Source organism: Perognathus longimembris, chromosome 13 (assembly GCF_023159225.1).
Source record: "Perognathus longimembris pacificus isolate PPM17 chromosome 13, ASM2315922v1, whole genome shotgun sequence".
In the NCBI taxonomy this organism is placed as follows: domain Eukaryota; kingdom Metazoa; phylum Chordata; class Mammalia; order Rodentia; family Heteromyidae; genus Perognathus; species Perognathus longimembris.
The window spans coordinates 28,917,533-29,205,890 of NC_063173.1; the positions used below are offsets into that span (position 1 = coordinate 28,917,533).

The following is a 288,358-nucleotide window of genomic DNA, read 5'->3' on the forward strand; positions in this document are numbered from 1 at the left end:
AAAGTACCCAAGAATATTACTAGTTCAAATTCCTCATGTCAATTTGTGTAAAACAATCAAGTCTATCTCATAGGCTATATCAATTTCAGGACCAGTTGAATTATACAAGGGTAGTACAAGTGGTTCTTACTACATTTGAAATGAACAGTGAAAATGACAGACTACTATCATAGAGAACTTACTCTGTACCAGATACTACTCTATTTACTTTAGAATTCCTTGTGCATTTATGCCTTAAAAATCCTATGAAGTTGCATTTCTTCTACTTTATACATGAGAAAAGTAAGGTTTAAGGAAAAGAAAGAATAGATTTAATATCACTTAACATGCAAGAATCAGAAACTGATGTCCAGTGATAGAGCTCTAGTACCCTCATCACCAGAAAATCTTATGGTGCACCAAGAGACAAGAGAGGAGAAATAAGGGAATGTGGAAAAGTTTTCAAATGTTCTCTCTCCTCTTCCACCTTCTCATACTATGGCTAAAAAGCAGAACATGGATGAATGTAATTTCCTCCATGTCCAACAGTCTCAGTCCCCACAGGCCCTTACTATCAGTTTTATCTTATGAATAATGAGACAGGAAGAGATAAAGGAAGTTCTAAAAGCTTCTCTTATTCTCTGGCATCCCCTCAGGAAGATGCTAACAAAACCCCAGTTTTTACAGCCACTTTGTTTGCCAGTTGGCTCATTTTTCATCTGATTTCTGCATTCTGAGTATGTCACTGTTTTTGAGTTGGTGATCTATCTGAAGATAAGAAAGTAAAAAAAAAGAAAAGGAAGGAAAGAAAGAAGAAAAGATGGAAGGAAGTGAAAAAGATTCAGTAATAATCCACTTTTCTGTATATGTGGCCCATAAGCCAAACAGTTGCAACATTATTTCATGCATCTAACCTTAATGTCAAAAATACTTAATTGTCAAGGAAATACTCTAAACCTCTTTGTTTAGTTCTGGGCATATGAGTGGGAAATTTCAGTTTCTTATGGTCTATATCTGATGTATAATAAAAAGCAACATTCAGCTGCCACACACCTTGGTTTAACCAAAAATGTCTTTGATTTGGAAGATCTAGTCTTTTCCTGTCTCATTCAAAACAATCTGTATCTCTTAATGCCTCCTCTCTCCCACTTTCCAGTAACAATCACTCAATTTCGGACCCGGTATTAGAGAGGTTAGATGAGAACGGTATTCAATGACTAACAGCTATCAAACCTAAGCCTTTGTCCTGTGATAGCTGCTCTTACAAGGTAAATATTTCCAGTTCTGTTTATATGATGAAAGAAAACAAGAGTGAATGGGCTTAGTTTAGTGTCAATAGATACTTTTTTCAAAAATAGTGTCAAGTCATACTTAATGCCTCAATATTAATATTTATATCAATTATCTATAACCAATGCCTTCATTACAAAGGTGAGTCACCTTTCTTGTTTGGATGTCCTTCTAAATGCTGGAGCTCTGAGACTCTGGAAATTCTTATTCTCATGCCCTTAAAAACTTTGGTTATCTATCCAAAAGACCACAAACAAAATCACAGTAATGCCACCAGCACAACAATGTTCATCGCAGCACAATTTGTCATAGCGAGAATCTGGAACCAACCCAGATGCCCCTCAGTAGACGAATGGATCAGGAAAATGTGGTATATATACACAATGGAATTTTATGCCTCTATCAGGAAGAATGACATTGTCCCATTTGTAAGGAAATGGAAGGACTTGGAAAAAATTATACTAAGTGAAGTGAGCCAGACCCAAAGAAACATGGACTCTATGGTCTCCCTTATTGGGAATAATTAGTACAGGTTTAGGCAAGTCATAGCAGAGCATCACAAGGCCCAATAGCTATACCCTTGTGAACACCTAAGATGATGCTAAGTGAAATGAACTCCATGTTATGGAGACAATTGTTATATCACAGTTGTAACTACTTTCAACGTCCCATGTGTATCTGTAGCTTCTATTATTGATGATGTTCTTGGGGCTGGGAATATGGCCTAGTGGCAAGAGTGCTTGCCTCGTATACATGAGGCCCTGGGTTTGATTCCTCAGCACCACATATACAGAAAATGGCCAGAAGTGGTGCTGTGGCTCAAGTGGCAGAGTGCTAGCCTTGAGCACAAAAGAAGCCAGGGACAGTGCTCAGGCCCTGAGTTCACGGCCTAGGACTGGCCAAAAAAAAAAAATTTAGTGCTTGATGATGTTCTTGTATCACCTTCCTGTGGTTGTACCTACACTATCTCTGTAATCTTATCTGAGTATATTGAAAATGGTGTATACTGGTATTGTAACTAGGAAATTGAAAGGGAATACCAAAATTGAGAGACACAGGGTAAAAAAAGACAAACTACTACAAAAGCAATACTTTCAAAACTGTTTGGTGTAAGTGAACTGAACACCTCAGGGGGAGAAAGGGTAAGAGGGCGAGGGGAAGGAGGTATGAGGGACAAGGTAACAAACAGTACAAGAAATGTATCCAATGCCTAACGTATGAAACTGTAACCTCTCTGTACATCAGTTTGATAATAAAAATTTGGAAAAAAAAAAAAAGTCTCACAGAGTTTCCTGCGCAGGCTGGCTTGGAACCACGATCCTCAGATCTCAGCCTCCTGAGTACTAGGATTACAAGCTTGAGCCATGGGCACCCAGCCCACGTTTGTCAACCTTTAATCACTGTAACAAAATACCTGAAGATAGCATGTTAAGGGAGAAAAAAAATTATTTGGCTCACAGATTTAATCCATCACGAGCTAATCTCATTGCTATAAGCCTTGCTGAGGCAGTGCATCATGGTGGCAGGAGCACTCGGCCAAGGAGGCTGCTCACTTCATGGGAGTCAGGAAGCACCGAGAAACAGAGGGAGAGGCTGGGGACAGGACATACACTTCCACTATCCCCCAGTTGTCCCACTTCCTCCAATCGGCTTCCCCCCTCTACAGTTTCTACCACCTCCCAGAAGTTCATTTATTAGTGAATTCAATCCGTGCTTTCATGACCCAATCACTTCTGAAAAATCCCACCTCTGTGTTGGGGACTAGACTTTCAACACAGAAACCTTCTGAGGGTACACTTTATATCCAAACCATAGCCCCCTCTAAATCAGTATATCACTTAGGATTGGAAGATGACTAAGCACTAATACAAATATTCGGAATATAACACTGAAGGACATAGCAGGGATGAGGAATGTCCTCAATATTAGGTTTTGGAAATCCATTCTTAGAAGATGCGGATTTCCTTCTATTGAGGCCTCTATAGATCAGAGATTCATCTTACCCTGTCTAAACAACACAAGGGAGAGGGTAACAATATTCAACAAGAATTGTACTAATTTCCTTACTTATGTAACTCTAACCCTTCTTTATGTCATCTTTACAGTAAAAATAAATAAATTAATGTTTAAAAAGTGATTAGAAAAATCCACTTATCAGAGATTGTATATCAGAATAGTGCCAATGTGTTGAAAATCTTTCTACATTCAATTTCTGTACAGATGATCCTTGATATCTGGATGTTTGGTTCAAAGGAGATCACAGTTGAGATAAAACTGAGAATGCCCAAGATGTATAGAAAAATTGGGGTAAAATATCCAAATTTCTTTAAGTATTTGTGCTTGCACATAGAATATGGTACAATGCAGAAAATAAACATATTTTTAAAAACAATGCATCAGGAATACCAAAATCGAGAGACACAGGATAAAAAGACAAACGACTACAAAAGCAATACGCAAAACTGTTTGGTGTAAACCAACTGAACAACTCATGGGGAGAGAGGGAAAAGGGAGGGGGGAGGGGGGAATGAGGGAGGAGGTAACAAACAGTACAAGAAATGTATCCAATGCCTAATGTATGAAACTGTAACCTCTCTGTACATCACTTTGACAATAAAAAATTTAAAAATAACAATGCAAAAAAACTGCAATAAATATAGTTGTGCTGATGGTTTTACTGTAACCTTGTTTATGTTCGATTGGAAAAATTGAATTGATAAGGAAGTAGAAACATTTTGAAAAAAACATATTAAGTGAAATAATCCAGATACAGAGAAACAAAGGTTTCAGTTTCCCTCATTTGTGGAAGCTACAATGTGCCTATAAATCTGTAAGTAAACACATTTAGATGGAGTCAAAGTGGTTGTAAATTAATTAACTGAAATATAATAGACTTCATGGAGAGCCAAAGCAGTACAATTTTTACAGATTATGTCAAAGCCCAAGGAAAGAAGCACAAGGAAAGAGGCATGACAGAAGGTGATGGGGTCAAAGGGAGAAGAGTAGACAAAGAAAGAGGTGAAGTGTGGAGAGATTAGAGCCAAAAGTTCATTGCATATGCCTCAAAGTTAAGAAAAGTAAGGGATAGTGGTAAGTAGACAGGGATTGAGAATATTGAAGAGAATGACACTGACCAAGATGCAGTGTATTCATAAACTGCTTCATTACATGATACCTCCTTTGCACAGCTACTTAAACATAACAAAAGTTTAAAAATATTTTCTCTACATACATGTATATATATTTATTTATATATACTGTATATGTATATATATATTTATGTATTATTTTATCTGTCCTAATGAAGGAACTCCTTTAAATGTTTCACTATATCTGAATTAGGGAATTATGGAAAAACCTTCATTTAATCAAAAAGCTCTTAAACTTCTTTCTTCTATTTCCATCTCTGAAGAAGGAACTGAGAATGTTTGATAAATAGGAATTTGCTCTACTCGGGTAAATCACCATAAGAAGAGCCTGTAAAGCACACAATTAAATGTTGCACAATGACAAGTGCTAATTGAAATGTCAACATTATGCCTACATCGTTGGTAACCCTTTTTTGCTCATGATTGCTTTTGAGAATATGATGGTCTCTATTAGTTATTGGTTGCAATATGACAAATATGAACTGGAATGCATAGCATCTTCAAATGACAAGCAATTACTATCATGTGTATTTAATGAAAGTTAAGAATCTAAAAGTTCTTGGCTGGGTATTTCTATCTTGAGGTTTCATGGTAGCTCTCCGTTGAACTAAAAACTTAAAACGTAAAATTAAGGCAAATAAGGAAAGGGGTGGATTCAGAGGTGTGGGCGAGAATGTTGAAAGGTATGTCATTGATCAAGATACACCGTATTCATAAACTGCTTTGGTGAATGCCAGGTTCTTTATACACCTGCTTAAAGATAGTACAAATATTCTGAAAACCCCACATAACTTTGAGAAATATAAATCCATGATCATTCACTTTATGTGACTGTTGAAAAGGAACTTCATGTAGCTCCCTCTAGGCCTTGGCAGAAAATCTCAGTTCTCAGCTATATGACCATCTTCCTAGGAATGACTATAGATAGCATCGTACCCTGCTTCCCTCAGGTTGAGTGTCCCCATGGAAGAGGCAGAGGAGAAAGACATTATGGTTTTTATGACTGTCAGAAGTGATACACCCTCACTCATATAGCACTCTATTGGTAATTCAAACCAACCCTGATATAATGTATAATAAGAATACAGAGAGTATAGGATCCTGATAGTTAGAAGTCATTGAAGGCCAACTTTCCAATTGATTGTCATATTTTCCATTCATCTTCCCAGATAAGTGCCTAAATTCTGTGCTAAGAAATGTGTAATGATAGTGAACCAAGGTGCATGTAGATAGTGAGCCTGGTACAGGTAGAAAGTTTAGCAAAGAAGATTCATTTAATTATAGATTTGCACATAGGATGTTCATTTAAATGGTAGATGGAGTAGACAGTTGAATATTACAGAAATATAATTTTTTAAAACACACACAGTCTACACAGTCTCTGTGTTCAGGAAACTACAATCATCTCAGTATGATTAAAGCATACAGATGCTAAAAGACATAGGCAAGGGTGAGATCACAGAATATTGTAAAAAACAGGCTGAGGAGGATGACTTTCATTATTCATTCTAGAGAACCTGTGAAGTTATTCAATGAACAGTTTGTATTTTATAAAGATTGTTCTAGCCTAAACGTGCAGATGAAAAATGGAGAAATCAGTTGGGAAGCTAGTGTGTCTTTACAGAACTCGGCATAAATTGTGAGGGTGCAGAAGAGAGCTCACTTTCCAGGGCTTGCTCACATAAAATGTAAAAAATACAGTAATTTTTGAGGAATGAAAAGAAAACTGAGATATCCATGGAGATATGCATAGAGATACTGAGTTTTTGCTTTGGAAAACTGGAGAGGTGAGAACTTGAGAAGGCTCAACTCAGTGAGATTAAAAAAAAAGATATTGAGATGCAGGTAATTTTGATACATTTAAAAAAGAACATATTCAGTCATAAACTAGTCCAATAAAGAGTACATTACATTCAAAATCATGTTTCCCAACGATATTTGAACAGAACCCTTCTTTATGCTTAACTTTTGTTAACACATGGAAAATGTCGAACTTAGAGTCATTTACAGTTTGCAAAAATTGACAATTTTTGTCTTTTATCCACTAATTTCCATCACATTGACCATGATGAGTTCTCTGGAACTAATTTTTGTTTGAGTTTTTGCAAAAAAATCAAACTTATTTTTAATACTTTATTCCATTAGCTACTCTCAGTGCCATATATCAGTGCTAATATACAATAAAGTATTTTAAAATGTGCAATAACTTTCTGAACTTTAGCTACAAAAGTATCCTTGCTAAAAAGATTTTCCAAATGCTAGGTCTAACTCAATAGTAAGACTTTTGCCAGATGTGGGGGTGTATGTCTATAATCTTAGCTCATAGAAGGCAAAGGCAAGGGGATTTTGAGTTTGAGGCCAGGCTAAGCTACATCAAAGCCCTTACCTGACCACAATAAAACGTGACCTAAAGTTAAAATTTAACAAATAAAAGGACTTCTCCATGTTGAGATTTTTTTTAAGCAGTGAAGACACTATGGCCCTGATGATAAATGATGTTTCCACCTATGTTTTTCAAATAAATGGCAAGAGCATGATAGTAGGCTTGAATCCGGGGTCTTCTCTGTGCTCTAAGTCCCCAGCTGTAGGCCAAGGAGAGAATTTAACAAGGTTGGAAATGTACCATAGTTCCTGAAACTAAAAGGAAGGTAATTCTTCACTTGTAAATAAATAAACACTGAAAATTTCCCAGGAGAAGGTAATTTGCTTCCAGCCTATTGTAGATTTTGAGCTTCAAATTTCAAATGACAACCCTGACGAACCAGGTATGTTGCATGGAGAAACAATGGAGTTGGAGAATTTAGCTCTGGAAGAAATTTCACTGCTCTGCAACTTAGCCCGTAACATCGATGTGTGATTGTTTGCTCATCTAGAATAAAAAAAAAAAAAGAGGTAATAATGCCTAGCGCATAGGATTTTGTGAGAAATACAAAGCTGGTTGGCTCCACAAAGCCTTCAATATAAGCTATTATTATAAGCAATAAGGCGGTTCTCGCACAGACAAAAAAAAATCTAGGTCACCTTAATACAAAAAAAAGTAATATGGATTTCATGCTTGAAATTAAATAATGACGATTGATTGGATTTAAATAGTGTTATAGAGCATGCAAGCACTTTCATCTCTCTAAGCTCATTAATAATAGAGCACATGTCTCCAGAGAGAACAACGGTGCTAGAGATGCAGTGTCCCACCGCTGGTGGAAACTGGTAAGCAGAGCCGGCCAGGCAAATTCAGGACCCACAGCCATTAGTGTGAAATAACAGATGGTGTCTCTCCCCCCCCCCCCCACTTTTTTTTTTTTTTTTTGTTATAGGCAAAGAGCCAAATGACATGACTAAATAGAAAGACAGCCCCAGAGGACTGCATTTGGTCTCCTACTGAGCATGGAGCCTGAAAGGCAGGGACATTTTTAATAACCTTTCTTTGACAAGCTTAAAGCCATCTAATGCCTAAACCTGTCATACATATCCAGCCAGGAGAACAGGCCTCCAGAGAACCCCATAGCCCACAATCTCACCTCCTCCTGAAAAAAAAATATAAATTGCACACACACATAAAATACATTATACATGTCACCCAAAGCAACTTTCCATTTAAATAAAGCTGCATTGCCCTTCTCACTGGTACAGACTCCTGGACCTGTCCTCATTTTGCACTTGAGAGCAGCTCTTGTTTATATAAAATAATGACAGTCTCAGCCCTGCTTCAGTCTAATTAGAAGGAAATACAAGGAAATATATTATAATTTATTATGTAAATTGTACCAACAAATGGGAAAGAAAGAAATGAATATAAACCTATCATTTATTTTGGATATTGGGTTTCACTGTTTTCCTCAAGCCAAGTGAGACACTAAGTAAATGATTTTTTTTTTCTTTTTTTGGTAAGTGGTTTTTGATGTGAAAGAAAAAAAATATGACAGCAATCATCATGGTTAAAGATCCTTATTGTTCTCCTTATTGTTATGATATTCAGCAGTTGTGGACAAGTGACTTGGCAAAAAAAATCACTATATTAAATTTGTCTAATAAATTCTACCTGTTTTCCAACGGATCAGCGAGTGGGAGCATTAGTGTGAACATGCATTTGATTTCCCCTGGAGCCCCTGGCTTCGTTCTGTCCCAGCTGTTCCATTTCCATCTCATCACCAGGTCATTTTGTTCTCATAACTGTTTGCTTTTCCACAATTTGCTGTGAGTTCAAGGACAGTGATACTGTCATTCTGAGCAGTGGTTTTAAACCCCACCTTGCATGCACACTGATCAGGGGGAAGAAGACAGATAGGAAAAATAGTCCAAAAAGTTTGGTTGTGCTGTTACTTAACTATCATGTGGGAAAAAAAAAAACCACAAACTGCAATGGGGAAAATTATATTGGTAAAAACAGTCATAATTTTAATTTCAGAGATGAATAGGATTGCATAAATTAAATAACTGTACTCTTTGTTTCTAAAATAACTCAGAATAGCCAGTGCCTAGTTTTCCTTAGAAATCTCATGTATATGTATCTATTTGTAAATTCAGTAAGATCGCAAATCTCATCAAGGAAGAACTTTTGCGCATCTACTTCTGTGTTTCCAGGGCCTCCTGCATGGTTAATGTGCTGCAACTATTCGGTGGCTGTGTAACATATTGAGCAATAGGAGCTGGACATGACTACGTGAACAATGAGAAACAATTGAAGGACATTTGAGCACACCTTATCTTGGCCATCCCAAGTAACTATGCCATTAAAAAATATGGTTCCAGGGGCTGGGACTGTGGCTTAGTGGAAGCCCTGGGTTCGATTCCTCAGCACTGCATAAACAGAAATGGCCAGAAGTGGCGCTGTGGCTCAAGAGGTAGAGTGCTAGCCTTGAGCAAAAAGAAACCAGAGACAGTGCCCAGGCCCTGAGTCCCAAGACCCAGGACTGGCAAAAAACAAACAAACAAAATATATGGTTCCACTGATAAAATAGCTACTCAAGCTCATTCCCCCATTAGTAAAATTCCACAAAGTTTAGGTTTTTACCTTCATTTCTTCCTAGTGTCTCCTTTTTAAAATGATATCTGAGGGGCTGGGAATATGGCCTAGTGACAAGAGTGCTTGCCTTGTACACGTGAAGCCCTGGGTTTGATTCCTCAGCACCACATATATAGAAAACTGCCAGAAGTGGTGCTGTGGCTCAGGTGGTAGAGTGCTAGCCTTGAGCAAAAAGATGCCAGAGACAGTGCTCAGGCCCTGATTCCAAGGCTTGGGATTGGCAAAAAATAAAATTAAAATGATATCTGAACAACACCCATGGATATTTTAATACCCCACCTTGCATATTCACTATTCTTACTCTGATAGATAAGTTGTCTCCTTTGTTGATGAAGCAAGCTCCTTTCTTCCTTAAGCACTACGAATGGCTGTGTTAACCTTGGGGCTCCTGGTCCAGACTAAATAGAAAATCTTCAGGAAACTGAGTGTTGAGCACATAAAGACTTCTGTAGCTAGAAATAATGTTATAGATTGTGGGATATCTTGGTGGTAGAGTACTATTTTGACTTGTGTGAGGCTCTGGGTTTGATTCTCAGCATTACACACACACACACTTTCATTTACACTCATGTACACACACACAAATGTTATTTTTAATTGATGTCAGTCAGTTATGCAAAAGGGGAGTTTCATTTTGACCAACTCATTAGGCTATCTGTTTTGATCGTTCACCCCTTGCATCAACTGTCCTTCCTCTCCTCTTCCCTTTTGTTAAACCAAATACAGCAAGTTTTATGGTTCCATTTTCATGCATGGACATAATATATTTTGGCCAATTTTTTACTCTTCCCTATCTCTGTTTTGTACCCTTACTACTCCTACTAGGAGCTACAGAGGTAGACAATAGAGAGGAACTAATTATTTTCTTTCATTTTCATCTTTTCTTTTCTCCTCACTTATTTCCAGTACCTAAGTTTAAAACAAGGTCTTCCACTCTTGCTTATCTAAGTTGCTTATTTTTGGAGCTCTACTAGTTGTGCCACACTTCCACTGTGGGTTTCTACTAGTTAACTGGAGATGGAATCTCAAGAACTTTTCTGCTTGGTTTGGCTTTGAAACTCAGTCCTCCAGCCTCCTGAGTAGCTAGGAATACAAGAATAAGTTATCAGTGTTTAGCTCTACTATTCCTTTTCTTAAAGTGCATGTTAATTGTTCAAAGGTGCTTTCGCATAGATTTTTCCCTCAGGCATATAATCATACATATACACATGTGTTAAATACATGTTTATCTTTTAGCTCTAGCACCCACAAATATAAATGCTACTTAAAAATCACTCATTCCCTTTATAAACCTTGATAAAATAGTTAAAAATCAACTGACCAGCAAAATGAGTTAGGAATACATAGCTATTTTTTACATATAGAAACAAATACTCCTGTATTAACTTAAAATATTACTTCAGTACAATGCACAAGCATATCACATCTTTGGGGGGGTGATGAAGACAAAGTGAATTAAGAATAACCCTCTCTATATCTTTTCTTTATAAACTACATAGTACTGAGGATTGCTTTATTAAAATAAAACAAACACAACTATAAATACAGTAATTTATATATATTCCTTTCTTTTCTATCTTTGTTCTCATAAAGTCCTGATGACCCACTTTTTTTTTTTTTACAAAAGTATGCTTTAGGCTTCATACTAGTTGTGTGTGTTTTTCATTATAGTCCAGTCCCACTTAGTATAATGCTTTCTTTTCCAAAGTTTAAAGAGTTCTGAAGATAGACAATACCTATGCATACTTGTCTGTATTCTCATTGCTTTAATACAGTACCCACACAGTCTAATAATGGTGGGGATATGGAGAGTCAAACAAGATTCAGAATGCACCCTGGGAGTTAAAGTCCATAATGTGAGTGGGTAACTAACTGCACCAAGTTCTGCTCAAACAACATCTGTCTTATGCATCACATTTTCACACTCATCATTTATATACTGATTATGATCACTGACATACTGCAGAAGATAGAATTAGCCTTACACATGAGAGATAGTGTTGATGTTTTGGTTCTTACCTATTGCTCCTTGGGGAGAAAGGCAAAGTCCCTGTAGCTGATATTAAAGCTGAAGTAAAGCTTGAATTTCACAATGGAGATGATTTATTATGAGAAAACCTCCTGTGTGAATTTGTGTTGTTTTAAAGTTGCAGAGCACTTAATGTAATTTTGCACAAGCCTTTCCTTATGAATTGCACAATATCATTCTCTCTGATGGAAGAATAGAATTCCACATTTTCTTGATCCATGCATCCACTGAGGGGCATCTGGGTTGAGTCCATGACTTGATATTAAGTAAAGTAAGCCAGATCCAAAGAAACATGGGTTATATATTTTCCTTCATTTGTGGCAACTAGAATATGATTATAAATCTTCAAGTAAACATACTGGATCGCTAAAAAAATACTTGTACATGGTAAGTTATACAGGTCTTTAGACATTCACGCAGTGAGATCAAAGAAGTATGTTCTTATGAGCAGATCACAAAGACTCAATAGCTATGTGCATATGATTATACAAAATAATATTTTATGAGGTGAACTCCAAGAATAGAAACAAGACATTTTTAGTTTTTGTTACTGTTTTTGTTCTCTCTTCCTTTTGTCTTGTTAGTTTATTTATCTTTAGGAGGGTAGGAGGGGCATGGAAAATCTGCAACAAAGGTTGAACAAATGTAACAGTGATCCTCACTAGAAGCTATGTAGAAAATGACCTACACAACTTGTGGGTGGGGATGAGAGGGAAAAACTGTGAGAAAGGGCAAGAGAGGGTGATATTGTCCAAAAAGAAATGCACTCATTACCTGACTTATGTAACTGTAACCCCTCTATATATCACATGTGTAATAACTATAAAACATCTGAAAAAGACAGGACCCTATCCCTATCCCTCCCACATGTAGCTGAGATTATGGGCATACATCAGCACACCCAATATTTACTTTCAATAGGGTCTCACTAGCTTCTTTTCTGCCCGGGTTTGTCTCTGATCCTCCTATCTTCATTACACTGTTTTATAATTTAAAAACCCTTAATATTTAATTGTTATAGCTACTATGGTTTAGGCTAATTAAGCTCAGTTGTAAATAGTTCTGGGTTAATTATGCATCTCAGGCTATTATAGAAAGTGAAGAATCTATATTTGTACTTATGACTAGATAAAATTACCTTTGGTGCCCAGAACACAGTAGTTCTTGGTGGCCTCCTACATGTCAAGCAATCCCCAAATTTGTACAATTTCCTTTAATTCATCATGACCATTTTGAGATTAGAATACTGTGGTTCTTTGGGTTTATCTAAGATCAAGAGACTTGTAGCAGTGAGGATAACTTCTAGAGCTCTATCTTTGAGCAGAACTTCACAGGTTTTTTACTGGTTCATTGGAGAGTCTTCTGAATTCGTCCTTCTACCTTTAAAGCCCAATCTATAGGTCTTGGCTTCCTGCATAGCTAGAATGGCACGCATGGGCTGCTAGTACCTGACTAGCCTGGCTTTTTACTGGTTATTTGTTGGAGATGAAGTCCTGTGGACATTATTACCCTGGCCAAGAACCAAATTGTGTTGGTTCTGGAGCCAAACTCCTGACTAGCCACGATTATACATGTGAGCCACTGTCATTCCATAAATACTTTCTTTGTTGAAGGATCTTTTATTTAGTCAGAGACATTCAGGTATTCTATTGCCTCCCTTCATTAGGTAGAAAACCTACTCATTTGCAGTTTTCTCCTATGTCTTGCTGATAGTACTGATAAATAATTTTCATTCTAAGTTCCACTCATCCTTATTTGTACTGTGTGTTTTGTTGATTTATGTGACTTATTTTCATTGTGTTGCTGTTGGTGGTATTTTAAAGCCAGGGTGTTATACTTCCTTATGTTCTTCCATAGTTGAGCTACACTCACTTCCTCTGCTCAGCCATTTTGTTTTCGAGTCTGATTATGAGATATTGTTTCTATCTTTTTTTTCTTGTGAACACAATACTTACTATATTAAATATATTAAATTTATAACATCATATTCTACCCACATCTTTTTCATTACTTAGCTTTTTGTATTTGTGTTATATTTGAGTGAGTATATGTTCTACCATCCAACATTTGCATCAGAGGGATGTTATAAGCCAATGGCAATGAGTGAAGTACAAGGACATGTTATACAAGGCCATCCAGGCATTGAATTTGTCCAGTCTTATAATTGTTCTTTCATTCTTTAGGGTCATGAGTTCTCAAGCACAGTTCAGTCAAACAACTCTGTGTTTATCTATTGGTTTAAGTTTTTCATGTTTTTTTTCCTCATATTACTCCTCCAAGAATGATTTACACAGCAATTTTTCACCTACTCTTCACAAATAGTCATGATATTCAAAGACTGAAGGTTCCTGAAAAGTTCAAATAAGATGCCTTAGGAACGGAAATGATAAGTATGATTCAGAAAAAATATCATAGAGATAAATTCTGAGACTTCTGTGCACGTTAGGAAATGTCATTTGGCTTTAATCCTTCATCTGTAAAATAACACTTTGTAAAGCACAATTTGTAATGAGGAGAAAGTTTAAAGCTAGTCCCAAATACTACAGGACAGCAGTCATTATTAAAATGCCTTTATCATAGCTCAAAGCACTGCATCATTTCCCTTTAATTGCTTGTGCACATGCATAGGATTAACTTTTATGCTTTTTAATCATAAGTTTTGGGGACAATATTAAAAATTATTATTTTCAGAATTGTGATTTCAGGTAAGGTTTCTTTCATGATCTTAATTTAATTCAGTGTAAATCATTGAAAGTTACTTACAGGTTATAAAAATGTTATTTAGGATTATCAGATACTTCTACAGGTTCCAAACACTATGTAATATATCTTTTGATGAATTCATCTGTTGTAATCAGTATAGCCTTTTTGTTCAAATCAGGGTTATGTAGTTTCACTTCCTAGACTGAAGCTCTACCTGGGCAACCTACAAGTTAATGATAAGTTGCTTAGCTACAGTGAGCGTCAGCCAAATTACAAGTCATGTGACATCAAGAAAGTAACACCTACTTCACAGGGGAGCCAGTTTTTAAGGCAATTAAATATGGTGAAGGTTGAATATACAATTTCTTGAGATAAAGAAAATATGGGAAAATATTAAACAAAAAACTCCCAAAGATATATGGCTGCTGGAAGTATGGGATCGTTGTGTCACTTTTACCATTTACCAGTTCATTATCTCTATTTTCCTTTGTGAACTTGATGAATGTCTTTCACCAAGTTTCCTCCATAGAATGGAATTTTGGAATGGATTTATGGTATGGCTTAGCAAAACAATAAGCCTATTTTAATTAATATTGGAGAATATCTGAAACTGAAAGGAACTGGTCTATTACTCTGTTAAACAATTCATAAGAAGTCTAAACTATATAGTTAATGAGATACAACTTTTGTTTGTTTTCTGTTTTAGCTGTTGTAAATTCATTCCGGTAAAACATCATAAAATGATATATTTCATCATCTTTGATAGCATTGTGCTCAGGAAGCTTATTCCACATGTTCTTTGGAGTTAATTAAGTATATTTTATAGTTTATCAAATACTGTGGTGGGTGTGTGGGTGTGTGTGGGGGTGGGTGTGAGACCATGCGCTCACGCTAGTCCTGGGGCTTGAATTTAGGGTGTGGGTATTGTACCTGAGTGAGCCACAGCTCTCCTTCCAGATTTTTTGATAGTTAACTAGAGATGAGTTTCATGGACTTTCCTACCCAAGCCAACTTCAAACTGTTATTCTCAGATCTGAGCATAATGAGTAGCATAAACCACCAGCACCCAAGAGCAAGTACTTTTTTAAGCAGTTCCACGTAAAACACCTGTGTTAAATGAACAGAAACTACGTTAAATCCCCATTTGTTTCTTCATTAATGAGTGGGATTACATCAGCAAAACCCTGGCATCATTGGTCAGCTCAGATCTTGCATGAGTTAAGTTGTGTTACATGTAGAGTGTTATCTGTACATTTGCCATTTCCTCTTGGTACAAAACTGTAATTAAACTGGTGTCCTTAAGTCCAGGTTTGATAAAAAAAAATTAGTTATGATTTTCATGAGTCAACATGCCATCATGTAATTAGCATGGATTACCACCAATTCCAAAAGCAGATCTTTGTTGAACCAATGAGGAAGTTATTACTACTTTTTGACTGCCAGGACTCAGACATTGATTCTTCTGGTCTCACAGTATTTGACTGCTACTATATTTTAAATATATCAATTTTTCTATCAAATGGATATTAATGACTTTTCCTTGGGAACAAATATCTTCATAAACCATTTTTATTTAGTGTTAGATAGTTTTCTGCCTTTGTTTTTAATATTTTTTTGTCTACTGGAAACTAGACAACGCAGAGATCTCATAGAACCTGGTATTTCCTTGCCTGCTCACTACTCTGCTTTCCCAGCTCTTATCGTTTCTGTCTCTTGGTATAGCTCCTTATTCTTCTCAAGAACATGGTACATTAACTTCTTCAGAAGGGATTCAGGAAGAAAACCAAATGTACCCCCGTTTGCTTGAAATGTCTTAATTTTACCATTGAACTTGATTAATGATATGGTTGAGAGTCTTGGTATCTTTCTCACAGAATTTACGAACAACTTGCTCCAGATATAAAGAATTAAAGGCTACTTTCAAAGGATGAATTGGTCTGCAGGCACCTGCCCATGATGGAGAGCTGATGTGTTTCCACTCTTCTCTTATTATTGCAAGCAATTAAGGGTGTCTATACCAGAAAAGATAACAAAAAATAATTGAATTACAATAGATATTAAAGATAATATTAAAGGTATTAAAATAGCTTGCTCTGTTGTGGATACCATGCCAATTTTCTTTCACCAAATATTTACAACTGTGCGTGTGTTTGTGTGTGTGTGTGTACTTTTTATTTTAATTTTTGTTGACAAGGTGATATATAGACGGGTTACAGTTACATATGTAAGGTATTGAGTACACTTCTTTTCAACCTTTTTACCTCCTCCCTCATTTTTGTTGTTATTGTTTTTGTTTTTATCCAGTATTGGGGCTTGGACTCAGGAATTGACCACTGTCCCTGGCTTCTTTTTGCTCAAGGCTAACACCCTACCACTTGAGCCACAGCACCACTTCTGGCTTTTTCTGTTTATGAAGTACTGAGGAATTGAACTCAGGGCTTCATGCATGCAAGGCAAGCACTCTACCCCTAGCCATATTCCTAGCCCTCCTCCCTTATTTTTTCTCCCACCCTTACTCCTCCTCAATCCTCCCACTCTGAGTTGTACAATTGGTTCACTATATATTGTCTTATAAGTATTCTGTTGCATTGGATCACCCTTTATCCTTTTTGCACTGTACAAATGGAAGAAATCAGTTAAATAGACTAGCCAAGCCATAGGTACTGGGATTTAAATCCAGATTGATCCAATTCAGCCACAATGATCTAAATCTAATCTTATATTATTTGTAAGGCTCTAGTATATTCACTATTTCACTGTGTATTCTGTTCCTGCACAACAGGCAATACATAAATTCTACATAGAGTACTCAGACATGGATTATTCTGGTCTCACAATATAAGGGAAATAATGATCAGTTTTATAAATTGATTGTATAAATATTTTAATACTATGGATGATTAATGAATAAACATGGAAAATAAATGTTCTTTCATTTTAACACAGATGCTTGAAATAATTTGATAGCATCAGTAAAACAATGATTTTAAAATACAAAGTAATAGTATTTTAACCACCCAGATATTTCCTCTTTTTTAAAATGTACAATTGCCTGTTCATATTTTCACTTGTTCCTTGGTAAGGAATGATTAAAATTTATTTGCATGGAAATCTAAAATATGTGTTTTTAAGCATCTAAGGTACTTAAATGGGGGCCAGGGTCTAAAATGATAAACTTCAGCATTGAAGGCCAAGCAAAAGAATTCAAATTATAGAACAGTGTTATCCCCTTAATTACTAAGAAACTCTTCAATCACAAAGAAAATCCATAAAGTAAGATGATTACCTGAAAAGAACAAATATTATAGTATATTTATTTATACTATACATGTAATAAAACAATGAGTTATACTTAGCAAGGGAATATCCAGGAAATAGAATAGAAAGTGAATCCACAGACACAGAACCCAAACTCAACAATGGAGAACCAACACTCAGTGGAGTGGAATGCTCAGTGCCTTGGCCAGAAATATTGGCAGGAAAAGTAATCAGAATTAGCAGAAAAATATAGCCCGGGGAAAGAATTTTCCAAAGGCTTATGCCAAGCTCTATAAATGATACTATTATTTTCTGTATAAATATATCTTCTAGAAAAGGTACCTTGGGTGATTAGATATAAAGACCTGATTCATTAATGATACCCAATAACTAACAGCTGTGACATTAACTTTACTGAACATCTCATCATGAGTTATATTTCACTTGTACCCATTGGCTCCAGCTAGGAAGTGTTAAGTTATTAGTTCTGAAATGTTATAGACTTGTTTTAGTAGATTCAATATGGCCAAGGGCTACAAGTTGGTATTGGAACAATCTTATGCAATATTCCACTGAAGCTCAATTGAGGATAATCCCAGAAATGTATTATAATTCATCTATGACTGTGTATTTATACACTGTGCATTTATACACAGTTATACACTGTGTATTTATGGTAGTATGGGGTAATGCACTGACTTTGAATTACTATTTACTAAGTAAATTATTAATTGAATGATTGTTGAAAATTATTAAAATGATGAATGAATCAGTTATTCATTTATTAAAACAATTCTTATTTAATAACTACTGCAATATCATATGTTGTTGTAGACTCTGGGAGACCAGTGGAAAAAAGAAGCAATTAAATATTTATCCCTGTGAAGATAATATTCTAATGGTTAGAGTTAAGTATCATGCAGCCAAAAGGAGTAGGCGGGCGAGGAGGCAGGAGGAGGAGGAGGGGGAGGAGGAGGAGGAGAAGGAGGGGGAGGAGGAGGGGGAGGAGGAGGAGGAGCAGGGGGAAAAAAAGGAGGAATAAACAAAATGATATGTTGGAAACCAATGTTCCAAGAAGTGTGGGTGGCAAACTGAAATGAAAGTGTCAGTTCAAGAAATGATTGTACCAATGATTGTACAGTGTCAAAAGGAAGAGTCAGATGTGTTGACTGTAGAAATTACATTGACTTCCTGTGGTTTTAACTCTAGTGTTATGCTTGCTTTTTACTTTATTTGAAAAGTTTTACTCAGCTCTGGCTTTCTAGATCTGAATTTTAAAACCTCACAATGCATAGATCTTGCCCTCCTATCTGGTTCACTCTTAGAAATGTTTTATTTGCATCACTATACCAATGTCTTTATCTAGAAAATAGTTCAAATAATTAAAGGCTTCTAGATGTGCATCACCTTAATTATATAAATAGATGTTTGTATTGTACATCCTTGCTTTAACACTAACCTTATAGTGATCAAGTTGTAAAACACACAATCTATTTTCTAAGTGTTTAAATAATGACAGATTTACTTGTGTACCTAGGAAAGCACTTTGATTTTCTCAAACAATGAGATATTAATGATGTTCTGCCAAAGGAGAACAAAAGAAAGTTGTAAATCCATTATTTTGCCTCATTACATATGGCTCCAAGAATTTAAAACCAAAAGCAAAAATCAAACCTTAAGGTCCAGGAAGGAGGACATGAATACTTTTAACTAACAGAATCAGCTTAGGCATTCTAAATTGTAGTTACACTGTATATTCCAAGTTTTGGTGGAATTATGCTTGTCTAATATGTGCCTTCTTACACCAGAAAACAGATTCATGGTTGAGATCTGCATTTTAAAATATATCCTTGGATTATTCAATCTTTCTAGTCATTACAAAGGCTGACATCCGGGGCTGGGGATATGGCCTAGTGGCAAGAGTGCCTGCTTCATATACATGAGGCCCTGGGTTCGATTCCCCAGCACCACATATACAGAAAATGGCCGGAAGTGGCGCTGTGGCTCAAGTGGCAGAGTGCTAGCCTTGAGCAAAAAGAAGCCGGGGACAGTGCTCAGGCCCTGAGTCCAAGCCCCAGGACTGGCCAAAAAAAAAAAAAAAAAAAAAAAAAAAAAAGAAGGCTGACATCCATGCTCAAGGAGCCATTAAGTCATGAAAATTAAAAGATGTTCTAAAATTCCCAGAACTCACTATGGAAATTCTAATGAATAGAAAATAATTTCATTAATCATCCATATAATTTCCTATGCTGGCTAAGAAAGCAGTCTACATAAAAACTAGAACATTCTATATTTCTGGATTCAAATAATTTTGTCTGTGACATTTTCTGCATCTCTCATTTTAGAATTCTCAGGTTCTCATCCATTCTATGTTGTCATTTAAGTATAGTTTAAATTTAACATAATGATGTGCTGTTTTCACTTCCTATATATTAAATCAAAAATAAAATGCCAAGGTGGAAATATGACTCTGCACTCATTTAACTACTCTTGCTTATGGAGTAGGGGTCTGTGACTAGACTGACTCCTATTTTACAGTCTTCTCATAATAGTGATTTCTAATAGGATTTGGAAAGGTATGAAAATTTGTCCCTAGAGTTTCTGATACAATATTAGCTTTGACAATCAGATGAACTCTGAGGAGAGTAAAAAGCTAAGGCACATATTTATTAGTGGTGATACAAAAGGGAGAGCACAGATCTAAAGCCTCTATGTGCTCTAGGCTAGCTCTCTACCATCTTAGCCATAGTGCCACTTCCGTTTTTCTGAATGGTTAATTGGAGATAAGAGTCTAACGGGGACTTTTCTGGGCAGGCTTTGAACCATTATCCTCTGATCTCAGCATCCTGAGTAACTAGGAATACAGACACAGGCACTCAGGTCAATGTTTCTTTTGAAATAGTCCAGATTTCCATGTCATTGTTAAACAAAGGTTTCCTGGAGTCAGTAAAGTGATGTCCATAGCAGCTCCATGATTGTGTTATAGGTGAAGAATACAGAATACCAGCAAGTGGTAGAATGATTCCCAAATTCCTCAGCCTCTTGACTGAAGATGTAGTAACAGCTCCTCAATCTGCTAATTTTGCAGTTTTCTTGAAGGCTTTCTTAGAGGACCATGTCTAGAGCTTGCACTTCCACCTTTTCTAATGACTTTATATGCACACAACAGTACATCACTGTCAAATGGCTGTCACCACGATAAAAAACAACAGATGATGGCAAAGATGGAGTAAATAAAAAAGTAATCCTTACATGCTTTTAATGGGAATGTAAATTACTCCAGCCATTGTGGAAATCAGTTTGTGACTTATCACAAAGCTAAATATAGAGCTACCATATTATCCTACTCTACTACCTCTGGGCATGTATTCGGACTAATGTTAGTCAGTATACAGTAGAGATATCTTCACATTCACGTTCATCACAGTGCTATTCACAGTAGACCAACCAGCCTAGATGTTTAATAACCCACGAATAAAGAAAATGTCACATACATATATTTTACATAGATATGTACACACATGTACATACATATACGTGTATTTTCAGTCATAAAAATGAAATCATTAGACTGGGCATGGGTGTCTCACACATATCGTCCTAGATACTCAGGAGGCTGAGGTCTAAAGATCTCAGTTTGAATTCAGCCTGGGAAGGAAAGCCTGTGGGACTCTTGTCTTCAATTAACCATCAAAAAGCCAGAAGTGTGGTACTAGTCTAAACATAAAAACTCAGGGAAAGCACTATAATCATCACATACACACATGTACATGCATGCACACATACATACACACACGTTATGTCATTTATAGAAAGTTGATGGAACTGAAAATCAGAATGGTAAGCTAAATTAGCCTGACATGGAAAGACAAATGTCATTTTGTATTTGTTATTTTCTAATATATTGAATCTAGAACTAAAATAAAAATGTAAAGTTAAAAGAGAGACTATTTGGGAGGGACTAGCATGAGAAGGGAAAGGGAAAGGTGAATATATTTGGAGTGAATATGACCAAAGTATATTATATACCTATGTGAAAATGGTGCAGTAAACTCAAATGTGCATTTTAAAAAATGAGGAGAAATGAAGGAAAAGAAAAAAATGAAGGAGAATGTATCATCAGAGTACATTATGTGCACATAAGAAAATATTATAATGAAACCCTTTTGGGGGATTAATATATGCTAATAAAAATAAAATGCATTACCTCCAGATAAACTAAATATTTATAAAGTTTTATGGATGAAATCAGGTATCAAATCTTAAAAATGGTAAAGGTTTATAATTTTGAAGGTAGAAATGTTTTATTTCATTAGTGCTTTCTTCTTTCTTGCTTTCTTTCCTTCTTCCTTCCTTTCTTTCTTCATTTTTAGAGATTACTTTATAAGACTTCTGGGTTAAAATTTTACTCATTATCTATATGTACATATGTATAAATAGAGAGTTTGAATCTGGCATATCAATATATCAAGATGGAAACAAGCTCCGCTCTTGCTTCCTGACTATGAGGAGGTTAAGTGCATATATGTAGGTAGATTGATATAGAGGTGTGTGTATATGTTTGTGTGTGTGTAATAGCACTTAATCTCCTCATAGTCAGTAAGTAGTAAATAAAATCTAACCAGGGTCTGCAAGTTTAACATTTAAATCTGTCTCTGTATACCCTTTGGGAAGCTTTCAGCGCTATTTTCCTGGAGTAGGAGGAGAGCTGAGAGCTGCTCCATGTGAGGACTGCAACAACCCTTTCTGAAGTAGAATTTTTGTCACATCAGTCAGAGCTGTTTTCATATCATGATCACCACCCAAACTGGGGACTGAATTGTGCAGACCATGCTTCTGCTTAGCCAATCTGATTCATGCTTGTTCATTGTAGACCCTACCATCTCATACTGCTTCCCACTTCTCACCCACAAGCTAAGAGTAACATTTTGATGTGAAAAGAAGATAAAACATAGAGACTATGTAAATATCAAATCTAAGTTGATTTTCCAAAAGAGGCTTATCAAATGTAAATTGGCACAGGTCTATTATCATAGCACTTAGGAACTTGTAGGAAGAATTCAAGTTCAAAGCTTGAGTTAACATAGCAAGACACTGTCAAACAAACACACACACACACACATACACATATATACACACTCCACAACCTCCAAATATAACACTAACAGATGATGTTACCAAGTGATAGCAAGCATATGATAAGCTAATAAAACTTAATACCTATTTTACTATAGTTTATGTATGCAGCTTTTTTAGGGACATATTGTGACATGGACAAGGTAATTTCCGTTATTGACTTTTTTGGTGACAATATCACACATACAAAATATTTACTCTGAGGCCTAAATAAAGTACAGAATCCAATCATTTTGCCAGTATGATTGTGGTTTCATGGACTCTAGGCACCTAAGATTTGTTGTGCAATAGAAAGAAACAGTGTTACTGAGTCTGATAAATATCCACTCTGAATAAGATGATATTTGCATGACTCCTTGACCTAGTTAAACAGAAATAGTTTTATAACTGTCAGACATTCTTGTTTAATCACAAGGGAGTTAGCAAGTATAGAAATAACTAGGACTCCATAACTCCTTGCAAAAAGTAGCCTCCTATTGAGGTTTTCATTCTTTTTGTGCTATTACACACACACACACACACACACACACACACTTCTACATCTATCTACCTACCTACCTATCTATATGTACATATAAATAAATATAGAGAGTGTGTGAATGTGGCATATCACGGTATTAAGATGAAAACATACTCTGCTCCTACTTAATGTACTATGTGGGTACTTGGTCAGACCAGTAATGTATGCCAAAATACTGATATCTTTTAAAAGGAGTAAAGTTAATCTAAGATAAAAGATCAGACATTACATTTATTGATGGTTTTGATGGTTTTAAAACACCATGTTTTATATACACACAAACATACACACACCACAGGTTTAACTTTTCTAGCTAGACATCTCCATCCACTCTGTAGCCAACACAATAACTTAGGGTGATTTTCACAATGATAGTGTGGCTGGGAGTGATCGTTTCTTTGACTCATTTAAATTCTGACTATAAATATCCTATGGAAGGTATCTATTTCATATTTCTCCTCAAGATAAAGCCAGTGAGCAATGAAATTTTGATGAAAGTTTAGGAAATAACTGTCAGTTGAATCCCCAGTTACACATGTCAATCAAGTTTTATCAAAGTGATTCTCAAACCAATGTAAGTATGAGGGCTCTGTTAACACGCAGATTCTGAGTAAAAACAAACAAACAAACAAAGAAACAAAAATAGTACACATTCTGCTATCCCTCAGACCACATTTTCAGAGATAAAGGGTTTTACCCTGTGAGACTATTTAGTGGAAAAGCTGAAGTTAAAACGTAGTGCCCTAGCCCTAAATTCAAACCCCAGTCTTATATGTATGAGTGTGTGAGTGTAAAGGACTATAGTTCCAGGCCTTCTAGGACAAAATTTTATCAGGACCTTACCTTGACCAACAAACCAGGAATGGTAATGCATATCTGGAATTTGTCTATAGGGGGGTGCATAGATGAGAAGATTGTGATCTGAGGAGACCCCCAAGCAAAAATGTGAGAGTGAATCTAAAAAAAATAACAGAAGTAAGGTATGTCTGGGGGCTGGCTCAAGTAAGAAAGCTTGGGACACTCTGTTCAACATTTAGTACTATGGAAAAATAGGAAAGAAAAAAAGGAAGGAAGGAGAAAGAAAGAAAGAAAATAGGAGATATTACAATGGATCACAATTTCACTTTTAAAAAGAATAAATTATAGCCATCTGATCATTTCAGCAAATTAAGGCAGGTATAGCTAGAAATGTCACAAGATTTCACTAGTACATGGAATATTTAAAAATGTTTGCTAGACAATATGTTGGAAATGAACTATATGACTTGAAGGGAAGAGGATGGGAGGAAAAAACTGGGAGAAAATGAAGGAAAGAATGACTGTTCAAGAAGAAATGTATTCAACACCTGACTCATGTAATTGTAACCCCTCTGTACACTGTTACAATAGAAACGTAAAAAAAGTGTTTGAAAGCATAGGAACAGTGAAAGGGTGATATAAAAGGTTGAAATTTGTATGACTTGATAGATTTTGGTCAAAATTGCCAAAGTTTCAGTTAGGTAGGATGACTGAGATCAAGGAATCTTCTTATTAATTACAGTTAATTAAAACACATTTAATGTTTGAAAGAGGCTAAGCAAATGTATTATGTTTCCATCAAAACAAAGTAATCATGTGAAGCAAAGTATATGCTTAAAACATGGATTTAGCCATTCCACAAGATATAAGTGTATCCAAATATATTATACATGCTGGAGAACTGTCTGTCTGTCTATAACTTTGACAATTAATTTTAAAGGTAAGTTATCTTGGAATTAGTGACCCATATCTATAATACTAATAGCTCTAAGCAATGATATTTATAACATCAGGAGAATATGGTTTGGTCAAAGAGTTGGTTAGACCACATCTCAACAAGTGAGGTGTGGTAGTCAGGATTGCAATTCCAGTTATGTAAATAGTATAGATTGGAGTTCAGTGGTCTGAGGCAAGCCTTTGACAAAAACTAGAGATTCCATGCAAAATAACCAAAGCATAAAAAAGGCTTAGAGGTATGACTTAAATACTGGTAGAGTGACTATCTAGCAAGTGTCAGGTCCTGACTTCAAACCTCAGTACTAACCTCCCCCAAATGAAAGCAAGGTAGTGAACAACAAAGAGCATGTGCATCCTTTCAAAGATTTCTTTTTCCTTTTGTTTTCTTTTCTTCTTTATTGTCACAGTGAAGTAGAGAGGGGTTACAGTTTTATATGTAAGGCAGTGAGTACATTTCTTATTCAAAGAGATTTCTTAAAACTGTAAAGCTATTTGAAATGATTCTCATCAGTTTATTTGTAGAGTGAGAACTTCTAAAGCATGGATAGAATAGGCATAGGTGACAGTGTAAAGACAAATTTCACTTCTTTTGCTTTATAAGTGAATTTGAGTTATTTCTGAAATTTGAAATGGAAATATTAAGAATGTCAGTTGGGGTGTGAAAAACAGCTATATACACGGTGCCTCAGCAAGATGGAGGCCACTGAAGGTCCTTCTGTGGTCACATTATGAGATCCAAGGTGGAGAACATGCGACCCAGCATGCACAAGAAGCAACACCAGATGACTGGCAGACAGTCCTGCACACTCATGGGCAGAAGCCACCTTTGTTGCTGTTTGTGGACTTCCCATTACAAGCCTGCTTATTAGCTAAAAGCAAAGCATTTCATTTTAAGCTAAAAAAAAATATCAAAGAAGGAAGCTTAGTCACCCTCTTTCCAATTTTTAAATGATAAAATGTGATGAGTTTAGTAGACTATATTAAATACACTTTATATAAGGGAAATGCACAACTAATATAAATAAAGCATTTTATAAGTTATTCAATTTGTAGTTGACTGCTTTATACAGCTCTACCAAATGAGCCTGTGCTAATCACTTAGAAACATGAAAAAATAATAAAATCAGCAGAAGGGGTTTATTTTCCTTAGTAAAAGAACCATATGCTAGGTAAAATGTAAAACAATCACGTCCACCAGTGTTGTTGTGAATCCCCTTCTCCCCTCAGTAGCAGAACTCAGAGATCAGAGCTGGGCACCTACGGCTCATGCTTGTAATCCGAGCTATTTAGGAGGCTGTGATCTGAGGATCATAGCTGGAAGCCAGATGGGGCAGGAAAGTCTGTGAGATTCTCATCTCCAATGATCCAGCAAAAAGAAGGAAGTGGGTGAAACAGTTGCTCCAATGGTAGAGTGCCAACCCTGAATGAAAAAGCTAAGAAATGAAGCCCAGGCTTTATTGTTCAAGCCTCATATGGACACACACACACACACACACACACACACACACACACACACACACACGGTAGCTCAATCACACCATAGTGGCACAGAGTCTGTACTTCACATGTGAATCAATAAGACAGCTAAGAAAAGAGACTTCCTGTTATTGGTTTGATTACCTGACAATCTATACAAAATGAGAGGCAGCTCATGGTACACATCTGGCAGGCAGTTCCTACTCTTTCATCCCAGCAGACTTGACAGAAATTAATCAGAAAACACTGAGCCCCAGCATTGACTCCAAACCCTTCTCAGCTCAGCCCTCCAGGCAAGCACTATCCATCAAACACAATGTCACCAATGTGGATGAAAATAAATGTTAAACATTCAGTTTGCCATTTTAATCTATTACAATATTTTTTGTAGATCAAGATGTGTAGCTCATTTGTTGATTCAGATACTTTCATAGCTTTGATAATGTTTGGTTTAATTTTGATAGTTTAGGAAATTAATAGGAGAATCCAATTCATTAGATAAGTATTTTCTTTATAATTCTTACAGTATTTCTTCCCAATGCACTAAAATTAAATATTAAGATGTAATGATTCATCAAGTGATTCTTCAGGGCTCTAGACTGAAAAAAATACATATATATATATATATGTTCTTTTAAAAATAGTAATTTATACTTTCAAGGTTAGAATGACCAGTCTTTTTCTCACTAGTTTGAAATTTTTTCATTACCAAATACTTACTGTGTTAGATCATATGCTTTCACAGGCTCCTGACAGAGGAGCCTCATCTGTGAATGTCAGAACCAAAAACAAAAGTTTCATATGAGGTTTTGGCCTGTTCTGGCTTTTGTGGTTTTGAACATGAGCATAAATCATTATTATAGCATTTGTGTTTGGATAATATTTAATACTAGAATGTGAGAATCAGTAACTTGATAAACATCTGTATGAAGAATGTTACTTACACATAGGCAAATAAGTTCTTAGGTAAAATTATATGAAAATTAATGAACCAAGTAAAAAGTTCACTTATCATAAAAATATGTAAATATATAACATGGGGTCCTGGCTATATTTCCATTGCCCAAATTAACAAAGATAACAAGTCAACTCATTAAGAGCCTTATGAGTAGATAAAACATTTTTCAATAGCTTTATGAAGCAACCAATTTGATATTTCATAATTTTATCTTGCCTTGTTAGAATATGTCATTTAAATGTCAATCCTCTCCATGAATAAATCTTAAAGTATAATAAAATTTTTAATGTTAATTACTTGCTAAATTCTTATCCTGATTGAAGTCTTATAGCATAGGATTTATTGTACTCTGTTGGTTGGTTGAATTAGTAATTAAATGCATGAATGACACAGGGATAAAGAAAAACAGCTTATTATCTAACAGATGTAAGTTTCTTTAGTTACTTAATTTAAAAGATAGGTATATAGATTATGCACTCATTTATAAACCTTGTGTGTTGTGCATATTTGTGTTGGGCTCATTCTTTGTTTCCTTCTAAATTACCAATGTAGCTATTCAGAACTTTATAGAATATTATTTGTAGAGACATTAACATTATTAATAATGTTAATTCTGAATGCATTCTAGAAAGTGCTAACTCTACTTGTGTTAAATTCACATATCAACCCCATTTAACATGGTGGTAAGGTTTTCAGTAAATGGCAACATGTAACTCAAGAAACAGAGTAATTGAGAGCATGTCTTTAACTTGTAAAATTTTAAATATTTCTCTTCAGTCACCTCTTTAATCTAACAATGTTGGAGCTGTAGTCAGAATTATGTGTAGACAACCCTCATACTCAACCTTGAATAATAGTGATGAATAGCTTTCATGACTTCACAAAAAGGCAGCATTTAAAATACAGGAGAGTTTGACATGTGGTATATAGCACTAGAAATTTGGGACCAAAAGAATTTTCTTAAGTTCCACACTAGGTGTTAGTCATACATATTCAGCAGAAATATATCTTCTCCACATCATCATTTTTCTTTCCTGGAATAACAGACATAATAATGAGAGAGTGACTAAAAAGCAAAGTAAGTATATAATAACAAATTATTTTATTAATTATATCTTTAAAACCTAGAATGTGGAGTCCAAATGATCTATCATGTTGAATATACTTAATATGCTCTCAAATTTCATTTAAAATATTATTTATATTGGAAAACCTGGTCATATTTTTGCTAAGCTGATAATTACGTTAAGGTCATAATTAAGCCAATGAATAGAAATTCACTGCCATTAATTTAAATAAAAATTTATAAAATTTAAAGAATATTCTATGTACAAAAGTGTGTCTCATGTGTAATGTGGGATATTTATCACATTGAAATAAACTGAAACATAGCAAATCACTGAAATTAATAAATGGATATGCTCCCTGGGGAGCTGGAGGGTCAGTCATTACTTTTTGTAAACAATTCCTGAAAAATAAGATTTTATATAATTTATTTACTGTTGAATTAATATATTCACCATCTGAAAATTAACAGATGTTAGAACATCTCAATTTGAAATAATCTTTTCTTTCATCTATTTTTCATATATGTGCTTCGCCCAAATTAATTTTAATATATTCTTCATTTGATTAGGTATTTCTTTGGGTGTGGGGAAGAAGCTGAAATAGGCTTTTGACATGTTTCCAAGACTGAACTTTAACTCAAGATACTGATAACTTTGTCTCCCAAGTGTCTTTTGTCTAAAAAGAAAAAAAGAACATGTGAAGGACTTGGAAAAAGTTATACTAAGTGAAGTGAGCCAGACCCAAAGAAACATGGACTCTATGGCCTCCCTTATTGGGAATAATTAGTACAGGTTTAGGCAAGCCATAGCAGAGCATCACAAGGCCCAATAGCTATACCCTTAGGAGCACATAAGATGATGCTAAGTGAAATGAACTCCATGTTATGGAAACAATTGATAAATCACAGTTGTAACTACTTTCAACGTCCTATGTGTATGTGTAGTTTCTATTATTGATGATGTTCTTGTATCACCTTCCTATGGTTGTACCCACACTATCTCTGTAATCTTATCTGAGTATATTGGAAACCGTGTTTACTGGTATTGGAAGTAGGAAATTCAAAGGGAATACCAAATTTGAGAGACACAGGGTAAAAAAAAGAGAAATAACTACAAAAGCAATACTTGTAAAACTGTTTGGTGTAAGTGAACTGAACACCTGGGGGGGGAGGGAAAGGGGGGAGGGTGGGGGGCATGAGGGACAAGGCAACAAAGAGTACAAGAAATGTATCCAATGCCCAACGTATGATACTGTAACCACTCTGTACATCAGTTTGATAATAAAAATTTGAGAAAAAAAAAGAAGGAAACTGTAACTAAAGGCAAACTGGAAATATATTATGACATTTGTATGTGTAACAAAAAATCTGTGTAGATTTTATCAACAAATTGAATATTCCAGCCTTTTTATCTTCTTGTATGTTGCATATATGATTTTTAGTATCACTAACCAAAGAAGATATACATAATTTCAGCTGTTCAGTGGAGTAGCCTCCAGCAGCCACAAGTAACTGTGTGAATTCAATGTAAAATTCATTTTTATATAGTAATTCAGTTGAATGGACAGATTTTAATAAGGTGACCCAGTTGCACAGACATATTTAGGTCTCTTCAGAAGCACATACAGCTGCCACACTGCATAAGATTGTGTTATCTTAGTCATAGAATATTTTGCCATTACAAAATCATATTTTCCAATGTTGGTATGGAATTGAGAGAAAGTCTATCAGGAGTGGAGAACATTCAGCCTAAGAGCTACATCAAAATTCAAGAAACAACAATGGCACATGATAGGACAGACAAGCCTACTTTTCATCAGTGGCTAATGGCTTTTCTGCCTCTCTACTGATTATCTGTATGCCTCATGAATGATGTTTTCAATATCCAATTGCCCTTGGCAGAAAAAAAGAAATCATTGCTCCATCTACAGGGTACTTTTTCTAAAGTCATAGGTTGTATATAAAGACTAAACCTTTGTCCATCGACCCTTCCATTTCATTGACAACTACGCTGTTAGGGAATAGGTCGTGGTCTCTGTGACCTATATGACATCGGTGCAATTATTTTTTCCATGTTTGGGGGGACTTGTCATGCTCTTAGTTTGCTGTGGTTCCTACTTTTAGATACAAACATTTCGTTCTCTCTCTCTCTCTCTACATATATATATATGTATGCATGATTTTTTTAACTTGTTTGTTAGAAAGCACAAACTTTCATCATTACTTGCTGCTAGAGAGCAAGAGGCTACCTGAAATTAGATTGTCTCATTCGGAGGAGGGAAAAAGCAGTTTGAATATTCAGTGCCCGTCTATCATTTACTCGGGGTTTTCCTATCATTTAGAATGAGGTCTTCGTGCCAAGATTTGAAACCTTTCACAGTTTTGTGAGTTCTCTCTTTCCAGATGGTCTCTCCCCATAGTAATTTCACACCTTTCAGGTCTCACTTGCTTCCCTTCTTTCTCACCTAGAGGGGTGACTGTAAAATTTTTCTTTACTGAGGTTAACACCATCTACCCATGCTTCCACCTTAATGCTATACTCTTGACAGTAACTCCTGTCTCCCTCCTGCGGCTGTTGTAACCTGAGCGAAAAGCCTGTTTCTGCTCCATGTCTTTTCCCATTTTTTTCCATTCCTAGTATCTTTAACCTCAGACTCCTTCCTAGGTTCATTTTCTACCACGTATAATCATATGGTTTCAAATAACAGATTTTCCCCCCTCTCAATTTACTTATTGAAAAATCATGAGTTCCTTGATAACAAGAATAACTGGATAAGACAGAACAGAGAACAGTATAAATTACTCAATTTGAAAAAAATGTAAAGGAAATAGACACAGGGGATGTGGAACAGAAACAGAAACTTGAGGACCTTTGCAGTAAAGGGAAAAAAAAACCCAAACCAAACATCACCTCAATGCAGTCTAGAAAGGAGATAAGAGATGGAGCTGTAAAAATACTCTGAGAAATAATACTTTCCAAATTTAGCAAAAGACAAGCTTACAGATTCAAAAAGCTGTGCAAAACTTAAATAAGACAATTCCATAGAAATCAACAAAGATACCTGTTAAATATCAGTATTCATATCAAACTTATTTTGTGATGCATGCCAGTATTGGGGATTGAACCTACAGCCTCACACTCTAACTCTCCCCCTCCCCCCTCGACCAAGGCTGGCTCTTTGCTGTTTAATTAGAGATAAGAGTATAATGGAGTTTGCTGCCCAGGCTGGCTTTGAACTACAATCTTCAATTCTCACGTTCCTGAGTAGCTATGATTTTAGGCACATGCCATCAATGCCTGGTTTATATCGAACTTCTAAATACTACAATCAAATAAAAATATTAAAGCAGTGAGAAATAAATGACAATTTTTCCCATAGGGGAAAATCAATTCAAATAATATGTTCATCATCAGAAACCATGAATAACAAGAAGGTAACGATACAACACTATCAAAGGCTGAAATAAATGTCAGTTTAAAATTCTATATATCTGGCTAAATTATCTCTGAAAAACAAATACACTGTCAGAAGGACAGTTCAGTTAATATAATTTTTCTTATTTTAAAGGAGGACTAAAGAAAGTTTTTCAAAGTCATGCTTTGTTTCAGTGAAAAATGTAGGGTTTTAAAAATCCAAATCATATCATTTGAAGCTTAGAGAAGTGAAATTATTCATGATGGCTCAGACATATTGTTATATGAACATTTAGTCATTAAGAAGCCCTTTTGGTCTCTTAATTAAGTTTCAGTACCATAAAATACTGGGTATTTTTAAATCTTCTTTTACCTTAAATAATGTCTTTGAATTGAAATATAACAGTAATATTGCACTCACAGAACTAGGCAATAAATATGTATATAATATGCTTAACAAATTCAGAGGCCATATCACTCAAATATCTTGCCTTGACTAATGTCTGTAATGCCAAACACTGAAATCATTTTGAACCTACTGGGGCCAATTGTATAGGGTCTGGTGCTTTCCAGCTATAACTAGGAAACGGTACTGTTCTTGATGAATTTTGGTTACTATAGCAATTCCATATGCAACCTACATCTGTTGACCAGTGAACTACATCATGTATCTTCTGTAAATTGCTTTTGTTAGTCACTTGTAATTTACTTTATGCTTTCAGCAATAATTTCAAACTGGTACTGTCAGAAACCCATGTTTTTGCAACTACTGGAAAAACAGACAAAAGAATACATACATACAACCCCATACTCATTCTTGCTATTAATATTTAGGTAAATGACTGAATATTTTTGTGCACTGTCTAACAATATGCACATTATTCTATATTTCCTATTTGTAAATTCCAAAATAGAAAACTTACTCCCTTGCAGCCAAAAATGTTTGTTACAAAACAATGAGATCTCCTTATCTCTAGAAGAGAATATAAAATAATTCATAAGCTTCATTGCTTTTTCTATTCTACAGTTTAATAGTTTATCTATTAATGAAAGATTACTTAAAACTCTTGAATTCAAATCTATTAATATTTTTGGGATACCAAAATGTGCCTGGAATTGGCATAGAACTTTCATCATTTTTTCCCTTATTTTGCCAACATTTGTTGAAAGCCAATTGCACCAAGTTCTTACTCCTTTCAGACATACTGTCAATATCCATAAATATATTCACAGCCCCGCACAGAATACCCTACAAAAGTATTGATATTATGTCAAATGCTTGGTGTAATACGGAATATTTAACAGCTGCCCCACTGAGCTTTAAACAATTATAGACCCAATATTGGACGGCATATATACCTGCCACATGCATATTGCTTTGTATATGCATTTTTAATATGATCATTTTGGTTCCCAAACCAGGCATGATAATTCACATCTGTAATGCCAGTAACTCAAGATCCTGAGTTCAAAAACAGCACACACACACATACAAACACCTTCAGCACATTAAGTCACACCAATATATATGATCAAATGTTTGTTGGATGAGTAAAACTTTGCAGCACAAATATAAAACTAAAATGTCATAGAAAGTAAGGGTTCGTAGACATAACCATATATATTGCCTTTAAAATAAAGGAAAATTTATTTTACATTCTTGAAAATCCAATATCATATAAAAATTTAAAATTAAACTCTAACAGAAATTAAGAGATTTTAATTCAAGTTTGATAAGATGTTTGTATCATTGTGAAATTACAAACTGGTTTCTCACATTATTTACCTGTGTTTAGATTTTTTTTTATTTTTTTTTTTTGGCCAGTCCTGGGGCTTGGACTCTGGGCCTGAGCACTGTCCCTGGCTTCTTTTTGCTCAAGGCCAGCACTCTGCCACTTGAGCCACAGCGCCACTTCTGGCCATTTTCTGTATATGTGGTGCTGGGGAATTGAACCCAGGGCCTCATATATATGAGGCAGGCACTCTTGCCACTAGGCCATATTCCCAGCCCCTGTGTTTAGATTTTTGAATCATCATATATAAACACTGCTAAGATTTAATTCTTGGTCACTCGTGAGATAAAAAGATAAAGCCACATGGAATTATAAAACACTATAAGCTCTTAAACCAAAACTTAAACGTCAATATTGAGTAATGAATCTCCAAAAAGTGGTTAAAGGCACATTCATTATTGTATTGATTCAAGCTACTTTACCTGAGGGCCACTATATTTCTAAGGTAAAAGGGCAATCTTAGCCCACCGTGACAATTAGCTTCTGATAAATGATGTAGTGTCATACTTCTAATACAATGATTGATCATTTCCAATTTATTCCTCAGAGAATTCAATGGCTCCTTTCTAAAGTGTTCATATTAATTTGTTAATCAATATTTATATCCGCAATTTTCTACAAAGATTGTCCATTCTAATACACTTCTAGTATACTGCTTCAGAGATCCAAAAATATACCAACGAGCTAAAAAATAGCTAAAACTGGAAACTTAAACTTAACAATGATAATTTTGGTAACACTGAAGATTAAAAAGGATTAGAATATTTTTCAGTTTGTTAGGTTGTTTGAAAATGGCACCATCTGCAGGGACTGCATGTCTTCCTTTAAATGTACACTCCTTGCAACTACTAAATGCTTAAACATATGGGACCAGTGATGCTCTGATCAAATGTTTATTCCACAATCACTCATTGAAGCATAGCTATTAGCCTCTAAGAATACTCTGGTTATAAGAGGGAAACAAGGGCAGTTTTGCTCTCATTTAGCAATAAGTCCAGTACAAATGACAGACACACATTTAAACCAAAACTATAATAGGAAATGAATTTTCTTGGGAAAACAAACAGTAAAATATATTTAGAGGGAAAAATTAAGCTGACAAATGAAGGACAAAACAATGTTATTAGCTAACAGAATAATGTAAGTAAAAGTACTGAGACAGAATTGCAAATTCCAAGTACTCATCAACTCGTGTTTGGAGAGTATGATGAAAAGTATCAAGAGATAAGCAAATGATGAATTAGGTGATGATAAAAGTTTATGTAGCAAAAATGATGAAACTGTGCAAGGTAATGAGTAGAGGGTAGGAAACAGGCAATTTTGATACTTAGACTGCAACATTCAACAGACTGGCCCTTCAGGAGGCAAGAGTTGAGCAGACATGAAGGTAAAGAAATTAGCCAATAATAGAGGGGATACTTTTACCCTCAGAGAGAATAACTGTCCAGCAAAGCCATTTCCTAAGAGAAGCTGAGGAGCAGTGTAACAATGTCAGAGGGAGTTTTGGCAATAATAAAAACAGGGAGAGTGATAATCATATAGATATTAGTCATTAGCGGTAGAGTGCTTGCCTATCATGCATGAAACCCTGGGTTTGATTCCTTGGACCCACATAAACAGAAAAAGCCAGAAGTGGTGCTGTGGCTTAAGAGGTAGCAAAAAAAAGAAACCAGGGACAGTGCTCAGGGCTGAGTCCAAGGCCCAGGACTGGCAAAAAAAAAGAACAAATACTCCACGTAAAATGAGATGTCAGTGCATAATTTTAAAGAGAGGAATTTGCTTTCAACTTTCCACTGTTCTACCTGTTGCAATAGCCATGTAGACAGAAGAGAGATCAAAAGGAAATCAAGACCAAATTAAAAGGCTGAGCATGGTAGTTCACACTTTTTCCAGCCACTTGGTAAGTATGTAGTAGGATCAGAGTTAGAGAGGCCAGTCCACTCAAAATTAGTCTTATGTTAAATAACAACAGAAGCCTATCAATCAAGGTGGCCTAACCCCAGAATAGTGACTTCAACAGTGCCGGAAAAGATTTGACAGAAACTGATACTTGTTGATGGAAGGAATGAAGATTGTTGCAGCCAGTCAGGGAGATACTTTACTAAGTTTTTTACAAAATTGAAACTACTCTTATTCTTATGTGTTTGTGAGTGTTGGCATTTTTAAAAAATCCCTTTTAGTTTATATCCTTATATCCATAAGAATCCAATATTGGAGCAAAGACCAAATAAGACTAAGACTATGTATGTAACAAATATATAACAGTTTAAAATCTTTATCTTGTTATCGTAAATCATAGTGAGATGTAGCTTTTACTTCCTTACAAAAATAAGTTCTTAATGAGTACAAAACTTTCTGAGTCACATCATTTTAATGAATATATTAAGCTGTTTAATTGTTTTGAACACTAGGTTAATAAGATCATCGTTCAGGGCTTAAACTCCGGTCTATCAGCTTTTCAAACTAACATTTTTGACACTACCACATGTTGATTAAATAAAACAATTCTGAGGGGGGATAGCGTAAATTAAGTTAATAATAGTGACAAAAGGAAGCCTTGTTTGCCCTTTTTCAGGTGCTTTTTCTTTGAAAATGTACATTTGCATCATTCTTAGAGACTTACCAAATTCAAACTTGTGCTAATCCCACAGTTTTAGGAACATTTCCAATACCTTGCTTCTGTATCTAGAAAATCCATGGCATTACAAGCCCAATCTACACTGAATTACTCACAACTGGCACCTAACTTAATAATGTTGTGGACATATGTTCAGTGACCAACACGGGCATTTTGCATTTTGTACACCACGTATTCACCTAATTGATAAATGAATGTGGCCCAGGGAGACCCGAGGCTTGGGCTGCAAACTCCCCTTTTTCTCTTCCCACAGGGAGTGTCACACATCAGGGCGCAGAGCTAACAACAGGTCTGTCCAGATACTAAGACCTGAGACTTGGAAATCTCCATCCTGGGCCTTACAGGACTCAAGAGAAGTTAGAACCTCGTTCTTCAGAGGTGGGGGGGCCTGAGAGAGGCTTTGAAATCTATCAAACAGATCCTCCCAGGGCATATCTTGGGCCTCAGTTTCAACCCAAAGGCCTTTCTGGAGGTCGTAGTGCAGACGTCGCCCACAGTCAATTAGCAGACCCAAATAGACACGGGAAAGCGCTGGATGGCGACTTGCCACCGAAGTCAAAAGCCCAGCTGGGAGGTTGCGGCAAAAGGCAGTCGTGACATCGGGCTTGCCTAGGAGCCAACGGATTAGTTCCTGACTCCCCTCCGTAAGTGTTCCGGGATCTTCCCGTTTTGGTGGGTACAGCAGCGCCACAGCCGTCACTTGCAGGAAATGGTTGTGCGGCCAGCGTTCCCACAGGCTGCTGAGAAACCCGCCGGGGCCCTCGGCCTCTCCCACCTGCTGCACGCGCTCCAGCAGCAGTTCGGCCTGCATTTGCATCACTGGGTCCGCCTGGATATCGGGGTTCTCTCGGGAGACCAGGACGCGCAGCAGGTGGACCGCACACCCGCGGCGGGCAAGACCCAGAAGTTCGTCTTGGAACGCGGCCTTCTCGGCATCCTGGACTCCCGGGCCGGGAAAGAGCCGCAGTAGCAGGTAGTGATAAACAGCATCCCCCAGATTCCGGTTCCGCAACAGGAGGAGAGACAGCAGGGTGTCTGCATGCGCGAGCGCCTGGAAGCTCAGCAACCCCGCGACTGGGCCCCGCCCCTGCCCCAGGCCGCCATGGTGCCTCCAGTGGCTCCGCAAGCGCTGATCCAGAGCCGTGCGGATGCGACCGTGGCCACTAAAGCGTACGTACACATGGCGAAGGTAGCGAGCCCACTGTAAAGCCCGGCGAACCGTAGCGGCGTCCCAGGTGCGGACATGGGTCGTGCTGGAGGCCGCCACGACCTCGGAAAAGCGGTCCAGGTGCTGCAGTAGCTGTTCCATCTGCGCGCCACAACTGCTGGCTTCCGCTTTCACCTTGGAGACCGTGACTCTCCGCGTGCTGATTGGACTATGTGGAAAAAGGACCCGCCTTTCCTTAAGGCTACTGGACTAGACCACGTCAATCTCAGAGCGACTTTATCCGGGTCTTTCGAATCTGGGCAATTTTAATTACAGGATGGAAAAATCCTTCTGATTTTTATTTTGATGTGTATTCAAGAAACTCTCAGTGGAGAATGGATGTAGAGGGGAGGCGGTGTCTTAACAAGAATCCTAGAAGCCACAAGAGATATCTTGCCAATCACGAACGAACTTTGTGCTTCCTTTTGCTGTGGAAATCTTAGGTAGAAGAAATTTTGAACTTTGACTAAAAGTTCTACCTTTTTGGAGCTTTATTATAATTGGGTAACACCGGAGATGTACTATTGCATATGAAGAAATGTTATTACATGAAATTTAAGATAAATTAATTTCAAAATAAAAACTGTATTGGCCTATTTAATGTAATATGAGTGCTTTATTCACAACTTAAAAATAACTTCAAAATGCTTTTTAAAAATTCCCCGTAGATCATTGGAAATTATAAATTGAAAAGTAGCTGTTCTCATTATTTAGGTGTGGAGAGTTATTTTACAATAATCCACAAAATCATAGCATATGCAAAATCATATTCTGCAGCTAAGAGAGCAATCAAAACAATTTTTTACTCTAAACAGGATACATTAGTCCTCTCATCCAGTTCCATTATCCATAACTTCAGCTACCAGAGATCAAACACAGTCTGAAAGTATTAACTAGAAAATTCTAGAAATAAATAATTCACAATTTTTAAACCAAATGCCATCTCACTTGGTTCTGCTTGAGAAATCAATCAATACCAGTGTCTTCACCAAGTTTATGATACTCCCATCTTTACCCTTAATTGGGTTATGAACTTCTTGGTTACCAGACTGAGTGTCCAGATATGTAATGGAGTGCTTGTGTTCAAGTAACCCTTAGTTCTCTTAATAATGTCCCCAGAGCTCAGAAGGAATGAGACAAAGGTGCCACCAGAAAATACAATATAGGAGGGCACTTTAACTTTGCTACTATGTGGCAATGTTGCAGCACAAATAAGCAAAACAAAGCATATCTAGGTATACATAGAACCCAGGATTTCAGGCTACTCCTGGGAATATTGGGACTCCTTTTCTTGTGGACTCATAGGCATTAGTTTCAGTGAGTAATATTTTTGCATTTTAACAATAAATCTGGGCCATCCTAGAAAAATATTTAACCAATTTATAACCATGCTGGGAACAAATAGGGCCAGTGATTACATCTGAATCTGGCTCCATTACTCCACTAAGGATAAAGGTAAGATTCTTAACATCTTAGGTACCAATAAGAAAGAGAAAGATGGCTTTTTGAATTTCTGGTAGAAACTTTGTGAAGATTATATTTGCCATTTTGAGAGGATAATGAAAACTGAAAAATAAGAATGAACATATTAGAAATGCTCACTTCAGTAAAATTTCCTTTTATTCATTTTGTTTCTTTTCTCTTACAAAAGCAATGTGTGTGTTGGGGGGAAATCCAATGAGTTATAATGGATGGTGAATATGAAACATATGGAGCATCAGACAACTAGGTTAAGCAATTTTGCACTGTTTAAAGTTACAACAGGCTGTCAATCAACATGTAGAGCTCTGTACCCTGTATAAAAAGATTAAATTCATCTGCCTAATAGATGAAAATGACTATCTTTCCTACCTTTAGGATTCTTTTCAGAAGACTTATCAGAAGCTAAGTAAAATATTTCTTTGTCTTTCAAGTATCTAAATTCAGTGAGAAGAATTTTACATTTATACCACATATTGACCTCCTTTGACTGGGGCAAAGGAGTGCAAGTTAACATCATTGCTGAGATGAAGAACAGTATAGTAATGTGTTCTGTGTTCCTTCTTTGAATCGACACCCAGCATCTAAAGTAAGCACACACTGTAACGCAGCATAAGAAGTTGATGGAATGTTGTGGATTTTTTTTTTTGGTGTTTAATGTTTTCAGTATATATTTTGTTGTTTTTTTTCAAATTTTTATTATCAAACTGATGTACAGAGAGGTTACAGTTTCATATGTTAGGCATTGGATACATTACTTGTACTGTTTGTTACCTCGTCCCTCATACCCCCCCCCTCCCCCTTTCCCTTTCCCTTCATGAGGTGTTCAGTTCACTTGGACCAAACAGTTTTGCAAGTATTGCTTTTGTAGTTGTTTTTCTTTTTTTTTTTTTAATAGCAAAAGAGCCTTATAAACTCAGAAGAAGATAATAGAGGATGAACCAAAGGAAAAGGTTACTTTGTGTGCACAGGTCTCCTCAAAAATTTGAGATGCTCATTTTGAGATGCTGAAGGAATGACAATAAAAATCTCTTAATCAGAAATTTGGACCCATCATTTAAAATTAAAAACAAAAGTTACTAATAAAATTGCACCTGTAAAGTCAAATAATTTTTATCTTCAAAATACACTTTGATCCTTTACTTTGTCTTTCTAAGAAATTACACCATTTGAGTTCTCCCTTCAATCTATCATATTTCAGTTATTATATTTGTATATACTTGCATACTACCCACATATTTACTTTTAAGTTTATAAGCAAAAAGGAGCTTCCACATATAAGTGAAAACATATGTCCTTTGTGTTTCTGGGCTTGACTTATTTCACTTAACATAATTTTTTCCAAGTCTTTCCATTTGTTTATAAAAGGTAGTATATTATTCTTTCTAATGGATGAGAAAGCAGGTACTTGAAAGGGGTGGGGTTGGCTCAATGAGAAAGGAATAAATGAATGAAGAGAAGAGGGGGAGAATGCAGTCAAGAATCAATGTATAGCTTAGAGGGAAGTGGAGGGATGGATGAGAATGTTGTAAGGGGGTGATAATTGATCAAGAAGCATTGTTTTCATAAACTGTTTTTATTGAATGGCATCTCCTTTTACAACAACTTAAAGATAATTAAAATACATTTTGAAATGTTGAAAATTTTCATATAAATTTAATTTATAAAATCATCTCTATTACTAGGCACTGGTGGTTCATGCCTATAATCCTAGTTACTCAGGAGGCTGAGATCTGAAGACTCCAGTTCAAAGCTAGCCCAGCAGAAAAGACCATGAGATGGAGATTCCTCTTTCCAATTAACCACCAGAAAACCAAAAGTGGAGTTGTGGCTCCAAGTGGTAGTGGGCTATCCTTGAGCACAAAAGCTCAGATACAGTGCTCAGATACAGGCCCTGAGTTCAAGCCTCATGACAAAAGGGAAAAAAATCTTCTGTATTAATCCTGTCATACAAAGAAATTGCAAGTCCCCCCCTCCCCCTGCCCTCCGAGGTTTTATATATTCCCCAAAAATCTTTGGCTGAATGTCTGTGTCTTGATGTGAAATAGGTTAGAAAACATTGCTCTAAGGGAAGTATTCTCTATCAAAACCAGTTAAAAAAAGGCTGCAAAACAAAAAGGAATGGGACCAGAATTAGTCTATCTTAAATTTCTATAAAAAGAACTGAGAGACATTCAGTTATTCTCATTGACTGTATCAGGCCATTTCCCTTGCCCTCTGGCTTTCTGTTGAATTGGGCAATAAAAAGCATTAAACAATCAAGAGGGCTAAAGATAACTATGTTGTGGTTCTCTTTCCTACCTGTCTGTGAGGTTTCAAGTTTTGAGCTCACTCCTTCTAAAGTTCTGTAAGGCCTCCTTGCGTTTCTCCTGGCAGCCATGGGGATATCCTATCTTTGCTACCTCCTGCATGTCCTAACGTAGTATGATGGGCATCCTTAACCTTGCCCATACTTCTACAAATACTGTTGTATTAAGTTTTCTTTGAAATCTCTGATGAATATCCTCTTTTTTTTTACAGACAGGTTCTTAACTGACTGCTGCCTGCTTTCTCAGTCACTCTAAGAAATTTACAACAAATGTAATGTTGTGAGTCATAACATTGTCAATCAGTATGTTTTCAGGGAATGATAAATACTCACATGGATGGAGTCTCAAATCCCTGTCATTGCCATATACTGTTGCCAATCCATGACAAAATCATCATTTGGAGTGACTAATGAGTACTATGAAAGACAAGGTGAAGTTTTTCCATCAGCATATTTAATTAAAGAGGAAAAAGTATTTCTTAGTAGTGGGGGATATTGTTGAAGTAGATGGCCCCAGATTGTGAAGATGTAACAAAGGAACAGAGCTGTGGTAAAATGCTTTTCAAATTCTATTGATGGATTTGGGGTGTTTGAATGATTAGGTCACATCTGTGTATAGAACAGTAGAAAGAATTGATTGCCATTTACCAAGACAATTAGGTGGAGACATAAGTCTAACTGAAAATTTTTACTGCTATAGTCCTGGAAGCAAAATGATTGTCTCATGGCAGATGAAGCAGAGAAAAACATTGAGACACCTATATCAGCTTTGAAAATTCCTTCTGAAGAATCAATAACAAATATTAAGAGAGGTATTCTGTGTTCTCCCATTGAAATAATTGGGTAAAATCTTTTTACCTTTAGAATGAATTAAATCTGACTTGGTAAATGATAGCAGTTGGAAATGAGAAAAAAACATTATAGCAGAACATGAATTTAATTGGACGTTCTTATATTATTATGTTATTTGGCCACTACTGGGGTTTGAACTTGGAATTTTTTTTATTGTCAAACTGATGTACAGAGAGGTTACATTTTCATATGTTAGGCATTGGATACATTCCGTGTACTGTTTGTTACCTCATTCCCCCCTCTTCCTTCCCCCTTTGAATTTGGGAATTTGCACTTGCTAATCAGGCTTCCCTGAGCCACAACCTGAGCCTAGCGCGCACACACACACACACACACACACACACACACACACTCTTTAATTTTTGTTTAGGGGCAACTATAAAGGGTGACAATCCTAACTATGCCTCCTCCTTCATGCCCAGCCCTCAACTTGTTTCTTTAGTCTTCAACTACTGTCATACCTCACACTCTTTAGAGTCCTCTGGGCTAAATATTAGGTAATAGAAAAGAAAATTAGTGACTACTATGTGTTTTCAAATGACCAGAAGAACCTTTCTTTTTCTTCATTCCTTTTTCTTTCTTTTTAAACCTATTTTTTTTCAGCAATCATGATTACTTCTTATTGATATCTTGAATTTATGTTAATGGTGAAATGTCTGAGAATTTTCATAGACTGTAATGAACAAGATAACCCCAACTTTTAAAACAATTATTTCCTAATGCTACCTTATCTGTATGCTTCGTGGGTAGGGAATAGTACCTGAGGTTTATTCCACTATGTGTTTTGTGGTCAGATTCAATGTCAAGGAAGAAAATGATAAGTCAATGAAACTAACTAATAAACATTTCATTCTTCTATCCTTTTTTTGTTGATAAGAGAGCTATTAATGGTTATCGTTTACAAAAGAGGTCAAGGTCCTATATATCATTTAATTTTTTTGCAGTTATGTTAAAACTCTGGTTCCATTTCAAAACATTTTCCCAGGTAACTATAATAATGAAAGTTGAATAAATATACAAAAGGAAGATCATATAAAGCTTTCATATTTGTTTGAGCTTATAATTTTTGAGGCTTCAAGGACAATTTGGTTCAAATAGTATGGGAAAACATCTTGATAAAATTAGATATTCATGTCTGGAATCAGGGACTAAATTAAGCAAGAAAGAATTCAAAGAATAATTTCTCCTCTTCTTAAGTAGCTCCCAGTTCAATTCCCAGATTTTGACCACTTAACTAGATACTTCTTGGATTGCTCATACTTTGAAACCACTAAAATTCTTCAATTAATCCTGCTGGAAGGAGTTTCTCTGAGTTTTATCATTTTGTATTGTTTGCCAAAGCATGGACATCTGCTTATTTAAATATGTGTATCAAAGAAACACCAATGAAATTCATATTGACATAAATTAGTATGAAAATATGTCAGTAGACAGATTACAAACACATTATCTGTAGATAATGAATATGTGTATATAGTAGTGTGATGCACTTTCTAAGAAAATAAAGTAAATAATGAAAAAAAATTCTTTACATTACACCTAGATGTACTGCAAAGAAAGAGATGTATATAATATAACTTTGATGGCTTGGTTTTCCCCCTAATGAGCAAACCAGAAAGAAAAAAAAAATCTATGAATTAGTTTATCTTTACCATTGAATTCAAAGTTGGATTTCAGGCAGAAGAACTCTGTAATAATAGTTGAGTACTTTTATTTCTATCCAAGAGTTATCAGTATATTTTTATATCAACGTCTGCCAGAAAATGACTTTTTTTCTGGTTCAATAACTTTTTAAATGTCTGTTGTTCCCATTTTCAAGTCTCCAAAACTTTTTATATGAATTCTTTCTACACGTTGTTTTCATTATTTCACGACCTTTATTTTTTTCTGGATGGCTGGTGTTTCCAGACATATAACCTGAAATGTCCTAAGAGAATTAATATATAAAAAAGTCAAGCAAATGGAAAGCAAAAGCAAAAAAAAAGAAGGATATAAAGCACATGCATATGGACATGTGGATATGTAAAGTCCTTTTATTTTCCTTTAAAAGATGATAGATGGATCTAATTTTTGCTTATTATTCTCTCAGTAAATAGCAAATATGGTAAAGAAATTAACAAGAAAGTTCCTTGTTTTTAATCACTCCCAGACCTAATCTGAATCTTAGATAGTTTGGTCTGTTAATAACATTAACGTCAAGGATTGTTTTCTCCAAAGATCTGAACATTTCAAAATGAACTGGCTGAAAGAAGCCAAATAACAGATTAAGATAAAATTCCCTATGTTAGAGTGGCATTTTATTGGAATATAATATTTTTTTTTCTGGTATTACATTTACCGATTAATTACCAAATTTTAAGTTTCAGGAACTCTTTCAGGGAATAAATATCCTGTCACATTTAATAGAGACAGGGAAATATGGCTGAATTCAACTTTGCTATGGTGCGTAAATGCCTTTTTGCTTTCTAATTTTAAATAATGAAATGTAATCTTTTAAACATATCTATTGAGTAAAAGTTCCCATTTTCTTTTAATCTTACAATGTAGCATGTGTTCAATTTTCTCCGTGATGTAGCTTTACTATTTTTTTGGCTTTATTGATGTTGTGCATAAAAGAGATGTTTATCACAAAACAATGTCTTTGATGCCAGGATGTTGATAATACCTGGATCCATTTGAAAACTTCTCATTCCTTGACCACTTCTCCATGTCACCAGATGTTTAAGTTCAGAACAGGATAGAATTACAAAGTGAATTATAGGATTTAAAACTAGGAAGACAGTGAAAATAATAAAGCCAAAACGTTAAGATAGATCAGAAGATTATATTGACCTTATAATATGAAATAATGGGAAAATTAAAGATTAACATCTTAAATAGTAATTATTATAATCAATGATATAATTTTATGTAAAAATGTTTTATAGTGAAAAGAAATCTTACCCCAAATTGCAATTAAAGAAGCATAATTTTACTCTTTCAAATTCACATTATCTGTATTTGGTCTTCTTGGTTGCAAAAAGCAATATTAATTTTATTCATTAACCAAGAAAATAATCATCTTGTGGTGTTCCTGCCTTCTGTCTAACAAGGAGAATACCAGGTAATACCTGTAATTATGTATAATAAAAACTATCAAAATGAACTCTAGTTTCCCTTGTAGCTCTCTGATATTATGATTTTAATTACTTTGTAGATTTTAATAAAAGGGAAGGGAGTTTAATTTAATGTTTAACAAAATGACTTGGAGGTCTCTACAGTGTGTTTTGAGATCGATTTACCTTTTTCTGCACACTGGGGCTGCTCTGTTTTCCCTTGTTTTGCCCTGTGTTTTGGACTTAGAGTGCACCAATCCAGCCTTCAGGTTCCAGCAGTCCAAGTCTTTTCAATTTTAAACAAATCTCTGTTGTCTAGTATTCTGTAATCTCATTACATATACAGCCAAGAAACATAAACCATGAATATTAATCTAATATTCAAATGATAGGAAACTAAAGGTACTTCTGGCACAGCCTTATATGGCTATGCAATTGGAAAGCGAGAGCCATAGGCAATTGGCTATGTTAAATTGCATTTGCAATGCATTTCTTTCTGAAGGGAATCTGGAAAACAAAACCCAGTTCACACACCAGCTGTGATAAATGGCTTAATTACCTAATATTTGCCCATTGCCACATTCTCTTTCTAATTCTCAAAAGTGTTCCTTTTTCCTCTCTTTCCTGCTTCCTTCCCTTTCTCTCCTTTACTTTTGATATACTGGTTTTCCCTGTCCTTCCCATTCTCACAGTCTTCCTTTCTCTCTCTCTATCGCTTTTTCATTCTTTCTACTTTTCTCATATCTATCTATCTATCTATCTATCTATCTATCTATCTATCTATCTATCTATCTATCTATCTATCTATCTATCTGTCTGTCTGTCTGTCTGTCTGTCTGTCTATCTATCTATCTATCTATCTATCTATCTATCTATCTACCTATCTATCTATCTATCTATCTGTTCTTATCATGAGGCCAGAAACAGACTCATCAATTTTGTCAGAAATCTATAACGTCAACATTTTGGCATTCTTTCTTCCCACCCAGCTTGTAGTTGGATCCCTGAGTAAATTATAATAGATGACACTGGGACTCTTGAGGCCAGATCCCGCAAAGCCAGGGAGCTTCCATGTAGCTAGTACTGCTGCCTTCATGGTGTCCCTCAGCAAACACTCTCATAGGAACTCAGCTGCCACCCCAAGGTCACATGAAGAATTCTTCAGTTATCTCAGACCCCAAAACAAAGATATGTATGAGAAAGCTTGTAGATCATTGAGGTCCTCAACGCTTCAGGTTTTCCCACTTAAGATTCCAGTTGCTATGTAACAACCACTCTTCAGTGCTTTCCTGTATCTCTGGCAGCATCTGTGGCCATCATAAGGTAGAAGTTATTTTACTAAATCTGAGATGACTTTTCACACAGCTAGAGAAACTGGAGACTTGAATGATGTTTGAGTGCAAATGATGAACACAAAATCAGGCTAAAGATTATGAGGTCATTGTCACCTATTGGTTCAAATAACATTTCTCAAATCATGTAGTTAGAATTATTTCCATTGTTTTGTTTCTAAGTAATACAATGAATTATGAGACCACATTGGTGCAAGCAATATTAAAAATAATTTTTAAAAGCACCTTATTCTTCTAAGAAAGGTGACATTTCTTCCTCTTAATTATGAATTGAAAAGTAGATAATAAATAATCATGGTTAATATAAAAATTATTTAATAGTCTTCATGATTACAAAATAAAATGCAATTATAGGAGGCTTACTGAATTAATAATGACATCTGTGAGGAAATTGAGTTGAAGCAGTATTATTATGAATTATTATGAATCCAACTTGAACTATGAACTATTATGAATCCAAACTTCTCAATGTGATGTTCAAGACCATCCAAAATCTGATCATCTTCTGTTATTACCTAACATGATTTGAAACATGTACATCTCGGGGCTACTTTCCCAACAAGCTGTGTGTTCAGGTCTCCATGCCTGAGGTCAATCCCTGCTCCACTTCTCCAATGAGGAGCTTCACACTGTCCCATCCACACTGTTTTCCAGAACCATGCTTATTTCACCTTTCTTCATTCTCCCACAGGGTATCATTTGTACCTATATTTAGCACTTATTTCATCCTGAAATAAATTGATTCTTCTCATATCTGCTCCTTTCACACATGAAAATTTCTTCAAGGGATTTAAGGTATCTAATTAATCTTTGGATTTCTGCAGTGCCTATCTTAGATATTCAATAATGACTCTGAAGTTTCATTACAAACTTAAATGTAAAAAATAATATACAAATAGTCTGAGGTGAGGAAGATGCATTCCAGAAGCATTGTCAGAGTCTGCCTGTACTTGAGCAGATTCACAAGTTGAATTGCAGTCCCATGAAAGAAAAAAAAAAACAAAAACAACAATTACAGTATGTTTTGAAATGAACAGTTTGAGATTTGTGGCAATCATATCTGTTTTAGAAAAAAAATAATGTCTGGATGTGCCAAGACAACAGTGCTATTCCCACACATAGTATGACCAAACATATAAACTTGACCTTGATGGAAAAATTAATGTATTGTTTGGCACAATTCATAAATGCCTTGTCTGCTTGCTCAGTAAGGAAAGTAAACAAAACTATAAGATGTAAAGCATATGCCTTCTAAGTGTGGAGCCTTGCTTCATCTCCTTACTTTTTGTGTATCTAGAAAGGCCTGAATATGAAATTTTATGAGTGATTACATAGTTTTGAAGCCAAGTAAACATTTTGTCTCTTTTATGCTTTATACTTCCTGTACCTCCTTGAGTAATACCTGTTGTCTGTTATTTTGTAGAAATAACTTCAATAAAAAATATTGTAGTGTGTGATGGCATATTGTTTGAATGAAGGTGTAGATGAATGCATTCATCAGCTAGGAGATAAAAGGTCTCAAACAAATTGGAAAATATTTATTTTGGTCACATCTATAATTTGTATGAACTGTAAAACAATAGCATATGCTAGAGGCGGATATCTCTCCTAATTCTTGGCTTGGTTTTCTTGGTCTTAAACTTGGCCACATTTTCTGAACCTTGACGCCTTTCATGGTCTTCTTATATGAGGTTCAGCCACATAAGTCATTAATGAAAAGAGATAGATCATTTCCTCATTTAAAAAAAAATCAGTTCAGCACAGGACAGGCACCAGCATCAATTAGGGAGCCTTGCCTAAGGCACTGACTGTTGAGAAGTTACCTATTGGTGTAATATAAAAACAATATTCAAACAAAAAAACAAAAAAACAGCAGGACAGTTCTTATGCACAAACATTAGCTACCACTACCAGAATAAGAAAAAAAAAATACCTTCTTTTATTACCAAAACATATGCTTTGATAAGTCTACAACAAAACAGTGTTAACAATTAGAAAACATGTCTGTACTTAATTCATTAATAATAGGACATATAAAAGAGAGAAAGTTGAGGGCAGTGTGTTACAGTACACAGTAGCAATACTGGTTACTGTGTCCCCACTGCTGCTATTTTCACAGCGTAGTTTAGTGTAGTGCTCATAAGTACTTACATGTTTTCGTATTTTATGATGGATATTTTCCATTTTTACTGACTAAACTTAATATTTTCTCACTGATCATTAATTTTAGTTTTATAATTAGTTTTGAGATAGCTTGCAGAAATTCATGATCATAGGGAAAATTAATCACAAGAGAGAGAGTGGGCAAACGAGAAAGGCAGTGACACTGAAAGAATCTGATAGTCCCATGAGAAGAGAAAAGTTATGAAAATGTGCACAAGGCTAAGAAAAGAAACTGTAACCTCTCTGTACATCAATTTGATAATAAAAATTTGAAAAAAAAACACCATTGTGCAAAACTAAAAAAAAAAAGAAAGTGGTCAAGATATATCAGCCTTTTTTTTAACCCATTCTTCCTCTTTTACAAAATTTACAATCCTTTGGATAAATAGGCACAACACTGTCACACTGGAAGGATGAAAAACAGGATTTTTTTTTCATTGCAGAGCCAAATGAGAGAAGGCTACATGACATATTCACATGCTGGAACAAGACAAGAAGAAGCTGTAACAATCTGACTTTCATTCCCCTGAAATAAGGCAAAGCAAAATAAAACAACTTTGCCCCAGAATTTCCCCCATGTTAATGTATGGACTCACAGCTTTTTCCATTACTTACAAAAAAAAAAAAAAAAAAAAAGTAATCAATGGCCCTTGCCTCTAATCCTAGTTACTCAGAGCTTTCTGATCAGGAGTGTTACAGTTAGAAGAGAACTTGAGCAGGAAAGTTGTCAAACCCTTCTCTCAACCAATAAAAAACTGGGTGTTATGTATTTATGTCATTCTACTAGAGATAAATAGGTGGACTGAAGTACAGGGTAACCATGAAACACTATTTGAAAATAAGTAAAACAAAAAGGACTGAAGGCAAGGTTTTCTTAGCAAGTATGTAAGTCCCCAAGTTCAATCTTCTGTATGTCACAAAAAAAAAAATCTAGAGATTCATTTTTTTCCCTTTCCTCTAAAAACATATTATTCTACCAGGAAGTTGTAATAGAATTAAAATACTAATCTAAAATAAATATCATAAGATATCATGGAGAATGTAGATTTGTAGACTAGTATTCATCACTTACATAACTTATCTGTCATATAAGATGAAATTTCTGCAAAAAAAAGAATAAAGAATGCGATGAAAGAAGAAATTTCATTTCAAAGATATGCCAATCTAGTTAGATACCTTAACTTTGTTACTATACCTCTTATCCAGGCCATAGCCACCTCCTCTCTGAATTATTAATAAAAGTCACGACACAGTCTTCTCTGCATTGGCTTTGCATCTTTATTATCTTTCCATAAAGGGTGAGAGTGAGAACTTTAAACTATAAATCGATGTTCAGTGAGAAAAGCAATCTTTAGAAAGTTCATTAGGGCCTTATGGAACGTGGAAAGATCCTTATTTCCTGGCTGGTTTTATCTTCAGTTCCCTCATGTCTGCTTGTCATAGAGCCACATTTATTTTACTGAACATTTGATTGTGGAGTCCCTTTGTTTTAGTGGATTAGCCATGACTATTACCTTTTCAAGAGTGGTCTTTAGGGCTCTGCATAACAAATATAAATCCTTTGTGTCTCTGCTCAGAATCACTTCATTAGTACACGCTGGTATGAGTATCTTACAAGGAATCCATAAACCAACTCCCTGTACTTTCTATGTAATCTCCATGTTGTTTTCCTGCATAAGGTACTAACCTTCTTTTGCCTTATGTATTAGTCTTATTTGTGTATTTGTTTAATTTGTGTCTCATTTCATTAAAATACATGCTCTTTGTAAGTTAGGATTCCATCTCCTTTATAAAAAACAAAGCATATCTCAGTTTAATAATTTATTGATAGCAGTATTGAAGAAAATAGTATGCCAGAAAAATACATCTTGGGAAAAGACTATTTCTGATTTTTTATTCAAATATGTGGAAGAAGATATAAGAGCAGAATTAGAAGCTGACCTTATTATGCAAGATTAATTGAACATTTGAATACATTGCGTATTCACAGGTTAAGCCATTTTGGGTGCAGGTATGCTACTTTGGGACTGAAGGAGCACATTACAAACTTAGGGCTTGATTTTAAATAGGGTTGCAACTGAACAACTCATGGGAGGAGAGGGAGAAGGGGAGGGGGAGGGGAAAATGAGGGAGGAGGTAACAAATAGTATAAGAAATGTACCCATGGCCTTACATATGAAACTGTAACCCCTCAGTACATCACTTTGACAATAAATAATTATTCTAAAAAATAAATAAAATTTTAAAAAAGTAAACTAGAAAAAATAAATAGGGTTGCAATATAATTTATTCCTACTTTTGATTTTTTTCTTTTTGTTTTCAACTGATGCATGCTTATTGTCTCTATTTTATCTTTACTTTTAACTTGTTTCTTAAAAATTAAGTTAAAGGGGTTTCAATTCAACATGTCTGTTTATGAATACAATGAATTTTAGGTCATTGATGTCCCCTTTGCCACACAGATAAGTCATACACCAAATTATCAATTTCAATGGTTCAAAGTGCTACCATTTCATCTGAACTGTACTGTGGTTCAAAAATTATAATATTCATTTAGCTATGACATATCTTGGTAGCATATCATGATTACAAACAACAAGAAAAATCCAAGTGTATATTTCCTTCCAGTCTTTTCTCTATAATTTTGGCAGGCATCACTAATAGATAAAAACACACTTTTAGCATTTTTTTACTCAGTACCAAAGTGATTACTTTTCAGGATTACAGAGACCTTTCCTATAGACTTACATTGGCAATTCAGATGGAGCTATTCACTGCCCTTCACTTTCATGTGTCTATCATATATGAAAACAAGAATATATAATTCTTAAACATGGACACTGGTTTCTTTCTGCCTTTAAACTCAAACTATCTCTAATATTTACTTTCAAATATAATCAAAGTTTTAACTGAGATTATAATATTTTAAATGTTAAATTTAAGTGTCTCTTTTCTCACTAATGTTTTAATATTAGTATTGATAATCAAATCCTACTCTGGCCTTTGATAAAGCCCCGAGAGCTTATAATGAAATTTTTGCTCAACTTATTACTTTAAAAAATATATAACCCCTTCATTCAAGACTCATTTAGTCTCTTGGCAATTCAGTGTGCTCAGACTTGAATCTAAATAAAGAAATATTTCTCTGACTTCCATCTGACCTTTTCTGATTAGAAGACTTCTCTCAAATGTCTTCCACACCATGTTTTGTATTTTCTTAGATGCCCAAATGTACTTAACTTAATTCCTAAATTCAGGTTTCTATGTGATGCTGAATCTTTTATATCAGTGTAGTTCAAACTGGCCTGAAGTTAGGATATCTGATAAAAGTAATATAGCTTCAAATATGATTTATTTCTTTTCCTTTAGAGAGTTTTATTATTACATTTAATCAATTGACTATTAATTTATTCTAGCACACTCTCAGAAAATTTTAATGTTAGTGTATATAAACTCTTACCATTCTCCTTAAAGTGAAGCCAAGGAGGAACAAAGGAAGGAAGGAAGGAAGGAAGGACGAAGGAAGGGAGAGCCTAAGGGAGAGAGGAACCTGGACAAGCTCCATTGCTGGAAATAAGTTGTTTCACATTTCTTCACATTTGTGTAGTGAAATGAACACACGTATTTCTAATGGGTCAGACTCAGAGTGAGTCTGAGTCCTGCCTATGCAATTTAATAGATGTAATCGACCATTAGATATAGTCTTTCAACAGCTATTACATTCTGAGCTCCATATGATAAGAGCTTGAATATAATTAGCTGGCTATCACAGAGGAGATTGGAGAATAAATCACCAAACCATTAAACCATAGCTTGTCTAAAGATGAGTTAAATAGGAGAGGATTAGAGAGAGTCAATCAGATTTGTTTTTCTTTTCTCATTTCCTTTTCTGCCTTTCTCCATTCCCTTCTACCACCTGTCCTTCCTTTGTTCCTTCGTTCGTTCGTTCGTTCCTTCCTTCCTTCCTTCTTTCCTTCCTTCCTCTCTCTCTTTCTCTTTCTCTCTCCCTCTCTCTTTCTCTTTGTCTCTCTTCTCTTTCTCTTTTTCTCTCTGTCTCTTTCTCTGTCTCTCTGTGTCATTCCTTCCTTCCTTCCTTCCTTCCTTCCTTCCTTCCTTCCTTCCTTCTTTCCTTCCTTCCTCTCTCTCTTTCTCTTTCTCTCTCCCTCTCTCTTTCTCTTTGTCTCTCTTCTCTTTCTCTTTTTCTCTCTGTCTCTCTCTGTCTCTCTGTGTCATTCCTTCCTTCCTTCCTTCCTTCCTTCCTTCCTTCCTTCCTCTCTCTCTTTCTCTTTGTCTCTCTTCTCTTTCTCTTTGTCTCTCTTCTCTTTCTCTTTTTCTCTCTGTCTCTCTTTCTCTGTCTCTCTGTGTCTCTCTGTCTCTCTGTCTCTGTCTCTGTCTCTGTCTCTCTCTCTCTCTCTCTCTCTCTCTCTCTCTCTCTCTCTCTCTTTCTTTTCTATGTTTTAGTTATTTTCCAGGTAAGATCTCATGTTTATGCCCTGGGCTGGTTTCAGACCCAAAGCTCCTACCTGCTGCCTCCTGCTTAGCTGGAATCAGGGTCTCATAACCATGTTGGCCTGGAATCACCATACTCCTTCCTCATCTCTGCTGCCTGATTCAGTACTGTGATAAACACTTATAATATAAACATGAGTAATCTACTTCCTGCTCTCTAAAACTTACCATTTAGCAGGTGAGATAGATTTACAAGGAAATAACTTTAACACTGTTTTAAATCAGACATCAAAGGAATTACTATGAGCTCAGAACACTGAACCTACCGTAGTATTTCTGTCAGGGAGATCAAAAGATCCCAAAGAAGGCAACAATGAAGCCTTTCTAAAGCAACAAATTTAATTCTTCAGAGGTAGGAATAAAAAGGTAAAAAACATTATTCTGATTTATATGAGCAAAGACCAGGAGATGTTAGAGTGTATAATGTTTGGGATGTGACACTATGTCAAGTCTATTGTTGATAATATATCCATATATACATGCTATATTTATGCAATTATCTTTCATTAATCCTCTTCCTAAGTATTGAAAAATGTCTTCTTAATTAAATTTCCTCATAGCCAAATTGGTTTCATACTGTGGGGTACAAAATAAATTTATCCTGTCTCTAGCAACATGTCATTTCAAATGAATGACACCAAAGAGGCTAGCATAATAGCAAACAGAAATATACCAGAGTGCAATAACTAGTAAGGTAGATATTTCTGTGCTTAAACTTATGTGTGTCTGAGTGTGTTTCTATGTGTCTGTTCCATAAGGTAAGTCTTATTGCAGGTCACAATTAAAAAAAATAAATGAAAGCCACTGTTTTAGTAATGTTTTCTATTACTTTTCATTTCAATCACATTATGTTGGCTATGATTAAACTTTGAGACCAAAATCAACCTTGGTCTTTAATGAAGTGACAGCTGACATCACCTGACCTCATTTATAAGCTTGGCATGCAGACAAGCATCTGTTTTAGTGAACTCTAGTTATATTTTACCAGGCAAAACACTCCTGGCTTTGAAATACAACCATCACTTATTGCATTGTGTTAACATTAGTTTTATATTCTGAGTTTCAAAATGCAGAATTAGAGATAGCTCATGAAAACATGACCAGTAGTAAGCTTCTTAAGAACTGGCACTTTCTTTAATATTCATTCAGGCAGTGATTGTTTTTTGAATAGTTACTATGTGGCTAGTGGTATCCCATATGTTGAAGCTTCAGCAGTGTAAATACTGTCAAGCTTATGGACATAGTCATATTTTATGTTAAACTTTTTAATTAAAGTTGATATTTTTTGTTATTAAAAATGATTTATAAGGAAGGAGAATGGTTGAAACACTCAGCTCTAGATAAGAGAAGTCATACCACAATATATATTTCATAGATTATTTAAAAACTAGATGAGTCACAGCGCATATTTTATAAATTTTAATATAGTCCTTGTGAAAAAATCAAGACATATGCTCAAACATATCATATATTAACAGATGCATTAGTCTTGCACAATAAAGAATGAATGTGTATGCTACTGATATATTGAATTACTAAAGTTGATAATTCTTCAAGGAGAGTAAAGCAGATTTTTTAAATTGTATTTTAAATATGGGACAAAACCTTTCTCATGAAATTTCTCTCATTTAATTTATTCTTTGATTTTTTTTCTTTTAAATAATGGTGGTGAAAAATAATACCATTTATTGGTAAATTTTTCAGAAACTTGTCCAGTTTTATGCCTAACACTATTTGTAAGTGTAATGTTAGGGATGGTAAAATTTTAAATTAAATCTCTTCATCACACTGACAATGAGTAAAACAACATGAGTGGATGGATGGATGGGTGTATGGAAAGACAGAGAAGAGAAGTGATAGAAAGACTGACAGGCATTGAGGGCCACCTGCACAATGGAGCAAGCTAATAAAAAAGGAAAGTTGAGCATATTTACTTCACCAATGAAATATTTCAATGAAGTATAAAAAGCTGTCCTAGTAAATGGCTTCATGCATTTTTTTCAGTCTGTTGCATGTCTTAATTTTAAGGTAAATCTGCCATCGAGATACAGAAAAGCCACATTTTGAGAGGTCAAATTAGGAGTCTTTATTGGAGAGCCGGCATCTACAGGTGGACTCCTTTCTTTGAGGCCACTATCCTCTCCAATACACTTGACACTATCAGAAAACTGAGCCATAAGAGAAAAAAAAGGGGGGGGGAAGAAAAAACAATTACCAACAAATCAGATCAACTCCAATGGAAAGCTGAAGTGGGACACCATGGTCTCCCGAGAAAAGTCAGGAGACAGAAGACAGGAACATGAAGGGCATGGTGTAATGGCGCCTGAGGTAGTCTGGGCCCCAAAACGGTCAGCATCAGGGGGCAGGGTCATGGAAAACTCAAGAGTCTACTGAGTTCAAAGCACAGGATTTTCAGGTCTAATAACCTATCATTCAAGTTCCTGCCCCTTCCTCTAGGAATCCAGGCATGCCTATCACCTGGGAGGTGGGACTTCACTTTCTACCACCATGAAGACAAGATGTGCCAGTTAAACTCAATCCTCTATCACATGGCCAAGATGGCTTCAATTAGACCCAGCATCCCCACTTTATCTTAACTTGCTGTTTGTGTCATCATTTTCACTTGCTTCAAAGCTCATCATTCACCATCTTTAGCTGTTCTTGTAAAGCTATTTAGAAATAAAAGAATTTCTTAATCACCTATTGCACTTTATTTTATGTTCTCAAAAATATTGTCTTTTTCCAAGTTTTTTTTTTTTTTTTTTTTTTTTTTTTTTTTTTTTTTTTTTTTTTTTTTTTTGGCCAGTCGTGGGCCTTGGACTCAGGGCCTGAGCACTGTCCCTGGCTTCTTCCCGCTCAAGGCTAGCACTCTGCCACTTGAGCCACAGCGCCGCTTCTGGCCGTTTTCCGTATACGTGGTGCTGGGGAATCGAACCTAGGGCCTCGTGTATCTGAGGCAGGCACTCTTGCCACTAGGCTATATCCCCAGCCCTTTTTCCAAGTTTTTAAACTTATTGGAAAGTGTTATTTAATCTCTATGATATCACTTTCTGAAGAAGTGTGTATATTTTACATACAGTGGAGAAAAGAAAGAGAAGGTAACATACAGACAAAGGCAAATGCGGTATTTTGCCACTTATTTCAAATGCATTTGAAAGAAAATATTAGCTCATATTTGGACAATATTGACAACTGAAAAATATTGGAAACAATAAAAAAAACCCATACACCTTCAGTGTTCGTTCACTGTGATATGTTAAAAAATGAGCTAAGTTTCAAGGATTTATTTACACATTTCATGTCATTACTTAGGACAGTTTCTTCTTTTTCCTTCAGTTGAATCTTCTAGACTATGATTTCTGAAGGTGAAGAGTTTGTGTTGGTACCAAATCAAATGAAGATTTGTGGACTAAAGCTGATCTTTGATAAATATATCAGTGAATAGAACAAATGACTTTGAAAAAGAAATTCAATGGGAACTGAGACACATCCAGAAAGACTTAGCTAGGAGCACATTTTGACACCACACCAGAAATCTTCCTTTACATCTCTTAGTCTTCAAGAATATACTCACTACAACTCTTGGATTGTGAAGAAAGGAAATGTGTTTTTTATTTTTCCTAGTAGTTTCCTCTTCATTCTTTCAACAAGGACAGATGAGCTGATATAATGCATAATTTAAAACTAACAATATTGGAAGGATGGATCATAAAGAGGAAATAAGTTTCTGACGTGCCCATAGGCCTCCTTATTTTACACCTAGGTTTAGCCTAGTCCTGTAATCAATAAAAACATTACTGTACACTTCTTTTTTTATAGCATGTGGAGTAAATGCTGTGACAAGAATATTTATATCTGGGGAGTTAATAAGGTTATAAAAATGTGAAATGCTAAGTAGCTATTTTTGTCTTATTATTACCCAGAAAACACCGTAATTAATATTTATTGGATATTGAATTGATGATCAAGAAAAATTACCAAGAATGTTGACATTTTCACCTAAATTGAATTGATTCAGAAACTTAGATCTGGTTAAACTTTGAAGGATTGGATTACTCATCGTTATTTACTCAAATTCACCAATAATGATCTGCATGTGTTGTGTGTACACATATATGTATGTATATATATATATATGAATGAACAGTTACATCATATGTCTTTTTAGAATGATGTTTATCTTTAATGTAAGTAATGGTTGTTTTCTCTTTTTCTGGGGGTACTAAAGAGAAATCTGGATCTAACAGTTGCAATCTCAAATTGAATTAAAGGTGCATGAAAATCAAAAGTGTGGAGATCTGTATTCCATATCTGCGAAGGTCTGTAATTTTTTTCTTCATTAATTGTACTACCATTACAAGAAAATAAGTAGTTTCTGAGTGAATTAGAGCAAACAACCACTTCCATAGGAAAACAATAATAAATACAAAGCACATTTTTAAAATGTGATCTTGACTTATCTTCATCAATTTCGATAGTGGATTCACAGGTATGTTCTATTGTTTTGGTGGGACTCAGAGAGTAAATTGCCAAACACAGAGGCATCAAAAGAGATTCAGAATACTAGTACTATGCCACCACAGTCCTTGGATTGAGAAACATGAAACTGAATATAAGAAGCATATACAAGAGTGATAGTTACCTCAATTCTAGAGTCAAGGATAATCAGGTCATCAGTAGGCCTCTGGTCACCAGAGGTGAACCAGACAGTCAAACATCTGTCTATTTCACAGAGAACTTTTCACCTCAGAAGACACCTCCTAATAAACAACACTTGGATTAAATTGTCTATGATGTTCAACATCATGCTGAACTAAGGCTAGGAGAAGGGAGGGTGGAATTGGATTTCCTTTTGTAAAGTGAAAACAGCCCTTGTGTTTAGACTTCTAAAAATCTGATATTTAAGGAGAAATTGTAAGACATCAAAATTCTTCGCGTTGGAATGAAGAATCGCCCAAGTTACTGGAAAGCTCATGTCTATGAGTCTGCAAAAAAAATTACAGGCCAGGAAAGGAAAAAAAAATGTTTCCAACACCCAATTTTAATATTGTGCTAAAGCCATTGACTCTGTTAAATCACTGGAGTTAAATATGATCCCCTCTCCACAACTCCCCCTTTCCGTCCTTTCTCTCTTAGGTTAGTGTGTGTGTTTGGGGGGGGGGGGTGGTGGACAAGAGGGGCTGGAGCTTGGCTCCCAATGTCGGACTTGCTGCCAAAAGCTTGTAATACAATCTCTCCCCATTTGAAGGGTAAATCAGTGTCAATTGCGTTTGCTGTCCACCAGGAAAAAAAAAGTAAGCATTTTCCTTCCGCTCGCTCTGTCTTTGTGGACTGATGAAATGTAGGAAATCTGTTTCTGGCAAGGGAAAAAGTCGTCCCCCCTACCCCCCCAAACAGCACCAAGAGGAGCCATCACAGAAGTATGAAGAGGGGCAGAGCAGCTGTAGCTGCTGCCGCTGCCGCCGTGCTGGTGGGGTGCGGGGAGCCGTGGTTGCAGCACCGGTGCCTGGAGGGGGTCGGCCCCGAGAAGCTGCAGGAGCTCACCCCGCAGCCCTGGCGCCTCTGAGCCTTCGGCAGCCCAGCTCTGGACTCCAGGGTGAGCAAGGGCGGGTTGGGCCAGCTCTGCGCCAACGTAGACCGACCACTGCTGGCATGCGTGCTGGGCTCTGCAGCTGCGGGGGTGTTGGAGCCCCTGCGGGTCTGTGGGTCTGTTGTGGGGTTGAAGGGGCGGGAAGGGCGCCACTCATTAACCATAATCCCCAGCATGAGGGATGCGGTGGGATGGGTGAGCCCTGGCGATGGCCTTGTGATTGTGGTGGTCTCGGGTGCGGGCGACCTTCTGATTTCTTGGCAACAGCCCTGTGTTCCTCACTCCTATTTTGGAACAATCCAAACCACTGCAGCCCGAAAAGCCCGCTGGGACCGCTCAGCCAACCAGGGGCAGAAGGGAGGATTTCTAATTAGCTCATGATGATGAATGCACACGCATGCATATGCGCATCGGGGTGCATACAATGCAAGCTCAGTGTGGTGTGTTTGGACCGGAAGGGTTGAGGGAGAGTGGTTCATCTTTTGATGCTTGCTGAATGTTTGAGCCTGGGAGGCCAAGATAGGAGGAATGATTTGGGCCACAGGATTTGGTGTTGGGGGCGGGGGAGGGGGGCTCGAGGGGCACTGTTTTGATTGGACTGCGATGAAGTTGAACTTCGTTATGTATGTGAACAAAGGCAAGTCTGTGTTTCCATACACTCTGAAATCTAGTATGGCATCTTATTTTGGTCGACATCAGAAAGAAGTAGACGAGAATCTGACATTTAGAAAGCAGAAGAGCCAGCTTAACTTTGGAAGAAGTAATTCCTCTAGCAAAATTTAAATTGTACCTACTTAGCATGGTAAGATCACAAGTAGCTTGGCTCAAACATCCAAAGTTTTTAGTGTTGGAAACAGAGGGAGCGCAATCATGAGTTAACAGATTCTATTTTCTACATTCCAACACAAATGGGATGAGTGCCTTCTTCCCAATCTCTCACTGTTTCTCTCTCCCTCTCCTCTCTGTGTATCTCTCTGTGTCTGTTTCTCCGTTTCCCTTTCTATCTTATTGAAATTCTCTATCTCTGTCTTTCTGACTCTTTTCTGTCTCTATGTCTTGCTATCTTGTAGCTCTCTCTGATTATCCCTGTCTCTGTCTCTCTCTCTCTCTCTTCTTTCTATCTTCACCCCTGGCTCCACAGCCTTTATCTTTTCCATCTCCTTCAACTTCATTTTTTACAGCAAGAATATACAAAAACACTATTACCGTCTTTCCACCCCTCTCCCCCCAAAACCTCTCCAACAAAGCTTGATGAATTGTGTATGGGAGGTTTTCTGCGGAGGAAATAAGATCTGCATGTGCACAGGAACACCCATTTGGCCTCCTGGTTGTTAAATAAAGGCTCAGACAGGTTGGGTGTACATGCCAGGTGGAGGAAGTCGCCCTTTCCTTCCCATCTGTCCCCTGAGATCCACACAAGCAAGGCCAAGAACAAACCCTTGTGCTCATTGCTTCTTTCCCCCAGCCTCTTAGTCTTGTGAACACTGGTTAACTACAGCTGGGATCTGATTTGCCCAGCCTGTCTTTGAAATTGGTCAATGAGCTTCTTTTCAAGGAATGCTTCCCTCTAACTGTGGAGAAGGTGATGGTAGCAATTCTTTCCAACATGGGTGTCCAGGTTCTGACTGCCTAAGAGAAGGTAAGGACCCCAGAGAGGAGGTCTGGGACTTTTTTGTTTGCTTGTTTGTTTGTTTGTTTTCAGTGCACAAGAGTCTTGCTTAACCCTCCCTGAGGGTTTTCCGACAAAGGTTAGTGGCTTGAATTTTGATCAATACTCTACTAAATTTGGATTCACTTCTTCACTTTGTTGCAGAACACCCTACTTCAATGTGGACTGTATTTTACTGGGAAATGAATTATGAGAAAATTTATTTTACCATTGCGTTTTCCAGTATTTTGTCACAAAACCTTAGTCAAATCTTAGTGAAATGCTTTCTTAAATTAATTTTGAGTCTGACATGTATGTTAAAATTCTGTTTCAAAGCTACAAGTTGGCAATGTACACTTTAGGAAGTTTTGAAGTCCTAAGTTACTTTGGTTCAAGCTCTACCCAGTCATTTACAGGGATACTTTTATGTAAAACTTTTAAACCACATCCACTATGTCTTTTCATTTCCCTTGAGTAATCCACTCCATTTGGTTTTTTTTTTTTGACTAGACGAAAGAACTGCAATGAAAGTGGAAATTATCTCTTGGGAAGGTCATATCTGTGTAAATGTTGTGCTAAATCTTTTCCAGGTAAATTTAGTGGATTTTTGCTCAATTTTCTATGTTCACAAAACTCTTAAGCTTGCACATGCACATATAAACATGAGTTTATGTGTGTATGTGTGTGTATATATCCAAGTTACTAACTTTTGCGTAGTTTTCTACCCAAATTACATTTCAATTTAATGTAGCAGAATTTTAAAGTTCAGTGCTTCATTATTTACAAGAATAATCTAGTAAGACTCAATGAAAATATGACTACTTGGTCTTTTTTTATCATGACTTGAGAAGGATTTATTTTGGTACCATTATTTCATTCAAGTGCAGTAATTTTGGAGCTATAGAATAATAAGACACAGTTGTACAGATGGATCAGCTAAAGGTCTTGGTAAACTATTTATTTGATGACTGTCTAACGTTTTGTGTAAATTATTTTCTTAGGCCTGTAATCTCTTATTAATTTTACTAGAACAATTGTGTAAGGTTTTCTTGACTTTAAAGGTTTTGCTGCATCATTAAAGAAACTAACATTGACTGTTCCTCTGTTTTCATGTTTGGTAAACGGTAAAACTTTAAGTTCAAGTTGCTCTCTTACAGAGCTAGAGTTGTCATTACAAGATGCAAAACCATCTTTCTTTCTAAATTGAAGACTGTTCTTTCAGATTGGACCCTTAGATTAACAGGTGTGTATTCAAATATGAGAATATACATAGTATATACATATACACAGTATATATATATACATATACATAGAATATACATAGTATATATACATAGTGATATTGTTAGTTATCCAAAATAAACCACATCAGAGAAAAATCTTCACAATGCTTCAAGGGCCAACCTCCATTGTTTATCCTTTGACTTCAGCTTGAAATGTGATATTTTGCCTTGCTACATTTGGGAAGGATGTGGGGGTTGAGTTAACCTCCTGGACATTTTGTTTTTGCATTGTGTGACAATTGAAACACATAAAGTTGAGGTGAAGTCAGTATTACAAAGGGTTCCTTTGAGGAAGGGACCCTTGACTGCATTCGTCACCACTTATTGCTTTTATTGTCTACTGATGAGTGGATGTGTAGCAGGGGCAGTGAGAGAGGGAGAAGTGGGAGGGGAAAGGGAGAGAGATAAAAGAGAGAGAAAACAGGAAAAAACTGAGAGGGGAAGGGAAAGCAGTGGAAAGGAGAGGGAGGTGAGCTAGCTATCTATCTACATAGCTACATAGCTAGATAGATATATGAGATATCTTCTATTTTAATAACTCATAGTCTTTAATATCAAATGCAGTATAATTTGTTACCAATGTTTTTAAAGGCATAAATTAGTTATTTTAGGTCTTAGCATTTCACAAATTATCTTTGGGGTAGCTTTCTCAATAGGAAGAAACTTTGGATTAAAAAATTATTATTGCTATATCATTAATTCTTTATCTGTTTTCAGTTCTCTTTGGTTTCCATTTCCGTTCTTCGGTGATTTTGAGATATCTATTTTGTCACAGAATTTGTTCCTCTAAGTCATTGGGATTTATAATTTGGCTCATTCTCTGGTTTTGGTGGTATTGATTTTATTAATATAAAATACTGAATTTGAAATCTATGTAAAGAATATATTTAATGCTCACAATATTTAATGCTCACAATTATCTTTGAAGCGTTAACCTTTACTGGACATAGTATAGTACTAAGGTACAAAAGTCCTATGATAAAAATAGAATCATTTCTCAATTATTTGACCCTTAGAGCTGACAAGGGCTTCTTCATGGAATTTCACAGAAGACAGTACTGATATAATATTTATCTTTTTTTGCCCTAGGTTTTTCTTTACTTATTGTTCTTTAACACACAAGCAGCTTAGAGATAAGCCAAAAGTAAGTCTAGGGAGAAGCTTTGGTCATAATAAAAGCACACCTCTAGGTGGCCTAAAAATATCTTTTTTCTGCAGAGTCAAAACTATGTTGTCTACAGCTGTGATTCTGGAGCAATAGACTAGACAGTCTTTAAACATATGATATTTTACTTACAGTCATTAACTTTTTTCTTCTTCCCTTGGGTTTGTTCAAGTCTCATCATACTCATAATTGTCATTCCAGAGTCTGTTCTACTATGGAAAGAAAGAAAGAAATATACACTGACAAACTTTCAAGAATTTTTGTATTAAGTTTCTGAATATTTTGAAGTATTTGAAAAATTTCAAATCATAAGGGTTGAATTATATAAATTTTGGTAGACTCAGGAATCTTGGAGGAGCTGTAATTAAGATGACTCATAGAAGTATTTGAGTTCTACTTGTTTCAATGTGATTGGCTTTAAGTTACCAAGTTATTGATCAACCCTTTTAAATACTTATATAGTATAAGGATGTTATTTAGAATATTTTTGAATATTTGAATATACAATATATTTTTTCTTTTTAACTTTTTAAACCTAGTACATGATTAGTCACTTTCCCTCCCATCTTTCAAAGATACCCCTTGTCATCTTTCATAGTAGTATGGGAAAGTTTGGAATACATTCATAAAAAACTGATCTATTTGGTTTAGTTTGTTCTTTATGAACAAACCTTATGAACAAACAACTTCCAACTTGTATAGATTCATACAACATTTGTTAAAATTTTCAATAATCAAATCCTGTAGTTATCATTTTATCTAGGTATTATAGAGGTATTTATCTTTTGTGCATAACAATTTTATTACTATAGGATAAGATCTTCTGAACTCTTCTGAACTCAATGTATTGATCCTGCTAGCTGGATCCTGTCCTTGTCTCAGGCCAATCTCTATCTAAGACTTACACCCTCTGATTTTCAGGTAACCCACTGAGTCACACCTAATGTACTAATGACCTAAAATAAGAAAGATAAAAAAGGAAATTGTGTTGACAATCATACTTCTTTTCAGAAGGGATAGATAAAGATAATCATTATCTGTGATGACTTTAGGTTTCTGTGAATGGTCAGATTCTTAATTGTTTAACTTCTAGTCAATTTAATTACCCAGTAAACCTTTTTTTTTCTTTCATACTGGCTTCCTTGGAAATTGTAGCTCAATTCTTGCTCCCCAGCCACACCACACACACACACACACACACACACACACACACACACACACACACACACACACACGCCACATCTACATTTTTGCTGACAAAGTATAGAAATAAAAATTGTTTAACTATTCTTACAATTTTTGTTTAATGATTACCTGTTCATATTGGATGATAGGTTGAATTACATTTCTGGCAAAACACAAGACAGATTACATGAGAAATAAATGTGCTATTGTACACGAAAATAAAAACATCACTGTTTAAAAAGAACTGAGGGGAAGGATTGTGTCCTACTGGCTCATTGAAATTGTTACATGCCATTAGGCCTTCTGTAAACTATCCCTTGATGAATTCTTTGCTGAACAATGAGCTTAAGAACCTGAGGTGTCTTCTTGCTTTTGTAGAGCAAAATAGGGCTCTGATGCTTCAATGGAAATTGCAGAACACATAATAGGGTGTAGGTAAAGTTACTGATGCACCACATCTCACTTTCAGGAAAGTAGTGGGAGAGATTGTGTCTTGAGAAGAAAGGCACTTCAGAGGTAACCCTTTTAAGTCAATTAATTATTTAAATGTATGAATCATGTGCTTAAATGTATGCTTAGTTAAATGTTTGTTTCCAAAGTCTGCCAAACTATGGGTTTCCTAACCAGCCTTTGGGAATCCTTTGGAAAGATGCATTGTTGTTATTGTGATTGACCATATTTCTTAAGGAATTAGAAGGATATTTCTGGTTTTTGGTGTTTAAGCTCAATGTTTTGAGTAAACCTTGAGACTTATATCAATACTATCTTTATTATCTGGGAGAGAAAGGACAATAATCAGGTTCTGATACTTATACTGACAATTTAATACAAATAACAAGGTATATCACATTTATACTGCTTCATTGTAGAGACAAAAGGAAATTTAAGGTAATATCTTCAAAAAGTTAATTAAAAGTGTAATTGAACTGAAAATTAAATGATGCCTTTAAGTTACACATTTATGATACAGTTTAGCTAGTTACTCCTTTTTTTCTCCAACAGTATTTTCTAATATTTGGACAATGGTCACATTTTACACTCTTCTAGACAAGATTATTTTATTTATTCAAAAGTAATTTTCAAAAGAAATTGATTTATGCTAAGTGAGGAAAGACTATTAGATTAACTAGAAAGGGATGCCAAATAATTTTTCAAAGAATTAAACCCAAATGAGAATCTAAAATCTTCATATTTACCATTTTGAAATAAGCTAAATAAGGACATATAGCTGAAATTTTATGTAAGTTTACTTATTGCCTGTTGAAATTGGTATTTACATTGTCATTCAATCATAAGGTATTTGGTATTTCATATTTTTATTTGTAGAAACTAAACTCCTACATGTTGTAAAGCATTTTTACTTGACACTGCAATTCCTACAATACTAATTGATATTTATTATATAGACTTAGGTCCATAAATATATGATATATTTAATGTGAAATATTTTTAAAGTCAACTAAGGTAGATTCATAATAGGCATGAGGCTATTAGGTTAATGAAATCTCTTATATTAGATATAATACCTTTAAATATTGCTACTCTGTTCATACTTGGAAACAAAATGGAGTATGTAAAAGAGCTGAGGTGGAAAGATTCAGAACAAGACTAAGGTGACAGAAAAAAACAAAAACAAAAACAAAAACAAGAACATATCTGACAGTATTTGTTAGAATCATGAAACAATTCTTGAGTTACAAATCTGGGTTCTTGATTAATTATTTTGTTTTTAAAAAGTATATTTAAGGAAAGAGTGTTGAGCTTGGAGTATGAAGACCAAGATTCAAGTGTAATTCTGTTACATACAATAGAGCTATATCTTGGTTAATTCACATAACCTCTCTGTTTTTTTTGTTTGTTTGTTTTGTTTTGTTTATTTCCTGAGTGGCAGAGTCTTCTTGAATACATCTCCTTGCTCTGTCTACCATTTTGAACTTTTACTTTACTTGGCCATTTCTAAAGAAACAAGTGCTATCTGTAATCTTTTGGACAGTAGTCAAGAATGATGACTACATGTTTACATAAATTGTGCTAACACCAACACTGCTAATATTCAGACTTAAATTCTGTGGAATTTCTCTGGTTTCAAAAATTAACCCAAACAATGGCATTGTTACCAAGTGAAACATTAAAATTTTAAATCAACTGCTTTTATTGTGCTTGAATAAATGAGATTTCTTCCTTGAGTAGCTGACCCTTAACAAGTCCATTGCTTGATGCAAGCAAAGAGTTTAATGTTTGTTTTTCTATTTGACCTTTGATTGCTGTTGTTACCAGGTGGGTTTGACTAAGACAGAGAAGGCCAGCACAAATCAAGCAAATAACATTGCATGGAGTTTAATAATTAATAACTTGTCCTGTCATTAAAAAAAGAACTATAGATCTGCTTCATTACTATGTTATGATGGCAAGATTTTTAAGCAAAGACATCTGAATTAAAAGCAATTACTTTCTTTTTTTCCAAAACAGGTCTTTTGAGTGGATAAATAATGTGCACTGCTCTGAGCCCAAAGGTACGCAGTGGGCCTGGTCTATCTGACATGCATCAGTATAGCCAGTGGCTGGCCAGCAGACATGAAGCTAATTTACTTCCGATGAAAGAAGATCTCGCACTGTGGTTAACAAATCTACTAGGTAAGGATATAAGATATCATTTTGTGAGCAAAGATAATTGTGTCTCTCACTCTCTCTCTTTGTATGTGTATGTGTGTGAGTATGTGTGTGTATGTGTATACATATGCAGGCACACATGTTTTGTTTTTTTAAATATACTCTTACAGTATATTTCAACTAAGCATGTGATAGAAAGACAGACTTCCATGATTTGGATATTTTTGCATTTCCCAATATATCTCATATAGTTATGAACAGTGCTTCATAATTCCAAAGCCAGCATTGAAGTGTGGAAATAAGTGCTCAAATAGCCTATTTCATATGTAAGCTTTTGACTTTTCTTTTGTGCAGCTGAACAACTTGTCACAGGCTATTCTCTGATATCTAGCTTCTTAAAGCTAGATTTCTGTGCCTTTTCTGGAAAAGCCTCTAAAATCGCTGAATGCTCAAACTCAGTAACAAACAAACAAACAAACAAAAAACTCTCCTTTGACCAAAAAAGCTGACCAGAGTCATTTAATTTTGAACTCAAAACTTTATTTTCAATTTCCCTTTCTTTTTATGTGCTTGCCAGGAGTATTGCTGAGAAAAATGCTGTCTCATGCTAGATCTGTCTCTTCTTTTCTGTCTGGCATATTCACAGAATATCGTTTACCAGGTGCAGAATAAATTTATACACTTAAAAGATCATAAGTGTATAGCAACACTATTCCCACTAACAGTTTTTCCCAGAGAATAAAATTGATTTATTACTTCAAAAAAAAAAAAAAAACCCTTTAAGGGGCTGGGAATATGGCTTACTGGTAGAGTGCTTGCCTCGCATCCATGAAGCCCTGGGTTTAATTCCTCAGCACCACATGTATAGAAAAAGCCAGAAGTGGAACTGTGGCTCAAATGGTAGAGTACTAGCCTTGAGCAAAACGAAGCCAGGGACAGTGCTCAGGCCGAGTTCAAGACCCAGGACTGGCAAAAAAAAATGTGTTTCAAAAATTTGCATGATATATAATTTGAATATTGAATAAACATATAATTTATCTTCTTTATTTCTTTGAGAAGTAATTTCAACAACACTTTTACTACTTCAACAATCCCTTAGAGTTAGTATTTTTAACTTCTAGCTGATGAAAATAAAGATCTGAGTGTAAAGCATGTTATGTGAGGTTTTAGCAATATCTAACACCTTTTTAGCATATTCTAAGCAAGTTCTTGACTTTGGAGTTTTATATAATTTGTATTTATTTGATCTTTTTGAGTCTTTATCCAGTGGTTACATTTGTTCTTCATTGTGTGTTCCCCTATATCAGCCATTTCTAATGTATAAGTTATAACCTCCAAAATAGTTTCTTATCCCAAGGTTAATGAAGCCATAAATTCAGAACATGCTCCCAGAAAGATCTCCTGGAAGGATGATCCAGAATGACTCTTTACCATGTAGCTGACAGGTTACCATTGAAGTTGTCTCTTCTTAAGGAGAGGGTATCATCACTTAATAATTCATACATACAAAGCGAGATCTTTTAATTTTATAGAGGGATTAATTTTAGCTCATATATATGTCATCTTTCTTTGTTTTTTTTCAAGGTTAATTAATGATGGCAATATTAGGAATTTATTGACTTTCTGTTTTATAATATGAGCTATCATATGTATGCCAGTGTAGATGTTAACAGACTAGGCTCTGAAAATAGACTGCATATGTTTGAACTCTAGCTCTGTCACTTGTTAGCAGTGTTATCTTCAGCAAGGTACTTAATTTGTCTGTGACTTGTTTTCCTCATGTGCACAGCTATAACCTTACAGCTTTCTGTGGGAGTGAATAATTAAAACACTCATAGTCTTTGAAACACTCTATATATCACATTTCCATTTGTATTAGTTCAGTGATGTTAGTTTAATATTATACATGAATTTGGTTTCCAACAAATGTTTGCATGCCCAACAGAATGTAGTAGTATTCTAAGAACAAAGTGAGCTCTGGAATAAAACTGGGCTTATTCAAATCTCAATTCTACCATTTTCCTATGCAGTAGTATCTGATTTTCCTCTGCCTCCAACTTATAATATTTAATATTAATGGATAATTCATGCTAAGCTTAGAGAGTTGTTGGTTGCTTGAAGTAGGTAATTAACTGTAGAACAAGTTAGAGATTTTACTAGTTAACCAGTAAATAACTGTTCTGTTTATTATGTTCTAGATATACTCTGCTAGATTGTAGAGAGGTACGAATGGTAAGAATGGACCTATCTGTTCTAAACAGTTTGGATTAGCATTAGTAAAGAAACACAAGTAAGTGGATTTGAAGTATCAGGGGACTTGAGAAAACCTTCTTTAAGGACCATATTAAAACTAAGTTCTGGAGAATGACTAGAAGTTACCCAGACAAAGCATGGGATAAGGATTTTGAGGAAATGAAAGGAACAAATACTAGGAAAAAGTTTGATTGTTTGGAAAACAAAAAGAAGGATAATTTTCATAACATGCTTCCTAACAGAGTTGCATGAGACTTGTCAGCAGTCTATCATAGACCATTATGAAGAGAATATAGAGAACCTTATTATTAATAATATGATCATTGAGTTAATAGCAAGATATTTGAAGCAGGGGAAAGTAAGATTAATCAGAGTATATCCTGTCATGGTCCAATGTCCCATGATGGTGCCACCAGTGCCATTTAATTTAATGAATGTGATCATTTACAAAGGAGCTTGGTCAACCTGAGCAGCCCATGACAGCCTCAAAGAATAGGGTCAGTGTGTGTAATGGAAAGATCCTTGGATTAAAAGTCAGGAGACCTGGCTCCTAACTGGGCATCAGGAGACCTGGCTTCTGGTTCTGGCTCTACTACTCAATAGGAAACTTGCCCAAAGTCACTCAGCTATCTTTTCTGGGCTCAGTATCCTGAACCATAAAATGAAAGAGTTTGAGTAGATGAGCTCCAATGTCCTCTCCCGCTCCAAAAATCTAAAGTTCCAAGAAATCTATCTTTTGAGATCCAATTTAGAGCAGTTGAGGTCATCAGGATACATAAATAAAGACAATTATGTTAAGGAATGACTTCAATCGAAGAATAAGATTTTTTTTTTAAATTTTAGGCATAATGACACAAATGCAATTGGTGGCTTGTGAGATTTTCTCAGAAAAAATAGCCCTAAAAGACTAGCAACATGGCTCAGGTCCATAATTGTAGCTGCTCAGGAAGCTCAGGTTTAGGGTAATGACTTGAAGCCAGCTTGGGCAGGAAAGTCTGTGAGACATTTATCTGTAACTACCAAAAGGACAGAAATGGAGATATGGTTCTAGTGGTATAGTGCTAACTTTGAGCACAAAAGCTCATGGAGAGTGCCCAGGCCCTAAGTTGAAATCCCAGGGTTGATGCAATAAAAAAATGAAGAAAAAGTCTTATAAGAATATTAACATGCTTTAAAGTATCATCTTTGAATTGACATGAGCTCATATGATAAACATAGATGACAGTCTTCAAGTGTATACTCTCATGGTAACTTAAAAAGTAGTAAAATATTTAAGACAATTTAGTGATAAGAAAATATTTTATGCAGTATAGCGATAATGTGTTAGAAAATATTTTTGTTATACATTATAGGTACAGACAGTGTTCATATAGTTTGAAAATAGAACAATTAATTAAAATTTCAAATGATTTATTGTTGATCATTTTATCACCTTAGAAACATTTCTACTTATTGCTGTGCAACTCTTTCAGGTTATTATTATCATTATTATTTTGGTCAGTCCTGGGGCTTGGAACTCAGGGCCTGAGCACTGTCCCTGGCTTCTTTATGCTCAAGGCTAGCACTCTAACTCTTGAGCCACAGCACCACTTCTGGCCTTTTCTGTTCCTGTGGTACTAAGGAATCGAACCCAGGCTTTCATGGATGCTAGGCAGGCACTCTACTGCTAAGCCACATTTCCAGCCCTCACATTGCTTTCTATGTATTTGAAATGAAGGGATGTCTTCAGGTAAAAATGTTGATAAGAAATATACTCACTGCCTTACATATGTAATTGTAACCCATCTGTACATTACTTTGGCAATAAGAGAAAAAGAAAGTGTTACAGAATTGGTTCTGTTCTCATATAAAGTGCCTGATTTATTTAGTGAAGGATTCTGTGAGAGAAATAAAGCTTTTATGAGATTTTGCTATATTGACATGAGATCTTATTTTATTTCCTCTTTCTTATATTTTTCCAAAGGAGTATTAAAGACTTTTGAATTCATTGCTTATCTGCTCAGAGATTTGGTTTAAGTGGTGTCCCATTCTAGTCTGGACACCCCATAAAGGAAATTCTTTCTATCCTCAGTGATGAGAACAGTAGCCAGCCATTAGTATATGTGTTTGTTGAATACGTAAATGAATGACTGTATAAAAAATACTATCATTAAAAGTGGTGCCAAATCCAGGCTGTAAAGAACTCCAAAGATAAGGAAGCAAAGGACTTCTTCGTAATTAGTCTTAGAAAATTTAAAGGACCCTATGCCCTTTACCTCACATAAGGTGTATACCTGTGCACATCTGAAAGAAGCTGGAAGAAGGGTACAGAATGAGTGTAAAATTGAGGGGGGGGGGAGGATACAGTAGAAAGGGCCCAGCAGCTGCAATGAACACTGATGAGAATAACCGAAGCAACTCAAGGGCAGCAGGTAGGAGGGAAGAAATTAGAGAAAAAGAAGGAACAGATTACACTGATCAAAAGAAAAGAAACGTACATATCACCTGATCTGGAAGGAATTGTTTTACAGTTAATAATCATAGAGGTCATAAGCATTGTAGACTAGATTGACAATGTACATCAAGGGGAGGATTTTTTCTTGAAAAAAAATGAAGAAATCAAGGGAAGTGGGTTTGGGGGTTGGGGGGAGGGAAGCAGGAAGAAAATGAGGAAGGGGGTAACAACTATGACAAGAAATGTATATGTATTCACTATTTTAAGTATGTAACTATAACCCCTTTGTAAATCACCTTGACAATAAAAAATGAAAAGAAAAAAAAGACTTTTGAATTCAGATGTCTCTGATCGTACATATAAAATGGTCATTGAAAATGTAGCATGAAGAAGATGCTAAATTTATATTCATATTTTTTTTTCATTTTGGGGGTTTTCAGCTCAAGGTTTTGCACCCATAGGAGGCTCCCTAATGCTGGCACCACATCTCCAGCCCTTTTTACTGTAGTTAGTTTTTAGTTTCCTTGTTTTGTTTCCTTATCCAGTTGGGGCCATAATCCTCTTATTTACTCTTCTTACATATATCTAGGATAAAAGGTACGTGCTATCCTAATCTACTTGTACGGTTGAGATGAGATTTTACAAATTATTTTGCCTGAGCTATACACAAACTGTAACTCTCTTTATCTTAGCCTCCTGAGTAATTAGGATTACAGGTGTAAGTCATTGGTACCTTGCTATGTTCAGAATAAAAATGATGTGATGTAGCTGAAAATGATTTTTTGTTTATCAACAGATAGTCATATTTATGTCCTCAAAGTAGGTACTACATTAAAAGTTTCAGATATTATATACATATAGATATATGTATATACATACATATATATATTCAGGAAATAATGATAAGTACCACTTTAGATTCCTAGGGACAGAGTTAAAGAAAAAATAATAAGCTGTTAGGCAAGCGAAAATCTATGCATTCTAGTGCAAAATACTGGCTATCTTGTACTATGTCAGCTTGCAAAAGTGTAAAAATAGCTATGGTAGCTGGGATTTGTTTAATCCTATCTCATGCCAATAAGACTCTTCAGAAGAGTTTTGTGCAATGCTATCTAAGAGTAGCTGAGTTTGTTCTATGAATAACATTCAGAAGAGACAACAAAGTAGTTATGAAAATCCTATCATCTTTCTAAATAAAACCTATCCTATATCATGCATCAAATATTATTTTATGTTGTAAATCATTGTCTATTACACATTAAATATATTCATTCCAACTTTATTTTATGTCCTCTCTTTTGTTATTTTTGATCTTGATGCAACTACTGCTTATTTGATATTTAACTCTTTTGGATATGTCAGAACGTCAAATGTTTTCTAAAAATAAATCTTGGGAAAAATGTAATCATTACAATGTGTTCTTAAATTACCAGTCTTAGATTACACCAAGTACCCATGATTTAAATATTTAAGGCCTGTTATTCAAATTTTATGGTTGCTAATGGGTTTTTGTTTTGCTTTGTTTGTGCTGGTCCTTTTTAGTGTGTATTTGTGGTTGTGGGTCATGAACTCAGGGCCTGGGCACTGTCCCTGAGCTCTTTTTGCTCAAGTCTAGTGCTCTACCACTTGAGCTATGGCTTTACTACCACCAGATGTTTGGTAGTTAACTAGATAGGAGTCTCATGGACTTTCCTGTCTGGGATGGTTTTGGACTTTGATGCTCAGATCTCAGCCTCCTGAGAAGCTTGGATTCCAGGCATGAGCCACTGGCATTCAGCTTATTAATGGAGTTAAGGTCATTGTCGGCTGGGTTTTGAAATGAATAGCCTATTATAAATGAGCCCCAATTGCTTATTTCACTTGCATTTTAAAATGATAGCTAGTCTCTGTGTTCTAGTAGTTATGTAAAAAAATACTGTGTGTTTTGGAGGAGATAGTTAAAGTGCATCAAAAATTAACATTCTTAGAGATATTTGATCTTTAGGATCAAGGCATATGTGCATAGATATAGTAAAGGTTTGATTAATTTAGAAGACAAATTAAAATTTTCGTTTTGGTAAATTGATTTTGCTTGTATTTAGAAAGTGCATTATAGCAATTGAAGTAACAGTGATTTTTCTTTATCTGTGCTTTCTACCTACATGGTAAAGAAATTACAATTATTCCAACTTAATATGGATAATATGGATAACTTAATATGGATAGCATATGCTTTGCTTTTCATTTGTTTCATAAGAAATAGTATTTTTCAGCATCATAATTTAACACATGTCTATTCAAGTTGCTATTGTCAAGCCAGCCCAACTCATATTTAATAGGTTCAGAACAACATTTTACTTCTTATTCCTTTTTCTTAGATACCCATTCTGTATCATTCCTCATGTTCTTTTTTTTTTTTTTTTTTGGCCAGTCCTGGGGTTTGGACTCAGGGCCTGAGCACTGTCCCTGGCTTCTTTTTGCTCAAGGCTAGCTAGCACTCTGCCACTTGAGCCACAGCGCCCCTTCTTGTCATTTTCTGTATATGTGGTGCTGGGGAATTGAACCCAGGGCCTCATGTATATGAGGCAAGCACTCTTGCCACTAGGCCATATCCCCAGTCCCTCCTCATGTTCTTAGTATGATCAGTAAAAATTACTCAGGAAAAGCAGCATCCTCTGCTACTTCAAAAGTCTAAAGAATCCAGTTCATGTTGGTAGTTGACACATTTAAAAAAAGTTATTGTCTGGCTTTATGAGCAGGGCCAGCTTTACCTTTGTGATCATAAGGGGGCTCTTGTGAATAGGTGCTGGCCTAGTGTTTCTGAATGTAATGAATTGTACCTTATCTCAAACCTTCAAAACTCAAATTCAGAAATACTGAATAACTTGAGGGAGCAAATGAGCTATAATTGAGCTATCTAGTATAGGAAAAAAGGTGAAGATCTAAGTTCAGAGAGGACAGGAGTAGAATTTGAGAGCATAGCATTGGAGTCATAGCCTTAGAGATTAAAGATAGGTCTGCTTTGCTCTACCATCAGAATATACCTGAGTGATATTTTTAGTTATTCTTTTCTCCAAGATAAACTGCTGTTTATTTCTCGGTCTTCTCCCCAAGCTATTTTTTTCCCTCAGCAGCTTTCTATGAATTTTATCCAGGGAAAATTACAAATGTGTTGGACAGAATTAAATATGGTTATCAAATCCCTAATTCATTAAGCATGATAAATCAGAGCAAAGGCTCTTTAGTTGGAATGCCTTAGTAAAGGAACCAGTTTCCTGGATAAACTAATTGTTTGACTTTAGGAAAGTTACTCAATTTATACATCCCAGGTTCACTATCTATAAAAGAACAAAATAGTACTTGCTTCACATTATCATGGGAGGATTAATATATAAATAAGTATTCCTGTAATGTACTTGAACCAGAACCTTCCTAAAGTATTCAAATGTTAAATATTCTTATTAAACATGGTCCTATCTTTGAGGATTCACCACTGCTAGCTTTCCTTCTCTGGATCAGAGAAGATATATACATATATATATATATATATATATATATATATATATGATAGTTGTTTTCCACATGTAATTCCTATGTAAAACATTTCATTGATTGATAACCTTGATGGAAAGTATGGCAGGTGTATTTCTGCAACAGATTTGCTGGTGCATGTTTATTTTAGTTGCCTACCCAAAGAGTAAAATAAAATAAAATCAGACAGATGCTTATGCCCTATCACTGAGACCTACTATCTAAAGCCTAAATGGCTAGCCACAGTATGTGATCAAACCTCTGACTTCTGACCTCAGTCAAAATGGTACTGATATTTTGATGGTCATGTTTTACAATTACAAATGTAGAATGTGAAGATATTACTTTGAGGCTAGGATATTTTAGATTATCCTTCAACCCAATAGTTTTTACAACCTAGTATTTTCAGTAGTCTAAAATAATTCATTTATATCCCTCTATTGCTCTTTATTTCCCTAGACTAGAAAATGGCATAGGAAGATGGAGCTTAGGAGAAAAATAAACAAATTTACTAGTTCTAGAGTCACATTGCTGCTGATATTTATAATATGACGTGAAACCAACTAATATGGTTTAGATTACCTTTTTATCTTATTCTATTTGCCAGGTATATTTAATTTTATATGACTTCCACTTGAGAAATTGTAATTTAGATCTTCACAGGCTGAGTATATATTTGTTATGGTTAAATCTAACTAGTTTTATAATTTACTATTTTTTGTAAATACCACTGGTTATATTAATATTATAAAAAGTGAAGTAATATATCATTCCACATAAAGATTATAATTGTGTTCTTACAATTATACAGCATAGTTAAATGTATATTTAATGATTCCTAATGGTTGGATGGAAAATACATTACATGTGAAGTTTATTTTTTTAAAGAGCTTCTTGGTCTTGCATTTTTCCTTCATTTGAGGTAGTACATTTCAACTATAAAGTATATAACAGTTTCTTTTAGCCAAAAACATCACACACCTTTCCAAGCTATAAAATATACAGAATTGAAAGTTGACACCTAATATATTTTTCATTAGATACAGATGTTCAATTTAAAATTCTTCAAGTATTCATGAAAAGCAGGGTAACAAAATCTTCAGGTATAAAACAAAAATGTTTAAAAAAGAAAAAACCATACCTTTTGGTAAATTGCTAATAGCTTTTTAATGAAAACCACTTTCTTTTCAGAATTCACAAGTCCTTTTCGGTTTGTTCTAATCATCTTCCCACTGAAATTTGCAATAGGAATCTATAAATTGTCATAGAACACAATGAAGTGAGAGCAAAAGTCCTTTCTCAAATGTAAACTTTCATCTTGAAATCTAAGCACATTTGAATTAAGTGATAATTTTAAGAAATTATTCTAATATTTATTTTTGTTGCCTGTGCACAAAGTAATTTTCTTCTTATTAGTAGCAAATGAAAGCCAGTATAGTGACTAATGCACAATACAATCTTTTGTGCTGGCTTTCTTGTGTCTTGAGACACATTTGTGAACTGAGTTGAGTTGCATGCAATTTTGAAATAAAGGTAGTTGTTCACAGACTAACCTCTGTGGTCAGTTCTCAGCCCTTCTGGTGCTCTCCCAACTGTAGAAATCATTACTTTAACTAGGGGTTAAAATGTGAATTATACAGTAGGGAAAAACAAGAATGTACAAAAAGGAAATTCTCATATTCTCTCTTTTCCCACTCTTCTCCCCAAAGTGGGAGTAAAAAGACAGGTTGAACTGATGTTTCTTGAAATCTAAACATTATTAGTTAAGCAAGTAGTTTATCTCTGGTTAAAGTGTGCATGAAACTGAGTTACCTGTGTCTAGCAGAAGGAAAATATTATGCCTTTGAAAATCTCCATATAAAACTTTGGAAAAGGGGCTAGGGAGGTGGCTTAGTGGTAGAGAAGCCTAGTATGAGAGAAACCCTAGGTTTCATTCCTTAGTACCACATCAACAGAAAATGCCAGAAGTGGCCCCGTGGCTCAAGTAAGTGGTAGAGTGGTATCCATGAGCAAAAGGATCTCAGGGACAGCCCAGGCCTTGAGTTCAAGCCTGAGGACTGGCAAAAAATAAAAATAAAAAAGCAAACAAAAATTAGGACACTTCTATGTGTTGTTCTTGACTTACATACTTTTTTTTTTACTAAGATATACTATTCAATGTGTTGTCAAAGTTTTTAGTACTTTATTTCTTCACTTGTTAGTTCACATACTCATAGAACCCCATGACTAGATACCCCCTACATGTGAGTGACATTATGCTTACCTCTGTGGGAGACTTTTTAAAGGTAGCTCTCTAGAGGTTTCTGTCACATCACAGGAGACAGAAGCTTTTACAAAACATGTTGTTTGCAATAGAAGCAAATATTGGACCTATGCCAAAACAACAGATGTGCCTGAGAATGACGATACCAAAAATAGATTTGTGTGCATTGGGAGGATCTCCTTCTGGAAACTGTGATTCAAGCATAGACCGAACCTGGCCAGGCAGATGAAAAAGGAGGACATGGAAGGCAAGGGCCATGGTAGAACAAAAGCATAGCAGGGCAAGGAGAAAGACCTGAGAAGACCTGTTAGGGCAGTGTGTGGACCAGGGGGAAGATATAGAGACTGAGAAAGAAAAGATTTGCAAGGTGGGTTTGAGGTAGCCAAGAAAGCTGATGGCTGTTGGGAAAAGTGCAACTGGGAATTAAGGTAGCAGAGGGACAGATCTTGACCCAATTAATTTAGCAGTGACTGTCATGTGCATTGGAAAGAAAAGGACACATAAATAGCCATTGCCTTATCTACTAGAGAATTAGATACTAAATCATGGAGATTTTGTGTTAGAATTGTGTAGTTGTTTTTTTGTTTTTAGGTTATGACAAGAATGGGAAACAAATGAAATTTGAATTCTACAGTTTAAGGGCTGTGATATGATGAGGAGTAATTAAAAAGAGATTCTTTTTTTTTTAACCATGAGCCTATTGTTTGTACTAATATTATCTGTATCTTATTCAAGAAAATCAAATAAATAAGATTTAGAGATACAGTTTTGTGCATTGGTCATCCTATTAAAGTTGTCAATGTTCCTATTCTACCTTAAGCCATGGTTTTATTTCAAATAAATGTGTCTATGGTATTCTTATAAGCAGACAGATGCCTAACACCAACACAAGATCTGAATGGCGGCCAAAGTAACTGAATGAGATTTTGAACACGAGAGCCCAAATTCACAATCCCTCATCAGGCTGGTTCTCTAAGTTCCATTGACTAGTTGATTATTTATTTCCTCTGATTACTAAGCAATGGGGTTCTTGTACTCAGAGTATCATTTATCAACTTTAATGTGAAGTAAAAAATATTCTACAGTTACATTATATTGTGCAAATGTGAAACGTTGAGCTTCTTATGATTTTATGGATTAACTTTTTCCAGGTGCCAGTGGCTCATACCTATAATCACTGGAGGCTGAGAATGTTGAGATCATGGTTTAAGGCTTGCCAGGGTAGGAAAATGACCAGTAGACCCTTTCTCAATAAAAATATAGACAAAGTGATTCAGACCTGCTCTCTTATCCCCTGGGAAGCTAATAGGTAGATTTTACTAAGATACATGCCTACACAGAAAACAAGCAAAAACTATCTAAATACACCAATCAAAAATCAGGGCTGGAGGCATGGTGTTGTTAAGAGTACTCAGTTAAGAAGCAGGAGAGCTCGAGTTAAACAAAGAAGAAATTCATTCCTATGTATGTCTCCATCTCAGTTATGTAATTCAGCAGAAATAGAAATTTTAATAATGATAATGATGTGAAATATGTTCTTTAGCATGAAACTGACATTTAGTATTAGGGAATGATTATGCTTTTTCAATGTTACTTTTTTCTGATTTCAGGGAAGGAGATTACAGTTGAAACTTTTATGGAAAAGTTGGATAATGGTGCTTTGCTCTGCCAACTTGCTGCAACCATGCAGGAGAAATTCAGAGAGAGCCTAGATGCCAACAAGCCCACAAAGGTAAAGACCACACTGCAGATAGCTCTAAGAAGAGGCAGGTAGCATCCCATGACTCACTGCTTAGGCATTGAGTATAGTTTAGAATGAATTGTGCATAGATGCATCAGAATTCATACTTATAACAAAATACAAAAAGTACTTCCTAATTAACTAGCACATTTGCCTTTACTTACACAAATTACATAATCCTTTCAGCAAGTCTAATTAAATAAAGCATCATGGAAAAGGATTTCATTAAAAGAGGACTCTGTATAAACTGGTTGAATCTGATGTATTGATTAAAAACTCAGCATAGAAGTAACATGTCATTAGGCAATGGATGAAATCTAGCTTAGGAAGTTGCTGAATAAGTCTTTGTTTTAAAAACCTTATGGTAAAATATTAGAATAGAGTACTTAGAGTGTAACTTTTTGGACCAATTGTTTTACTTTTGATTGTCCAGACTTTCATTTTGTATATTATTCTTAATGTTCTTGTTCAGTTACTATATCATTATAAACACATGATGAAAGTATGGTATTTGTTTTCTTTTTCTTTTGATCGTATCTGACTTTTGAAGTTTGGACCTAGTACTTTGTAGGAAAGTGTTCTACAACTTGAGCCTTGTCCTCAGCCAATTCCAGTTGTTTTGCATTAAGTTTTTGTTTTAAGACTATGTCTTACACTTGCTCCTCAGCTACTTTCAGACCTTGAAACTCCTATCTATATGCTTTCCACATTGCTGGCACACATGGACCACTATGCCAGTTTTGCTGGTTTGCTTTTTGAGATTGGGTCTCATAAACTTTTGGCCCAAATTGGCTTTGAACTGTAATTGTCCTATCTCATTCTTCCAAGAGTTCATATTACAGGTGTGAACCACCTTATCTGGACAAAGAGTTGATATATTTTCTACTTTAAGCTTCCCCCCCGCCTTAATACTTGAATTCTGGACTTGAATTCAGGGCTGTGTGTTTATTTGGCAAGCTTGTTTAACTGACACTCTGTAAACTGGGTCTTGGCCCTGCTTTTGCCAATTACTTTGGAGACAAAGTCACAGGCCTTTCTCCTGGGCTGGTTGCAAGCATCAACCTGTGAATCTTAGTCTCTTGAATAGCTAAGATTACGGGTGAGCACCACTGGCACTTGGGGAAATGTTTGATTTTTGAAGTAGACAGACATATAATGCTGTTTCTAGTTACTAAACTATAAGAAAAACAAATAAGGAAAATGCTGGTTAAAATAACATTTAAGGCATGTTAAAATAAAGTTAGAAACCTACAAATGTTAAATTGTTTCTGTGATTCTGAAAGAAAAGAGTAAGAGTGGTGGTGGTGGTGGTATTTGTGGTGGTCTCTGTGTATGATGTGTGCTGGTGCTAAACAAAGTTTTTAGAAATTTCATATCACTTTAATTTTTTAAAAATTTTATTATAAAGGTCATGTACTGAGGGGTTACAGTAACATAAGTCATGTAATGATTGCATTTCTTTTTGGATAATGTCATCCTCACAATGCTTTTAAACACTGAAAAACAAATATGCAAGCACTCCATTTTTTTCATCATATATTCAGCTCTGTAAAGTACCAATTAATTTAGTGACTTCCAAATTTTGCTTGTGCACATTACAGTTACACAATCATCCTCAAAATCTACTGAGTCCCAGGTTTCACAGCTAAACATTCTAGTAAATCTCCACAGAGATCACTTGGAAATTACAAAACAAAACAAAACAACCCCAGGACAATGTGACATTTAGAAAAGTTTGTTAAACACTGCATCCTCCTCCCTTCCCTACCCCCTCAAATACACACTACCACTTTTCCCTCCATTGGGTAGATGCAGATTTTAAATGGGCATGTGCAAGATTTCCTGGTTTTTGAGTGAATAAGCAAGAATTAGACACAGTTCTCTATTAGTTTGCTTTGGGTAGAGAGATATGAGAAAACTTTGATAGAGCTTCAGGTCAACCTTATTATTAAGGGTAGCTTATTTATTTTTTGCTGTGATTTCCCATGTAAGGCATCTGACCATGACTTCAGATTACTGATGAGTAAACATAGTACCTAAACAGGATGGCACGTTTGGGAAGTGTAGTATAAGGCATTATTAACAAAGGGAAGAAGGTAACGGGTACCTTTGGGAAGTGTATTATAAAGCATTATTAACAAAGGGAAGAAGGTAACGTGGCTCCACTTACTGAGAGTGCCTGCACATGGCCTCAGGTCTGGACCTGTGTTGATGAGGACAGAAAGGCCAGTGCTGCAAGGCTAGGGTTCTCTGACTCTGTCAAGGTAAATGAAAATAATCAATCGTATCCATACTGGTAAACAGTACTCTGCTTTGGTAAATTGGAATCAAATTTTATTTATTTTTATTTTCCATCTTTTAAAAACTATGAAAGAGAAGAAACCCAATGCATCAGCCCATATCCTTCTAAAGATGAAAAGTGAGGTAGTGTCATTATGATCATTATTGTTCATAATCATATTTTTCTCAGACTTATCTACTGTCCATCTTTATAAACAATAAAGTAATTATATATGGTATTACACCATTTTGTTATTACTAAAATCTACCACAAGCAGCATTAGCTTAGCTAAACTGATGTAGCTAGGATGACACTCATTATTTCTCATATGGAGGAAGAAATGAACTTTCAATTGTGTTTAGACAACAATTGAGTTACAGTATTAAATCTTTTCCTCTTCTTTCACTGCACATGCTCTCCTCTCCCCTCTTCCTCCACCTCTTCTTACTGCCTCTCCCCCACCCTCTTTCCTTCTCTCCTTCTTTCCCTTGGGTATGTTACAGTGATCTTGGTTTAAGAACAATTATGACAAAGGAACTTTAGTTGGTTATTCCTTTCTCTGATTTAATATATAGGAAAATGATGAAATAGAATGAATTTTGAAAAGAACAGCAAATTTATAGGAACCCCTTTGTAATTGTCATCTAGCAGTTAAATTTCACCTCCTTATTTTCATAGCAAGATTTTTGCTTTTCCTGACAGTTTATTTAGGAACTTTACAGCTGTGTAAACATATTTGAACCAGTAAGTTACACGTTATGCATGTGAAGGAGCTCTATGCTAAGAATGATTTAAATGTTCTTAATATGTGTTAGAGAATTTATATACTCAATACCTTAGCTATAAATCTATGGCTCTTGTAAATCCCTCCCTGGTTTGATAAAAAAAAATCCTCTAAATATAAAGGTTCTTTTATTTGAAACCAAAGTAGAACACTGAAAAAATAGCTTCTCTAGGTGAGTTAGCAATTTAGCCTTTGTATGGTGGGCCATTTTTTTCACTAGGCAGGGATACATTGCTGGACTTATAGAATTAGGCAGCAGTTGAAAGAAGACATGTTAGACCATGTAGCAACTTAATGTAAAATTGATTTAATTATTTTATATGCATCAAAATGTAAGAAATTCACTGCTAACGACCTTAATTTTCTGGAGTTGAAGTTGCACAATGCCAAAAAATGAACTCTAATCTTCCCAGTATTCTATTAAGTTAGGAAAAACAAAACAAAAGAATAGTCCAGTTAGATTTTAAATCTTTCTATTCTTTGTTAGTGGACCAAAAGTTGGTTTCTCTAATCAAGACTGGGAAAGTAAAACATTTATGCATGAACTTTTACTGCCTAGTTCAAACTGAGGTCAAATGTACAAATCGCTTCATATTATATATTTATTTCATTCTTTTTCTACCACCAACACCTTTGGTGGTTTGTGTATACAAATCTCAAACAATAGGATGTCAACACATTGCCAGACATTCACAGGGTTCAAACTCTTTTTTTTTTAAATTTCTCTCATTTATTTTGAGATTCTCTGCCTTAGGCATCAAAGTTCCTCTGAGTTCAGAGCTTCCTTTGACTTCAAAGGGCTGGGGGTAGTTAGATCAAGTTTGAAGCACATGAAGAAGGAGAAGTATAAAGAAGTTCTGTTACCTACTAGAATGCTACATTATACTCTAAGGAAAGAACTGGACATTCACCATAGAAATGTAAAATCCAATCCTTGTTCAGAGGAAAGAACATCCTAGTCAGATAGAAATACCTGCCGTACGTTTGCCCATCAAGAATACTTAGTTCCTTGAGCTGTGATGTAACAATGGTTCAGGATATTGGACCACCTGAGAATTTAATAAAATGTAAAGATTAGTACTTTTGTTTTCAAAAAAAACCTCAATAGCATTTTTTGCTTAGAGAATGTCTTTTCTGGTTGAATTCAGAGAAATCGAGAGACTTGTACTTACTGATAACTGTGACAACAAGAAAGTATGGTATCAGTGATAAGAGGAACTATTTTTTTTAATTTCTTTCATTTATTTTTTGTTTATGTGGTACCAAGGAACCAATCCTGGGCTTCAGGTATGCTAGCTAAGCACTCTATCACTAAACCACATTCCCAGCCCCTAAATGAAATTTTTAATAATAAAAAAGGAATTTTCAGCTGTGATTAGTTTGGAGTCATTTATATGTAATTATACATAATTGTATATATCTAACCAGTGTTAGCTGGTGGTAAAGCTCAGTGGTAGATTGCTTCCCTAATTTTGATACCCAGCAACAACAACAACAAAATATCAATAATAGTTTTCATTTTCTCCTTAGTACACTGTCCAAAGTACACATAGAAATATAGGATTAAGTCAATAGAAAGCTAATCACAATGAAATGAAAATAATAAAGACAAAATTATATGAAAATATATTTACATTCAATGAATTATTACTATTTAATAAATTATTTTATTATGCAATCAATATTATTATACATATTTAATTAAGTAGTACTATTTAATCTTTATATGTGTTGTTGCTTGGGACTAAAAGTAAAATATTTCTTGTCAATATTATCTTACAGAGATAATAGGAACTCATGTCATCTCAGTATATGTTGGTGCACCATGCAGAATGAAAGGATAACATACAAAGATTTCGATTGTGCTCAGTAGAGTCTCCATGGGGGGCTGGGAATATGGCCTAGTGGTAGAATACTTGCCTCCCATACGTGAAGCCCTGAGTTCACTTCCTCAGCACCACATATAGATATAGAAAAAGCCTGAAGTGGTGCTGTGGCTCAAGCGGTAAGATGCTTGTCATGAGCAAAAAGAAGCCAGAGACAGTGCTCAAGCCCTGAGTCCAAGACCCAGGACTGGCCAAAAAAAAGTCTCCATGGCTATAGCACACACACACACACACACACACACACACACACACACACACACACGGCCTGGGGATATGGCCTAGTGGCAAGAGTGCTTGCCTCCTATAGATGAAGCCCTGGGTTGGATTCCCCAGCACCATACATACAGATAAAGGACCAGAAGTGGCGCTGTGGCTCAAGTGGCAGAGTGCTAGCCCTGAGCAAAAAGAAGCCAGGGACAGTGTTCAAGCCTTGAGTCAAAGCTTCAGGACTGGCCAAAAACAAACAAGCACACACACATACCTGGAAAAATAGCAGTCCTTAAAAAAAAAAATGGGCTTGTTAGGGAATGAGTGAATGAGTGATATTCTTGTGAAATTTACCTAGATCTTTAGGCCTTAATTAAGCAATCTGTATATGGCACTTTTCAGTGACAAAGGAATGATAGTTTCAATTAATGTCATATGATCCACATATGGATCATAAATTCACAAAGCTCGTAAGTCATGCAGGCTAGGTGGGAATAGTATTTTGCTGTATAAAGTCAGTCTAAATTACACTGTAATTGTAGCTAGAAAGGGTGGCATGGAATCATTTGCTAAGAAATCAATGTTTCTACTTCGCTCCTACAACTGGACCCAGAAACAATTTATTTGTCATAGCTTCCTCCTGGATTTTCATTGATTTATCCTCCACCCTATAGAATACATGTATGTTATGAAAAAATCTGGTCAACCTATCATTAGTCCTGTCCAACATCAAACTAGTGGAATGTAGTATAGGAGAGATTGACACTTTGAGGAAATAGAGATATCTATCATTTCTTTTATGTTAGTCACCAAGTTTGGTGGACAGGATAGTAAAAGAGTTTTTTTTTTATTGTGTGAACATATGCAAACAAGCTTTGGTATTTCTAAAATTTTATTGCAATTAAGAAAATTACATTTTCCAGACCAACAGATGAATGCTAAATGCCAGAATATTGATTGTTATATCTCAGTGAAAAAGAGAACAGCTGCAAATAGTAATCCTGATTGAAATTCTTATTTCATTATGAACACCCTGCTGTCTTCTAATACCCATTGATCTTTTACATTTGCTTAGATTTAATAGAAACATAACAGAAATAATTTGCAAAGTTCTGTTCTTGAATAATAGTTTGATCTGATTTCCTTTCAAAGGTGTGAAATATTATTTGGTTATTTTACTACATAAAAACTTTTCCATGTATCACGGAACAAGAATTTCAAAAGTTCCTAATAATATCCACACTATTCATTCAGAAAAGACTACAAAATTAACATCAGATTTATTAATAGTATGCCTACTTATTATGTAGACTTACTTTTAAAAATATTATCACATAATCCTTATAGAGCAAGTCATTTTATAGAAATCAGAAAAAATTACATGAAGACTTGAAAAATTACTGTCATCCCTTCATCCAATGGATTCAGGGTTTACAAACTGACTCCAACTTGTATGTCAAGATTCTGTAATTTTATTGTTGGTGTTATTTTAAGAAACTACATTTTCTCTCTTTTCTTCCTCCCTCTCTCCCTCTCCTTTCCTCCCTCCTTTTCCCTCGCTCCCTCCCTCCCTCCCTCCCTCCCTCCCTCCCTCCCTCCCTCCCTCCCTCCCTCCCTCCCTCCCTCCCTCCCTCCCTTCCTTCCTTCCTTCCTTCCTTCCTTCCTTCCTTCCTTCCTTCCTTCCTTCCTTCCTTCCTTCCTTCCTTCCTTCCTTCCTTTCCTCCTCTTTTTCCTTTCTTTCTTCCCTCCCCAGTCCTCGGGCTTGAACTCAGGTCCTGCACACTGCCTCTGAGCTGCTTTTGCTCAAGGCTAGCATTCTGTCACTGTGCCAGAGCTCTACTTCTGGCTTTTTCTGTTGATGTGGTACTGAGGAATTGAACCCAGGAATTCATGCATGCTAGCCAAGTACTCTACCACTGAGGCACATTCCAGTTATATTCACAGACAATATGTTAGAAATTAACTGTACAACTCAGAGAGGGGGGCTGGGGGAGAGGGAAGTTGGGAGAAAAATGAGGGAGGGTGTAACAAATATGACAAGAAATGTACTCACTACCTTACACATGTAACTGTAACCTGTACATCACCTTGACAATAAAATTAAAATTTTAAAGAGAAACTATTTATGGAGTTGGCTGTCAATTAATATATAAAGGTCATATGATTAATAAACCAGTTTATCCTGTGCTAATTTTTTCTACCAGGTCTGATTGCCTTGTCTTTTTATTCTGGCAGCATTATCCACCTTGCAGGTGGATATTAAGTGGTACCAAATGTTCTGCCACCCTGAGAGTCCTTATTTACAATAAAAATGAATGGACTTATTTTTCCTCTTCCTTTCTGGAAAAAGAAGTGATTAAAAATTTTAGAGCTTTCTTACTAACCGATTCTTCATATTTTTTAATAGTCTTATCAATCCCATTGAGAGACGTGATTACGAGTATGCTTAGGTGAAATGTGCCTTATAGATCAAGTGCTGCATTTCTCTGTGTCACACTTAGCCTGTATGTCATTGAGTGTACATTTGTACACTTTCACAGGCTAATTTCTGACCACCCATGCTAGAATGGTGCATTCAAAGCTCTCCTGTTAGTATAATCAGAGTTAATTAATTCTGCCTAATTTAAAATTATAGCCTACTCTTTCCAGATATACACTTCCAGAATCTCTTACATGTGTAGAGAGAAACCTTACCATCATACATGAAGTGGTGTTCATATTTAAAACACATATTAAAGCTATGTATTTAGTTTGCCAGGAATTCCTGATGTGAGATGCAAGAAAATCCATTGTGAGTCTGGCTGAAGTGTTTTGACACCTGGTCTAAGTTTTCTGGCCTAAAAAATAGTTTCTTAATTCTGTGGCTAACTGAAATGTTTAAGAATAGAGCTAGGATTTCAGAGTGTCCAGAATATTTGGTATAGTTTTCTAGTCCTAGTCTAGAAAAAGTGGTGAGGGATTCAGGGACAGCAGTGACCCTTCCTCTTTATAACTTTGCCCTTCACCACAAAAGAGTATTCAAAACCTACTTCATAACAAAACTTGATCAAGGGTTAAACAAAGATCAGGAGCCAAAATACCAAAAGCAAATCATATCACTATCCTTATTCTTTGGGAAACTCTTCAACACCTAACAGTTCATCAATGAGTAAAACTTGACTGATTTCTCAGAATTTGACAATACGTTTGTGAATTTCAAAAATTATATTTGCCAGTAATGATTTGTGAAGATGAAAGAAATTTTTCTAAACTGTCAAATTATGCATTTCTATGAATCATGCTTCAGGAACAGTTCCATAACATTTCTGTTCGCACTATGTAAATATGTCTACATTTGTGTTTGAAGAGCAATTCTTAAGTATAAAGCCAAAAACTACAGGAAAAAATACAGTAGGGTTTTTAAGGCAGTTAACAAGTATATGCTATTTTTATATGACTTGCAATGATTCTATGGTTTATCATGTCTGATTGTGTGTGTGTGTATAATGTGTGTGTATATATATAATGTGTGTGTGTGTGTGTGTGTGTGTTTATGCTAGTCCTGGGGCTTGAACATAGAGTCTGGGAGCTGACCTTGACTTTTTTGCTAATGGCTAGTATTATAACATAAGAGTCACAGCTCCAGGTCTAGCTCTTTTAGTAGTAGTTAATTAGAGGTGGGAGTCTCCCAGACTTTCTTGCTGGGATGGCTCTAACTATAATTCTCAGACCTCCGCCTTGTAAGTAGCTAGGGTTACAACCATAAGCCACCAGTGCCTGGGTGTTCATCACCTTGTAAAATGTATTAGTTTATTGTGTTAATATGATTTTTACAAGAAAATAGAATATTTGACTTCATATCCAATGTTGTAAGTAGTGTAGTTTTTCAAAAGGTGGCCTACCAAGTAGTATAATCTTAATAGTTCATAATAATAGTTTTTAATCTATGTTTGATGTCATGGGATGCTAGTTTTCTGGCCTAGTCTATATGTTTATTATAATATCAGCTAAGACATTATTTTCAAAGACCCTACATTTTTCTGATACTTGATGCTTATATTCTGCTTTGTGGTTCTAAAGAAAGGAAAAAAAAAACTCTTTCTATGTAGGCCAAACTAATATGAGAGAAAAATGTAAATGTCTCTGCGGGATATGAACCCACTCTTAGAGGTACTATGATTTTTGACCGTATTCAAAATTTTACCAAGCATCAATTCAGGAATAATCATTTCAGTGTTTGGTGACAAGAATGAATCATTTTTAATGGGCTTTATAGAAGCCAGCTGTACAGAATGGTTAATAGTGTAAACTCTGCAGACTGCCTTACCTTAATTGTAAATTCATCTCTTATTATCTTGAGACAATTATGTAAAATATCTGTGCTTCAATTTTCTCATTTGAAAAATGTAGTTACTAATAGTGCCTACATTATCGGGCTTTTTTTTTAGCATGTATTAAATATACACAATTCACTTACTTTGACCCTATTCAACTTCCATTACCTGCATATAATTTCTACTTTAACAATGTTCTAATCTATATCCTACACATCAGAGAAAACATGTGGTGTCTGTCTTTCAGAAATTGTTTTATTTTGTAAACTTGATGATTACTGGTTCCATCCGTCTTTCTGAAAATGATAAAATTTCATTCTTATTTATGGCTGAGTGATACTCAATTTTTAGTTGTTATGAGTACTACATGAGTTAATATAAAGTAATATCTGAATAGACCACAGTACATTCAGGCCCTTTTTCACATTTAGCTATTGACTTGAGACTATCACACCTTTCAGGTTAATATTTAATTGAGAAAGTGTTTGAATAGTTTTAACTGCACAAAGCTGGCCAACTCATAGCCTCCTAGTTTGACCAAAAGTTCTTCCAGTGAAATACAATGTGAAATGGGTTGTTGCCTCCATCAGAGATTGATGTACTTCTACCTTCAATGGGAGAAATAGAACCTGACATCATAGGTTACCTATTTTGGTATCAATCCCACCTATTGCTATAGTGTTATACTTGTTTTCTTGTCTTAATCTCTTTGAGTTCTCATCTATGCATCTAACATAATGTGAGCTATTTTAAGTCAAATAAGTAAACAAATTTATGAACAAACAAGTGAAGTTCTGCCACAATATAGATGTTTAATTTTAGATCCAGAACACTTCTAGAAGTTTCTAATACCCTTTGGTTTATAATTCTGAAAATGTTTATTAACTCATCCATATCTTGGAATTTCTTCCCTCTGCTGGTTTTGCCCCAAAGCCTTTAATGTGCAAAATCTTAAGGAAAAATCTAACATGTCATATAACAAAGATGACAGATGATTAGACATTTTTGGATAGCATGAGGAAGGGGCAGGTTCTCTGGAAACTGCTGACAAAAAAATTGGTTGAAGTAATATAACATGGAAATCTAAACGATTTATAAAATTCATCCTAGAAAAGCTTGCTCATGTGCTCAATCATGGATGCTACTAAACACATATAATGTCCGGTTATTGAAACTTACAGCATTGCCAAAAGACAAAATTGGGAATAAAAGCACATTAACAGTTCATTCAGTGTGAAGATGTAAGTCTTGTTTATATAGTTTATCATAGTTCCAATGAAATAATGATTAGATGAGTGATAATCAGTAGTTTTTTCCAATTTGCTCATCACTTAGAATTAAGAAGAAGTTATTTGGTTTCTTTGTAATTAATTTTCAGAAGTGTTAACGTGAAATAAGATTTTTGTACAGTGATTAAGTGTTGTGTCTTTCAGTTCTGAAGGAGCCATAACAATGAAATCATCTCGTTTTACCTTTTGGATCTTTCCCCATCACTGCTCTCTTTGGCCCAATAAAATAGTTGATGAGTGAAATAGGAATATAAGGAACTTTGTTTCCTCTAAGAGCCCCTAATTAACCATCTACCAAACAATCATGGTAAAATTAACAATCATGGTAAAAAAAAAATTAGTAAACCCATTTTCTATGAAACTAAAGGAGTGAGTTGGAAAATTTCAGTGAATTAGTGTTATTTTATTAATCAAATGTTAGTACCAAAGGAGAAAAAAAATTTTTTTTTTCAGTCAGTCCTGGTGCTTGGACTCAAGGCCTGAGCACTGTCCCTGGCTTCTTTTTGCTCAAGGCTAGTACTTTGCCACTTGAACCACAGCGCCTCCTCTGGCCTTTTCTATATATGTGGTGCTGAGGAATTGAAGCCAGGGCTTCATGTATATGAGGCAAGTGCTCTACCATTAGGCCATATTCCCAGCCCAATAAAAATGTTTTGAACTGTGCAAGTTCATCTTTTTATTAAACTTCAATAATACAGAATATAGAATATTAAAAAATGAAACACCCTTTGAAATTAATACCTGCATATTATATATAATATTCAATTTGATAGATGTTTGATGACTCTGTTAGAAAGAAGATGTAAGATGCTTTGATTATGTAGTCTATGATTATATAGTTTGTGTTAAAAATAGGTATAAGCTTATACACAAAACATTTACTGTTTTAGAGAAAAGTATCTTGCATGTAATATAATGATAATGTTTGTAAGAACCAGCTTATAAATGAGTAAAAAAGACTGGGCACAACTGGAAGCCATTGGCTCTCATCTGTAATCCTAGCTACTTAGGAGGCTGAGATCTGAGGATAACGATTTGAAGCCAGCCCAGTCAGGATAGTCTGCGAGACTCTTATTTTCAACTAACCACCAAAAAGCCAGAAGTAAAGTTGTGGCTCAAGTGGTAAAGTACTAGCCTTGAGCAAAAAAAGCTCAAGGACATTACCCAGGCCCTGAGTTCAACCTCAGGACCATCACAAAATAAATAAATAAATATAAAAAGACTGAGCCTTGCTTGTAAGACAAAGCCCAGGAGTACTGCAGGATGAAGCCATCCCAGAGAAAAAAGGGACTCCATCTCATCAAATAAGCCAGACATGTAAGTCAATGTCTATGATCTCAGGTGTATACATCCAAAGGTAGAAAGATCAATGTTCACATGCAGACTCAAGAAAAACGTGAGACCATATAGGAAAAACATCTTAATGGGCTGGGGTTATTATGCAAGTGGTAGAGCACTTATCTCTAAGGAGAAGGCCCTGAGGTTAAAATTCCAGTATAAACAACCACAAAAAATTTTAACTGAATGCAATCACAGATATTTTTTTAAAAAAACAGGAAAACAATAAGTTAGCATGTGGCTAAATTGAGAAATCAACATGTAGTGGAATATGCTTTGCATATTTCACCCACTTTTGTAATGTTGTGTTTTGAGTTTTCTCTCAGCATCTAATCCAAAGAGATACTGATAATAAATAAGAAAGAACTATAACTGCTTTACAATCTATATAGTATATCTGTACAAAAATGAATCTTATTCTTACCTATTTGTTCTCAGAGAATCACAGAAGTAATGGCCACTCTCCTTATTGAATAACTTTTCTGGGGGTAACCTTTTCCTAAGGAGATGGTTTGAAATCCTTCAAGGGAAATATGTACAACAGTATAAGGCCTAATGTGTAGTCTGTACTTGGAATTAGACTATTCATCTAACTACCTGACTTTTCATTCTTAAACTGACTTAAACAAGAGCATATAGGTCCTGGACAAATTAAATGAAAACATATTTGCAAAGAAAGGACTTGATCTTTGGGAAAGTGTTCATAACTGAGGTTGATTTCCTTTCATATACTAAGCAGCAAATGAGAAATAGAAGATTCATTTCAATATGTCCCTCAAATTGTGAAAGTAAACATTATTTATTGTCGTGTTTATTTATTTTCCTTTTTCATATTAGTTATTGACTAGAACCTGCTAAACTTACCATTTGAGTAAGGGCAAGTCATTATTTCCGTAATCCTTATGTTGTCTCCATATTCGAGTGTGCTTCTGATAAAGACTTTGAGCTAGGATAGGTTAGTGGAAGTATTTATAGCTCCATAATTGTACTCTGTTTAGAATTTCAAACTCGTTAGGGAGAAAAGAAAAAGAAAAGATCTGGCATCATCTAGCCTAGAGCTTATCTAGCTTTCCCTGGCTCTAGGTTTATGTGAATCTGCGACAAAAGGGACTTCCCTTTCATATGAAACAAAAGCCAAAATTAAACACTTTAAATGAAAACTTGAGAACATCACAAGCCTAAAATAAGTTCTGATTTGTTAAAGGGGTGTGTACACGTGTGCATGCACACATATCCACACATATACTTTCCATCTGTATGTATGATTTCCCAGCACAAGCAGCAATTTACTCCTGGAGCATGAAAGTAGACTTGATGGGATTTTTCTGCCATGAGGTCACCTCTTCCACTCACAGGCTCACATCCTGCCTTAACCACATGCAGGCCCATAGGCAAGACAAGATTGTAAAAGGAGCGGAACTGGGGAACTGAGCGCATGATATTTGATAGCCTTAATTGTGCTCAGTGCTTTCAAAGAACCCCGAACGAATAGTATGTCAAGAAAAATAGCTCTTACCATATGGAAATGGGAAATTAATTTCTTAAAATGAGCTGTTACTAAATTCTTTGGAGAAATTCAAGTCATTTAAACCAATCAATAATAAATGTATATGTCATTTTTAAAAAAATGTTCATAGATTTTTTTAATGTAGTCTTTTTAAGGAATTGAAAACTCAGGGGAAAGGCTTGCCTTTTCATTTAAAAATGTCTGAGAATTGCTAATTTGAAATGTGAGTGCTCACTAGATTTGTGTGTGTGTGTGTGTGTGTGTGTGTGTGTGTGTCTGTGTGTGGTCCAAGGTATGTGATACTAGCACATCACAGAGCAATGATATGTTGTATTTTAGATGAGGTAATTGGATTTATAGTGTATAGAGCTTTTCAACTTCATCTTCAGTTGCAGGGGCTGACTGTATGAATGCCTTCTATTGTTTCACTTAGCCATTTGCAAATACATTGCATATCATGCGTGAAGCCATAAAGAACACATGTTGGGCTTCTGCAATTTTTCTAGTCATGTGTAATTTCACACCAGCATCGGCTGTATGTCTTTTGGAAGCCTAGATAGTGTTATTGCTCCATATGAAAAGCAATGCATTAATTTGTGAATTTTAAAGCCAAAACAATGAATAACAAAAGCAGCTCAATCCAAGATTGTTTAAAGCATGAGACCTTTAATAAAAACAAGGAAAGAACTTTAAAGAGGAGATGAACTAACATAATACATTCATGATGTCTTTTGAGAGTGTGTTTTGTACCAAGTCTTATGAAGAATGTGAAAGAAATAAATCTGATTCTCTTCCAGAGCAAAAGTACTTAACAATTTCTGTGCCACATTCCCTGTGCAGATGACAAAAGCCTACAGATACCTCCTCATATTGATATTTTTAAATATGTGAAATAAAGAGAATTACAACCACAACACAAATGGAATCAATTTTATTAAAACAGACCATAGGAGACTGTCTAAAGTGTTCTTACAACATTAAAAAAAATCTGAAAACTCATAGAAACAATATGCTTGCAGTTTTTCTTAAAAACATATCTTAACCTGGCATTGGTTGCACTAAACATTGTAAGAGTTTCAAAATATAGAAAACTACATTTTTGTGGCGAATAAACCCAGTATTTCCAGACACCAGCAACATTTGCTCTTGCTGAAAATGGCCTTGTGATATATTTAAACCTACCTTTTTTTTTTTTTTTTTGGTTGGTCTTTGGGGCTTGAACTCTGTCTCTGAGCCTCATTGTGCTCAAAGCTAGCACTCTACCACCTGAACCACAGCACCACCTTTGGCAATTTTGAGTAGCTTATTGGAAATAAGAGTTTCATGGGGACTTTTCTGCCCAGGCTGGCTTTGAACCTCAATCCTTAGTTATCAGCCTCCTGATAGACAGAATTACAGGCATGAGCTATCCACTCCCAGTTAATTCATTTGTAACCACTTGCATTCCACCCAATAGACTTCTAGATTTATAGGCAAATTCTAGCTATCATAAGCGAGAGAAACCATGCAGTCTTTGTTTCTCTGTGCTTCACTGACCTCACTGAATATAATACTTTTCAAGGTTTTTATTTCCTTAAGCATGATCAATAGGCACACGAAGAAATACTGAATGTCTCTGGCCATAAAGAAAATACAAATGAGAACAACATCGAGCTACTACTTCACCCAAGTTAGAATGGCCATTATCAAGAAAATTAACAATAACATATGCTATCAGAAATGTGTCCAAAAGGGAATGCTACTACATGGTTGGTGAGAATGTAAGCTCTGGAAGATAGTATGGAGGTTCCTCATAAGACTAAACATAGAGCTACCTGAAGACCCTGAAATTCTAGTGGTGAAGAGTTATTCAATAGATCACAAAAAAAGGTTACACTAAATCCATCAGCACAGCCATTTTCACTGCAGCACTATTCACCATAGCCAAGGGATGGAATCAGCCCAGATGCCTGTCAAAGAATGAATGGATCAAAAGTACACACACACACACACACACACACACACACACACACACACGCATCTTAGACTCTGGCTGTCACTGGATTTAGATTGATCATTTTATACTGACCTCTTCTGATAGGCACAGTAGATTTCTTGAAGATTCAGGGAACACTATGGTTTCTCCAAAATATATAGACTATTTTCCTGGAAGCAGTGGAATTTGAAACATCCAGACCTGGTACACAAGGATGGTCACATAGAAATTTTTGGAAAGTGCAACATAAAATGGAAGTGTCTGAAGTAATATCAAAATTGGAAAAAGAAGTATAATGGAGCAACAGTCCAGTTTGGTCGATGCATAGAGTACCTGAGGATACTTTTGGGCACATGACCAGGCAAGACTGACATGACTCCTTGATGTAACTCTGAAGCACTTAGCTGAATTTTCTAGGTGGTGAGCTAGAAAATGAGAGCATTGAATTTAGAAGAGAAATCTGAAGAGGATATAAGGGTTAGGTTGGGCTTTTTAGATTTGCTTAAACATGACCTGTTGAAGTGTTTAGCATAAGGTCATAGGTACTCTTTTCAAAAGGTACCAAAAATTGAGATATTTACTAGAAAATAATGATGAAATGGATGGTGGCACACTGGCCAGAAAAACAAAGCCAAGAATAATCAAAGTACTACTAAGGTTTTTTTATTTCAATTTTTATTATCAAACTGATATACAGAGAGGTTACAGTTTCATATGTTAGGCATTTGATACATTTCTTGTACTGTTTGTTACCTTGTCCCTCATACCCCCCCCCCCCCTTGAAGTTTGGGGAAAATGATGAAGTAGAGGAAACAAAACACAAGGAAATTTTGAGGGTTTTTTGGTAGTAGATATTCTTTTGGTCATTATATATATATGTATATATATACATATATATATATAATGGCTATTTTTCAGACTATGGTAACATAGTAATTGGTAAAATCCCTAGAGGCTCTATTGAACTTCCAATATAAAATTTATTTAATTAATTGAGCTTCCTTTGTTTCAGTTTCTGACAAATATCTAGTTCAAATCTACTACGTGCCTTTCATTATTTCACTAACTTCAGATACGAACTCATAGGTTTACACCAATTTTAATATGTAGACTGCTACTATGTTATTGAACAGGTGAAGTTAAATACCTGAAGTCACACAATTAGAAAGTAAAAATCTAGGGTCAAACCCTGACAATCAACCTCCAGATGTTATGTGTATAACACTCTTCTTTGCTGCCGCTTAGTGGGGGACATGCCTATTTCAGCTACAGGTATATTTGTGTGCATTACTATTTATAGTCCTTGTAATAATTTAGATGCTAGGAATAAAATGGTGAAGAAAATCAAGCATTAATCAAGCGTTCTTTTCATTTCTCATGAAACTTGGAGTCAGAAGGAATGTGGTAGTAGGAAATACAGGAGTTGGTAGTTTGGATCATCCTTCAACTGGGAACTGCAGTTAATTGAGCAAAGGTTTATGGAAAAGCCAGTTATGTGTAAGGAATACATGGTGGAAAATAGCATGGAGAGAATACAGGGTAAGAACAAAAGCCAGTGTAATTGTAAGAGGTGGAGAGAGAGGAGATAAGAAAGGAAAGTGAGAGGGAGAGGAGGAATAGAGGGAGGGAGGGAGGGAGGGAGGAAATGAGATAAATAGAGAGGGAGAGGAGAGCAAGAGAGAGAGAGAAAGAGAGAGAGAGAGAGGCCACTTACCCTGGGAAGACAAATTTTTTAAGCAGAGGAAACAAAAAGTTTGCCTTTGTAAAGTCTGGATTCTGACTGGAATGCAGGAATCAGATAAATACACAAGTCATCGTGAAAAACTACTTTGAGAAAAGCAATTTGTAATTAAATTACTATACAAATATAAAGATTTTCCCTTATAAACTCATACACACACACATGAGTTTATTATAACTACAGAGGTGATATAGGAGGAATTGAAAATGGATTCCAAAATTGATATGCATCAGAAAAGATAGCAACATCAGTAAAGCCATAATCTAAGATCTCTACTTTGTACTTTCCATAACATCTTACTTAATCTTTAATTTGTTGTATATGTTAGATCCGAAGTTGAAAAAAAGGCCAAATAGATTAAATAACTCATCTTGGCTACCATTAATCAGTTGGCAAGCATTTATATCATGCCCTAAAATAATTCTGCAATATGGTGGAAGTTAACAAAAACACCAACAATAATCAACAAATCCTTTGTTAAAAGTGTTTAAGAATTTGTTAGTCATGAAACTTCATTTGGTTTCCTGGAATTCATCAATAAAATAATTTAAATTTCTCAAAATTTTTCTAATATTTCACAGATAGGTACCAATCACTAAAACATTACAATTAGTGTCTCCGTGAATCCAAACTTTGTTGATAATAATTATAAATGATTACAACTTAAAAGATGCAAAATATATGTTAGAAAGGAAAAAACAAAGAGCATATATATATATGTATATGCACACACACACACACACACACACACACACACACATACACCCTCACACACGGATAATTTTATATGGTCAGTTTTCCTAACTTTAAAATCCTTTGTGTTCAACCTACAACTGAAGTCCTTGGTACTTCCAGCTTTTAGTAATTATGCAGAAAGCTTCCATGAACCTTTTTGTCATGTATTTCAGTAGGTGAACACTTTTAACTCATTTATGATGTAACATTTATATTTCATCTCATCTATTAATCCTGAGATTTGATACCTATATTTAACCTTCATTTTAAACATCATTTCATATTTACACAAGAAATTATTCCAAGTAATTCAGAGTGTTTAACGTCTTCACTAGCTTGATTATTTAAGTGATCATTCCCTAGCTTTCCGAGGCAGGAAAGTATATCAAATGTCTACTGGAAAAAACATCTTTTTTTCCTATTTCTTTTTATTATGTGAATATGGTTATATTATGGTATGAAAATTACAACAAAATTTTTATGCATGGTGAGATCTTTATCATACAGAGTTTATCTTGGAAAGGAAGTAAGATGGCTCCATTTGGAATTCCAGCTTGATTCTTCCAGTTATTACTGTACTAAATAATAACTGAGGCATGAGGTTCTATTTCTGATTCCCCAAGGTTATGATACAAGAAAGATTGTTTTTTTCTCTTTAAGAATTATCTACAACTTTGATTTTAGAGAATGTATTTTATCCTCTACAAATCCACTTGGTATTTATATTTAGACACAGTGATACTATGAATGCTCAATGAGATAATTTCAGTGAAAGAGATTATTTTTTCAATAAAATACACAGTGAAACTAAACGCAGCATGGGAATACAGTTGGAGGCTGTGAATTCCATCATGGAAAGAGTGAGTTTATTGCCTGCATATTTGAACAGTACATTCTATATACCCTTTGGAAAAGCAGAGATATTACTTCTTGGCAAGCACCATGTCTTCTTCTGTTTTATATCTGAAATGTCTACTGAATGTAATTGAGAGGAGTGTGTCTTAAACTTTTGTGTGGAATGCATTATTTAAACTCCTAGTATTAAACTTTAAATTCACTATCTTAAAAAAGATGCCATACTCTCAGTCTTTTTCCTATATGAAATATGAGACAGGCAATGCACAATACTTTATTTTAATTGTGCTTGGCCAAAAATTAGGGAAATAGTTCAAATGCTGAAAACTATTAAATTTAAGGCATTGTTTAGCTCTCATGCAGTAGTTCAAAGTCTACTGATATAAGACTGAAAGATTTCATTTGAACTGAGTATAAACTCAGGTTACTCATCTGAAAAATAGAGATTGAATTATTCACCTCATTACCAATGTTGTGCTTTGAGAACTGAAGAGGATAATCCACAACAAGTTAAGTGTAGCATGTCTGAGTGAATAGTAGGTATTCCCTCTATGGATTTCTTCCTCCAAACTATATTGTAAGTTTGACAAATCAGGGCAACACATCCGTTAAATAAACCATTCTATATGAATCATAGAGCACAACACTTAACAAGATCGTGGCTTTCTAGGTACTGATTGTTAAATATGAATTATAAATATATTGATCGTGTTGTTGTACTAGGAGATTTCTATGTTTAACAATTTATCACATAAAAATATTGTTAAGTAATGAGTATTGTTAATTAAAGTATAGTTGTCTACCTCAATTACCATACACATTAGAAAATACTGGAGTTAAAGGGAGTTAGAGACATAGAAATGATGGTAAGTTTTGGGAAGAGAATGTCAAGTGGTGAAATGTTCAATTTTATAAAGCTGATTGTCTTGCTTTTCTCATTACATGTGTTATTTCTAACATAATGGCATTATCTACATGTGGATATTAAAACTGAAGATGATTAAAATAAAATGAAAATAAAGTAAGATATTTATCTGGTCATACTCAGGACACTACAATGTTCATCAGTGTCTATTGCATTTGATACATTTCCATCTTAGTGAAAATTGTTCTGGAAGTAGAAATTTATATTATGTATGTTGTTGTACACTTATTACTACAATTAAATTATATGATTAATTTTACTTACATAGCATATGCAATGTATATGCTTTGTATGTGTGTTGTATATAAAAGACTGAGATGAGGGGTGGGAATATGGCCTAGTGGTAAGGTGCTGGCCTCGTATACATGAAGCCCTGGGGTCAATTCCTCAACACCACATAAAGAGAAAAAGCCAGAAGTGGCACTGTGGCTTAAGTGGCAGAGTGCTAGTCTTGAGCAAAAAATGAAGCCAGGGACAATGCTCAGGCCCTGAGTTCAAGCCCCAGGACTGGCAAAAACAAAACAAGACTGAGATGCAGGCTTTAATTAAGTTTCCAAAGTAAGTGCCCCACAGCATAGATTCTGTAGTTTGTATGCTCTACAAACCTCAAAGCAAATTACCGTTTAGTCTTTAAAAGGTAATTTAAATTCATTATTTTTATTACTGCCAACTTTAGTTATTGTCTAAAGGAAATGAGGACATATAAGCATTCTGTATAGGTTCCTCAGCCAACCAATGAGCATCAAGAGACTACAAGTGTGTATCTTGGGTTAATATAACTGGGAGGTACAAAGACAAAGCAGATTATGGAGTGGGGAGAGTGACTTACAGTAGCAAGACATTCTTCTGAGTGATGAAGTCTAAATGTCTATCGGATCTCAGTTCAGCTCCAGTAATTCCATTCATCATTCCTTGTTCAGTAAATAACAAAAATGTTTGAAAGGCGATACTTAAAATTTTCAGCTCTGGCTCCCTAATTTATGGTATGCATTTAAGCAGAGCTGTACCAAGAACTTATGAATTTTGAAGGTGCTTTTTTTTAGGTCAGTATTTTTATTTTGCTTTTGAGAAAGGTTCTCAAACAGGATGACATCAAAATTCTGATCCTTCTGCCTCCATCTCCTATATATCTGGAATTATTTTTTTAATAAAATGTATTTTTTTTCTATTTATTGTCAAAGTGATGTACAGAGAGGTTACATTTTCATAAGTTAGGCCTTGGGTACATTTCTTGTAGTTTGTTACCTCCTTCCTCATTTCCTCCTTCCCCATCCCCCTTTCTCTCTCCCTCCATGAGTTGTTCAGTTGGTTTACACCAAGTGGTTTTGCAAGTATTGCTTTTGGAGTCGTTCTTTTTATCCTGTGTCTTGCGATTTTGGTATTCCCTTTTACTTCCCTAGTTCTAATACCAGTATATACAGTTTCCAATGTACCCAGATAAGATACAGTGATAGTGTGGGTACAACCACAGGAAGGGGATACAAGTTGATCATCAACAATGGAAGCTATGGTTTCACATGGCATGTTGAAAGTATTTACAACAGTGATATAACAGTCGTTTCCATAACATGGAGTTCTTTTCACTTAGCATCATCTTATGCATTCATAAGGGCATAGATATTAGGCTCTTGTGATCCTCTGCTGTGACTAGCCTAAACCTGTGCTAATTATTCCTTATTAGTGAGACCATAGAGTCCATGTTTCTTTGAAGGTGCTTTGAGGATATAAAACTTCTTATACAGAGCATGTAGTCCCACCTCTAGTTTATGCTGTATTATTGCTGTGCTGTGTCATATAAGAGATCATTATAAGACACATTGCTATGTGGGTGATTTATCTGTAGGTTACAACTACAGTGCCTAACATACATATCTGTATCAATATTTGTACATTCATGCAATTTTTAAAATTATGATTACCATATATCAAAATTGTACTGCAGCAAAGAGATCTTGGAGATTAGACAAATAAAATCTGAGTGAGATGGTGATAGAATATTTTCTCATGTCATTAAGTCCCTGCCCAGGAAATCTAATAATAGTTGTTGTCAATAAGACCCCAATGCTCCACCTAGGACCCTACTTTACCTTAAATAACTATATTTGTAAATGAGCTCAACCATCTACAACATTGTGGTCATTGCACTTGCTGGTTTTCAGTGAACAAAAGAAACAACCTGTCTATGAATTTAATTGCAAAGTGTTTTCTTTTAATCTTTTTACTCTTTTAGATAAGAGTCTGAATAGTTCAAATTATCCAAATATTGGCTCCATTTTTACAAACTATAGAAGCAAGTTTTATGATTTCATTCTGTGTCTCGGAAAGTGGATATAACCTATTAGAGAAAGGACAGTAGCATTAGTATTGCCTGTGGAGATTGCCTGTGGTGAAAAAATGTATGGATGATTGGTAGTATTATCCTCTAAGTTCCTATCCTCGCTTACCTTAATCATGTTATCTTCACAATGAATGATGTAGAATGTAAGTAGTAACTTTCAAGACCACGAAGCAGAGTTTAGACAAGAATTATATTCATATTATATAGTACAGTTATACACTATGGTGAAAATATCAAGAATCTAGCAGAAAGACTGCAGAGTTATTTTCAAACTTATTTTAATATTTTCATGCATTGTTATCTATGTGAAAGCCACTCTGTTGTTCTCTTTTCACTTTATGATTTGTATAGTTATGAATTTTATTACATATAGGTACTTGATTGCATAATTTACTATTATTTCTGTATTTGTAGCTTGTTTTACAAATGAAAAAAACTTTGTGAATATACAGGTACAAAACTTACAGGAAAAAATAAGCCAAAAAATGATAAAAGAAACATAAAAAGTCAATTAAAGACTGTAAAGAGCTTTATATGTGTTCAGTAGTAAGTATACTGTAGGCAAGGATATGTGCTTGTGTGCACAGATTTTCATAGTGTTTTAATGCCAGCAAAGTTTCACTAATATTTGATTTATTTTCTATAATTTTTCATAAATCTGTATGTTGTCAAGTTCCTTCAAATCATTCTGTTGACACATCAATATGTTTTGGGCATGTTGCTCTCATAACTTTGTCAGATATTCCATCCGAGTGAAATTCCTTTACTTTTCAGACTCTGCCATTGAAGAAGATCCCATACAAAGCCAGTGCACCATCAGGCTCCTTTTTTGCTCGAGATAATACAGCAAATTTCTTATCCTGGTGCCGAGACTTAGGAGTGGATGAAACATGTCTATTTGAATCTGAAGGTTTGGGTATGTATTTCCTTCAGAAATATAGCTGATGAAGTATTGCAATTGGTGTTTGTCTTAGTGTAGTTATCAAGAGGTTTTTTTGGAGGGGGGTATAGCATCACAACAATGTAAAAAACAGTATAACTAGTACAGTCTTTTTCAAGCCAAAGATGAATGTTATTAAGGTAAACTTGGTGAATATTTGGAAAACATCAGATTAGATGTTATTGTCAGGCTTTTGTCTGAATTAGAAGGGGAACTCTGAAATGGAACCAAAAGAACCCTGTGTCTTTTCATATCTATGAAATATGAAAAAGTTTGTTTCTCTTCAATGTTGTCTGTTCAAACTGAGGCTTGCTAGTTTACAGAATCAGGTGTGTTTTTAGAGTTACAAAGTGATTAGGGAAGTAAGATATTGACACTGAAGATGATTAAATGAACAATATTATAAAGTAGCCATACATATTGGGCCACTCACTCTTTCAACACTACTCAATACCCCCGACATTAAAGATTAAATTTTGTCTGTAGGCTCCAGTAAAGTATAACACGGATGTAGAGAAATTCAATCCACTTTTAGTGAAACAGAGCAGTGAAACAGATGAACCAGAATATTGCCATGGCAGCTACCATATACAGATGTGAGCTGTTTCAGTGCTCCTTGAAAAAGTAAACACCGATTCTCTTTCTTACTTCTCATATCAAAATAAAAGAAGCTTGCTGAAGATGTGTGTATATGTAGATGATATCTCTTTTTTAGTCTAGTGTCATTTTTACAAATAGATGATAGTGGTTAGGTTTATAGGAAACCATGTGTGTGGAAGATTATAGAAAGGAAAGGCAACTATAAATACAAACACATATAGAAAACTATGGCAGACAATTGTGCATGTGTAAACATACACACATGAACACACACACACATATACACAGAGAACTACGTAATGAAGTCTTAATCACAAAGTATTCACTCTGTACATGATCCCTGGATGTACAGACAACATTATTGTCGAAAAACTTTGGAGTCAATCAAATTGCCAAAGAATTCATTCCTGATGTTAGTTTCTGAATGTGTTATAAATCTTTTCATTAAAGAAGAATTTTTTCATTCTCATAAGACAAGTGGACTACACGTATAAATACTATGTTTTCTCTGTTTTGTCACACTCTTAGTTGTTACTTGAACAAATAAAACATTCAGAAAGCATCAAAGAAGAAGAATATTAAATTTTCTGTATGGAAAATATCACAACAGTCAATGTCTTAGTGTGGTTTTTGCATTTTGGTACATTTCTGTCTTTTAAAAGCCCAATTCAAGCAATAATCAGTACATTTCATCCAGGAACTTAAATGTCTAAACCAGCCTATATGATGGCACAATAATAAGGGGATACAAACTTTAGAATATGCAATTATATCAAGAAAAATTTGTGATGACATACTTTCTCAATGTACTTGAAAAACAGACATGAAAAGAAAATCAATGGTAAATTATGTATATATAAAACTATCCAAGTATTTTGTTTGATAAGCTAGTGGCTCACACTTATAATTCTAGCTACTTAAAATAGTGAGATACATGGAATCATGATTTGAGATTTGACTGAACAGAAAAATTTGCTAGGCAAAATCAGATCTGGAAGTATCCTGTATGTGTAGAATGTCTCTCTCTTCCCCCCCCTTACACACACACACACACACACACACACACACACACACACACACTTAATCTTTTATAAATTAAAACACAGTTAAACATGAATTAAAACTAAGTTTTAAAGGCTTATTTAATTGAAAAAATCATCTTTAATCTTCATAGTACCAAAGCAAATCACAGGCTTTCTATTTTTATCTCTTCAAAAATAAATTTGAAATATTGGCAGCTCAGAGCAGGACACAAGGAAATGTATAAAAGTTCCTGGGGATACAGTGAAAGGGGACTGGTAATAATCATATTGATGTTAGAATTAGTGAAAGGAAGGGAAACAGCTGTGCCCATAGATGTGAATGATCATCATGAGGAGGAACAAGAGAAATTCTATTTCCCCAAGTGGAATCTTTTCTCCTTCCCTGCAGTGGCTGGCGAAGTGATTTGGTTGCTGCCACTGGTCATGGCCTCTTCAGTTACAGAATTGACTTTCTTGCCACAATAACATCACATACTCGGCTTGATGTCTTTTCACACTTCACTTTGGAAAGAAAATTTAAAATTTAGGGCAAGGTCTCTCTCTCTCTCTCTCTCTCTCTCTCTCTCTCTCTCATTCTCGCATTCTCTCTCTCTTTTTTTCTTCTCTTCAGATTTTATTTCAGCTGCATACAAGATGAACAGCATCCTTTGTCTGCTAGTGTTATTGAACAGCAAATAAAATGAAAAAAATGCCCTGATGAGGGGGGAAATGTGTTTGCATGATAATAATGTAGATCACTGGGCTGTGTGTGTAAGAAGAACATTCTGTTAGGGACTGTTAAAAGATCTTTGCCAGAGTAAAGCATCCTTATCTCTGTGGGAATGGAAGAACTACCATATCAAAGAAAGTAGGGCTTTCTTGGACAAGTATTTGTCAGAAGATCTTAACTGACAAACTCACACATTCTGCATTCATTTCTCAACAGCTAATGGTAAGCACCTCTGTGAGGAAGGGATGGTGTGTCTAGTCTGAATTGGGCCATATGGGCAATCACTGTCTTCATCAACCTCCCATACTTCTGCCTTTTGTATGATTGGGAGATTACTTCTTATGCTACCCACAATCACATGTATGGGGTCTAATCTGAAATTTACCTTCTATGACATTTTATGAAAAATAATTTTTCCTCTGCAAAATGTCACTTGTTAACTCTAATCTGAAGAGCAGTTCAAAAGCTATCCAATAGATGTGGACAAATGTCATGAAGAACATAGTCATAAAAGACTTATAACAGCATTGACAGTGTAAAATAATCCTGGATTAGCCAGGCAACCATAACTTACTTCTGTAATCGTAGCTACTCAAGAGGCTGAGATCTAAAGATTGTGATTCAAAGCAACTCCAGGCAGAAAAATCTGAGATTGGTATCCCCAATTAAGCAGCAAAAAGCTTTGAGTAAAAAATACAAGTGAGAATGAGAGGCCCTGATTTAAAGACAGTACACTCACACTCACACACACACACACACACACAAATGCTGGATGTCTTATAATGAGGAAAATGCATAAAATATGAGGCAAAATTTAAACATGTATATTTAGATTTTTCAAGTTTATAAGGAAATAGGATCATAGTATCTTCTATATACTTCTATTATCTATCTGTCTATATTTTTTAGTAGAATAGCATATACATTTCTACATATTTTATTTAGGAATTAGTCTTTCTTGCAGGACAACATGACATATATATTATATGTTATATACACATATAAAACATATGTCATATATATCTCAAAAATCTTATACATATATCTATATAGCAAAAATCTCATCATATATCTCAAAGTTACATATATCAAATATCCATCAGGTATATCTATATACTGTACACTATTTCTAAAATTTATCTAGAGGAGGAAGCATGAAAATGTTCATTGAAATTACTTTAAAAATACAAATAAGTAGAATCTATGATATTTTACATCAGTTTAAAAAACAAACTCTAGTCAACCCAAAATAATATTTTTGAAACTACTAATGGATATGGGGAAAATATGACATACTACAAATATGCAATCACATATTTACTTCTAATATATCACAACAAGTTCCATATCAGATGTTGAAAGAAAAATTAACAGTACTTGGGTTGTCAAGAAAATTGACATTTTCTTAACTCATCAATTAACAGACCTTCCATAGTGAAAAATTGTAACATACAATTTGAGGCATGAATAATTCATTTTATCTAGACTAAACTGTCCGAGTGATGGTGTGTGAGTATAATCCTAGGGCTTCGCTGGCTGAAGCACAAGTCCCCTGAATGGAGACTGCATAGTGAATTGAAGGCAGGTTTGGGCTGCATAGCAAAACTCTATCCCAGGCTGATATTAAGCAAAAAGATGCATTTGGATCTACTTGCATGGGGAATTATTTGTTGACACTTTTTACATGCACATATGGCATAGTTTTCTTTTCACGTTATTGAGATTAAAAACAACACGAAGTGTTTATAGGGTCAATATGTACACTGCTTTAGTAACAGATGCCACAGTGTTACAGATTTTATTTAAAGCACTAGGGTTTCAACTGAAGGTTTTGTACTTACTGAGAAAACACCTCTTTAGCCATATCTCCAACTCTTTTTTGCGCTTATTTTTCTGGCATGGTCTTACTTCTTGCCTAGACCAGCTTGGACTATATTCTTAGTAGATTCTCCACGGCAATTGGGATGACAGGCACAAGCCACCAGGCTCAACCTTTATTAATAATGGAGTCTTGAAAACATGCTTTTCCCTGGGGAGTGCTTTGGTTTTTCTCAACCTCAGCCTCTAGAGTAACTAGGATTGCTGGACTGGACTACCACTGCTTGGGCAGGTAGCATCCATGAGTGCACTTAATGCAGAGCACAATCTAACCTTACAGATTGCTCAACCTGGCCTCTCCTGTTGAACGCATGGTGATATACAAGGAACTGCCTAAAGATCTTCTTTTCATATTTATTAAGATTGATATTTTGGTTTCATTAAGTGCCTTGAAAATATTTAGGATCCTTCTTTAGGTTAAAAAAATGATCAACTTATTTCCTTGAATTAAGAAATATTGATCTTCCAATATTTTTTAAAGCATGAACTTCTCATTGTGGAGTAAAAAATTAATATATTAAGTATTAAAATATTTCAGTTTTAGTTTCCAAGAGATATAAAAGTTATTAGGCAAAACTCTTAAATAATCTTCCTGATAATGATATTAATAACTTTCAAATACCAAAGAAACATAAATAATCTTTCATAAGAATGTTAAATATTGCCATGTAAGCTCAATGTTGCCATCCAACCTAAGTTAGAAGTTTGTGTTCTCAGCTTAAAATAACTGTTAAATTATGTCAGAAAATGAATGCTCTTCTGTGGTATTTTCCCCAGATATTGTAAGTATAAGTAACTTCACTTAATTCGTGATATTCTTGTTTGTAATTTACATTGGCAATTTGGAAACTCTTGCGTTTTTCATTTGCAAGAGATTGTTTATTATTTTTTTCTTTATTTGCTCATATCCAGGTGATCCGGGGATGGAGGAAAACAAGGGGTGTGGGTATTTTCTAAAATTACACGTTTTGCTTGCTGTGATTGTGATAATATCATCATGTTATAGGATCTGGAGGCCAGTGACTATTCTTCAGCTATTTCTCTGACAGAGAATCTACCCAGCAAGAAAAGGGTTTGCTATCTGCTGCGTAGCATGCAACTGTGTGATGTGATGTGTTTGATTATAACTTTTTGGCTTTATTCCCTGTGATTGTGTCTATTATGTGGTCCTGTCTTCTTTTGATGCATCACTCTGATGAACATACAAATTTTTTGTTCTCTGGGACATAGGTCAGAGGCAAACATTACCTTTCTGATTAGTTTTGACTTTGCTGCACAAAAATGAAATGGATTGTGCTTGGATTTTTCAACATTAACACTTTCCATTTTATGCTTGAAAGTCATTGGGTGCATCAGAAAAAGAATCTATGCCTGCTTTCAGTGTTTGACAAATCACCTCTGTTCTTGTCTTTGTCTTTATTTAAGACTGTTAGAGACATTCTGGGAGGGAGAAGCTGTATTATGAATATTACTGTTAATATAAAATAGCAGTTTCATGACCTTCATTTGGCTCCAGTTCATTGACATTCACTTTCTTTCCAAGACTCATTTTTATGTAATCATTTTAGAACTGTTAAAATTAATTGTTGTACTTATTATATTAGCATTTCAATTTACTATTTTTCTTTTGAACTCATGAAGCCCTTTTTCAAATCTAGTCATCTGCCACGGCAAAAGTAAAATAAAATGCTGTTGAAACTGACTGAAGCAGCTGAGTGTCCCCTGAAATGAAAGATAAGTCAAGGGGCAGCTTTTGGATTTTATTAACTTTTCCCTGTCCCGGGATTAGATCTGTACTCTGCTAACAAGTAGCTTTTAATAAATAGGGAGCTGAGCCTCTGAGAATTCAATCACTTGCTCAATGTCAGTTTTTAAATGACCCCAACATTTAAAATTGGAGCCAAATTCAAATTTAGCTAATTCATCTCAAAGATGGTGCTTTTTTGTTTTAAAAATGTATACTTTGGGTCAATTTTCAGTGCTTGTAGATTATCTGAGGTGAAAGGAAAAATGAGATATAAAATACTGAACTAATTTAGAAAATAATTTCTGACCTTGATTGCTGTTCTGAGTGCTAAATACTTAAGGAAGAAAAGAAATTTGATCTAAGACATTTCTAACCAGAAGTAGAAGCAATTAACTACATGCCTTCCATTCTGTAGGTCTCACATTGGTGATCTGTAGTGTAGGACTGAATAATTTTATTCTCAATAGAGTACCATTTACTGTATACCTTTTCCCAATTGCTCTTAACCATATAATTATTTCATAAGAAAATGCAAATAGAAGCCATGCAACCTGTTTTATAGGCAAGGATATTAGGCAGTCTTGGCTAGAACTCAGTTCTTCTGACTTCTAATTACTAGAAATTGTTCATTTTGTTCTGTAGTCCTAGAACTCTCTGAAGTATTATAACATATTTTCTACTCTGCAAAGATTCGGAGCCATAATTTATGATGTTTTTATAATTCAACAAGATTTACACTTCTTCATAAATAAATTTTTCTTCATAAATAAAAAGCTGAGAAACAGTTCTGCTCAAAATTACTATAGTTATTGTACCCTCTAGCTATATAGAAACCAAATGGACAACACATTTCTCCTGCTTTCATTTCTTTTCCCATCTATAAAAACTAACTATACTGAGCTAAGCTACACGTCCATGCTCTAAGGCATTTTTATCCTTGCAAATTCCATGACATTGAAATTTGACTCCTTGTTTTAGTGGAAGGCCTCATTTTCTCTTCCTGGAGCCAGTGGCATTCCAGTTGATATTTGATGCCCAGGAGATTTTTACAGAATCTAGGTTATGTGATGGAGTCTCTAGCCACACATATTTGAGTGAAGCTCTGTATTACTTTTTCTAGAGGTGTTCTGCATTATATTTTTCATTGATATGATTTTAGGGTATTTAGAGTATAATGTTTGCCATGGACAAGAGAGCTTTTCTATTCTTTTTAAAATGAATCTGCTTGGGGCTGGGAATATGGCCTAGTGGCAAGAGTGCTTGCCTCCTACACATGAAGCTCTTGGTTCGATTCCCCAGCACCACATATATGGAAAATGGCCAGAAGGGGCGCTGTGGCTCAGGTGGCAGAGTGCTAGCCTTGAGCAGGAAGAAGCCAGGGAAGGTGCTCAGGCCCTGAGTCCAAGGCCCAGGACTGGCCAAAAAAAAAAAAAAAAGTAAAAAAAAAAAATGAATCTGCTTGATGGAAAAACATGAATATTAGTCCCTCTTCTACCTATAACTCACAGGAAAAGTCCATGTTTATGTTACAGTAATGCAATGGAGAAAATAGTTCTGACTATGAACTTCATTGTAAGTGGGAGCTATTAATTGTTAGAAGGGCAAATGAGGAAGTATGTTTGAAGAAATAGAGCATGTTACTCAACACAAGGCCTCAGATGAAGCACAATACATTAAGATTTACCTCCGTAATCATTTTTAGGAAGACATTCAGTTATTTAGTTTTCTAAAGAAAAAAAAGCAAACTGTGGCACCTGTTGCTCATGCAGTAATTCTAGCTACTCAGAGGCTAAGGTCTGAGAATTGTGGTTGTGGATAGAAGCCAGCCCAGGCAGAAAACTATGTCAGACTCTTATCTCCAATTTTATTCTTAGTGATATGGGAAAATTAATGTGAAAATAGTTGACCTATTTAAACATCAATATCCTATGTTGTTGTCATAGGTACAAACATAACTTTTTTAAACTTACACTACAAACAAATTTGTTATAACTATGTGTGTATAAATGGACAGATATATTTACTATACTAAATATGTTTGCATTTAGAATTAATTCTCTCAAATATAATGATAAAAATAACTAAAATAACAGTATCTTAGAATTACACTAAATTATTTCTTTCAACACAAGATTTTTTATCATTGAGTGCAGCAGGTAACACATTATAGATACACAAAAAAATGCCTATAATAAAAAGTAAAAGGTAGTTAATAATAACTGATTAAACCAAATGAAGATAAACTTTTTGCAGGAGGAAAGCTACATAATAAAATGAAGACAACTAACATTGAATCAGCAATCCTTTTGTGGCAGCAATTATGCTAGGCATAATCAGTATTATTTTGTTTGATTGACACAGAATATATTATGGGTGATCAGTATTATTTTTCCTGAAAAAGGTGACATTTGATAGAGTAATCTCCCCAAAATAACACAAATAGTAAAATTTAAAGTTCATTTCACATCCAGAATTGGTGCCTAAATCGCACAACATATATATATGTATATACATATATATACATATATATATATTTCCTATTTTTAATTCCGGTTTAGAACTTGCTGTAGGCCAAAAATACAGTGTGAACTCTTAAGTATAATAGACATACCTAGACCATGTATGGACTTTTAAATTTACTTTTATAGTAATTGCTAAACTTTTGCCATTGAATAAGCTTTTGGATAAACTGTCTTTTTGCATTTTGAAAGACGTTAGGTAAAACCTCATTCTTTGTAGTTTGCTCATCCTTACAATCATTGCTGACTCCATGAAATTCTCATCATCCTTCACGTACCTATAACCCTGAGGGATTGCTCTGCTGTAGGTGCTGCTAAGTCATGCATTCCTGAAGATGCTCACAGTTAGTGCTTAGTAGTCATCATCATTTTGTTTGGAGCCATTTAAACCAGGGATGGTGTGCCCAGTATTTGAAAAGCCATTATCACATGAGACAATATTATATACCTAGGATATTTTAAAGCAATGTTGTTGCTTACTGAAAATATTATTTCTGGGAAAACTTGAAAGCAACTACTTTCTGCTCATATTTTCCTAAGAAATAAGAGTAGAGAAGCTTATTTGTGTTAAGCTCTTTAGGGTGGTTCTGTTATGAAGATGACAGAGATTGATGCCATCAGTTTTAAGTTGGCAAGAACGATTCTCTTTTGGCTAAGGCACCCAAAATCTCTTTTAATTTGACCAAAAAAAAAAAAAGAAAAAGAAACAATGAGAAAATAAAAAATGATCCTTTGTTTCCAATTGTCTTTCTTATATTACTCATATTATTGCTTTTCTTGATAAAAAAACTGATTTTTCTTAAAAATCTACCCATTTGTACACTGATGCTTATAGGTTTTCACAATATACGTAGTAAATTGGCTCAGGAGCCATGATGGTTCCAACACGAGTTACTTTTCACTGTGAGTTTTTCAATGTGCAATGACACAATTAAGTCTCCTCACTAATATCCCCACGGTCCATATAAAGCAACGCATGAACTCTAAAGCTCCCAGGGCTTTAGTCACCTTTTCACACAACTTTTACTTAAGATGAGGGTTAATATTAGCAGAGCCTTGAAAGAGTTCCCCTCTTCCATTTTTGCTCATCCTTCCTCCTACCCCAAACTCCTGTTTGTTTTATACCATGGACCTCTGTTTTGAAAAGTGAGAATAAAATGAGGTTGATGATTTAGGAAATTAGGCGGTGCTTACTTGTGCTTGCTTCTGTTTGGGAATGCTTGTTCTTGTCCTCTGTGTACAAATGATGTCTGTAGAATATTAAACAACTTTGTGATTAAAGTTGGCTTACTTGTGAAGTTGGTATCTTTCTTGCTATAGTCAGCTGATAAGTCTTAAACTGGAATTAGTAGTTACCTCTGTCTTGTTAAATAATTTAAGGCTTCCTTTAGTAGATTTTAGTGACCATTTATAGTGGTCAACTGATAAAAAGAATTGTATTATCAAAAATGGAAATAGTCTTTAGTCATACTTTTCATAGTCAATTCTGATTTAATAAGCATAGCAGAGAGCATTACTTTACTTAAATTATTTAAACATGGAATATATTTATCAAAAAATAATTTTTGTCTTTTTAAATCCAAGTGAACTCATAAACTTTTAAAATCCAAATAAAAGTATTTTTTTCTACTTATACTGATTTCAAGAAAATGCTATCATGTTGTCAGTAGATATTACTACTGCCATAACTCGTAGAGGAATCAAATATTAAATTAAGTAGAAAAACATTGAATGATTCCAAAATTCTATAATGAATTTAAACAGCATTACTCTTCTTCTTAGAATTCTATTTGATTAGTACTTTCAAAACTTTATAAAGAGTCTTAAGTGTTTTTGTTTTTTGATTTTGAATGTAATAATATTTCTAAAATACCCTAATTTTTGTTTTAAAATAAAAAGTTGTATGAACAGAATGTTTTTCTTTGTCCATTCAACAAACGCAATTAGGAGTATCATCATAACTGAATGTGTCCAAAGCAATCAGGAAATATATTTTAATAATAGATTTCACTAGAGTAGAATATCAACTCAATTAAAACTTGCCATGTCCTCATATGATGGACATGCTGGCTGATGGTATATTGGTACCTATTTACAAAATGCAATCTGTTGAAAATGTCTTATTCTAAAGTAGTATTTAATCAAATTTGGTCAGGAGAGGACCTCAAGTTTCATTATACTCACTAGTGACATTTGTCTTTTTTGGTGAATACAAAACCATGGCTTATATTTTCATTCTTTTGCATTGCCTAATTCTCATTCATATGTATTTCTGCTAAAGTAACTGGTTAAGGGTAGTCTCAGGATATTAAAAACTCTAATCCTTTTTCATAGCTTCATGTATACTATGTGTTTTTAAATATTGATTGTTTACTTTGATAATTCATTTCATGTATATAATTTACTGATTTATATATAAATTAATTAAAGAAACTATTAACTAATTGAGTAAATATTACTTAGGGTAAAAGATCTTGAGACTAAACTTTGATGTGAGGGATGGTAGACAGAATTTTTTGAAAACTTCTTTCTGTTGTTTTATAAAGCTATCTGTACTGGGGAGTCGAATTAGAGTTTTGGAACATCAGAATAAATCCAGCTCATTCCTAGCATCATGAGTGATTGGAGGGGGGTGTTATTTGCAAATTGTTTGTTGCTAATCTTCTTCAGAGTGTCTTCTACTATAAAGAATTCTATGTTTTATCTTCCAGTCCTCCACAAGCAACCCAGAGAAGTGTGTCTCTGTTTGCTGGAGCTTGGCCGGATTGCTGCCAGGTAAGTCAGACTACTGCCACTCTGTCAAGACATAGACTTCACCAAGTAACAGAGTCCAAGGGCTTTCCATTGCTAGTGTTGAGGAAACAGTTATTCATGTAAGATTTTGAAGCCATCTTGAGAACAGTTGTTCAAATTAAGAAAACATGCCACTAGTACTCATCACATCTTGTCAAAGCTTCCATGTATAAGCATTGGCTAATATCCTTTATTCCAACGGATTTCCTTTTGAATCTTTGTCGATAGAGTGTAGCAGAGAACTTTGTATACATGCAGGTTTATGTGACAATTAACTCAGTTAATTATCCACAATTACCTGATTGAATGCATTGTCTCTCAGTTCTTTCAGTTTGTACTTCTGAGTGGGGAAATTTTTTTTTCTTTTTTCTTTTTTGCTAGTCCTGGGGCTTGGACTCAGGGCCTGAGCACTGTCCCTGGCTTCTTTTTGCTCAAGGCTAGCACTCTACCACTTGAGCCACAGCGCCACTTCTGGCCATTTTCTGTATATGTGGTGCTGGGGAATCGAATCCAGGGCCTCATGTATATGAGGCAGGCACTCTTGCCACTAGGCCATATCCCCAGCCCTGGGAAATATTTTTTAAATTGCATTCTGGGATGTTTTTCTTTATGAATATTTTATTATCTTTATGGAGTTGTACAAAGGTGTTGCCATTCACCATCAATGTCACGCTTTTAACTTACTCATCCACTCCTCCCAAACCACCCACTCCCTTAATTACTTTTAGGTTATGTATTTCTCTTACCTTTTAAAAAAGTACTTTATATATGTAATGTGACTTCTTTCTTTATTGAGATTACGTAGTGACATAAACTTCACAGTATATATTTTAACCTTCCCAATGATTTACATCATCACTCTAATCTAAAATGTTTATGAGCTCTGTGAATATTAACATGAAAACTATTTCTTCTTCCAGATCTGGTGATATGTACAATTCTTTCCTTTTGCTTAGTATCATCTGTTCCCCCCCACCCCCGACCCCTTTTCTCTCATTTCCTCCCTCCGATCACCTTCATTAATGTTCATCACAGCTTTGGGGCCCCTCTGCTGTATTTTTCACTTGTTTTCCACTCATTCTGTGTCCTCCTCCCAGCTTCCCTCAGATGTGTACCTGTGTACACCATATATGAGATAAAGTATATAGAGTCCTCTAAAAACCATAGGACAAATGAAGAAGAGGTCCTTTGTTTCCTTATCTTTGGAGTCCTTTTCAGTCTGTATATTACTTTATGTAAATATGAAGTTCTTGGGTTTTACTACTTGGTGCTTTTCTCTCAAGACTGTCCTCTTTTGGTCTCACTGTGTATTGGTGTCTTGAACCATGTTAACTTTGCCATATCTCACTGCATTTTAAATCTAATGCCCACATATCAGGGAGACCACACACCATTTGTCTCTCTGGTGTTGGCTTATCTTGCACAACATGGTTTGTCTGTGTCAATGCTTTAGCATCTTCATAACCCTTCAACCCACCCCTTTCCCTTATATTTCTCAATTCATTGGTATATAAAATGAATTCTTGCCTGCATTCTTTTCCTCTCCCCACTTCATTTTCTAACTTTCTCTTCTTGGCCCCACTCTCCTCTCTTGTGTGTACCCATATCCTGTCCCTTATTTGTTGAGTTTGACATAGTCTTTTTATTTTTTATTTTATTTTTTAAAGTTTTTATTATAAAACTGATGTACAGAGAGGTTACAGTTTCATACGTTAGGCATTGGATACTTTTCTTGTACTGTTTGTTACCTTGTCCCTCATAGCCCCCTCTCCCCTCCCCCTTTCCCCCCCTGCGGTGTTCAGTTCACCTACACCAAACAGTTTTGCAAGTATTGTTTTTGTTGTTGTTTCTCTTATTTTACCCTTTGTCTCTCAATTTTGGTATTCCCTTTGAATTTCCTAATTCTAATACCAGTACACACTGTTTCCCATTCACTCAGATAAGATTACAGAGATAGTGTAGATACAATCACAAGAAGGTGATACATGAACATCATCAATAGTAGAAACTACAGATACATATGGGATGTTGAAAGTAGTTACAACTGTTATATAGCAATCATTTCCATAAAAAGGAGTTCATTTCACTTAGCATCATCTTATGTGATCATAAGGGTATAGCTATTGGGCTCTTGTGATCCTCTGCTGTGACTTGGCAAAACCTGTGCTAATTATTCCCAATAAGGGAGACCATAGAGTCCATGTTTCTTTGGGTCTGGCTTACTTCACTTAGTATAATTTTTTCCAAGTCCTTCCATTTCCTTACAAATGGGGCAATGTCATTCTTTCTGATAGAGGCATAAAATTCCATTGTGTATATGTACCACATTTTCCTGATCCATTCGTCTACTGAGGGGCATCTGGGTTGGTTCCAGATTCTCGCTATTGACATAGTCTTTTTAAAGAAATATACTACACGTGCTCTCCATGTAGTCTATTTATAGGCACTAGCTATCTACCACAAATGAGGAAAATCATGCCACCAATTTTTCTCTGGGTCTGAACTCTCTTTGTATTATATTTCTTTTGTTTTTTGCCAGTCCAACTCTACTACTTTAGCCACAGTGCCACTTCGGGCTTTTTCTGTGTATGTGGTACTGAGGAATCAAACCCTGGGCTTCATGCATGCCAGGCAAGCACTCTACCACTAGGCCAAACTCCTGGCCTTTCTTTGTATTAGAGAAAGACACAAAGTTTTATTCTTACATAGATACATCATTGGAATCTTGTTCTGTTCTAGGGGAGTAAAGCATTAACAGCTAAATAAGCAGAGAAAAGGAACCTATTAATTAAATCAACTTGGTTTAGTGTCATGATTTCACATTTATTATTTTGCAAACAATCAGGTTGTTTCTAAGTTCTATGGAATTCAAGCAATGAAAAATGAAGATATAAAAGTTAGAAGAGGTCTTAAAAATCAGGAATAATTACATATTTTATAATCAAAATCTAAGTACATTTGTGTGTGTGTGTGTGTGTGTGTGTGTGTGTGTGTGTGTGTGAGTACTGGCACTTAACTCAGGGCCTGGACACTGTCTCTTAGCTTTTTCCACTCAAGGCTAATGCTCTATCATTTAAGCCATACCTCTGCTTTGCCTTTTTGCTGCTTAATTGAAGATAGGAGACTGTTATATCCAATCTGGCTTCAAAAACATGATCCTCAAATGTATTACGATTAGTTAGGATTGTGATATATGGTATAAACCACCGGTTCCCAGATTGGGGTATATTTCCTTAAGTTAAGATTAGATGAACAAATATAGTGAGTTCAGAAACCAAAAATTATATAGGAAATTAAGCATACAAAAATATAAAATGGGCTGGGAATATGGCCTCGTAGTAGAGTGCTTGCCTTGCATACGTGAAGCCCTGGGTTTGATTCCTCAACACCACATACATAGAAAAAGCCAGAAGTTGTGCTGTGGCTCAAGTGGTAGAGTGCTAGCCTTGAGCAAAAAGAAGCCAGGGACAATGCTCAGGCCCTGAGTTCAGTCCCCAGGACTGGCAAAAATAAAGAAATAAATAAGGTGTCAGAGAGTGTACATATCAGGGAATCAAAGTGTGGCTATTAAACAATTTTGACCCATTGGAAAATGAAGTTGAGTTGCAGTCAGAAGTAATACTGAATTGTTTAAATCACCACAGTCTTTATAATTTTAATGAATAGTGCATCCAGTCTGAATTTTAGTTCTACCATAGTAATTGGATAAGAAAAATTTCTGTGATATTTTAATTCAGATTAAATGTTATCCAGCCTGACCCAACATGGGATAAAAATTAAATGGTTCTGAGACATCTGAGGATTTTCCCGTTTTCTGTCATCACTTTTCTTGGAAATTACATGAAGTTATACACAGAATTCTTTGTCCTAGGTTCAATCTGTTGTCTACTAGCAGGGTAAAACTCAAGTTTGTGGCCTCTAGCTGTTTAAGACTGCATTTCTTTTGGTTCTGCAGTATACCTGAATTTCATGAGGGAATGAAACAAAGCTTGTATTGCTAAGACTCTGCTATGCTCTGACCTTTCCTATTAGTCTCAGGGCTCCTGGCTATAGGACAGACAACCAGAGTCAAAGAAATCCCAAGGGACTTGTTAGACATAACTAGGGAGAAATTGGCATAAAGTAAATATCTTATTGAATGTGTTACTGCCACTGACATACTTTTAAAAGTAATGTGAATGGATTAAATATCCTATTAAGAAAACATGGTAAAACTAAATGCATTTAAAATATTTTAATACATGGCTGTTCTGCTGGGGGAAAGCTTTGTTTTTAAAAAAATATTTGATAAATTAATTGCAAAAGTGTGTTTTATTTAATATTTATGACAAGCATGTAACATACTTTGATCAAATTCAGCTCATTTTGTTACTATTTTTTAATCATTCTGTCTCTTTCCTTGTCCTTTTAAAGAGTTTGGGGTAGGTTTTATTTTGCTATTCTCATACACATATACAATGTGTTTCTAAAATGTCACATACACACACACACACGCGCACACTCCATATCAGTATAACCACACTATTAAAGGATATTGAATGATAAATGCTTTAGGACTCAGCCATCTTTCTGCCAACTCGATTTTCTATGCATTACCTTTCCATAGGATATAAGACAAATTAACATCATGGTTACTGAACCTTAATAGCTAGCACCAATTTAAGTGTCCCTTTACTTTAAATATTCTAAATTAGTGATTATTCTGGGTTGTCTTTATATCTGACCACACTTTATGATCTTGCAAGCAGATAAAGCCAGTGATTATTACATATATTATATTTCAAAAAACTACTGATATCATGGTGGAGATAAGTAAAAACTAAGATAATTTGAAAGTTTCACTTTTTATCTTTATTACCTACTTGAGTGGTATTAGTACTATTTATTTTTAGTGGGAAAAATATGCTAACATATTGCAATGTTAGTTTCCTTACGATGTGCAGGGTAAAGAGAAATAATTGAATGCCAGTTATGTAAATTATTCAATCATAAACACCCATTTAAATTTCTCTGTCTTTATTTCAAGATATCTGTTGTGATAGAAGTTTAGTTGTGTTTAATTAGGTTAACTGACTTCTAAGTTTGCCTTTGATATATCTACATCCATATATTTATATGGAGATATTTGAATTTTTGTTTCCTCCTTATCTTCACTTATTCAGGGAATTGCACCAAAAGTGGCAGTGCATTTTGAGAGACTACTCAAAACCATATTGTTAATTTGTACCCAGAGCAGATAAATTCTGGCACTCACAAAGTTCTCAATACAATCTTGTGAGTTTTATGTTTTTCATCACCAAGAGAAGATGTGTTCTGATATTCGTCTCTAAACATTTACTTCTGCAAGTTTCATAAATATCTACTTAAAAGTAACAACATCCTCTGGAAATGGTTTTCAAAGTGTTTCTGATTCTCTGCCACATTCTTCTGCCTGGGAACATTTAGCATGAAGCTCCTTTGAGAGCTGTGTGGGCTGTGCTGTGTTCTGAAATGGAGGAATGAGACCACTTCATTTGTTCTCATGGGTAAAACTTCCTTTTGTTTTTAACTAAATAGAGCTATCATTGCCCAAGAGTGAAATTTCTCTGCACTTATTTCAAAAAGACATCTGTTTCTGGATGTGAAATATGTGTTGTCTTATGAAAAATCAAACACTCAGCAAAAGTAATTCCGGACAACCTCAAATGTGTTGATAATGACAGTGCTTTGATGTTAATTGCTAGAATGAAGGAAAAAGATACAATGAATTCAACATCTTTATCGACTTGGAAATTGAGAGCATAACATCAAACAGCTTCTAAAATAATAATGAACATTGCAATAGGAGTTTTTACTTTATTTTTGAGTACTTCCTTGATTTGGAAAAAAAACAAAAGTATGACAACTAAAAAGAAATTTTCTGTTTAAAAGGAAATATTTGCATATCAAGATTATAAACTTTATTAATTTTTATTCATAGCACATGAACTGACTGTTAAGAACAGAATATACTTTCACATGATTGGAATATATATACCTGCCTTTAAATTCCTTTAAAATAGAAAATGGGGCAATTTTTATCTTGCTGAAATCTATAAAGGATAACCCACATTAAAAGAAGGAGTTTCTTCCATTTGCCTATAAAATTTGTCCCTCTAGTCCTAGTAAAATAGGCTCCAGATGTCTTGTTTGAAAGCCATATTCTATGAAAGTGCTTGAGAAATTTTTCCAGTTTGGTATTCAGATTTTTCTTTTGGGGGGTGGGGGGGGAGGGACAGTTCACAATTATTTGATCTTGATCAGTTGCAAAACTTGCTGCATGTGCTAGAAAAGTAAGAAATCCATTCTTAGATTCTCTTCGTGAAGCCATCAGTCATAAGACCCTTTTTGTGGCACTCTGCTTTTGTCTAATGAAAAAACAACAACAAAGATTTGCCTTCTGAGTATTTACCCTTTTTTTTATGTCACTGAGGTCTACAAGTATGAGTATTTTACTCTCAGTGGCTTCAACCTTATTAGTATCTTTAGTTTGACTCTTATTGAGTGTGAGAACAACTAGCTTCCTCTGCCACTAAAATCTTATAGCTAGGGGAAAAAAGGTAAACCATATTCATTTGTAAGATTCTTGCATGCACAGTTGAAATGTGAAGTACTATAATGTTAATTATGGGAACTGAAGTAAAGCAACCCCTTTTTTTGAGAACAGAAAAAGACGTATTTGAGGATGAATTTGGCTTGCAGGTGTAAGCCCCCAGCCCCAGGGGAATCTCTTGATATACAACTTGTTGACAACTCCAGACAGACAGGAAGTCAGTGAATTGTATTTAAGTGTGCATTTCAGGACTGTCTGATTCTACAGTAGGCAGCTAGTAGTATTCAAAAGCCAATATAAGCAGAGATTTTGGACTTAGTGTTGATTTTCTATGTTCAGTGGCATAACTAATTTTCAGCTTTCCCAGATAAAGAGAAATCTCCAAGGGTAAAATTTTCCATGTGTGATTTTGTCAACCAATTTTCTTCAAAATTCGTCTACTTTATTTATATTGGACATGGAGTGGAGCCTGTTGTTACTATAAGAGTATATTTATTTTCATTCCACTTTGTTTTTTTTTTTTGAAAGTCAAATGTATGCAACCTGCTCCTGAAAGGTGGCATGGATCCACTACAACTGAAAATGAAATTATATTTTCCCACTGACCTAATGTGTGTTCTCAAATACAATGGATGCTTTCACTTATGATTGATTTTTCGTTTGCTGTTATTTCTAGTGTATTGAGTACCTCTAGCCTTACTATAAAGTTTACATTATTCTCTTAAGAGCATTAACATGAACGAATTTGATGTCTCAGTGAAACTAAGACTCCACAAAAGTCTAGAGAGATTAAAAGGGGCTACCTGCTGAAATTCACCCAGCCAATTACCAGAAAATCTGAGTTTATCACTTGGCCTGTTACATTCTGATTCTTAGATATTTCTATTATTCCACAGTCTAGGAAAATTCTCTTACTCTAGTAAATTCTTTTGTAGAATGCAGCTAGAGTACTAATACTATTCTCCATCTTAACCATACCTTAATTTTGACTCTGTGAACATTATATCTTATTTAATATATTTTTGAAGAAAAGAACCTGAGGACTTTGACACCAGATATTCAATGTTGTAATTTTCTTCTTGTGCAGGAAACTAGGACATTAATTATTAGCTACTAGATCCACAGAAATTTCAGAAGTCTTGCCGTGTGTCAGAAACTGTACGGGGCATGTATTAAGTATAAATTTCACCTAATAGTATCCATGACACAAAAATTGAAGCTGAGAAATAATGTTTTCCAAGATGCCCCATAGTAGCAGACATTTGGAAGATATTCATTGTTGTTGTTTTTGCTAAAATTCTTTGTCTTTCCTCTTTGTCAAAGTGATATACAGAGGGGTTATAGTTTCATACGTTAGGCAGTGGGTACATTTCTTGTACAATTTGTGTTCTATTAACAGACATAAAGGGCAAGCCATTTTCATCTCTACTTCTCTGATACAAAATAAAGTGATAGAGTGTAAGTTATTTGATCCATGTAAGCAGTGAGTTATGATAGTTCAAATCTACTACAGAGAAGAGCCATAAACCAATGTCCATATAGTTTAATTTTTATTTATACATGCTTTTGAGATGCTGTGTATACTTCATGAAGATCAATGATTATGCAAGCAATTTTTAAATATGTATTTTAACTTGGGGCAGTGTTGAAAGTCTTTTGCAAGAACTTCCTTTTATGGAGTACATTTGTACACGTAATGTTGATAGGTTCAGTGTAAATGATACATTTAGGGATCTAAGACCAGGAAACTGAATTCATATTTTGAACCTGACAGCACAAATGTATAAGAAAAAGGAATTTTTCACAGTGGTAGGTAGCTGTCATGTACCCATTGGGCATACAATGCCAGATACTGGAGATATTGTGGCTCAGATAGAATGGTTTCTAAACTTAATGATTTACCATGTTTCCAGTAATATCTCATTAGTTGGTTAGCATGTGTAAAAGGTGGCTAGGTCTTCATAGCTAATTATGATTCATTATGGAGTAAACATTACTCTGTAGACAGAGGCTTTGCTCAGAGCAGTCATTTTTCAGTTGAGTTGTGCCCACTTAAGCAGTTATGTACTGAATTCTAAGATACGTTTCCTACCTCTCAAAGGACACCTGACACATTTGGCATCTCTTCTTTCCATCTGAGTTCTGAAATAAATAGAGCACGAAATAAATGACTGGCAGGTGAAATAACAAGTATTGCCTTTATAAGTAAAAAAGATCTAAGTTGCAGACATAGGTAATAACTTCAACCCAATTAGAGAGTTAGACTAATTAATTACCTAACCATCAGCAAGACGAATCATGGTGGGGTTTCCAGGTTGGAGCCTCTGATAGAGGGCTCTCAGTGTGCAGAGCCCTCCTCAAAACTGTAACCTCAGTCAGAGGCTAAGGACATTTACATCCTTTTGTCTCACTGAAGAGTAGAAATCAGGAATTAAACTGAGCCCATAACTCTACATCAAGAATAGATAAATTGCTTAACCCTAGAAATTTGTTCTGAGCAAATGTCCAATGGTATCAGTTAGAATTACAAGCCATTAGAACAGAATAATAACTTAAGCTTCAGTGATGTTTTAAAGTAGAATTCGAGGCTTTAGATATACTACCTACATATTCTTTCCGTGCCTAAAGATTATATTATTTATAATCTACTTTTTTATCTGTGAGGGACTTTCTCCTCTCATTTCTAATAGTCAATCACTTGAGTAAAAATGTCAAGGAAAGCTGATATCATCTCTCAGAAACCCTGAACTTGGATATTTATCTGGTCCCAGCTGGTATCTCTCCTCTAGATTTGCATTCGTGTCTGGTAAAATGAATGTGTGAGTAAAGGGGCATAGGAAGTAAGCCAGACCCAAAGAAACATAGGTTGCATGGTTTCCCTCATCTGTGGTAACTAGAATGTGCCTATACATCTATAGTAAACACACTGGATGGTAAAAGACAAAAAGTAAACTGGGCTATGATAAATTATACCAGTCTCTAGGCATTCACACAGTAAGACCAAAGGTAGAGGCTCACCTGGCACAAGAATTATGTATGTGCATCTGATCATATAAAATAATATTTATTGAAATAAACTCCAAGAAATGGATATAGAAGGTTTTTACTTTCTTTACTTTGATGCTCTTTTTGTTTTCTGTACCTTTTTTCTTATTTGTAAGTTTATCTGTTTGGGGGAGGGCTAAGAGGGGTACAGAATTGGTGGGACTAAAACTTAACAAACACAGGTGTGGTACTCACTAGACACTATGGCAAAAATGAACTATACAACTTGTAGGGGGAAAAGGAGGGAAAAACTGAGAGAAATGAAGGGAAGAAGTGACACTGTTCAAAAAGATATGTACTCATTCCCTGACTTATGCAGCTGGAGCACCTCTGTATATCATCTGTACATGTGTATAACTAACTAGGTGATAAAAAAAAATCCTCACAACTCCTGAACTTTATGTAACCCTACCCTTGCTGACCTAGATATAGTTGACTTGTATCAAGGAAACTAACCTTAAGAGTTTTGCTTATAGAAAATATGATTATAGAAGCTAATAGGGCAAAAATGCCTTTGTCCCTTGGTCTCTTCCCCTCCCTCGTTCACTGCCTCTTCTTTTCCTGGTCCTTCTGCCTTCCCTCCCTCCCTCTCACTCTCCCTTCTTTCCACTCTCTTCCTTACTTCCTCTCCATTTTCTCCTCCCCTTTCTTCCCTCTCTTCCTCCTTCCCTACCACCCCATTTTGTATTGCATTTAAATTCACAAATCACAAATTATTTTTTTAATATTTCTTTTTATGTTTATTTATTATTATTATTATTATTTTTTTTTTTTTTTGCCAGTCCTGGGGCCTGGACTCAGAGCCTGAGCAGTGTCCCTGGCTTCCTTTGCTCAAGGCTAGCACTCTGCCACTTGAACCACAGCGCCACCTCTGCTATTTTCTGTATATGTAGTGCTGGGGAATTGAACCCAGGGCTTCATGTATACGAGGCCAGCACTCTTGCCACTAGGCCATATCCCCAGCCCCACAAATCACAAATTCTTACATATTGTTATCCTAAATCATTCTTGTGCTCTTTCTGACCCTATTTTTTTCTGCAACAATCCATAAGTATATAATAAATATATGGTATTGTTCCTAAAAGTTTAACCTGCTCCTCTATTACATAGAACATTGTTCTAGGCCCTTAGAAAACATAAAATTAACATTACATTTCTACTCTTAAAATATTTTAGATGTTATTTGCAGTATCACTATTTACAATTGAAATTAACCTTGAAATGTGACTTACATCTTTTCCTATGTGTGTCAAAATGGGAGTATAATTACAGTATTGATATTGTTAAAGCTGGTAAACATAAAAGCTAACGACTGAATTTCCCCTGGTTATCCATATTATTGACTCATTAACATGTTCACGGAGTATTTTTAAGTTATTTTTAGTATCTTAGCATGTCTTACACATATGCAGAAAACGCCTATGGTTTTCTGCTTAAATGATGCTGATAGAAGAACTTACCATTTCAATACCAGAAAACACTACTGCTTTTTAAAAGGGAGTAGTTTAAGGGAGCATAGCCCAAGTGGTAGAATACCTGCATATCAAGCATAGGGTCCTGGGTTCAAATCTCAGTAGGAACAACAAAAAGAAAGAAAATAAAAGGAAAGAGGAAAGGAAGAGAAAGAGGAATGTGTTATTTCATCATAACTGATTCATGCAAAATGATCTGTTATTTTTTTAAGATATGGTGTGGAACCTCCTGGTCTGATAAAACTGGAAAAAGAAATTGAACAAGAAGAAACACTTTCTACCCCTTCTCCTTCTCCTTCTCCATCATCAAAGACTTCTGGAAAAAAGAGCACAGGAAACTTGCTGGATGATGCTGTAAGTACAGCTGAGCAGATTTGTCAATAGTTGTTAGTGTCTTCAACTGCAGCCCTCATTCTCTACAATCCCACAGCTATCTGACCTTACTAGATTTCAGTTTCCTTGCAATTTATCTCAACATGTTGTGAAAATGTTCGTAGACTTTACAACTCATTTGGAAATTCAAAACTGAGCCTGCCATTTAAGGTAAAGTGCACTTAATGCTATTATGTAGAATCTAGAATTGAAGGAAAATAAGTCAATACCTAAAAAAACAGTATTTGGAATTATTTTAAGCCTCATTGCTATGATTTCATAATGATTCTTTTTGCAGTTTAGAGTCCAAGGAAGAAAATCTTGAGGCTAGTAAAGAAGAGAAAATGAACCCATGATGAATGCTAAATGTACTTTACTGAATACTTGCTATTGGAGAGCCTGCCTTTTGTTTTCTCAAGACCTGAGATCTGAAAGGCAGAGTTCTTAGTGAAGAAGGGAAACATAAAATTTGCAAAGACTGATGAGAGAAGAAAAGTAATTTAGATTCCAATAAAGTTTTATCTGACATTCTGAGGTCTCTCTACTGAGCCAAGTCCTTGGGTCAGAGTTTTTGAGTTTCTTGATTATTATCATAATGAGAGGAAGTAGTTTCTAAGTAAAACAGCAAATAGGATGATTAAAATTCTCAAGGTAGATTTGCTTTCTGTTCAGTATTTTTTGGTTATTATCACTAGTATATTTGAATGGATGCATATGTCCCCATAAACAAGTATTATAGGGCAAACTTAAAAAGAATGATGAAGAAAGAAATTATGAGAGACTAAGAGGTTGCTTAGGCAGAGATATAATCACTCATGAATTATATGAAAATGGTAACACCACAGACCTTACAATGAAGTATCATGCATTTATAAGCAAATCCTTAGAAATGATCACCAGGCATGATGGCAGCTATACAGAGAAAGCAAGACTGTGAAGGACTGGTGATTTAGCTGGTGATTTCTTTATCTGAGATCTGAACTGAAAAGGACTGGGGGAAAATTGCTGAAGGACACTGTAAGATGTTGGAAGGGAGATTTCCCTGTGGTTTGAATTGTTCTTCCTGAAACCTTTGACAGGCAAATTGACATGAGCAGAAACAAAATAATTTATCTGAGCAATTAAGGGCTCTCATTTCTCTTGAGGGCAGCTGAGGTAAACATTATGCATCAAAGTAGCTTAGCCAATATAATTTGTATTTAATTTCTTTTGGGTAAAACTGTTTAGCCCATTCAAGGAATAATAAAGAGGAAAGACATTTAAAGTATTTTAAGATGTTTTCAATGTTCAGTGACACATCTTGCTTTTTAAAATATTTTATTTTCTTATGATAAATAGAGTTTTCTGGGGCACTAAACCAATTCTTATTCATTTCCTTTGAACTATGATATCTAGTTATATTAGTCAGTGTCATATATATATAGATAGATATATAGATAGATATATAATCAAGGTTCAAGATCATAGACAGTTATATGGCTAAAATCACCTCTTAAATCCTAATCAAATGATCACTTAATCTAATGCATTTTTCAGTCACCAAATGATTAGATTTCTTCCTGGGATTTATACTGTTGACCAATTTAGTCTAGAAATGCTTCTCTATAACCATTCTTCTGATCAGAAAGACTCAATGATACACAATCTGAATTAATTAAAACTGTATCAGAGTTTTCCCATAAAAATCCAAGTTTACGGCCCAGACTCACTGACATTTCACATAAATCCCCTTGTTCTGGTGCAACGCGTGTTTCCCAGCTATTCAGTCTCTAGACTGGTTTCATTGCTACTTCCTTATCATGGCTCTTACTCCTGTTTTTTGTCTAATTTTAAATATTTTTTCATCTTCTAATGATAGGGATGTGTTAGTCCATATAAAGTTCTTCTTGTTGTTTCTTTCCTCTCTTTTTGTAAAGGTGAGGTACAGAGGGGTTACGGTTGCATAAGTCAGGTACTGAGTACATTTCATTTTGAACAATGTCACCCTCTCCCTCATTTTCTTCCAGTTTTTGTCCATCCCAACTCTCCTTCCCCCAAGTTGTATAGTTCATTTCCAACACAGCATCTGTGTTCCAAATAAAAGTGCCAAATCATTCCATGCCTTCTTACATATGTGCATGCTGAGGCATTTATCTGCTGGTACATTTAATTTCTGGTACTATTTGTATCAATGTTCTAATTTTCAGAGATGAGGTCTACACTTATTAATCTGTGTCTTTCTAGCTCCACATTTGTTGGATATATTATCCATGTAGGTAATGGAAGTTTAAAAATATCCTCTCTGGCTTGTGTATATCTGGTTTGCTCATGTGGCCTAGGAATGCATGTGCTTTTCAGTTCTGTTGTAGCTTTACAAAGAAAGGAGATGTTGCCACTGGAAGCCACTTATGTGAACAAGGGTGAAGTCCCTCCAAATCACCCTTCTTCAGCAATCTATCATAGCTAGCTGTCTCTCATGACAACGAGAAGACAGAAGAAGACCACGAGGTGGCATAACAATTCTAAAAGTAATTAGAGAAAGTTTTACTACCATTCTGGGGTAGACAAAAGAACAGCAAGACAGAGAGACCTATAAACTGCAAGGCAGCTATTCTGCAGCAATTCCCACTATTCCAAGTTCTTTTCTTTCACCTGAGAACAATGGAGGGTATCCAAAGGGCTGTAATCCCTCTTGAAAGTTTATTGGAGTCTGAGAATGTAACAGTCAGGTTTTTATGAAATGTAGGGTATTTCAGTACTACTGCCCATTAAAATACTCTATCCTGTAAGTCTTTAGCATTTTTAAAGTGACATTTCAACAATAATTTACCCTCTACTAGATGCTCTGAGAGGAAAAGATTTCTCTGGTTCCATCAGTTTCGGAAATGAAATTTGTTATTGTTTCCATGTAGAAGTCAGAAATGCGCTTGGGTGCACCACAGGCTCCACTGAGTATATGGTAAGATCATGGCAAACCTCGAATTTTCCAAATTTACTCCACCACACCAATTACTTAAGGTCACCTGCATTCTAGGCTATGGATAGGTACACAGAACAGTTTGCATTCTGTTTATATGACAGTCTTCACTGAAGTGTTTTATTTCAGTAATGCTGGAACACAGAGAAAAGTAATTTGCATCTCCCTAATGATTTCAATGATAATTTCATATGTGCAATATAAAAAGGAAACTGTTTCTATGACAACTGTATTGCTACAGGTGCAGCAAGTACAGCTGAGGTTTGTTTTAGAACAAAGGTATAAAAAATCCTTTCAATGGTCAGTACTTAGTTCATATAGGCTATTTTTACTTTCACGAAGTTATTATCTTCAATGGCAAAATGAAAGGAAGGATAAGGAAGTAGGGGAGTAAAGGAAGGGATTGGAGGAAAAAGAAATAAAGAAGAAAAGGCAAAAAGAGAGAGAGAGAGAGGAAAAACAAAGACAGTCCTGGGTTAAGACGATCAAATTCCAGTGAATGGACTGCAAGAACTCCAGTTCTGAAACCTTCAATGCTTCCGTCACATTGTTTTCTTTGATACTTAGTGGGATAGTGGGGAAAATAGGTGACATTTTATGTGGCTAGTGCAGCCCACATTCCTTAATCAAGATATCATGAAAGAAGCACAGTGAAGGTCATTCAAATTAATTTATTCTTCAGATATCCTGATAGTGAGATTCTACTCAGACAAACTGGTTGGGGTCAGGTTTAGTTCTCTTTGCATTCCCCTGTGCTGAGCTAGCCCCACACAAAAGGTTGAATGCAATTGTAAGAAACCATTCTTTCCTTCTTCCTCTTTGCCTCCACTTCCTCGGTCTGGAGAAGGGAGATAGTATACTTCTGAGTAATCAGGCCCCTCTTGAAATCTCATTTCAACAGTAAAACTGGCTAGCTTCCTAGCCAAGAACAGAACACCTGCCAGACAGTCTTATCCCAAGGTAATATAAGAAGCACAGATGTCATCGTTCATTGTTTGCTTAACAATATATTTCCACTGCCCACAGTCTGGCCTTGTCCTTTCCATTTCTTCCTCCATCTCTCACACAACTACAAAAAAATCTCTTCACTATTAAAATCAAATCCATCTTAACGTGAAGACATTAGAAAAGGTCATTAGAAAATGTTTCTTGTACTTTATTTCATGTGACACCAGCCAATTCTGTGTTTTGTATCATATGCTGCACAATGGAAATCCTTCCCTTCAGATCTGAGCCTGTCATTTCTCTGCAGAAAAATCACAGCAGTGCCAAGTTACTGTTTGTGAAAGGAGTTAGGGGCAAAATAGTGTGAACTCTATGCCTAACTCTATGAATACCTATTATGCATAACATGATGCAATGAAGGGTTGTTATAATGGAATGATTAAATGTAATAAATTGCCAAATGTCTTACCTCACATATTCATCATTTTCCTAGTGAGAAAACCTAATACCAACACTGCTAGCTTTTAGGAATGTATGGCATCATTAACTATCGGCATTAAGATGTACACTCAATCTTGAGTATGTTCCATTTACTTAACTCTTATTAGATAGTCTTTGGCCTACATCTCCTTGTTTTTCCCAACTCTCTAACCTCCAGTCTTTAGTAACAACAATTCTACTCTGATTCTGTGATACCACCCTTGTTTAGATTCCTCATATACCTAAGATCCTGTCTCTGTGAGTGTCTGGCTGTTTACTCTTTAACATATCACACAATCACACACAGGTATTTATATTGTTGAAATGACAGAAAAGACTTTCTCCAGAAGAACAATATTGAAATTGTATGTAAACCACAATTTTGTTATTCCTTCATCTACAATGGTAATTTATAATTAATATCTTGGTAATTGATAGTAATGCTACAGCACATATGAGAACATAGAATTTTCTTTGAGATACATATTTCCTTCTCTATGAATATATAAACAGTAGTGGTATATTACATAGTAACTCTATTTTGAGGAAGTTATGTAGCAACTCTACTTGTGGAACTGCTATATTATCATTCATAATGGGTAGATATTCCATACCACAGTGAGTGACAATTAAAAAACCCCCACAACTTATCATCAGTCTCCAACATCCCCGTGGTGGGGGGGTGGGTAGGGGGAAACTTGGTTGAGAAAAATACAGATCAATTTATTCAAAATGTAAACATATTCCGCCTAGTTAATTTCTTAAATACAGACTCCCTGTCATTTTAATATTTCTAGTTCCTCAATGAAAATTATCTTGAAAATATAGACTAATGTTTTAGTTTGTTTGGTTGCTTGATTGGAGGGAGGATTGTAATGAGACACAAAGTGGTAGATTCCTGATCAAGGACAATTTAAACATGTGTCTTACCTTATGTGATCTTCTAATGGTAAAAAATATTGTAAGCTTTGCAAATATACCATTCAGATTATGTACTCTTAAGAAATGTGAAATAGGGATTTGAGATATAAAAATTGATAGTTAAGGATGAATTTATCAGAAACACACTACTGTCGATATATTCATAGAAAAAGAAATCTATATCTCAAAGAAAATTTTATGTTCTCAAATTTGCAGTAGCATTATTAGTAATCACTAAAGAAAAAGGGTTGAAAAAGTACCAATCGCTTAAAGGGGGTGACTTGCTGGATTACTCTCAATGAAATAGATATCATTTATTTGAAGAAAATCTTAGGCCTTAGATAAGATGAAGTAATTTATTTTGAAAATGATTTTAAATGAACATATTTAAATAACACCACGAAGAAAAACTTTGTTAGCGTATTTTCTAGTCTATTTTTATAACACTTGATTTTTGCTTTCAATACACTTTTCTTATCAAACCAGTATAAGCAGTCATTTTAAATAATCAAAAAGGCAAATACAGCTTATTGTTCTGATAGTAACAGCGGAGACCCACATGGCAGGCTTTATGGTCACCTCTGTCATCACCGGTCTTACGCCTTCCTGCAGTCCTGGCTTCAGAAGAATTGTTCCATACCTGACCTTCACCATGTTGTGATGCAGTGTGATTTTCCTCTGCTCACTCGAGTCCATAGTTATACAACAAGTTTAAATTTGTCACTGGTCCAGGGGCTTGGGAAACATAATGTTTAAGGGGAATGACCTCCAACTGCTCTTCTATTTCAGGTGAAACGGATTTCTGAAGATCCTCCTTGCAAATGCCCAAGCAAATTCTGTGTGGAGAGGCTCTCCCAAGGCAGATACCGAGTAGGAGAGAAGATTCTCTTCATTAGGGTAAAGTTGTACTTTTACTTATTATCTTGTTCTTTATGAGACTATTCTGACTGCTAAATGGGGCAAAGGGCTAAAGAGATGTGATAAGTAATGGTGTAGGAACTTGAAAGGAAGCTAGGAGGTATGAGCATTTAAGATATATATATATATATATATATATATATATATATATATCACCAAGGGCTAAGTAAATACAATGATTTCTGTTTTTTATACACATATGCAAATATATAAATAGTCAAAGGAGGTCAAGTACAATGTTTGTATACTTACATCTTTTCAAAGGCACCATCCCTACTCCTTGCATGAAGAATAGAAACAATGCTCTTCCCTGGTCTGTACACCTCATGCTTTGGAAATGGTTTTCAACAAATCTGGTTTATGGGGCAATGTAAGAAAAATGAAAGCTCTATATTATAGGAAGGTCAACTAGCAGTGCTAGAAAACTGATCGAGTAAGAGAGAATGTACTAGTATTTGACTTGCAAATCTCTTTCATGATGGTCCTAAATTAAATCCTAGTTTAAGTCATAACCAATTTTAGATTGCAATGAGTAGCTTAATCAGCTAGCATTTCAGAGCTTTCACTCTGAATCAGCTAATAGTTAAAAGAGGTGAATCACTCAAAACAAGTTTTTGGCTTTTTCAAAGACCAGGAATTACTTTATTAAAAAAACATAGTAAACAATACTGTATCTGTGATATATTCCTAGAAACCCACTCAATAATAGTGTTTTTCTGCCATACAGCTTAGTCATATCCTGAAAAACAAAGGTTAGGATTCAAAGGAACTGTGCTCTCATCTCATCTGAATGAATTAAAAATATTTTGCTTGCTAATTCATAGACAAGAATGTGTTGAATATGTGCATTGAATACAACCAAAATTTGCTATGTACTCAAACCTATACTGGTCCACAAATTGTCTGTGAAAAGTTTTGTTAATTTCACATTTAAACGAGAGCTTGTTTATATAATAGATCTTTCTTTGAAGATTCAGCCATATATGCCAGAAGAAAGTTAATCTTTAAAGATGTTTAAATATCTTTAAAAATGCTTTTAAAGTAAAAAAAGACATTATTTTAAGTAGCTGTGCAAAAGGGTTTCAATTCAACATGTCAGTTTGTGAGTACAATGCAATTCTATGTTATAATACAATGCTAATAATTTTGTTTTGTAGCCTAATTTGTTTAAGTCTGTGTTTAGTACACGTGCACATTTCCAGGTAATAATTGCTATTCTGTACTGGGTAGAAAACAAGTAATAATAACATTATTGGATTGAGAAAAAAATTCTGTGTAAATGGCCTTACCAGGGAAAGCATTTGCAAGTGTTGTTTATTGTCCTTTTTTTCTTTATTATAAAATTAGTATACATTATTTTGTAGCTAAACTGTCTGCTTCCCTTTTGTCCTACAAAAACACCATGATTTTGAATCTCCATGGATATGTTAAAATTTTATCAGGCTGGCCTTTCTCAGTGGAGAATCAGCCTTTATTAGATTATTAGGCATTAAGGCCTTGAATTAGAAAAGATTTTATTTCTTTAAGCAACAAAAAAGTTTCTTTTTATGATAGAAATGTTTATATCATACATGATTAATGAGGTAAATTCTATGCGTCAAAAAACAAACAAACAACAAAAAGAAACTATCCATGAACATGTATTTACTGATCTTTGGCCTTCTGCTTGCTAGGTGTCTATTTCCAATTTTATGATTCAAAAATCCTCTTAAACTCTCTCTGCCCATTCTTAGTGGAATAAAGATTAAAATTTCACAGGTAGTTTACATAAACCCTTCAGTGCAAGGTGTTTGTACTATCTTTGTTGAATGATCAAATGAAATGCATATCATTTATGTACACATGTCTGGCTTGTACTTTTGATTTGTGGCTGGAAATATAATAGATTATAAAGAGATCCAAAGGGGAGCAGTATTAGTATCATCTGGAAACTTGTAATACAAATTCTTGAGACTCCCACAAAACTGAACTGAATCAAAAATTTCAGTATTTGGTAGGAACCAGCCATTAGTGTTTTTTGGTTTGTTTGTGTTCTTGCTTGTTTTTCGTTTTATTAAGTTTTCCTTTATGCCACTGGGAGGTTTATAATCAGGGCTAGTGAATGAATGAATGGTGAGCTTGAAGTTCAAACTCTGGCTACTAAGCTCTCGAATTTATGCCCTTTACTACCAAATAATGTGAATCCCTTTACTTGTAATTTTTTGGAATATTTAATGTACTAATTTGTTCTGGAAGGTCCTCGAGACAACTTTTTTTATTATTTTATATAAATATATACATATATGTTTATATATACATGCAGTTTTAGATAGAGAGAGAGAACCATAAATACAACTCCTTTCTTTCAGTTGTTTATTCATTCATTCATTCATTCTAGAGAAGTACCTGGGTTAAGAAATCCTCAAAGAGGCTGGGGATATGGCCTAGTGGCAAGAGTGCTTGCCTCCTATACATGAAGCCCTTGGTTCGATTCCCCAGCACCACATATACAGAAAATGGCCAGAAGTGGCGCTGCAGCTCAAGTGGCAGAGTGCTAGCCTTGAGCAAAAAGAAGCCAGGGACAGTGCTCAGGCCCTGAGTCCAAGGCCCAGGACTGGCAAAAAAAAAAAAAAAAAAAAAAGAAATCCTTAAAGAATTTTTAGGGATAGGTATTATAAATAGAAATATTTTTAAATGATCATTTGTAACAGAATTATATTGAAATGAAAGTTATCTATATCTTGCTCACTACAGTTATAAAGCTCGAATAAGGACAGGCCAATTTCTTGCCTTCAGGTGCTATTTGAAAAATAACCATTTCTAGAGAAATAACTAGAAGCCTTTTATTGGAAAGGAATCTAAAATTTAGGGAGTTGTTTTATGCTAGAGAGTTTACCAAGTGCATTTTATACCTTGTTCGAATCCTTTGGACTATATACTGAAAAGTTGTTTGAAGCCTTGTTACAGTTTTTAAAAGTGTCTTATACAGATCAAAGTCCCATGTAGATATGATAAACATAGTTCAAAGCCTACTCCCCATTATAAGACACAACACTTCAAGCTTCCTACTGTGGCAGATTACTTAGACATAAAAATTGGCTGAAAGGATTTGTCTCCCTAAAAACACATGATTCATTGCATAGTTAAGGCTCAATTGTAATAAGGTATTCCCTATGAATATTTGACTTTAAAGTATTCAGAATATCGTTGTTTATCAGAAGTGCTTACATGAAAAAGAGATCTAGTTCCCTGAAAGTACTTCTTAGGTAATAATTGGAGGTCAGGCAATATCCAACAATGTTTTATATTGCCTATTTAATCTATGAATACAAACTATTTATAACTTTATGTAATTTCACATATGTATTATCTGTTCAAATATCTCTTAATAGAAGTCAGCAGATAATTCTCCCTCAGGGACTCTAGAGTCTTGTTTAATCATCACTTGTTAATTACATTTATTTTTTAAATAGTTCAATATATTTCAACATACTTTTGCAGCAGATATCAACATTTGGCTAAAACTACATGAAATTTGATACTAACACTCTCATAATTGAAGGGCCTTTTTCTTTCCCCCACAGCTTAATATGTGACTATTTTAGGGCCCCAAAAGAAAAGATGGAAATCATTCAATTGAGAGTCAGCACAGGGATTTACAATATTAGGAATTATTTTCTTTGTACTGCTTTTGAATTAAATCATCATGGATCAATAGAAAGGTCATGCACATTGTTACTGACTCTATATGATGTGTTTTCTGTTACCGTAAAAATTCTTCTGACTTATACCTGTGTGGAAAAAGTCAACTCAATAGAACAAAGCAAGCAAGAGAGGCACTAGAGCCCTGTTTCTATAGCAACAGAACATGGCCCTGTCATCTGAGGTTTGCTCTAATGGAAGGTCCAAGGATAGCAAGTAATACCACAGTCTTTTCTGCTATTATGACACCTATTGATTTACTGTGATTGAAAAGCACACAGTTTCAAACTGCAAACCTTCCCTGGCAATAAAATATGGGCTGTAGTGCAAACATGCAAAGAAGTTTTAAGTACAACGAAGATTAAAATCTGTGTGCCACACTCTAGAATCAACCATTACTTACTAGCAGAAGCCAAAAATTCATGCTGTGAAAAACATTGTATTTATCCCTCAATGAATTTGGAAATGTATGAGAGCAATAAGTAAGAATTCAAAATTAGTTAAGGTTCTGTATTTATTTTTAAGAAAAATATTTAGCTGGATTTGTTTTTGTATAAGGGAAAAAAGTGCATCCATTTAGTTTTCCTAAACTTAGTATGAAGAACTTTGTTGGAATTATTGCATGAATATTTCCATCATTTTCTTGTCCAATTGCCAAAGGACACTAAAATCACACACAAAAAAATCAATTGCATTTAAATTATATTTTGTGCCTTGACTTTCAATCTAGTGTTTAAATTAAAATGAAATATTCAATTAAAGACATTTTAATTCACTTGTGTTTTGTCCATATTCTCTGAGGCTCAAAAAGGATGTAAATTACACTTTGGTAAAGCACCTCTCAAAGGATCTTGCAAATGTTGTTAAACCCTCTCTACTCTTCCTCTCTGAGGAAAGCATTTGTCTTGGAGGAATGCAAATAAACAAATGGCTAGTCTTGCTGTAAAAATTTGTACAAGAGATGTTTCCCTTCCAAAAGATATCCTTTGATGTTGAAAAAAAAGTGAAGAAATTGAAAAAATACAGAAAAATAAATTCATTCACATTTGCCTAAGATGATAGCTTGATATTATATACATTCATATAACTCTTAAAAGCACACACACACACACACACACACACACACACACAAAGAAATTTAATAGTTATTTCAAGGATAGAAAAAATTGGTAATATAACTAAACAGGCCTCTAGACTCTTAAGGAGCACAATTTATTCTGCTTTTATGACTTAAGAGATAAATCTAATGCGCAATAAATACATAAGAACTCAAAACCAAAGATCATTCTTTCTTGGAAATTTGCCAGTATTGGCTATTCAATGAAGGGTATTTTTTTTTATATTGTCTACCTTCATGTGTTTCAGCAAGGATTCTTATTCACTCCTAACTCAATTAAAAAGGCTTACTTGTGGGCTGGGAATATGGCCTAGTGGTAGAGTGCTTGCCTCGTATACATGAAGCCCAGGGTTTGATTCCTCAGCACCACATATATAGAAAAAGACAGAAGGGGTGCTGTGGCTCAAGTGGTAGAGTGCTAGCCTTGAGCAAAAAGAAGCCAGGGACAATGCTCAGGCCCTGATTCCCAAGCCCCAGCACTGACAAAAAAAGAAAAAAGGCTTACTGTGCTTTTAAAGGGTGCAATAATACTCAAGTGTTTCAGATCACCTTGAAGAATATTCTATTGTCATTATGCTGAAATGACATTTTATGATATTTTTCTTTGCACTAGCCACGAATCAAAACTATTTAAAGTTACTGAAAATCCCTATTGCTTCACTGAGCAATCACACCATTCCTATTATCTGGATTCCCAGGTTATCCCTTGCCCTAATATTCTCCCTATTAGGAAAATTCTTGTTCCATATATGTGTACATTTATATAATGATATGTTGAGTGTGTACCTACCCACATCATCATTGATCCACATATGTATGTGTAATAGTATGTGCATTGAAAATGAATACAGAGCTAAATTAGTGCAATGATTTGACATCTTAATCAACGTTAAAAGCAAATTAAAGTTGGGGCTGGGGATATGGCCTAGTGGCAAGATCGCTTGCCTCTTATACTTGAAGCCCTGCGTTCGATTCCCCAGCACCACATATACATAAATGGCCAGAAGTGGCGCCATGACTCAAGTGGCAGAGTGGTAGCCTTGAGCAAAGAGAAGCCAGGGACAGTGCTCAGGCCCTGAGTCCAAGGCCCAGGACTGGCAAAAAAAAAAAAAAAAAAAAGCAAATTGAAGTTGATTTTTTTTCTTTGTTGGAACATGAAATCTTTAATGAAGAACTCTGTGAGACACATTTTAGATACACATGGACACATATGGATATACAGTATCTAGCACTTTCTGATGGCATTCTATATATTAGATATTTGCATAAGTGCTTTTCTTAGCTTTTTTATATCATCCACACATCCATCTTTTTGAAGTAGACACTAATGCTATCTTCATTTTAAGAATAAGAAAACTAATTGCTAGAGTATTTAGGAAGTGTCAAAGACATTATTTGAAAATAATATACATTCCTGAAGAGCTTACATTTCATGAGACTTACATAATTTGTTTATTCACTTATTTATTTATTTTGGTAACCAACTTGGGGCTTGAACTCAGGGGCTGAGCAATGTCCCTTATCTTTGTTTGCTCAAAGTGCTTTACCACTTGAGCCACAGCTGTACTTCAGTCTTTGAGTACTTTTTTGGAGATAAGAGTCTCATGAACTTTCCTGCCTGGGTGGCTTCAAACTGACCTTCAAATCTCAGACTCTTAAATAGCTAGGCTTACAGGTATGAGCCACCAGTGCCCAGCAAATCCCACAGCTTAAACTGTACTGTGTTCATTCTACTTGTAAACTACATTGTCTTTTAGCATATAATTTTTAATATTCCTGTATTCTTCAAACTTATATTACAAATTGCTACTCATTAGATGTGTAGCTCTTAACTCACCTCTTTCTTTCCTGAATGCTTTGTAAAAACATGGAATTTTATAGCCAACTTCCTGACACAGAGTCAGAAGGACGACTTAGGAAATAGTCTTCCAAAAGAGCAGAAGCTATCAAATAGTAATATGAAATGAAAATACCCAACAAACATGAATCTTTAAATATTCAACAAACATTTCTTTACATTGATTGAACGTACTTGAAAATTCTACCAGACGCAAAACTGTTTTGTCTAGAAAAATATTTGAAGGAATAGGCTCAGTTTGCTTGTGTCACACAGTTTTCTTCACACTTGGCTTTTGCTCCATTATGATTAAACTACCTTAAGTTAAAAATTTAAGAAGAATTTCCTCTATTCACAATGTGAAGATGCCTTTTGTACTTTTTGGATATGTTTATCAAACGCTCTACCTTGAGTTCATCACCAAGTACAAATTAAAAATTTTACCATATCATTGCTTCTAGTTTTCTAAAATCAGATGCTTAATAATTTTAAAATATTTTTATTAATACTTTTTATTATTATAACTTGATACATGTGAAGATACCTTTCTTTTACCTGGTTTTCAAAAGACATTTGCTTACACATTATCTCATTTGAGCCCCATCTGCACTCATTGAGAAAAGTCAATGTGATCAATCGTTTTTATAGGGTATTGATGTTGAAAATGCTTCCAATCAGGAGTTAACAACTTCTTGAGCTAAATCTGTCACTAGGATTTGATCCAGGATAAATTGTAAATCTTTTTCATCTGAGTTCCATGTTTTAAACTTCCTACAATAAAATTTCCCTTTAAAGTTTTCCTTAAACTTAGCATACAGGAAAATGGTTTGTTGCTCACACTGTATGCTAAATGTATTGATTATTTGCCTTAAATTACCAAATAGGTATTTCCTAGTGGAATTACAAAGCTTTTAAGACTTCCCCTTTACAATTCTCCCAACAAGAATATTTGTTAGTTTTTATTCTCTATTCTGACATAAATGTGAATGATTTTTTTGTAAATGGAAAGAAATGAAGCAATTATGCATTGTGTGTGGTGCTCTTGAATTATTGATGAGGCTTCTAGCAGCTAGAGAACAAACCTGTGAAATATGTGTCATTATAAATGGCATATACTTTTCCCATGGGCTCAAGTTACATAAACAGAAAGCCACCAGACTCATTAAAAAATATATTTTGCAGATGTGGCTATCTTCGGTTTGAACTGAGTAATTTCAAGCTCTGTGGTACAACTCTTGCCATTACAGCCTTCATAATAATAAATTAGAACTCATTTGTCTAGTGCTATCTTTTGCATAAAATTAGCAAGGTAAGTTTGGTCATTTAGAACTGGCCTTATAATTCCCTTTAATTTACTTTGTTAAAAATTTCAGTTCCTCGGTAAAAATATATAACCTTATTCTTTGATTCAGCAGGTGCTTTTTCTACCCAGACCACTTAGCCTTCCATTTCAGTTCACTGGAATATTGCTTTTCGACTTTAATAAATATTAATTACAGTAATTGATATTTTCCTAACTGTGGTATTAATCTTTTTATAGCCTTAAATTAAACTATGGCCATACATTGCTTTATAATAGGGTCTTCCCGTTTTCCTGCCATCTTGTTAGACGCATAAGCATTTAGAAAGAGTTCCTCAAATTTGAAGAACGCTTCATATAGATTTGAGGAAAAAGTTAACATATTTGTCTTTAGGGTATATCACTTAATTTTTAAAAGAGGAAATTACAGACAGTACTTAAAAATTATCTCAGTAAGTTACTAAGTTGTATTTGCCATGTTTCTTGCTAAAAGAACCCTAGCAAGAAATCACATCAAAGCATTACTCATCTCATAACTCTCATAACTACAGCTTTCTTTTATATACTAGCTTCTCATGTCAACTTCAGTCCCTCAACACCAAACAGGCCCAATTTAACACTCTTGCCAGTTACCCCCCCAAAATCCTTTTTATTAGCTGAGAGTTCTTACAATCCAGTTTATTCTGTTAAAAATGTTTCTTGGGTAATACATTCCATTAAAAAATATTATCATATCAGCATGTAAAAAGTTTCCTCATTCTTTGAAAAAATTATATAAATAAATCTATCCAACATATTGTTTCCTTTCCCAGAAACAGATACCTTCATTAATCACGTTGACTTTGTATTCTGGAAAAAAAAAGTTCACTTGTCATATTTTTAAAAAATCCTATCTTGTAGAATATGAGAGACACATTGAGTAAATTTTATATTTTGAAGGCATAGAAAGGTAATAGCAATTTCATTTTGTAACCTTTGCCAAAGGCATACAGTCTCAAGAATCTTAATTCAGTAATAGACACATGAAAGACACAATTCATTTGTCATTGCCTACCAATGTATTAATCATGACAATGTCACCAACTTCAGGACTAATTTTTATTAATCATTGACCTTTGACAAGCTGGGCGTTTTTTTTTTTTTTTTTTTTTTTTTTTTTTTTTTTTTTTTTTTAAGCCATAGAGAAACTCACAATGCCTCGTATCTGCACTAAGAGGTAGCTTGACCACAAGTGCAAATCACAAATTTGTCTTCCCACAATGATGTTTCTCTGAAGTACTCACTGGAGTATGATTTGTTGTTATAAGGGATTGAGAAAATACAAGAAATGAATAAGATCCCTGAGCCTGGCTATGGAACCATGGCATGCTTTGCTCCTGCGAACACACTTAGTTTCTCCTAAGAATACCCTTGTTTCTTGCCTGCTGAGCTGTAGATTGCAAGTAAAATGGTTGGAAGACTCAGAGTGATTCACACATCATTGTGAGTGCAGAGTTTTGGGCACCAAAGATAGGCTTAGACTCTCCCTTCATGCCTTTTCTTCTTAGATCTGCTGAATAAAACACATTAACCTACTAAAGGAAAGGGAAAGGTGAAACAAACTAAGAATGGGATGTACCCTGATAGATAATAAACAAACAAATAAATATTTTAAGTAAATTACAGCCCTGATAATAGTTAGTTATGGGAATGGAAACATTTTTCCAAAGGTTACTTTTTTGTTATCACCATGCTTAGAAAATCTGGAACATTTCTTTGAGTCCTTTGACAAATCACGTTTCAGATAAGCTATATGTCTCCTTATAAACATGTGAGATTAGAAAGCTACATAAATACATTTTTAATTACAAGAAAAGAAAGTTGTAAAGAAAAGAATGTTAATGTGTCAAGCAGTTTTCTGAATGTAAATATGTGCACATACTGGTAGATCCTTATTGAAAAAAAAAAAAGACTGAGAGGCAAGCATAAGAGAATAGAAAGGATATCATGAAAGTTGGAACAAGATGGCAGGATATTTCTCCAAAGTAGGAAGCTACACAGTGAAAGTAAAGATTTAATTTATATAACAACTTTTCCTAGACTTTACTAGACATCTTATGGACTCTGATACGTTGCTCTTGTGGAACTGAGAGCCCAGACTCCATGTCTGTCTCACAGGTAAATTTTTTCCTTACCTGTATCTTTTGTTTTGGAACAGGAGACCAAAGGACTCCAGGAGAGTGATAATGTTTGAATTTCAAAATGTCAACTCCTAACTAACAGGGTATAATGGTCAGAGTATGTATGCATCACTTCTCATTGAAAGTGGATCACTATGCTGTAAGTGTTCCTTCACTATCGAATGGGAAGAGATACCGAAATACTCATTCTCCTTGTAGACTGAAAAGTATTCTTTAATCATGTCATGAAAGGTCACAGTTTGCACTTTTAGAGGGTAGTTCTGTGCCTTTCTGCTATGGAAATGGAGACTGTGTTATGAACTTCCTATCTCTTGTTTCAGTAGGGTCTTCATGGTTGTTACTATGTCTCCACAGCCAAAACAAAGCAGACATTTAAGGTAATTACTTAGATAATTAAGGAAAAAAAACAAACAAAAAACCCTCTCCTTCACTTGCATATTGTGGATCTTTGGTTTCCAATCAAATGAGGAAAGTTGGGCATCCAAGTATTTTATTTATTTTTCCATTAGGTGCTAAGCAGTTTCTCTAAGATTTTCCTGGAATATTACTTTAAAAAAATAATGCTATCTGAGTTTTATTTGGAGGAAGGAATATTTTTGCCTTTTTCTTAATGCCTTTCCCATGCAGCAATACTTATGATTAAGATCATATAAAGTATAAATCTGGATTTAACGTCTATATTCAATATTATCACTGTCACTACTTTGGAATATTTTATATAGTGTGTTTTTGGAATAAAACTTAAGCACAGTTTAAATCCAGAATGTTTCCATCCTACGCGCATGGCATAGGACGCCCTTTGTGGTTTAACACATATGGAACTTCATGGACCCTGGCCAAATTTCTCTTCTCCTGACACCATTCCTAACCGCCAGACGTATTAGCAACATTTTACCTAGTTAGCATGTGTGATTTATTACTTGAGGGGGATCAAGCTTGGATAGAACTTAAGTTTGAGGTTCTGAGTTGGCCAATGCACATAAAAGAATTTAGGGTTTTTCAAATTATGATGTAGACAAAAACAACAACAGCGTATTGAGAAGCTCTTGTATTTTGTATACACATGCAAACTAGTTATTACGGGACATGCATTTCATAGACTTTCTTTTTCTTTGAACAGGTTGAACGTATCCTGAAATTAGGTTATAAGATTTATAAGAGTTCAGTTACATGCATTCCTTATTTGGCATATATTCCTCTATTCATCAAACAAATATGTATATATAGGCCACATAAAAGAGAGATTGGGAAACATGAATTTGTTATCCATATAAACTCTGGGTTTTGTGTGGTCTGTGTGTATATGTGTATATGATGTGTACATGTGTGTAGGTAAATATTGTACATATTGGTATTGGTTACATATAAATATGCTGACAATTCCCTATAATTGAATTGGTTATCTCTATTTATAGTTAACAAGCAAAGGAAGAATAGGAGCTCTAAAATTCCCTCAATGACCCCACAAGTGCATCATAGGATGTAACAGTGCATGACTAAGTTGGGTGGGGAAACACCAGACACAACTTTCTCTAAACCTGTTGAAAGACACTGCCTGAAAGCATAGGAAGCAAGTTAACTACTAAGTGAACCTTAAACCTCAGTCAGTAAAGCTAATATAACTATGACAGCCTTCACTCTTTTCATCACTAAATCTGATTGAACCACTATTGCTGCTGGTGTTCCCTTTCCTTTTCATTCCACAGGTGTCACCTGGTCAACCTGACAGGTGTTTCTCATTGTTAAAAGAAATATGAATATCTGCATTCTTTCTGCTACTCAAATCACCTCACTTCCTGCTTCTCGTCAAAGTAATATTTTACTTTTCATAAGTGTCTTTTAAAAGGATCTGTGTTTTGAACTAGGCAGACAAGAATATAGTTATTTGAAATAAGCTCGTCACAATTCTTCCTATCTTAGGGAGAGTCATTGAAGAAAACTTCTGAAGTTAGTATAATGGCAGTAGGTGGCTGGTTGTACATGCAAAGTTTCTAGTTGAGAAGGCTTGTTATTTCTTTTGGAGGAAATTTAAATCCCCTTTGAACAAGCTAAATGCTTTGTAAGAGTTCTCTTCTGAGCTTTCCCTTTTTTACCCCTGAGAAGAGGAAGGGAGAAACATTAATAAGTTTTAGAACTGGCATTCCTATACAAATCTCATGCATTCCATTCTGTATAAACACAAACATAGCATGGCAAACCTAGCATTATTTCAGTTGAAATACAGATATATTAAAATCTACAGCTGTTGTAGTGCCTAAGTGTTAGAGTGCCTGCGTGTCAAGCACCAAGTTCCTGAAGTTAAACATGACTGCAGCCAATACATTGATTTAATTAAAGTTGGTGAAAATCAAGTGCAAGATTTACTTCTTGCATTTTTTTTTCTTCAGCAACCCTGGAATTTATGAAGAAAGAGTTTGGGACTAAGCTGTATTAGCAGACATTCTTCTGCCCCTTCAAGAATCAAAAGGAACTTGTCCATGGGTGCAGGCTCTTTCTGGATCATCTGTAAATGCAGGGCATTCTGAGAGAAGAATGCAAGTTTTCCAGACAGTGGGATCATAAATTAACATGCTTCAGAGCTGAGGGATGAAATACCTGTGGGTCTGTGCACACAGTGTCATTTGTCTATTACTTCTGGAGATGGCAGTCCACTGCCTGGGGTCTTACTGTGCTTTCACTGTTTTCTGGAGGAAGTTCAGTGCTTGGGATTTTGAGGAAGGCTTGAGAAACTATCTTTATTTCTGAATATTTTTACAATGTATTTAGCCAGCTTTCAGCTTTCTATGTCTCAATTCAAACAGCTTGTCATGGATGGGACTTGCACTGTAGTCATCTTTACTCCTTGTATCCAATTCTACTCCTCAAATTTTGCCCCATCTATTTAAAACCTCCTTTATCTTGCCATTTCTGGGCAGGGCTGGGGGGTAGAACATTCCTTGATGTTTTTCTAAAATGAAATGTCATTCTCACTCAAGCAACATTCTCTTGTCCCTCAGTAACATTTTGTTTGTTGTTTATTTTTATTTCCACATCTTATATCAGTTCTTTTTTTACTTTTTACATTTCAAGACGCTCTCAACCTGGCTCGCACAGCAAGTTACAAAAAGGGTGAAACATATATTTACTACCATTTAGATTTCAGTAATTTCTGCATGATCAGAGGGTGGCAGCGGGGGGGGGGGGAGATATTTACATACTGAAAATATTTATATCACCATCTCCTACCTAGACATTTTCAATTAGATATATGGAGGTTCTATTTTCACTTTGTGTGAAATTTTCATATTTATTTATATACACATATTAATTGTACATAATGAAAGGGTGACATTCCCATATATACTTACAATGTACTCTGATAATACCTCTATATTACTCCTATTTACATTTTCTCTTCAGTTATTTCCAGTATTAACTGTGCTATAACTAATTCTCCAGAATATGGCAGTAGTTTTTCAACTCACTAAGTATTGGGGCAACTACAAAAATACTTATCTTTAACAATTTCTCTGGCTTTCCTTAAATGAAAGCTTTTGTAACAAGACTTATTTTGATTAAAATGTACTTAGTGGTGTGTGTGTGTTAAAACAATAGTCCCTAGATTGTTTTCCTTGTAGTAAAACATTTGAAGATTTATCTGAGAGACACAAATAATACATCTTAAGAGAGAAATTAAAATAAGGCTTGGTGAATTGATTTTATGAGCTGATATATTAGTGAAGAAGCCATGGACAATCTCTCAGCTAATTTAGATGTATACCTTTGGGGCTGGGAATGTGTCTTAGTGGTTGAGTGCTTGCATAGCATTCATGAAGTCATGGCTTTGATTCCTCAGTACTACATAAACAGAAGAAGCCAGAAGTGGCACTGTGGCTCAAGTGGTAGAATGCTAGCATTGAGCAGGAGAAGCTCAGGGACAGTGCACAGACCCTTAGCTCAACCTCCAGAACTGGTAAGAAGAGAAGGAAAAGACAAAGATGAAGACGAGGAAGAAGGAGGAGAAAGAGAAGGAGAAGGAGGAGAGGAGGCGGAAGAGGAGGAGGAGGAGGAGAAGGAGCAAGAGGAGGAGGAGGAGAGGAAGGGAAAGGGAAGGGGAAGAGGAAGAAGAAGAAAGAGGAGGAGGAGGAGGAGGAGGAGGAGGAGGAGGAGGAGGAGGAGGAGGAGGAGGAGGAGGAGGAGGAGGAGGAAATGTACTTTCATCAATCTTTCATGTGATGCATTTCTTAGGGATTGATTCAGGGTTGGCATTTTCAGGAGAGTTTTACCTACTGTGATGTTTTTCAATTAATTTAAACTTTAAGAATTAAGAAAGGCTATTAGGAGATAACAAGGTCTAGGTAAGTTGAGACTTAGGAAATAAGTAGATAGTGGTCAGAGAAAGTAGAATGGTAAGAATAGAGATGAGGGCTGGGGATATAGCCTAGTGGCAAGAGTGCCTGCCTCAGATACACGAGGCCCTAGGTTCGATTCCCCAGCACCACATATACAGAAAACGGCCAGAAGCGGCGCTGTGGCTCAAGTGGCAGAGTGCTAGCCTTGAGCAAGAAGAAGCCAGGGACAGTGCTCAGGCCCTGAGTCCAAGCCCTAGGACTGGCCAAAAAAAAAAAAAAAAAAGAAAGAAGGCCTTCATCATAGAAGACACGTGAGGCTTAGTGATGAGGTACTGGTGTGGAATGGCAAAGAAGAGGAACATACAGCCAAGCTGTGAACACTGAGCTCTATTATGAACAAATTGGCTTTCTTATGATTCAACAAATAAATTCCAAAGAAGTCTTTAGAATGGGAACAATACAAGTCATATCATACATCAGTCTATTTCTACTGCACAGAATGAAATATGGGTGGAAATCAGAGCAATTCTATTCAACCAAGCACACGTTGGATTGGGAAGTAGGTGGGTCAGCAATAGTGGCAGCACATCTCCATACCTGTGTGACAAACATCTAGATACAATGCATATTACCATTTACTAGCATTATTTTATGTAAAATGGAAACATAAAGCTTATCTTTGTTCATTAGATAATAACTTAACTGCAATGTTGTAGGTTTTTTGTATTTTTCTATTAAGTTTGCTTTGCACCTTCCCTGGACATGGAGGAACTGGCTAGGTTTAAGTAGGTCATGATTTCCATTTGGTAATAAGGGGTTTCTTGGGTGAGAATTTTAAACAAGTGAAATTGGAGGCTAGTCAGAGAAAGTAAAGAAAGAATGGTGGGAAATGATGGCGGGAAATGGTGTTTTTATATTTTATGACGGTAGGTTTAAAATAAAACCTCTGGGTAGTGTCAGTTGACAAGCCAAATAAATTAACAAGAATGCCACAGACTAGAACTCCCATCAAAATTTTTTGGGATTTTTTTTTTTTTTACAAATTTCTTTCCCTAAGTTTTTATTCTCCAGATGTTACTCTTACCCTTTGTTCCAGATTTGCCTGGTAATTTAGGACATGTTTCATCTCACACAGCAGTATTTTTTTTTCTTTTTCTACCTCGACAAAGCTTTGCAATGAGACCAAGGCATTTGTATGAAAACAATTCCTTGGGCCAAATTTCCACCCCCTAGAGTATTTTTTGTTCATTTACAAACTTCTTTTTCTATTGTAAAGGTGATGTACAGAGGGGTTACAGTTACATAAATAAGGCAATGAGTACAGTTCTTGTTGAACACTGTTTCTTCTGCTTTCCCTCTTCCACTGGCTCACCACCCCCTCCCGAAGTTGTAAAGTTCATTTCCAATATAATGTCTTGTAAGCATCACTGTTGTATTGGTTTACCCTTTGTCCTTTGTGTAACCATTTCTGTGATTCCCCTTCCCATGCCCAAGTCAGATAAACTTATATACAAGACAAAGGGTACCAAAAAAAAAAAAATACCAGTGACAACAGAGGAATGAACCAAAGGGGAACAAAAGAAAAGAGAAATACTTTATGCATTACCCTAAAAAAACAAACAAACAAAAACACTAGATGGAAGAAAGGTAGCCTCTTCAACAAATGGTGCTGGCAGAATTGGCTACACATGTGCAGAAAAATGAAGTTAGATGCTTATATATCATCTTGCATCAGAATAAACTTCAAATGGATCGAAGACCTCAATTTAAAATCAGAAACCATGGGCTGGGGATATAGCCTAGTGGCAAGAGTGCCTGCCTCGGATACACGAGGCCCTAGGTTCGATTCCCCAGCACCACATATACAGAAAATGGCCAGAAGCAGCGCTGTGGCTCAAGTGGCAGAGTGCTAGCCTTGAGTGGGAAGAAGCCAGGGACAGTGCTCAGGCCCTGAGTTCAAGGCCCAGGACTGGCCAAAAAAAAAAAAAAATAAATAAATAAAAATAAAATCAGAAACCTTGAAAACATTACAGGAAGGAATAGGGGAAACATTAGGGCTCCTTAGTACAGGTCAAATCTTTCTTAATAAAGACCCAGAAACAGAACAAATCAAAGAATAATTAGGTAAATGGGATTGCATTAAATTTAAGAGCTTCTTCATGGCAAAGGACATAGCTAGCATCATGCTATATAGAAAGTCCAGAGATAGTGAGATATTCACTGGCCATACAACAGGGCCTTATATCCAAAACATACTTAAAGCTCAAAAAATTAGACCCCCAAAAACTAATTCTCAAAGAAACAACCATCCCAGTAATGAGTGGCCTAAAGACTTAAAAGGAGACTTCTCTGAAGAAGAAATAAGAATGGCCAATAGACACATGAGGACGTGTTCAATATCTATGACTATAAAAAGAAATGCAAATCAAAGCAACGTTGACATTTTACCTCATTGCCATTAGAATGGCCATTATTAGGAAAGCAAATAATAACAGATGCTAGTGAGGATATGACTGAATAGGAATGCTACTACACTGTTGAAGAGAATATAAACTTGTCCAACCACTCTGGAAAGCAGTGTGGAGTTCCTCAAAAGGCTAAATATAGAATTATATTACCCCCAAATCCCATTCCTGGGCATTTACCCAAATGATCACACAAACACTGTCACACTAAAGCTACCAGCAAAACTATGTTCAATGCTGCATTATTTACCATAGCAGAGATATGGAATCAATGCAGATGCCCCTACGTGGATGAATGGACCAAGAGTATGTGGTAAATACACACAATGGAATTCTATGTTTCCATCAGAAAGAAGGACATTGCCCCCATTCATAAGGAAATGGGAAGGCTTGGAAAAAAATCATATTAAGTGGAGTAAGCCAGACCCAAAGAAACATAGGCTCCATGGTTTCCCTCATTTGTAATTATTAGCAAGTGTCTAGAATAGCAAAGGATTTCAATAGCTCAATAGCCAAGTACATAGGACCTTAAAAATTTCTTCACATGAATTTATTATATACATTCCCAAGACACAATGATTCTAGATGTTTGGCTGAGTTCCTAAGTGTAATACTAACAGAGTATTATTTTCTATCTGAAGGTGCCAGTAACAAACAATAAGCATCTACTGTGTACCTTGTCTTGATTTCATGGTTAGAATATTGAAAGATACAGTCTCTGTTCACATTCTGGAAAAAGGGAAATAAGCAGTAAGAAATTATGCAATAGTAAAAGCCAGATATAATTATTTAAAGTTTTAATAGGCATATGGTACATGTGACAGATACTTAATCCTCTTTTTTACGTAATACATTATTATGTTTTTGCTTGCTTTCCTTTCCTTTTTACAGATCCCAGAGCTTATACTCTGGGCCAGGGAACTGTCCCTGAGCTTTTGCGCTTAAGGCTAGTGCTCTACCACTTCAGCAACAGCTCTACTTCTGGCCTTCTTCTTCCTTCCTTCTTTCCTTTCTTTCTTCTTTTCTTTCTTTTATTTTTGTAGTTTACTGAAAATAAGAGTCTCATGGACTTTCCTTCATGGCTAGCTTCAAACCCGATCCTCATATCTCATTCTCCTGAGTAGCTAGGACTATAGGCATGAGCTACAAGTTCCAGGCCTCATGGCTATATAATACTTTATTTGTAAGTAAAATATATTGCCCATGTCTTATGGACTATAACTGATTGACTCTTGACATAGATCATTAAATAAGTTCATCTTAAGTACCAATGTGAAAGAAACAAGATCTAAGGGTTAATATGGAAGAATGCTCTTGTTGTGGTTTGGATGGTAAGAGATTTCCATAGTTAAGCTACATCAATGTCCCAGTTGTTAAAGTACATGTTGCCCATCTTATGTGTTTAGGAAATGTGTGAAAGCTTAGTTACAAATTACAAATTTTAAGAGGCAAGGTACCCCAAGAATATGTGGATGGGCACAGAGACTCGATACCTATAATAACTTCTCAGTTAACCTCAGCTTTCTCTAATCCATATTACATTTTCGTGGTATTTATCAAATAATGATACTATAGCTTAGATGTTCTATTGAGGCACTACAACATTGACTCCTGTCTTTGTATGTGATGCCTTGAGTACATGGAAGGTGTTTTGTGGTGATCTTTCTAGGAGTGGATTCCCAAGCTGGCACAGAGCATCACTTGGAAATAGGAAACTGGAAAGGTACATACATCTCTTCTGTTCTCTCTTCTCATAAATCAGTCAAGTTTCCATCATAGGGGCTATACTCAAACACCTTATTTTTTCCTAACCATCTGCCAAGGTCTCCACCTCTAAGCACTGAAGTATTATTATGTTGACACTCTTTATAATTTACGAGAGGGGACTGATGTCCAGCATGAGTGTTTGAAGGGGACAAATCATATTAAATCATAGCAAAGAGAAAGGCATGTTGGAGACTATTGTAGAGGATGTTGAATATAAAGCAATAAAAGTTCATTTAATAAAATACCATTTTATATGGTCATGGAAAATAAACTCCAAGAACAGGAAAATATATTTTTTTAAGTTGCTGTTTTTTTCTGTTTTTGTTTTCTTTTCCTTTTGTTTTGTTTCTTTGTTTGTTTGTCTTTGGGAGGGTAAGGAAGGCACAATAAAGGTGGAACAAAGGTGAAAGGGTGAACAAAAACAACAGTGGTACTCACTAGATACTATGTGGAAAGTGAACTGTACATCTTGTGGATGAGAACAGGAGGGCAAAACTGGTAGAAAGCTAGAGAAGAGGAGACATGGTTCAAAAGGAAATGTATTCATTACTTGATTGATGCAACTGTAACCCCTCTGTATATCACCTCTACCACAGGAATAAAATATAAAAAGTTTGACCTTCTAGAAATGAGTTATTAGAAAGTGGAGGGCTTGAAAAGTAGCATGATAAATTGAAATTTAAGTCAGTTATTCTGGCAAAGGTTTGTGTAGAACTCTCTGTTGGAATAGAGAGAGAGTAAAGGCAATACTACCAATCAAAGGTCGATTCCAGTTGTTCACCTGATGTGATTAGTAGCTTAAGATCTTATCAGAATGTGGTCAGAAATTATAATTTCATTTGACCATTACTATTCTGATTATATAAAATTTGCAATGTTCAGAAATCTACACCTCTTTGACAATTATGGATCCTACAATTATGCATGTTTGAATCCATTTTATGTGAGTATCCAAAATGAATATAAAAGGCCCCATAATCTAAAATAATCCCTGTCCCAAGAACTTCAGGAGATGGGTACTCAGTCCAGGGTAAATAAAGGAGCGATATTGACAATTTTAGCAGAACACTGGAAAGAGGCAAAGTACAAACTAGAATTTTGAAAATAAAGATTTTTGAACTTTTTTTTTTTTTTTTTTTGCCAGTCCTGGGCCTTGGACTCAGGGACTGAGCACTGTCCCTGGCTTCTTTTTGCTCAAGGGTAGCACTCTGCCTCTTGAGCCACAGCGCCACTTCTGGCCTTTTTCTGTGTATGTGGTACTGGGGAATCGAACCCAAGGCTTCATGTATACGAGGCAAACACTTGCCACTAGGCCATAGTCCCAGCTAAAAATAAAGGTTTTTGAATATAAATTATTCATTCCACAAAAAAAAATCAGTTAAGAAGACAGAATTTCTTAGGTCAAGTGTTTCTACTAATTTGCTACATAACCTTGATCAAGTGACTTCAAGTTTTTGTGACTCATCTGTAATGTGAATTATAGTAATACTCATTGTTAGAGGGCAAATCAGCTGTTGGGAACTGAGTTATAATAACTCAAGGACCCAGCCTTTAAGAGGTATATTTTCTAGTAGAAATTTACTTGTTTTCAAGTAAGCAAGTATACAGGCACATATAAGTTCAGATCAATGTTAGTAGAGAATCCTTAATGCATAGAAATGAATTTAGTTTCAAGTAAACAAGTACACAAGGTACTTATGAGTTCAGATCACTGTTAGTACAGAATACTTAGTGCACTATAGAGTAATTGAATTTAGGAGGAGTACATTATAATTACTCCTTAGTAACTGAGTTTAGAATTTAGCCCTCGATGATTCCTTCATAGTGCTAGCTTGATGAGCCTGATCCTCAAGTTTTTTGAGACTCAGGCTGCCTGTTTTGGGACAAGGGATGCTTTCACCAACCCTTTGAGCAAAGCTCTTAGGGGAGCCCTTCTGGAGCAGGTGATATTAAAACTTAAGAGCTGAGAAGTCTTGGGAAGATCACGGGAAAAAATAAGTTTATATGTGACAGGAAGAAAAAGAAGGGAGTATGAAGCTGGACTTACCGAGGGAGTGGTGTAGCATATTGTGTGTTTCTATTTGTGCAAATCTGAGGCGTTGGTCCCATTTCTGAGTACACACCTACTTTGATAATACTTAGCTCTTAGTCTGTGGGTAGAAATTATGATCTCTTTCCTCTCCCCCCTTTCTATATACATATACATATACATATGTGTGTATGTGTATGTGGGGGGGGGCACCTGTTTTCTTTGCTTCGTTCTTCTTATTCATAGACTATTTCTCGATTTTTATGCTTAGAGGATGCTGAAATCTTGTGCATGCCTAGTTGATCTATGAAGCAGGCTCACATTTCTCAATGTAGGAAACAAGAAGAAAATGTCCTGGGAAAAATCTCTTCTGTTGAAGTGCATTTATTTGTTTATTTATTTTTGTCAATGAGTAGTATTGGAAATCGGAAACAAGCAGTGTTCTGTGGAGAGGAATGACTTGCATATTTACTGTGTTCTGTTAATTCTTTTATAATCTGGGGCAAAACAATGACCCCATTCACTTTTACCTTTTTTGTCGCCCCACTTCAACATTTCTGGAAACTAGGGAATACTTTTATTCTGTGGTGTGGGTTTAAATTCTTTCTCCTCACCCACAAGAAAATTCTGGAAAATAACAACAACAACAAATCATGGGATTTTCTTGCTATGGTCCCATTCACCACTCACATTTTGTGTCCTTCATGCAGGTATGACAGTGGCAGGGAGAATTTAGAGGAGAGAGAATTTGTTGTCAGGGCTACTGCTAGGCCTGCATCTCTATCTCTATCTTATCTTTATCTGCATCTCTTTCTGTATCAGTGTTTGTGTTGATTTCCATCTGTTTTTTGTTTGTCTCTATCTCTGTCTCTATCTCTGCCTCAGCTTCTTCTCTATCTGTGGTTCCCAGCTCTCAACCTATGTGTTGGACTTTTGTTTAAGTCAGGCTGATGCTTCTTGCTTCTGGGCTTTGGGAGAGACAGCTCCCCTTTTGTAATACATGTGTTCTGGTTCTCTAGAACCAGAACTACTTTGTGAATGGGTTCTCATTTCACTTATTCTGTTTTCTGATATTGTAATTAGTCTTCTTATTGTTTCTTCTTCATTGTTATCATGGATCTTCAGGTTGCAGCTTCTATTGGGTTTGCTCTTCTGCTCTCAAACACTGACTATCAAATTCCCTGGTACATGTAATTATTTGTCATATACATTAAGGTAAAATAAACAAACAAAAGTTGTTCAGTCAATGTAGAATTTGGAAAGTTAAGGAACTCTGAAGACAAAGATGGCAGGAAGGAATTTCATCAGTTATGCCCAGGATTGAATAAGACAAATTCAATGAAGTGGCAATGAGCTGAAGAATTTACAAATGTATGGCTAGTTTGATAACACTGCTCCTCACATCCTCTCAGCCACAACGCTCTGCCCTCACTAGGGGAGGGGAGCAGATCTATAGAGCACCAAGCAGCTCTCTGCCCCAGGCAGAAAGACTGAAGGAAGGATGAATACATTTGTCTGTAAAGAAACGTTCCTGAAGCTATCACTTGCCTCATCTGCTTACATCTCATTAACTGTAACTTCAACACAGAGGTATATCTAGCTTTATGGGAGGCAAACTATTTTATTTTCTTCTTCTGGGAGGCTTTGTGCTTGACTAAAACTTCTGTCACTGTGGAGGAAGAGGGAAAAGTTAGGCACTGATTAAATCCCCTTAGTAGAAGGCCAGAATGTGCATGACAGGGTTAGGAATTCTGACCCCTTGTAAAGGGAAGAAATGATAGTTGGGCCTTGTATTTAAGGCTTTTGTCCTCCATGTTTTAGCACATACTAAAAGGACAGTAGTTACTGATATGGGCACAATATGCTCATTTGAGTAGTTTTGTTTTGTTTAGGTGAATGTATTACAAATGTATAGGGAGTATATATTATAGAATGCATCTAAGACAAAGATAATCTTAATAAAGAATAGTGTGTATTTGTGTTGAAATATATGAGTTTACAAGTAGCTTGAGTATAACTTGAGCTCAAAATTAAATGCAGTCAAACACTTTCAAACACTGCAGTAAATATTGAGAAATACATTTTTATATACATTTTAAAATTAAAATACATTTAAAATGACAATATTCCTGTTTACTTCATATGTGGTCATTTTGAAAGCCCTTTCAATACAGGTATCTGTTCTTCTAACATGGCTCTCAAATTAAAGAGCTTTCTACTTGAGATCCTGAGGAGCAAACAGATCAGGCAACAGGCATCAACCCAACAACCTTAATTGGTAGCACGAAGGCTGAGTTGTATTCATGTCACATGAACTATGAGAACTTTCTCCTGTTTCACAAATAGTCAGAATCCAGTGAAGGAATATATGAAGATATTGTTGAGAAATGATATATCTCCTATGGGGCTTTCTGGTCAAGCAGGACATTGAGGAAGCAACGTATATTATTTTTTTTCTACAAATACCTAGTTTTGCTTTGTTTTATTTTATTAACTAATTACTTTGTTTTATTTTGTATCAATACTGTTGCTTGAGCTCGGGGCCCAGGTACTGTCCCTTAGCATTTTTACTCATGGCTAGCATAATACCAGTAGAGCCACAGCTCTACATCTGGCTTGTTGATGGATCACTGGAGGTAAGTGTCTCAGGGACTTTCCTGCCCAGGCACCATGGCTTCTAGTATTCCTAATCACAGTTTTTAGCCAGATTACAAACAGAGTCCTGCTTAATTACTGAAGCAAAAGCAGAAAGGCCAAGGGGCAGCACATGGTGTCCTTTGACAAACAAGGTACAACAACCCCACATTAATGAGATCCTATGGTCCACACTCCAGGGTCACTAAGCAACCAAGAGCAGATTACTTTATCTTCTGAAATATTCACTAAGCTGATAGTCAGTGTCTCCTAGCAAGCCTTTCAGGTCTTGTAGAGAGCCAGAGTAAATGCAATGCGAAGGTATTGTGGCAGCACGCACAGAGAATTTCCTGGCACATGTCCCTGCCTCTGGTATTGAAGCAAGTCAGGTGTGAGTGAAGCTACTGCTCAGCTTAATTCAACAATTTTCATTCACAGGTTTAATTAAAATTTCTAGCAAGGCCCATTTATCATTTCCCTTTTGTAATTTTTTTCTCTCCCTCAGGGAGCAAAGCTTGTTGTCCATTACCTATTCCATGGCTGTAGTGCTTTTATTTCTGTAGGAGAAGATTCCTAACCCCTTTAACTACTCATACATCTTCATTAGGAACCTTAATGGGAAACAAATTGAATTGTTGGTCTGAGTTTTCAACCAAAATATATGAAAGTAATAAACTTTGAGATTTATTAACTCAATATAATATGAAGTGCTAACTATTTACAGGAATTTTTTTTTTTTGCCAGTTCTGGGGCTTGAACTCAGGGCCTGAGCACTGTCCCTGGCTTCCTTTTACTGAAGGGAAACACTCTACCACTTGAGCCACAGCGCCACTTCTGGCTTTTACTGTTTATGTGGAGCTGAGAAATGGAACCCAGGGCCTCATGTATGCTAGGCAAACAATCTACCACCAAGCCACATACCCAGCTCCTTTTTATATATAATAATAAAGTAGTTTAGCTTGGCACCAGTGGATCATGCCTTTAATCCTAGATACTCCAGAGGCTGAGATCTGAAGATTATGTTGTGAATGAAAGTTCCTGAGTCTCTCATCTCCAATTAACTACCAAAACCCAACTAAGGCAGGTACTAATTTAATTCCTAGTATATAAGTTTCTTTTACTAAGAAATTACTTATAATGCTTTTACTAAGAAATTGCTTATATAATGCAGGTCTTGGGATAAGAAGTAAGATGGAGCTCTGGTAAATTTGAATAAGTTATATGTCTACTGGGAGAATAAATCCATTAAGGGGGATAAATAATACCCATAATGTATTTCTTGTGAAATCCAGTCAGAATACTAGCACATAGTTGCCTCTTAATAAAAGGTGATTAACAGAATCTCCTCCTCCTCCTCCTCCTCCTTTTCCTCTTCCTCCTCCTCCTCCTCCTCCTCATCCTTCTCCTGCTCCTCCTCCTCCTCCTCCTCCTCTTCCTTCTTCTCCTTGCTCTCCTTCTTGTTCCTTTCTTTTTTCATCACTTTTTGAACATATGGTGCTTAAGGGAAAAAATAAAAACTTTCCTTTGTTGTCAATTTGGAAGCGTTGAGTGTTCAATAAAGTTAAGAGGCAGCTTATCTGGGATTTTTGTATAATAAAGCCAACAGGGGAACATCATATCATTTAAAAACTTCCTGTTACTAGTTGGGGGAAAAAAGGGTTTGGATTGATGCCCTGTTATGTTGAAGCTCCTATAGCTTAGATTCCTTACTCCCTCACACGGCCATACTGCCAAGTCATTGATCTTGGAGTCTGTGTTTTCTTTTCTCTAAAATGCATATAGAAAAAGTACCTTCCAGATTATTTACATAGAGAAGCTTATGTTAGAATGAGCTCACACTGTATGAGGCAGCTGGTCACTGTGAGGAATTCTCTCCCTCCTCCATACTCACAGTTCACAGGGGTCCTTATGGCCTGGCTGTCTGTGTGTTCCAAGCTACCTCTACCCCTCCTTCTGTGTGATTCTGCAAACCCCTTCCTACAGTTCTCTGTAGGCCTTCCTCTTCTAGTCCTATGTAAGGAATTTAACTTCATTCAGAGACAGTCCTCATGTCCATCTTCCTTCCCTAAGCTTCCTACTAAGCTTGCTGTTGCCTATAACTGCATGGGCTTATGTCGTGGCTTAGATTTATCTGCAAACTACTTTAAATCTTCTGCCATGGCCACAGAGGCTCCTATTACACAGAGACCCTGTAGTTTTATTGCAAAGTCACTCTTCCTTGTGGGAGACACAAAGGAAAAGAAGAACAGAGAAAAATACACTGCTTGTCTCTATCTCACTCTGTATTCTGTAGCTCCATGGATTCTGGGTGCCAAGGACAGCTTTTTTAGCCACTGTGAGTCGGTGCTGTTTTATCATCAACTCCCAGCCTACACTAGATCACAGACCTGCACTTCACAGCATTGGCAAGCTGGAAACAAAAGCAGAAGTGTGGCAACAAAACTCTCCACAGAAAGCACCTCCTTACAGTCTGTATGGAAAACAAGGTCAACTGCACAAAGCATTTTGTGTCCTACCACCTCCTCTTCTTCATTCCTCCTGGGTAAAGGGTAATCTGGCCTCTCAAACACGCCTACCTAGCCTCTCTGATTCACTCTGACATGCTACTGAGTTGGAATAGGCATTTCCCCCCGCCCCTCTCCTGACACATTGTTACTGTACCAGAGCTGTGCTTGCCCAGGAAGTGCCAGATGGCACTGAATCACTCACTGTTAATATTCAAGAACAATAACCTATCCAGGCTAGAATAATGTATATGCTGATTAAGGGAGGAAAGTTTTTGCGGCCTTCTGAATCAGAGCATGTCATAGTCACCTCTAGAGTTGTGTCCTGAGAATTTGTGTACCTTACAAGATGATACGTGCATCTCTAACTTTACATTTGTTACAACATCATCAGTACTTAGGTTTTCTGCTCTGAGCTCTCTGACATTTAAAATATTATATGTAATGGTGCTGTGCCACATGCATTTATTTCCAGTTCCATGGAAGGAAGAGAGTTAGCAAGATGAGGCAAAAAAGTTAGCAAGGCTTCTTCTCAAAAAAGAACTGGTATATAGTAACATTTAGTTGTAATCCCAGACATGCATCAGACAGAAGCAAGAGGCTGGTGGTCAGATGATGGTGATGGTACCCAGGGAAACTATGAGATTTTATCTGAAATACAAAGTAAGGCCAACAAAATCAAAGTGGAAGATGGTGGCAGAGCTTACATATAGGATATTTTATTATCAAGCACCAGCTTTTAAGTGCAAACCCTAGTACTGCAGGGAAAATAGAAATAGTGGATGATATGCTAACTTCACCCAAAGGATGATTAGATAATCTTCCTCCTGCTACCCTTCTTCAGGATGTTGAATCCGCAGGAATGTTAAATTTTAAGCAAACCATTTATCTAAGTTAGATGCATTCTTCTGGAGGAAATGACATTAAAATTCTGGAAGATATTAACATGTTCAACATTCAGGAATTACTGTCCTAATAACACTATGTGAGTTATTTGTACTGATCTGGAATTAAGACTGACCTAAAAGGGTGTCATTATGTAAAGGTGAACTTTGTTAAGTCTTTATTGAAGGATTAAGGACTTTGTTTTCCATGGAGACCTTTGATTAGAAGCTGAAACAAACTAAAATAAAATACTCACCATCTGTGGTTCTGTTTTCTCAAAGACAGATTCAGAGGCAGCCATCTCAGAGGAACTTAAAATGTTTCTAGGTCCATCTCATAGTTCTGCTAAAACAATGGCTGGGCCTGTGGGACAGACATTCTTTTCTGAAAGCAGATCTGCATTTATATGTTAGTTGACTTGAAAGCTGTGAAAAGAAGAATCATCTGAGCCATCACCATCAATATTATTCTTTAAAGAACTGACTCATGGAAACACTGGTAAAAATGACTAAGGATGCCTTGAAGTGGGTGTTTGCAGATTAGTCAATGAGATTAGCTATGTGTGTTATTGCTTAACAATGTTACATCCATTCATCTACTGGTTCATGAATGAATAAGCATCTGTCATCTTACTCAACCAGAAAAAACATTATCACTAATAGTAATTTAGGATTAGCTTCAAAAATACATCCATCTCAAGACACATGTTGGGCATTTTGTTGTGGTAAGGACAACATTTGTAGATGTTATGAATTCATTGAATAGACAGAAGTGGGATTCATAGCAGATAGACACAACTGCTCTCCTACTTCTGCAAATGAAGTCACAAAATTGATCACAAAACAAGCAGATGCAGTGGGCAGGGGTGCTGTGGATTCTGTTAAATCATAAACTTGTATCCCCTGCAGCACCCAACTGAATAAGATAACATTTTCATACTCATAACATTCTTCAGAATTACTTGGTATCTTGAGTTTTATCTGTATCTTGTCAGAAAGAAAGGACAATTAGTCACAACCTTCTTATCATAGTTTTTGTTCTATAGACTTTCAGCTATGACTGCATATATATATATATATATATATATATATATATATATATATATATATATATTAATCACCTATTTGCTGGGTGCCAGTGGCTCATGCCTGTAATCCTAGCGACTCACGAGGCTGAGATCTGAGGACTGCTATTCAAACCCAGTCTGGACAGCAAAGTCCATAAGACTCTTATCTCCAATTAACCCCTATAAAACAGGAAATGGAGCTGTGGCTCCAAAGTGATAGAAAGCTAAAAGTGGTAGAACAATACCTTGAGCAAAAAAGAATTCAGGAATAGCACCCAGCCCTGAGTTCACGTCTCACAAATGACCCCCCAAAATGCCAACTATGTAATTAACATTTCAAAAGAAATTCTGATTCAATTAATTTTGAAAATGATAATTCCCATTTTGATATTCATCTTTGTTTTTTTTTTTTTTTTTTTGGCCAGTCCTGGGCCTTGGACTCAGGGCCTGAGCACTGTCCCTGGCTTCTTTTTGCTCAAGGCTAGCACTCTGCCACTTGAGCCACAGCACTCCTTCTGGCCGTTTTCTGTATACGTGGTACTGGGAATCGAACCTAGGGCTTCATGTATGGGAGGCAAGCTCTCTTGCCACTAGGCCATATCCCCAGCCCTTGATATTCATCTTAATAATTAATTTCATGTGGGCACTTTTTGCTCATACCTGTAATCCTATGTGCTCCAGAGGCTGAGATGTGAAGATCATGATTCGATGCCAGCCTGGGCAATGAAGTCCATGGGACTCTCCTCTCCATTTAGCCAGCAAAAAGCCAAAAGTGGAGGTAGGCTCAAGTGGTAGAACACTAGCCTTGTGCTAGAAGCCAAATGAGAGCTTGAGGTCATGAGCCAGTACACACACACACACACACACACACACACACACACACACACACAGAGACACACGCAGGCACACAAGCAATTTTGTCTTCCCACGTAAATTAATTTTATCCACCACTACGAAATGTGCATGACTTATTGTTTTGGCTGGTATAAGAAGTTTGTTGAACGAATGCCTATGGTGAAGGAGAATAAAAATTAACGATGATGTCAAAATCTCCCAAGCCTTAGAATTTCCTGAAATGTGTACCAGGAGTCCAAGTTCTATAATTCATTACAGGGTTTGACCTCTAACCAAGCTGCTCAACAGAGAACAAAGCAAATAGTAATTAAAAGCATTCAGTGGGGCTGGGGAGATAGCCTAGTGGCAAGAGTGCCTGCCTCGGATACACGAGGCCCTAGGTTCGATTCCCCAGCACCACATATACAGAAAAACGGCCAGAAGCGGCGCTGTGGCTCAAGTGGCGGAGTGCTAGCCTTGAGCGGGAAGAAGCCAGGGACAGTGCTCAGGCCCTGAGTCCAAGGCCCAGGACTGGCCAAAAAAAAAAAAGCATTCAGTGATACAAACAACTTAATATAGAGTAATACTATTGTTACTGTATTGTGCATACCACATTTATTATAAATTTCATGTGCAATATATATGCAACTTACAGACATATACATAGTTATACTTATATAATTTGTATGTCTACGTACTTGAATTTATTTTCACATGGGCACATTTATTCAAGAGTGAAATGTAGATTTATTCTGAAAATAAAAAGAATTCATAGCTCTGAGTATAGAAAAAATACTAGGCACTGGTGAGAAATATTGAGGGAGAAATGTGTTTATTTCTTTTGTTCTAGCAGATTTTAAACAATGCTGCACTAAATTTTTGGTCCAGGCCAAATGCATGCGCTAATGTGCTGCTGCCATCTAGCGAGATACCTTAGTGACTGCAGTTTTGCTATGTCACTCACTGGCAGGTTGGAAAACAGTTTGGTATTTTGTGAGTCCTTTTGATGTTGGATAACATTAGGATCTGTATGTGGGAATATGTTTATTCGCCTTCCCTTTTAGAATATTGTATAGATTACTGGCTCAAGAGTAATGATTTTCTAGTTTCTTGTTGGCTGTGGGGTTCCTTTTTGTTTAAGGTGTCTCTACAACCTGAAATTTGCAACATGTATTCTCTCCCGTTTGTCTTTCAGACAGGCACTGCTGCTGTAGGAGAAAAAGGAATATGACCAGAAATTTTCCTCTTGTTTCACTGGTGTTATTCTGATGGCAGAATGTTACTTTGTGGGTCTTGTATGTAAATGAACCTCAAGGAGAAGATGAAGGAGAAACAAGAAATTATGTTTAAGAATAGGAAAATGATTAAAACAGAAGCTATTTTCCATTGACAGGAAAGTTTTTTTTTCCATATAATATGGTTTCTTCATTTGACCAGTCACATGATACTGAATAATTTACAAACTCAGCATTACTGAGTACTCCAACTCCTTGTTGGAGATTTGCAGCTGTTCTGTATTGTTGCTTTACCTGCTACAAGACATTGTAACACTCTTCTCCCAGTGTGAGAAAGAAAGTACCTCTGGAAAATCCAAGACGCCCTCTGAGCTTAAAACTACTATAAAAACACACAATGATCATTTTATATACAGAAAGTAATATTTCTATTTTAATTATTAGAGGCTTTGTAGTAATTGAAAAATGAATCGTGTATGATGCCTAGTAAATTGCTGGAAAATAAACACAATCCACTGGTTCATATGTTTTGGAGAGCTGCTTATGTAAGCATAAATGATTGCAATTGAATCCCAGCAGGCTCAATGATTCAGCAGCCATACTCAGTCTCTTCTCAGTTTGCTTCTACTATAGAAATAGGGACATTTAAGAACTTACATTCTCAGCTTTCATTCTAGCTGGGCGGCCATATGGCTTTCCTGGCATCAAGTGATACAGAAATGTCTGAAAGGAAAGGAGAACTGTTACTAACCCATTCTATCTTGTTCCTACCTCAAATGTAGCATGACTCCAGCTTGCAGACGCCATCTTGTGGCCATGCCATTGATTGCTAGTCCCTGCTTAGGAATTACTCGATTTGCAATTAAATGAATTAGCCTAAGATTCCAACTTTAGAGATGGTGATTATACTATTTTACATATTTTTAAAAGTATAAAATTTAAATGAGAATTCAATTAGAAGTCCTTGTCACGGTCTCTGTCAATTAGGAGTCACTCAATGATTATCAGCTGTCAGATATCCCTCCTGTCCCCTAGTTATAATGGTGATTTATTTTATGATTTTTAAAAAGAATATTAGAATTGTAGATGGAAAAAATAATGTAGGTATATGTAGATTTGATCACTATTGTGGTAAACAAAAAGTACAGGGTCTTATAATCGTCATTTTATTGGTATTGACAATACATGTTAGACATACTTTTACAGAATTAACTGCCAGGCAGCAGTCAATCAACAAAAATAAAAAGGGCTTGTTTTCCAGTAGCATGTTGGTCTCATGATTGCATGCATCTATATCTTGCTATCACTTTATGCATACTCTGAAATTAATTAGAAGGAAGTTCATTGAACTGTCCATCTTGACTGTGTTATAAAAGGTACTTTTTGAGCAAAGGTTTGTGCAGTATAGTGCTTAGGCCAAATAGCTTCATAAACTGTCTCAGAGCTCATTCTGGAAGTCCTTGTTAAATTACTTGGTAAGCTTGCTTTCCTTCTGTGTTTCACCTTCCTCCGTTGTTAACAGTGATGTGTATGCCCCACCCAGTCTTCCTACCTGACATGGCTAAGATTACGGCACCATCCCCACCTGTATGTCAGTGGTGTATTCCAGAAAGATGGTGATAGAAATCTGATGGGAAATATCGTGTGGTCACTAAGAAACATAATGCAGTCATTGGAAAGTCAAGAAATATTTTAGGAGGTGTACCAAGCCTGTCACTTTATGTTATAGAACTGCAATCACCTCCAGTATGGCTTTTTATGGTAGAAAAACTTCACATTGTAGGTAGAATGAACTGTCAAAAATATGCACAGCATCTATTCAGAGCACTTAAGAGGTATTATTGCCTGGAATTTTGGAATCAGAATACCTCAATGACTGGTGGTGATGCTACTTAAGAGGTATTATTGCCTGGAATTTTGGAATCAGAATACCTCAATGACTGGTAGTGATGCTGCTGCATAGTTCTTCACGCTCCTTTGGTGACATAGCCCCTTTTGTTTGGCTTCATTAGCATCATTATATATAATACATTCATATATATATATATATATACATAATTTTCTGTCAAGGGCACCTTAAATCATGGCTTTATCCCAACATCTCATGGCAGGAAAGTTCTTTGTTAGCTGCTATTTATAACTATAATTGCCAACTTAACACATACTCATCTTTTACAGTGAAGAATAGACTCATCTTCCAGGTAGGCTTTACTTCATTGTCAGTTTTTCATTTGTTCCCATTGGGATAGCATGTAATTGTGTATCATAGACAACAGTAATGATAGTGGCTTAAACATCACAATACTGTAATGTTCAGAAATCAGTTTCTGATGTTATTTATTGACAAAGTGGTATCATTAGGACAAAATACCCTTCTATATTCTGGCGCCCAGAGCATGTGGCTTCTTGATCATAAGTAGCTTCTTAGTAGGCAAGAATGATATTGGCTGAGTTTAGTGACAAAGAGCAGTGGGCGAGAGTAGTGATAGTTATGAGTTTATTTCCAGCATCTCCTTAAGGGTATATCAGCCACAAGAGTCAAATGACCCCATAGCTGGAAGGAAATATGAGGAACTGTATGATTAGATTTCCCTCTATTTGAATTAGAATTAAAAGAAGATGGAGAATAACTGTTGGGTCTGTGAATTGAAACTGTTTCATACACTTTTTTTTTTCATTTGTTGTTCTGAGTTTGTGCTTAAATCCTTGGTCTGTAGCAAAATTTTATCCTTCTTTCAGACTCAGATAATTTTTTCTAACCAACTTTTACAGACATTTCCCCTCCCCACCCAGACTAAGCCAAAGGTCTTCCAGCATGTTTCCATGACATCCTTTGAAAACCTTTACAGAAAAAGCCTGACACAGTCATATGGGAGATAATTAAAATTGTGTACAATGAAGAGAAACATAAGACATGATATATCTAGGGTAGTCCTATATTTTTCTGTATAGTATCAAAAGAAGACAGCCTAAACTAATAGAGTCAGGAAAAGAAATAAAAATAGCATTGAGAACATAGGTAATAACAAAACTCCCACAGAGCTAAAGAAATTTAACCAGAAATAGCTACTATTGGAGATCAAATAGATTCGAGATAAAAAGAAAATAAAGATAGAGCAGATAACCTTTACTTTCCTTCTGAAGATCTCATGGGGAAAAGAAGAGACGGAAGAGAAAGGGTGGTGGGCTTGAGCATTGAGAATGGCCAGATCAGTTAAGACTGAGAGAATGCCAAATGGAGTTTCTTGTAAAACTTTATCAAGATCTAAAAAGCTGTGGAGGAAGGGATTGTTCTCTAAATATAAAGGAGGGGAAGAGGGAAAAATCACCATTTTAAGGCTGACACCATTTGTAGATATATATGTACATATATACATGTATGTATACACTGGCATTTCTGTTAGCAGTTATTAATGGGGTTGTATAGAAGGCCATTCAGTGGACAAACACATTGATGGAGTTTAGCCCAATTGGTAGTAATCCCTTAGGAATTACAGATTAAAGTTGTCAATGGTGAGCAAAGGTTGCTATAACTATTTATCTTAAAAAACTTAGAATGAGAGAAACACAGGAAGATAATTATGAGCGAAGGACAGCATTCTCATTGATATATGTGAAGGCCTATGTACAAACAGAAAGTTATCATTTTATGCGGTATGTTGTGGGGGAGAGGAAAGGGAAAAGGAAGTGGCCAAAGAAACTGTTTGTCTTAAAATTTATACCCTGAATTTGAAAGAGGCAGACTAAAACACACAACAGTAATAACTATGTTGGCCAGATCAACTTAGAACAAATATGAAATTCTTTGATACAGGTTGAAGAAAAGAAGACAAAGGATGAGGGACTGATGTATATATGTATTTGTATCCATTTGGTATAAGGTTGTAAAAATGTTAAATTTAGGTAGAGTGCTAGCCTTGAGCAAAAAGAAGCCAGGGACAGTGTTCAGGCCCTGAGTTCAAGCCCCAGGACTGGCAAAAAATGCACAAATAAAATGTTATGTCTAACTAGGAGTTTGTATGTAATATTTTAGCACATATGCCTATGCAGAACCCTTCCCCACATACAGAATCCTCTAAAAATATCAGGACAAATCTATAGAAATGGGAGACTATGAATATAAAACTATGGAAATACAAAAATAAAAGATGAGGTGGTGAAAAATATGAGTGTCAATGTTTTATAATAAAAGTTACTAGAATTTTTTGAAAGTGAAGGATGATTGGAGAACAAAAAAAGAAGTCAACATAGCAGCACTGAGAGTTCATGTCTGAACACAGAGTAATTTTCCAGAGCAGTTTCTGGCGACCATTTCTAAATGCCTTCGCTGTGTGTGGCTTTTATAAGCAGAGTTTTTGTCATCCTCTCTGTGTTGCCCTCTGCTTGGCCTCGGAGAACAATAGGCTCATTTATCAGTGACCGCATGACCAGTGCTGGACCAATCATATGTAGCCATGAATTCTTCAGTTCTCTGAACTTCAACTTTGGGGAGACTGAACAATTTGGACAAGAGCTTCAAGCTTCGCCTACTCACTGGAAAATGAATGGTGAGATTGGAATATAAAGACTTCTGATTTCAGCAGAGGCCTAACTCAGAATATTTAGCAAAGAATATAAATATGTGAAAAATGAAAACAAAGCATCTATTTAGAAAGCCAAATACATGAAAGAGCAATTTTTACATGTATATGCTGATAAATAAGGTTGGCTTATAGATGTATTCTAGATTTATAAATTGAAGATACTGTAAAGCAATCATTCAAAGGTTGAAAGGATAAGGAATTGGAGATCTTGGAAAGGTTTCTGGAAGAGGAACACTGACATTTATAATTATTTTGAGTTCATCTTATAGCAATGGGGAGGATGAATAAGGGAGTGGTAGAGTTCGGGGAGGAGCCTTATGAATGACAAAGCTTTGATTTCCAAGTTTATGTCACAAACATACACAAAGACATCATCATGGTTTGATTAGGGTGATGGGAATGTTTCAAGTAATGTGTAAAAGAAAATGGTTTCAAAATAAAGTGGTTTAAGAAAGAGATTTATAGCAATGAAGTTATACTAAGTTGGTGCTAGTATACAGTACAATGATATGATCTGAAATAAAGCATATAAAGTTGTATTATCTGCAACTCCTGATGTGTGTTACAGGGGATCAAATAGCATAATTGATTTTTACTGATTTCAGGTTAAAGTGTTTCTTTTTATTTCTGGTCTGGGGGCTTGAACTCAGGGTCTTGTTGCTGTCCCTGAGAATCTTTTTGCTCAAGAGTAGCACTCTACCACTTAAGTCACAGCATTACTTCCAGTTTTACTGAGTAATCTACTGGAGATAAGAGTCTCATGGACTTTCCTGGCTGAGGCTTGCTTTGAATTGCAGTTCTCAGATCTTAGCTTCCTGAGTAGCGAGGATTACAGGTGTGAGCTACTGGCACCAGGCTGAAATTGTTCTTTATGAAGTGAAATGTCTAAGATCCTACCAGTTAGTCTACAGAAGAAGAATGAAGGAGAAGGAGGCAATTTAAACAATAATTTTCCTAATTGAAAAAAATGCCTATGTAGATGGTTTAGAAATCATGTTTTGTACTCAGTTTTGGTTTTGTATTTTCTCAGTAGTGGCTCTGGATATTTTTAGTTTAAGTTTTATAAAAAATTCACACAATTTTATTAAAATGGTACTATAGTTCTTGTGACCAAAGCTAGTATCGCCTGTCTCCCCTCTTAGCCTTCCTCCTCACCTTCCTCTTTCATTTCCCCATGGGCAGTTGTTTCACCTAATACAGCCTTTCCTCCTTAAATCTGTGTATAAATTCTTCAACTATATGACTAGGACGCCATTTCTTAGTTATTTTAACTTGAGACACCTTCTGTGGTATAATCACTCACCTAGTGTCACAGGAGTAGGAAGATAACGATTTACCATTCTCTGTCTCCCTCAACACAGGTCCTTCTCAGTGTCATCCTGAGATTTCCTTAATTTGCTTTTCTAGGAATCTCAATTTTCCTGGTTTCATTTCTTATTTACTTTTTTTCTTTGGAGTACTGGGGTTTGAACCAAGAGCCTTGTGATTGTTGTGCAGGTGCTCTACCCCTTGAGCCACATCCCCAACCTAGTGAGTTCTGTTTTAACAAGACTTCTCTAGTTGCTTTGCTGAGAATACTAAGGAGAGGTCTAAAGATTAACTTGGAAGTGACTGAGATCAACCAGGTAATATTAAGGAAACTTCAACTGAAGAGGTGGCCATGGAGATGGTGGTAACCGAACAGATTCTAGATATCTCCCCCCCTCCCTGTAACCTTCTATATGGAAATACCAGGGTGTAAAATAAATGTGGTGAACCATAGAACTCATATCTGGGGTCTGTGGACAAATTGCTGTATTTATTAGCTATTATGCTGCCTCCTTCTCCATTCTGTGCCAGTCACCTACCAGTTGGAACATCGTTAATTGGTCCAAGTTCTACTGAGCCAGGGTTGGGAATATGGCCTAGTGGTAAAGTGCTTGCCTCGTATACATGAAGCTGTGGGTTCGATTCCACGGCACCACATATGGAGAAAAAGCTGAAAGTGTCACTGTGGCTCAAGTGATAGAGTGCTAGCCTTGAGCAAAAAGAAGCCAGGGACAGTGCTCAGGCCCTGAGTTCAAGCCCCAGGACTGGCAAAAAAAACCAAACAAAACAAATTCTACTGAGCCAAACATCTTCTCTCTTGCTGTGAAGATGTAGTCATCATTGACAATGACAGAATGAAGCCATCATTGGCCCAGTGGATCTGCCGTGGGGCACTAAATTATCTTTGTGCTGATTTTCATCTTATTAGGTTGTGTGTGGGGTGTGTGTGTGTGTGTGTGTGTGTGTGTGTGTGTGTGTGTGTGTGGTAGGTCTGTGGACTCTGGGCCTGTGCGTTGTGCCTGAACTTATTTTGCTCAAGGCTAGCAGCGCTCTGCTACTTGAGCCACAGTGCAACTTCCAGCATTTTTGTGTGGTTTATTGGAGATAAGTGCTTCATGGACTTTCCTGCCCAGGCTGGCTTCGAACTTCAATTCCCAGATCTCAGCCTCCTGATTTATAGGCATGAGCCACCAGTGAGTGCCTGGCTTAATTTTTCTGTAACTTCTAGGTTTGCTTTGGTCAGCTTATTTTGGACAGTTTCCATTTCAGGCTTTTAGCTCAAACTCTCATCTGCCTGCAGCTCATTTATTTTCTAACTAATAGGATTGTGTGGATCATTCCAGTCTGTCCACTTCCCTGAGTCCCATGGCTTTATATCATTTTTCTTCTGAGCCTTTTCACTTGTTTGGGGGCTTTGAAAGGCAGGGTACACCTCCTTTCAAATAATTTGTCAAGACACAGTATCTAGTGCCTTTAGAACTGCTTAATTTTGCATTTCAAAAGATCTACTAATGTAGCTTTGGTACATTAATAACCTTAATAGAAACTTAATACTTAATAGAAACTTAATTAAACTTAATAGAAACTTAATATAAAGCTAATAGTTTGTTTTTTTTTCTCAGACTATTTGGATGGCAATCTTTGTTACCCTTCAGGAAGACATCTGTTTGGAAACCATTGCTGTACATTGCCACCCACAGATCTTGTCTGGATACTCTCTTTGCTTATGCTAGACTGCTTGTTGGATTGGATAGTAATATTTAGAAATAATTGAATTCAAGTTGGAACAGGGGAACATAGACAATGTTTGCTTAGTAGAAAGAATGTTTTTTGTTTATTTTGTTTGTGTGTCTATGTGGGCATTTTGCCTCTGGATCCAACCACACTTTGTTGAATAGATTTTATGTCCTTGCAAGGTGAATTCTAGAGTCTCTCTCTATAGATCAGATACAAATACTTCAAGACAGCCCTTCTCTTTCTAGCACCAGTGTTTTCTACTTCATCGCCTTCACTCTGCTGTTCTATAAAATATGTGTTATAGCTGTCTTTTTCCATCTGAAATGGTGCCATGTATTGGTACATAGGTTGCAGCTAAGCCTCTTAATTTCATTTGGTACAGAGCTGGGTAAATGGAGATGTTATGTAACAAATAGACGCTGACTGACAAGTGCAGGCATTAAGGGCTCCTACACATATTTTCAAACAGATGCCAAGAAACCTTTTTCCAGCTCATCATTGCTTGTCATCAGCCAGCTACCCAGCTCATGTTTACTTCCAGAAAGAATCTATTATGGAGTCATTTTTCAGCAGGTCCTAAGACTTAACTTTTCCTCCCAGAAAATGACAGTCACCAGAGGCCAGGATTTTTTTCTCTCCAGTCCCAATATTGAGTATTTCTTTCTTACCCACATTGGAGGATTGATTTTCAATGTTTAGAATACTGCAGCAACTTATCATCAAACTGGTCCCTGAGCCACTCCCTTTACCCCTGCCAGGAGGCAATTCTCCATCCAGATAATGGAAACAGAGAAACTAGCCTGCCAAAGTACTGAGTAGTTCTGATAGCAAAATGAAATGAAATAAGAGGAAGTGCTTTTCAGACTTGTCTGTGTCTTGACATAACTCCTTATGCAATGTAGGGCCGCAGGCAAAACACTCTGAGTATACCTAAGTTCCAGTAGCTTTTATATGGGTAAATTAATGTTTCAAATTCAAGCAAACTCTTCAAAAAATAAATTACAGTTCCTTCTTTGTCCTGGTTTTTCAGTGAATTCAGAATTGGGCAATACAATTAACTTATGAAAATATCAGAAAGTAGCAGTACACAGTTCTAAAGTAAAGAGGTTTTTCTTATGGAAAGAGCCTGGATGAAGATCAGGAAACTATAAATCCTTGGCCAAGCCCCATTAGGGTGTCTACTTGAATGTGACGATGAACCTTGCCTTTAAATTCTGAAAGACTCAGGGTCAAGTCCACATTTTATGCTTGCTTAGCTAGGACCATTTATTTAACCTCTTCTTGCTACCATTTGCTTACTTGGAAATGTGGACCATATTGCAAGACACTTAGAAATTCTCTAAGAATTCAATGAAACAAAATGTGTAAGGACCCCATCATATTCAATAGTTAGAAGAGCAACAGCACTGCAGGTAACATGGTTATTAGATATTTGTACTGCTAGTAGTTGTCATATTAATATAAATAACTGGGATAGTACTGATTGTACTACCCCATACACAAGGCACTGATGCTATGTGCTTGTATACATTAATATCTTTTCTTTAAAATTCTAGGAAGAAAGCACATTATGGTCATCATTCTTCAAGGGAGAAACTGAGACCCAGGGAAATTAAATAAATTGATTTAAATCATAGCAAAGACATTGGTAGCTATTACTATCAGAGAGGTAGAGATCAAGCAGTAGTTTCTGCTGTGGGTATGCCCACTCATCTTTTAGCCTTTTATAAAAGGAAAGGTAAACTAAAGGGTAATAATATAAGGAAATTAACAATGAGAAACTAAACATGAGAAATTACTGCACACAATGAAGAATGAATTCTTGCACATGTTCATTTGGGTTGGGATGAAGAAGAATTTCATACAACTAGCAAGGTGGAAATGGAATCCCAATCTCTGGCAAAGAAGGCTTGACATGCAAGGCGGTGTTAACTGACTCCGTTTTTGGCTGATAACACATGACCTTACTTCTTATCTTGAAAATGCTGCTATCAGGCTTTCCACAAGGCAAAAGTATCTGTTGAACACCTGCCATCCTACTCCTCCGTGCGTCAGGGTGCCTCCACCAGATAGTTGAATTCCCAGTTGCCCAATTCTGAACATATGTCATTTCAGAGTAATATTAGACAATGACGGAACCTGTTGTCCTATAAATTAATTTAACATTCTCCCTCAGGAGAGACGGTGACTGCTTTGGAAAAACAATATTTTCACTCAAGTTACGATGGCTTGTAAAAACACAAAGAGAATGAGGTTGATAGGGAGGTGTAAGGAAGCAAATGCCATCCCAGGAGGCTGAACAGAGCCAGAGTTGAAGGTGTTGGGTTGTTTCTTTTTCTCCTCTAGGCAATCAGCGTCAGATATGGCTGCCTGTGTAAAGTACAGCTCCACTGTAAAGCAGTTGATAGGGCAGACATCTGACACTCCTGTGGTCCATTAAGTGAGAAGGGCTTAATGAGAACCAGAGTGGTAATGAATGATCCACACCACTTCAGCACCAAGAGAGGAGGAAGTGGGATGCTTATAAAACAACATACTGCATTTGCAAACTCTTTTTTAGCCACTTGTAAGGAAGATTTGTGAAGGAAGATCATGAATAACAATGTTCTCTATTGAGTCTGAAATCACTCATGATTTTTCTCCCTTTTCCTTTCCATCTTTTCTTCTGAACTTTTATCTCTGGATTTGCTGAACCAACCCCTGCCCGTGTCCTCTGTGATCACTACTGCAGCTTTACCTTATGAATCCAAATCTATTTGTGCCTCAAATAAATTCTCTAAGCAAAACTTGATGTGCATTATCATTCACATTTTGGGGGGGGTGGATTCTTTCCAAAGTCATCTTACTTTTTCTTGCTTTAATCTTTCCATGAATAATGCAGACCGAGTATACTTCAAATGTGCATTGATTCTTGAATGAGATATTGCAAGTGTTAGCTTTGTTAATTCACTTAATATTCACATGCTTAATATTCATGTAAATATCATTCAATAGACATTGTTTGCCTGGCATGCACAAAACCCAGAAGGCAGGAAATTTAGCAAGGAATATCTATTTAGTGAATGGCCAAAAGAAGCCATTCCCTTCAGTTTACCTGGTAAGTGTAAAGCAATGACATGCATGTGAAATAAGAAGTGCAACGTTCTGGGAATTTGAAGGAATTTTTAACATAATGTGGGGTAGGCAGTTTGGAGATTAGCTCAGGCATAGATAAGTATGACTGTAGTAATCTGTGCTTTGAACAGTCCTCTATCTATACCATACAGTAGCTGACATACTGATAAAGCATGTGAAAAAGAAAAGTAGTGAGTGGAACATGAAGTAATTTGTGCACCAGATTAGATATTATCATGGTGAATGGGGCAGAGGCAGACACAGGAAATTTTAGCACTGCTTGAAAGCTATTTCTGCCCTCCCTGAGGATGTTGATTCTGCTCCAGTCCGCATTACTGTGTCAATGAAATTGAGTCATAGTCCTCAGGTGGGTTGGAGCTAAAAATAATGAAGAAACACTGCAGACAATGGAGAGCCACTCATGGTGGTTTGAGTACAAGAGCAGTATGATGAGCTTTTCTTCTTTGAAAGATGGCAGGGGGGCATGCGGGGAGGGCTCGGGTGGAAAGGGATTAGTGTAGTGGGACAGATGAAGAGGGCAGCCTGCTAAAAGGGTCTCACAGCCTTTGAGGTCAAATGGCAGTGGCATGCAGAGCTCTTGACACATGCTTCTGAAACTTTGATTGGGAATGGCTGAAGGGGATATGTGGCACAAACACAAGATGACAGTCAGAAGAAAGCAGATCTGCCAACATTAGCCTGAGAGGGTGGGGGCACTTGCAGCATCTTATAGGAATTATGGTCTGGGCTCACAAAGACTTACATAAAGCTACTTAATAGGAACACACAGCTTTTAAGTTCTGCTCACTCAACAAAAACATTTCTTGTTGGGTATTATTTATTTTTCTTGAGTTTCTTATGTTAGCTTATTTGTTGTTTATATTATCAGCTAAGGAATACACAGCCAGGTCACCCTGGAAAAAGAACCACGTTGTTAATAAGCTTTAATAATATTTTTCAATCAGTCTTAGATAAAAAGTGTAGTTTTCTGGGTACAACAGAAATATAGGTTTTCTTTTTCTGAGAAATTTGTTGGTACATTTCTGTTCCCAAAAGCTAAATTTCCCACAAAGAAGAAAAATGTAATCTTTTTTTCCCCGAGTCTATTAATACCTACACATAATTTGATTCCAGTCTGCTTCTCAAAGCTATATAATTAAAGAGGGAAAAATTTCTCTTCCTGAGGTTTTGTTATCACATGTTGTAGGAACCAGAGCATTGGCTGCTTTGAAATACATGTGACCTCTTCAATCTTTCTAGGAAGGTATGGATTGAGAATTTCTACAGTATAAGACATATCCATTGTGTTGTCTTGTTTGTTTGCCAGTGCTGGGGCTTCAGGCTCAGGGCCTGAGCACTGTCCCTGTCTTCTTTTTGTTCAAGGCTAGTACTCTACCTCTTTAGTCACAGCACCCCTTCTGGCGCTTTCTATATATGTGGTACTGAGAAATTGAACCCAGGTCTTCATGTATAGGAGGCAAGCACTCCACCACTAGGCCATTCCCAGCCCCAAGTTTACTTTTTCTTTTTTTTTTAATGCCAGTCTTGGTGCTTGAACTCAGGGCCTGAGCATTGTCCCTGTGCTTCTTTTATGCTCAAGGCTAGGACTCTACCACTTGGGCCATATCCATTGTTTTCTAAATTTACATGGAAAGCTTACCTTACTATCTTTTGAACCATGGATGAGCTAAACAACTTGGTCAGTTATGATATAGGCTCTTACTAGCTAAGGTTATAAAAATAAAATTAAATGGTGGTGCTAGAAAGCAGACATTAGGGAGACATGCTACAGTCTGACAATTCCCTTAGAGATGAAGATTTACCTGACATGTTCTGAGCTACTTCAATGAGGCATTCGTTTTCAGAATAATGTATTTAAAAGGATGGAGCTCTTTGACTGCAAAGCCATTACTAGATTCAGACAAAAGAGATGAGATTTTTAGCCTGGCTCTGAAGAATCACTTGTCTGACCCTCTGTTTGCCTGTCTGAACATCTGTGAACCAAGAACATTTCCAATGCCCTTGACTTTTTCTAACACACATAGATATACATATATATGTATATATATATGTGTGTGTATATATATATATATATATAACTTATATTGTTTTCTCTTTATTTCTGGCTTATATCAGGTACTTTTAAAATATCACTTTATACTGTCTGAGAAAAATGGTTCTCATAAGAGACTTCATAACATGAAATAGTAAAAAAAAAAAAAAAACCTGGATAAGAATGGAAGGATTTTACCCATTACTGAAAGAAATTATTTACACATACAAACAACTTTGAGGCATACTGATTCCTTTGTCTGGGTGAAGCACTTTCTCTGGGTGTGTCACTGATGTGAACAGGAAAATTATTTGCAGTGTATGCTACTACAGAGGTGTGTACCTATGATTGAATTAATCCCATCAGGAGAAATGTTGGTTACACTTTGATTATTGTCTTGTTTCTGATTTACTTCCCTCCCTCTTTGTGATTGAGAAATATTGCCTGAACCTATAATGATCTTCTCTCCCCTTTGTTAGGATCAAATCATCTGATCTATTGTAGGACATGTTAAAGGTGAGATGGGGATATGGTTCAAGTGGTAGAATGCCTGTCTACCAAATACTAGTACCACCAAAAAAAATAAATAAAAAAAGGACAGAAAAAAATGTAGTAATGGCTGAAACAGTAACTAATACACATAAGTTACTGCTGTGCACTGTACAACAGTGTTAGAGGAGATTTTCAATAACTCTACCTTGTTTTATTTAAATATATATAGTAATATATACATTATGTATTAGTATATATGCATATATACTAATATATACCAATATGCATATATTAGTATAGAATTAAATAGTAATAAATCTCAAATTGATGTGTGACTTGTGCTTCCTGTAAAGAGAAGCCACATAAAATTGTTTAGCACTGTGAAGCTTCAACATAAAGAACAATGAGATGTACATTGAACAATATTGTCAAAACTGAAATCCCTTATACCAACAGATATTTGGTAATGATGTATTGTATCCTGACTGAACCCATGACATATGTTTGGTTTTTAAATAATTAGGGCCAATAGAGGATAATCTTCTGAAATTAAAGTCAGTGTTTGTATGGAGCTAGTTAGGATACAACTTTATAAATTACTTCAAATCAGCACAGTTAATCTGTTTAAGCTACTTACTACTATTTTGATATTAATGATGCCTTTTGCATGCAAAATTATATTGACAAATGACTAAGATTGAAGTCCAAATCTGAACACTTTGCAGAATAAGTAAGTGTAGTTAAGGGTTCTTTTTTATTTCTGCCTACCAATTTCTCACATGATCTCACACAACTTGCTGAACTCATCAGAGCATCAGTGTTCCTGCCCATAAAATGTGAGGAATACTGTACTAACAATGCTGTCATGGGTCAGACAAAGTACAGCCTAGAAAATATAAATGAGAGGGAGTGTCGATGCTTACTCTGTTGACCCAGTTCTGAGGGTGTAAGTTCACATATATGAGATTCTAAAATTGATTCTTTTATTATCCTCTTCAGAGAGGTCACAGATTATAAAAAGCACATAGAGGACACAGCCATTTCGATGCAGTAGGATGAGTATAATACGAAGTCACATTTCCCCAGAACAATACACAACAAGAAGATGAGGTTATCTATGGAAGGCTTTCCATATAGAAGTCAGAACTGAACATGCTAAGTTTAAATTCAACTGACCAGCTAGTTCTAAGGAGAAAAATCGAACTTGCACAGAAGAATTTCATTCTGGAAGAAGGTGGTGGTGGGGGAGATAAACATAGATTCAATGAAATTACCCAGCTCTGGGACAGAAGAAAGAGGAAGCATGCTCAATGAAGGGGAGGTTATCAACAGAATTTGGAGAGAAGGGGGAGATGTGTCACAATGATACAGAGAAACAGAAAAGGGACTTTTCTGAAATAAAATTCAGGGGACAACTAATAAGACAAAAAGCTTACTACCACTAAGCCTTAAAATGGATTGAGTTTCTGGAGTAAGCATCATCTTCCTTCTAAACCAGTTCAGCCTTTATGTTTGAAGAACTCATCATAGAACAAGAGTCATGAAGAAAGAATACTAATTTAGTTCATAGCAAGTTAATTAGCATTTAGGTTGAACAATAAATGTTTTCTTCATAATAATGGGATGAGTGTGAAACTTTCTTCTGAGACTGGAAATATGCTTTAAAAGGGATGGAGCTAATTCTCTATAATCAAGGTTATCAATCAACCTTTATGACTTTAGGATTTTAAGCCCATACTTGAAACTGTTGTCTGGTTTTGCCCACTACCTTTCTTAGCAAATTATAGGTTCATCATTAGCAATTTCTTAATGGGACTTGATCAAGAAAGTCTCAGAACTTATAAATCTGTTTCCTCAAGTGCATCCTCACACAGCCACTTTTCTCACAAAGGACTGAGGTGACTAATTTCCACAGCTTTTCCACAGACAGCTAATGGTGTCATCCCAGCACCCTTCTGAGTCCCAAAAGTGGCCAAATTGAAGCGTGGGGAAAGGTAATAGGTTCCACAATTGCTTTTCTTCATTATGGAATCAATATTCTTCTTTGAAGATGAAGCAAAGTCCTTTTTGTTTTAAGTATTACGGGGATAAGTGCATCTGTTCAGTTCATAGATCCCACTTGCCTAGGTCATTAAGAAATGCTTCAAGAAAGCACTTAAAGGTGTTAATGCATTTATATATTTATTCTTTCTGTTGTTGTTGTTTTACAATACATCTTAGACACAGGAGTGGGGATCGGTATAAGTCTAAATCAGAAGAGAATTGGATCACAGTTCTTAGAATTGTTTACAAGCCATGCTTTGGAAATGTGCCTCCATCCATAGAAGAGGGGGTGGAGGGGTGGATGTAGGTTCCTGTGTGTGTGTTTGTGTGTGTGTGTGTGTGTGTGTGTGTGTAAGGATGTGTATGAAAAACTAGCAAACCAAAACATACAATTGGATCTGAGAGTTACAAGAGAATAAAATTTACAAGAGAATAAAACATCTGGCATCTGCTGCTAAAAATTAGTAATGCCTCAATTCTTCAGGCTTCAAGTAATGTCAACCATGCCAAAATATTTATCCCTGCAAAATATGAATGACTAATTTTGTGGTAAACATTTTTAAACATGGGCATAGGATGTACTGTCTGCTCATTGTTTCCTTTAGAAGTTTGACAGTGAGTGGATGGCTAGTCAAAACCTGTGTGGGGGGGGAAGAAAACATTGACTACATGATGCCATCAAAATCAAAGAATGGTATAATCACTGGATAGAAGAAAACCAAAAAAGGGTTCAGATTAAAAAATGAGAAAACAATAAATACACAATCACACACAGTCATTTAACCAACAAAACTTTCAGTGCTCAGGAGAACTAGGTTGGACTTTTCTGTATTCCCCGTTAATGCCACTATTATATGATGTTCGATTTCAGAACACGGAAGTTACAGAAATGCAATTTTTCCCACTAGCCTGCATTTAGTAAGGCAGAAAAGTCAATCGAGATTTATCAAACAATTCCTGGCAACCCTTAGATATTGACTGTGGTAAGAATCGGAAGTCTACTTGTGCCATAGCAAATGAGAGGAAGAGCAGCTGGGCAGAAATTTGCTTCTTTTTGTTCACAGTCAGTATGACTCTGTTTTAGATTGGATGTACTTTTCAGGATCCTGTATGTTCCTTCGAGAATCTGCAAGCAGAATATATACCAAAATAATCAGAAAAAAAAATATTTTCCCCAGAGATGCTGATCAGTATTTTTTCTGGTTGAAATAGCCAGCTCATGGTCAAGTGCACTTGGGTGACTGCCACAGGCGGTATTTATTCTAAGGTTGTTTGAAAGTAACTCCTGATTGTAATTAGCAGGACTAGGAACTGGCAGAAGTTCAAAGATAGGGAAAAATTGAGTCTGGAAGAATGGGAAAATGGGTCACAGTACTGTTCAGACACTAGCCTTTATAAACTCTGTCCCGGTAAACATCTATTTCCATGAGAAAAAAATTCCTTAATTCCATAGTAAAAACAATTATTAAGCTTTATGTTTCAAGTTTACCTGGCTTGCTTGCTTAGCAAAAGTCTCACTTGAGCTGAGCCTCCATTCCAGCTTTTTGTTTGTTATTTTGGAGATAGACTCTGCAGTACTTTTCTGCAGGGCTGCTGGCTTTGAACCTTGATCCTCTAGGTCTCAACGTCCTAGCAGTTGGGACTACAGAAAGAAGACACTGGCATCCAGCAAGCTTTATGGTTCTGAATAAAGCAGAATGCAAATATTTGGTATTGAACATATAGATTAATCTATAAAATATTAATGGATTTTAATTTTTATTAACAATTTTTCTGGGAAAAGCAGTAGGTTGTAGTTAGGAAGTCATACCAAATTACAGTTTCCTCAGTTTCATTGTCTTAGACGAAAGAACATAGAAACTGGCTACTCCTGGGAAGGCAAAGTTGTTCCAAGCTATCTTGACGCCTTTAATTTGCTTTATGATTCTGGGGCTCTTCTTAAATGTTTATGAAGTGAGTAGATTTTAGTTCTAATATAAATTTCAACAATTCTCCTAAAATTCTAAAATCCATAAATGGGAATAATCTATAGCATTATATTCCATTTAACTCTTATGAGTCTATTTGAATTACTGTTTCAATAGTTTGCATAGTACTTGATTTAACAACTGCTCTCCATCAACCACAAGATTCTGTAAAAACCTGTAAATACATGCGCAAAACTTTGTGGCTACATGCACAGAGAAAAGAGGATCCAAAAGTTCCTGCAAGTTCTCAGGTATTTTCAGATGCTATATGAAGGTACTGAGTCCAGTAATTGGAATTAAAAAACAAAATACAACAGCAACAAACAAAAACACAGATCTCTAGCAGGAATAGAATGAAGTGATTTAGACTTTGCAGAGTCTATGATAGAAATGGCATCCCAAGTGCTTTTTTACAACTACATCTTGTTCCCAAAATTTTCATAGCCAGCATGCATCCATCAAAGGAAGGGAGGAGAGTACCCCTTCCTCTTCCCCTACTCTCCCCTCCTGATGGAAAGAACTATTTATTCTCCAGTGTTCTTATTTACAGCTATAGATTGCTCCTGGATTTGGGATGGGGGGGTTGTTTTTTTGTTTGTATTCTAAAGTAATTACAAAGGATAAGACGTAGCCAAGCATGAACTGTTGGACTCCAAAAAATGCTTTGCCTTGAAGGACTCTGACAATGATGAAAGAAGATTTTAGTTTTTCTGAGTACATTTTCAATTCTATGTTTGTAGCAAATAACCTGGTGGTGGCTAATCTTGAAGGGGATTGAGACATTTCTTTGGTCTTTTATTTATTTATTCAAATTTTTATTATCAAACTGATGTACAGAGAGGTTACAGTTTCATACGTTAGGCATTGGATACATTTCTTGTACTGTTTGTTACCTTGTCCCTCTTTGTTTTAAATCCTAGTGCAGAGGGAAATAACCTAGTGGGAAGGTGATTTCCAGTAGCACGGAGGGAATAGGCCTTAATGAGAACTGTAAGGAAACAGTGGTTGTCAGAGAAAAGCCTCCAAACTCAAGAAAACGGACTGCTCATATATTTAAAATGGGATTCTGGGATGTTTACCCAGAATTCACTTGCATGGCAAATGCGGGAATGCTTTCATAAGCCATCTGGCTAAGTCAGACACTGTGAAACAAATGGGTAGAAAACAATGGGATTGAAAATGCAAGGCAAACAGAAAGCAGTAATTTCACCAGGACTGCAAATTCATGTGGGCTTCTGTAAGTATGCTCAGAACTCGACCATTTTTCTGCTTCTTTCCTTTCAGATGCTGCACAACAAACACGTGATGGTCCGCGTGGGAGGAGGATGGGAAACCTTTGCAGGTTATTTGTTGAAACATGACCCCTGCAGAATGCTGCAGATCTCCCGCGTGGATGGTAAAACATCTCCCATCCAAAGCAAATCTCCAACGCTTAAGGACATGAACCCGGATAATTACTTGGTGGTCTCTGCCAATTACAAGGCTAAGAGGGAGGTTAAGTGAAGCTGATTGGTTGCTGCAAGGGGACTTTCATAATGACCTATATCCTCTTATCCAGTGTAGGTAGTTTAGTTCGCAGGCTCTGAAAACTGTTTCTGCGGGTGGGGGTGGGGGGGAAAGTACAACAAGAAAAACAAAATAATCCCATCATACTGAAAAAATAAGATGTTCAAAGAGTAGCACTATTTATTTTTAATGCCTCTGCAGAAAATTGCCTATTCAATGTACTTCTAAACTGATTTAAATTAGATAAATTGTGAGCAAGTGATCGTTTCTCAATATGTGAGCATTGTACTTAGAATCAAAGCAATTTTAGGGACACAACTCTAGCTACAGATGCTAAAAGATAAAATCTTGTTGGAAGAAAACATTTAGAATTTGCAGTTCAATCTACAGAACATGCCTGCTTTATGTCTAAGTAAAAGCACCCCAGAAATTTTTATAACTACAGGATTTTAAAGATATTTTTTATCAAATGCCAATTAGTGAGGTATTGTGCTACTAATGTGTCCAACAGCACCATGAATAAACACAACGTATTCACAACAGTGATACTTGACTGGAAAGACCACTTCAGGAAAGTTTACATGCACTTGAAAGATTGCCTTAAAATATTTATCTCTTATTTCTGACCAAATATCTGGGGTACTTTTGGAAGTTTTTAATATACTCCCTTAGAGAATAGCTTATAAATTTCAGACGTTTTCCTAAGCACCTGGCTGTGTTTAGAATGACTTAAGTATAATTCACACAGATAAGCTGACATACGTTTCTATTTTGATGAGTGAATTGTACAGCCAAATGTTATTGACTTCATGTTATGTTTAAAACATTTTCTTACTAAACTCTTATCTTTAGTTAATCCTACTTTGCTATGCTGTCTAGCACAGTAAGTTCACTGTAGCTAATGATGTTACAGGCTTATGTATACCCTTGTATACCCAGGACAGTGCTGGTTTGTACCATTAAACAGCAAAATATTGTCCACAGTTGATTCAAAAATAAATCAACTTAAAAACAATTATTTGTTTTTGTATTAATACTTGATCTTGAAATAATATTAATCAAATTGGTAGTTTTATGTGTTGCAAGAGTCAAATTATAGCTACCTAAAACCTCTTCAGGATAAAGTGTTAGAGATGGTGGTGTTCTTGTTTTTAGATTTTATCTTGGCTGCTACCTTAAGTGCAGCCCTGAAAATGGTAAGGTATATGTAGAGTTAACTTGTCATTTCATCACTTCTTAACATGGAGCAATTCATTTATCCTTCTTGATGCTAACATCTAGAGACAACGAATCTATCACATGACCAATATCACTAAACTAAACAATCAGCTCTTGAGGAAAATTTTAAAATTCATGGTATAATTTGATGGTAGTAGAGTGATTCTGGAAAAAGTTAATGTAGACTAAACATGAACAATAATACTGAAATATCTGTAGGAGATAAAATCATTTTGTGCAATCAATAGTACAAATATCTTTTTTGTTTTATGACAGGGTCTTGTTTGGCTTGTAGCCCAGGCTTGCCTGAGATTAATGAATCTCTTGCTTCAGTTTCCTCAGTGTTTGGATTATAAGTATGAATCGCCACACTCTACTTTTTGGGATATAATGTTTCCTACTTGTTAAACTAATATTAAACTAATTATTATTAAACTAATATTGTATTATTAAACTCATATTGACATTAAATTTCCTTATATTTTTAATGGTAAAGTTTTTGCTTGTCCATAGGTGGGCTTGAACTTTGGTCCTGGGCTCTGTCCTTGAAATCTTCAGCTCAAGGCAGTGCTCTACCATTTCAAGCCACAGTGACACTTCAGGTTTTAATTGGAGATAAGAGTCTCATGGCCTTTGGTGCCCGGACTGGCTTTGAACTGTGATCCCCAGATCTCAGTCTCCTGAGTAGCTGGGATTAAAGGTGTGAGTCACTGGTACTTGGCTAATGGTAACTTTTCTGTCAAAATGTCTCCTGGTACTTTTTCCATAAACATATTCATGTCCTTAATAATGAAAGGTAAATTTCGTAGTTCAAATATATTGGTAGCTTAACAAAAATCACACCCAATAATCTTTTTTTTTTCTGTTACTGGAACTTAAACTCTGGGCCTGAGCACTGTCCCTGAGCTTCTTTTGCTCAAGGCTAGTGCTCTGTCACTTGAGCACTACTTCCAGCTTTTTTGCTACACAGTTTATATGAAATAAGAGTCTCATGGAGTTTCCTTCCTGGACTGGCTTTGAACTATAATCTTGATATCTCAGCCTCCTGTCAATCTTTTTTTGCTTTGTTTTGGATATTGTTGTCATAAACTCAACCTGTTCTCACTAGCCAACAGTCAATGTCATTGTGGCCGTGTTGGCTTTTGAACACTGGAGATAGGAATGCATTTCCTTGTCATTTGTATCTTTCAGAATTGACCTGCACTTCTTGCCTCATGACCTCTTCTTTGAACTTAAAATTGAAAAGTAGCCTATTATTGAGCCTTCTTTCTTCATCTCTTCTGAGTACAGGTTAGAAAGATCTTCAGCATTGAAGGATCCTTGTGAATAGATTTGGTTCACCTAGATAATTCACGTTTAAGGTCATGAACCAGATCCCATTTATAAATTCCTTGTGATATAAAATAGTACCTTCATGGATCCTGAGGTTAGGACATGAACTTCTGTGGAGGGGGAGGTTACTATGGCTATGCCACATCTAAAACTATCCTTTAAGTATAAAAATAAAGTCACAACTGAGGCCTCCCTAGAAGCTGATCAGCACTGAAAAAGGATGTCAAAAAATACTATATTCAGAAAGAAGTAACTAAATGCACAAGGGTGTTTTACTCAGTAACTTCAGGGTAAAAACTGACTGGGAAAAAGACAAGTGTGAGGTAGCATCAACTTATTTTCAACAAGAGGTAAGATCTAAAGAAGGATAATGGTGTCTAAGCAAATTAATAATAAAAAACAAAAAACCTATTAGAGAACGTGCGTCTCCAAAACCTAAGTCCAATTTAATAGCCAGTGGAAAGGCCATGGTTAGCAGTGATCTCAATCCTGAGCAGAGTCTGGCTAGTTCACTGCTATCGTACTCATTTAGTGTTCTGGGGTGGGAGGCAGAGAGCCCCACACAGCCCCTATCTGATCATTGACAAAGGCCCTTAGATCAACTCAACATCTAGTGAATGATTTCTGAACCTCTAAGAGCTATTCATTTTGGAAGCTTCAAAAATTTCCATTCTATTAAGAAAGAGCTGTTGGCAGCCAAGTCTCCAGAGAGTTTCATAATAGCCAGGAGGATTAATGCAAGAATAATATATAGAAACCTCTGCCAGTGTAGAACAGAGCAAAGAAGCAAAAAGAAAAGAAAAGTCAAAAAAAAAAAAAAAGCCTATCTCCTAAGATCTGGACACTGTGTCACTGAAGAAAAATCCCTTAAAATTCATATTAATGTAAATTTGAGCACACGTGTTAGTAGAGCTAATCCAATTCAGGATATAACAAAGTATTCTAAGGCCAAACAATGTATGCATATTTAACTCTTAAAACTATAGAATCATTGAAAAAGCTAAGGAACAGTGCCAAAATCTCCATTCTCCCAGTATTGATCAAGAGACACAGGTGAGTCATCTGACATCTCTGTGCTTTTGTCTGGCGTAGGGTAAAATTCAAGTAACAACAGTAGTGACAGCCTTAGGTTGCCCTATTGAGTAATTGAAAATACATCTGGAAAAGAAAGATTCAAAGATACAAATGTACTTTGCTTTCTTGCATTATAGATTTTTGTCTTTGTTGATTTGTTAGGTTTTGCTTGGAGGTTAGTTTGGTTGTTTGTTTCGTGTGTACATGCGCGCTGAGGATGGAACTGTTCCCTGTACATGCTCAGCATCTTCTCTACCACTGAGGTATAACCCCATCCCCAATTTGCATTGTCTAAATGACATTTTCTCTGGGCAGTCTGAAGTCTTCTGCTTATTAGAAAGAAGACACTCCTTCCATCAGCATCAGTAAAGCCACACAGCTTGTTGTCTTACACAGTAGGTAATACAACCTCCAGGAAGCTTGCTATCCCACATTAAGTGATATGGTCTCCAGGAAGTGAAAGCCCAAAGGTCACTCCTCTGGTTCTCAGGAATTATTAGCAGAAATACAGAAGACTCGGCCAGAAAAGATTTGCTGGCAGGTCCCAAAGCCAGTAAAAAGGATGGCGAGTTGGGATGATTTGAGAAAGAAACCAGAAGCTAGAATTCCAATTTGAGGTTTCAATTTGTGTGTGTGTGTGTGTGTGTGTGTGTGTGTGTGTGCGTGCATGCGCGCACATGGATGTGCCTGAACTTGAACTATCTCTTGAAAGGATGTTTCCCACACTGCAATCCCCTTTCTGACATGTAACTGGAGGCCACATAAAATATCTGGAGGAGCAACACGAAGAGCAATATGAGGTCAGGAGTGTCAACAAATCATGCAATATTACCCTCTAGTTCGCTATGGCATGGACAGAAAGTTCAGTCCAGGCTGGATTTAGACAAAGACAAGAAAGAAACCAAACTACAGGTGGATTCTGACTAGTCAATACCCATCTACTGAGTCCTCAGAAAGGCTTTTCCTAATCAAATAACAGGGTGGGGTGAGGTTCGAAGAGATGAGGGAGAATGATATAAGGGATGACGTTGATCAAGATGTATTGTACTTGTAGTCTGACTTGACAAATTGAAACAACCCTTTGTCCAATTACTTAAGCATAATATTTTTGAAAGCGAAAACAAGATGGATTATAGTAAAACAATATTCCCCAAACTACATGATAATATTTTTTTTTTTTTTTTTTTTTTTTGCCAGTCCTGGGGACTGGACTCAGGGCCTGAGCACTGTCCCTGGCTTCTTCTTGCTCAAGGCTAGCACTCTGCCACTTGAGCCACAGCGCCCCTTCTGGCCATTTTCTGTATATGTGGTGCTGGGGAATCGAACCCAGGGCCTCATGTATATGAGGCAGGCACTCTTGCCACTAGGCCATATCCCCAGCCCCCATGATAATATTTTGTAGAAATATTTACTAACTAAATAAAACATATCTAGAAGAAGGAAAATCACATAATAAAATATCCTATTAGAAATTTAGTGTCCAAGTTATTGGGTTACACACTTCTTTGTCAAAATAAAAATTCAAACTTGCTATGGACATAAATGTCTTCTGTCAGTAGTTTTCTAGAAAAGCAAAGAAACGAGTCCCATAAGCTTAGATACCACACCTTAGAACTTATATAACATTGCAGATACTTTCTTGAAAAAGATGGCAGATAAATATTTCTTAGCTCAAAACATAGATTGACAGGCATTTCTACCTCTTGCTGATCTATGTTTGCAGAGATTATTCAAAACAGACAAGGTATACTTTCATCTTCTAAGGATCAGCATTCTTATGAGTGAAAATAACCAAGTCAAAGATTTAGATTAGAGCTTATGTAAATTCTGATGGTATATAGTGATATTAGAATGTCTATTTGGGTAGTATTTCTGTAAAACAAAACATAAGACCAATGTTCTCCTTTCCTGTATAAGAGAAAAAAAATAGCTATAAATCAAGACACTGCACAATTACCCCAATAGACTACTCTGAATGAGATGAAAGGTTTCCTAAACTCCAGACCAATTTTAATTACTTAAGATATACTAAAGATACCATTTTGTTAAACAGAGAAGAAAAAGCCATTTTTCATAAGGGGAAGTGTATATTCAAAGCAAAATCACACGTGGGAAAACTACTAAATAACATTCCAATATTCAATTAGTCAAGCAGCAGAATCATGTGTAGATGCTTAAAAAATCAAAACATATTACAAAACAGCTGAGTATTATACATCACTTAACAATCAGCCATATTAATAGCCTGAATATTAGAATTAAGAAGGTATGGTGCAATCATTTCACATTTTCATGGTAGTTACACACCTATTCTTCTCACTGCATCAGTTCTATTTCAGGAATTTGGATGAGGTGTTTAGATATGATACTAAATTTTGCGCCATTCTGTTATTTCAATTATAAAGGATGGAAAATTCATTGCCACTTAAGTTTTGCATGGGAGCTGATCTGTAATTTTCTGCAGGAAACATCTAGAGAGATATGTGTATGTTTTTATTACTAATTCATTAAGTTTCCATCAAGCATCTAGTTAACCCTCTTCCCTTCCTTTTCTAAAAATGCTAGGATTTGAATGTCACTTCCTAGTGCCTGTCACATATATGGCCTGGGGACAGCTGATACCACCCATAGAGGTAGGCCACATCTGTCAGAAAAGCATGTTCCACTTATCCCAGAAAGCAATATTCATGCCAATTATTTGTATCTCCAGAGCAGCTAAGTGTTAGAAATAGAACCTTATCTCATGGAAATAAGCCTTCTCTATACACAACAGAAGTGGAAATAAGACCTTATTATACAGGAAATATGGAATAGTTTGTGCTATGTTAACAGAGGAAGGTTTTCAGAGATGATATGCATTGGTCCTATATGAACTTTAGCATTTAATGTCCCTTTTTGGTGTTAAAAAAGAAATCTTTTTTTTTTTTTGCCAGTCCTGGGGCTTGAACTCAGGGCCTGAGCACTGTCCCTGGCTTCGTTTTGCTCAAGGCTAGCACTCTGTCACTTGAGCCACAGAGCCACTTCTGGCCTTTTCTATATATGTAGTGCTGAGGAATTAAACCCAGGGCTTCATGTATATGAGGCAAGCACTCTTGCCACTAGGCCATATCCCCAGTCCAGTGTTGGAAAAATTCTTAATGAAGTAAAAAATATACTTATGAAATGTTATTTCTATGATTCATTCTCTTTTATGAACAAAAATGTCACTAATGCTCTAAATGAGGAAAGCAGACCCTGTGCAAATATGTGTCTTCCTTAAATATTTCTAGAACATACCATATAATAGAAAAGCTATCCATGAGGAGTCAATAGACATCTGTTAAAAGGCAAACTCTTCTTTTTTGTCTTTTCTTTTTTGGTATTGGAGATTGAACCCAGGACATTGCATTTGCTCAGCAAGTGCTTTGCCACTGAGCTACATCCAAGCTCTAGTATTCAAGTTCTTTAAGATGCAGTTGTACAGTAGACCATTGGTATCTAAATATATACAGTTCCTAGGAGACCACCATTCAGGTTAAACCACCAATGAATATGAACAATGACTTTTTAAATCCTTCCTCGTCAAAACTACCTGTAATAATGCTTTAAATAAGGCCAGTGTACTGTATAATACACTGCTACCGAACACAAGCTTGTCAGAGGGTAATTGAGACAGTGGCTCAGTTACTGTTGTCTAAGTCCAAGTTTTATTATATTTACATCCCTACTGGCACTTAGTATCTATATAAGCTAAAGTTTGTAGTGCTTGCCATTCCAAAGACTTAACATCCAAAAATTCATAATATTAATTCCTCTTAGTTTATTATGTATTAAAAAGCAAAACGAAAGAACAAATGACATAACCTCATGTTCCAAATAAATTTAAATCTATAGTTTTTTTAGTATATCATATATAATCTCCTAATATTATTATGATTAAAGCAGACATTTTAAATATATGTTTCTCTTGATTCCATTCATATCTACATTAGCAATTTCACACCAGCATAAACTTCATAATTATTCTTTTTTTTTTTTTTTTTTTTGGCCAGTCCTGGGCCTTGGACTCAGGGCCTGAGCACTGTCCCTGGCTTCTTCCCGCTCAAGGCTAGCACTCTGCCACTTGAGCCACAGCGCCGCTTCTGGCCGTTTTCTGCATATGTGGTGCTGGGGAATCGAACCTAGGGCCTCGTGTATCCGAGGCAGGCACTCTTGCCACTAGGCTATGTCCCCAGCCCTCATAATTATTCGTTAACAAATAAAAAAGGATAAAAATATCTATAAAATTTAGGCAAGTATATTACCACTCATTATAATCAATCCAGATTGTTGGTTTACATTATTCAATTACAGCATAGATTTTATGAAATCAAGACTGATATTAACACTAGCACATCATTGTTTGATGATACAACTAATATATAATTTTAATCAAGCAAAGAAAAGCCTTATTACAATGTAAAACACAGCATGATAATTTAATAAGCTATTAAAGTAGAAAATAAATTAGAACAAATTCAGCATTTGCCTACAAATATTCATTCCTTAGTAAGTTATAAAAAATTCATGGTGTTCCTGCACATAAGCCCTTCAAATGACATTATAAGATTTTCCCTGGTTATCAGTTTAAAAAGGCACGCAATCTGTAAGTTTAAGCAAACATCTACACTTGCAGTGAAATAAAGATGCAGGCAACTCAGTACAACCCTAAGTAGCTAAATCATTTTATAAAGAAGGGAAACATAACTGGAAATTTTAAGTATTTGAGATATATGCTGCATTTTTTATGTCTTACATATAGTATTTAGACCCACAGTTTAAACATAAAAATGGCAAATTACTTATATCCTGAACAAGAGCAAATGCAGTAAAATAAAAATTTAATGAAAGGTCTGGCCATTTCCTAAAGAAAGTTTGAAAAACCAAAAGAAAAAATTAGCACGATTTTCCATGTAGATTTAGCACTTCACTCAGGCACTAATAATACAAAGTCTGACTTTCAATATCTATGAGGAGACAAAATTAAATTGAGCAAGTCTATTTGATTGCAGATGTGAAAGGGTCATTGGCAGAATACTCTTCCATTCATGCTATGCTTCACGAAACTGTCCACTAGGAAAGACAAAAACACAGAGGCACACATAAGTTTTCACTAAAAATCACAATTGAAAAGAAGAATATGAGTCATAGAGAGGCAAAATGTTTTGTGAAGAGCAGCTAATAATAAATGATTACATAGAGAGCAGCTAATAATAAATTGTTACAAAGACAGAAAAGACTAAATTGTTACATTAAAAAGGTAGAAAAGAGGGCTGGAGATATGGCCTAGTGGCAAGAGTGCTTGCCTCATATACATGAGGCCCTGGGTTCAATTCCCCAGCACCACATATACAGAAAATGGCCAGAAGTGGCGCTGTGGCTCAAGTGGCAGAGTGCTAGCCTTGAGCAAAAAGAAGCCAGGGACAGTGCTCAGGTCCTGAGTCCAAGCCCCAGGACTGGCCAAAAAAAAAAAAAGGTAGAAAAGACTAAAGCTCTGGGCAGATCAGTGGATACCTCCCCATACCCATTGGGTTCTGCCTGTGTTTCCTAATCATGGCCATAAGGATGTTTGTTTGTTTGTTTTCCCCTAGTCCGGGGGCTTCAACTCAGGGCACTGACCCTGGCTTCTTTTTACACAAGGCTGGCCCTCTACCACTGGAACCACAGATCCATTTTTTGAGGGTGGAGATGGGGGTTGGGTTGTTTTCAAAAGCTCATCCTCTGTATCTACCTCCCAAGTAGCTGGGATTACAGCCCTGACCCATTGGTCCTCACTTCCTTTCTTCATTGCAGGGCTTATATAAATCTCCAACACTGCCCCCTTTTTACACTGAAAGAAGGTGCCAGTCTATCACCTACTCTATTCAGTATATAATCTATCCTATATAGTATTTTTATGCTTTTTGTTTATTTACCATAGGATTACATTTAGTATAACATCTTTCCTAACTTTAGTGTGGAATAATATTAGAGTAGTGATTTGTAATCTGGCTTTACATTAAAATTACAGATAGGAAGCTTAAAAATTCAGATTAGCTTCACTCTCAGATCCTTGATTTTAGATGGGGGTCCAATGAGCACTCTCTTGAGAAACTGTCCCTTGAGACTGATTTGCAGAGCCAGGGAGGAGGATGGCTGTATAAGAGGCAGCCTCCACTACTCCTGTCCTATGGTGTCCTGTACTGATGATTTTTTGCATCCTGTTGTGGAGATCACAGGACTTCTTCAAGTAAGGTACCTTGCCAGAAGACAGTGAGCAGCACCCATGGCAGCTATTCTGAGAACCTCTCATCCCAGATGGATATGAGGAAGGTTTAAAGACAGGGAAAGGATATGTTTCCTCATTGCAAGCATTTTGCTAATCTGTGGGATCCCCAGGCTTGTTGAATAAGCCCTTGAGCAACACTCCAGGACCACAGGCCAAAAGGCTTGAGGATTAAGACATTGCATTTTCTTTACTTTGCTGTTTTCTCTGAGCCTCCAAAACACTTGGTGAGAACTTTATGGCCTGAAGGACTAAGTAGGTGTTCAAAGGGAGAGGTTCTTGCACAAGTGAAGCCAGTATGCTGTGGTAGAGTTGAGAATGACTCACAGGATGGGGAGTAGTGTACCAATCTGTGAGACAAATCCTCTTGTGACCTTTTACCTTGCTGGCCAAGGGGTTCATTTTTACCAAAGGAGTCAGATTTCTTATAAGAGCAGTACACAGAGAACAAAAAACAAACTATATTTAACATTGGAGGAAATTTTGAGCCATTTGGGAGGACAAAAAGTAACCTAAGGCCTTATGTCTTTTTAATCTAACACATTTTTCTTTCTTCTTTTTTATGGAAGTCTGTAAAATAACTTAAGCAAAATGGTCACATAACATACCTCACTATTGCTGTCAATTATTTACCACTGTTAAAAGCTTACTTCAAAGAAATATGGCTTATTTTTAATTGAATAGAAATTAGATGCAATACAGACAATTATCACCTCTACTTAATAGTTCAGAGCCAGAATCAGCCCTTCCCCGGGAACTGCCTAAGCTACTGGCCATAATTTATGGCCATAAAGACATATGTGGGGAGAGACGAGGTGTTGTTTTGAGAGAAAAATCAATACTCAAACAAAATTCCTACTTGCAGCAAGTCAGGAAAGTACCCACAAATCATTTATAAGCTAAATGTTAGTAACTTAGATGAAAGCTCCTTTCACAAACACACTTACATTAGAAAATATTTTCTTTGAACATGGACCGTAAATAAAATCTTGATTCCTGGACTATTGTTTTCCTAAGCTACATCATATACAATTGAATTCCTATTAAACTATTAAACTATAAAGACTTAGAGTTCAACAACCTTGATTAACTTTCCCTCTCTTACTGACCCACTCTAGCACTGTGACAAATACATTGAGTAGGACATGTCATATTCCCATCTGTGCAATCTATAGACTCACATGTAATCTGAATAATAGGTGATGATGGAAGATCAAACATTGGTTATTCAGGCTATAATACAGAATTTTAGGGCAATCCAATTTAATGACTAAGGTGCAAATAGAGACAAGAAATAATGTCTTCCAAAATTTAATTTGAGTGATTTTTATATTCTTTACAATTTTCTATATTGCTTGAAATTTTGACTCTGTGTAAGATGAGTAGAAAGAATGCAAGTACTAAGATGCAAGTATTAAGGCAATTAGGGAGAAAATCTACTGTCTTCACTTTGGAATAAAGAAGTAAAAATATTCCAATGACTACTAAACTAAGCTGGGAATGTACACAAACCATGCTTTTCAATTACTTCAAAACCTTCATAATGCATTTCCAGAAAATTATTGAATGGACTGCTACATAACTTTTCAGAAATATGCATTAATTTAAACCTCATGTCAGTGTTAATACTCACTCTAAGTCCGCCCGCAGGTGGGGGCCCAGAGGTGGCTATTTGTTTTTCCATTTTTTCTTTTTTCTTTCTCTTTTCTTCCACAGAATGAACATCTTGAATTCCTCTAGATGCAGCCTTTAGATTTGATAAGTGGTACAATAGGAAAACAACAAAAATTAGTTTTGGTTTTCCAGAAAGTGTTTGCTTTTGCTTTTCTTTGGTGGAGGGAAATTGGTTTATCTTTGCCAACACAAAGTACTTCTACAATAACATTTGATAAAAATAAACTGTCACTTCTTCATTGGATGTATGAATTGGATCCAATTCATTTTTTTCCATTAAGGTTCCTTCAGAGTTGCCAATGTTTTACAAGATGAGGGCATTTACTTTATCCTAAGGAAGAAAGTTAGTGTAGGGTTATGGCAAGTTGAAAAACATGTCTCTAGGCTAGTTTTCACACAGTAAAATGATGTTACTGCATGGAAAAAGAAATCCTTTGATTTTTTTTTAAATTACCACTATTTAGGATATCAGGCACCACTTACATTACAGAAGTCTATGCACATTGGACATCTGTGGAAATAAGGTATGCACTTATTTATCTAAGCAGGCATCCTTTTACTGCTAACCTTACCTCCTTCTGTCTTCTCTCTGCAGCATCTGCAAGCTTTGCTCTTTTCTCTTCCTAAAGAAAATGAGTAAAGTTTCAAGATAAAACCACACACAATCACATAAATTATATGCATGCGCTTTATAGGAACTCTAAGAATTAAAAAAAAATAAATAAATTACACAAGCCAGTGACTCATACCTGTAATCCTAGCTGCTCATTAGGCTGAGATCTGAGGATCATGGTTTAATGACAGCCACAACAGGAAATTTCATGAAACTTTATCGCCAATTAATCATTAAAAGCTGGAAGAGTGGAGAAAAGTGGAGGTGTGGCTTAAGTGGAGGTGGGTTCCAGCTTGAGCAAAAAGCTAAGGGGCAGCACCCAGGCCTGGAGTTAAAGCCTCCGTACCAGGAATGCTGAGGCAGGAGCATCTGTTGAGCCCAGGAGTTCTGAACGGGTCTGAGTTACAAACAAAAGGCTTATCCCTTCACCCAAGCAAAACAACTACAAAAATTTCCACCTATGCATTTTTAAAATACTACACTATACACTACATTTTAAGATAGTTTGCTTTCTGAGCTTCACTCTTCAGATTAATAGACCTTCAAATTCACATATGATAAAATAAATCTTTCTTTGTAAGGGCTTACAAACAATTTGGCAACAGTAAGGGGAGCTGTGTTTAAAATTACAAGGAAGGAAATAACATGGCTTGGTACTGTCCATTTAAATGGAGATTGAAAATAAACAGGCATTTTCAGAGGACAAGTAAATTTATGTGAGGTAGTCCTCCATGTCAGCAAACAGCATTTTCTTTAATGCCACATATTGCTCAACTACAGAACCATTATATATAATAAAACAATCACATTTTCTTGGGAAGGTGATAATAACTTCATTGTTTTCATGTCACAATACATACATTCATCTCCTGGATAAATTACTCAGGGCCAGTTTGGTAATGGAACACAAGCAGTGTACAAACACAGATACACATCTCCGTGCACATGAAACTGAAACTCCAAAGAGGTCACCGAAACACATGTAACCAAGGTAAGTATCAGGTGGTAGAAGTTGTTTTGGGAAACACCAAAAGTGTACTAGATGTGTCATGGGTATAGTTAGTGGAGAACATATTGATTTTGGGTGATTAAGAAAAGATTGAGGGGCTGGGGATATGGCCTAGTGGCAAGAGTGCATGCCTTGTACACATGAGGCCCTGGGTTCGATTCCCCAGCACCACATATACAGAAAACAGCCAGAAGTGGCACTGTGGCTCAAGTGGCAGAGTGCTAGCCTTGAGCAAAAAGAAGCCAGGGACAGTTCTCAGGCCCTGAGTTCAAGGCCCAGGACTGGCCAAAAAAAAAAAAAAAAAAAAGAAAAGATTGAATACCAGTGTTAATCCTTATGGTTCTGAAAGGAAGCATGGGTATCTTACAAATGCTGACAGAATGGGATCTTGCCAACAGCTAGGCAAACAAAATTATCATTATTTAGAAGTAACAGTGGTTAGGCCACAGTGGCTCCTACCTGTAATCCTAGCTACTCAAAAGGCTGAGATCTGAAGATCTTAGCCTGGACAGTAAAGTCTGGTGAGACTCTTATCACCAGTTAAACAGCCAGTTAACAGAAGTGGAATTGTGGATCAGGTGAGAAATTGAGTGAAAAAGCTAAGGAACACCACCCAGGCCTTGGGTTCAATCCCTGTAAACACAAAATAAAGAAAGAAAAAAGTAGTAGCAGTAGCTAATGAGCTGAACTTCAACTAATGGGGTTTTAACATCTATAATCTCATGGCTGAAGAATTAATCATTTCTCAAGTATCTTATTTCTTCAACTCATATTTAACTAGTTGAATTTAGGGGTTTCATGTTATTACTCACCTAAGGAATATAGATGTAAACATTTTGCTAATAATGTTGTAGCAAGAAACAGAGAAGCCCCCACTTAAGGGGCGAAATTATGAGTCTTTTCTGTGAGGGCCGCAGGGCTGCTGGTGAACCCTCTTCTCAAAGATCAGCAGCCCTGAATGCAGCTAGCACCAAGCTTATATAGCACCAAACCACTCAAGGCTTGTGGAATTAAACCTAACAACATATGAGGACACTTAAACATAATACAAAAGTGAATTATCTAGGAAAATAATTAGGGGGAAATCAAGGGCCAATTATGTAGGGGAAGCATAGACCTAATCTCCTTACTTCAGTAGAATGTTATGAAAGTGTAAATGTACTAATGGGACTTTCAGATAAGCAATTGCTGTTATTGTGTAAAACCTTTATGAAAGGTTGGGAGCTTAGAAACTCATCTTTAAAGTGTATTTTCTTGTTTGTCTGAATTTCAAATAGAATTGGGTGCTCAGTATTTTTCTTAAATGAAGCCACCTACTAAATTTTACTCTGTACTTCCATTTTTTAAGGAAGTAAATGAGATAAATAGTAAATGGAAATCTTTGATTAATAAAATATCCAACGCAGAGCAAGGGCTTAAGTGATTTCCACGACCACCTTCTGGAAAGAGCTGGTGGAGACACAGGAAAATGCAAAACTCTCAGGAGGCTACGAACTTCAAGGAGCAATTTTCCTTGGGGTACCCCTAACACCATCCAGGACACCGCCAATATTCGCCCCCACAATGGCTGCTACCCCAGTCCTACAAACTCTCAATTGTGGCAAAGTGAGCGAAAGGTGAGAAGCCCCCAAACACCACCAAAGCCATGCTGGCACTCCTCACTTGCCCCCTCCCCCCTCCCGCTTACAAGTGGAGTGGCCAGGACGCTAGTCGGTCCCCAGGGGCCCACATGCAAGTCCTCGGGTCCTGACCACCTAGGTTCGCACCGGCCTTCTCTGTACCCTTCCACCCTGTCCAACAGCAGACCCCGCCGGCCGGGGCCTCCAGACGCTCCCTGACGTGGAGCAGGTGCGCGAGCGAGGCGCAGCTGTACTCACCAGATTCGGGGAGGGAGGCGCGGACTCCCCGGGGCAGGGAAAACACATCCCCATGGAGACCACACCTGGGGTCCTCGACCCCGCCCGCCCTGGCCAGGCGGTGCTAAATGCGGGTTCTGACACGACGCGGGCCTGCGCGATTGTCCCGCCCCAACCCCGGCTGGGCCTCTGCATTAGGCCTCGCCCCCATCGCAACACCCCACACCCCCAATCGCAACGCCCCACCCCTTTGCGGCAATGCCACACCTCCTATGGCAACGCCCCACTCCTCTGGCACCTCACACCCAATGCTCCGCCCCATCCATCTCATCGGTCCCTGCTGCTGGCTCCACCTCTGCGCAGTAAGCCACTTTCTTGCAACTCCACCCTCTGACCCTACGACTTGACTCCGCCTCCTGAGCCTAGGCCCCTTTAACACCAACAGTGTCTGAGCCAGGCTCCACCCACCACCGCCCGGTGAGATCAGTGCCAGTAGAGCAAACTTAGGTGTCAGGGAAAGGCTGCCTCCAAGAAGGGAGAAGAGGTTTAATTAGCTATGGCTGTGGGCTCCAAAGCGGCCTGCTCTCCTTAGCTCGCCATGTACAAATGAAGGAAGGGCTTACACGGGGAGATTGTGCTGCCTTTGTGAGATGGGACCGGAGCCTCTGAGAAATTCAAGCTCAAATGGACTGATTGCTACAAGTTCATGTGGGCAGCAGGTATGCCTTTCACAGCAGAGCTCAACTATTAACAGTTGAGAGGGCAAAATACAAAATCTCCTGGCTCCTGTGGGATTTATTTACAAAAACTAAATACAGATTGTTAAGACACTGAGTTACTTAAGTGTCTGAGGCAGGCAAACTGCTCATGGGAATCTAGCTGGGCTACACAGCATGGTATTGTCTCAAATAATAAAGAGTACTCATAATTGACATGTTGGCTTGAAATCCTTTTTTCTACTTAAAACAACTTAAAAATTCGGAGTATATCTTAAAATAAGTTTCACATAAAATATAAGAACTATACAGGCAGTAACTATACTGCCTTTCCCCAGACATTGCTTTATATAAATGCCAGGATATATTCATTTTGCTTAAAACAAGACAAAATGAATGAAAAATATGTTTATGTATACAAGTATTTCCAGTACTAATTGTTTTACATATACCTTTAATATCTGTTTTGTTTTTCTCCTTGGCTTTTTTTTTTTTTTTTTTTTTTTGGCCAGTCCTGGGCCTTGGACTCAGGGCCTGAGCACTGTCCCTGGCTTCTTTTTACTCAAGGCTAGCATTCTGCCACTTGAGCCACAGCGCCGCTTCTGGCCGTTTTCTGTATATGTGGTGCTGGGGAATCGAACCTAGGGCCTCGTGTATCCGAGGGAGGCACTCTTGCCACTAGGCTATATCCCCAGCCCCTCTCCTTGGCTTTTAAGGATTGAATTTAGGGCCTACACACTCTCCCTGAGTTTCTTTTGCTCAAGTCTAGCTCTCTAACACTAACACTTAAGCCACAGCTCCATTTCTGGCTTTTTTTTTTTTTTTGTAGTTCAGTGAAAAGTCTCAACTTTCCTGCCCTGGCTGGCTTTCAACCAACATCTTCAGATCTCATCCTCCTGAGTAATTAGGTTTACAGGTATGAGCCCCAGGCGGCAAGCAGCAGTGCTGTTCTTCATCCACTTTAAGACCTTCCTTCTCTAGGTATGCTAATGATAAATATATGTTGGCCTTTCTATGCTGAATGAAAAAAAATGTATCCAGTTTGAAGGAATATTTTTTGCTTCTACAAAACTTTATACTGCTTTTGGATGCCCCTTGCTCACTTTGGAGCTGTTCTCATTCCTATTAGGGGTGAGAGTAGGGCAAGCAATTTCTGCTGTGATTCAGAAGGCAAGGTCTTTGTTTGGTCCTTACAGAAGGCTTTGATTGGCGGAATTAAAAATTGTGCAGTTACTGGTGAGTGGTAATCACTACATTTGCATACCATGCCATGCATACTTCCTGCTACCCTTTGGTATAACAGATCCAATCAAAAGTTTCTCCACAATGGTATTTTCTTTGCCTGATTTTGATTTTATCATAAACAGAGCAGACTGAGTTGGTAATATGAAGACAGAATAGCAAAAACAGTAGCAGCAACAATGGCAGCAATAGCAGCAACCTTGACTGGAGTGATAGCTGAAGAGCCCCAGAAAGCCGCTGGTGGCAGACATAGAGAGGAGAGACAGTGGAGAAACCTAGGCATTGTGAATTGCAGAGAAGAGGAAAGACAAGAGACTTGGGACTAGCCATTGAGCTGTCACAAGTGTCTAGTGTTAAATAACTATGAAGAGCTATGGACCTTCACACCCAAGGCCTTAGGACTGTAATTATAAATAGGACTGTGACTATAAAGGAAGAATAGAAACTGATTCTGTTTCTTTTTTTTTATACACAAAGCACTGATTTAATAATAACTTATCAGCTATGGTTCCTTTCTGAAAATGGAATACTACAATATCACTATAGTACCCAGAAGACAAGGTAGGATGCCATTTTTATTCGTGAATAAAATCAGAACTACATTGGTAAAAAAAAGACAGAAACACAGAGAACTTTACAAGAATCAGAGTTCAAAGGAGAAAGACACATCTAAATTTGTTTAGAAAATCCCCTTTAAATCTAATGGGAACAATGTTCCACAAATCCATCCTTATTAGAAAGAAAATTAAACAGCAATCTGTATTTTCAATCTTGCCCCAATGAAAGGAAAAGTATGTATATAAACATATATTTAAGATATCTCCAAATTAGAGTGTTTTTAAGCTGATTTCTAGAAAAACTGATTCTATTTCTATTAAGTCATACATTATAATATGTAAATAACTCAAGTTCAAGAATAAAAGAATTTCATTGTATGCTATGTATTTTCAAAAGCCTATACACTCTTTTTATTTACTGCATCTCAAATCTACCACAGAAAATAAGCAGTATTAAGAAATATTAGGTGATAAAAACGAAACTGGTGGTTTGGATGCTAAATGCATGTACTGTTTTTATTTGGCTGCAGTGTCCAGGTTGCTTTTATCTTTCAAATGAAGTCAAATTATTATATGCCACTTGATGGTGAAAATTCACAGGTTTTGTCTGGAACATGATTTTTTTTTCCTGTACAGATTCTTGGTTTCTTAAGATGCCCACTAGAAAAAATGAAACACACAAAGAAAAAGAAATTATAAGAAAAGCTCATACAAATTATAAATAATCACAAGAGTTCTTTAAAATTTTTATACAAGCAATATTGCCTGTAGCAATCATCAGTAGTCCGAAATCTAATTTGGTATATTCATAGTCAGAAGACAAATATAAATATCATTGTTTTAAAAAACTTATTCTGGAGTCCTATTTGATATAAAACAATTGTCTGTGAGTCAGATGAAAAATCCTGCAAGCGTGAAAAATTTCTAGAAACCTAAGATATCAGTTTGGAAAAAGATCTAGGTTATTTCTGAACAGAGGGTCAAAGAGATTTTCGTTTACAAGTCCTATGTTTTATGATTGAGTGAGAAAACATTCTACACATCTACACATCTGTGAGGCTTTTTTTTTTTTTTAGAAAAATTACTAGGTCTTGACATCTTAAACAAAGTAAGACACCGACATTGAACTTTTCACCAACAACCCAAAGCAGATCACAGACTTAAATGTAAAATACCCAACTGTAAAACTCGTAGAAAGTAATAATGGAAAAGTTCACTGTGACCTTAGACTTGGAAATATGTTTTCAGAGGAACAACTGAGATCATAATTCATGAAAGAAGCAATTTGTAAATTGAACTTCACAAAAATGAAAAGGTTTTGTACTGGAAAAATTGTGAAAAGCTGGGTGCTAGTTGCTTATACCTGTAATCATAGCTAATCAGATGTTGAGATCTGAAGATTGTGGTTTGAAGCCAACCTGAGCAGTAAAGTCTATCTCTAATTAAGCACCAGTAAGCAAAAAGCAGAGCTGTGGCTCAAGTGGTAGAGCACTCACTAGCCCTGAGAAAGCAGCACAGGTACAGCATTCAGGCCTTGAATTCAAGCCTCAGGACTGGCGGAAAAAGTAAAATAAAAGAAGCTAAACAAAAGTTACCATCTGGGAGAAAATATTCACAGAACATATTTCAGATAAAGAAGCATTGCCTAAAATATTCAGATTTCAAAAACTTAACAATAACAAAGTTGTAAATAACCTAACTAAAACCTAGGCAATTCTGTGGTTGTACCTGTACTATCTCTGTATCTTATCTGAGTACATTGGAAACCATGTATACAGGTATTAGAACTAGGAAACTGAAAGGGAATACCAAAATTGAGAGACACAGGGTAAAAAAGACAAACGATTACAAAAGCTATACTTGCAAAACTGTTTAGTGTAAATGAACTGAACAACTCATGGGGGAAAGGGAAAGGGGGAGGGGGAGGGGGGAATAAGGAAGGAGATAACAAACAGTACAAGAAATGTATCCAATGTCCAAGGTATAAAACTGTAACCACTCTTTATATCAGTTTGACAATAAAAATTAAAAAAAAAGAAGAAAAAAACCTAGGCAAAGTATCTAGCCTGTTACCTTGACAAAGAAATTATACACATGGGAGACAAAACATCAAAATGGTACTCAATAAATAGCACACCATCAGAGAAATTAAAATGCAATATCCCTACATGTTAATGGGAATGGCTATACTGTAATACTTTGATACTACCAAATGTTGCTGATTATTTGAATGCTCAGTTCTCAATTGTACTCTGTCAACGCAGAATAACACCTTGTGAAACAGTTTAGCCATTTCTTTTTTAATAAAGTAAACCATCGCCATAACCACAGAACTTGTTAAACCTAGGTGTTCATTTAAATGAACTGAACACTTAAATCTACGAAAGGCCAATATATAAATGTGCATAGGAGTTTCATTAAGGATTGACCCAAATTGTATGCAAACAAGATGTTCCAAAATATGTGAATAAATAACCATGTCACAACCACCAAGTGGATTATTTTGCAGTGATGTAAAGCAATAGCTTAAGCCATAAAGGATATTGAGGAACTTTAAGTCATATTGTAAAAATAAGCAAGTTTGAAAGGCACATTCTGTCATGACTATCTGAGAAATGTCACTGTCAGAATTTGAGGGAGGGAAATCATGACCAGATGAATGACATGTGGAGAGATTTCTAGTGCAGTGAAACTGCTGTTTACGATGCTGTACTGGAGAATGAAGACCTGTATGTATTGGATGAAATCCATAGAAGTGCATGAAACAAAGTTGAACTTTAATGGAAACAATCTGTGACCTTTGAAGGAAATAATAGTTCACCAATTGTGTCAACTGTATCAGAAAACACAAGAGGACTCTGATAAAGAAATCAATCAGTTGGAAGAAGAAGGAAGAACTTTTCTATATTCCTAAAACTATTTTATAAATGTACTGGTTAAAAAAGAAAAAAGCCAAGTGCTAGCGGCTCACAGGTGTAATCTTAGCTACTCAGGAGACTGACATAGCCCAGGTAGGAAGATCCATAGAACCCGTATCACCATTTGACAATCCAAAAGCTGGAAGTGGAGCTTTGATTCAAGTGGCAGAGTATTAGCCTTGAGTAAAAATTCCAGGAACAGAGCTCAGGCCCCTAGTTCAATACTCAGGATTCACACACAGACACCCAAATTAGAGCACAAGAAAATTTGATCAGTGATGAATATAATCATTATCTTGTGATAATGTTCATTGAATGCATTTATATCAAAACAAAAATAGCATGCATTTAAAAATATGCACATTTTGTTATATACCAGTTATTTTTAGTAAAGCAGATAAAATACCTGTTTCTACATGAAATACAACACTGATCCTGGAGATTGCTAGACAGAGGCAGGGCTCATAAACAGGCTGAAGGAGGAGTAGGCAAGTAACAGCAAGTAAACTGAATTTTCAGCCCTGAAGAAAAGTCTGAAATCAGAGGAAAGTCCTCAAATACCTGAAGGATTTTCAAGTTGAAGTGTCATAGGGCTTATGCCAGGCTATAAGAAATATAACTTCAAAAAAAAAAAAAAAGAAAAAGAAACATAACTTCATGCTATAAGCAAAAAAAAAAAAAAAAAAAAAACCAACCCAAGAAATAAACAACAACAACAAACACCTCATGAACAATATAATGAATTGAGTACTAGAATCCTTATCAGTAAAATGGCCAGATGGAATAAGTTCCATTGACCTAGATAGTTGTCTGATATTTCAAGTGTGAAGACCTAGGCTCCTTTAATCTTTTCCAGGAGATGTTGTTATTTGTCTTCTAAATAATAGAACCCAAATATTTCTGTGAATAACCTGGGCAGCCCGCTAGTGGCATAAGAACTGAAATCCAGAACAAGTCAGTTTCAAAGATAAAACTTTTTACCAAACCATATTATCACCAAGGGCAACTATAAAAAAGAGATTTGGAGAAGGAGAAGTTGATCACAAGAATTTTTAGATACTTTTTCCATAACTTAAATAATACATTGCTTCATAGAAAAGGGGGGAAATAAAGCAGTAAGTAGCAGATGAATGACAAAGGAAGGCATTAGCGTTTTACCATCTGTTCATTTTGATGGCAGCTGTTTACTTACATGGAGTCCTGGTTCTGGAAGGGGAGTAGGCCTTGCAAAGCGCTTACTTAACTTCCTCTTCTCTTTCCTGAGGTTTTGCATATACTGAATACGTTTATTTGTGGACTTCAGGAAAAGAGAATGAAACCAAGTCATACCCTTTCTGACATAAAAGTAGCATACTGTTTATGTGATGTATATAGCTTAGAAGTGTGGTATAATTTTTCATAGATATATATGAATATAGTTGAGAGAAATGATAAATGAACATTTCTTTCAACTATATGGCTTATCCATGCATATAAACACTATTGCTCCTCATCAAGATTTTTTAAGGGAGAACATTTATTCTTGACTCCTGCATCACCACTGCACATATTTTTAGTCTCAGGCATGGATATGTGTGCTTTATTGTACTGTAACTGTAATGTGCATTAAAGACATGGAACACAATTTCTTTATAGAAATAAGAAAACATAGTTCTTATGCTTACATTCTACATTTCCCACACAGCCTTCTGTGTTGACATTCTATGGCATCTTAACTAGAATACTTTCAAGATATTAAAATACATGATTAGAGGAGAGTGAATATGGATAAGGACAACTCTTGTATTAACTGCCAGTGCAATGATAAATTAATACAACTTCAGTGTAAAGAATGTGGTATTACTTTAAAACACAGGCAACGTTTATTTGCTCTATGACCCAGTCATCCCCCTCCTAAATAGTGAGTTAAGCTTCTTGTGAGTGGGAAAGAAGATCTGTGCTCCTAAAATGAAAATGAGGAATGACCCCAGTGTCTGAAACAAAGAATGAATGAACTATGACCTGTTCTGCTTGAAAAATTAAACAGCAATGAAAAATAAACACACTAACATAACATTAATACAGAATATTCTTAGGAAACAGTGTTGAAAAGATGTTAAATCATATGCTGAATTATGTGTGAGATTACATAAAGAATTCAAAACAAAGCAAAAGAGCAATAATATACTGATAATGGCACATATCGGACAAAAAATCCAAAGGAACAGGCTGGTGAAAATAAAATCAATATAGTAGTTGTGTATAGGAGAGATGCAGGGAGATTCAATACAGAACTCCCACAAGGATTCATAATATTTCATTCTTAAGTTGAGGAGATGTATTTCATTACAATATTTTACAAATTATGCATGGTCATTTTTAATAAATAGATCATGTTATCTTAAACTACAAATAAGCTGTTCATTATGTCCTATTTAAAGCAAATCCTTATGGTAGCCACAAGATTGACAAAAGTCCCAGGAAAGATATTGCAGAAGTATCTAGTTAGGAACAACCCTGGACTAGAGGCATGTTTCAAGTGGCAGAGCACCTGCTCATACAATGGTACAAACTACCACTTCTAAAAGCATAAGCTAAAAACATCACATTGAGAAAATAGCCAGAACATATTTAACCATTACCTGCCTGTTACTGACATCTGAAGGATAACGTGTTCTTGATCCTTCCTGGATAATAGGTAAAATTAAAACAAACAGATGGTTACATATATATATAGATATATACTTTTTTTTCCTATTCTAATATGGGACTTGATCTCAGCATGGACACTGTCCCTTACCTATTTTATACAAGGTTGGTGCTCTACCACTTGAGTCACATCTCCACTGCTGGCTTTTTGGTGGTTAATTGGAAATAGGAGTCTCAAACACTTCCTTTCTGAGACTAGATTTGAAGCACTAACCCTCAGTTCTCAGGTTTCTGGCTCAGGATTATAGGAGTGAGCCACCAGCACTTAGTTTATTTATTATTGATACATATAGGATTACAAATATCTGCTACACATGCAAAAGAATAATAAGCCAAGGTTAAAAAGTAAGTGGAGAGTGCACACGATACTATGAGGAAAAAGACTCAGCTGTAAATTATTTTACAAGAGAGATAGAAAAGGTGTGTGTGTGTGTGTGTATGTGTGTGTGTGTGTGTGTGTGACATTTCTGGGGCTTGCACTCAGGGCTTGGGCTCTGTTCCTGAGCTGTTTTGCTTAAGGTTATTGCTCTACCACCTGAGCCACAGAACCATTTCTGGGTTTTTGGTGGCTTATTGGAGATAAGAATCTCATGGATTTTTTTTCTTGCCAGGGCAGTCTTCAAACCATGCTCTTCAGATCTCAGCCTTGCACATAGGTTACAGGAGTGAATCATCAGCGCCTGACAGGACAAGGAACTTAATAAAATTCACATTTGTTGGTGTTTTGTTTCAGCATTACTACAGTACTTTCAGCTTATGTGTCTAGGATTGAATCTAGCTTCTAAAGCCTGTGTAACCTGAGGTATTGGATGTGATGGGGCTGGTGGGGCGGGAAGCAGCTTGGTTGTTCGAGGTTTCCCTCTTTCCTCTAAATTTCAAACTGACTCTTAAATACCACCTCACCCTCTTGTTTCCATGCAGGTTTTTAACCTGAAGACTCCAGAGTAATCTCTGCATCTCACTCTTGACAACATGATGCCCCCCCCCCATCTGTAATTCCCACACCACCCCCTAGCGAAGATCAACCCATCAGTCAACAATGTTCACTCAAATGAACTTGCTTGACCCCTGTTTTTTTCTCCAGGAATGTCTAGCAGCCCCGACTCTATTCCATTTCACTCGGCACCAGTCCACAACTGCAGTAATGCAGGTGATATTGGCCGAACAGGCCTGGTGGGCAAAAAATCTGGTGCACAGGTGGCTTAAACAGTATTAAGGCCGTTGGAGAACTCACAGAGCCGACTTGGGTCCGATCATCATCCCGGAAACGTAGGCACATCCTGTAGGGCCTGAAGAGGCCCTCAGTGCCTACTGCTGGCCACCAGGGCCCCTCCAAGCCTTCAAGACAGTCCCCCCACCCTGTTACATCACAATTCTCTTATTCTTACAGCATAGCCCCACCCATTTCTTCAGTGTCAAGGCCAGGACCGTGCAACCCTTAGTTGTCCCAATGTCCTGTCTTAGATTAATGCACACTCCCTTATTATAATTCCCTGTATCCCATCTCTCTTGCTTGAAGGGAAAAAGAGAGGAAAGGTCTGTTGACAAGTGGAGGTATGTGCTGTGAGGCCTCAGAGGAGGCTCCTGGAGGGAAATGACATGGGAAAGGAAATAGAGACATTTGGAACAAGGGGAGAGAGGAATGTCCAGGTTGAACAGGCCACTAAGGAAAGATTAATGTAGACTCAGACACAGGGTCCATGCATAAAGTCAGTGAGGACTTAAGGGTGTGCTAGGCTGGGTAGTACAACACTGTGATCCAGGAAACATGCTTTGAAGCAGATTTTCTGGATTTAAATCCTAGCTCACCTGTTATTTTATTTTTAATAATTATGTGCTCTTCCGTTAGTTGTTAAATATGACACTGTCTTCTTTCCAAGATGATGACCATCCAGTTAGGTCCCTGAGTTGTCTAAGGAATTGTTCAGTGAATATGTGTAAACATGTGCAACAGTGTTGGGCACACTTGAGTTTCCTCTGTGTGGGCCACCGTCAGTGGGTGAAGGATGGTGACTGAGAGCTGTGGAGTTGGGGATTTATTTCCACAGAGCACAGACAGTTGGGAGTGAACACTGCAGACTACCAAGGAGAAAGACTAGCACAGCACCATCATGTAAGCAATGCGGAGGAGCAGGACAGAGGCAGTCCAGCTCAGCCCTCTTCAGTTCACCTCCCATCTCAGGCCCACCCTTTCTCCTGGCACCTGGAAGAGGTAAAGTTAGGTTTGATCCAACTAGAAGCAGTGACAGAAGACAAGGAATTGACAGAATTTAGAACTTGGACCACAGACTGAAGTGGTAAAGCAAGGGGTCTGAGCTATTAAGAAATGAAGGGCATACTGTGTAGACCAGGGAGATGAAGAGTAGTGAAGATGGAAAGCTGGAATTAGGTAGTTTTTGGAGTGTATCTAATATGTCTGTACCTTCTTCTTTTCCCCATTGGTTATTTTTAAAATTTAATTTTATTGTTAAGGTGAGGGTTACAGTTACATAAATAAGGTAATGAGTGCATTTTTTTTGTCAAACTTGTTACCTCCTCCCTCATTTTAACCCCCCCCGCAAGTTGTACAGTTAGTTTATAACATATTGCCTTGTAAGTATCACTGTGGCATTAGTTTGCCTTCTTGTAAAGACAATTGGGATGGCATGTAGGGACCATCTAGATAATCTACTATAGTTGCTTCCCTGTAAAACACTTAATTTTGTTGTGAAAATAAAGTTGTTTTTTTTGAAACATGTTAGTTGCAAATCAACTTATTAAACATTTCCCTTGAATACTGGTCAGATAACTGGAAAAGCAAAACTACAAGGTAAAGCAATTTAGCAATTATTTCTGTGGAACAACATCAACATTACTAGTTCTAGAAATCTTTTTTTCCCCTTTAATTAGGAAAATTGAGAAAAGGCATTAAGGAGGGAGATTAGTGAAAGGGATGATATCAGTCAGGAATCACTGTTCTTATAGATTGGTTTGTTGAATGGTAATCTCTTTGTGCAAGTGTACAGATAATAAAAATTCAATTAAAATTATTAAAAACTGAGGACGACTATTTTTTCTATACTTCTAAAATTGTATAGGTAGATTAAAATCCTTGGGGATGTTTGCACTTGCATGATCACTTTCTTTTTTACTGTGATTGTCTTAATTTCTTATCTAACATTTCACTTTAAAAATCTTTGAAAGGATTGTAGGCACAATGGCTTACTAAAAACAACCTGATTTTCCTATTGGCTTATATGGCTAGTAGACACACACAAACATACATACACACTCATACCAATTACAGTGCAAACCTTCTCAAATGTCTCCAATTCTCCTTCCTAGAGTTATCTTTCCTCTAGAAAATTAATCACTGATGGGTATTGAACCTAGGGCTCTGCATAAGCTAGTTAAACACTGCACTGTTTGAGTAACACTCCATTCATCTTGTCTTTATTTGAGATAGGATCTCACTTTGCATGCAGATAGACCTTTGCCACATAAGGAGCTGTCTTCAAACCAGATACTGGTGGCTCACGTCTAAAACCCTAGTTACTCAGGAAACAGATCTGAGATCATGTTGAAAGCGATCCCAGATGCAAAGTCTGGGAGGTGCTTCAATTAAACATCAAAAAGGCTGCAAATGAAAGTGTTGCTCACCTAGCAGAGCACCTACCTTGATTAAAAAAGCTCAGCGGACACAGTTCCCAGTTCCTGAGTTTAAGCCCCGAGGACTTGGCCCATTCTCAGAAAAAGTTTTCTTCATTTGAATTATATGGTTACGTCTCCAATAGGCTAGATGGCCCCCATTTCCATAAGAACAAGCAGGATACATGGTAAGTCCTTACACATGTAAATCACTTACAATAATCCTTGGAAATAAGATCAACCTACTTAAAAAGTAGCATATTGTTTCTCAAAGTGATTGGAAACCTTGTTTCTACAATGTAAGTTGATTTTCTGATTTCAAAACTATTTCCTCTGCATTCATTCTTAGAAAGATCCAGCAGGTGGCGCCAAAACCATAACATAACCAATAAAGATTTGTAGTTCAGAAAGTGAATAAAAAATATTCTTCAGCCACATGGTGGTGCTAGATAATCAACTGGAATAATACACCAGTTTTACCAAGTCCCCCAAAAGAGAATCTGAATATTATAGGCATTATTGTTTGAAGCTCTTCAATGCTTTCCATAACTCTGAATGTATTGCTTTGCAGCAAATGAAAGTCTATCCCACAGCTCTTTAAAGAATATTCTCCTACTTGAAGTGATATCACTATGGTCTTTGAAACACACACATGCACACACACACACACTTAAATATTTTCATTCCAATATTCATCTTCATATGTTTCAGGATCACACTTTTAAAGACATAAGACATATATACACTTTTATGTGCTTCTGAAGCATCTGTCTTTTCTTCTTCCTCCTCCTCTAAGAGTTTCTTAGGAAGATGGGTCCATTTTTAAGGAGATGTGGAAATCTGCCAACTCATTTGCTGACATGGACCAATTAGAAATTTAAAAAATATCAAACTATATAACTTAAAATTTCACACTACTGGAAAGTAAAATGGTTGCAAGATCATTTAGCTATAGACATGTCCCTGTTAAATATCTCTAATGAATCAATTTCTCATCAGCCACTCCATCCTTCCCATCACCTATCATGGCCTTTCCAATAGCTCCTGGTCCTTTCCAATAGCTCTGCCCAACGCCATTCTTGCATAATCCCTTTTCTTTCTTGGTTCCTCCAACCTCCTGTCCTGAAGTCAGAGAAACATTTTATAACCGCAAATTTTATTGTTTCACTCCTGTTCTTACCTTCAGACATGCCCCAGAGGCACTTTTCTGTAAGTGCTGGCACGGGGGCTTGAACTTAAATACTGGGATTTGCACACTCATTTTTTTTTTCTTCTCAAGGCTGAGGGTCTGCTACAAGAGCCACACCTCTCCGCTTCTGGCTTTTCTTGTTGTTATTTGGAGGTAAGAATCTTACAGTGTTTCCTGCTTTGACTGACTTTGAGTTGCTTTCCTTAGTATCCTGAGTAGCGTGGATTACAGATGTGCACCACCAGTGACTGGTTAACAAAAAAGCACATGTTTGTGTCTATCTTATCTCATGCTCGCCAATCTTTTCCACCCTTAGATGGGACTTTTTTCAGAATCCATTCAGTTACGTGTAAGTCTTACAATATTCTCCTCTGATTCAGCAAACTTGTCCTTCCCCTTCTCCATCCTGGAATACACATTCTTCAGATCATATTCAAGCATCTTTTTATCAAGGAAGCCCATCTGTCACTACAATGTAGGTCTGAAAATAGAGCAAAGGTGATAGTCCTTTAGGGCATGACTTCTGCAATTGGGTGTGCTCCAGATGAGGTAAAACATAACCATGTTCCTTCACCTGACCCTCATATAAATGTTACAAGTACGTTGCTCACCCTTGCATTTCCATGAGTTGGTCTGTTGTACTTAAAATTGTGGAGCGTATTCAACAAATATTAGTAAACTGATGGAATGAACAAACTCAGGATGCATTAGAGGACTGAGGAAGGTGTGATTGATTCGCAGGAATCAGAATGCCTCCTGTTGGCAAGATGTTCACCCCCTGGAGGAAGCTCAGGAAGCAGATGGAGGCTGTCACCAGGTGCTGGCATGGCTTTCTGAGACAGACTGATGAGGCATATATTTTATATCTCAAAGGGCTGATATAAGACCAAAAGCTTGTAGGAATAATTAATCCCATGATAAAATAAAGCAATCACAAAGAAAATAAATTCTGGTGAAGAATTACCAGTATCCACAGGCATTCAAGCATCACCAGTGTTCCACTTAGATCCACTGAGGCTGTCAGGTGAACTTTGAAGTTCCTTTGCGATTTGCAATTCTCCAGTGGCAAGGTTGAGAGGCATGGGGGTATATAAAATCCTGGAATTAATTAGTTTGTCTTAGGATTTTGAAGGATACACAATTTTCCACCACCATATGTAACACTTATTTCCACTCAAGCTCAGGTTGCCAAACACTTGATGTACTTGAAATGAATTTTAAGTAGACATGACTTTTCTTTTTCTGATGCTATTTTCTGTGACAATAATAGTTTATTTAAAATGACTTTTTGTGCTAATTTTGTGGCAGTACTCAGGTTTGAACTCCGTATCTCACACAGCTAAGCAGAGACTCTACCACCTGAGCCATACCTTTAGCTCTTTTGCTTTAGCTCTTTCTCAGAAAGGTTCTCAAAACTTTGTATTTGCTCAAGGATGACTAGCCTCAGATTGGGACCCTCCTTTCTATACCTCCTATTACACAAATGGACTCACAGGCATGTACTGCCACATCTGCCTTGTTTTGTTTAGAGGAACTCTCACCATCACCAAGTATTTGCCCAAACAGGCTACAAATCCAAGCTATACCTCTTGAGAAGCAGGCATTCCAGGTATGAGCTACTGTGTGCAGCCTACTTTTCATTCCCTAACTTTTACAGAATCCGTCACAATATTTACTCAGGATTTTTGAGACTATAGATCTTAGTTCAATAAACCATGATTAATTGGGTATATTTGGTGTTTTGAATATTTTAAATCTACTTAATTTTATCTATAAATTTTAGTGGCTAATGAGGACTTTATTCCATGCAAGGGAAAGGGTCAACTTTATAATCAATATCCTAGATCTCTACCTTACATCTCAGTTCAGATTTAACAACCACAGGTAAATATATGCATCATCCCAGAAGATGCTATAAAGCGCAGCATATTTTCATGTTCAAGTTTTCAACTTCTCTCTCTTTATAGACATCAAGTTTTGTTGACACCTATCAATCAAACATATTGATGTGGTGACATGTTAGGTTCTGATACTTGTATACATGATATAATATTCAAATTTGCTATTTCATTGAATGTTGGTTCCTGCTCTTTTTGAATCTATAGTAGAGGATAGCTTTATATAGTCATTCTACTGTATAGTAGGCCATCAGATTTTCTTGTTCTAATCTAATTTACTATCTATTGACCAATTGCCTCCATTTTCCTACTTCTTGCTGCACGTAGGTCCATCTCTTACTCTCTTATAAGATTAACTTGTTAAAATTCTACACGTAAGAATTTTTCTATTTCTAGCTTATGTGACAGAGCAAAATGGCCAATTAGTACAATTTCTTCCTTTGAATAGTATTCCAAAATATATATTTCTGTCAGTCATTCCTATTTTCCTACATCCTCACTAGCATTTGTTTTCTTTCCTTTGTTTCTAACTGGTGTTAGGTAATACCTGTTTATGGTGTGAACTTAAGCATTTTTCACAATTGACTTTCTTATTTCTTCTGATATTCAGTGTTTGAGTACCTTGTATACTCTGGAGATTAATCAGAAGTTTGCATTCTATAGGATGACACTGCCTTTTCTTTTGCTTTGTAAAAGCTTTTCTTTTTTTTTTTTCCATTTGTGTGGCTTGAACTCTGGGCCTGGGCACTGTTCTGAGCTCTTTGGCGCAAGGCTAGCGCTGTATCACTTGAGCCATAGCACCACTTTTGGTTTTCTGGTTGTTAGTTGGAGGTTAGAGTCTCATTGACTTTCTTGCTCAGGCTGGCTTTGCATCATGATCCTCAGATCTCAGCCTCCTGAGTAGCTAGTATTACAGGAATGAGCCACAAGTGCCTGGTTTGCTTTGTAGAAGCTTTTAAGTCTAATACAATCCTATTTTCCTTCTTTGTTGCCTGTGTTTGAGGGATCTTAACCAACAAATTTTTGCTCATTTCAATGTCCTGAAACGATTCCCTTATGCTTATTTTTGGTAGTTTCATATTTATGAGTCTTACCTTTAAGACTTTATCCATTTTTGTGTAACTCAACTAGTGTGGCATTTTTTGGTAGATGGTAAATGAAGTCTACATGTCAAGAGTGGACTTTAAAAATCAATTTCCCCAGTGAGTACCCAAACTCATAGAGTTTGTCACTGTTTCCCAAAGTCAAAATCAAAATAAAAAGTGGACAATATGGTGAAAGGTAAAGAAGATACACACAGGGCCACACTACAGCCATTAAAAGTAAACAGGCAAATGACATTATAATATTCTTTTGAATGACTGTGTAAAATTCAATTGTGTATAGGTACCACATTTATGGATCCATCTATTGCAAGGCATCTGAGCTGATTCTCCAAGCTGGCTTTGTGAATAATGCAATAGTGAACAAGGATGTGCAAGTGTCTTAATGGTATCCTGGCTTGTGATGTCCTGGGTAGTGGTATGGCTGGGTTGTAGGGGCGATATTTGTTTAGTGTTTTGAGGAACCTCCAGATTTCTATCCAGTAGGAAGTAAGCCAAGCTCAGAAAGACAAACCAAATCAAATGTTTTCTCTCATATACAGAACTACCTCTAAAATACACTGGGACCTGATAAACTATACAGGACTCTAGACATCCACACACAGTAAGACCAAAGGAAGATACTCTTAGGAGAGTAACACAAAGGTGCAATGCCTATATTTATCAAAATGAACTTCAGAAAATGGATGCAAGATATTATTTTTCTTTATTGCTGTTTTTGTTTTCTTTCTTTCTTTCTTTCTTTTTTTTTTTTTTTGGTCTTTTATTTTTTGGTACTGGGGATCAAACCCAGGACATTGCACTTGCTAGGCAAGCGCTTTGCCACTGAGCTACATCCCAGTCCCTTCTTTTGTCTTTGTTGATTTATACATCCTTGGGAGGGTAAGGGGAGGACCAGAAATGGAGAGACTATGTGTAAACACATGCAGCAGTAGGACTCACTAGACACATGCTGAAAATGAATTATATGACTTGTGTACTGAGCAGGAGTGAGGGAAGGGGTGACAAAATGAAATGTACTCATTACATGACCAGTAAATGTAATCCCTCTGTATATCAATGTAGAGTAAAGAAAAAAGTAAACAGGAAATCCAACCTACATGGATTTGGATATACAGCCATTAGATACAGTTGAGACAAAGTGTCAAGTAGCAAACATTGTAAACACTGTATTTCCATTTGACAGAGATAGTCTATATATTTAGAAGATATATATATATATATATGTATATGTAAGTGATATACATACATACATACATACATACATACATACATATACACACACATCTGCTGTGAAATACCAGAAAGTGTGTATACAAACTGTTATCAGCAAATAGTTCTGGGCCAGGTGTTTGCTATTTCTAGATGACTATAAAGAATGAAGAGCAGAAAGTACAGTTTTACACATCTGATGTACTATACTGTGAGTCAAATATTCTTCAACATGGAATAGATATATGTGAATTTTGGAAAAAAAATAAACATAATAAAGACAGAACACAATACAATTTATTGTCTGTGTTTTTCTGTAAAAATAAAGAAGAGAAAATGAATCATAGCCAAAGAGGGAAATAATTTTAATTCCCAATGCATACTCTTAAAATTCCGACTTCTTGTTGGCAGAGACTAATAATGAAATCATGCATAAAGATTAGAACATATAGCTTTCACTTCCACGTCGTTCTTGCTCTTACTCCAGCTGTCTCAAGGAGAAACTAGACTGCTGGAAAAAAATCTCTTTTCACCCATAATGATCTGTATCACAGTTACATTTCAGTATTTTTTTTTCATTTTTGTCCTGCCATGCTGTGCAAAACCATTTCCTTATTAAAATGACTCTGGTGTTATCAAGCATTGGTGATGTGACTAAGCTCTCAGACATCTGTACCATGTGATGTGGTTTCTACCAGTTAGATTGTATAAGCCAAAGGGAGAGATAGACAAAACAAATAATTATTTGCAAGAATGGCAAAGAAGTGACATTCAGGATTTTGTTTCTCATGAATGGGAGAAGGAGGCTAATCAGGAGAGAGGAAAAAGAGCAATGGAAATTCAGAGGATTTGAGTTGTTTGGTGAACCGCATGTATATTATACTTGCAAATCTCTGCACAATTATTCCACAGATAATGCTATTTACATTACTTAGTATGTAAGGAATATTCTCCATAAAAATGCAAAAAACCACACACAATTAACATATAACCAAAGTCATTTTTCATGTTATGAAGTAACAGAGAGGTCTGTTAAATTATGCATATTTTTATTTAGCAAGGTCTCTGCTTTATAACTAGAGAAATTAAATTTAATCTTTATCTGATTAATGTTAGCAATATATTATGTTTAAGTTAATGCTCTAAGGTCTAAATATAGAAGAGAATTGGTTTTTGAGTGTTATATATAAAAAAGCAATTTCTACTAAGGAAAAGATTCGTTTTTTTACCCTCTTCTAAAGTGTTGATATGAACGCTTGCTTTTAAATTTTTTTCTTAACTGTATTTTTGATATTTTTAATAGGAAATAACTGTCAGACTTAGAAATAAGTGATATAGATTTTATCTAAAGTTTTTCCAGCCTTTTGCTTCAAGTAAATCAGCGAAGTTTTCTGAATTGCAATTGCCTTCTCTGTACAAAGAAAGAAGATTGGACTGGATGGATCGTGTATGTTCTAAATTCTTTGATATCACATTGAAAATTATCCAAGTAGAGTTCTAAATTATTCATTTTCCTTTTCATTTTGATGTGATGTTCATATCAAAACCTATTGTCTGCTTTATATTAGAAAAAAGAATATATTAAGAAAACGTACCAGCACTGTCCATCTACTGAGGACACAATGTTCTCTAAGAATAACTTACAGATGTTAATGCCTTTTTGAAATATATTAACTGGAAAATGAAATTGGTAGCAAATAAATGTGGTTAAAGTTAGGCATATGACTCATTTGGTTTGCTATTTTTACTTTATTAAATTTGTGTTTTCAGTAACATTTCTTTAGCATCTCCTAGTCTACTTCCTTGGAAAAAATATTGTTCTTCAAATGGACTTTGCTTTTAGGATGCCTAGACATGCGTGCTTAGTGAGGGGAAGTAATGATAGTGGTAATGTCTAAATGATTTTGCAGTGACTGAAAAAAAAATGCCATCATGTTTCCTAGTTGTGTCATAATTCACAGAAAAAATGTCATGGCAGAAGCTGATAAACAAGAATGTGTAAGTAAGTTACTATTTAAAAAGTTATTATTAGGTTTAACAAAAGAACAACTAGAATGTTCTTTGTTTTTGTGGGGTTTTTTTTGTTTTTGTTTTTGCTTCTTTCTTAAATGGTAGGGTGTAGTTTTACTATATAGTCCAGGCTAGCCTTGATCTCACTATGTAGTACAGGCTATCGCTGATCACATAATCTCCCTGGTTCAGTCTGTGCATTTCTGTGATTGTAGACATATACCACTACAAAAAATAGAATATACTATACAATAGTAATTTTTTGAATATTTCCAATATTAACTCTATGCAGTAAGAAATAAGATATTGTCTCTCAAATGATTTTTCCTATTGTTTGGAGCAGCATCTTCCATCTCAGTCTGCATACTGATTTTCATCAGTCTTTAATTCCACTGTGCTCTTAACTGGGTAAGATTCAACCAATCTAGGTAAACTTCTTCCTTCTTCTCATAGGCGTCTTAGATATCTAAATGTGTGATTGATTTCATGAGAAACACTAGCATGCATGAAGTAACTTAAGAGAATATAGCAAATGCAAGTTTTTTACCATCATGTAAATCTGTGTTTGGACACAAGCTCCATCTCTTTCTAGTTGTACTACCCTAAGGAATAATTTTGAGCTTAAAGTGAATTATAAATATTATCATCAAGTTACTCTAATAAATAAAACAAAAATGACATTTATTTTTTCAACTGTCATTGTTACCCATCTTGAAAAAAAAATCAGTTGCTACTAAACTGGTGGAGTGGCACAGGAACCAGAGCAGCTGCCTGGCAAGTAGATGGTTCAAGAATCAAATCTTAGTACCACCAAGAAAAAGTTGCTGGTAATATTGTCATGTTCATTGTTTTTTAACAGAGAAACTTATCAGATGTACTTCTTTGAGATGAAATAAGTCTGGTGACACGAATAAGATTGGTTTCTGAAGCATGGTGAGGGCAAGAAGGTATAATGTTCCAAAGGCATTTCTATCCTGTAGGGATTTTTCCAGTTCATCCTTCCCGGTTTTGCAAAGTGTGTGATGATGACAGGGATATGGATTGAGGGTTTTCTGCACTATAAGAAATATTACTTGAGATGCCTAACCTAAAGCCTACTATCCAAGCATCTTCCAGTGGTCATCAGCATTTTCTGATGCACCATCCATTGGCTTCAGCTGAATTTCTGTTCTTGTTTAACATGCAACACCACAGGCATTTTGTAGCCCTACAGCCCACCCACAACAAATGCCTTTGGTTCCTATCTGCACACATGTAGCATTCAACCCAGAGCATGTTGTGTTCTGATACCATGAAAAAAGGCACAAGTACGATTCATCTCCTTCACATGGATGGCCCAGCTTTGTTGAAGCTGCCTTCAGTCCCGCCTTCTACTGCAGTGCAAAGGTGATGGAAGGAAGCAGAACAGAATGCTATGACCGTGATCTACATGGTGATTTCCTGTGGCTCAGTGGCAGGGAGCACCTTGCAAGCCAGAGAATCCAATGTCTGGCTTCATCTTAAAACTTGCATGGATGGGGGCTGGGTATATGGCCTAGTGGCAAGAGAGCTTGCCTCCCATACATGAAGCCCTAGGTTCGATTCCCCAGCACCACGTATACAGAAAACGGCCAGAAGGGGCGCTGTGGCTCAAGTGGCAGAGTACTAGCCTTGAGCAAAAAGAAAGCCAGGGACAGTGCTCAGTTCAAGGCCCAGGACTGGCAAAAAAAGAAAAAAAAAACTTGCATGGATGCTGATAATTATTATGAGTTTTTGAATAAAATAGATGGCAGTAAAAAAGATAGGAGGGGTCCATACTTATGATGAGATGCTGAATGGCCACACAAACATTGGTACTTAACTCTTGTCTTCTGACTAGGTGAGCTGGTAAGGAACTTTATTTAAAGATATATATATATATATATATATATATATATATATATATATATATATATATATATATATTGTGGTTGGCTTTCCCACAGATAAGCATGATTCTGGTGAGTCTTCTTTATATTTGAAGTCTTTGGGGGCATCATTTCAGTGGATTTGTTCTAGGGTGCCATAAGATAAAACTGGGTCAGGAGGGGGTGGTGGATGTTTGAAACATTCAGATGAAGAAAAAGTCCACAGTAAGTGCAAGATAATGTCTTGGAAGCTCTGAAATATGATGTGACTGAAATATGTGTGACTGGGAATGAAAGATAAAGCACTAAAGATCAGAAGTCTTTAGATAGGAGAACAACACATGTTTGGGTCAGACATAAGCATTAAGGGGATTTCCATGGAAAGGCTGGTAGTTATGGGATACTGACCTGTTCCCTCAGGAGTGAGTGAGCCTGATTTATTAATACAACTTCGGAGAGATAAAGGAGTATTATTTCTAATATATCTACTTCTTTTAAAGCCCTCTCTCTCAGTTCTGAACCACAAAGACATCCTCTGGTAAAAAGCAGATTTGTTGATAGCCAAATCAAATGTCTGTGACATTTTACAGGAGAGCTCCTCCTCTCAAATCACCCATGAAGGTAATGTTTATTTTTTTAAAAAGTTGTGAAATATGATTAGAAAAAATTCATATTTTATGTCTCACTTAGGTTAATGGGCATTGGCTGAGTGCCTACTGGTGAACTGGACACTGGACCAGTTGCTATTTATTCAGGAAGAAAAACAACATGTTGTACACAGTGCTTATGTAAAATAAAAGGAAGGCATGATTTATTTTTCTACCTAGGTAGATTTTCTCTACAGATACATGTGGCCAATGATAAATATTTATACAACAGCCAAAATTGTTTCTCTTTATTTATTTTACCTTTCTGATTTTCTTTCTTTGCTTCATTATACCTTTCTGACTGTTGTCAGAAAAGCGTTTTAAGAAGGTCCAATAGATTCATTCTGAATAAAAGAATTATTTTAGAGCAGTCTACCATTTGCTTGAAATAACAAGGGTAGTAAGCAACAAAATCATCCCAGTGTACAGGATCCATTACAGTGTCTCTTTTTTTCTGGACAAGTAGATCTTCTATTGCCATTTTATACCAGAGAAATTACTTCCATGATATTTTATTTGAATGTATAGATGTGTCACACAATGCCTAATTCCAATGCCATTGACATTTTTCTGAGAACAGCTGAGTTGACAGTGTCATCCTGAATTTTATTCCCACAGGTGACTGGACTTCTTCAGCCAAACCTCTTCCAGAACAACTCAAGCTAGGACCTTACATGGAACTAACAGCATCATACATTGAGTCAAATGCTTAACTCTGGATGTCTCTTCAGGCCTGGGGCTGCGAGGAGTGAGGCTGTTAAAGCAGCAATGACATTTTAAACAGTGGTCAAAGACTATGTTCTCCCCACCTCTCCTCCAACCTGTTTTTACAGGGTGTACACATTGTACTGGGCACTAGGCAGCACCAATTTGTCCTGAATGCATCAGTGGTTGAGTGATGGTTCTCTCTCACCTCGGCAGATCCATAGCAACTTGGGATAAGCATATCATCAATCACAGTTGTACAGTGAAGAGCACAGGAATATCACCCAATCTCCCTACGTCTATGCTACGTCTAGCCATACAAAATGAAGGACAGAGATATAAAACAGGTTCTCTTTGTGAGTAAACACCAATGAAAGGGGAGAGGATGAAATGTAAGAGTATGTGGAGGATGAAGATGGCTAGTCTTTACAACTATTTAAAATTATAACAATGAAATCTGCTAGAATTGTTACAGGAGGAAATGGAGGAAAGGGCCATGGAGGAAAGGGCCAAGGAGGAAAGAGGCAAAATATGGGTTTAATATATGTTGTACACATACATGAAAAAAATAGTGTACAATAAACACATGCTAAAGAAAAATGAAGAAAAAATTACAAAGGGAAATATCAATTAGAAAGAAAATGGTAGATGACTGAGTTCTAAAAAATACATTTTGATAACCCTGAGTTCAAATCCCAGATGAAGAAGTAAATCTTTTTTTAAGTTAGAAGGGCTTTGGAAGGCAGCTCTGCTCACCACTATAGCACCAATGTTCACCTGGAAGGGCTTTGTAGTAAGGTGCTCACATCTAGCTATTCAGGATGTGGAGACTGGGGAGATTGGTATTCCAGGCCATCTCAGACAAAAGCTTCACCAGATTCCATCACAATCAATCATAGCAATAGTGGCATGCACCTATTTTATTAGCTTCATAGGAAGTATAAAAATAAGAGGGTCAAGATTCAGGTTAGTTCATGAATAACAGGGAACCCTATCTGAAAAATAAGAAGCAAAAAGGGCTGAGAGTATGTCTCAAGTAGTGAAATACTGCCTGTCAAGTAAAAGGCCTTGAGTTTAAACCCCAGCATCTACCACACGTCCAGATAAACCAAACAAAGCAAAAAATAAAAACATGTCATTGTGCTCTTCATTTTATGTAAAATATGACTGAGTACTAGAAAGATCAGCTGATATGGCACTATAACATAGTAAACAGTACATTTTTCCATAGGTCCTCATAATTTCCAATCCTTAGCACATAAAACCTCCATTTCATGCTGCTCATTAGCCCTCAGTTCTTTCATTACAGTTGAGAACATTGCTAAGTGTCTCGTGTCTTTCCACACTTTGGAATTCAACTATGCTTATCCAAAGGCTACCCTTTAGAAATTATATTTTAATGAAAGTTTAATTAACTAAAAATCTCCTTAGTATTATAGACATCCCTTACATCTAAGAGAGGGCCTGATAAAAATAATACAGAATAAAAAAATCCAGCCTCCTCATCAACTTCCATTCTCTGCCATCAAAGCCAGTTATGTTGTTACAGTTTTGGTTTTCTTCTCAACTTTGGATCATAGTCACTTGTTATATTTTATTATCCTATATGTTAAGTCTGCCCAGCTGTGGGGCCCTTTGCTGCACAAAGTATATTGACTGTGTTCACACAACGTTTGTACTCAACTGAGATACCAGTCTAAGACAGTTGCTTTTCCTCCAGGCTTTTGACTTATCTTGTTTTTAAGTGACAACTGTAACCGTTTAAAATGGATCATAAAATCCACTTAGTGGGACTAACTTGATGTAAAGTCCCAAAGGAATTGACTAAATCACAGAACAGGAGAAAATATTAGAACTGGTAAGGATTGGCAACTTTCCCAATTTGGCAATGCATACTGAGGTGGCTGTAAATATGAAAAGTATTTCTTACTGTGTTCACATGGCCCAAAACTAGTGGTAAGCTACCAGGAAACCCACCAGAAAACAGCTCCAATCACCACAATCTTGCATGATCTTGCTGAAAAGACTAGGGTAATGGAGAGGGAGTTGTCATATTGGAAAAAAATAGAATGTAGAGAAAAAATTTCTTCATGGAGTATTTGGGAAAAATGTAAGCCATCGACCCCCTCCCCCCGCTAAAGTGAATTCCTCAACTCAGAGTCCATTAAAAGAACATTAGTACTCTTTAATTTGAGTCAAACATTATTCCCTCCTTCCACCTATTCAAATTCTATATATTCCACAAAAAATTATTTTGAAAAGATCTGCCTCTCTGGGTTCCTTCCTCCTGGGATGTGCTCCAAATCATAGACTCAGACATTCTCATAGTCAAGGAGAATACTTCCTATTATAAATGGAAGCATATGGAATTAGGTTTATCTGTCTCTCATTTGAGTTTCATTTGCAGAAACTAGCCATTAGGAGAAATAAATTATTTGGAGAAGAATAAGAATATTCTAGCCTGTAGACAGAAGAGAAGCCTTTTTAGTGCTTATTTCTCAGCTATCAGCAGAAATTCTGCTCCTAAAACAGGCTTTATCTTCTTCAGCCACTCTAACTGTCTTTGTTAAGTTTTCTGAACTCCATATTACAAGACAAAAATGGCAAGAATTTAAGAGCACTTCCTGGAAATAAGCTAATGCAGCAAGATTAAAGTACTCTCATAAAACTAAATGTTTACCTCCCTAAACACACAGAATGATTATGAGACGAAGAATATAATGGCACACAATAGTTTTTGGGTGTAAGCAGCTCCTAATGGCAGAATAAACTGAGCTGATTCTGACATTTGCTTTGAGATAAAAATGTGCAAAGAATGTTCAACAATGAAGAGTGAAGTTATCAATACCTCACACTATTTCCTGTGTACATTTACCTGATCAATAGATCACATTCAAAAAAGTCAGAAATCAAAAAACTAGTCATGATTCAGATTTTAATTGAGTACCTGGAAAATATTAAATCTTTTATTAAGTAATCCCAATTTTTTTTTATCTTTTGAGTTCTAGTTTTTATATCTGAAAATTGCATTAAAAATGGTGAGACAGGAATGCACCTGGGGGACTTCCGGGAAGACAGCAGAGCAGCTGCAGTGCAATAGCTCAGCTCTCTCCAGCACTGCAGATTTCTCACCCCATAGAACCTTTTACCACTAGAAATACAACCAGCCTAAGTTGTAACAGTACAGGGATTCTGGCCAGGAAGGAAAAACCGACTTTGCACTTCTGAAAACACAGATTCGAGCTCTGGGCGGTTTCCCACCGCCCCGCCAGTGTCGACGGCACCGGCACAGTGCCCATCACAGCAACCCGCACTCCACGGAGGTAAAGAAGACAGCAGAGACCCGCCGGCGCCTGAGAACAGACGATCTGAAATCGCCGAAAAAGCATGAGTACCCACGAAAGATATTCTCACTCGCGACCACAGAGCAACTCCTGCAAGGCAGCCCTGCCCCCACCGCCAGAGCAAAGCGCCATCTTTGCCAATGGCATAGGGTCAGACCAGGTTGGAACTAAAGCGGGCCTGGGAAAAGCGAGGTCAAATTAGTCATCTTTGAAAAGGGCAAGAGGGACCAATCAGAGAGAGCCGACTCTGCCCAGGAGAACGCCCCCTGCCCAGGTGGGAGGTGTGCCCTGGGCCTTGGCTTAGCCAGAGGTGCCCAGCCCTGCCCGCCGGAACTTCTAAATTTAAACCGAAAACAGCCACCACCTCCCAGCGGCAGAGAAACACCAGACTGAGGTTCCTGAGACAGTTAAACGGTCCCATCACAGAGGAAGCCCAATTCCCAGCCCGAAAAGGAGCTGCTTTCCAAAGCCACCTTCGCGAAAGAGGCCGCCGGTGCAGGAGGTAGAAGCCTTGCACAGGCAAGCACCTCTCAGCTGGGTAAAAGAGGCCAGAGGCGCCCCACCCTGCTGAGTTCACAGCCTATTCAAAGGCAGTTTGTAAAGGCCACGGCCCTGCAGCAAACAGAGGAGCAAGCTGAATTCTGCCAAACCCAGAAAATCAGGAATATAGACTGCAGACCATTATAAGGAAACCAGGGACTGGGGAAACACGACCCAAACAAAGAAGACTCCATTTTTTTTTCTTTATCTTTTCAACATTTCTTAAACATTTCTTAAACTTTAAAAAAAATTCAATTCGGAAACGTCATCTTTTTTTTTTTCCCCATGTTTTCTATTTTTACCAGTTTGTTTTATCAAGTTTTTTTTTTCTTTTCTGTTTGTTTGGGTTGTTCCTTTGCTGATTTTTTAATTTTTTTTTCTTTTTATTTTATCTTCTTTTTTAAATAATTATGTTCTGTTGTGTGCGTCTGTCTCCCACTACTTTTACTTTATTTCTCTCTCTGCATTCTCTTTCTTTAAAACTTACTTCTCTATGAAGAACACCTCCACTCTTTTCTGCTAACTCTCCATTATCTATCATTGCAACCTTATTCTCTCTAATGATTCTACTCTTCTCGACACTTCCACGTCACTGAAACTAAACCAAAATCACCACCTCCCCTCCCCAATACATTTTACTCTATTCTCTTTACTACCTCCAACTTACCCTCCTGACTTACTGCCTGGACCTCCAGTCCCAATGACTCCTGGTTATTGGATAGAGGGTATCCCAGCTTAATAAGAGTGAATCAAAGGGGTTCATAGAGAAAGCCAGTCCTAAAAGATCTTAATATAAAAACAAGAATAGCGTATAGGGTTGTAACAGTAAATAAGTAACTACTGAATACAGGGCGCAGGATCAGTTGTTATATTGAGATTGTATTCTTTAGGAACACGAAATCTAATTTTATAGACAGGTATACAGGGTATCTGTACATAATTGTGAACTTGTAAGATTTACACAACAGTGCTTGGTAAGGGCTGCGTTGGGTCTTAAACGGTGCTCACATGTGCTGGTAGACTGGCATCCCAAATTCAAATGGGCAGAAGAAACACAAGAAGGATGGCAAACAATGAAGTCTTATCTCCCACTCAAAACAAGCAGGAAGCAGAGCAGCCAATCAAAGACATAGAAGAGAACCCTCAAAATGCTCTACAAAGTCTACTGATAAACATGATAAATGAAAAGTTTGCATCTCTTCAGTCAAATATTCTAGAGCATAAGGAGGAAAAGCAAAAATTAATGGAGAATTTCATGGCATCCACAAATAGAAAGATAAATGAACTTCAAGAGTCAAATGAAAAGATAGCTAACCAGCTTAAAGACTTGAGAGACAACTCTCAAAACCAAAGTAATGAAGTTAATGAAGTAAAGAAGTCCATACAAGACCTAAGAAATGACATGGAAATTATCAGGAAAGACAAGTCAGAAGCAAAAGAGATTCGAAATCAAGTAACTAGCCTACAGTCCCGACTAACTGAAGCAGAGGATCGAATTTTGGGAGCTCAAGATTCCTTAGATTCTATGGAGAAAGATCAAAAATCAATACAAATCCAGTCCAATCAACAAAACAGATCGCTACAGGAGATTCAAGACAGGATCAGGAAGCCCAATTTAAGGATAATAGGTTGAGGAAAACTTGGAGAAAGAGGTTAATGGGATAGGCAATCTATTTAACAGAATATTAGCTGAGAATTTCCCAAATATCCAGAAGGAAAGGCCTATACAGATACAAGAAGCATTTAGAACCCCAAATCGACCAGACCAGAATAGGACATCCCACCAACGCATTGTGATCAAAACAGCTTCAGCAGAGTGCAAGGAAAAAATACTCAAAGCTGTTAGGGCAAAGAAAACAATCACATATAAAGGAAAAGCAATCAGAATTACCCTAGACTTCTCAGCAGAGACCATGAAAGCAAGGAGAGCCTGGAATGAAGTATACCAAACTCTAAATAAAAATAACTACCAACCAAGAATTCTGTACCCAGCCAGACTCTCCTTCATAGCTGAAGGTCAAATAAAAGTCTTGCACAATAAGGAAAAACTGAAACAATATATCTCCACCAAACCAGCTTTACACAAAATCCTTAAAGATGTACTATCCAGGGAAAATAATCAAGATCCCAATACAGACAGAGAAATGAACCCTAATTAGTAAACATCAGATCAAGAAATGGGAAGACACAGCTTTAAACAAGATAGTGATAATGAAAGGAACAAACGATCATCTCTCAATCCTAACTGTCAATATTAATGGACTTAATTCTCCAATCAAACTACATAGGCTCATAAGTTGGATCAAAAATCAAGAACTGTCCTGCTGCCTCCAAGAGACACATCTATCCAGCAAAAGTAAACATCTTCTAAAAGTGAACGGCTGGAAACAAATCTATCAAGCAAATGGCCCCCATAAGCAGGCTGGAGTTGCAGTCCTAGTATCAGACAAAATTGACTTCAAATTAAAAAAGGTAAGAAGAGACAAAGAAGGTTACTACATACTAGTAAAAGGATCTCTCTCCTACAGGAAGAAATAACCATTCTAAATATCTACACACCAAATGCAGGAGCACCCAACTTCATCAAACAAACACTACTGGCTCTAAAATCACTCATAGACCCAAACACATTGATAGTTGGGGACTTTAACACTCCACTATCACCTCTGGACAGATCAACACGCCAAAAACTGAACAAAGAAACCACAGAACTAAACATTTGCATAGACCAACTAGACTTAATCGACATCTACAGAATATTCCACCCAGCAAGGACAGAATACACATTCTTTTCGGCAGCACATGGAACATTCTCCAAAATAGATCACATCTTAGGGCACAAACAAAATCTGTACAAATTCAGAAGTATGAAAACCATTCCCTGCATTCTCTCAGACCACAATGGAATAAAATTAGAGCTCAACTCAAACAGCCACCACAGAAATTGCTACAATTCATGGAGACTAAACAACACACTGCTGAACCATCAGAGGGTCATTGAAGAAATTAAAACGGAAATTCAAATGTTTATGGAATTCAACCAAGTTGAGGACACAAAGTACCAGCTCTTTTGGGACACAGCAAAGGCAGTACTCAGAGGAAAATTTATATCTCTGAGTGCATACATCAACAAACTGGAGAAACAGCAACTCAATAATTTAAGGAAGCACCTTAATTTCCTTGAGAGAGAACAACAAGCCAAACCCCAAGTCAATAGACGGAAGCAAATAATTAAAATCAAATCAGAAATAAATCAGAGACGAAAAAAACCATTCAAAGAATCAACAAAACAAAGAGTTGGTTTTTTGAAAAAATCAACAAGATAGACAGACCCCTGGCAAACCTGACCAAAAAACAAAGGCAGCACACTCAAATAAACAAGATAAGAGATAAAACAGGTAACATCACCACAGAAATAACCGAAATTCAGAAAATAATAAGGGACTATTTTGCAAACCTTTATGCCAACAAATTCGAGATCTTGGAAGAATGGACGATTTCCTAGAAAAAATTCATATCCCCAAACTGAACCATGAAGATTTAAACCTCCTAAACAGACCAATATCCATTATTGAAATAGAAACGGCAATAAATGATCTCCCATCCAAGAAAAGCCCAGGTCCAGACGGATTCACTGCAGAATTCTACAAGACCTTCAAAACAGAACTCACACCAATATTTCTCAAACTCTTCAATGGAATTGAAAGAGAGCGTTCACTTCCAGACTCATTCTATGAAGCCAGTATAACCCTCATCCCAAAACCAGGCAGGGACTTATCACGGAAAGAGGACTATAGACCGATCTCCCTGATGAACATAGACGCAAAAATTCTCAACAAAATTTTGGCCAATCGACTTCAACAGATCATCAAAAAAATCATACACCACGATCAAACTGGATTCATCCCAGGGATGCAAAGCTGGTTTAATATATGCAAGTCAATTAATGTAATCCACCACATCAACCGGAGCAAGTTAAAGAACCACTTGGTTTTATCTCTGGATGCGGAAAAAGTGTTTGATAAAATCCAGCACCCATTTATGCTAAAAGCCCTGGAAAAACTGGGATTCCAGGGAACATTCCTGAATATAATCAAGGCAATTTATGACAAACCAACAGCAAGCATAACTCTAAACAGTGAAAAACTAAAGCCATTCCCTTTAAAATCAGGAACAAGGCAGGGATGTCCACTCTCTCCCCTGCTCTTCAACATAGTACTAGAATTCCTAGCCAGAGCAATCAGGCAAGAAGAAAATATAAAGGGAATCCAAGTAGGTAAAGATGAAGTTAAACTCTCTCTCTTCGCAGATGACATGATCCTATACCTAAAGAATCCCATAGACTCTACCCCCAAGCTACTAGAGCTGATCCAAAACTTTGGCAAAGTTGCAGGATATAAAATAAACCTTCAAAAATCAATGGCCTTTCTGTATGCTAACGACCCAAAGACCGAGGCTGATATCATGAAAGCAACCCCCTTTGCAATAGCCTCCAAAAACATAAAATACCTAGGAATAACCTTAACCAAAGAAGTGAAAGACCTCTTTGAGGAGAACTTTAAAACCTTGAAAAACGAAATTAAGTCAGAACTAAGGAAATGGAAAAACCTTCCATGCTCCTGGATTGGGAGGATTAATATAATCAAAATGGCAATATTGCCAAAGTGTATCTACAAATTCAATGCAATACCCATTAATATCCCAACACCATTTTTTGATGAAATAGAGGAAGCAATCCAGAAATTCATATGGAACAATAAAAGACCTAGAATAGCAAAAACAATCCTAAGCAGAAAGAACAGTGCTGGAGGAATTACAATACCCAACTTCAAGCTGTATTATAAAGCTGTAGTAATAAAAACAGCTTGGTATTGGTACCGGAACAGGTCTGAAGACCAATGGAACAGAATTGAAGACCCGGGAATGATCCCACAGAACTACGCCTACTTAATCTTTGATAAAGGGGCTAAGACAATAGTTTGGAAGAAAGATAGCCTCTTTAACAAATTGTGCTGGAAAAACTGGCTCAACACATGCAACAAACTAAAACTAGATCCTTATATATCACACTGCACCAAAATCAATTCCAAATGGATTAAAGACCTCGAAATCAAAACAGACACCCTGAAAACACTAAAGGAAGAAGTAGGAGAAACACTTGGGCTCCTTGGCGCAGGACGGAACTTCCTTAACAAAGACCCAGAAAGTCTACAAATCAAAGAAAGGTTGGAAAAATGGGACTGCATCAAACTGCAGAGCTTCTGCACGGGAAAGGACATAGCTTGCAAGATAAACAGAAAGCCCACAGACTGGGAGAAGATCTTTACCGGCCATTCAATGGACAAAGGCCTCATATCTAAAATATATACAGAACTAAAAAAATTACTTTCCTCCAAAACAAAACCGCAAAGAACTAATAGCCCACTCATCAAGTGGGCTAAAGACCTACAAAGAGACTTCTCTGATGAGGAAATGAGAATGGCCAAGAGACATATGAAAAAGTGCTCTACATCACTGGCCATAAAGGAAATGCAAATCAAAACAACATTGAGATTCCATCTCACCCCAGTAAGAATGTTCTATATCAAGAAAACTAACAATAACAGTTGTTGGAGGGGATGTGGCCAAAAGGGAACCCTACTCCATTGTTGGTGGGAATGTAAACTGTTTCAGCCACTCTGGCAAGCAGTATGGAGATTCCTCAGAAGGCTAAATGTAGAACTCCCCTATGACCCAGCAACCCCACTTTTGGGTATTTATCCAAAAAACTACAAACAAAATCAAAGTAAAGCCACCAGCACAACAATGTTCTTTGCAGAGCAGTTTGTCATAGCGAGAATCTGGAACCAACCCAGATGCCCCTCAGTAGAGGAATGGATCAGGAAAATGTGGTACATATACACAATGGAATTTTATGCCTCTATCAGAAAGAATGACATTGCCCCATTTGTAAGGAAATGGAAGGACTTGGAAAAAATTATACTAAGTGAAGTGAGCCAGACCCAAAGAAACATGGACTCTATGGTCTCCCTTATAGGGAATAATTAGCACAGGTTTAGGCAAGTCACAACAGAGGATCACAAGAGCCCAATAGCTATACCCTTATGATCCCATAAGAGGATGCTAAGTGAAATGAACTCCATTTTATGAAAATGATTGTTATATCAGACTTGTAACTACTTTCAACATCCCATGTGTATCTGTAGTTTCTACTATTGATGATGTTCGTGTATCACCTTCTTGTGATTGTATCTACACTATCTCTGTAATCTTATCTGAGTGTATGGGAAACAGTGTGTACTGGTATTAGAATTAGGAATGTCAAAGGGAATACCAAAATTGAGAGACAAAGGGTAAAATATAAGAAACAACAACAAAAGCAATACTTGCAAAACCGTTTGGTTTAAGTGAACTGAACAACTCAGGGGGGGACGGGGGAGGAGGGAGGGGGTATGAGGGACAAGGTAACAAACAGTACAAGAAAAGTATCCAATGCCTAACGTGTGAAACTGTAACCTCTCTGTACACCAGTTTTATAATAAAAACATAAAAAAATGGTGAGACAAAGGGTAAAATGTGAACCATTACAACAGCAGTACTTATAAGACAATATGTTGTAAACCAACTGTACAACTGGGGGGGGAGTGGCAGGGTTGGGGAGGAGGGGAAATGGGAAAAATGGAGGAGGTAACAAGTTTAATAAGAAAGATACTACTACCTTACTTATGTAACTGTAACTCCTCTGTACATCACCTTCACAATAAAAATAATATAAAATATTAAAAAAGAGGAGAGGGAAGGTAATGTGATCATATTATATGTAACTATGAAATTTTATATATTTGTATGTGTCCTGGAATGTGACAGGCATTCAGAAGACTTAGCATCAGACTTTTCATTACGCCAGCATTTCCTTGACCTAAGTGTCTTCTTGACTTATGCTTTAATTTCTTTTATGTCTTCATCTCAGAAAGGGTCTTCCCAATTTCTAGTAAAACACATAAACATATATTTCTTCCTATGCTCAGTATTGGTAAAACCATTCTTTATCTTTTATAAGGTATTTCTTCCTACTATTCATCTTTATTTAACATATTATGTTACTTTCTTGTTTTCAATATTCCCCCCCTCTTGAGAAGTTGGCTCCATGTTCCCAGAGAGATAGTCTATGGTTAATTCTCAACATCATTTCTAATAGCGCCTGACCCATGGTAGGTACTTGATAATATTTGATGAGCAAACAAATTAACTCTTCACACCAACATTAAAACTAATGTTCTATGAAATCGAATGTGTAATTCATTATCAACTGGTGTTAGAGTCACCTGGGTTGTATTAAATAAAGATTGATAAACCATATCAAGATACATGTAAGCTTTAAGTTTGTGAGATACAGTGCAGGAATCTGTATATTAGAATATATTCTTAAGTGATTCTTATGTCACTCAAGTGAAGTGTGTGTCAGTCCCGGGGCTTGAACTGAAGACTTTGTGCTATCTCTTGTCTTTTTTACTCATGGCTGTTGCTCTTCCATTTGAGTCACACCTCTAACACAAAGTTTTGCTGGATAATTGGACATGGAGTCTTTTCGAGTTTTCTGTCCATGATGGTTTTGATCCTTCATCCTTAGATCTTAGCCTCCTGAGTAGCAAAAATATAGTTGTGAGTCACCAGCACATGGCAAGTGTTAGGCTTTATAATAGCAAAGGACTGAATTCTTTCAAGACACCCAATATGTAGGAAGTGGAAAATATTGCCTTAGAATCTCCAAAAAGGGTCACATGCCTGCAGACACCTTCATGATTTTAGCCCAGCAAGATATACTTAAATTCTGCACACAGAATTGTGTGGTAATGAATTTGAGACTTTTAAATTTCTTAGTTTATTATAACATAGCTTCCATAAAAATTGAATGCATAAATTATGAGAAATTTTCATAGTATTGCATTGACTCATTATTTCTAAGCAATGCAATTTTTAGAAAGAAAGTGATGCACAAAATAACAATTTCTTTCTGCCTGAGACCCTATTAATGTCTGTATGAATCAAAGGTAAACATTACATTCAGTTGCCAGATGATCCAATACCTTTTGGAAAGGAGGATTTTATGGGTTCCTGAATGAAAGAAGCACATAAGTCATTACACTGCCCATTGTTACTTAAGTATGTTTAGAATGACGCCCTGTCAGTCATGGCCCAAATTCTATCGTTCAGTTTTAGGAAAGTTGGTTTGTGGGTTAGTACTTGCAGCTTCCACTGAGATGTTTGTTTGTTTTTGGAAATATAGTTTGAAAACTTAAGTAAAACTAGTCAGACAATCTAATCAGATGCCTCACTTAGCACTAGAAATCAACACTTCACTTTGGGTTTGCCTCTATAGAAATGATTGATTTTAAAACACAGGAGTGAAATGACTGGGCATTGCTAATTTCTAGAATATTGGTTTAGAAAAACCAAGGTTGAAATCGCTAATTTATTTAAAACAGTTATCTTAAGCCAGTGAAACTTTAAAAACATATTTTCTAATATTTAAATGGATTACAACTTCTTGAAAGACAACAAGGAGTGAGAATGATCTGAAAAGAGTATTTTTGTTGTTAATTAGTATTTTGATGGTACATATTTATAAGGCATAATGTGTTAATTCAAGTTATTTCTGTATATGTAATAATCAAGGCAAAATGGAGCGAACACTTTGTACAGCAAGCAGCTCTTAGGCAAGCAGTCACTCAGACTATGTGTGAATGAAGGCCTACGTGGTCACTCAGGGCAATGTTGTATGATTGAAGTCTTCCTATGGTTGTTGCCAAAAAAGGAAAAATAAAGAAAAGAAAAGAAGGGAACTTATCACATCAAATGCCACTCAGGCATAAAGTTTGGTTATTTATCAACTTACAGAACAGTTCTAATTGCCTTCAGTTAAGTTTTTTTGTTTTGTTTTGTTTTTGTTTTTTGCCAGTCGTGGGGCTTGGATTCAGGGCCTGAACACTGTCCTTGGCTTCTTTTTTTTGCTCAAGGCTAGCACTCTGCCACTTGAGCCACAGCGCCACTTCTGGCCATTTTTTGTATATGTGGTGCTGGGGAATCGAACCCAGGGCCTCATGTATATGAGACAGGCACTCTTGCCACTAGACCATATCCCCAGCCCCAGATAAGTTTTTTAATTTGAATCTCAATAATTGCTTTTGTAAAATACACGATTTGGTAAATTGTCTCTCATTTTTTTTCTTACTGTAAAAGTTAATGAATTAGGAGTGTATTTTGAGATCATTTTATAATGTTTTTGTACTTAATAGCCAATGCTTCATCTTCACTGTGTTTGTTTATGGGGATCATTCAATAAGCATGACTATTTTAACTTTTAATTATTAAACTTATGCTAATTTACATATACATAACTAATGAAAAAAATACCACAAAGCAAATGAATTTTACTCACCCCCAAACCATGAAGAATTTAGAAAAACATGAGAATGTCATTTCCCATTTCTAAAGTAATTAGGAGTTATAAAAGTGTTAGAGTCACTAAAATTATATATGAAATTATATATAAGATGATATGGGCATATTAATTGACCTTCAAGTGAAGATATGTCTGCATAATAAATTATTTTGACTCCTCTATTTGTGTTCTATATTGAATACATAATGATTGAACATGGACAATAACAAAGCATAAGACTCTAATAAAAACATCATCAAGTCAATGAAGACAGTATGTGATGAATTGCACCTAAAAATGCTCTACTTGTAACATTTTAACATGTCAGACTCTCTGTAAAATAATTTTGTAGTTGAATAAAAGATTGGAAGTATAATTATATACCCTAAACCTAATTATAAAAGATAATTTTCTTTTTTAATTTGAAAAAGAAAAACACACACATTAGTGATAGGCTCTTTTTTTTTACTAGCCGTAAAAAGAAAAAGAAAGAAAATACGGTGTACTGACAACCACTTAAAATAGTAGTGGACATTAATACTTTTGGCATATATACATTCTTTATAGAACTAAAGATATATATTTAATTAAATATTTGAGCTTAACTTATAAGAATTATATATACACACATATATGCACAAACATACATACATACATATATATATCTAAAAGTGTATAATTAGGGAAATCTCTCCAACTATCATTTGTAACTATGTATCTATGCATCTATCTATGAATTAAACCCTCATGCTAAGAGATATTTCTAGGGGTAGAGGCATGCATCTTGAGCAAAAAATAACTTATAGACAAAGTTACTGTTAATTATGAAATACGGAAAATCCTAAACCTCACTGATTAATCTGACTTGAATGTACTGAAAACATGTAGTGATATTTAATTTTCATTATATTGTAAGCACTCGGATCAATTTTTTGTACTTAGTTACTTCATCTTTTCTTAGAGAGAATAATTTGATATTGATTTTCTGTACATCTTTCCATCCTACATTTTACATTCTTAATAATGTATGTTGACATCCTAACCATACTTTTCCATAAACATTAATGTACTATATGAAATCAATTAGAATAAAAATACTCTATTGTTAATTAGTTATCTAATGTTATTTATCATCTAGCATCTCAAAATAAGAGGTATACATATAACAGTAAACATGGCAATAAACAAGACCTAAAGAAGTCTAAACAGCAAATCTGGCTCTACTGTCATGTTTGATTTAGCTCCTGAATTCTTTGTGAGTAATTCTATGAGATGAAATAAGTGGAAAAAGGTATCTTCAAATTGAGCTTCATTACTCATTCGTTCATCTCTCACTGTAGATTAAGGATGCTATTCTGGTTGTTTGAGTGGCCATAGAAATGGTAATGATTCGGAAATAATCATATAGAGTAGATAAATGTCCATATGCTTCTCTCCCAATAAACTGATGAAATCCATTCACAAAAAGGTTTAAGAAAGGTCTTGGAATGTTGATTAGTGGTAGAGTGCTTGCCTATCATGCACAAAGCCCTAGTTTCAATTGCAACAACACCACCTAAACAGAAAAAAGTGGAAATGGCACTGTGGCTCAAATGACAGAGTGCTAGTCTTGAGAAAGAAGAAGCTCAGGGACAGTGCCCAGGCCCTGAATTCCAGGACTGGCAAAAAACAAACAAACAAAAATATGGTTAAGAAAATAATTTTGCAATCCTATTTATTCAGTCTATGGTGTTTGGATTGCATCAAACAGAAAAGTTTCTGCAAGGCAAAGGAAATGGCTAACAAGATAAATAGAAAGCCCACAGAATGAGAGAATTATTTTTCTCAGCTATGCATAAGACAAAGATTGCATATCTAAAATATACTTAGAGGTTAAAAAAAACTAAACCTCCCAAATAAACCCTCCAAGAAACAACAACCTAACTAACAAATTGGTTAAAGACTTAGAGACTTTTCAGCAGCAGAAGAAAGAATGGCCAGTAGACAGATGAGAAAAAATATTCAATATCTCTGGCCACAAAAGAAATATAAATCAGCCAGGCAACAGGGGCTCATGCCTGTAACTGTATCTAGGAGCTGAGATCTGAAGATCCTGAGACTCTTATCCCTGATTATTCACAGAAAAAGCCAAAAGTGGTGCTTTGGTTAGTGTGGTAGAGTGGTAGCCTTGAGTAAAAGGAGCACAGAGACAGTGCCCAAGCCCAGAGTTCAAGCTGCAGGACCAGAAAACAAAAAAAAAAAAAAACACTCAGATTCTGCCTCACCCCATAGACATTATCAAGAAAACTAACAATAATAGTTGATGGAGTGGGTGTGGCCTAAAGGGAACTTGATTAGACTGTTGGTTGGAATGTAAACTAAGTCATCCACTCTGGACAGCAGTATGGAGGTTCCTCAAAAGAGTAAACATAGAGGCCCCTATGACTCAGCAATCCCACTCCTAGACATTTATCCAATAGACCACAGCAAGGTCACACTAAAGCGACCAGCACAACCATGTTCATCATAGCCTTTTATTTATTTTTTACTGTATCCAGTGCTGGAGGAATTTCAATACCAAACTTCGTTATATTACAAAGCTATAGTAAAGAAAACAGCTTGATATTGGCACAAGAACAGGCCTGAGGACCAGTGGTATAGAACTGAAGATGCAGAAATGAACCCACAAACTTATGGCTACTTAATCTTTGATAAAGGAGCTAAAAAATAGGATCGAAGAAGACAACCTCTTCAACAAAAGGTGCTGGTGAAACTCGTTTAACACCTGTAACAAACTAAAAGTAGAACCTTATATATCACCCTGCACCAAAATCAACTCCAAACTGGTCAAAGACCTGGAGGTAAAATCAGATACCCTGAAAACACTACAAGAAGGAATAGGAGAAACACTTGGGCTTCTTGGCACAGGAAGAAACTTTCTTAATAAAGGTACAGAAGAGCAACTAATCAAAGATAGGTTGGACAAATGGGATTGCATCAAAATACAGAGCTTCTGGAAAAGGACATAGGCTGAGAGATTAGTAGAAAGCCCACAGACTGGGAGAAGATTTTTACCGGCCATAAAACAGAAAAAAGCCTCATATCTAAAATACATGCAGAACTCAAAAAAATTAAATTCTTTCAAAACAAATCCTCAAAGAACCAAAAGCACCCTCAACAAATGGGCTAAAGAACTAAAAAGAGGTTTTTCTGAAGAAATGAGAATGGCCAAGAGACACATGAGAAACTGCTCTACCTCACTGGCCATAAAAGAAATGCAAATCAAAACTACACTGAGATTCCAACTTACCCCAGTAACAATGTCCATTATCAGGAAAATTAATAATAGCAAATGCTGGAGGGGATGTGGCCAAAAGAGAACCTTACTACATTGTTGGTGGGAGTGCAAACTTGTTCAACCACTGTGGAAAGTGATATGGAGGTTCCTCAGAAGGCTCCCCTATGACCCAGCAGCCCCACTTTTGGCCATCTACCCAAAAGATTACAAGCAATGACACACAAAAGCCACCAGCACAACTATGCTCATTGCAGAACAATTTGTCATTGCTAAAATATGGAACCAACCCAGATGCCTCTCAGTAGATGAGTGGATCAGGAAAATGTGGTACCATATACACAATGGAATTCTATGCCTCCATCAGAAAGAGTGACACTGCCACATTCATAAGGAAATGGAATGACTTGGAAAAAAATCATACTAAGTGCAGTAAGCCATACCCAAAGAAACATGGACTCTATGATTACCCTCATAGGGAATAATTAGTATACATCTAGGACAGTCCTAGAAGGAGATGACAATAGCTTAAGAGTTAAACCAGTATGGACACATAAGATGATCCTAGGTGAAATGAACTTCAAATTATAAAAACAAGTGTATATCACTGTTGTAGTTATTTTCAACATGCCATATGAAACTGTGGCCCTTTTTTTTTTCTTTTTCCATATTCCCTTCATGTGGTTTTACACCTGATAGCATTGTAACTGATTTTAATTACCTGGATATTGTATATATGTGTAAATAGTGAAAGGGAACACCAAAATCAAGAGATAAATGGTAAAAAGACAAACCAATGCAACAGCAATACTTTCGAAACCTTATGGTGTTAACCAACTCTACAACTCATGGGGGGAAAGGGAAATGGAGAGGGAGGAGGTGGGGGGGGGGGAATGAGATAGGAGGTAACAAGTTGGATAAGAAATGTACTCACTGCGTTATGGATGAAACTGTAATCCCTCTGTACTTCACTTTGACAATAAAATAAATAATTTTTTAAAAGATATGGAACCTGCCCTGATACCCCTCAGTGGATGAATGGATCAAGAAAATGTGTCATATAGACACAATGAGATTCTACTCATCTGTCAGACAAATGAGTATGTATCATTCATAAGGAAATGAGACTTGAAAAAATTATTTTAGGCAAAATAAGCTAGACTCAAAGAAATTTAAATTGCATGATTTCCCTCAATTTTTGTTAACTAAAATGTACCTATAAATCTATAAGTAAAAAAACAACACACTGGGACATGATAAATTATAGAGGTCTCTAGGCATTCACACAGTGACTGAAGGAGAATATCCTTAAGAGGGGATCAAAAAGGCACAAAACTATGTGTATCTCATCATATAAAATCATATTTATCTAAATGAATTTAAGATGTGGAAACAGATTTTTTTTCCTTTGTTGCTGTTTTTGTTGTCTTTTCCTTTTGTCTTGTTTTATTTTTTTATTTTAATAATTATTATTTATTGTCAAAGAGATGTGCAGAGGGGTTACAGTTTCATACATTAGGCCATGGGTACATTTCTTGTACTATTGGTTACCTCCTCCTTCATTTCCCCTCCCCCTCCCCCTTTCTGTCTCCATGAGTTGTTCAGTTGGTTTACACCAAATGGTTTTGCAAGTATTGTTTTTAGAGTGATTTGTCTTCTTATCCTTTGTCTCTCAATTTTGATATTCCCTTTCACTGCCCTAGTGTGGGAACAAGCACAGAAAGGGGATACAAGAGGATCATCAAGGAAAGAAGCTTGTTTTTTTACTTTTCTTTGGGAGATTAAGGGGAGCACAGAAAAGGAGGGACAAGGGTTGAACAAATGAAGCCATGATACTCATTAGACACTATGCTGAAAGTGAACTTACACAATGTGTGGGTGGGGACAGGAAAGAAAAACTAGGAGAGAACTAGGGAAGGATGACATTGTCAAAAAATGTATCTTCATCTTATGTAACTGTAACCCCACTGTGTAACATTTTTACAGTAACAATGAAAACAAAAAATAATTTTGCATTCATGTTTGTAGAATTTTTGTCTTAAACACTTAAATGCCACTTAGAATTGAATCATAATGATTTTAAATAACATAGAGCCTCATTTCCTAGAAAGAACTGTAAGACAATAACAATGGCATTATATGAGTATAGAAAACCTAGCCTCAGTTTTGCTCATTATTATCCTCTTTTTCAATTTCTCATTTATTCTTAAATCTTATTTTAAAATTTATTTTATTCTATTAACTTTTATTGTTTTTGCCTTTTTAAAAATCTAGCTGTGTAAGAAATTTTCAGTTCAGCATGTTATTTATGAGTACAATGCAAAGCAGTTTTTTTTTTAATCCAAAAGAATGGCTAGGAGACCCATGTGACACCACAAATGAAAAAGGATGCTGGAATGTTTTACATTTCAAACACTGAGTTAACATTAAATAGGAATGTGAGTAATTTCATAGAAAAATGTTAAAAATGTCTTTGGCATTTGTCTTGGATGAAAGAACTATTTTCTGGCTAAATTACATATGTTGTTTTATTTTGTCCTGACACAGAACATAAACTCTAATGTAACCCCTGAACAATGTATAACCATCAACCTGTATTTAAACATGAAGATTCTGAATATTGTACAAACATGTAAGCAAAGCAACTGATTGCATCTATTATAGCAATGCCATGTTTTTGTTGCCATGTAAGCAACTTTGTTGATTACCCTCTTTTCTTTCTCCTTTCTGCACTTTCTTTTTTTCCTCCCTCCCTCCTTCTCTGCCTACATCCCTCTCTTCTCCCGTTCCTTTCTTCCTTCCTCCCTCTCCCTCACCTTCCTTCCTTCCTTCTTTTCTTGCTTCCTTCCTCCCTCCCTCCCTCCCCCTTCCTTTCTTCTTTCCTTCCTTCCTTCCTTGCTTCCTATTTTCCTCCCTTAAAATGAATAGCAACTTACAATCATGATCATATTATAGCTAAAACAAGGGTTATTTTTACAGAATGCAGAATGAAATAAATATCATCTGCCCCACCACTGAAAGATGATCTTTTGTTGTTACAAAAATCAAGATTTAGGTAGTCAATAACCATTTCTAGCTAGTGCTACACTATATAATAGCAAAATACCTGAAGTAAAGAATTAAAGAAGAAAAATCTGAAATATTTAGCATTGTATATGATCTCTTCATATATAGTGTGGAACCTCTTTGAAGCATTAGATCTCACCTGCACTTTCAGTTAACTTTTATAAGATAAAACCACCCCATTAAAAAGGTACCAAAACTAGGAAAGTTTGTAATAGACTATGAAAAGTTTTAATAATAGATTTTCTTTCCTCTCCCCAAATGTATAACTTTATTTGACTGTGTTACCCATGAGCATTATTTTCATTTATATGCGATGAGGGTTTTCAAAGCCCATTTTTGAAATGGATACATATTAATGTATAAAGAAAATATATCCCCCATTTGGGACTTCTATCTCTAACAAGGGTTTCACCTTATGTAATTGTTTTTCTTTCTTAATTTTAGGGCCAGGCTTGGAATATTTGATTTTTATTCTTTTTGCCTCTGAGCTAATATGATATTGATTTTACTCAATAGTTACATTTTGGTGTAAATTGGAAGCATATTTCAGGAAAAATGATGTGCTATTTCTTTGCTATTACTAAAATATGTTGAGTAAGATACATTGCTAATGCTGTTGATTATCTCTAATAGATATGATGTCGTCCGTAAGAACCTAGCATCAGAAATTTGTAGGAAGATCATTTCAATTACCAAGTGTCACAAATCACACTTTGTAGCAGTGAGCAAATTTCAAATTATTGTATTCTCTTAACCAAAGAAGTGACTAGAAAATGCCCCAGAAGCCTCTCCCTGGTTTGAGTGTGTCTCTCTCAAATTCATGTTCTAGAACCTACATGGTATTACTAACAAGTGAGACCTTTATTAGGCAATAATGGCATTAGTGTTATCAAAAGACTGTAAGGAACTCTGTAGATCTTTTTGCCCTTCTGCCTTATGTTGTCAGGTGATAACATAATAGTAAAATATTAGTTTGTTCTGTGGTCTTATGCAAAATTTTGTTGTTATAACTGTATGTGTAATGTATGGATAATAAGTCTCTTGATATCATATTACTAGTACTTAGGAGATCTGAGGTTGAGGAGATGCTTTTGGTTAGCACCTACTTACTCACCAGTGAGTATTCTTCATAGTGTTGAGGTAATATAGAGGGACACATGGCAGGGCAACAGATACAAGGGCATAGTGAGGTAGGCTTTTTAGCAGAACCACTAAGGGCACGGTGGATCCCATTGGCCCATTAAACCTTTAATCTATAAATGGATTTATCCATTCTTGTGGACAGTCCTCAGGATCTAATCATTTAAAGTCTCACATCTGAATATCTTACATTGGAGTTTAAATTGCTACATGATATTGACTAAAACATTTAAAACTTAGTAATCCCTCAATTCAGCAGTTAACAATGTCCCACACTCCTGTCTTTCTCTCCTGTCTTTCTCCACTGACAGTTTTCTATCTCCATAGTTCTAACTCTTCCTATATCTTGCTGGCATCACAAATACACTTACCATGTTGGTTTTAATATGTCTAAAATCAATACAATTTAAAAATATTTGTACTTTTGTAAACCTAAATATAGATTTCTGATGTATTGTTTGGAAATCTATATAAATAGTAACTAGGTCTAGTGCTATAATTTAATATATCATTTAAAAAAGTATTTATGGCTGCTGGGTGCTCATGTCTGTAATCCTAGCTATTCAGGAGGCTGGGATCTGAGAATCATGGTTCAAAGTCAGTCTGGGCAGGAAAGCGCATGAGACTCTTCATTAACTACCAGAAAACCAAAAGTGGTGCTGTGGCTCGGGTGGTAAGCCCTTGGAGCTGAAGAGTTCTGGGACAGTGTCCAGGCCCAGAGTTCAAGCCCATGACGCCCCCCCAAAGTATTTATTGACTATTTACTCTTATTTGACTATTTATGTACTGTGAAGAAGACACAGATGCATGGCCCTGTAGAATAAAAGTGCGGTGGCTCACCAAATATCTGTGATTCTCCCTTGTCTCCACAGTAATAACATTTGTTATTTGGTCAAGGAATACATTTGGGCCCCCATTGTATATCTTATGACAGACATGAGTGTGGACAAAAACATTTTACACTCCTTTTTTTAAAAAAAAAATGTGGTGCTATTCCTGGGGCTTTACCTGTGAGCTTTTTTGCTCACTGCCAGTACTCTACCACTTGAACCACAGCTCCATTTCTGGCTTTTTGGGCACCAAACTATAGTAAGAGTCTGTTGGACTTTCCAACAAGGATAAGCTTTGAACCATGATCCTCAGGTCAGAGCCTATTGAGTAGCTAGGATTAAAAGTGTTAGCCACAGAACCCAGTGAAGTATTTTATAGACATGCTATGTCCCTTGTGAATTCAGAAAAGTGATTTAGCTCAAATTTACTTTGCTTGCCCCATAGTAGTGAACATTTAGACATAGATATTGTAACTCAAAACGTGCTGTCCTTTTTTTCCTGAGTCCTTTGCAATAATTTTATTTTGAAATATTTTATTTATTTATTTATTTATTTATTTATTTAGGCCAGTACTAGGCCGTGAACTCAGGGCCTGAGCACTGTCCCTGGCTTCTTTTTTGCTCAAGGCTAGCACTCTGCCACTTGAGCCACAGTGCCACTTCTGGCCATTTTCTGTATATGTGGTGCTGGGGAATCGAATCCAGGGCCTCATGTATACAAGGCAAGCACTCTTGCCACTAGGCCATATTCCCAGCCCCTGAAATATTTATTTTTTTAAATAAATTTGGGTATTTTTCATTACCTTTGTAAATATATTATAAGGCCATTTTTATATTATTTGTGTGAACCTTTTGAGGGATGAGATTATAGAAACTGCTCATGCTTGCTTATGGTTATTGTGTTTTTATTTCTTTTTTTGAACATGTGATGTTTTAAGGCAGAGAAATTATGCTTAGTTAGCAAGAGAAGTTTGTATGTTGTGTGTTAAAGGACAAATATTCAAAAGGGAAATATTACTATTTCTTTACTATTTGTCTTGCCTTTAGGCAGCATATTCAGGTGCAAATAGCTGTTCACCTCCTTACAAACATAAGTACCAAGGCTGTATGAACAAATACATATTCCAAGTTTAAGAGAAAGAAAAATACTAAATGGTTTTTGCTTTTTCTTTACTGTCTTTTCTCTTATGGACTGGAAGTCTTGATCTTGCCAGTAGACAGGAAATAGATCAAATGTTTCTAGCTTGGTTCTGGGATTCTCTTGATGCTGTGGTCTGTCTGGTGAAATGAAGCATGGATCTGCTGGAAAATGTGTTCACAGCTTCTCCCAATAAAAAGCTCCAGATTTATTTTCTTTTCAACTTAGAGTGCAAGAGCTGCCAGGAATAATTTTATTTGCATGTTTATTTTTTTCAGTAGTGTTTTCATGAAAGAATCAAGGATTGTTTTGGGATACTAGATGCATAAAATAAACATTCAATTTGCTTCTGAATTCAGGACAAACTAAAGATTCACCAGAAACAAAATTAGCTTTGGAAGTCATTTCATGGCATTTATTTGGGACAAAAGTTTAATATAAATGATGATCTGCATACTGCTTATTTAAAAAACATAACATCATTTAGCGAAGGCATAGTTGTAACAATACATAGGAGAAAGCTTTGAGGAAGAATATCATCCTCAAGTTTCATATACTGGAATTTGTGACTTTCACTGTGAAACTAACTTATTATCAATAGTTGTTTAAAACATTTTACAAAATTGCATTTTTTTTCAGAGATCAATTATAGACAGGTATAAAATGAATGCTCAAAGCCTCTCTACTGTGAACAAAACTAACTATACATTTTTCTTGGTGGTAATCTTGATATCAACTTAGCATATTTATCCACTTCACATATAAAAGCTTCTGATAAGGTTGATAACTTTGGAGAAGAAAAATGAAGCATTTCCCCATAGTCAAACAATGAACCAATGAATTTTGCCAGCAGTAATAATTGCAAATTTATTACCAGTCAAAATAGCCAATTACTGTAAACTTTAGTCTCCCAGCAGATATTTCACTATAGTTATTTTTTAAGCTTGACACCAAATGATATGCTGTCAAGTGTACAATCAATAATACATAGTGAAAAATTTGGTGTAATATTGTGAATAAAGTATTACCCCGGAGCTCTCCTAGCTGCTTTAAATAGACCCTTTCATCAGGAAATGTGTTCTATACACAGAAATGCAAACAAAATAACTTGCTTATGAGGTTCATACTTTTGGTTGGAAATCTGGATTCAAAACCATCCATTTTTTTATAGCAACTTGTAACTCTTTATTGCTAAGTAGTATCACACAATATGACTGTACCTCAGTTTATCTATTTTATATTGATGGAAATTAATGTTTTATCTACTTTTTAATGAATGAAACTTCTATGAATATTCTATAAAACCTTGTAGACAGACATTTCTGGTGGGTAAATGCCAACAAGTGGGATTGTTAAGTCATAAGATGGGAATATGTCCAGTCCTTTCTTTTTATTTCAAATTTTTATTATCAAACTGATGTACAGCGAGGTTACAGTTTCATACGTTAGGCATTGGATACATTTCTTGTATTGATTGTTATCTTGTCCCTCATACCCCTTCCCTACTCCCCCTTTCCCTTCCCCACCTGGAGGTGTTCAATTCACTTACACCAAACAGTTTTGCAAGTATTGCTTTTGTAGTTGTTTGTCTTTTTTTTTTACCCTGTGTCTCTCAATTTTGGTATTCCCTTTCAATTTCCTACTTCTAATACCAGTATACACGGTTTCCAATATACTCAGATAAGATTACAGAGATAGTGTAGGTACAACCACAGGAAGGTGATACAAGAACATCATCAATAATAGAAGCTACAGATACACATGGGATGTTGAAAGTAGTTACAACTGTGATATAACAATTGTTTCCATAACTTGGAGTTCATTTCACTTAGCATCATCTTATGTGTTCATAAGGGTATAGCTATTGGGCTCTTGTGATCCTCTGCTGTGACTTGCCTAAACCTGTACTAATTATTCCCAATAAGGGAGACCATAGAGTCCATGTTTCTTTGGGTCCGGCTCACTTCACTTAGTATAATTTTTTCCAAGTCCTTCCATTTTCTTACAAATGGGGCAATGTCATTCTTTCTGATAGAGGCATAAAATTCCATTGTGTATATGTACCACATTTTCCTGATCCATTCATCTACTGAGGGGTATCTGGGTTGGTTCCAGATTCTCGCTATGACAAATTGTGGTGTGATGAACATTGTTGTGTTGGTGGCTTTATTGTGATTTTGTTTGTGGTCTTTTGGATAGATACCCAAAAGTGGGGCTGCTGGGTCATAGGGGAGTTCTATATTTAGCCTTCTGAGGAATCTCCATACTGCTTGTCAGAGTGGCTGAACCAGTTTACATTCCCACCAACAATGAAGTAGGGTTCCCTTTTGGCCACATCCCCTCCAATATTTGTTATTGTTAGTTTTCTTGATATGTGACATTCTTACTGGGGTGAGATGGAATCTCAATGTTGTTTTATTTGCATTTCTTTTGTGGCCAGTGATGTAGAGCACTTTTTCATATGTCTCTTGGCCATTCTCATTTCCTCATCAGAGAAGTTTCTTTGTAAGTCTTAGCCCACTTGCTGAGGGGGCTATTGGTTCTTTGCATCAAAACCATCCATTTTAAGATTGATTTAAAATATTTTTTAAAAAATTCCTTTAGAGATTTGAATTTGATATGTCACTGTATGAATGCATTGTGACCACACTATTTTAGCATAGCTTGTGTGTTTTAGCATACCATGTGTGTATTATAGTGTGTATGTGAGAATGAGAATCCTGTTTGCCAATAAATCTCTAATATACTTTAGAGTACTAAAACAACTATACTTTTAATATTTAGTGTGTATTATTTGTACAAAGCAGTAGGTCTCATTAGGATGACTTCATGCTTCTAGATAACATACTTTGAAAATATTTACCAGTCTCCATTACCCTATTTTCGTCTTCCCATTTCACCCTAGTCCCCTATCTCTTCCAAAATACAAATTCTACTCCTAACTCCCCTTTTAAAATTCTGCATAAGACATAACATACAATAATTTAATTTCTAAATTGGTTATTTCAATCAACATGGTGATCCATCCATTTTTCAAACCATACTTTATGACTCTGTTTTCTTAATGGATAAATAGTACTCCATACACACCACATTTTCTTCATCCACTCCTCAACTGATGGGGAACTAGTCTGATTTTGTGACTTGGCTCTTTTGAATAATACCATAATAATTATGGGTACGCAATTATCTCTACTGTGTTCTGACTTTGAGTATATTAAGTATATGCTCAATAGTGACTTAGCTGGATTATACAGTATTATATAGATTGTATATTAGTACTAGTTTTAGTTTGTTTGTGGAATATCCATACTGATAGCCATAGTATTTGGATTAATTTCCATTCTTTGTAAAATTTCTCTTTCTCCCACATTCTCAAAGGAAAGAGAATGTCAATAAACATATGTAAAAGTATTTGACATCTTTAGTCGTCAGGGAAATTCAAATAAAAATTACAATAGGATTCCATATCCTGCCAATCGGAATGGGAAGCAACTAAATTCAGTATATTGACCTTGAATACTATAGTCTTGGAATATTTCCTTTCATGTCCAGGAGGGATTTTATGGAACTGGAATGACTTTCTGTACTGACAATTATATAAAAGTTTTATTTCCTTTTTGGTCTATCAACTATCTGTCTGTCTATCTCTTACTGCTTTTTCTTATTTTATTATACTAGGTAGAAATTTTAGTTGTAAACTGAACAGGAGTTAATGTCAAGAAAGGACATGCTTTCTTAGTTTCTAATGTTAGGGGAAGAATGTCCAATTTCTCAGTATGAATACAGTGCTAAGTGTTTTTGTTATTTTACCAACTTTCTCTATTGTTTTGATTTGTTGGATGGTTTTATTTTGAACGAATATTAAATTTTGTCATTTTTTTTTACATATTATTTGACATCGTGTATCATTTACTGAAATGGCTTAAGGCTTTGGCTAAGTCTTGTGATGCAAAGGGTCAGTCTTCCCCTTCTCCTCCAGAATCCAAAGAGTGACTTCCTCCATATTCACCATGAGAATCTACTGGGGACACTGGGCATACAGGACTGTCATCTCCATATCTCCCCAGTCTCAGGCTAGTCCATACTGTAGTAATTCATCAGATTATCCACCTGGATATTCTAAGTTCCCTGTGGCTCTAGTAACTTCCACATAAATAGATTTTGGTTTTATTACTGTGGATGAAGCTGTCATTCCAGGGATAGGAATATGGCCTAGTGGCAAGAGAGCTTGCCTCGTATACATGGAGCCCTGGGTTCGATTCTCCAGCACCACCTATCTACAAAATGGCCACAAGTGGTGCTGTGGCTCAAGTGGCAGAGTGCTAGCTTTGGGCAAAAAGGAAGCCAGGGACAGTGCTCAGGCCCTGAGTCCAAGCCCCAAGACTGGCCAAAAAAAAGAAAAAAAAAGAAACTGTCATTCCAACTTTGGGATTGCTATTTGATACATAGCATTAAGTTTTTGATGTGTCCAAGAACAATAATTTGCTTTTAATTTTCTTAAATAATCAACGCAGATGTCCCTCAGTGGACGGATGGATCAAGCAAAAGCCGTATATGTACAGAATGGAATTATATGCTTCGTCAGAAAGAACGGACATTGCCCCATTCATAAGGAAATGGGAAGACTTGGAAAAATTTACACTAAGTGAAGTAAACCAGACCGAAAGAAACAGAGGCTGCATGGTTTCCCTCATTTGCAATACCTAGAATGTACCTATAAATCTACAAGTAAACCCAATGGAGAGTAAAAGACAATTACACCTGGACACAATTACTAAAACAACAGTGTAAGCATTCACACTGAGGACTGCAAGGGCTCCATAACCATGTGTACATGATCAAATAAAATGATTTTAGAAGTGAACTCCAAGAAATGGAAGCAAGAGGTTTTTCTTTTGCACTTTTTGCAGTTCCCCCCCCCCCCCCCCCCCTTTGCTCTTCCCTCGTTTTATCACTGTTTTGTAAGCTTTGTCTTTATCTCATTTGGGGAAGGGAAGGGGAAGCACAGAAACTGTGGGACAAAGGGTGAACCAATTCAGCAGTGAAACCCATTAGACACTATTTTGGAAATGAACTACACAACTTGGGGGAGACAAGGGTCAGAAAGGGAAAAAACTGGAAGAAAACTTAGGAGAGGGTGTTATCGTTAAAAAAAAATGTACTCATTATCTGACTTGTGTAACTGTAAGCCCTGTGTACATTACCTTTGCAATAAAATTTTAAAAATCTAAAAAAAGTTTTTCTCATTGTCATTAGAGACAAAAATGTTCATTTATTATTGACTATCTGTTATAAAATTATTTTCTAAGTATACAGTCATTAAAATTTTTAATTTTATATCTCACTGTGTTGTGAATAATTAGTTTAGGAAATATTACAAGTGAAGAGATGTTTAAACAAATCAATAGAGTATTCCTTTTCATTTATTAATTTTTATTTTAAATTTTATTGCAAAGGAGGTATACAAAGAGGTTACAGTAACATAAGGAAGGTAATGAGTACATTTCTTTTTGAACAGTGTTACCCCCCACTTCCCCCTTCCCTCAAAGTTTTTCTTTTTAACATAGTGTCTAGTGAGTCACTTTTGCATTGACTCACCCCTTTTCCCACCAATCCTGTGATGCCCCTTTCCTTCCCCAAATCAGACAAACTTATGTACAAGACAAAAGGTACAGGAAAAAAAAGAAAAATAAATAAACAAGAGTTACAACAGGTAATGAACCAAAGGGAACAAGAGAAAGGAAAAAGAAATAACTGGAAATAGTATGATAAGAAAAGCTCCTGTTTCCACTTCTTGAAGTTCAGTTTGATAAGCATCATTTTATATGGTCACATACACATAGCTATTGAGCCATGTGATCATCTCCTAAAAATATCTTCCTATGTTCTGTATGATGCTTAGCGTGCTGTATAATCATGTCCAAGGGTATTTATTTGTCTTTTACTATCCATTGGGTTAACTTTTAGATTTATAGACATATTCTAGTTTTTACAAAGGAAAGAAACCACACAGCCTATGTTTCTTTGGGTCTAGCTTACTGAGCTTAGTATATTTTCCCCCAAGTCTTTCCATATCCTTACAAGTGGGACAGCATCATTCTTTCAAATGGAAGGATATTATTCCATTGTGACCGCAAACCAGCCCACACTAAGACCACCAGCACAAGACTGCTTATTGCAGCATTATTTACCATAGCCAGAATATGAAATCAACCCAGATGGATGGAACAAAAAACTCTATTTCTATCCTAGGAATCCTAAGGCCCATGGGAATAGCTTTCTCTGAGCTCACTGAGCTCACTGAGTTCATTGTTAATTACTATATAAATTTTAATAAGGCTGTATCTTTGGATCTCTTAGGCATGGATATCCTTTTAGTATAGTTTTACATTTCTTAATAACAAAAAGTAAAATATTTGTATTTTTATTCAAATATATATTTGAGGGATTTGTAATTAATTATTAGTCCATCCGTTTTCAATTTATTAATCTTTTGCAGCTTAAAATCCTGAGAAAATGTTCCCTTTTTGGTGAAAATTGTCAGGTTGTATCATAATAACTATTTGTTAAAGTTTTTTTGTTATAAGAACAAATCCAAAGCAGTAAATCAGAGATCAAATTCAGATAAACAAGAGATCTTATTTAGATAAATTGAGAGTAATGATTTTCTAAAATAAAAATATAAACAGAAAGTGACATTGTTTAGAATATTCCATAGTCTCTTCTTTTATGGAAAATTATTTTGTTAAAACCATTCATAAATATGTATGGGGTATTTATATATGCTTTATTTTATTGCTTTTAAATTATTTATGATAACACTCTGAGTATAACATTTAATCTGTATTTATTCTTATACTTAAAGCAAGTAGATATTTTGTTTAGTATGAGAAGGGATTCATGGATTTATAGCGTAGAATCTAATGTTAATCTCCAGTAATGATTACAGTCTTTCATCAGCTGCTATCTTCCTGTCTTGACAGGTTTAGTTCATAAGAGAAGCATCAACATCCCCACAGGTTTTTGTATGAAAAAATGAAGTCAGCATACTTTGTATCAACAGCTGTTCAGTAAAGATTCAAGCTTACCTAACACTTACTTATTCCAAGGAATGAAAGAATGCAATTTACTACATTTAGAGCTTCCATTATATTGGACTGGAGACATTTGTACATGCTGAGGAAAAAAGATACTGAACCAAAGAAACAGATTTAGATCAAAATATGGAAATGAGTCAGTTGGTAATAAAGCAATGAAATAAGATGTAAGAATAAGGACAGGAAGAAGAGAAGGAGAAATGAACTCTGTTTTTATGCCACATAACCACAGAAAAAGGGACAAGAATGCTATGGTGATGTGAGTGTGTGTGTTTAGTCTTCATGAACATGTTTATTCACTTATCTGAATCCATGCAACTAGTTATAAGGTAGCTCAAAGAAATCTAGAAGCACTATCTAGAGAAAATTATACTGAAAAATAGGGCCTGCTCATTCCAGGAGTTGAACTTGAAGCAAGAGTGGGTTGGGTGTAGCAGCAATACAGCTATGGTCACACTTGCATTTAGTTGGTTGAAAAGAGAGGCTTATGATATTGAATTCAAATTCTGACATTGTCATTCTTGGGTCCTGACCCATGCTTTAGCATCAAAGTAAATCTTTGCCCTCTCAAAAAAAAGATACAGCTTAGAAGTATTTTCCCCAGGGAAATAGACCACTGAATAAAAAGAGTCATGTACTCTTTGGATAAAGCATAAGGTGAAACACTCCTTTGAATAATTCATACAATTTATGTTTTGCCCTATAATCTGTGTTCATCAAAACAGTATGATTATCAACAATTTATTCTGGAAAGGAGAAGTTTAAGTAGATGAAGGACTTCAGAACCAATTTTCTAAATACCTATGAGGCCAAAATTGGACTGTTCATATACCTGCTTCTTTTCTGCAATTGATATGTTATTTTTAAAATATTTAAAAATTCCATTTAGTCATTTCCCCTCATATTTAATTAGCATAACTTAATGTTGCAGGGGTTTCTTGTTTGAGCATATTCATATATACACTCAGTAAACCTTGACTCATCTCTGTGACTCTGGCACTCCCACTTCTCTGCATGCCAATTTCAGCAAACTTAATTTTTCCATGTTTTGCTTACTTAAATACCTAAAGTATTTCAATGACATTTATGCTCTGTCACTCTCTCCTTCCACGCAGTCTTCAATGGCCTTCAAAGCTAACATAAACTTTACAGATTTGTCTTCTGGGAAACTTGGAGGGCTTGCTTATTTCTGAGTATAATCATCTTTTTTTTTCCACTCTCAGTGTTGTCCTCTTCACTACAGCTAATATACTTCTTATTTTATTCATTCATTTAAAAAGCACTTATCTATTTAGCCGCAGCCAAGTGACTCTCACTTGGGATCCTAGCTACAGGGTGATTTGGAGGATCATAGAATCATGAAAGCCCAGGCAGAAAAGTTGGAGATGCCATCTTCACAGAGAAAAGCTGGGTGGAGTGGCACATCCCCAAATTCCCAGAAACTAAAAAAAGAACTAAAGTCGGTGAAACGTGTCTCAGGTGTATACCCAGTTGGGAAGCAGCACCCTATTCCCAAAGTAATCAGTAGAAAACAGTGAAATCTGTGACTTGCTAGTATTCTTTAATCTAGCAAGCACAAGACCTTAAATTCAAACTCCAGTTGCCCCAAATATCATCTATGGGAATATTATTCATTTTCACAGAGTTTTTGATGTTCTTTACATATTTTGATCTCAATAGGTGCCTGCTGCCCAAAACACAAGTCAAACTTGAATCATAGGAAATATTTTAAATAATCTTATTTCTGAATCCTGCCCAATGCACATGTGTATTTATTAGGCTTTTGTTGAGGATGAGCGATGATATTCTTTTTTAAAAATATTCTCCATGTCGGTTTGATGCACCTCCTTTGCTCAACCGGCTAACCTATGCATCTGTGAATTGGAGAGATTCTCTTCTGCAATTTGATTGATTCTTATGACAGGAACCAATACACAGTATAAAACAATACATTTTTAAAAATATGCTGATCCTAGGGCATGAAATTTAGGATCTGTACCTGTTTTTGTTTGTTTTTCTCAAAAGTAGCACTCTGTCACTTGAGCCATAGCTTCAACTCAAGACTTTTGGTGGTTAATTGAAGATAAGAATTTCACAGACTTTCCTGCCTGGCTGGTTTCAAATCATGATCCTCATATCTCAGTCTTAGTAGCTAGGTCTCAGCTCAAAGCAATACATTAAAAAATGTTATTTTACTATTACCAAATAGCCACTTCTATACACACACTGGAAGGGAGCAATAATATCTATGCTTCCAAGAATATTACAAAGTAATATATATTTGAAAAAATATCATTTTTAGTGAGCCTAGAAAAACATAGGGTCAGTCACTTAAAATGTGCTTCTCCCCATAGTGCACATTCATTCTCTCATTGGATTTTATGGTGTAAGAGAAGATTACCTATGGACTAATGATTAAAACAATGGCTAATGACCTGGATCAGTGATCAAGGTAATAATCTATATACATCCCATAGGGCACAATTCCCATGTGTAGGACTAGCATATGCTTTGAAGATGTATTGCCTACTATAAGGCCTTCCACTGGAGATTGTAAATAGGCTAAGAACCAGAAGCGTGTTTTGCTTCCCTGGGATGGGGGATGCTCAGTATCTTAAAAAAAAAAAATCAGTTCTAGGGCTGGGAATATGGCCTAGTGGCAAGAGTGCTTGCCTCATATACATGAAGCCCTGGGTTTGATTCCTCAACACCACATATAGACAAAAGACTAGAAGTGGTGCTGTGGCTCAAGTGGCAGAGTGCTAGCCTTCAGCAAAAAGAAGCCAGGGACAGTGGTCAGGCCCTGAGTCCAAGCCCCAGGACTGGCAAACAAAACAAAACAAAACATCAGTTCTATCAAATGAAAATTTCATCTATACCAATATACAATAACCTCCAATTGCATATTATCTAAAATATTTTATATCAGTGCTTAAGGACATGAGCTACTTTCCAACCAGAGAAAGCACCGTAATAGTGGTTAATACAGAATTATTAATAACGCAACAATGGGCTTTATTTGAATAGTATGCATGATATTACAACCTGAGTTCTTATAATGCAATGAGAATGGTGATGAAAATTGTCTTCAGGCGTGAATTTTTTTTCACAAAAAGGAATAACCTTTGCTACACATTACATTGTAGTTTATGGTGTCATATTTATGGGAAACTGCTGGTTCTTTTTCCACTGTGGAGAAAGATAATGTTTTTAAAGAAAAGAATCACCTTCTGCAAAACATAGGTCAAATACAAACTCAAGGGTATTACAAAAAATTGATGGTGCTGTTATTCTTGTTTAGGAAATGCACTTCCCTGGCAAACCAATTTTTGACAGAGCTGTAGCTCTTCTTCTATGCCCCGGAGTAATCTATCAAAGTATCTGTAGGCAAAAAGGACTTAGGGCTTTTTTTTTTTTTTTGCAATTATTTCTGCTAAAGGAAAACATTCCCATAAAAATTCTAAGAAAATCTCAGTTTGAAGACTAAATAGAATGACTCTAGCATGTTTTGTTCTCGGCATCCTTGAAGAACTCTTTCTGAGTAGAACACAGCTGATATGCAATTGTTGCAAGGCTTCAAAACATGTAAAATATAAGGCTCTAGAAATGTAACTTGGTTTACTGTTCCTTACATTTAACAGCTGTTTGTCATACGGTAGCACTCCCCCCACCCCACCTTGAGTTTCTGTACCTTTAAAAGAGAAGGTGTTCATTGTTAGGCTACAGATGGTTTTTTTTTTTGTTTGTTTTTTGGCCAGTCCTGGGGCTTGGACTCAGGGCCTGAGCACTGTCCCTGGCTTCTTCTTGCTCAAGGCTAGCATTCTGCCACTTGAGCCACAGCACCACTTATGGCCATTTTCTATATATGTGGTGCTGGGGAATTGAACCCAGGGCCTCATGTATACGAGGCAAGCACTCTTGCCACTAGGCCATATCCCCAGCCCCTACAGATGGTTTTTATAAGTATAGGAATTCAAAAGATAAAAGTGAGAGGATACATTCTGATAAGAGTAAATAACCAAAAATTCTAGGGAAAACTGGTGCAGTTATTAATCCATAAAGGCACCTGTTAAAGGTGTGCCATTACCGCACATCATATCCAAAGTGGAAAGATAGCTGCAGTTTGTGATAGTGCTCTATCACTTGTGACATGTTAGCCATGTCTTTGATTATTTTATGCTAATGGCTTGGTTTTAGAAATGCAACCTCATAAACTCTCTTGACTGAGGTGGTCACTGGAATTGTGATCCTTTTACCCTCAGCTTCCCAGGTAGCTACCATTACATGAGGAACAACCAGAACCTGGCTAGGAAAGCCCTTTTTCATATAGAAACACAACTCTGAGGTGATATAAGATATGCTAAATTTTCATTGGTTGAAAAGATGCTCTTTTCTAACTTTTGGCCCAATCTGTCCTCAAATCACAACCCTCCTGCTCTTCCCTTCCTGAGTAGCTGGCATGATAAGCATGAGCCACCACAAGGAAGGCTAAAATAGTAACTGTAAGAAGTTACATATCTCACAAATATCAGAAAGGCTTTCAGAAAAATATATTCCTGTTTATTATTTTTAATTATCTGCAATACTTGAATTATAATTCGGCCCTTAGCATTTCTTTTACTTCATATTCCTTGGCTGCCATTTCATACAATCAGCAGTTGATAGAATATAAACCTATGTTTACTGGTGGAAGGAGTGACACTGAACAAGTTGCATTGTGCTCATAAACTGGCATGTTTAATTGAAAACTCCTTAAATGACCAAAGATAAATAAATCTATTTAGTTAGCAGAGTTGATTTTTTAAAAATACATAGTTCAGGAGAGCCACATCCAGCTTTGCATGCCTTTATAAGAATGTAAAAGCTTCGACTGCCCTGCAGACAATGTTTCTTATTTGGGAACACTGACAGTAGCATGAATTCTTCTAGGCCAAGTTGTGCCATTGATATTCAACATGTTTCTACTTCACACTACAATTCTAGCCACATTTGTTTGTGCATGCGTTGAGAAAAATATTCATGAGCCCTGTCTGAAGGAGAAAGTGGAGAAGGAACTCATTAATCCTTCTTAGAGGCAAAAAAAAAATGAAGTCTAGGAGCACAAAGCAGTCATGAGGTAGGTTGTTATATGGAGAGGGGTTTTTAGGATGTCACCTTGACAACCATCAGAAAAATTGCAGCGTCAAGATCACCACACAGAGAAAATGATTCAAGTCATTCTGAACTAGGGCTCTCATACTCCCCAGACCTTCACTGGGGCTTCTTTCTCTTCCTGTTGTCCAAGGTGGGAAGCACTCCGAGCCTGGAAGCAGAGCTTTTATAAGTGAGTCACTGTAGTTTAGACAACTTCAGGTATGCTATAATAGTTGAATTCGTTCTAAAACATAGAAAAAGGCAATGAGCACCTATGGCTCATGCCTAGCTGTTCCTAGCTGCTCAGGAGGCTGAGATTTGGGTATCACGGTTTGAAGCTAGCCTGGGTAGAAATATGTGTGAGATTCTTAGCACCAGTCAACTATTCACAAAAAGCCAGAAGTGGTGCTGAGGCTCAAGTGTAGAGTGCTAGCCTTGAGCACATAGAGGATCAGTTATAGGTCCTGAGTTCAAGGCCCAGGATGGGCAAAAAAATACAAAGCTCCAAAAAACATCAAAATAGGGGATATGTTTCTGTGGCATCTATGAAAAGTGATAGGCATGCTCTTATTCAGTTCATTTGGGACATATGTAAGAATATGCCCACATCACATAGACTACACAATTGTGTACTTTGCCCAGGCAGTATGTTCACCAACAAATAGCTCTCAGTACTATAGAGAGCAATTATGTAACATTTGTGTAAGCCTAGAGAGGGGGTAAGGGAGGCAAGTTTTAATAAAATATAGATGCATAAAGCACTCTAATGTGCCGAACAATGTTAACAAAATTACTTAATAGTAATAACAGCAAAGGTGAGGAGTTCAGAGTATAAGATATAATCTATGCAAAAGGAAGTGAAAATAATTTGTAGAAGTCATGAAAGTAGACAAACAAAGTAGTGACTCTATGGGTATTGTCAATATTTATGGGGATGCACCTTTATATCATACCTGAAATAGAGGACATTAAATTTTCATCTTCAAGTAAAATAAAATCAGAAAGAGAAGGAAGCTCTCTTCCAGAGGATTTATCTAACAGGCTGAATTTATAGAAGCAGAAAACAAGTGTAAAGTTGAGCATTTCTGTAATAAATTCACTTTGACTCTTTAGAATGAGAGAAGATATTTCTATTTGCAGCAGTCAGGATTTGAAGCTGTGGTTCCTTAGGGTCCTTTACAACAGCTATAGATTTGTAGCTCTAATTCCTTAGGGTACTCTATAACAGCTATACCCTTTGGGGACCTGAAATGGAAATGAAATAAAAATGATATGCTTTTGTTTTCTAGATTCTTAGCAATATTACAGACAGACAGACAAATCTTCAACAAACATATCTAAACAACCTGCAACTTCATTAACTCAATATATGTACTTTCCAGCACTTTTAAAATTCTGAGCTGAGAAACATAAACATTCACATTCAGTACCACAGCTCTATAGAAAGAAAAAATGATTTAAATTAATAGCAAGCACCATTTTCTCAAAACAAAATTTTTTACTATAAAAAGAAAGAATTTATGTAACTGTAATGTGTGAGGGAAAAGTAAAAATAGAGTGAATGTCAATGGAAACTGTTTTCTCTGGTCATTCTCCAATTACATTGTTTATATTTTATGTCATCACTCACAACTTCACCATTAATTGTATTGAAGTTTATGAATTCTTAAGAAAAAAATGTGATCTCAATGTGAAGCCTTTGTGCATATCCTTAAACTTCTCTGTGCTAAACTGTTAAGTGTGGGATCATTAATCAGCTTCCTTTCATCCATCCGTGTGAATCAAGCCATTGCTATTTTCTTCTTCTCTCTTCTAATTGTTTTACCTCAGAAAATGGGGTGTAGCTACTTTATTTATTTACTTTATTATATTATTATATATGTTTAGATATTTTGTTATAATTTTTACTTTACAAATACTAACATATCAAATACTAGCATATGCTAACATGGCTTGTTTACTTTATTAATGGATCGACTCTACCTGATAATTTTTCTTTCTTTCTTTCTTTTTTTTTGCCGGTCCTGGGGCTTGAAATAGGGCCTGAATGTTGTCCCTGAGCCTTTTTATTCTCAGGGCTAGTGCTCTACCAAATGGGCCATACCACCACTTCCAGATTTTTTGGTGTAGTTTATCAGAGATAAGAGACTTAAAGACTTTCCTTCCTGCTAGCTTCTTGAGTAACTAGGATTATAGGTGTGAGCCATTGGCACCCGGCTTCCAGAAGAATTATTGAATATAAACTTTCTTACAATAATTCTAGTTCTACAAAGAAATTATAACCAAATCAATATAGCACTGGGATAATTTAAAAAACAACAACAGACAGGTAGACTTAGATAATGGAGTAGAGAACCTATGAAATATACATATACATACCCCCAGCTGGTTTTTGTCACAAGTGTCAAGAGCATGCAATGAAGGAAAAAAACAGTCTCTTCAGAAAATGATGAGATAAAAACTGCATAACAACCTGAAGAATAATGAAACAGGAATGTTTCCTCTCACCATACACAAAAATCAACAAAATATGGATCAAAGATCTAAATGTAAAACATGAAACTATGTGATTAGTACAATACACGAGGGAAACACTTCAACACCTGTAAGTGGCACATTTTAGATTGATTTTTAAAGACAGCAACTAAGGCAAAAAATAGATGCAGGAGATTGTGTCAGACTAAAATGTGTCTGAATATGAAAGGGAATAAACAGAGTTAAGAATAAACCTACAGGATTGGAGAAAATACTTGCAGGTTATATATGTACAGGTTATATAAAGTACCATATATATAAGAAATTGAAAGCTTGAACAGTAACCCTCCCAATATTATAATTAAAATCAGTTTAAGATTTGATTATACACTTCTCAAAAGAAGATTTACAAGTAGACTTCCATAATATTAAAAAACCCAATTTCAATATTTAAAAGGGAAGCACAAATTTAAACCAAATGAGATATTAACTTACCTCAGCTATAATACTTGTATCATCAAAAAGACACAAAAAGTGCTATGAAGGATGTGGAAAATAGGAAAGTCTTATGAACTATGATTGAAACACATGTTAATACAACCATTATGGAAATTCCTTTAAAAATCAGAGATAGGTAGACAGAGGGGAAATGAGAAGATTAGTAGAGGATTGAACATGATCAAAGTATTTTTTGAATAGAAATATTAAAATAATATAATATACCACAATAAAATCTCTGCATTGCATAAATAACATGCTAATGAAAAGTTTGTATCATGTTTATAGATACTGACATAGTAACTTTGTTTAAAAATGTTAGGAAATATTAAATATAGAACTACCCTTTGATCCTGCAGTTCCACTCCTGAGAATTTACCCAAAAGATTACAAACCAGGATACTAGAAAGTCACCAACACAGATCAAGAAAATGTGGTATATATACACAATGAAATTTTACTCATTAATTAGAATAAGAGTGATACTATGACATTTGTAAAGAAATGAAATACCCAGAAAAAAATTGTACTAAGTGATGTAAGACAAGCCCACAGCAACAATGATATGTGTTTCCCCTTAAATGTGGAAGCTGGATTTATCTTGTAAATGTACATGTAAATGTATTGGTTGGTATTCAAGTGTACACAAATGTATTAAATATAGTAGATTCAAGGGAGAACTCAAGTAGAGTAATTCCTCAGAAAGGCAAAGCTCAGGAAAAAAAAAAAAAACAACACAAGGAATTGGGTACTCAAAAGGGGTGGGAAGAGGTCTAGTGGTAAGAGGTAGACAAATGAAGAAAACAGAGAGAGAATTAATGCAGAATCCTGTGTGTATTGTATAAAATTAAGAAAATGAGTGAAGGGGTGGATAGGAGAGAGATGGGTAAGAATGTTGAAAGGGGTGGCATTGATCAAGATAGATTATGTACATACACTGTTTTGTTAAATGAAAACCTCTTTGAATAGCTACAGAAAGAAATAAAAAATAAAACAATAAAAGAAATAGTAGTGATTCTAAAATCTTGACCTAATACTCTGATAGTGAGCTAATAATTTTGTTACTTTCAATATGTGCTATAATGAAGTGAATAAAATTTTAGATAATTCCTATATTCCAAAAAAAGAAAGAAATTATAACTATCATATGATCCAGTAGCCCCTGTGTCAGAAACATATCTTAAAAATGAAATCTACTAGTAATGTTCATTTTAGCATTATTCTCAAAAGTTACAAAATGAAATCAATCTATATGCTCATCATTGGATGAATGGTTAAATTCTGGTATATATACACATCATAGAATATTACTCAACCATAAATATAAAGAAATCCTCTCATTTATTTAGCCATGGATAGAAATGGAGGTTATTAAAACATTTCAACAAGTAAGCTAGAGACAAAAAAAGCACCATATGCTCTGATTCATTTGTGAAACTATATATCTATTTTATAGAAAATGAAGTAGAATGGCAGTCACAAGCGATTTGGGAATGGCAGAGGAAGGAAGGATGGAAAGGATTTAGATAAGGCACTAAATATCAGAAAAGAGGGATCATTTATGCTTTTCTGAAACACCATAGAATTACAATTGGTTAAAAAAACCCATGATATATTTCAAAATGATTTCAAGAATACGTAGTTTCCAAGCAGAAAAGTGATTAACATTTGAAGATATGGACATGCTTAATACTCTGATTTGACTACCTAATGTATCTACATACTTAACCATCACGATGCACTCAATAAAGGTGTTTACATATCATGTCCTACTTCAAAACAAAAAGTCTAGTAGGCATTCTCTTGGCAGTGGAGCTGACAGCACTGTTGGCTATGTAGTTTTGGACAATTTCTGCAAAATTCTCCTAGTGTTGATGTAGCTACAGGCTAGCTGCACTTTTGTGAAGAAATAAAACGATGTATTTATGACAGGACAGTGGTTACAGATGAATGCAAGACCTTTAGGCTAAAAATTTGATGACAGGTGGATAGGGATTCCTGCTTCCTTGATGTTTTATGTCAGAAGGAGTTCTAAGTTTTTTAAAAGAAATGTTCATGGGTTGCATCATTAAACTACCCAGCCTTCAAAAATGTTAGATACATACTGGCAATCGATACCCAGGAATCTATAAACATGATGATTTTCAAGAAAGGGAAGAGAGGAAAATAATTACAGAACTCTAGAAATATCATGGTAAAGAAAAGATTAAATCATTGCCTCTTAGCTCTTAGCTCTTAGCAAGGGGATCTGTCCTCTTCATTTCTTGAGACAATAACCTTATGAAATTATTAGTTCTTTGCATGTTGCCTGTTTCCTCTCTTACACTCAGATTCAGAGACAGGTGTTCAGTGCATAGTTTAATGGAGAATCCCTAGGACCCGTGTGTCAGAGACGAGCAGAGCAGCTGGACTCTGCAAAGACAGAGTGGGCAGGGAAGCGCTCAGCTATTCTATCGAGAAGGCCCTGAGTGTCTTCAGGCTGGGAGGCTGTGTATTAATAGGAAAGCATGACTCCCTCTGGCAAGTGGGTGTGAATCGGCTGAGCTGGTTTCCTTCAGAAAAGGACAAGTCCCAATTCCCTAAGATGTCAACCCGAGCATCTACAGAAATAAGTGCTTATGTTCCAAGAGGGGTGGTGGGGGGGGGGGGGGGGGATGAGCAACCCGGAAGTCCTGCTTACAGTGTGGCTGACATTTTCTGAGATTTCAGCTCTACTATGTAAACATCACTCTTGTATTTTTATGAGTTTTTGTTTGAGTGTACTTTTTGAAGAATGTCAAGAGGATTTGGAAATGGGTCTTTTAAGAAATGAAGGAAGAACAAATAAATTGAGATACTTGAAAAGCAGGCTGCCTAGATTCTGTTCCCAAGTCTGCATCTTTTAGTCCCCCTCCCCCCTAATTTCATGTCCCTTCTCAGAAATTCTTGTTAGTAAATGTAATGTGAGTAAATGTCTCCATTGAAGAAAAATGTCATTTCTTCTCAAAGTGAACAATATCAGGGTAAAATCCATACCTATGCATAGATACTGATTTTTTTCTAAAATAAGATAATTATAGTTGGTAAGTAGTAATGTATACTTCAGTTATTTAGTTTGCCATGTCTATTAGGCCTCGCTTCAAGTGTGATTTCTTTTCAAAGAAGGTTGCCATATATATGGCAACCTTTTTTTTACCTACGTAAGAAAATGTTCCTACCTATGTTTATGAATTTACAGTTACAGTGTGAACAAGATAATCTAATAAACTCAATACTGGAAAGTATCAAATGGCTGTCCATATACTTCCAAATTCATACCCACTCTTAGGCCTGGATTAACAAGCTTTTGGTTGTAGAACCAGGAAGAGACCCTTCTTTACATTATTGTGCTTTAGAAAATGCCATGAGATTCTCTTTTGGACTCACATACCCTGCCCACAGGAAAGATGTCTAGAGTAAAAGGATGTGCTTGTACTTGTTTTTGCCCCTGCAGCATACACACTTTATACTTTGCCTCTAGAAATTTTAATCCAACTATGATCTGTTCCAGGTTCTAAATTAGAGGCCTACTCTGAGTCAGTTCTTGACCTTGAACAACAACTTGAGACTATATACCCCTAGAAGTCATTAGTGAGCAAGAAGCAGCTGATCTGAACTATAATTCCCATTTGTGTACTCTCAGACCTATGAGTACCAGATTCCTCCTATTGAGAGGACAATGAGGGTAGAGCTTGCACATGAGTTCCATTACCTGAGTTCAAGCCCCATTACCTGAATGCAAGCCCCATTAATGGAATTCACGAGTTCCTATTAATGGGAAAACTCTTGTGATGTGTGATAGAAACAGAGGGAATGGCAGGTTCTAAGTAAGGGTAGTGGTTAGCTCTCTCTTACTATCATATTCTGACATGATGCTCAAGAAGTCCTTTGAATTTTAAATTGGAATTTAGATTTCTAAGTCACATGAGTTATATAATTACTGGAATAAAATGCAAGGTTTTAAACTTACACTTTCTAAAATGTACTTCATTTACAACTTCTAACCATTTCAAAATACATAAACCCTCACCTGTATCTTTCCTTTATGATTTACATGTATTAAATGCAAGTCTGCTTTATGAACCAGCTCCAGTTGTTTACCAACTCTGTCCCTCCCCTGTCAGGCTGAACTCAGAGCATACACACGGGTGTCAATTCTGCAAGTCCATCACTCTATTCCTTACCTTCCTATATTTGCACTTAGAGTGATTTTTCTCTACACAAACAGCCTATCCCATGATGCAAACACTTTTCTACCATCTTCACTAGGCCCAGTTTCATTAATGAGCCTGCTTAATCTTTTGCTTCCCTTAGATATTTGCTCTGGCTCCCCCTTGCATAGATGCATTTTCATCATAAACTGCTTCTATTCTCAATTAAAATTGTTAGCATCAGTGAAATTGTATGGCATTTGTGAGTTGTTTGAGGATAGATGTTATTGCCTAAGCAAGTACCTTTTTTAACAGCAGTCTTCATCAAAGCATTTCCTGAGAACTAAACATAAAATGTGTCAAAATAACAAAAGCAACAACAAAAAAGAAGCCAACACGGCTGACTGACCAAATCAATAAACAGGTCAGTGATGTGATACTAGATATTTTGGGACTAGGAAAAAATAAATGTTGTATATATATATATATATATATATATATATATATATATACAACATTTATATATATATATGTTTAATATTGTCTCTTTCATGTTTAAATATCCTCAACTTATGAGTATTTGGATTTTGTATATGTATATATAACTCATATGTATAGGCAACTATTGAGACGCAAAAGTTAAATTATAAATCACAGAGATACAATATATAGCTCTTTAAATCAAAAGAACTTGTATCATTTGTGTAAACCTGTGAACAGATCTCAGTACCATTGTTAATTTTTAAAACTTAATCATTAGTTATTGGTGAGGTTAAAAATGCATGCTGCAGTACTTTTATCATAAAAAATTCACAGAATGTTGCTAGAGACAAGTTTTGCCATATAACCTGAATGAAATTGTGCAACATTAATTTCATGATAGCCAATGATAATGATTATAATGCTTAAAACTCATGAATTTAATGTTATCTTAATTTTACAACCAGATGCAATTTCCTTAGCTCTTCAAAGAATAAGCTTAGAGTTCAAGGAGTACAGTCATTCACATATCTTGGTAGTTTATATTCCTGGATAAAATAATGCCACAATAAATAAAAATAATGTCAACATATTACCTACATAAAAATAGATAAGGTTACAATTATTTAATATCCTCTGAATGTTAACTTGTGTGAGTATATTCTAGGTTACATTTATACATAAAAAGTAAGCTAACACAGTAGTAATCACAATCACACTTAGATCTACTTACCTACCTGTAGATAATGATATAACAATAATGATCCCTTCTTTAATCCTGTTTACATTGTTGTTTACAATGGTACTCCTGTGCATGTTTTTGGTCCAATAGTTTCAGTTATTTATGGTCAAATGTGGTCTGAAAAATACTAAGTGGAAAATTCTACTAGCAATCAATTTATAAATTTTCAGTGAAATTACCACCTCCCCATTCTTTTTCCATTCAAGACAGTCAATTTGTTTTGACTGTAGGGTTGACTCACATTGTATTATGTGTTTTCATTACACAAGATTAATAGTACAAAAAGTAACAAAAAAAGAAAAATTTCCACTAACTAGTTAAAAAGTTAGTTATGTACTATGCTTACTATGATCTGAAATAAGAATATGTCCATCCAATTGTGCACAAGGGAAAATAAACTTCTGTGAGTTTTGCAGTTGTACTTCAGGCCACAAAAATTACAGGCATAGTGCATGATAGGATCATCCATGGTATGGTTGGCCTCTGCAGGGGTCTGGAAATGCAACCTCAGTAAGTGGTGCCCTCTCTACAAAATGAAAAGCAATAATGTAGGATAAACCTATGAGTTTCAGAAAGCTTTGTCATTTGTATTCTCACTGGTGCCTCTGAAAAATAACCTTTGTAAACTTTGAAATACCCAACAATTTTTGAAATAGGAAGGAGAGATTCTTTTCTGCCTTCTGCTTTTACTTCCAACCAGTTCATATTTTATAGATAAAAATAGTCTATGTCTTGAAGAGAATGGTAAATTGTCCAAATTCACAGTTAGGAAGTATTACATCCTGGCATTGAATCTTGAAGGCTGGCTTCAGAACTTGTAATCTGAATCATTAATAGAGTTAACACTGATAAAGTCCAAATAATACAAATAAGACCTTATCTAAAATATAATAAAGTAAAATTCAACATTTGCTTGGGCAGTACTAAGATCTGAGACTTTTAAATTTTAAGTTGAATTAATTTCAGTTTCTCCAAGTTTGGTTCCAATTTCACTGAAGGTCTTTAGCAAGATAGCAAAGAAGTGAATAGAAACAATTGAGATCTAATGATGGTTTCAGAGATTTCACCAACTTTCTCAAGGTATGAAAGTGGCATGCAGTTGGTAGAAGTCATCCTTTCAGTTTTAATTTTTGTTTAGGCTAGATACATGCTGTTGGATGATATCTGGAGATCTGGAAAGTTTCCTGTCATGATGTGATCTTGCAAGTAAACAAATAACACTGAGCATGTCCACATCCTCCAAGAATCCCTCCCAATACCCAATTACATGTATATCCAATCCCACTAGTTAAAATGGTACATTCTTCATATATAATATATGACTATACTTTCAATTATCTCTAGACAAGAATATTCAATGCAATATAAACATTTTTCTCCAAATGGTTTTTGTATTCATGAGTGGGGACAAGTAAATAGTTTGTAAATATTCAGTTCAGGTGTACTCTTTTGATAACCCATATATTTATTTATTAGTATACTTATTTTTTGGTAGAGGTGATGTACACAGGGGTTACAATTACATAAGTCAGATAATGAATATATTTATTTTTGGATCATGTCACACTTTTCCTTCTTCTCTCCTTCCTCCCAGTTTTTTCTTCGCATCTCTACCCACAAGTTATACAGTTCCTTTTCTATATAGTGTCTAGTGAGTACCAGTGCTGCATTTGTTTACCTTTCGTCCCTCCATTTCTATTCCCCTGAAATCCCCCTAAAATAAACAAATAAGCAAGAAAAAAAGGGTAAAAAACCACAATGGAACAGTGACAACAGTAACTAAAAATCTCTTACTTCCATTTTTGGAGTTCATTTCATAAAATAATATTTGTATGATTATATGCACATAGCTATTGAGCCTTCTGATATGCTCCTATGAAGATACTTTGGCCTCATTGTGTGACTGTCTAGAGGTCTATATAATTAATCATATCGCAGTGTACATTTTTGCCATCCAATGTGTTTGCTTTCAGATTTATAAGCACATCCTAGTTAGCACAAATGAGGAAAAACATGCAACCTATGTTTCTTTGAGTCTGTCTAACTTTGCTTAATATAATTATTTCTAAGTCTTTCCATTTCTTTACAAATTGTTCAATATTTTTCTTTCTGATGAATGAGTAAAATTGGGACTTCTGGGAAGATGGCAGAGGAGCAGCAGATCCCTAGCTAAGCTCCCTCCGACAATGCAGTTTTAACACTCCAGAGAAACTTTTACTCCTAGAAAGACAGCCCAAGTTAAGTTATAACAGTACTGGGATTCTGGCCAGGAAGGAAAAATCGACTTTGCTGCCCTGAAAACACAGATTTGAGCTCTGGACAGCATCCTGTTGCTACGCCAGGGCTGGCGCTGGCAAAGCACCCCACACTCCTCACACCTAAAGCACACAAAGGCGACTAGGGAGAAATCCTCCAGACGGTGGCAGACAGACACAGATCACAGGCTGAACACCGACTGGCTGAAATTGCAGAGAAAGCATGAGTAACCCCAAAAACATTCTTACTCGCACCCACAGAGCAGCATCTGGAAGGTAGTCCATAGCAAAGCCATAGCAAAGTGCCATCTTTGACACTGGCATAGGGTCAGACAAGATTGGAACTAAAGAAGGTCTTGGGAAAGTGAGGACAAAGGGGCCATCTTTGAAAAAGGCAAGAGGGACCAACAAGTGAGAGCCAGCTCTGCCCAGGAGAACGACCCTGCCCATTCGGGAAGCTCATCCCGGGCTGCAGCTCACACACTCAGGTGAACTCAGCCAGAGGTGCCCTGCCCTGCCTGCTGGAATTTCTAAATTAAAACTGAAAGCAGTCAGCAGCTGCGGGTGACACAGAACAACCAGACTGGAGAATAAACAGTTCCTGAGACAGATAAATGGTCCCATCACAGAGGAAGCCCAATTCTAAACCTTCTAAACAGACCCATATCCAGCATTGATATAGAAACGGCAATAAATGATCTCCCATCCGAGAAAAGCCCAGGTCCAGACGCATTCACAGCAGAATTCTACAAGGCCATCAAAAGAGAACTTACACCAATAGTTCTCAAACTCTTCTATGAAATTGAAAGAGAAAGTTCACTACCAGAAACATCCTATGAAGCCAGTATAACCCTCATCCCAAAACCAGGCCAGAATTCATCACAGAAAGAGAACTATAGACCGATTTCCCTGATGAACATTGACTCAAAAATTCTCAACAAAATTCTGGCCAATCGACTTCAACAGGTCATCAAAAAAAATAATCATACACTGTGATCAAACTGGATTCATCCCAGGGATGCAAAGTTGGTTAAATATATGCAAGTCAATTAAAGTAATCCACCACATCAACCCGAGCAAGGTAAAGGACCACATGGTTATATCTCTGGATGCAGAAAAGGCATTCTATAAAATACAGCACCCATTTTTTGCTAAAAGCCCTGGAAAAGCTGGGATTCCAGGGAACACTCCTGAATATAATAAAGCCATTCTATGACAAAACAACAGCAAGCATAATTCTACATGTGGAAAAATTAAAGCTATTCCCTTTAAAATCAGGAGCAAGACAGGGATGTCCACTCTCTCTGCTTCTCTTCAACATAGTACTAGAATTCCTAGCAAGAGCTATTAGGCAAAAAGAATATATAAAGGGGATCCAAATAGGAAAAGATGAAGTTAAATTTTCTCTCTTCGCAGACGACATGATCCTATACCTAAAGAACCCCAAAGACTCTACTCCCAAGCTACAAGAGCTGATCCAAAACTTTGGCAAAGTTGCAGGATATAAAATAAACCCTCAAAAATCAATGGCCTTTCTATATGCTAATGACATGAACACCGAGGCTGAAATCAGGAAAGCAACTCCTTTTGCAATAGCCTCAAAAAACATAGAATACCTAGGAACAACCTTAACCAAAGAAGTGAAAGACCTCTATGATGAGAACTTTAAAAACATGAAAAATGAAATTAAGGCAGAACTAAGGAAACGGAAAAACCTCCCATGCCCCTGGATTTGGAGGATCAATATAATCAAAAATGGCAATATTGTCAAATTTAATGCAATACCCATTAATATCCCAACACCATTTTTTAATGAAATAGAGGAAGCAATCCAGAAATTCATATGGAACAATAAAAGACCCAGAATAGCAAAAACAATCCTAAGCAGAAAGAACAGTGCTGAAGGAATTACAATACCAAACTTCAAGTTGTATTAGAAAGTGATAGTTATCAAAACAGCTTGGTATTGGCACCTGAACAGGCCTGAAGACCAATGGAACAGAATTGAAGACCCAGAAATGAACCAACAGAACTATGCCTACTTAATCTTTGATAAAGGAGCTAAAAAATAGTCTGGAAGAAAGATAGCCTCTTTAACAAAAGGTCCTGGCAAAACTGGTTCAACACATGCAACAAACTAAAACTAGATCCTTATATATCACCCTGCACTAAAATCAATTCCAAATGGATCAAAGACCTCAAAATAAAAACAGATACCTCGAAAACACTAAAGGAAGGAATAGGAGAAACTCTTGGGCTCCTTGGCACAGGATGGAACTACCTTTCAAAGACCCAGAAATGCTACAAATCAAAGAAAGGATGGACAAATGGGACTGCATCAAAATGCAGAGCTTCTGCAGGGCAAAGGATATAGCTCGCAAGATAAACAGAAAGCCCACAGATTGGGAAAAGATCTTTACCGGTCATACAACAGACAAAGGCCTCATAGCTAAAATATATGCAGAACTAAAAAACTTAAATTCCTCCAAAACAAAACTGCAAGGAATAAATAGCCCTCTCAACAAGTGGGCTAAAGCCTTAAAAAGAGACTTCTCTGATGAGGAAATGAGAATGTCCAAGAGGCATATGAAAAAGTGTTCTACATCACTGGCCATAAAAGAAATGCAAATCAAAACAACATTGAGATTCCATATCACCCCAGAAAGAATGTCCTATAACAAGAAGAGTAACAGTAACAAATGCTGGAAGGGATGTGGCCAAAAGGGAACCCTACTTCATTGTTGGTGGGAATGTAAACTGGTTCAGCCACTCTGGCAAGCAGTATGGAGATTCCTTAGAAGGCTAAACATTGAGCTCCCCTATGACCCAGCAGCCCCACTTTTGGGCATCTACCCAAAAGACCACAAACAAGAACACACTAAAGCCACCAGCCCAACAATGTTCATCGCAGCACAATTTGTCATAGCTAGAATATGGAACCAACCCAGATGCCCCTCAGTAGATGAATGGATCAGGAAAATGTGGTACATATACACAGTGGAATTTTATGCCTCTATCAGAAAGAATGACATTGCCCCATTTGTAAGAAAATGGAAGGACTTGGAAAAAATTGTACTAAGTGAAGTGAGCCAGACCCAAAGAAACATGTACTCTATGGTCTCCCTCATAGGGATTAATTAGCACAGGTTTAGTCAAGTCACAGCAGAGGATCACAAGAGCCCAATATCTATACCCTTATGAACACATAAGAAGATGCTAAGTGAAATGAACTCCATGTTATGGAAACGACTGTTATATCACTGTTGTAATTACTTTCAACATGCGATGTGAAACCATAGCTTCTATTATTGATGACCCTCTTGTATCCCCTTCCTGTAGTTGTACCTTCCCTATCTCTGTATCTTATCTGAGTACATTGTAAACCGTGTATACAGACAGGTATTAGAACTAGGAAACTGAAAGGGAATACCAAAATTGAGAGACACAGGGTAAAAAGATAAACGACCACAAAAGCAATACTTGCAAAACTGTTTGGTGTAAATGAACTGAACAACTCATGGGGGGGAAAGGAAAAGGGGGAGGGGAGAGGGGGTTATGAAGGAGGAGGTAACAAACAGTACAAGAAATGTTTATAATGCCTTTCCCATGAGTCCTCCCATCATACTGGATGGGAAGAATTGACATAATAAAAATGGCAGTACTACCCAGAACAATGAACAAATTCAGTGCAATACTCCTCAAAATCCCAACAACTTTCTTCAAAGATGTAGAGAAAGCAACCCCAAAATTCATTTGGAATAATGAAAGACTAAGATAAGAAAACAATCCTTAGCAAAAAGAACAGGTATACTTTTCTCTCTCTCTCTCTCTTTTTTTTTTTTTTTGCCAGTCCTGGGCCTGCCTTGGACTCAGAGCCTGAGCACTGTCCCTGGCTTCTTTTTGCTCCAGGCAAGCACTCTGCCACTTGAGCCACAGCGCCGCCATTTCTGGCCCTTTTCTATATATCCGGATGGTGCTGGAGAATCGAACCCAGGACTACATGTATGTGAAGCAAGCACTCTTGCCACTAGACCATATTCCCAGCCCCTACTCTTCTCTTAATATTCTCTATCTGACATTGGTTGAATCTACTATTGAAGAACCTATATATACAAAGGACTTCTTGAACTGTCTTGCTATGCAGTGCTAGGTTAATTATACTAAATGCATGTTCCACTTGCAGAATTTTCAATTTGTAATTTACAGAAGAAAATCTCATTATATAAGTGTAAAAGATTCAGTGCACAAAAAGCCTCATTAGGCATATTTTGTATCTCATTTTCTTTAGTAACATAACAGGTATATTATTATAAAATCTGCCTCACGTGTGTGTGTGTGTGTGTGTGTGTGTGTGTATGTGATCTCAGACTCAACCTCATCTTATATGAGATGAAGTCAATATTGTTTACCTATTAGAATAGATAAAAAATTGGAATTGAAAAGAAAACTGTATTTTATTTATGCTATTCATATCTAAAATATCATTACATCATGAAAATTGTGAATTCTTATACAATTATTTATCAAATATTATGTGTCTTTCTTATACTGGTTACATTCTAAAGAATATTTTACAATTAAGGCATATCTTTCAAATGTTCAACAGCCACTGGGTATTGTGTGGACCACATCAGACAGGTATAAATCCTGTATACCTTAATATGATCGTCTTCCCTTCCTCCTTCTTTGGATTCCCTCCCAAAGCAGATCCCTTTTTCTAATCTTGTCATATTTATGATATGTTAATGTGTAATCATTAGATTCATTGAGTTTTCTGAGTTTTCCTAGGGGAAATTTAAGCTTGTTTCACAAGCCTAAGTTGTTCATTTGCATAATCACCTGTGCTTTTGTTTTTCATAACCATTATATGATAGGAGACTTATAGGACCATTGTGGATGTAATTATGTGTGTCATTGTCAATTATTGCCTTTAAGTATCTGTTATACTCACTTCATTTTAAGTTTCTGGAGAGGCAAAGACTTTTTATTTTTCCCCTACTAAATCCCCATTGTTAGAAAATAGGCATTCAGCAAATGGTTGATTAAGTGAGATCTTTGTGATATAAACGATGCATCTACCGGGATGTGAGAGAATTTAAGCACATATCTTTATTGCTATTAAATTTTTCAACGAATGCTTAGTTAACATTTGGTAGTACAATATTTGACAATTAATGAATTCAAATGGATTATGATTGAAAATTTGAAACATCTCTCTCTCCTCTCTCCTTGGTGGTAGTTCATTATAGATGTGCATCTATGGACAAAAAGATATAAATTTCTTCTTTGTTAGTAATAAAAAATAGGACTGATTAAGTAGCTCACTAATCTCGTCTAGCACATGCCCAGCAATCATAAGGCTATGGGTTTGATCAGCAGTACCACAAAATGAAAAAAATAAAATTACAAGATCAACAGGCAAATCAGTTACAACATAACAAGAACATTTTCATTACAATTTAACCTAGTATATTTGTAAAGTCATTATAATAAAACAATGATTTTAAAATATAAATAAAAACTACTAAGTCCCATCTCATGCTTATATTAGTGGTAGTCGAATTATATTAACAGGCCAGAAAATACTAAGAAAGTATAAATAATTAGTAGATATAAGGTGAGTACACATTTACATTGAATAGACAAGAAATTACAACACAGATTTTGTACATGCCTTCCTATTTTATAAGAAAGCAAATAGGAAATATATGCCGACAAGCACACTTAAAAAATATCTATGCTTGATTTCAGTTACCTCAAACCCTTGAATAAACTGAAGAAGGCCTTGGGGAACAGTTGCTTGTACAAGATTTGCACATCATTATAGGTTTTTTGTTTTGTAATTTTTAAGTAATTAAGGGTACAACGACTACTTTAGATTAACATCTAGAGAGTAAAATGGGAGGGAGGAGTTGCTACAATATGTTGAGTGTTGGTCATCCCAGCTTCTTCAGAGTGGGGTACTTATGAAGGTACTTTTAAATGTCAGAGCATAAAAATAAATAAATTCAACATTCTAATATTCCCCGTTATATAAAGTGCTTTGAAAAAAGTTAATGGGGAGGTGCAACAAAAACAATGAAGATGTCTGAAATATTTCTATTAAAGAAACCATGGAATTCCTAAGTGGATCATTTTGAAGCTGAAATTGGAAATAACAGACAGGTCCAGCTATTGAAAAATCCAGATTCATCCTAGATAGTCTAGAAAATTAGAAGATGGAAGTCTGGGAGACAGGTCTAACATCTGAAAAGCTGAAACCTCACAGTATAGGTAGGATACATATTAAGCAGTGTCAGGATGCACGATATCGAAAAGATAAACAAGGTCTCCATGAGTTGTTGAAGACTACAGTGAGTGTTTCCTTGTTTATATCATGGAAATGCACCATAGGGGTTTTGGCATCATAGTGCTGTAGATGGACTGTGGACTGTCCCCACTACCCCATATATTCAGTACTTATTCACCTGGGGGTGCTATGAAGAGATGAAGGAAGCAATCTGGTTAGGCCTAAGGAGAGATAGTAAGCCATTGAGACAATGCATATGAATAGTGGAGTGAAACATAACTCCTCATTCTTTGCTTCCTGGATTCCATGTATGAGCAACTTCCTTCATTATGGGCTCCTCCATGTGCTGTACCCTCATAGACCTCAAAGCAATTGGGCTTTAATAGTCCAGTCACTCAGAACTGTAAAAAGCCATGAACCAAAATAACCTTTCCATAGCACCAGAAAAGCTGACTTAGTAATAGGATCTTGCTTAAATCTCTGAAGACTGTCTGGCTTCTTGTCAGCAGGAGAAAGAAAAAGAATAGTAAAAGAGATAACTCTGAAGGCTACTGAGATGAAAGTAGTTCAAGACAGAGTGATGACAATAGGAGAAAAGTGGAAAAAAAAGAATTTTTCCATTTTTACCCCAGCATTTAGTTAACCATATTTTAAGAGTTCTGCCTTAAAAAAATTAGATATGCAAAGCTTGGTGTTTGAGGCTATTCTGAGATGTGGTATTTGAAAGGACATAAAATGCAGTCTTCATTTTCCAAGACATTTCTGCTTTGAATTATTTATAGTGTTTATTGTTCAACCAAAATTTATCAGGCAGCTGGTGCCCACATTTATTTATTTATTTATTTGTAGTAAAAAGTCTTATTTATTGTTTTAACTAAGAGGATTTTCCTTTTGGGAGATCTGAACATGTTTTGAATAGTCCTCTGGGGGATATTTTAAATTTTGTCTCTGCACTTGACAGTGTCCTGGAGAATTTTATCCTTTAGGAGTTTAGGTGTGCTGTGTTGCAGACATATCTATCCATATCCTTTGTGATGGCACTTGAGACTTTGTGCACTATGCTAAAGATTGTATCAAACATTTGAGAATATATGCACATCCATAAATGAGGAAAATAGCTTTTTTCCCTTTATGCTGGAGCTATGCTCTCTTTTCTGGGTTTAAAAGATAGCCTAAGGGAGGCTCTGAGCAAAAAGGCAAATGTGAAAACCACAACCTGCCCTTCAAAACTCCTCATATTTTTCCTTTTTTCTTTTTTTTACTTTTCTAATGTCACTGCTGATTACACTTTCCATCCAACTAGTTTTTTCATCTTATTGGCATTCAAGTTTTCTTCTCAAGCCTTGATTTCATTTCTTGATGTTTCTCTTGCCCAAGCTGTGTCCTATGACTAGAATGATATGTACCCATATAAATCTAGAAAGTATGTTTCTGAAGCCCAGTCACATATTACTTTCTAAGCTGCCTTCTCAGATAGACCTAGGCTTTTTTTTACATGCCTGAATTCCTCTTGTACAGTATGTTTATGACTATTAGAAAACTTTACCTTCTACTTTGAGCTAAACCCTCCCTTTTTATTTCTTTGTAATGAAGCCTTTAATTGTGAGTTTCTGAGATGCAGGGTGTGTTAGAGGTATGAGCTGCAATGCTCTGTGTTGTAAAGGTATTTGACATTAGTTTGCTGAAAATATCCATTTTATAATGGTCATAGAATCTAAGCTGTGCTGAGGTATTATCTATTCCCCTATCATGGATAAATAAATTTTGTGTTTCTTTCCTTCATCTGTAAAATGGAAATAAAACTGCCTATGTTGTGGAATCAAATATAATAATTTAGTGAAAGGAACATGTCATCTACAGAGAAAAATATAAATTCTGATATCTGTAATGAGGTTACTTTTTCTTTCAGACATTTTATTTCCTTTCATGTGTCTTTGGCTGTATTCCACTTGCATGCTGTTTTCTTCTGCTTGTATCCTGTAATAATCAAATTTGTTTAGTTTGTTTCTTCATTCTAATGTATGCCTTCATTGATAATTTCAGTAGATTATTAAGAATTTAGAAATCCAATAATGCTACAAAAGGGACCCAATCCCTCAATTTACTTGGGAAACTTAGTTATCCTTGATCACACAGGATGATAGTGATAAGAAGAGTGGACCGGTGGTGAAAAACAGTGGGTGAATTTTGGTAAGGGCTACAAAAAGTTCTTTTTCTAGTGTAAGCTATAAAAGACACCTTGCAACTTTTTAAAGAGAAGATGACTATATGACCCCCAAATCTACTGTGGGTTAAATATTTGAAGGTGGCAAAATCAGGATATCAAAGATGTACCTCCTCTTTCATATTTGAACCAGTACTATGTACAACTGATAAAACATGGAATCAATGTAGGCACACAAAAAAAGATGAGAAAAGAAAGAAAAGATGGCAATCATGCACAATGGAAATCTGTGAAAATAAAATGAAATGAGATTCTGTCATGATATTAAGTGGAGAAAGCCAGACACAGACAAGTATTACAGTACATCATTTTATATTTTTGTGAAATACAAACTGCCGATTTCACAGAAGTGAGATTAGAATTATGGTTATTCAAGGTTAGGAGAGTCCCATATGTTGGAGAGAAAAGAAAAGAGTGGTGAGTGGTTGGTTCCAGTTTGAGTTAGATAGGAACAAACAGTTCTAGCCAGGTTAATGCACTTCATGTTTTAAAAGGCTGAAAATAATTTTTGAAAGTGTTCACAATAAAGAATGATAAGTGCTTGAAGAGAGATATGTTTGATTTACCTTAATCATGGATGCTAGTTGGAGACTATAGAGTGAATAAGAAGGTGAAGTTGATGAATGAGTTGTAGAATATTATTAGCTAGAGTAAGTCATGGTTTGTAGATTAGGTAGCAGTTAATAGTAATGTACTGTACATTTCACTAAGGCTAAAAATGTAGTGAATGTTTCACGATAAAAAAATAAAGTTGAGTAGAGCTATGGATGAGATAGTTATATTTAATTTGATTTAAACATTGTACAATATGTACAGGTGTCAGTAAATCACACAATACATTGTCAATATGTACACTTTTAATATACTGTCCAAAATAACTGTAACTAAAAATAAGTGAGGCAAGCAGGGTTTTCAGTACAAACCAATGCATTTCTAGTACCACTCATACATTTAAGCAAAATTGAATGTGTACAGGACTAAAGAAAACTATTAAGAATGACGGGAAAGAAAGTGTGGAAATGGAGAATCTAAGGATCTAAGGATCACATAAGAGAGGGTATTTAGTAGCAACTAGTAGTGGCCTGGGATAGGGTTGTGCTTGCTTTGATGTAGAGCAGTGAGTGCAATTGGAGAGAAGATTGAACCTACATTTAGATGGCAAAATCCCATACAACTTTTAAAGGAACAGGAGGCATCAATGCTAGCTCCTCAATTGTGTCATCCAGTGCACTAGTTCATGCTTGTTTCCATTAAACTTCTTTAAAGGATTTAAAAAGTCTTACAGGTTATAGCTCTGTTTTTTTTTTTTCAAATTTTTATTATCAAACTGATATACAGAGAGGTTACAGTTTCATACGTTAGGCATTGGATACATTTCTTGTACTGTTTGTTACCCTGTCCCTCATACCCCCCTCCCTCCTCCCCCTTGCCCTTTCCCCCCCTGAGGTGTTCAGTTCACTTTCACCAAACAGTTTTGCAAGTATTGCTTTTGTAGTTGTTTGTCTTTGTTTACCCTGTGTCTCTCAATTTTGGTATTCCCTTTCAATTTCCTACTTCTAATACCAGTATACACGGTTTACAAAATACTCATAAGATTACAGAGATAGTGTAGGTACAACCACTGGAAGGTGGTACAAGAACATCATCAATAATAGAAGCTACAGATACAGATGGGACATTGAAAGTAGTTACAACAGTGATGTAACAGTCGTTTCCGTAACATGGAGTTCATTTCACTTAGCATCATCTTATGTGATCATAAGGGTATAGCTATTGGGCTCTTGTGATGCTCTGCTATGACTTGCCTAAACCTGTACTAATTATTCCCAATAAGGGAGACCATAGAGTCCATGTTTCTTTGGGTCTGGCTCACTTCACTTAGTATAATTTTTTCCAAGTCCTTCCATTTCCTTACAAATGGGGCCATGTCATTCTTTCTGATAGAGGCATAAAATTCCATTGTGTATATGTACCACATTTTCCTGATCCATTCGTCTACTGAGGGGCATCTGGGTTGGTTCCAGATTCTCGCTATGACAAATTGTGCTGCAATGAACATTGTTGTGCTGGTGGCATTACTGTGATTTTGTTTGTGGTCTTTTGGATAAATACCCAAAAGTGGGTATAGCTCTGTTTTTAACTGCATAGATTCCAGTACAATTTTTTATTTTATGTATTTATTTATTTTTATTTTTAATTTTTTTGCCAATCCTGGTCCTTGGTCTCAAGGCCTGAGCACTGTCCCTGGCTTCTTTTTGCTCAAGGTTAGCACTCTACCTCTTGAGCCACAGCGCCACTTCTGGCCATTTTCTATATATATATATATGGTGCTTGGGAATTGAACCCAGGGCTTCATGTATACAAAGCAACCACTCTTGCCAATAGGCTATATTCCCTGCCCCCCAGTACATTTTTTTTGAAACATCTGAAATACCATATCCTCTGGACTACTTGCGGGTTCCTGGAAATAAACTGCAAAGCCCTTGCCTAGCCTTGTTGTCAAGATCACATCCTCATTCTGTTCTAGGTGCTTGATCAGCTTCAGTTTCTCAGAAAAGCATGCTACTTTCTATTGAAATGCTATAATGTTTAATGTGCTGTGTTGCAAGTATCCAAATACCTTCTTGGAGATATGCACAAATCTTGGTTGTTCATAAGCAAATATCTAGCATGCACACAATATTCATGCTTCAACAGAAGTTTGCTTCACCTGATGTGGGATGGCTGAATTAGAACTCAAGGTATTTTAGTGTATTCTTCAAGCTGAATAAATTATTCTTTTTAAGGAGAATTTCCAGTCATATATCTATTGTCTTGTGTTGATGCCTACATGGATTGTGAATATCCAATCTGTTGCCCCAATGCACAGGTTAGGAGCAACGTGAGGTTAAGGAAGGTAAGAAGACACAGCAATAAAAGAGCTACAGAAGTGTACTTTACTGCCAACCAAGTACTTTTAGAGCAATGACCTCTGGCAGCATTGATGTAATTTTCCAAAGTGACATTTACTGAATCATTGAAGCCAATGCTAAAGTTGATTTACAGCAACTCCTGGTACCCAAATCTTATTTTAGCACATTTTTTTTCCTTCAGTTCTCTTGAGATGAAGAGGGATGCAAAAGGCTTTTTTTATTTGTATTATTGGTTTCATTTTAACTCTTTGGATCAAAATTTAGCTTTATACATATTTTATGTATTTAAAGCAACATATTCCTAAAGATATATTGAATTAAAAAACTAATAGATAGGGCTGGGGATATAGCCTAGTGGCAAGAGTGCCTGCCTCGGTATACCCGAGGCCCTAGGTTCGATTCCCCAGTACCACATATACAGAAAACGGCCAGAAGCGGCGCTGTGGCTCAAGTGGCAGAGTGCTAGCCTTGAGCGGGAAGAAGCCAGGGACAGTGCTTAGGCCCTGAGTCCAAGGCCCAGGACTGGCCAAAAAAAACAAAAAAAAACAAAAAAAACTAATAGATAAAAGCAAAGGCTGAGAGTAAAAAATAGATACTTAAAACAGAAGGCAGGTAACTAAAGCTGTTAGTATTAATGATAGAGCTGTCACAAAAGACTCACTACTCCTGCAGAAGTTATCACTTGTCTGAATGAACAAAAAGTGTTTTGTCAATATGAAACTGTGTTATCTGAAGGCATATTAACGTAAATATTCTTTATTACATTATATGTTAATGTAATCTTCTTTATTTCCTCCATATTACAATAAGGTATCAGTCTAATTATGAGAAATTCCCACTGAAATAGATTCTGCTAAGAGCTCTTGAATACACTTTGAAACTCTGCAAGCAATTGGAAATTTTCTCATAAATCTTACAAGAGATGATAGGATATCTTAGTGGTGTTGTAGAATTAATTCATGTAAAAAAATCAACTGAGGTTTCAAGTACATTATTTTTTGCTGGTAAGGAATTAAAGACAACATGGGCTGTGGTTATTCATTTTCATAAATGATGTCTCCTGATGAGATAAAGCAGACATGACCCTCCAAAAGTAAAAAAAAAAAAAAATTGAAAGAAAAGACAAAGACACTGTTTTCATTTAATTAAATCACATTCTTATGATTTCAGCAAATTTGGTTCTTATCTTTATGTGTTAGAATAGAATTAATAAACTTTCTGGAAAGTTTTTTAATATTCTACAATTATGAAAGAGCTAATAAAATATCTTCTCTAGAAGATACATTAATTCAATTCAAACCTATTATTTTATTTTATTTACCAGTATGTTGTGTAGTACGAATCTTATTTTGGTCTATTGTGTTCTATTGTGCAAAGAATGTACTACCTATTTCAGCACTGTGCAGGTTCTTTAACTTTACTTTAGCTTTTAATTAACAAATAATTAACCATTTATTGTATGTAATGTGATATTAAAATGAGAATGTCTCATTGATATACAAATTGCCTCACATACTTACTATTTGGGGAATGAGACCATTCAATACTTGAGTTCATTCTTTGCATTAAATTGAAATTTTATATGCTTCTACACCTTGTCAAATTCCTACTCCTATTGATTCTGCAACCACCAGCCTGGTCTCTACTTCTATGTGTTTTAAATTCCATAAATCAATGCTAATGTGACATTTGTCCTATATTATACTTGACATTGTATCTTCTAAGTTCTTCCACCTTGTATTAGTGTCTTTCTGCTTCTATGACACAAGCCACATATTTGGTTATTATATGCTTATCTGGTTTAGGGAAGTAAAGGGGAACATCAAAATGGTAAGACAAAGGGTAAAAAGGCAAACCAGTGCAACAGCAATACTTACAAGACAAAATATTGTAAACTAACTGTATAACTTGGGAGGAAGGGGTTTGGGGAGTAGGAAAGATGGGGGAAAATGAGGGAGGGGGTCATAAGTTGGACAAGAAATGTACTCATTACCTAACATATGTAACTGTACACCCTCTGTAATTCACATTGATAATAAAAATTTAAAAATAAAGCACAAAACAATTGCTTACTTCCCCATTTCTGGCAGTCCAGTCACTGCACAGCTTTCTATTGTGAGCTCCTTCCTGGATGGCTGCCCTGCATGCTTGCAAAGCATACAACAATAAGGCAAGCTGGAAATATAAGCACATTGCTATCTCATTTCTGCCAAGCACAAGGCAGTTTTGGTGGGCTCTTGATCATGGTTTCTCACATGGCTCACATCTCAGTTGCACCTTCAAATTAACGCTGCATCTTCTTCTATTAATACTGTAGAAAGTGCTAAATATTTGAACTTATGCTTCTACGGTCTATTTCATGTCAGTTTCCGAAAGAGCCCTAAAATAACTTTTGTCTCTAGCATTTATTGAGAATTGTGTGTGATTGATTTTTGACTTCGTTTATTCCCATTCAACTTGCCTGTCTCTCTCTTGGTACCAATGAGAAAGTAATAATCACTTGAAATAAAGAAATCAAATGACTGTCCAACCTGAACTAAATAGTCTTTCCAGGGAGACAAGAATTGTATAGAGTCATCCCCTAGTTTGGAAAGAGCCTGGATTTGGCTATCAGGATATTTCATGTCTGAAATTAAAAAACAATCTGTGCCCATGTACTGGTGGTGGGAATGTAAAACCACTCTGGAGATCAGTCTAGAGGTTCCTCAAAAAAATCAACATAGATATAACATATGATCCAGCCATAATGTTCCTAGGCATATACCCTGAGCAACAGGATACAGGATATGACAAGGACACCTGCATTTCCATGTTCATTGCTGCACTATTCACAATAGCCAAGAAATGGAAATAACCCAGATGCTCCACTATAGATGAATGGATCCAAAAAATGTGGTATCTGTAAACAATGGAATTCTACATAGCTATTAGAAATGACAAAATAGTGGCATTTTCAGGGAAGTAGGCAGGACTAGAACAAATAATGTTGAGTAAGACAAGCCAAGAACAGAGAGACAAATGGTACATGGTCTCCCTGATATGTGGGTGTTAGAATTAAACATCAAGGAGACATGACAAAGAAAACAGGACCCAAGATACCAATTCACAGCGTCAGTCTTGAGAGAAAGGCACCAAAAAGTAAAGCCCAAACACTACTTCACATCTACCTAAAATAATATCCAGACTGAAAGAACTCCAAAGATAAGGAAGAAAAGGATCTCTTCTTAATTAGTCTTGTAGTATTTATTTATTTTCAAATTTTTATTATCAAACTGATGTACAAAGAGGTTACAGTTTCATATGTTAGGCATTGGATACATTTCTTGTACTGTTTGTTACCTTGTCCCTCATATCCCCCTCCCTCCTTCCCCTTTCCCTGCCCCCCCCAGGTGTTCAGTTCACTTACACCAAACAGTTTTGCAAGTATTGCTTTTGTAGTTGTTTGTCTTTTTTTTTTTTTACCCTGTGTCTCTCAAATTTGGTATTCCCTTTCAATTTCCTGCTTCCAATACCAGTATACACAGTTTCCAATATACTCAGATAAGATTACAGAGATAGTGTAGGTACAACCACAGGAAGGTGATACAAGAACATCATCAATAATAGAAGCTACAGATACAGATGGGACATTGAAAGTAGTTACAACTGTGATATAACAATTGTTTCCATAACTTGGAGTTCACTTCACTTAGCAGCATCTTATGTTTTCATAAGGGTATAGCTATTGGGCCTTGTGATGCTCTGCTATGACTTGCTTAAACCTGTACTAATTATTCCCAATAAGGGAGACCATAGAGTCCATGTTTCTTTGGGTCTGGCTCACTTCACTTAGTATAATTTTTTCCAAGTCCTTCCATTTCCTTACAAATGGGACAATTTCATTCTTTCTGATAGAGGCATAAAATTCCACTGTGTATATGTACCACATTTTCCTGATCGACATTCGTCTACTGAGGGGCATCTGGGTTGGTTCCAGATTCTCGCTATGACAAATTGTGCTGCAATGAACATTGTTGTGCTGGTGGCATTACTGTGATTTTGTTTGTGGTCTTTTGGATAGATACCCAAAAGTGGGGCTGCTGGGTTATAGGGGAGTTCTATATTTAGCCTTCTGAGGAATCTCCATACTGCTTGCCAGAGTGGCTGAACCAGTTTACATTCCCACCAACAATGAAGTAGGGTTCCCTTTTGGCCACATCCCCTCCAACATTTGTTATTGTTACTTTTCTTGATAAGGGACATTCTTGTAGTATTTAGAGGACCCTAAATTCTTTACCTCACATATGGTGTATACATGTGCACATCTGAGGGAAAGTGAGAGGAGGGCACAGAATGAGTGGAAAGCGGGTGAAAAAAATATAGTAGATGGCCCCCAACAGCTGCAGTGGACATTAACGAAAGTGAACTAAGCAACTCAAAGGCAGAAGGGGGAGGGATGAGATGAGAGAAAAAGAAGGAACAGATTACACTAAGCAAAAGAAAGAAATGTACCTGTCACCCAAACTGAAAGGAATTGTTTGTTGTTAATATTCAAAGAGTTCACAAACATTGTAGATTAGAATTATGATGTCTATCATTGGGAAGGTTAAAAAATGATGAAAGCAAAGGTGGTAGAGGTTTGGAGGAGAGAACATAGGAGAAAAATTAGGAAGGGGTTAACAAGTATGACAAGAAATGAATTCACTACCTTGAGTATGTAATGGTAATCCCTCTGTACATGATCTTGACAATAAAAAATACCTGTGCCCAAATACAGTCAATGACTTTATTTCCCCCAACATTGCTAAGATGCAACACAAAATAAAAACAGACTACAGAGTCTGGCATGTTGCATAGAGAGAACTTGTGAAATAAATCGGTGCTGTGTTTTCTCTCCTAAGACCTTTTTGCACGTTTATGCAGAGAAAGAGAAGACAGATCTTATAATCCTTCTTTTAAAATTTCTTACTGCTTATCCCATGAGATGCTGTACAACCACGGTCTCTTTTAGTCTTCATTTTCTCTTTTCATAAATCATCAATGTTTAGTGCTCTTGGAGCTGACAAACTAGAGAAATTTCAAAGTGTTTCTGGATGTTGGATTAGCCTCAGTTATGATGACGATTGGCTGGACTTTTCAGCTAGTTTAGGGAAGATTTGAGATGAAAGCTACTTCTGACTTTTCTGTTGGAGCCAAAGGAAACTAAAATGTTATAAACAGGAAAATGTACTCAGAGCAATTTCAAGAAATAGAATCACTCAAGAGATTATCTGTGTTTTATTTGTAAACATTAGGTACTTTCATAAATTCAACCAATTTTAAGCAGTAAAACAGCATTTTGAATATATATATATACTTATATGCATATATGTATATACATATATACATTGTTTTATATATATAAACCAGCATTGTATATATATGTATATATATATCAACAAGCAAAAATATATATGTTTATTATAATTTCACTGGCTTCATCAACTCCCTTAGATAGATTTTTTTTTTTTTACTTCTGGGATGGATTTCCACTAATGGATAATATTCATGACATAATGGAATTGGTAAATAATATTAACCATAAAACTATAAATTTAAACCAAAATAGCTTGTTAAAATGAGGTTTATGTTACTAGGCAAGGAACTAGATATAACACTAAGGAGATTAGGGACACAAAATCTAACTAGAGGAAGAAAATGAATGCCTTTCTAGGAAAGGGTATAAAGAAAAGTCCATATTTCTGATTCACAAACGAAATAGGAGAAATCATTACAGGCAAACATCGTAGGCCCTGGATTTCATTTTTAAAAATCCATAGATACTTCACGAGTGAATTTCTCTAGCAAGAAATGAGGGTGACACCAATTATTCTTGCTTTTCTAGGGCCCTAAGTGAGATAAAAAGAACAATCCTTATTTCTGACCAATGGAGACAGTTTATTTTGTCCAAAGAGAGAGCAGGAGTCCTACTACCATAGACTAAATATTTTGTTTCATCAGATCTTCAATGTGAAGATACTTGAAGGTCAGGCCTTCTGCAGGTAATGAGCTAGTAAAGGTAAAAGCCTCAGGAAAGGAGTTGGTGTCCTTATAAGAAGAAAGAAGAGGCAGCTCTCTCCTTGCACACTTTCTCCCTCATCCTTGTGAAGCTATAAGAAGAAAGTGTCTGGCTCAGACACCAGATCTGACAGCACCTTGATCTTGGATTTCCAAGTTTCCAGAACTTTGAGAATATATTTTTCATTTAAATCTCTCAGCTCATCTCTATCATTGTAGCAGCCAGACCTGACAAAGATTGTGACATACAGAAATAAATGAAGTAACAGAGAAAATGAAATGTACACAGCCTTGCTCAGCTGAAACTTAATGTCAACATCATGAAGATATTAACTTAAGTATGCTGAAAACAAAAATGACAGCACTGAGATAGAATTTAAAAGTTAAGCATTCATATTTTGCCTCAGGGAGACTTCCCTGTGTTTTATATTCAGAGGTGATGCATTGTACCTAAAGTAGGTGAAACAGCAGAGGGTACTGTGAAAGTAATCAAGATACTTTGGGCAACTAATCATCTGTAGATATTTTTTTGTTCATCTATGATTCCACAAGTTTATTAGCCAGTGAATCTGGTAAGCAGACGGTGTTCAGAAAGCAAAATCATTAATTATTAGTGAAAAGACAAGTCTTTAAAGCTACAAGAAAATTTTTGGCCTAACAACAAGTTATTGCCAGAAGAATATGGAAAATTATTTTCAGCAATTAAAATTCTTCAATTTATTAACTTTGGTGATCTTCATATGCATTCTTATGAAAACATAAATACTAATTACGATTGTAGTAAACTTAATTAAAATATTTCAAGTAAGACTCTTTACATACAAAATACATTTTCCCAGAAGCACAATTACAGTTCAATGTTTAAGAGATTTTTATTTGATTCCTTTCAAATAAAGCATAATAAATGAATATGTAGTGAAAATTGGAAGTTCTAGGTATTTTAATCTGCCCATTGGATATATGCACACAAATGTAAATGCATTAGCTTTGTTAATCCTTAAAGTAATTTTAATTCCATTTATCGGAAATATGCATATTAATTACAAAGACATTAATTTTATAAACCCTTATGAGAAATAAAAGTACCTGCAGCTTTCCTAATCTTTTACAATGGAGGAGCATTGAGGTACCAAGATTCACTGATTAAATACATTTGTCTACTCACAAAACCAAGGCTGGTATCTGAAGATATCAAAGATAGCCTGGACAGAAAAATTGAGAGACTCTTATCTCTGAGCATCAAGCAAAAAGCCAAGAATGGTGGTATGGTACAACTGGTAGTGAGCCAGTTTTGAAAGAAAAGCTAACCCATAGTATGGGGACCTGAATTCATGCCCCAAAATCAGAACAAACAAAATAGACATCAACAATATATGGGATTGATTAAAAACTTAATTAAGTATATTTTAAACTATGATTTAAACTTTACTTTGGTCCCCTCAATTGTATTCCTTGTAGAAAATTCATAGGCGTAACTGTTGTCTTGAATTAAATACTTTAAAATTATTTACTATGTTTTTGGGCTGGGAATATGGCCTAATGGCAAGAGTGCTTGCCTCATATACATGAAGCCCTGGGTTTGATTCCTCAGCACCACATATATAGAAAAGACCAGAAGTGGCACTGTGGCTCAAGAGGCAGAGTGCTTACCTTGAGCAAAAAGAAGTCAGGGAGAGTACTCAGGCTCTGAGTTCAAGCACCAGGACTGGCAAAAAAAAAAAAAAAAAAAAAGCAAAATAATTTTATTTACTATTTTCAGTATCGATTTTCAGAATATCGATATGGTTAATAACTGGATTATTTATTTTTATTTACAGTTCTTTTGACTGTGATGTTTTCATAGATCATTCATAAGAATAAAGAATTACTAGAAAATTCAAGGTGCAATGATTCTAATTATTATTAAGTTTGTTATGAATGTTGTACTGCCTGTATTTTTCTACAAGGTTGCTAAACTTGTAGTACATTCCTTGATAGTCAAGGACTGGTTTTAGTCCATTACAGATTTGGCCATGCCATGACTGCTAAAGTGTTTAATCCAGGTAGGTAAACATCTGCTGATGATCAGGGAGTGCCCAATGGTCCTGTCATGTGTGTTCAGGAATGATTACGGTAGTATTAGGTGTTAAGTATTGCTTTTTCCATCCAGGACATTGCAGTGACAAAGAAGCATGTCTAACATGTCTGAGAATGGTCATCACATCGTGTGAAATATTTCCCTTACTCCTCCACTGTTCCACAATCTCAAAGATGCAACAGTCAAAAACTTTATGCATGTATGACAGCTATCACCATATTTCTTCCTATGCTCTCTCTATAGCGCTGCCCTGTGCTCTATGCAGACATCAGGAGAAAGGTCCCTGTAGTCAAAACCGATCTTGTCCTGGGGTGAATAAGGTGGAAACAAGATGCGACAGTGTCGCCTGAATCTTTGTGTATTCATATTAGGAAACAGTAATTGTTCTGCCTCCTCCTTTGATAAATTGTTCATGATACCTGGAGAATTCATCATCTCACACAGCTCCAGAAGAGTATATTATGAGTTAGAATTGTTAGTTTTCAATGTCTAGTTTACTTCCTTTGCAAGAGTGATGGTAATTAACACCATGTCTACATTCCCTTGATTGTAATGAGGCTCAAACCAGAATAGGCTTAGAAATTAGAAATGTTACATGATGGTGATAGACAGCTATTAATTAAAAAAAAAAAAACCCTGCTACTGCTTTTAGAGACAGAATGTGAAGTTAACACTTCGTAAATTAATGCCTCATCTTCATTAAAGAGCTGACAGTGATTTTAAGTTCACTGTAGACATTCAAGTATAATGTTCATGGCCATTTAATTCTCATAAAGAGGGAATGCTTCCTGTGTTGGTCAAGATTTTCGAGGTACATGGTGGTCTGAGTCTTTTCCACCCCAACACATCCTCCTTCCTTTCACAGGTACAATGCCTGTGTCAGTGAAGTCTCTCCTTTTCCTACATCTCTTTTTATGAATTGGTCACCAGCCTTTCTGCCAGGATCTCTCATCTTGCCATGTACTTTTCAAGGGAAGAGAAAAAGATAAAAATCTCTTGAAATGCAAGAATTAACAGGGAAGTTGGCATCACCTCTCTTCTCTGAGCTTCTACTAATTCAGAAAACGAAACAAGAGTAATAAATTCAGGATGGAAAACTCATCAACCCCCATTCGCCCCCCCCCACATAATTATCTGGCATCACATACAAAATTATCATGTATCACTGGTGCCTGGTACTAGTTTGAACATGTTCTTACACAACACTTTCAACTCATTTCAAACTTGTACTTTGAATTGTAATTTCTTAAAATACCATATCAATTTGCTAAAAAACAAAAACAAAAACCAAAAAAAAAATCTGTAGCTATTTGTGGTCATTATCTTCAATTTTAGCAATCATTCCATTAGCCATTAAAATCTGAGAATGACATACTATTTAAATGTTACTAGTTATAAGTTTGTATGTCTAATTCATTGAGTATATTGCTTAATCTTTTTCTCTAAAATTCCTAAAACTCTGCATACACAACACAACCATGAAAATATCTTATAGGGAATATAAATTTGTAACCATTATCCTGTCATTTCTAATAAAAGTCTAGGCACATAACAATAAAAATTATAATAATACAAAATAAAAGAGAAAGCTGAGTGCTTAAGAGATGGAATTATTAGAGACTCTTGTTTCTTTTTTGCTGTGATACTTCTGTTTTTATGATGCAGAATTAATGTAAAAGTACTAGACAGTGTAAAGCAATATATTCTTTTGAATATTTTAATATAAAGCTATAAACAGAAACATATTAGATCTACATTTTAGAATACCAAATTGGATCTTCACTTTGTATTATTCGTATATTATGAGATTTAGCTATACTTTGAGTTGATAAAGAAGTACATGGAGAAATCAGCAGTTCTCTCTGTAAGTCATCATTTCTGAACAGCCTCTCTTTGTGTTAAGACCAGATGGAGATATAAAGTAGTACAGACTTGAATTCTTTCTCTAAAGAATATCAGCCACAGAGGAAATAATGAAAAAGTTTAAAGCCATAATAAAATTCCTTTGAAAATATTTGTGAGTTGTCTATCCTGGAAATATTTTGAACTATGATCAAAAGATTCAGGAATATATGAGCTTCCCAGATTTTAATATAGTATTTTCTAAAATAAATCATGTTAACATTATTTCAGGCCTATATGTTCAAATGTATCTTGACTTTTCAAGCATGTCTATTGAAGATATTAATGTACTGATCTTGAGAAGAAAGCTCACATTGCTGCTTGAGGCACTATCTCAAATTCATTTTTGAATCATTGTAACCTTGACATATGCCATGCAAGAGATATTATGATTTTCAAAACATTGATCAATAAAATATAGAACATTTTAAAAGATAATATATTAAGGCAACTAAATTAATAATGATAAAAAATCTATAAGCTGTCCATATTTCCCATATGTAATTTTTTTCTTGTAACATTGATACTAATAGTACATAGTAAAGAGGAACATTAGTGATAAGTTTTCTTTTAACTTACTATTACATAATATCACATCAATTTATAATTTAGTGGGCAAAATATTTGACTCTTTTATTCTCATGTTAGGTTATTATTAGGTGAACATTACTGACCATGGGGAATTTTCAAATAATGCAAAACTATAAAATAAAAAAGGCAGAAATTAACCCTTTTATCTAAGCTCTATATAATCTTCCCTCTTGCTTCAATATTGTCATATTAAGTACACTCTTCTACAACTTGACTTTCTATTCACATAGCAATATATCAATATTTATACCAACACACATCTTACTGTTTTTAATTACCTTTTAAATATAATTGTATGGATATGCCCATACTATAGAGCCAAAACCATGACAAATGAATGTTTATATATGATGTGACAGGGTTATGCTTATTTCCATACAGTAAATTCTTAAGAATTGGACTTGTTAGATAAAGTGTATGTGTTACCAAATTACATAGACACTTTCATGTATTCTAAAGACCTCATAGTCACAAATTCAGCACAATTTACCCTTTTTACTGATACAAGTACATCCAACTTTCTAAATTTTACCTTCCATTTTGAAAATTTTCCATTATCCATATTATTATAAACCATAAATCACTATATTATGCACAGTTACCTCATTACTGATTTACTCAGTATAAACAAAGTTTCCTTTGTAATAGTCTTATGAATTCATAATGATCTTATGATTTGTGTATACAGTTGTATTAGAATGAACACAGTTTTTTCTATTGAACACATATTCTTAGGAAGAATATATGGCTTCTAGGATTATCCAATAATAATAATGGTACCAGAAAATCTGCAGAAAAGAAAAAGGACACAAAATAAGTTTTTATCATATTTAATAGATGCGTCTGTTTTAGAGTAGATTGTAACCATCTGAGTGGTTTCTTCAATTAGATATCCTTTAAAACTTCATTGAGATTGAGTTTATGCAGATTTTTGCTTTTGAACCTTTCTCTTGGAAAATTTTTACGATAATGCAGCCTAGTGGTGCTGATGGATTTTATAGATGAAACAAGGTTCTCATAATCTTGGGCTTTTATTTACTTTTCTTGGAATACTGGTTTATAAACTTGATCAATAATAACTCTATATTTATAACTGCTGTCAAGTTGATTAAATATCAGACCAAATATAGGGCTGATGAAATGCTTAGCACAATGACTCTCAGTATTATGCAATCAATATGTGAATTTATTGCTTCAGATTAAATAACAGGAATTTCAAGCTTGCAGTGCTAAATCATGCTAATAGTATTTCCCTACAGTAACTAAACTCTATGTGGGCCATCTCTTCAAGAATTATATTTTTCATATAGTTTCCATGAGAAATAGCCTGAACCCATGAGTGAAAACAAAACAAAACAAAACAAACTATAACCCTATGCTTGCTATGATGGTCATGGGGCCCACAAGAATTTTCTAAAATAAATCATGTTAACATTATTTCAGGTCTATATGTTTATATATCCTTTTCTGTTCCTTTCAGATTTAATTTGCATTTCATGACACAGCATACAAAAACACATGCACCCTATTTATTATATAATGTATATTGGGGCATCTATACACTCAGACCATTCACAAAAGACTAATATTTGTCTATAATTATGAAATTTATGAACCTTACTGAAAGTATATTTACTTCACCTAGCAGTGTTGTTACTACCCCTCAACAAAGTTCATGATTTTTATCTTTGGAATGAGTTCTAAAAAGTATAAATTTTTTTATGCTCTCACTTGTTTTTCTCTCAATTTGTACAAGTAGCTTTAAACATTGGCAAATTATCATTACTTTAGAATAAAACAATCAGTGATGTCTATGATTCATATTTCAAAAGGGAACTGAAAATAAAAAAATACCACTTACTGTCTCAAGAACACACACACTAAAACCTCTATAAAAGCAGATGATGATTTGACTGAAAAACAAAGTCTGAAGTGCCAGAGAAAATAGACGATGACATTCATTCTACTACTATGGAAACCTATTTTATTTGAAGATGACTCCTTTCATTACAAATGACAAAAAGAAGCTATCCCAATCTATTTGTATTAGGAAACTTGGGGGTAGTTCTGGCATTTGAATTCATGTCTGTATTTGCTAGACTCGTGATCTAATACTTAATATATAACTCCAGCCATTGTTGCTCTGGTTCTTTTTAAGATAAGGTCTTCCTTTTTGTCAGAGTCAGCCTAGACCATAGTCCTCTTATTTACACTTTCTACTGTAGCTGTGCTGACAGAGTTACCCCACTGTGCCCATTTTTATTTGTTGCAATATGGCCTCCCAGAATTTTTGCCTCAGCTGGCCTTAAATCCTGATTTTCCAAATCTCAGGGTCTTCAGTAGCTAGGATAAGGCCTATTCCACTGCCCCCAACTAGGAATAGGAATTTGTTGCTTTTAAGCTTTGTACAGTTTTCTTCAGAGGCCCAATGGGAATCTCTTAGGAGACATACTATTTGGTTTGTAGAAGCAGGTGCCCACGGGATTAATTTGACATGAGGAGTACAGATCTAGAATCATGTAGCAAAAGTCTAACTGATTATAGGCTAATTCTTATCTCTGTGGAGTTAGAAATTCTCAGACAAAGGTAAGTGCTTGCAATTCAATTAATGAAACATGTATTTGGTTTTAATTTTCCCATTCCATACTATTCATTTGAGAACAGAGGTTCAAGCAATTAATTGTACAAGTAAATGTAGAATAGTAAGTATTTTCTCTCCACTATTTTGGGGAAGTATCTTGCAGAAATACACTAATCAGTGATCCCTGTTAACAAACTCAATATATGCCAGAAACCATGGTAAATATTTTATACATAGTGAATTATAAGAATACAATTGTTTTATTAAATGTTTCAATCTAGAGTTGCCAGAAACCAAGCTGTATAAAACCTATAATTGCAATTGCAAGAGAGTTCCCAAAAGAAATAAAGGTGTTATATGAAATTAGAGAACTGATTTTATTTCGTGTTTGGAATAACCCTGTTATGTAGCATTACAGAACAGTTTTCTGACTTTTAGCTTTATTAATTTTTCCCAGTATCATGAGCATAAATAATAAATTCTTGCTTTGTTACATTGAGATAATTTTCAATTTAGGAAGTTGTGATATGCCCCAAATCAAATATGTGCTTATCTCTGGCATATACAAAGGCTAGAAGCTAGAATGCTGATTCCCTGAGTATAAATAACATGCAGGACAATGATTTTTATCTAGAGAAATAAGAGCTCGGAGTGGGTTTTACTTTCTCATGAACTACATTTGCAGAGTGACAGACAATTTAGACTCTGTCACTAACAGTGATATCAAACCTCAAGAGCATACATTCCTCGAAATTGACCTGTTTGAGTGAAATTCCGTTTCTTGTAAGAGTGATGCCAGCACTGATTGAATGTTTTGGATTTTACTATGACAGGTATTCTTATAGGAAGAAAAGTTTCATGTTTTGTATTAAAAGAAAATGAAATTCAGTGCCACTTCACATGGAAAGTGTTGTCTGTTATTTTTTAATCCATCAACTGGATATCTTTTGTAATAAACTGTTGCACTAAACACATTCTTTTTCATTGCTGAGCATAATCTGAAAACAAATGATTATTATAGTTGATTATGAGTTTTATTTTCTGTGAAGTAATTGAGTTGTTAATTAGGATGCACTT

At 35.9% G+C, this 288,358-nt stretch overlaps 4 protein-coding genes across 5 annotated transcripts; 1 reads left to right on the top strand and 3 right to left on the bottom strand.

Annotated features, from left to right (window-relative positions):
* Positions 1-35,843: 35,843 nt before the first annotated feature.
* Fancf (FA complementation group F) lies at positions 35,844-37,518 on the bottom strand. The gene has a single exon (XM_048360135.1). The coding sequence runs from the start codon at positions 37,495-37,497 to the stop codon at positions 36,448-36,450; it is 1,050 nt and encodes a 349-aa protein (XP_048216092.1). The 5' UTR covers positions 37,498-37,518; the 3' UTR covers positions 35,844-36,447.
* A 28,982-nt stretch (positions 37,519-66,500) lies between these two features.
* Gas2 (growth arrest specific 2) lies at positions 66,501-179,682 on the top strand. Of its 2 annotated transcripts, XM_048359960.1 has the most exons (8): positions 66,501-66,658; positions 78,705-78,826; positions 101,784-101,925; positions 113,157-113,220; positions 124,539-124,680; positions 130,790-130,897; positions 141,357-141,410; positions 179,365-179,682. In XM_048359960.1, the coding sequence occupies exons 1-8, from the start codon at positions 66,514-66,516 to the stop codon at positions 179,581-179,583; spliced, it is 996 nt and encodes a 331-aa protein (XP_048215917.1). In that variant the 5' UTR covers positions 66,501-66,513; the 3' UTR covers positions 179,584-179,682. The 2 variants fall into 2 exon arrangements, with proteins under 2 accessions (XP_048215917.1, XP_048215918.1); XM_048359961.1 differs by lacking the exon at positions 141,357-141,410.
* Positions 179,683-188,266: 8,584 nt separating this feature from the next.
* On the bottom strand, positions 188,267-194,838 carry LOC125362157 (small VCP interacting protein). Its single transcript, XM_048360838.1, has 4 exons — positions 194,667-194,838; positions 191,740-191,790; positions 191,127-191,240; positions 188,267-188,301 (listed from the first exon to the last, which is right to left on the bottom strand). Exons 1-4 carry the CDS (start codon positions 194,718-194,720, stop codon positions 188,287-188,289), a joined length of 234 nt encoding a protein of 77 aa, XP_048216795.1. The 5' UTR covers positions 194,721-194,838; the 3' UTR covers positions 188,267-188,286.
* A 6,405-nt stretch (positions 194,839-201,243) lies between these two features.
* Ccdc179 (coiled-coil domain containing 179) lies at positions 201,244-204,045 on the bottom strand. The gene is made up of 3 exons (XM_048361305.1): positions 204,001-204,045; positions 202,700-202,744; positions 201,244-201,375 (listed from the first exon to the last, which is right to left on the bottom strand). The coding sequence occupies exons 1-3, from the start codon at positions 204,043-204,045 to the stop codon at positions 201,244-201,246; spliced, it is 222 nt and encodes a 73-aa protein (XP_048217262.1).
* Between the last annotated feature and the right edge of the window lie 84,313 nt (positions 204,046-288,358).

What these genes read in the sequence shown, in the direction of transcription:
- LOC125362157 (XM_048360838.1), bottom strand. Translation starts at nt 194,720, where the DNA reads ATGGGGATGTGTTTTCCCTGCCCCGGGGAGTCCGCGCCTCCCTCCCCG. An exon ending in CGCCTCCCTCCCCGAATCTG is followed by an intron (nt 191,791 to 194,666) that starts GTGAGTACAGCT and finishes CATTTTCTTTAG; the next exon opens with GAAGAGAAAAGAGCAAAGCT. An exon ending in CAGAGAGAAGACAGAAGGAG is followed by an intron (nt 191,241 to 191,739) that starts GTAAGGTTAGCA and finishes TCAAATCTAAAG; the next exon opens with GCTGCATCTAGAGGAATTCA.
- Fancf (XM_048360135.1), bottom strand. Translation starts at nt 37,497, where the DNA reads ATGGAACAGCTACTGCAGCACCTGGACCGCTTTTCCGAGGTCGTGGCG.
- Gas2 (XM_048359960.1), top strand. Translation starts at nt 66,514, where the DNA reads ATGTGCACTGCTCTGAGCCCAAAGGTACGCAGTGGGCCTGGTCTATCT. An exon ending in ATTTGAATCTGAAGGTTTGG is followed by an intron (nt 101,926 to 113,156) that starts GTATGTATTTCC and finishes TTTATCTTCCAG; the next exon opens with TCCTCCACAAGCAACCCAGA. An exon ending in GAAACTTGCTGGATGATGCT is followed by an intron (nt 124,681 to 130,789) that starts GTAAGTACAGCT and finishes CTTCTATTTCAG; the next exon opens with GTGAAACGGATTTCTGAAGA.
- Ccdc179 (XM_048361305.1), bottom strand. Translation starts at nt 204,045, where the DNA reads ATGTGCCTACGTTTCCGGGATGATGATCGGACCCAAGTCGGCTCT. An exon ending in ATCGGACCCAAGTCGGCTCT is followed by an intron (nt 202,745 to 204,000) that starts GTGAGTTCTCCA and finishes CCTATTATCCAG; the next exon opens with GAAGGATCAAGAACACGTTA. An exon ending in CAGATGTCAGTAACAGGCAG is followed by an intron (nt 201,376 to 202,699) that starts GTAATGGTTAAA and finishes CTTTTCCTGAAG; the next exon opens with TCCACAAATAAACGTATTCA.